This window comes from Haemaphysalis longicornis, unplaced genomic scaffold, assembly GCF_048455015.1.
Source record: "Haemaphysalis longicornis isolate Haplotype H1 unplaced genomic scaffold, Haemaphysalis longicornis Haplotype H1 scaffold_5, whole genome shotgun sequence".
Classification (NCBI taxonomy): domain Eukaryota; kingdom Metazoa; phylum Arthropoda; class Arachnida; order Ixodida; family Ixodidae; genus Haemaphysalis; species Haemaphysalis longicornis.
The window spans coordinates 13,893,429-14,135,862 of NW_027526385.1; the positions used below are offsets into that span (position 1 = coordinate 13,893,429).

Genomic DNA, 242,434 nt, shown 5'->3' on the forward strand with positions numbered 1-242,434 from the left:
ACATCCGTAACACTGAGTTATTCGCTAGGGTCAGCAGTTTGTCTATGGATTGCTTCGACTACCCCAGGATTGTCTACGAAGTTTCTCCCAAACTATCATGGCCCCTACCGCGTCCTGGAGCGTACGTCACCGATCAACTACATCGTTGAGCCTATGGCCCTCTCTACGAATCTTCGCCGCCGTGGGCGTGAGACTCTTCACGTGCAATGTTTAAAACCCTACCACGAGCCTCTGGTTTCGTCTGCTCCGTAATTCGCAAGGATGGCGTCTTCTTCCAAGGAGGTAAATTGTATCTAAGACTACAGGAAATTTCCCAACAACGCCATTGCCGCGCACCATCGCGGATCATCATCACTGGCGTGCTTTTCGCACCCCTCATCTATCATCATGAGAAGGAGGTTCTGAAGAAGAGGTTCAGCTGGCTCGGCATCACCCCTTGGCTTTCCCATTGCTTCTTCGGTGTTTAGCTCTTCTGAGCACCAATAAACGCCTTTACAGTATATATATATATATATATATATATATATATATATATATATATATATATATATATATATATATATATATATATACTAGCGAGGATCTGAACATTAGCAGGTGGGCCCTTTTCCAGTGGCTATGTCCTGTCATAACACAGCAGTTGGTGCACAATCTTCCGATAAGGTTAGGTGCCATGCAGCGCTTTTGGAAGGAGACGAAGTGTGTCCTCGCACAGCTCGAACATCAGCCCCGGTTTCCTACGCCCGCTCGGACTCTGCCTGACTTGGCGACGTGACCGTTTGCAGGTGTCAATAAACGTCACCACATTTTTGGTGTAGGTTCCCGCATCGCGATCCCCGCAAGGCCTGACAGCCAGGAATTGCGAAGCAGAAGACATGACGACATGCCGCCTACACCCCAGCAGCCCATCGTCTGTTCCGGTACGCTCCGGCAACGAGACCCGCCCTTCTTTAACGGCACCGATGACCGCGATGCGGAAGACTGGCTTTCAATCTTCGAACGGGTGAGCACCTATAATAAATGGGATGACACGATGAAGCTCAATAACGTCGGATTCAATTTTACGGTGCTGGCTGAGACCTGGTTTAACAACAACAGATCTACCTTCACTACTTGGCCAGACTTCAAAGCTGAATTCACCAAAGTTGTCGGCCGACCGGCAGTTCGCAAGTTCCAGGCCGAGCAGCGGCTGCGCGAGCGAGCGCAGCAGGCCGGTGAAACATTTACGAGCTACATAGAGGACGTCGTCGACCTCTGCAGGCGTGCAAATCCAGCTATGGCCGAAAGCGATAAGATCAAACACATTCTCAAGGGCATTGAGGAAGATGCGTTTCAAATGCTGCTGAGCAAAAACCCGCAGACTATTAGCGACGTCGTGAACTGATGTCAGAGCTATGACGAGCTCCGCAAGCAGCGCATTTTCACCCGCCAACGCCCTTCGCTGGAAGAACCGCAACGTGGGTCGCTGTCGGCATTGGCTGCTTCTCCTGACCTCTCGGCTATTCTACCTCATATCGAGCAGTTCGTGCGAGAAGAGGTTTCGCGTCAGCTGCCCCTGCTTCCCTGCGCTCCACAGCCCCCTTCCACGTTGCCGCAGTCTGTACAACGGGTGATCTGAGAGCGTGTTTCCGAGACGATCCCTTCCGTACGCCAGCCGTCAGTTGCGCCGGCATCCACCCTTTCACCAGTGGCCGCGTCGGTCGCACCTCCTGTCATGTCGCCTATTGAACAATACGTCCAAGCCCCGCTCACCTACGCTTCCGTCGCCACAAGACCGCCGCTGGCACCATTCCCTCCCTTTGTATGTCCCGCGGAGCAGTCAGCAGCGCCGTAACCTCGAATGGCGCCTCGGACCCCGAATCCATGGCGCACCCCCGACAACCGCCCAATCTGTTTCGCTTGTCGACTTCCGGAGCATGTGGCACGTTTATGTCGCCGTCGACCCCAACCTCCCGTTGACGCCTACCAGTTCCCAGCCTATGGATTTCCACCACTATTCGCTCCCGCTACTTCTAGCGCAACCCCACTTCGTACTCAGCTGACCAGTCGACCTCGACGTCTTCAAGCCGCCGTTCCTTTTCCCTGCGTCGCCGCTCCGTTTCCCCGATGCACCCACATACCAACCCCGCAGCTGAGGGAAACTAGCGGCCGCAGTTCCGGAGGCAACAACTGCGCCCACGTCGAACTGCTCAAGTCCTCCGTTTTCGCCTAACAATGTGATTCACGTTACCGTAGAAGGTGTTTTCGCATTCGCTCTTATCGATACTGGTGCCGCTGTGTCTGTAATACGTGAACGTCTTTGTCGTTCCTTGAGGAAAGTCACCACTCCGCCTTCTGGCCTCACCCTCCGGACCGCGAAAGCTCAAGACGTGAAACCATTGGCCATGTGCACCGCCCGAGTTACAATCCAGCAAAACATCTATATCATCCAGTTCATCGTTTTGGCCTCCTGTTCGCATGATATCATCCTCGGTTGGGACTTTTTGTCACGACATCACGCTATCATTCGGTGTGCTCGCGCTGAGGTTGAACTTTTCCCGTTTGACAACATCGCTATCCCCGAACGTCCCGCCAAATTGATTCCCACCGATGATACCGACATTCCTCCCGGCACCTCAGTGCTTGTTTCCGTGTCTTGTGACTGTCTGTCGGACACCACCGTTTTCTTTACGCTGTCGCCACTCTTCAGCGCCCGGAAATGTTTGCCGCTACCTTTCGCGGTCCTTGAAATTCGCTCTGGTCTCGGTACAATCCTCGTTTCAAACCCGTCGTCATGCCCTGCCACATAGGTTCGCAGTGAATGTCTTGGCCACGTCGAGCCAGTTGACGATCATCTCATGGTCGATGCATCCGAGAACGCTGCATCACTGCACGTCGCCGCCCTTGGGCCTAGTGTGAACTGTGACTCTGATGTCTTTTTACGTTCCCTCGACGACGCTTTAGCTCCTGTGCAACGAGACGAGCTTCTGGCCCTTCTACATCGTTTCCGAGACTCTTTCGATGCCCAACGCGTGGAATTGGGCCGGTCATGCAGTGTTTCGCACCATATTGACACCGGTTCCCAGGCACCCCTAAGACAGCGGCCATACCCAGGGTTTGTACAGACTTCAGAAGCAAAAATTCAAGGGTTTTCAAGGACTTTCAAGGACCAGAAAACACATTTTCAAGGTCCCAGTCTAACGTTTTATCTGGGATTATTTATAACTTTTCCAACACAATGCAAAAGTTATTTATTACACAATACCTAAGCACATTAGTGCGCATTTAGATAGGTGCTAACGGTTCGTAACTGCTCCTACAGCGTTATTTTTTATTTCATGGCTGGTATTTAGAGGTTTTTTTTTTCTTTGTGTTTTGCGCAGCCTGTTTGATTTCAAAACTTAATGTTGCCTGCATCTCCTGCTTTGTCACCAAGAGTATCAGCGGAAATTAAATCAAGTGTTGCTGCAAGGCCGGGTGAACTAGGTACACGTCCACTATTTGCATGTAAAAGCAAACGTAGATGGAGCGTATGAAGCACAACAAACATGCAATGAGCGAGCGTCCACAGACTAAATAGAAGATGCAAGATAGAGAACAGAAGCTGGCTTTCACTGGATTGTACCGTGATATGAATTGGATTGACAAGTGCCTGCTCCCAATGTGCCTTGTAATAATGAAAATCCCCCAAACTTGTAATTTCACCCCTTGGTTGTTACAATGTTCCGTTACATTTGTTAACACCTAAAATCCACCACAAACACTTTAGATTCTTGTGAAAAGACAGGGCCATTGATTCTCTCCGGAAAAATCAAGGGTTTTCAAGGACCATTTAAAAATTCCAGGACTTTCCGGGCCTTGAAATTGACATTTCTAATTTCAAGGGTTTTCAAGGTTTTCAAGGACCTGTGCGAACCATACCGCGTGTCGCCCACTGAGCGCCAAGTCATTGATGAGCACGTCGCGGACATGCTCAAGCGCGACGTTGTACGCCCTTCGACAAGCCCCTGGGCCTCTCCCGTAGTACTTGTGAAGAAAAAAGATGGCTCAGTTCGCTTCTGCGTGGACTACCGGCGTCTAAACAAGATCACGCGGAAAGACGTCTATCCGCTTCCTCGCATAAATGAAGCCCTCGATTGCTTGCAAGGAGCCGAGTTCTCTGGATTTACGGTCCGGCTATTGGCAAGTTCCTATGGCAGAAGCGGATCGTCTCAAAACAACCTTTGTCACACCTGACGGACTGTACGAATTGAACGTCATGCCCTTCGGGCTTTGCAATGCGCCAGCAACATTTGAAAGGATGATGAACAACATATTGCGCGGCCTGAAGTGGAAAACATGCTTGTGTTACTTAGATGACATAGTCGTGTTTTCCCTTGATTTTGCGACGCATCTTACCCGCCTCGAACAAGTGTTAACCTGCCTTGCCACAGCCGGCCTGCAGTTAAACTTGAAGAAATGCCGCTTTGCAGCTCGAAAACTTACTATTCTAGGCCACGTGGTGTCAAAAGATGGTGTCCTTCCTGACCCAGCAAAACTTCGCGCCGTGGCGGAATTTCCCAAACCGACGACAATGAAACAACTTCGCAGCTTTATAGGACTTTGTTCTTGCTTCCGGCGCTTTGTTCGCAATTTCGCCACCATCATTGCACCTTTGACGAAGCTCCTTGGTGGTAACAACGATATCGGCGATTGGTCACCCGCCTGCGAGAACGCCTTCAATATGTTGCGCCGCCTTCTTGTTTCCCCACCGGTACTGCGACATTTTGATCCCAGCGCTCCCACGGAAATCCATACCGGTGCCAGCGGTGTGGGCCTGGGCGCAGTACTCGCACAACGCAAGACCGGATTCGAGGAGTACGTCGTCGCTTACGCCAGCCGTACCCTTACAAAAGCCGAAGTCAACTACTCCGTGACCGAAAAGGAATGCTTAGTGATCGTTTGGGCTATTACGAAATTTCGCCCGTACATCTACGGGCGTCCATTCGACGTGGTGACGGACCACCACGCCCTTTGTTGGCTCTCGTCGCTAAAGGATCCGTCTGACCGCCTCAGTCGATGGGCCCTACGGCTGCAAGAGTATGACATACGAGTGGTATACCGGTCCGGCCGCAAGCACACAGACGCAGATGCCCTTTCTAGGTCTCCTCTACCATCCGGCGCTGAAGATTTATCTTCTGTGGAGTGCACTCTGGCCCCCCTTGATATCACCGGCATGGCTGCTGAACAGCGAAAGGATCCGTGGATCGCTTCCATTGTGGAAATTTTGTCCCGTCCATCGCCAGCAGACGCACCCCGCTCTCTCCGCCGCCAAGCTGCCCATTTCTCTGTCCGTGACCAACTCCTCTACCGCCGAAACTGTTCGTCCGAAGGTCGCAAATGGCTCCTGGTCACCCCTCGTCATTTACTCGTGCACATCTGTTCTTCGTTCCACGGTGACCCACAGTGTGCCCATGGAGGTGTCCCGAAGACATACCGAAGACTTCGCCTTCGCTTTTACTGGTGAGGCTTGTATACCTTCGTCACAAAATATGTTCGTTCCTGCAGAGACTGCCAGCGCCGTAAGTCTCCCCCGCGATCAACAACGAGCGAACTCCAGCCTCTGCCGTGCCCTGCCCGTCCCTTCGATAGAGTGTGCATCGATCTCTACGGGCCGTTGCCGTGCACCTCCATAGAGCACCGCTGGATTATCGTTGCGGTAGATCATCTCACGCGATACGCTGAGACAGCAGCCCTTTCAGCAGCCACAGCCCGGGACGTGGCGTCCTTCCTTCCTCCGTCATTTCATCCTTCCACACGGAGCGCCCCGAGAGCTGTTAAGCGACAGAGGTCGCGTATTTTTATCCGACGGAATCAAAGCGCTCTTTGCCGAGTGTAACATCGTTCACCGCACTACCACAGGGTACCATCCGCAAACCAACGGCCTAACCGAATGATTCAACCGCACTCTGCGAGACATGCTGTCTATGTATATTTCATCAGACCATTCAAACTGGGATCAGGTCCTTCCGTTCATCACGTACGCGTACAATACCGCGACGCAGTCGACTACCAGATTTTCAATGTTCTTCCTCCTCTACGGACGGGAGCCGACCTGCACGCTGGACACGGTACTTCCATACCGCCCACATCCCTCCGAGTGCACACCGATTTCCCAGATTTCGCAGTTTGCTGAGGAATGCCGCCAGCTCGCTCGTCCATTCACTTCTGAACACCAGCAGCTACAGAAATCTCGCCATGACGCGTCCAGTGCACCACGCGATTTCTCTCCCGGCTCCTTTGTTTGGCTTTGGGTGCCATGTCCCACTCCAGGTCTCTCTCTGAAGCTTACATCGAAATACCACGGTCCTTACCGTGTTATCAAAAGCACTTCGCCAGTGAATTATATCGTCGAACCAGTTATGCCCTCATCGGGTCTCCGGCGCCGCGGCCGTGAGACTGTGCATGTTCAGCGACTCAAGCCCTACTATGATCCGCTGGTTCCGTCGTCACCATGAGTCGCCAGGATGGCTCCCTCTTCTCGCCGGGGGTGATTGTAGCGAAGAACCTGAACATTAGCAGGTGGACACTTTTCCAGTGGCTATGTCCTGTCATAACACAGTAGTTGGTGGACAATCTTCCGATGAGGTTATGTGCCATGCAGCGCTTTTGGAAGGAGACGAAGTGTGTCCTCGCACAGCTCGAACCTCAGCCCCGGTTTCCCACGCCCGCTCGGACTCGGCCTGACTTGACGACGTGACCCGTTTGCAGGTGTCAATAAACGTCACCACAATATATATTTATATATATATATATATATATATATATATATATATATATATATATATATATATATATATATATAGTAAGCAAATGAGGGGCTCGTTGAGAAAATACAGAAAGATAGGGCAGCAGTCTACAACGCCAAAGGAGGCATAGGGGTGTGGTTAGGCTCTTTTCTTTTTCACTACGGTTAATGAAGTAAACTTTTTTTAATATACAGAAGAAAGAAAGAAAGGAAAACACGCGCCCAGAGTGGGGACCGAACCCACGCCTTTCGATTACATGTCGAATGCCTTATCAATTCGGCTATCTGGGCGACAATGTTCTCCTTCACTTTCTGGCTATTTATATTTACTAGAAGTGTATCTGACGCTTGAGGGTAGTAGCCAGCGCCACTCTGACTACACGGGGAGAAGGGGACCTTCTTTTCAACCCCCGGGGCGTGACTCGAGCGTCTACAGCCTGTCATGAGTGGGTAACTGGCGGGAAGCCCTCTTATGCTACCTAGGCATCAAGGCGGCCAGAACCGAGACCCTCGCTAGGCTTTCGCAGAATAATATAGTAAGCAAATGAGGGGCTCGTTGAGAAAATACAGAAAGATAGGGCAGCAGTCTACAACGCCAAAGGAGGCATAGGGGTGTGGTTAGGCTCTTTTCTTTTTCACTACGGTTAATGAAGTAAACTTTTTTTTAATATACAGAAGAAAGAAAGAAAGGAAAACACGCACCCAGAGTGGGGACCGAACCCACGCCTTTCGATTACATGTCGAATGCCTTATCAATTCGGCTATCTGGGCGACTGTGTTCTCCTTCACTTTCTGGCTATTTATATTTACTAGAAGTGTATCTGACGCTTGTGGGTGGTAGCCAGCGCCACTCTGACTACACGGGGAGAAGGGGACCTTCTTTTCAACCCCCGGGGCCTGACTCGAGCGTCTACAGCCTGTCATGAGTGGGTAACTGGCGGGAAGCCCTCTTATGTTACCTAGGCATCAAGGCTGCCAGAACCGAGACCCTCGCTAGGCTTTCGCAGAATAATATAGTAAGCAAACGAGGGGCTCGTTGAGAAAATACAGAAAGATAGGGCAGCAGTCTACAATGCCAAAGAGGCATAGGGGTGTGGTTAGGCTCTTTTCTTTTTCACTACGGTTAATGAAGTAAACATTTTTTTTAATATACAGAAGAGAGAAAGAAAGAAAAACACGCGCCCAGAGTGGGTACTGAACCCACGCCTTTCGATTACATGCCGAATGCCTTACCAATTCGGCCATCTGGGCGACTGTGTTCTCCTTCACTTTCTGGCTATTTATATTTACTAGAAGTGTATCTGACGCTTGAGGGTGGTAGCCAGCGCCACTCTGACTACACGGGGAGAAGGGGGACTTTCTTTTCAACCCCCGGGGCGTGACTCGAGCGTCTACAGCCTGTCATGAGTGGGTAACTGGCGGGAAGCCCTCTTATGCCACCTAGGCATCAAGGCTGCCAGAACTGAGACCCTCGCTAGGCTTTCGCAGAATAATATAGTAAGCAAATGAAGGGCTTTGAGAAAATACAGAAAGATAGGGCAGCAGTCTACAACGCCAAAGGAGGCATAGGGGTGTGGTTAGGGCTTTTCTTTTTCACTACGGTTAATGAAGTAAACATTTTTTTAATATACAGAGGAGAGAAAGAAAGAAAAACACGCGCCCAGAGTGGGGACCAACTCACGCCTTTCGATTACATGTCGAATGCCTTACCAATTCGGCTATCTGGGCGACTGTGTTCTCCTTCACTTTCTGGCTATTTATATTTACTAGAAGTGTATCTGACGCTTGAGGGTGGTAGCCAGCGCCACTCTGACTACACGGGGAGAAGGGGGCCTTCTTTTCAACCCCCGGGGCGTGACTCGAGCGTCTACAGCCTGTCATGAGTGGGTGACTGGCGGGAAGCCCTATTATGCTACCTAGGCATCAAGGCTGCCAGAACCGAGACCCTCGCTAGGCTTTCGCAGAATAATATAGTAAGCAAATGAGGGGCTCGTTGAGAAAATACAGAAAGATAGGGCAGCAGTCCACAACGCCAAAGGAGGCATAGGGGTGTCGTTAGGCTCTTTTCTTTTTCACTACTGTTAATGAAGTAAACATTTTTTTTAATATACAGACTGGCGCTGACTACCACCTGGCTGGCGCTAGCTACCACCCTCAAGCGTCAGATACACTTCTAGTAAATATAAATATCCCAGAAAGTGAAGCAGAACACAGTCGCCCAGATAGCCGAATTGGTAAGGCATTCGACATGTAATCGAAAGGCGTGGGTTCGGCCCCACTCTGGGCGCGTGTTTTTCTTTCTTTCTTTCTTCTGTATATTAAAAAAATGTTTACTTCATTAACCGTAGTGAAAAAGAAAAGAGCCTAACCACACCCCTATGCCTCCTTTGGCGTTGTAGACTGCTGCCCTATCTTTCTGTATATATATATATATAACACAGAATTAAGGGTTGGCAGTCGAGAAAACCTCGGAAAGCAATATATATATATATATATATATATATATATATATATATATATATATATATATATATATATATATATATATATATATACATATATATATATATATATATATATATATATATATGTATATATATGGAGCAATAAAAACACTTCGAACAAGGTAGAAACCACGATTGTTTCCAACGTTAAAGTAAAGCAACCTTTCAGCAACGTTTCACTTGCCTTCGTCAGGGCGGAAGCAAGTCTGCCGAAATGTTGGCGATAATCGTGGTTTCTACGTTCGAAGTTTTCGTTTGTTATATATATATATATATATATATATATATATATATATATATTATAATGGGGTTTATTGGCAGGTCTTGCAAGAGGCACCAACGAGGTCTGGCCGTTTCAGAGTCCAAACGAGGTCTGGCGTCCGCGCACAGGTCTCGCGCCGAAGCACTGTCGATGGAGCTGCCGCTGTGTCGCTACGGGGACATATACCCACTGGGGGATTGACGCCACTCAGAAGGTCAGCCTCCGCTTTAGCCGAGCACATACCTGCTCAGACTGGTGCTGTAACGGTCGCTCACCATCTTTATTAAAATCACCCCCGGGGACATAAAGCTAAAGGGCTATAATATAAAATAAAAGCCCACCCCGTACCACATACGTATCACGGGTGAACCCCCGGGGACAGAAGGAGCCATCCTTGGCGACTCAGGGCGATGCGACAATGAGCGGGTCGTAATAGGGCTTGAGACGCTGAACGTGAACCGTCTCCCGGCCACGGAAGCGACGATCGGTACTAGGAGCGACCGGCTCGACTATGTAATTGACGGGAGACGTTTTTTCGACGACTCTGTAGGGACGCTGGTATTTCGTCTTAAGTTTGCTTGAAAGCCCTGGGGCCGTGGATGGTGTCCGTAGCCATACAAGGAAGCCAGCAGCGTAAGTTGGCGTTCCACTGCTGTCGCTGTGGCGATACTGCTGACGTCCTTGGTCTGCTGCTGTGAAGGAGCGTGCCAGTTGTCGGCACTCTTCGGCTCGCTTGGCGATTTCCGAGACTGGAACACATTCCGAGATGTCAGGGCGATATGGAAGGATGGTGTCAAGTTGGCAGGAAAGTTCACGCCCGTACAGCAGAAAGAATGGTGAGAAGCCGGTGGTTGACTGCGTGGCCGTATTATACGCGTACGTGACGAAAGGAAGAACTAAGTCCCAGTTCGAATGGTCACGAGAAACATACATCGACAGCATGTCGCCCAGTGTACGGTTAAAATGTTCTGTCATCCCGTCGGTTTGGGGGTGGTAGGATGTAGTCTTCCTGTGAACAACGCGGCATTCAGTGAGCAGCGCCTCCACGACTTCGGACAAGACGACTCGTCCCCGGTCGCTCAACAGCTCCCTGGGCGCTCCGTGGCGCAGAATAAAACGTTGAAGAAGGAAGGATGCGACATCGCGAGCAGTGGCAGTGGACAGTGCAGCTGCTTCCACGTACCATGTCAAGTGATCAACTGCCACAATAATCCAACGATTGCCTGCGGCCGTGCTGGGAAGTGGACCGTAAATACCTATTCCAACACGGTCAAAAGGTCGTGCTGGACACGGTAGTGGCTGCAATGCTCCCGTTGAATGTTGAGGGGGACACTTACGACGCTGACACTGTGCACGAGCGGATGTACTTGATCACAAATGTGTACATCCCCCGCCAGTAGTAGCGCAAACGGAGCCGCTGATGCGTTTTCAGCACTCCAGCGTGGGCGCACTGTGCGTCAGCGTGGTGGTAAGAGCAAAATTCGGAACGCAAATGGCCAGGAATGACGAGTAGCCACTTCCTGCCTTCAGATGAGTAGTTCAGGCGGTAGAGCAGGTCGTCACGTATGGCGCAGTGTGAAGCCTGGCGGCGCGTTGCCCGTGATGCTGAAACTGTTGATGGACTCGAAAGGTATTGTAATATTGCGGCAATCCACGGATCCTTGCGCTGTTCTGAGGCCATATCTTGTATAGCTAGTGACGCCACCGCGCAGTCTGTTGTGGACAGGCAACCAGTGTCGGACACGACGGGTGACCGAGACAGGGCATCGGAATCACTATGTTTGCGTCCGGACCGGTATATGACTCGGATGTCGTACTCTTGAAGTCGAAGAGCCCAACGTCCGAGTCTACCGGAAGGGTCTTTCAGTGAGGACAGCCAGCATAGAGCGTGGGGATCCGTGACAACGTGGAATGGACGACCGTAAAGATAGGGACGAAATTTGGCGATAGCCCAAACAATAGCCAAACATTCTTTCTCGGTGACGGAATTGTTCCGCTCCGCCTTAGTCAGGGTGCGACTGGCGTATGCAACAACGTATTCATGGAAGCCTGCTTTACGCTGAGCGAGAACGGCACCTAGACCGACACCACTGGTGTCAGTATGAACTTCAGTAGGTGCAAGCGGATCAAAATGACGTAGTATGGGTGGCGACGTCAGCAGGCTTCGCATAGCCACAAATGCCTTTTCACAAGCAGGATGCCAGTCGGTAATTTCTTCGCTTCCGTTGAGGCGCTGTGTCAAAGGGGCAATAATGGTGGCAAAGTTTCGAACGAATCGCCGAAAATAGGAGCAGAGGCCAATAAAGCTTGGAAGGTCTTTCAGAGTGGTCGGTTTTGGAAACTATGCCACTGCACGAAGCTTTTCCGGGTACGGAAGTATGCCGTCTTTAGAAACAACGTGGCCCAAGATTGTTAGCCTCTGAGCAGCAAAGCGACACTTTTTCAAGTTTAGTTGCAAGCCAGCGCAAGCAAGGCACGTCAACACTTGTTCAAGGCGCTCAAGGTCCGTGTGGAAATCTGGCGAAAACACGACAATGTCATCGAGATAACACAGACGTGTTTTCCACTTGAGCGCCCGTGAAACATTGTCTATCATTGTCTATCATATTTGTAGCTGGCGCCTTACAAAGCCCGAAAGGCACAACATTGAATTCGTAAAGCCCGTCGGGCGTAATGAACGCCGTTTTTGAGCGATCGGCATCGGCCATGGGCACTTGCCAGTAGCCTGACCGCAAATCTAGTGAGGAGAAGAATTCGGCCCCCTGTAAGCAGTCAAAAGCATCGTCGATACGAGGTAGCGGGTAGACGTCCTTGCGTGTAATCTTGTTCAGGCGAAGGTAATCTACGCAGAACCGGATCGACCCGTCTTCCTTAGTTACCAGTACCACGGGGGAGGCCCACGGGCTGGTAGAGAGCCGAATTACGTTGCGCGCAAGCATATCTGCCACTTGCTCGTCGATCACGCGGCGCTCCGCAGGTGACACGCGATATGGCCGCTGCCGTAGTGGCGTGTGGGAGCCGGTGTCAATTTCGTGGGCGACATTCGACGTGCGTCCCAAGGTGGCCTGCTGGCAATCAAACGATTCCCGAAAACGTTGTAGAAGGTTGATGAGCTGGTCGCGTTGGGCCGAGGTGAGGTCTTTGTTGATAGACTGTAGGAACACGTCTGGACTTGCCGTACACTCGGGACTAAGTGCACTCACAGGGAAGAACGACGGTTCGTCGGGCACGGCCTCTACATGCGAGAAATCGACAGCTTCCACGAATCCCAGACATTCCCCGTGGAACAGTGTTTTCGGGCAAGAGGATGTGTTGCAGACCGCCATTAAGCTTGAACCAGAGCGAACATCGAGGACAGCGGAGGGTAAGGGGAGCAACTTGCGCCAAAGAAATAAACTCGATGGTGTGAAAATCACGGTTGTGTTCGCAGCGACATTGCAAGAAACAGGAACAATCACGGAGCAGCTCGGGGGAATATCGGTATCTTCGGAAACCAGCACCTTGATCGACAGTTCGTTCTGCGGCGGCTCCCACAACGGTAGAAGTTAAACTTGCGCACGAGCGAAATCGATTATGGCGTGATGACGGGATAGGAAGTCCCACCCAAGAATGATATCGTGAGAACATGACGGGATCACAACGAACTCGATGACGTAAGTGATGCCTTGGATGAGGACACGAGCGGTGCACATGGCTAGCGGCTTAACCTCTTGCGCACTTGCAGTCCGAAGAGTAAGTCCACCGAGAGGTGTTGTGACTTTACGCAACGAGCGGCAGATACGTTCACTTAACACTGACACTGCGGCTCCCGTATCAACAAGCGCAAGTGCGGCGACACCTTCCACAGTCAAATCTATAACGTAAGCGGGTGAGATAAGAGGACTTCGGCATTTTGACGTTCGTGCAGTTCTTGCCTCGGGGACTGCAACCGTCAGTTTCCCTCGGCAACCGGATTTTGTCGGTGGCGCATGGGCGACACGGAGCGGCGACGCGGGGAAGAAGGGCGACGGCTCAAAAATGGTGGTGGCTCACTAGTACAGGAGCTCGGTGTCGGTCCTGAATCACCGGGGGCGAAATACGGCTGAGATACGTAGGCCGATACAGGGTGGACATCACGATCAAGTGGTGGCCGCCGACGGCACATCCACGCCACGTGCACGGGCATGCAGCATGCCTAACAGATCGGGCTGTTGTCTCGTGTGCGCCAAGGATTGAGCTGTTGAGGTGCCGGTCGAGAATACCGTGTCGCCCACTGGGGTGCCGTGTACTGATATGCCTGAAAGGCGCCTGGCTCCAGTTGTCGTACGACTGAAGCGTAATTTATCGCAGCCGGTGAAGCGAGAGGCGCAGCCATGGGTACCGTTAAGGTCGATGCTACTGGGGAAGCGAGAGGCGCTGCGGCGGTAGTTGGAAAGGGCGGTGCCACTGCTGACGCTGAGTGTGAGGTCAAGGGTGAAGCCACGGATACAGGCACATGTGGCGGTTGGCAGGCTGAGGGAAGTGCCTCGGCGAACTGTTCTTGAATCACTCGCCGCACAGTCGGGGGTAGCGGCACGGCAGGCTCTCGGGCGCTAGGAAGCAGGGCCAGCTGCCGCGAAACTTATGCACGCACGAACGCCTCGATGTGCGGCAGAAGAGGAGAAAGGTCGGAAGGTACGGCCAATGACGACAGTGACCCTCGTGAAACGTCTTCGTTGGGCAGTGTGCGTTGTCGAGTAACAACACGCTGTTTACGCAGCTCGTCATAGCTGAGGCACCAATTGAGGACTTCGTCAACAGTCTGCGGGTTCTTGCCCAGGAGCACCTGAAATGCATAATCCTCGATGCCCTTGAGGATGTGCCTGATCTTGTCGCACTCAGGCATCGCAGGATCCACCCGCTTGCAGAGGTCCACGACGTCTTCAATGTAACTGGCGTAACCCTCGTCGTCTCGCTGTGCTCGCACGCGAAGCCGCTGTTCAGCGAGAAGCTTGCGCACAGCGGGGCGACCGAACGCCTTAATGAACTCGGTCGTGAATTCAGGCCAGGTTTTCATGCGCGGTTTGTGGTTATGAAACCACGTGTTGGCGAGCTCGGTCAGGGAAAACTCGACGTTGTTTAGCTTCATCCCGTCATCCCATCGGTTGTAGGCGCTCACCCTTTCGTAGGCAGACAGCCAATCCTCGGCATCGGCGTCGTCGTTGCCATTGAAAAGGGCGGGGTCGCGTTGGCGAAGAGACCAGGAGCACACGATGGGTGCCTGCTGTGGCGACGCCATTTCGTCGTCGATTTCTCGATGCAGGGGCGGGAGCACTCGCTTGCTTCGTAGTTCCAGGCTGGGGATCGCATGAAGACTAGGACCTCCACCAAAATATAATGGGGTTTATTGGCAGGTCTTGCAAGAGGCACCAACGAGGTCTGGCCGTTTCAGAGTCCAAACGAGGTCTGGCGTCCACGCGCAGGACTCGCGCCGAAGCACTGTCGATGGAGCTGCCGCTGTGTCGCTACGGGGACATATAGCCACTGGGGGATTGACGCCACTCAGAAGGTCAGCCTCCGCTTTAGCCGAACAGATACCCGCTCGGGGAGACTGGTGCTCTGACGGTCGCTCACTATCTTTGTTACAATATATATATATTTATATATATATATATACATTGCCCCGACCCATCGATTCAGTGACAGCTGAGATGGGAGCTCTACAGTGATGACTGTCCGTGCCGTCACTCCCACCATAGAAAGAAACTATATGCACGTGTCCTGGCTTGAAAGAAGAGGAAATTCGTGCGTGTATCGCTCGGTACCGGCAACGGCATTATTCCTGTGGTATAGGCCTAATTTCAGGACTAATGCCCCCAAGTGCAGTAAACAAGAAATACCTTAACATAAATACCCAAGAAAGTGGTGGGGAAACTGCCCCGCCGGTAGCCTACTGGTCATCGCACCAGACCGGTATTCTGGAGGACATGGGTTCGGATCCCACCCGGTGGGCATTTCTTCACCACTTTCTTTCTGACTCAAAAAATTCTTCGTCTGTTTCTATGACCTACCACATTCCCCCCTTTGCTTTCCGAGGTTTTCTTGACTGCCAACCCTTATTCTGTCTTAATTCACCGAGCCGCTCATTTCCCCATTTCTGATTCGCTACTTGCATAGCGAGGTCCTCTGTTTTGACAGTCGTGGTGCCAACGGTAGCTTAAAAGGGTTCAACGATGGTGGACCACTCTCGTCATTTCGTAGACACTCGAGTCACGGCCCGGGGATTAAAAAGCAGGTCCCCTTCACCCCGAGTAGTCCGAGTGGCGCTGGCTACCACCACCAAGTGAAGGAAACAAAAAATACCTTAACAATAATACCCAAGAAAGTGGTGGGGAAACAGCCCCGCCGGTAGCGTAGTGGTCATCGCACCAGACAGGTATTCTGGAGGTCGTGGGTTCGGATCCCACCCAGCGGGCATTTTTTCACCACTTTGTTTCAGACTAAAAAAATTCATCTGTTTCTAACCTACCGCATTCCCCCCATTGCTTTCGGAGGTTTTCTTGACTGCCAACCCTTATCCTGTCTTAATTCACCGAGCTCCTCATTTTCCGTTTCTGATTTGCTATACATATAATCTTTGGTTGCCGTAGCAAATAGTAAAAAATGGGTATAGCTTCTAACAAAACTGTTTATTGGTCGACGTTTCGATCGGATGCCGATCTTTCTCAAGACAACATTTCCTATTTCTGTGCACGTATTTATAAGCTTGTCGTCCAACGACGCCTTTCGTTGCGCTTTCGTTTCTTAAGCAGAGCGGCCCCCCTCTGAAGCGGGCGCTACCTGTCACTCGTTCTACAAGCTGACGAACGATGGAGGACAGTGTTTTTGAAAGAGTTGTGTACTCCTCTCTCTTTTCTGCATGTTTAGGTTTGTTTTTGTTTTGCCTTTTCTTTCTTTTCTTTTTTTTCTCTCTCTCTGTTTTGCAAACCCTCACCTCACCTCGCCGAGAGCGTGTTTGTTGCTACCTCTCTCCCCAAATCCCCCCTCTCTCTTTTTTCGGCGTCGTTGGACGACGAGCTTATAAATACGTGCACAGAAATAGGAAATGTTGTCTTTAGAAAGATCGGCATCCGATCGAAACGTCGACCAATAAACAGTTTTGTTAGAAGCTATACCCATTTTTTACTATATATATATATATATATATATATATATATATATATATATATATATATATATATATATATATATATATATATATATTTATGTAGGTATTTATTTATTTACATTGAAACATACACATATTTCTGCCAATATCGTTGCGATTGACGGTTGACGTACAACCACTTTTTGAACGCAATATCGCGAAACTAAACATGAGCAGTGAAACATATTAACGCAACGCGCTAGAGACGCGATAAAGAAGAGGGCTGAAGAGTACTGCGCTGTTTTAACATATTTCACTGTTCCAGCCACAAACTCGGCCACACATATGCATTCTCGAAACAAGACGTCCGTGCTTCCTGCGCAAAATAGCTTTGCAGACTACCAAAATCTTTCGCAGCAGCTGCTCCAAATATAATGTTTTACTCCCGGATTGCTGGATGTACGTTCTAGCCAGTTTAATCGCACCGAATGAAGATTCGAATACATTGTTACCTCGTGGTACAGCCAATAGTTATTACCCGGATAAACGCTTTGAACGTGTGTGCTGTGTTTCTTCGGGGCTTCCTTGCTTCCCGCTCGTGCTTGACTAGAGCCTAAACAGGTAAACTTACTCGCCAACGTTGATGCTGCTTGAAGAAGCTGATTTCCATGTTCTTGAATTCGCATCAAGACAGAAAAGACGAGAGGAGAGGCACACAACACCGGCGCGTCTCATAAGATGGGGTCTTCTTTCAGGGCATCCGATCGTTTTCGCGCATTTCACTCCACCAAACATAATCCTGTCAAAAACGCTTACGCATGCAACTATTTGGAATGCCGCCTCGTTATAGACTGTACAAAATCTGCACAAACATAACATCAAACTGCTGGCAGGATAGCTACGGCACCGACAAATCCTGTTATAGCACGTCTTCGAACACTTTTCCTACGCCGAAACAACTAGTTCAACCACAAGCGTCCTATCAGGAACTTTATGCACGTCCGCTGGCATCGCTTTTGTCTGGATAGTGCAGGAGAGGAGCGCGAGTTTTGCGAAGTTCCTAAATTCGCAATACAAAGGGCTGACGCCGAATTCCTGTCTTACGCAACTCTGTTTTAAGAACCTTCTAGATTATACGGCTCCAGGCACGCCTGCCCAGGGAATCTTTCTCCTCTCCGTGATCAATAAGGCAGGCGATGTCAATGGCGTTTGCGAAGGCCTTTTAACGAGTAATGTAAAACCGGGGGGTCCTGATTACGTGGCCAGGGGAATCAGCGTACCAAAATAAAAAGAGAAAACAGTCCCTGACAATGTGATAGATAAATAAAAAAGTGCCGCAAGATTATTTGTATTATGAACAGTGGTCGCCCCTCTGCGCGCGCCCACGTCCGGCTGTGCAGGCCCAAAACGCGCCGTTTCACTCACGTCCCTCGCACCCGAGGGCAACCGTGTATTGCGCTCTAACAATCTCCGTGGTCACGTTTGCTGTTTTAGCCGCCCCATTCGCTGCCCGTCGCGCCTTTTGTTGCTCACGACTATCGGCCTCACATTACCGTCATTTTCATTCCTTTCCCTCTATCCGGCGAGGCGCTGACCCGTAAAATGATTTATACCCTTTTTGTCTATAACTAGCACCCTCAAACCCTATCAAAGACAAAGAAAAAAGCCTCTCGAAAGGGGTAATCAAAGACAAAACGCCCTTTAAAAGGGCGTATTCTTGCATTTTTATTAGGGTGTAAAGGTATTATAAACGAAAAAACACGCCGCGTTTACACCATTAATGGTGTAACTCATCTTACAGTCTACGATCCATTTTACATCCCCTACAAGCGCTGGCGGGGGTTACGCGACTCGTCGAGACAGGGTGCCACGGGCGCGTCGGCAGACGCAGTTGGCGAGCCGAACTCAAGCTTGACTTTTCCCCAGCAATGTGGGGAATGGTACGATGGCAGCGCCACCTAAGCCCCGCACTCTCACATGCGGTCATCTTCTCTCGCTTTGCTGACGAATCGACAGCGAAATATTTTGCCGGTATGGCCGCTGTATCGGTCACGCAACAAAGCTGCGCGGTCTCTCATACCCAATTTTTAATTTACATTTGAGGCCGCCGCTGAATCACTCGTGACACCTTCCCAGCTTCCTGCGCGAAGGAGGACACTAGTAACTGTACAACACTGCAATACGCCCTCCTTGTAATGAAGCCACCTTGATTTTCTACCTGCGGTATACCTTAGCTACACGGCACACCTCACCAATGTCATTTTCTTGCGTTTAAAGGTGCACATACTCCAGCAGCACCTCCTCGAAGGCACTAACAAAACACAGCAATGTCATTCAGTAGCAAGATACTCACTCCACAGAGTAGGAGAAACCAAACTGGCCGCCCCGTTGTTGGTGTGTCCAATATGTGAAGCCTTGTAGGCTGGTATTGAAGGTTGCTTGCACCTCCTTGCGAACCACTTTGTGAACAGAGTCGAAAAAAATGATGTCGCACAGGGTCCTCGGGGGAACGAAATGCTCAATAGATGGTCCTTCGCCGTTGAAGGTGCAAACCAAGAAGTCCCTTGGTATAGTAGGTGGCTCTGCGATCAAGAACGTATGGTCAGTCTCCCTTGTCAGGATGCACTTTGAAATGATTTATGCCCTTTTTGTCTCACTAAACGCCTTACACTCTCTCTCTCTCTCTCTCTCTCTCTCTCTCTATATATATATATATATATATATATATATATATATATATATATATATATATTTATATATTTATATATTGAAAAACAGAACTGAAAAAACTATATATATTGAAAAACCGAAAAAAAAACTTTCACAGGATGATATTACCGTTAAAATGGTCTAAAGACGAGCTTTCCTCTGCTTCTCAGAGACTGTAATGGTGTTGCAAACGACAAAACACTCTTCAGAGAGTTTTCATTGATTTTGTTTTTTGATAGCGTGTAAAGGTGTAATTTATGTACAGATATTTACACCCTTAAGGGTGTCAATCATTCTACGTTGCCTCTCTTCGATACGGCTGTAGCTAACGGCCGGTTCTGCATTCCAAGGAGGGAGGGTTCACAGCCCACTATCAGCCTGTGCGCTTTCCTAAAGGGTAGCTTTATTTCCTCATACACACGTAACTTTGTCCTCTTTGAGGATACCAGTACAAGTGCACTCCTGGCGCATTCGCAAAGATATCGGATGCTCCGGACAGCTGAGCCCGCGCTCTCGCGGGGTGTGAGGGGAACGTCACTCGTAATGAGGGCCGCCTCATGCAGCGAACAGTCTCCCAAGTGTAGTACGTTGATTATAGAGTTTCATATAATTGTATGAAACTATATGTCGTCGATAACCTGCTCAGTAGGGACATGCGCAATTCGGGGTGCACTGAAGGTCCATTGAAAACCGACGGGTTCAGCTAGAGTGGCCGGCCGTACTCGCTCATGTGTTTTGCGGTGGTGTTTTGCTGTTCTTGAGTACATTTTCTCCGCGGACTGTAGTGTATCGCCGATCAAGAGTCAAACGCCTAGACGTTCCACAAGCGACTGCTCGTCATTCCCGTCATAGCTGTTTTGACTGAGCAGTTATTTTTACGAGATGTCGTGCAAGGAACACGCTCAAAGAATACTGGTCCTTGCTGACACATGCAGAGGGGCGAGTTCCTCGGTCTAGATGGCTTAATCAATCTAGATGGCTTTATCCCTGCGCAAGCAAGCAACTGTGACCTCAGTGTAGCCTGAGGCTACTGTGTTTACAAAGCACTCTATGGCGAGTGTCTCCACAAAATGTTGCCGTCATGCATTCAACCACCGAAATTAATGCATAATTTGGTAGCGTGAACTACACTGGTCGAGGTTGAGCAGTTTCGCGTGGTTACTGGAGAGCCATACTGCGCATGTGCGACACACCCCACGCGCTCAGCGTCTTCGCCGACCTCCGTCCCACACGTGTCGGCCCGGTCAGCTGATCATACGAGGGGTGGCTGGCTGCTGAACCGATAGCTCGTCAAATGCTCTTAAAATACTCCCATGGGAACACAGAAAAAATTACCCCCATTCTACTCTCTGACAGTGGGTAACTAAGAAACTTTGTATGCTTTACCCTTCCATGCTTCACCTTGAGTCAGCGCTCCAGATCCGTTCCAGTGAGCAATGGTTCTCAAGCGGGGTCCGCATACTCTAGTGGGTCTGCAAGGGAATTTCAGAGGTACGCGACGCCCTCCCCGATACTCTTCCCTCCATCCTTCCGTCCGTTTTGCCCAACCTTGCCGCGCGTGATAAAAGGTGGCTTCACTGCTGTACGTTTAATTGTTGTACAAGTTTTAAGGTTCGCTTTTAAGAGCGAAGCACCTTAGAACCTCGGGGTGTCGGCGTCTCTTGTCGCCATGGTACTAAAACATGGGGACACTGGTTTTCCAACGCCTCGCGCTACAACGTTTCATTTCTTTTTGCAGAAATGCGTACCAAAAGAGGGAAGAACACCACTCGTTTGTGAATTATTTGGCCTTGTCCCACTAAGCACCATCAATGTTTCGAGTCATTTACCAACTTGCCCTATTCCAAGCTGTGCTTAAAAGGCTGCACATCGGTTGCAGACTTTCAGCTGCAAGAGTACACTGCTTGACACTATAGTAATCATGAGCACCACAGGCGGCTTTCGAATAAGTATGTGGGCGACTTTACCGAAACGGCAAATTGTTGGACATTTGAACACGAATCAACGTCGTTTGTCAAGGATTCTTCATCACTTATAACGGGTTCCTCCATCAGTTTTAGCACCCTTATAGGGGTCCTTGGTATACCCCTTAATTGATAAATACTGAAGTAGAGAATAAACTCAAGGACGTATCCCCGTAGGACATATCCCCTTTTGCACCAGCTTCTGTCGAATTGTCCTCTGTCAGTGGTTTCTGAGTCAATGCAACACGCACCAAGTAGCCCCGCAAACCTCGTAGGTCGTCTCTATTTTCCCAAGCAAATTGCAGCGTGCCTGCAGCGGACGTGAAAAGCTATCGAACAGCTGCCGGGGTAAGGCGTGGCTTTAAAATACGTTAGACGGTGATTGGCCTTCTTCATCTCACTCTCACCCTCCCTCTGCTCAATACTTGATGCCCCTTAGAAGGCTAACCAATGTTATCACAGTTCAATCTCTGTAGAATACATCTATAGCTTGTTCTTTATCATGCTTCAACAGCTTCTTCTATGTTATACTTCTATAACTAAATTCCATAGCGTTCAGGTCTGCCATAGCCTGCCGACATCGAATAAGTGAAGCGCAGGGCTGACCCTGATGATTAACTTTTCGTTATTTACTGTTTCCGAAAACTCCCCTCCAAAAATTGATCGAAGTGACTACCTGTAATTACAAGGAACCCTGAAGTCGATCAACCCCTTTTAAGAAACAAACGAATACCGAACAACAAACACAGTTCAGCCAACGAGAACTCGGGAACTTCAATACATCGATATCACATTGTGGCATGGTGACCGAAGAAATAAACTGGTAGCAAAAATGTTTGAATGCCACCACCTCGAAATGAAGGGCCTATACAATTGTTGCCGTATGGCTGGAAAGTTGACAATTTTTTCCAAGGACAAAATTTTGTTCCCTATGACGTGCACTTGTCGCCTTTAAATATACACCATCGGGACAGCGTCGACCATCTGACCGTCCTCTGCCTTATTAAATTTCACTACACTTCTTCTTTAATGATCAGCATTCTTTTCCGAGTACCCCCACAGACAGGTATGTGTAACGTCTCGCATTTGAACAACAATGCACAATCGGCGGTAGTGACATACTCAATCGTTATATCGCTTTAACGAAAATATTTGGTCGAACAGAATTTCTAAAAGCCAAAACCACAGAAAAATACGAATATTCAATAAATAAACTACCACAACCAAAAATATTGACCTGATTCATCTCCTCGCAAAAGCGAAGACTAAAATATAGAAGCCTGGAAAAAAAATTACCACTACTGAAAAATAATGAAAACGGGCCAAACGTGCATTTGAACAAACATGCATAACTGGCGGCAGTAAAACTTCTATCGGTGCAATGGCAAGAATGAAGATAATGGATAGAATGGAATTTTAAAAAAGCAAGAGCGTAAGAAAATAAGCAAATTAAAATTTTACAAAAATTGAATAACAAAACCAAACAATCTGCCGCGTGTCTGGTCAGTTCTCTGCAACTGTCGTCAAAATACGGTAGTCTTTTGTCGTCCATGCCGCCTAAATTCCACTGTTGTCTTCCCCAATCATCTGTGGCGTCCTTACCCTGCCGTTTCGCTCTTCACACGATAAGCCCGGACACTTTCTAAAGTCGTTTAAGTATTCCCGCGTTCCACTGCTCGCGCCATCTAGTGAAACGTTCTGTAACTGTTGAAATTTGAATGCCGCTACGAGTCATAGGCTCGTCGCGTGAAATGTTTGTACTCTTGAAATGAAAAATTCCAGGCACACTTTTTATTTTCTGTCGGGTAAATCTAAAAACCAGGTCTTTTTAATCAAGTGCAAATCAGTGCAAATAAAAGCTTTGTATCAATATCTGGCAGCAAATATCCTGATATTTTTTCCCTGAGAAATGTTGACAGGTATGACATCAGTTCCCAGGTATACTGGTTCGGAATATTCTGCCTATAAAACATTGTGGTAAAAGTATTACCTCCAGAATGTTGTATCGAGCAACAAAGCGACATACATACATACAGACCAACATTTTTGGGTTAAGGTAGCCCACGAAAGGCTATCGTTATAAACTATGCATCTTACAAATATCTTCTAGTGAACGTAGGCTAAAAAATGAAATCCCAGAAAGGAAAGCTGAAAACACGATTGAGGAAAAAGCGATAATGGGCAAATCGTGTAATACACTGCAGTTGCACAAAAATGCATAAATAGCATAAGCAACACATTCATATTTACAGCGTAAATTGAGAAAATTCATGCAACGTAATTTGTGAATACCGGAAAAATACAAACGACAGCAAAACTGCAGAGCTTAGAAATTAAAAATTACCAGATTAACAATCTCTCTCACACACCTCCTCAAAAAAACGAAGGCTACAATTAAAAAGCCCACGAAACAACTTCATAAAGACGATTGAAAATGACGAAGACGGCGCAATGTTCAAACACCTTCAATTTGCACAAACACGCATAATGGTGGCAAGTAATGCATTTATTCCCTATAATGGCTTAAAAAGAGAGAACTGGTCGAACAAATGTTGAGAAACCAAAAACTACAAAAGCAATGAACTTGCAATTCCACAAAAATGAAATAACAGAATCAGAATTATGCATCTTGTAAATCTCCTGCAATATAAAGCAAGCAATGCAAGCTAAAAAATTGTAGTTGATTCCTCTTTCGTAGGAATCGGTAAAACAACGAATGTGAAAGGTGCCTTCACAGGAGCAGTTGAATGTTAAATGGGCCTCCTACGTAACATGTGCGAAGGATTCGTGAGACGAAGTGACGCTGACATGCAAGAAAAAAAAACATCACCATGTGAGTGAGTCATAATGAAGGACATAAGGCACGTTCGTAAAGCTTCTGACGTCCCTGCTAATAGCGCAGTCGCTAGAGCGCCACGTACCTCCCGTTGCGGCGAGAGAGCTCGGGAGGGCATGAGCAAGAATCCGGGCGCAGCCGCGTCAATGGCCCTTTTTCTGGCTACGTGACTTCCGTGACGCATATGTCGCGAATGAGATATTGGTGTACGCGGGCACAAAACACTTTCGCGTTAAAAGAATAAGACATAATTCGCCTTTATTACCGCTGCTCTAGGTAACATGGTGGCGATATATAGCTTTATTCGCCACTACTTTTGACGTCTAATAAGCTTGTTTCCTTTTAACCACTGAGCTGCTTTAGCGGCTGTTTTGACTACAGCCTCAGCTGGTGTCGTGTCACACTGCCGCTGGAGCAGGTTTCTCAGCCGCCCAAGAATCGGTTCCCAATATAGAAAAAAATGGCCGCTTATCTGCTCCTTTCATTGTAGATGCCGCCGAAAGACGATAGTCCACTGGCGCCCGTGCCAAGTAAAGGCCTCCCTTCCCTTCCCTCCTCACCTCTCATGTTGTTCCTCTTCGGTCTCGTTCCTCGCAAGAAAATATGCTAGAGCTTTCCGCAAGTCAACTTAAATATAGCGCTTTAGACTGCTCCAAGTCGGATTATTTGGACGTTATTTATTTTGACCTCAGTGAGGCGTTTGATGTGGTGAACCATCAATTTTTAATTAACAAGCTTACTACGTCCGGTGTAGACGCAAGCCTTGTTGCTTTGTTGTCCAACTATCTCCATGACCGGTCCTTTTACATAGATCTAAACTTCAAAAGGTTTAGTGTTCACACTGCAACAGGTGGTGTACTTCAAGGTTCCGTGCTGGGTCCACTATTGTTTTCTATCTTTATCAATGATGTGTCAGCAGTGTTAACAAAACCTTCATTTCTTCTCTGTGCTGATGATGTCAAACTATTGAGGCACATTATTGGTGTTCAGGACTGCTGTGCCTCGCAGAGGGATGTGTCGGAATTATCGGTCTGGTGCAGCAAAAACTGTCTAATCTGTGGGGACCCTTGTTTCCCTACGCCTCGCCTGCACATGTTTTCACGAGCTGGGAGCCGCCATTTTGGGCAGCCGGCGCGTTACGTCAGTCATGACCTCTTCGTGACCCCGTGCGCGCGTCGAACCGGCTCGCCGCGAACGTGTGCGCGAGGGCGCGGGGGAAGGAGGACCAGTTTGCCACCTTCCTTCGCGCCACCCTCTCCCCGACCTGGGGAAGATCTCCTCTCCCCTCCGAGCAGACCTGCGGGACCAACGAGCGCTCCGCCGGGGAGTCAGTCGACTGGGCGATTTGGTCGGAGTCACTTGGCTCGGCAGTGCCTACGCCGAATGCCCCGATGACAGTGAACCCAGTTGGCTCCATGGGCTCTGCCGAGATTCTGCCCTGATCGGTCGCCACGGGATGCCTCCCCTGCTCCCGTGGCCGTGACGATGGATATCGAGGTCTGAGTCCAGCGGCTTGAGCGTGCGACAGAAGCCACTGTCTCCCCGCGAGCGATAGTCGTGTTGTCTGGTATGTGCCCTGTATCTGCCAGGCAATAAAGCCTCACTTTGGATTGCCGGAGCCTGTCTACCGCATGTGAGTACCCGAACCCGTGCGTGAGTCTTCGGATTCCGCAGGGCTAGTGTACGGCGCGTAGTGCTAGCCGGGGTCCTCTGCTATCCCGTACGTTAGGCCACAAATCTTAAACCCCGGTAAAACAAAGGTTGTCACGTACAGCCGGAAAACCCATCGTCTACTGTTTTCCTACAGTATAGAGGGAGGTACAGCGGTGTTGAATACAGTATGTTAAACACCTATGATATGTCTGTCGTTCTTTTTTTTTCTGGAATTTGGTTTCTCTGCGGTTGTCTATCCAACTGATAGTTGCCTATTTTTGAAACTGTTAACTGTCATTTGTTCGTTTTATCATTTGTCTCTACACTCTTGCCGTTGTTTTTGTTGTATTACTGTCAAACTTTGTTGCTCTGCCTGTCGTGTGGCCTTTACGACAGGCAGAGCAACATAGGCATCTTTTTTTTTTTACCTGTACCCAGGCTCCGCCTGTGCTTTATTTCTGTCATCTTCACTACTTCAACTTGTGTGTGTCTTGTCGCTTGTTTGTTTCTTGCTATATGTTTCTTGTATTTTGTTTTCATGTAACTATCCGTGCGCCAGCACTCAGGCCTCTGGCTGTTCCTGGGCACGTAAATAAACATGATTGATTGATTGATTGATTATTATTTTTTTTTTGAGCTGCTACAGCATGTTCGTCTTTATGTGCCGCAAAAGTGGACCAGGAAACATGATACCTTTTGCAACCCCAATTGTCTGCGTGTCTTGTGCCCTGTGTTCCGACTGCAATGCACGTACAATCGGTACTCGGATTACCTTGATATATTTAATGATTGCCCTACTCTGTTTCGCACACATGTCTGTGAGTTTGTATTGGCGTAACTGCCAACTTTTCTTATTCTGCATTTGTCTTTTATCCTTGAGTTCATGCACTTAAATTACTTTCATTCCGTAACTTCAACATAAGCTATCCTTTCGTTTTTTTTTGTATTTTGTATTTTATTTTGTATTTGAAAGATGTGTACATTATGTTTCGTGTGTTTCTGTTTCCGTGCGCCAGCACAAAGGCCGACCCCGGCTGTTCCTGGGCACGCAAATAAATTATTGATCGATCGATTGATTGATTGATTGATTGATTGATTGATTGATTGATTGATTGATTGATTGATTGATTGATTGATTGATTGATTGATTGATTGATTGATTGATTGATTGATTGTCGCTTAAACTTAAGGATAGCGCCCACAAAAAGGCCAAGCGTTCTGGGCTTGACAAGTGGAAAGCGGAGTTTAGTCGGTATCGCTCACTTTGTAAAATCCTCTACCGGCGTGACCACCAGCTCTATATAGAATCGTTAGAGGCTGCTGCGTCTCAGAAACCGGCTGAATTCTGGAGGTATGTACGCGGCCGTTCTAAGGCGTGTAAAGAACACGTTAGCCTGCTTAATTCCGATGGTGAAGAGGTTGAGGATGTTGCCATCAGTTTTGCTCAGTACTTTTATTCTGTCTTTCAACTGCCAGATGGCAACGACAAACGCCTATCGTTTAATAACTCTAATTTTAACACACTTAGGTTCGATAAAAAAATTGTCAATGATAGCCTTCAACGGATGAAACCATCATTTTCCTGTGGTGTAGATGGAATTCCAGCAGCCCTCATGAAGGCTTACGGCAACATTTTTGTGCCTGTCTTAACTTCCATTTATAATAACTGCTTACTTTTAGGTAAATTTCCTCGTGCATGGAAGATCGCTCGAATTTTTCCAATGTTTAAGTCTGGCGATAAGTCAGCCGTTTCTAACTATCGCCCGATCTCACTCCTTTGTGTCGCCTCAAAACTCTTTGAGTCAGCTCTGCACAAAGTTCTTGCTGCCTGCGTCAAGAACGTTGTGATACCAAATCAGCACGGCTTTTTCTCGGGTCGATCGATGGTCACAAATCTTGCAAGCTTTATGACACAGGCTTCGGCTGCAGTTTGTGAAAACGGCCAGTTGGACGTTACTTATGTTGACCTCAGTAAGGCGTTTGATGTGGTGAACCATCAGTTATTAATTAACAAGCTTGCTAAGTCCCGTGTAGACGCAAGCCTTGTTGCCTTGTTGTCCACCTATCTCCTTGACCGGTCCTTTTATGTAGATGTTAACTACAAAAAGTCTAGTGTTTACCCTGCAACAAGTGGTGTACCCCAGGGTTCCGTGCTGGGTCCATTATTGTTTTCTGTCTTTATCAATGATGTTTCAACAGTGTTAACAAACTCTTTCTTTCTTCTCTATGCTGATGATGTCAAACTATTTAGACACATTAGCGGTGTTCAGGACTGCTGTGCGTTGCAGAGGGATGTGTCGGAATTATCGGTCTGGTGCAGGAAAAACTGCCTAATTTTAAACCCCACTAAAACAAATGTTGTCACCTACAGCCGGAAAACCCACCGTCTGCTGTTTTCCTACAGTATTGAGGGAGCTCCTCTGCAAAGGGTTGAGGAGATTAGGGACCTAGGGGTGCTTTTCGACAGTACCCTCTCTTTTTATCCTCATATTAGGCTCATCACCCGGCGAGCACTCCGAAGCCTTGGAAATGTGTGTCGGATTACAAAGGAATTCTCTTCTCCAGATCCATTTCTAAGACGAAATTTGTCTTAAGTAGCTTACGAAAGAGTGTCGTCTTTAAGAGGTGTGCAAAAAAACTCCGTGTCTTTCACATTTCGATATCAGACGGATTTTATTGCCCTGTAACGCGTTGTAACGCGTATCACTTTCCTGTAACGCGTTGTTGTTTTGAGAAGCCGGATGTAGGGAGATCGTTGTAACCTTCATCTTCGAAAGATAGCTTTTCAACATGGCCTGTTGCACAGTGAAGCCTGCATTTCTATGGAGATAATACGATTACAAAAAACGGCTCTGACTCCTGTGTTATCGGAAATATCCCCAAATAAATTATACGAAAATTAGCCGCCAAGACGACTCTACCGTTAGGCCAAGTTTTATTTTCTTGTGATTCTTGATTTACAGTGAAGTTCACAGTGAAACATTCAGCTGCTCCTAGCAGGCACACTTCACCTTTACTGTTGTACTGATTCCTATAAACGAGAGATCAACCACATTGTTTTGTTGCAGCGCGATCAGCTGATTTTTCTTTGTGATGCTGAAAAGAGGCACAACGAGGGCTCACCTCTCTTGGGCTTTGGGCCGGGGTGGGGAAGTGGCGGGAGAGTTATCTCGTCGTCTAGAAGAAAAAAAAAGCCTGATAAGAATGCGTATTTTAGAAGCTACAAGGCCATAAAAACAATACCTACACTCCCTTATCTCTCAAGGATTTCTTGTGTTTTATCTCATGAATTTGTGCCGATTCTTTTGCGATCGTTTTTGACCATATGTACAGATTCATAAACAAAGATTTTATGATGGGAAATTAGTTGGCTTTCTTGGTCACGAATAGGTTGTATGATACGAAATTAGTTGGCGTTCTTGGTCACAAATAGATGTGAGCAAGCAGTGATTCGTAATGACGAATGACTAGATTGAAACGAGCATTTGAGAGCACCTCATTCCACATGGCTATGTTACAAAGAGCCATGTTTTTTTATGTTGCCGGACTTGGTATAGGCAAACGTTATTGTGATATCGTGTTCCGAACGCCAAAGCGCATCTTAGCAGCACTGGATTCCCGCCACCCACACAAAATGGCTGCGGCTTAGATGAGCTAACCTCAGATATGCAAAGCAAAACCTCGGCTTAGTCGGGTTGAATCTTGGTTTCACGTGGTTAACCTTGATGTGTCTGCATTGCCGACCACGTCTCAGAGCCTTTCTGTCCCGTGCAACGCTCACCGCAGGAGGCCCAGCAAATTCAGAGTTCATTCACTACGTACGCGCCATTGCTCATCGCCCGGAGCGAGACGAGTCACGTAGCCCGAGACGACCCAACGGCGCATGCGTGCGCGGCTGCGGAAAAGGACGGCTGCCGATCACCCGATCGGCCGCTGTGGCGGCTACGGCCGCCGCTAGAGCTGAAAACGGGGCCTTGCGCGCAACGCCGAAAGCGGGCCCGGAGAATCACGGAATGTGCTTCGAGGGGTGTGTCGCCAGGGGGTTTGTATCCGGTCAAAAGTGAAATCGCGCATCCGCCGCGAAACCGCTGGACGAAAGCTGTAAATCTTTGCTATAAATAATGAACCGTGACGTTTAACGATGATGACGGTTAAAACCAAAGCTTCCTGGTAACGAATTATTTCGTTTGTCAGTTCCAAACTGCGCATGTGTACTACTCTGGAGGTACCCCCACTTTTCTAGGATATTGACAGAAGCTCTGTGGTCCACTTCGTTGGCCTAACGTTTGGGTTTGGGGTGTAATCTACCCCCAAGAGAAAGGTCTCCGCGATTGTAGTAGGCCTCAACTTCCGTTTGGCCGTATCACTAAAATGCCATCGTGCGGTTAACACACTGAAAATTGTGTTTTAAACACTGCCCTGTATCGTGTAACTCCTGCTTATACTGCTGCGTGGTAGCGCGATATTTCAAAGTTTTGCAATACTTTTTGCATTATTCTCATGGCGGGAATGGAGCTGACTGAATTAGCAAAGGCTGGTTCTTGAAAACTGAACTAGTATTTTGCCTGCATGGCCTCTTTAAAGGTGTCCTTCTACATACTGACGTAAGCCTCAAGTGCAGCTAGACGGATGTAATTTTAGTGTTTGGATTGTCGTTGAAAGATTCGCGCCTGGTTTGAAAGAAAGTTCGGCGAAATTCTTTTCGGCCGACGTGAACACTTTTAAGGTGCGTCTTGACTTGCCGAAATAAGCGCAGGCAACTCCGCGCGATCAAAAACGCTTTTGGCATTATGAAGACCACACCACTGCGCGCTTGTGGTTGCGGGGAGTGTCGGGCAACCGAGAGTCTCGCCCTTTCTCGATATGCCTCGGGAATACGCGAGAATTCCCCGCGTTCCACTCGTTCCCCCGCCCCTTTCCTGGGAACATGTTCGCCTCGTAATCAACTGTACGTCACGTGCTTCATCCCTTCGCCCAAAATGACAGACGATTTGCTTTCCACATTGAGCCAGACAGTGCTCTTCTCGCTGGTGTTGCGACGGGGGTATTTCGACAAAAAATAACCAGCGCTTGCCATTGAAGTGGCAAGCTAGCGAATTTTCCGACCACATTTCATAAAGAGTGCCCTGTCGTGGTGGCCAGGGATTAAATGGACGACCACATGAGCGGAAAGGGAAGTTCCTCCGCCTGAAACCCGATTTGGCTGCCGGATTACCCGCCGCACCGGCCGCTCCCGCGCGCCTCCAACCTGTTATGGATATTTCGACACCCAGAGTCGGAAACAGGATTTCTCGGACGTTTATGTGTCCCCCGCTTAAGGCGTTGTCCTGCTGAGCCCTAGGACGCGAGTTCGATCCCAGCCGCAGCGGCCATTTTTCAGATGGAGGTGAAAAGGAAAACGCCCGTGTGTCAAAATTTTGCCGCAAGTTAACTGCACCCAGGTGGTCAAAATTAATCCGGAGACCTACACTACAGCGCACTTCATACTCCGGGTGTAGCTTCGACGCGATAAACCCCACAATCAATCAACCAAAAGACTGTACAGGATGGCTCATCTTCGGCTGCCAGATGCGGCAGAATAGCGTCTGTGCAAGACGTAAGCCACGTCACACACACATGCAGCTGAAGATGGTTACGACATGTGAATGACGTCAATGCATTATCTCAGTTTTCGTCGATACATCTTCCTCAGCGCGATTCAAAAACTGGCATTTGCCAGATGGGCAGAGCGTCTCACCGCCTCCAGAAACGATGAAGAAGGCAACAACGGAGAGCGCGACGACAGTGATAACGAGTCCCACGGCGACGAAGATAACCGGCAGCCGTTTCACCAGCGGCCTGCAATCCAACAGAACACATCGTTGTCGCACAAGTTTATGTAAGAGCGTTTGCCAAGAGGTCGTGCTGCAGCGGCACGGACGAACAGCAAGCCTTAAAGGAATACTGACAAAAAAACTTTCGTGTTACGATTTTAAAGACGATAGTCTTTCTTGGGCTACTTAAACCCAGACATGCTGTCTGTCGGTACATCTATGTGTCTATCCGTCTGTGACTCGATTCAGCCACCCGGCCAAAGCTAAACAAAATCTGCGCAATATTTTTATACACTCACAGCCAAATATAAACGACTGAGTCCACTGTCAATGTTTAGACTTGTCAACATTGTTGAACAAGAACTAAGCATTACGCAAACGTCAGGCAGAACAACGTTACATAAGTGATATTTGCAGTGTTTTTAATTAAAGAATTCATGAATGATTTATTTCTGCGATTGGAAATGATATTCTATATCTACTGCAGAAAACCGTCACCTGCTGTTGCCCGCGCTCCTCGCGGCATAGGAGCAATCACACGGCAACAACGAAAGGTTCCACTAGACATGCTCCTCTTACTGTTTGGTACGCAAGTCGAGTAGGGCAACGTGGTTCTATAAACGTTCAAGTAGGACGCCTCGATTCCAGCGCGTCCCCGCCGTACTGCAGTGCTTGCATCGAGGAACCTTCCCGTAGGAGGAGAACGCGGTAAATTTAAATTGACTTGAGGGAATCCTTATTGTGTTTACGTTGGGATGAGCTCGATGGAAGAGGAAAAGCATGAGAGGTGAGCGGAAAAGTAAAAGGAGGCATTTACCTGGCAAACATCGACAAACACTATCGTATTTTGTGGACATTTGCAACGAAAGGAGCAGATACGAGGCCAATTTTTTTCGCCGTTCATAGAATGATACACTAGACGGTCGGTCGCAGCGTAAACAATTATTTACAGCGTTGTTTATTCGTGTCAGTTTTAGTTTCGAAAAAACAAACACCATGCGGCCGCCATGACACGAGGGCGCTAGTGATGTCATCGTTCTGGTCGCACCACTGCCGGTGTCGACGCGCGTGCGACCGTACTCATGGAAAACAGAAACGTTTAGGTGGGAGCGTCACGTGACAACCGGGAAGCCTAGTCATAAAAAATAAAAATAAAAACTCATGGAAGTTCCACTCTCACGTAACAGGCAAGCGGCAGTTCTTTGCGCCTCATGTGGCCCTTCCCCGACGCTGCGTGCGTGCGTCTATCCGTTTGGTTGCCGGGCCGTCCACGCATTCGGGTTTTGGCGACGAGTCGTTGCGCGCAGCTCTGTCTGCAACCCGAAACGCGCAGCGGGCTGATCGTGCGGGCTAAGTGGTCGGACGGTAGAGGCAGAAAACATCTTTGTTTATTGAGCTTTCGGACCCGTCGAATTTCACGCCGCAGTCGGAGAGTTGTGTGCCGCCGCCGTGCAGAAGTAAAGATGATCTTTTCAACTTTGCCGCTCAGGCAAAGTTGAAAAGATCAGGCATTCTAGGTAATCAACCGTTTATTGCCAAGGCGCAGTCAGTCCACAATTCAGCAAGGTCCCTCCCAGGAGCCACGTCACCGCATTAGGAATGTTACGCTCACAGCTTGCACTCCTACAGGTCCTGGTCGGGGCACTGCTTGGCCTTTCCCGTCCTACGTCACCGGCACCTTCGTTTGGGCCTGGCCTGATTGAATGCTGCCACTCCAAACTGTTCGAGAACAGCGAGCCACCACCTTCAAAATGCGGCCGGGATCCACCGGATGTCCTGCTGCCAAACCTGGTAGATTTTCGTCCCCTCGGCTGGCAACCTGGAACTACGACAGCTGACCTCGCCACATATAATCAAGCACCCTGCTTCGACAGTTCGGGCCACGCCACCACATTAGGAATGTTACGCTCACAGCTTGCACTCCTCCAGGTTAGTTACCTTCAAGCATCGCGTTACCGTAGCAGCAATCCTTGTCTCGTTGCGGTGTCGTGGCCCCCCGACATGCCCAACGGTATCAAGCGGTTTTCGCGAACAGCAGTGTATTTATGGCGCATGCTATTGCTTGGAGGGGACATTGAAGTGAATCCAGGTCCCATGACGAAAGCGCAAGAAGAAAAACTGGACATGGTATTGAATGCTGTGCAACGCTTGGAAACAAGCAATACTAACATGCTGGAATCTGTGAACAAAGTGTTGCAAATGCATATTGTACTAAAAAACGATCTCTATTAACTAACGAAACGCGTAAAGGAAGTTGAAGGGAAACTAGAGTCACTTTCACCAGAAAGAACAATCTCGAGCCAGAATGATAATCTAACAAAAATACAAAATCAAATACAGGATTTAGAATCAAAATTTGCCTCGCTAACTTCCACTCAAACTAGAAGCAGAAGCAACGAGCATGACGTGTCGGTGATGCGCGGTAATATCGATGACTTGGAAAACCGCTCAAGGCGATCTAACCTTCTCTTTTATGGAATACCCGCCGCGGTGGCTCAGTGGCTAAGGCGTTGCGCTGCTGAGCACGAGGTCGCGGGTTCGATTCCCGGCCGTGGCGGCCGCTTTTCTGATGGAGGCGAAAAGCAAAAACGTCCGTGTGTACGAGATTTCGGCGCACGATAAAGATCCCCAGGTGGTCAAAATTAATCCGGAGCCCTCCACTACGGCGCGCCTCATCGCCTGCGTTGCGTCGGCGCGTTACACCCCACAATCAAATCAATCAATCAATCTTTTATGGAATTCAAGATACGGGTGAAGCAGAAGACTGAGACACATCCGAGCAAATAGTCACAAAATTTTGCCAAGACAAACTAGAAGTAACAGCAGCCTCAATAGCACGTGCGCATCGCTTTGGGCGATTTTCATATGAACGTACTCCACCAATCATTGTGAAGTTTTTGAACAAAAAAGAAATCGAAACGGCGCTCAATAATGGACACACGCTAAAAGGCACGGACTTGGGTATTTCTCGCGATTACTACGAAGCTGTTCGCGATAAAAGGCGTAAAGTGTGGCAGTTTTCAAAAACCATAAAAAAAAAGATAAGGACCGCGTCAGCCTTGCTTTTAAGAAGCTAAGAATTAGCAAGGAAGTGTACATATGGGACACTCAAGCAAACTACACGAAGCTTGTTTCCTCTCTTGCCTCTCCAGTCTGACACGACGCGCACATTTCATCTGGTCCTAAACTACAAAACGCATTAACAACTGATAAATCTGGTACTGATAACGGTTGTTGCCTTTTTATACACTAACATTAGGAGTGTTATTTCAAAAAATATCGGACTCTCTTCAATAATCGACTCAACACCCGCAACAATAATTGTATTAACTGAAACTTGGCCGAACGAAACTATTCCTAACGAACACGTATTTGCTTGTGAATCTGGTTTCAACATCTTTCGTTGCGATAGGCAACATCGTCGGGGTGGCGGTGTTAACAAATAGCATCTTGTCATATCAGTGGTTATTAACACTTTTCTTGAATATGTAGTAACTTCTATCCAATTCAAATCACATAACGTGATTGTTGGTGTCTTTTATCGCCCACCGGACTTGACTCGTGGGTTCGCAGAAGAATTTCACAGCATTTTAACCTAACATGCGCAGAAATTTCCACATACTAGTGTAATCATTTTTGGGGACTGTAATTTTCCAGACATAACATGGGCAACATTATCAACCCGCATTGCACATTCTGAGTCCCATGTATTTCTTCATTGTTGCCATGATTTCAGCTTAACCCAATTAGTATCATGGCCAACCAGAAGGTCTACGTATTGTTTACATATTCTTGACTTGATCCTAACTAACAATCTAGATATATGTTCCGAAATAACTCATATCGATGGTTTATCCGATCATGACGTTCAACCGGTCGCTTCATTACATGCCCCATGAAAAGGCAAATTACCGACAAACAGATGCTACAAAAAAGCTAACTTCGATCGCCTTAACCATGAACTATCGCTTTAGGAGTAGAATTTCTGAGTGGCACTTTGTTGCGTGCAGTGGAAGAAAATTGGTTGTTACTTAAAAACGCACTTATTAATCTCATAGATAAATACATCCCTGTCATCTCCATAGAAACTGATTACACTGCTCCCTGGTACTCACAGACACTTCGTCGCCTAAATAACAAGAAAAAAAGATTGTTCGGGCAAGCTGACAAAAATAAATCCTCTCAATCCTGGCAATGGTACAAAGCATGCGACAACGAATACCAAAGATTAATCAAAGCCACCCGCAGAAAATCCTATAAACATGACTTATCATCGATGTCAACAACAAACTAGAGCGCTCTAACAACAAGTTAGAGCGCGTCCAAAAACGAGCAGCTGGCTTTGTCAGAGCCAATTACGATTTCACTGTCAGAAGCTCCAGTATTGTTGACGGACTTGGACGGAAGACTTTGGCAAAAGGTAGGAAAGTATTGAGGTTAAAATTTTTATTTAACATTCTAAGCGATAAGACAGGAATTAACAAAAACATTTATATAAAAGAACCTCATTACATCACAACTAGACGAGATAACCCAAGAAACATTAGACCGTATCAGTGCGCATTGATGTCTTTAAATACTCATTTTTTCCTAAGACGATCGAAGATTGGAATGCTCTACCCAGTGAAGTAGTTGCCGCATCTGATGTTCACACTGCCATCGATGATTTTGTGATGTAACATGCAACAGTTGTGTAATATACTCCCCCAATGTATTTCTAAGTGATGATGCCCTTTTGTGTATTGCCCTTTTTCTGTGATTGCTTTATGCATCAAGATTGTAACCCCCCTACAATAATGCCATATCGGCGCTGTAGGTTTATGTAATAAATAAATAAATAAATAAACTCTCAACGCGTTTGGCGTGTCATTAATCTCAAGCATATTCCTGATATCGTCCTTAGTGATCAAAACGGCACAGCAATAACTGGAACAGATTGCTCCGAACTACTCAACGAAACATTTTCATCGGTATTCACGCGTGAATTTTTAGACCCATTGGCCACTATCACCACTACCATCGTCTCTTCTATGTCAGAATTATTAATTACTGATTTTGGTTCTCTCTGTACTAATCTCAAGATTTCATCTTCAGCGGATAATACAGGCCTAATTAAAACAATTCTAAAAATTTGGCACCAAGCATTTTTCCACTATTGTCAGCCTTGTTTTCTCAGTCACTATCAACAGGCGTAATACCCCGAGATTGGAAGGTGGCCTAGGTGGTACCATTCTTCAAATCAGGTGATCGCTCCTCACCCCTTAACTATCGACCCATTTCTTTAACAAGCACCATTTGCAAATTTTTGAGCATATTTTACATTCACAAGTCATTAAATACCTCGAAGAACATAACCTCATATTTAAACATCAGCACGGTCTTCGCAGAAATTATTCATGTGACACACAACTCACCGGCTTCATTCATGACGTACATTCATCTATAGATGCCGGAGTCCAAGTAGATGCCATCTTCCTAGATTTTTCAAAAGCATTTGGCCGTGTCCCTCATCGTCGGCTCATTCATAAGCTTACTAAACTGAACATTGACCCTACTGTTTTCACATGGATAAAAAATTTCTTTCTAACAGAATGCAATTCACACTCGTTAACAATCACAACTCATCTCTAGTCCCCGTAGCATCTGGTGTACCACAGGGAAGCGTACTTGAGCCTCTACTTTTTCTAATTTATATTAATGATCTACCAGACGGCGTTAAATCTAATATTAGACTTTTTGCGGACGACTGCGTAATATATCGTAATATTTATTCTAAATGTGATCGTGGCATTCTTCAATCCGACCTAAACGCTTTAAACACATGGTGTTCCACCTGGCTAATGCCCCTAAACCTTGCTAAAACAAAATTAATGTCTTTCACTAATTAGGCACCCCACCCACCAACATCTTTCATCTTAAACAACAATCATGTGGAACAGGTTGCTTCCTACAAATACCTTGGCGTTCACCCAACCACTAACTTGAGGTGGAATGATCACATTAACCATATTCTCGCATCTGCAAACCGTTCTCTTGGCTTCCTGAAACATAACCTCAAACATGCCCCTGCACACTTACGCAAACTGGCGTACACAACACTAATACGTCCTAAAATACAGTACGCTTCAGACATGTGGGATCCTCATCAAGCATACCTAATAACTGATTTAGAAGCCCTGCAACACCGTGCTGCGCGCTTCATTTCTTCGGAATATTCACGTCACACCAGTGTAACAGCATTAAAAATCGCTCCGGGCTTGAATCTTTATCCCATCGTCGTTGTATACCTTGTTTAACACTCTTTCACAAACTTTACTATCATGCGTTTCTTCATATAGATTTTATGACTGAACCTTCAGCCATCTTCCCGCGTCGTGATCATCCACACAAGGTCAAACGCATCGCGTGTCGTTCACTCGCATTTGCTCAATCATTCATACCTCGAACCGCAATAGAATGGAATAATCTTCCACCACACATTGTCATCGAAACAAATGTCTCGAAATTTACAGATGCCCTTAACAGAAACATGCAGACCTAACGCGATTTAATTTCCCCATTTGTACATTCGTTTTCCTTTTTATTGTTTATGGTTTTTTTCCGCAGCGCAGGCTAGAAAACGTGCTGTGACGTTGTATCAGTTTTGATAGGGTGCTCCCAGAACTACTCTTTTTTTTCCTCTGCGAATGTTCTTTTTGTTACGCGATGCAGTGTCTTTTTTTTTTGCTCTTTTTGTTCTTGTGTTTTGTTTTAATGAAATTTTTATTTATCGTTTCACCATTGTGTTTTGATGTACACCCTATGTAATACGCTCCGCCGGAGGGCCTTTAGGGTTATGTCGAACTAAAATAAATAAAATAATGAAAGGCGTAATCTAGCATTTTTTTTTTTTTTCATATACGTATCGCACCGATCGAGCGCTCCTCGGACAAACAGCCGGCGTACTGCTTGCGGCGCGAAGTGGTCACACCCGACATAAGGGATCTGAACCCTTTGTTTTACAGTGCACTGAAGTAGACAAAAACGTACCACCACGCCGGAGCACCGAAAAGGCGAACGTATGCAAATGCGCGCGCAAGCGAAACCAAAGCTAGTCTCACCACCTCCCAACCGACACGACACTCGTTACGCGCGATAAATCTCAGTAGAATGTCAAACGCAATCGTCCCAGAACACCTGGCAAGCACCGCGCAGCGGTAGGCCTCTCCGTGAGTGAATGTTTACGGCGGCGCGTTCGAGCGATCCAACGTCAGAAGTGAAATTCGGCTTGCAGCTCGTGAGGGTGCTTCGTGAGAATGCGATCGAAGTCTCGCCTTGCTTTGAACAGCGACAACGGCAGTATTTCCATGATACGAGGCTTGGAGCGCAACGCTGGCGAACAATCTTCTACTGCGCCTTCGGCGACGGCGCTCGCCTCCACCTCCACCGGCAGCCAGCCGGAGCCACTAAATGCTACCGCGGGCCTGAGCGTGGTGGATCTCCCATTATGCATTGCGCGGGAGGAGCCCGAGGAGAGGAGAAAGCGGCTTCAGAGGAGGTTGGCTTGCCGAAGCTGGGCCGCCTGACGTCATGCTCCCTCCTAATATTTTTCTTCCTCCATGCCCGTACTGGCCGTGGTCTCCACCATATCCACGCGCCCGGGCAGCATGACGTCAGCCCAAAACAGTGACGTAATACACACGCCGGAACAGCGCATGCGAACCGCAGCCACTGCGTTCGCCACGTCAAAGGGACCTGACGTCAGCAGTTGAGGGCCAGTAGTAGTAAATGGCGGTATGCTGATGCCGATTGCGAAAGGGTATCTATTCTGAGCTTTCTAATGCGTGCAAAGAATAAAATGAATTTAAAATATCTTTTACTGCATGGTTTCTGTCTGCACTTGCTGGGAGATATCTCCACATACAGAGGAAGCCTTTTACATAGTTAACGCAGCTTTGAAATTTTATGTCAGTACTCCTTTAACTGGCAAGCGCGACGCTACCTGGATGACTCGGGCCGTACTCGTACAGAACATAACCACCCTTTCCGCCTTCCGTTATTTTTTTCGTTCTTCACTCAATGTAGCCCTTACAACGTTCCCGCGGATGCGTAAAGGCGTTTCCTAGTCAGCACAGCCAAGCGACGCATGGTGCAATCTAGGGCATGTTTGCAGCTATGTCCACGTGCATGCGGCACTATATTTAATCGCTCAGAACCACTTGGTCTCGTAGTGTAGTAGTTCCGCTTCTGCGAAGAAAACATCCTAAACTAGGTTCAAATCCCTTTGCCACTTTTTTTTAATTGTCAAGGGTTTGTCAAATTTGAGTATTAACATTTGTTATCAGGCACATAATATTGTAACTTTGCGGCAGATAACACGAACCATGTAGCGATGAAGCGATGTATTTACATAATGGTGAAGAACTATTTACACCAAGCCATAACCGAGCACGGCCTGGCTGCGCCGCGCACCTAGCTCTTCGTCATCATCATCGCTGGTGGTGGGCCATGGCGCCAAGGGGATTGTCCGCCACGTCCCATGACAATATATTTACGACATCTTTATGCATTATAAATGGGATTCCGGGTATTTTCGTTGCCTTTTGGTCAGGTTCAGCTACTGCTTCTTGTACGTTTTTGACGGTTTTCCCTTGTTCGGTCGATTTCAGGTATTTCTGTTGAATATTTTTTCCAAACCGCGGTTTTCAACCATTGCAGGTCCGTTTTGCCTCCTATTTATTTCCCTTTGGGTGGTTTTGTTTGCTTTAGTTACGTTTATGCTGTGATATAACCCCCATTGCTTCGTTCTACAGGTTAGTTGCTATCGGTATACAAAATGTTACCAGAGTGATAACCGTTCTCTGATTCTGCTGCCATGCCACCTTTGTGCTAAGTGCGTATGTATTTTCGTTGCAAAGCTTTTGTTGCTGGGAGGTGAAGTTGAGCTTAATCCGGGGCCAACTAAACCCGACCACAGCCAGACTTCCAATGACATGTATACCCTGTTGAAAGCACTAGGCGTGAAGATTGATAAAAACCATGCCGAAGTACTGTCGCAGCTGCCTGAGCGCTCGCCCCGTCTACTGTGTTTGTGTCCTCGTCCTTTAATTGTTTTTTTTTTATGCCTGATGTGAAGGCGATTCAGCTGAGTCTCGAGAAACAAATATCAGACGCTACTAGAAGGCTAGAAGCTGTTGAGGATAAATTAGCAGCAATTGAAGGCCAAAGTGACCTTGACTTAACCCGCACAGTATCTGACGCTGTACGCACCGAAACTGCTTCCCTCGCTCGTCGTCTTGATGGGTTTGAAGACAGATTCCGGCGCGAGAACTTTTTATTTCATGGACTTCCTGATAACCCGAATCGAATGAGACATTGGAGGATTCTGAGAAAAAGGTGCGCTAGCTGTTGCGATACACTTTAAAACTGCAGCTTTTTGATGAGGCTATTTCACGAGCGCATCGGCTGGGAAAATTTTCTTCTGATAAATGCCGTCCATTGATTGCAAATTTTCCAGCTTTAAAACTAAAGAATCCATTTTATCTGCCCGAAAAGAGCTTAAAAGGGTGATGTTAGCGTAAGCGAAGACTAGATTTTTGAGCATATAATATATTCTAAAAGAAAAAATCAAAAGCAAAAAAGCAAAATCAAAAAAAAATTGGCCGCCTATCTGCTTCTTTCGTTGCAAATGCCGTCAAAAGACCATAGTCTTTATCGGCTTTTGCGAAGTAAATGCCTCCCTTCGCTTTCCCGCTCACCTCTCATATTGTTCCTCTTGCGTCGCGCTCCTCCCAAGGTAAAGACGCCTAAGGTTTGCTTAAATCATTTTAAATTTCCCGCGTTCCACTGTTCCAAACCGGGTGTCTCGATGCGAACGCTGCCGTACGGCGAAGATGAGCGTTAATCGAGGCGCCCTACTTCAACGTTTATAGAACCGCGTTTCCCTACTCCACGTGCGTTGCAAGCAGAATGTGGATTGATTGATTGTGGGGTTTAACGCGCCGACGCAACGCAGGCGATGAGGCGCGCCGTAGTGGAGGGCTCCGGATTAATTTTGACCACCTGGGGATCTTTATCGTGCGCCGAAATCTCGTACACACGGGCGTTTTTGCTTTTCGCCTCCATCAGAAAAGCGGCCGCCGCGGCCGGGAATCGAACCCGCGACCTCGTGCTCAGCAGCGTAACGCCTTAGCCACTGAGCCACCGCGGTGGGTAGAATGTGGAACCTATCTAGTGGAACCTTGCGTAAATCTTGCCGGTTGATTTCTTAAAATGGCGCCAGAAGCTATAGTGGCGCGGGCGACAGCAGGCGACGGCGGAATGAATTCTTTTTCTGCAGTTGATGAAGTATTTAATTTCGCAAAAGTCAATCATGTTTGATTTTTTTATAAAGGAACACTGCAAATATCACTTCTGTATTGATTTGTTGTCTCATATTTGCGTAATGTCTTGTTCTTCTTCAACAATGTTGACAAGTATGAACATTACACCGGACATAGACGGGTAGATTTAGCTGTGACTATATAAGACTATTGTGCAGGCATTGTTTTGCTTTGGCCGGGTGGCTGAATCGAGTCACAGACGGGCAGACAGACAGACAGACATACAGACATACAGACAGACCAAAATTTCTGGGTTTAAGTAGCCCAAGAAAGACTATCGTCTTTAAAAAGAAAATATGCTCAAAAACCAAAACATAAATAAACAAACCCAATGCATGGTTGGCAGCAATATCCGCAGCGTTATGAGTAAGCGGCACGACCTGTCATCATTTGTCGACACTTCCAGTGCTGATATTATAGTCCTTACTGAAACCTGGTTATCAGCCAAAATTCCAAACAGCGAAGTGTTTGACACGGAAAAGCATTTCAATTTGTTTCGAGCTGACCGTTGTGAAAGATCAGGAGGAGGCGTACTAATCGCGGTTGTCGACAGCATTTCGTCTTTTCACTTACCCTTACAATCTTGCCCTGAATTTGTTTGCGTGTGCATGCGAATTAGCTACCGCGACTTCGTACTATGCGCATGCTATCGGCCCCCCACTGCTCCTTTGGCATTTCGCGCTGACCTTCACGATGCACTAAACAGTGTTATCCTTCGTTTCCCATATGCTCCTCTAATTCTGCTAGGCGACTTCAATTTTCCTAAAACTACGTGGCCCGTTTCTGATCTTGCCACGCCTGGTTTAACTAATGAAGCGGTGAGTTTTATTAATGTATGCTCAGAGTTCGGTCTCACCCGAATTATAAATGAACCTACAAGGTTTTCTGATACAAGCGCTAACACAGTGGACATTATTTTAACTACGTGTCCCCATCTTATTCATTCCTTATTATTTTTGCCTGGCTTAAGCGATCACCTCTTGATCAACTTTTCCCTCAAAGGCGTAATTACTCATCCTCCGACAAAATCTAAATATATTCTTGGCTACAGTAAGGCTGATTTTCCATCTATTAACCATGAACTTGAACGTTTTTGGACAGTTACATGCCTAACTTTTTCGAACGGTCTGTTGAAAGCAACTGGTTACTTTTCAAGTCTAAAATAGAGTACCTTGTAAATACGTGTATACCGCTGCGCGTAATTGCCTGTAAGCATCGATCCCCTTGGTTCAACGTATCGCTGAAACGCTTATCTAACAAAAAAGCGGCTGTTTCGTAAAGCCAAAAGACATGATAGCTTTTATTGTTGGTCCGCCTATCGCGCGTGCTCAGCCGTTGATAAAAATGCGCTTAAGGATGCCAAACGTATTTTTTTCCATGATACACTCCCTACGCTTCTTGTTGACAATCCTAAGAAATTTTGGAACATTGTTGGTAACAAACCAGTGAATACTGTTTCCCTAACCGATTGTCATGGTGCCGCAATCCCACCGTCTCAGTGTTGGGTTATGTTTCAAAATAATTTTCGCACTCCCCTGTTGTTGAAATGCCACATTTTGTTCATGCTGATTTTCCTACTATGGATGCTGTACTCTTCGATTTGGATGGTGTGGTGAAAGCGATTAGAAACTTAAAAATGTCGTCGTCATCAGGTGTACACGGCATCAAAGCAAAGTTTTTAAAAAATACGGAGATGTAGTCGCCTATGATATTATGCAATCTATTTCATCAATGCTATATTTCGGGCTTATTACCTAACGATTGGAAGATCGGTAAAATTGTGCCATAATTTAAATCTGGTGATCCATTTCCCCTCCTTAATTACAGGCTGATATCAATAACGAGTGTTTCTTGTAAGATTTCTGAGCATATAATATATTCTAATTTGGTTAATTTCTGGAAGATAACTCGTCTTTTACCCCAGAGCAACATGGATTCTGTGAACAATTTTCTTGCGAGACTCAACTTCTTTGTTTCATACATGACATTGCCACTGCTGTTGATAACGGACGTGGCACTGATAGTATTTTTATTGATTTCTCTAAGGCTTTTGATTTAGTTAATCACCAATTACTATGCATGAAGTTAAGCAAACTAAATGTTGATTGAAACATTCTTTGGTTGAATTTTTTTTTATCTAATAGAACTCACTTTGTATCTGCCAATGAGTTTGATTCACCACACTCTCTAGTGTCATCAGGGGTACCACAGGGTTCCGTGCTGGGTCCTTTGCTTTTCTTGATTTATGTTAATGACTTGTCTTCAGTAGTTACTTCAAGCATTAGGTTGTTCGCAGATGATTGCATTATTTACAGAACTATTACTGCACATTCTGACACTTCCATACTTCATAGTGACCTTCATAATATTACTACATGGTGTAACACATGGAAAATGCGTCTAAATACTAACACATGCAAAACAATTAGATTTTCAAGTAAGCCTGATACCTCCAGTATATACTATATCGAGGGTTTTAAACTAGAAATTGTTGCTTCATACAAAAATTTAGGAATTCATATCACCAACAACCCTTCTTGGCAACGTGATGTAAATTTTATGCGAACCGTATGCTTGGGTACTTGCGACGAAATTTCTCTATAGCGCCTTCTCAGCGTAAACTACTGTTATATAAAACTAATTCGGCCTAAACTTGAGTACGCGTGTTCGGTGTGGGATCCTCATTATGATTATCTCATTAACATGTTGGAAATGGTTCAAAATCGTAGTGCACGCTTCATGCTTTCTAACTATGCTCGGACATCTAGTGTTTCTGCTATGAAACTAACTTTAAACCTTCCCAACTAGCCCTACGCAGAAAAATTGCCCGTTTGTCAGCCTTTCATAAAATTTATTTTTCAAACGCATACCTCAAAACTGAACTTCTTTCTGCGCCGTCATATGTATCATCCCGTATTGACCATCGCCTTAAGGTATACATTTCCCACTGTAACACTAACTTATTTTTTGCCTCTTTCATTCCCAAAACCGCTAACGAATGGAATCACCTGTCCCCTGCAATAGCTAGTATAATCGATGTACCTTCATTTAAGATTGCCATCGAAAATTACTTTTCTTCCTTATAATTGCGTTTATGCTATTGACTCTGTTGTGTATGCTACTTACATTTTTATTGTCCACTATTGTTTTTGTTGTGGTTGTTCCCAATGATTTGTTTCACTTTTTTTTCTGGTTATAATGCCAGTGACCACTCCCTTCTGTAAGGCCCTCTGGGCTTTGAAGGTATTGAAATAAATAAATAAATATAAAAATAAACAAATAAATAAGTATAAATAAATAAATAATCAAGCAAGCAAGCTCAGGTGACGGCTGCCTGTACTGACTAGGAAACGAATATACGCCCCGCGGACATACATTCCACACCGCACCGTCCATTCATTTTAGGGGCGAGACACACATGTGGAGAGAGACGCGCTTCTGCACACGTTCCTTCACTCTCCGAAATCGGTTCTGTAGCCTTCATGCGTGCTCCTTACCGCCGCCGCATTGGTTTCCAGAGAAGAAAAACGCGTACGGATACGCGTCGCTCTCCGAACAGGTGTCTGGCACTTCAGGTGTCCCGTTTTCGTAGCAGAACTGTTACTTTTTTCCACTCTTTTTTCCCCGTGCCGCCAAAGATTGGAACGACCTTCCCTGCTGCATTGTTTCCCCCGCCTGCCCTCAACTTTCATAGCAAAGCTACAACTCAGCTTTGTTGTTAAAACCGATGCGTTCAAAGGAATTTTTACCTGTGTATCCCTGCAACATGTAATGCCCCTCCGTAGGGTCTTGAAGGAACTAAAATTAAGTCAAGTAAAATGATACCTCGGAGTTACTTCTAGCCGCGTCCTGTAAAATTCTGTGCAGTTGTACTTGCATTCAAGAATAAAAAAAGTTGGTATACGGCGCTCCGAGAGGATTGTTCTCGCTTATTTTTAAATTTGACATGTCCCGTCCTACTGGCAATAGTTTCCACGGCTTTAACATCCATAAAGTTGCTTTTTATGATTGTATCTTTCTTCTTGTTTATTCTCAAATATTACATGTCCCATGCTACTGGCCATAGTTTACACTGCTTTAACATCGAATAAGTTACTCCTAGTGATGTCTTTCAAAGACAATTGCACGCTTACAGGTGGAGTGTTTACGGATATTGCATCAGGCGATAGAAGTAGAGATCATTTTGGGAACATGCACAGGATCGATGTGTCACGCAGGAAGATGTTACATGGGCGTTTTGCGAGTGGCATTGCTTTTACTGCAAATAACAAGGCTGCGTCAACACGCTGGCTTTAGCAGTAAGCAAGGAAACTATAGGCTGTTCGAGCACTGAAAAAAAGGCAATGCTTACTCGTAGCCGTCAACCGTACTGGCAGCTGAAAGAACGTCAACAAAAGTGCGGTTACTATGCGTGTAATAAAGCGCAATGTTTTAATTAAGTAGGCTAAGTTTTAGCAGAAAAGTGGCGCGAACCAGGCAGGTTGATCAGCTCCTTGCATACATTGGAAACCCAGTATTGCCAGCAATTTCCTTATGACCTGTGATAAAGCTGATAAACTCTCATAAATGGTGTTAAATTACTGTAATTTTGTTTGTCTTAGTGTTTTCATACGCAGTGCTGAAGTTGGACGCCTTACACTATTAACACAACCCCGAATCCAAGATTATTTCGAAGTTTTAGGTCTGCAGGACGCTTCATTAGGCATCGCTTCTTTGTTTTGGGTGCTAGTGTAGCCGATGGCGTACTTCTGGCATAGTTGTCGCATCTGGGACCAAGTGCGCCACTCTTAATTATCACGGGAACAGTATTGTGGGGCACCTGGCCGAACAAAGGTCAGATGCAGATTCGGCCATGATGGTTTAACATATCTTAAAGTGGACATGATGACAAAATATGAGTTGGCTTCGTTAAAACTACTGCTCTGTACCGATAGCCATAATACCAATTTCATCGCAAACTTCGAAAAAAAATCTAGATAATAAATAAAACATGAAGCAGTGTTGAATGCTTTGGTACTTCCCGCCGATTTCTTTATGACGTCACAAAATCTTGTTTGAGCGACTGGCAGTAGCCTGCCGAAGCCATCACCGACAAATGTGACTTGGCCATTGCAATGGGGCCGCTAGTTTCGTTTTATCGCACAACTTGAAATATTTTCCTATGTATAGAGGACGAAGCCTCTTATGGGCTCGGGCTGTCGTCGTGTCATGTCATCGTAGTATCATGTAGTCACGGTACTCCGGTACATTCGGTTTCCAACACCTCGCGCTAGCACGTAACGTGTACTAAAAGAGCACGCCGAGACACTTGTTTTCCAAAGCCTCGTGCTAGAACGCTTCCTGCTTCAAAGAAACGAGACATGCAGCAAAACTGTATACCTCTACCCCCAGAACGGTCTCATCTCCGCGCGCAAAAACGTCAAGGCCCCAAGGATACACCTATACACTGCATGCTTCGCCACCCACCCCCGCCCCCCCCCCCCCCCTTCCCCAGGTTTCATGTTAGTGTAGATGGCTTATGGGACTTCCAGTACGAAAGCAGTCCTCACGCTACCCACGGACCGTCCAGGGCCGGAAAATGTAGGAGGCCCAACGTTTCTAGTGCTGGCCATATGACGTCATTCCTGCTCTTATTGCGTCACTGTAGTTTTTCAATATTTGTTGCTATTTAGGAAAACGTCCGTGGCTGGAATGGAGGTGAGCTAGTTAGCAAGGACCATCCTTTTCGAACTTAACAGGGTTGTATTTTGTCTTATAGTTTCTTTAACAACAATAACAACGTCTCTAGGCATGCAACCCTTGGTACTAGTCACGTCATCCCGCTCGGTTCCCAGAAACTAGGACAAATCCCAGCTTCCTCTCCTTCACTTCGCTTCAATTACAAACAGAATGAGAAGATCAGGAGACTGCAACCCCGAAACCAGCCCCAAAATAAACCGCCTACCGAAGATAGTAGGTGAGGCCGAATGGGTTCATAATAACCCGTAATTTCAACTGCGACCACCACTGAAAATACGGACCAATGGTCAACGCTTTCAGTCGTGTCTACTGGTGTCTGTGCCGCGCTGAAAAGCAATCGCTTTATTAAGCCAAAATTTTAAGTGCAGAGCACTTTAGGGAGTCGCCTTGTCGTCTTAGCTCGCTCGCTGAACCCAAGTAGAGCCATATGGCGTTCCTTCGTAGCGGCTATCGTCGCGGCGTAAGCCAGAGGCTTCGAAAGCCTAGCGGTTTATATAGTCATAAGCGTTGGAAACTCGTCAACCGCTGACGCTTCACATAGATCTCCCCGTCGTTTACGGCAAAGAAAACTGTCGGTACATTTGAAGCAAAATATACGTAATTAATCGGCAGAGCCCGCGCTCATTTAGTTAGAAACGCATGTTGGGTCGGCGTTTACGGGAGGAAAAGCAAGCACAAAAAGAACTGAACTCCCACTGGCACAGTTTCAGGCAGGTCAATAACTGCTCTGCAATTCCGACAGATTTCACATTCAGTGGAACGGGCTTTAATTTTTTTTTACTAGTATTTGCACCTTCGAATACCCCCACCCCTCTGCTCTTCGTAGCAAAGCTCTGCTCTCACACCCAATCTGTGTGCGCAGACTTTGTCTCCCTGGGCCTGCCGTACGCGCTGTCGGTGACTTCGCGGTTGAGCAGTCTGGTGACCATGTTCACGGACACCGAGAAGGAGGTGGTCAGCGTGGAACGGGCTCAATTTTTTTTTTAATTTTCTCTCCGGGGCCTCTTGAAGAATTACTGACACAAAATTTTCGTGTTCCGTTTTTCTTCTGTTTTGCTGGTATTGTTGTCTACCACCCAACTAATCATACACTGGCACATTAGACGGTCAGTCGCAGCGCAAATAGAATATATATAATTTGCGCCAGTTTCGGTTTCGGCCACACAAACACCTAGGCGTCCGCGATGACAGGCGGGCACTCGTGACGTCACCGTTGTCGTGGCACCCCTGCCGGCTGACGTCATGCTGCCCAGGTGCATGGAGATGGTGGTGACTACGGCCGGTGAAGACGCGCCTGCGAGCGCTAGCGCGCGCGCATAGACCGGCCGTGGTCCCCACCACCTCCATGCGCCTGCATCTGCAGCATGACATCAGTCCCAAAACCCGTGACGTGACACACGCCAGAGCACTCCCCGCAAACCGCAGCTAGCGTGTCGGACACGTCGCGGAGGCCTTGATGTCAGCACTTGGTGCCGGAGGAGAAGATGGCGTCATGCTGATTCCGACTGCGAAAGGGTATCTGTTCTGAGCTTCCTTGGGTGCGCAAAGCTTAAACTGAATTTAAAATGTGTTATACTGAACAGTTACCGTTAAAATTTGCTGGGTGATATTGTCACGAAGCAAAAGAGGACGCAGTTGTCTTGAAGGAAAACACGGTTATTGGAGCAAACTTGTGCTCCCCTAGCAACTGGGCGGTGAAGCAGCAGTCAACAAAGTGACGTGTGCGGGCGAGCGTCGGCGATTCGGATACCGCGGCGTCTGCTCTGCAGGCTTTTATCTTTCAGCGCGAGTGTTTCTCAAACCGTCGATTTACATCTATAACATTGTAGATCAAAGATTATTCGAGACTAGTGACGCTAGTGTGAAATGCTCTCCGTATCAAAATGAGATAACCCCTGCGACATAAAAATAAAGAATGGAACGCGCGCTTCGCTTGGGACACAGATAACACAGCCGGGCGCGGCTGCGCAGTAAAAACAAAACACAAGCAAACCCAATGCCTAGTTGCGCGGCATTGCTCCCCCTCTAATGGCGTATTCGGTTGGCCGCTCCGGTCCTATGGCTCGGAGTCGCCAGATGCCAAGGCGACTCGCAATCATAGCGCGAGGGGCAGCGTACCAACCGAATGCATCGCCGATCTCGGAGCAGCGCGCCTGTAGCGCCACCGTGCAGCCAATGCGGGAAGCCGCAGGGCGCTGCATCGACAAATCATAGTTTCTTAGTAAGTATACTAGAGAGGAAACTGCGCCTCGTAAGCCATGTCGTCATTAGGTTTATTGGAATACACCCTTTTTGGCTTGGGCTTGGCATGACAATTGGATTCTTCAGCGGTTTTTGGGATTTGCTTTCTACCAGGAAGCCGAAATCCTCCCGTTTCTATGGTAGCCGTGTTCAGTGAAACAGCAGGCAATGCGTGATCGCACCTGATGTTGCTCATGCCGCAGTCGAACGACGTATGACTGAGCAGGTAATATGCCGCCGCGAAATTTGTAGCCGACGAAAAAAAGAAACAAAACGTACTTCGACGAAGACAAGATACCGCAGATACGGGCGCTTGTATGCGTCCTATCTTGTCATCGTCCACGACTGTTCAACGCCACGTTTTCATTTTTCGTGAAACTAGCTGGCGGTCGCGGTGCACCGGTTCACCACGAAGGCAACGTTTTCAAAGGCACGTTCAAAAAACTTTCGAAACTCTGCAAACAACTTATCATTTGAAATAATGGTAATACTACTAAAATCACAGTCTCTAATGAGTTACCCCCCAAATATTAACATTATTCGTAACTACAACCTTGGCCTGCGGAATAGCAGGCACAACCATTCCGGCAAAAATACCTCTTTTTTTCTTAGTTTTAAAACAGCCTGTTTTTATTTTCCACTTACATAATTGCACACTATTCTTCGCGTTTTTGTGGCACTTTGTTTAAATTTGAGGTCACTAAAACGTTTCAATCCAAGCCAATGATGGAACTAAGGCGAGCGCGATGTATAATGGCGGCCCATGACGACACAGACGACCTTGATGTGAGCCGCATAGACGCTAGCGCCAGATTCCTCTCTAGCGTATACTGTAAGAAACTCTATGCGACAAATAGCGCCGTCGACGAATGGCGCCGATCAGTTGAGCGGCCAAGAGGGACGAGGTTTGGGCCTGTTGGTGACACATAATGAGATAAAACGCGCTAACAAGACGAGGACGAGGAGAGAATACACAAGCACAAGCGCGAACTTTCAACAGAATGTATTTCGGAAAAGAACCCCTTTTATGCGCTTGCTCTCACCACAAGGAAGTATCGCGCATGCGCACGTTTACACATCTCGTAAAAAACAAATTTCTTTTTCTGACAATGATACAGAAGGCGTGCTTACGCAGTTTGCTTTTAAGCGATCTATCATATCTGCTTCAATGATTTCGCAAGTTATTTTTTCTCTGTTTTTCCTGATTACAACACATTTTTGAAAATCTGCTTCACACCCCCCTTCCCACTCGCACGTGCTGCAGTGGTGCGCCAGCCATCCGCTACTCCCATTCCTCACATTAGCGCAGTGTTCACGAAGCCTATCGTTCAAGTCGCGAAATCATTGAAGCAGATATGATAGATCGCTTAAAAGCAAACTGCGTAAGCACGCCTTCTGTATCATTGTCAGAAAAAGAAATTTGTTTTTTACGAGATGTGTAAACGTGCGCATGCGCGATACTTCCTTGTGGTGAGAGCAAGCGCATAAAAGGGGTTCTTTTCCGAAATACATTCTGTTGAAAGTTCGCGCTTGTGCTTGTGTATTCTCTCTTCGTCCTCGTCTTGTTAGCGCGTTTTATCTTACTTTGAGCGGCCAAACTTCGGCGTTTTGTGTCACGTGACCCGTCCTCCCGGCCAGATCGCGCCACGCTCTCACTTCGAAGTCAGTTTGGTCGGGAGCGCTCCGAGTCGGAAGAAAAAAGCAACCGAAGGTAGTTCGAGCGCTCGAATTTTACCAACCGAAGGCGCGGTCGCTTTTCAGAGCACTCCAGAGCGCTCGTAAACGTCCAACCGAATACGCCATGCGAATGCATCGACGCGATGCTGAAATAAAACGGCATTCCGAAAAAACAACAACAAAATGTCCATTATCTTGCCCGGTAAGGTTTGAGGCGAACCACATGGACGACTTCGGGTCGCGTAATCACCATCGGGGATCATTTCGTAGGTAAGTTGGCCAACACGTCGTAGAATGCGGTAGGGTCCGAAATAACGTCGCAGAAGTTTCTCACTGAGTCCGCGTCGTCGGATGGGAGTCCAAACCCACACACGATCCCCTGGGTGCTACTCGACGTCTCGGCGTCGGAGATTGTAGCGGCCGGCATCCACCAGCTGCTGGTCCGTTGTACGAACTCGAGCGAGCTGGCGGGCCTCCTCCGTACGCTGAAGGTATGCTTGGACGTCGGCGTTGAGGTCGTCGTCTTCTACGTGTGGAAGCATGGCGTCAAGCATCGTGGTCGGCCGTCTTCCGTAGACAAGCTCGAACGGTGTCATCTGCATAGTTTCTTGGATAGCCGTGTTGTAAGCAAACGTTGCATGTGGGAGCACTTCGTCCCAGGTCTTATTATATGTCCAACGTCGACGTACATATACAGCATATCCGCAATCGTCTTGTTCAAACGTTACGTTAGTCGCATAACACAGCCGGGCACGGCCGGGCAGTAAAAACAAAACATAAACAAACAAACCCAATGCCTAGTTAGCGGCAATATCCCCATATGCAAAGAAAGCCTATTACATAGTTATCTCAGCTTCCGATTTTGTTTCAGTACTCCCTTAAGCATTTTATGTGGACCCAATGCGGAAGCGTCTGTCCATCCTGTACCGCTTGATGTGTTTTGAAGCCGCATACGAAAATTGTAATTAAAAGCACTAACGCTACCAGGCCTTGGTATTTCAGTGCTTTATTACCCCTTCAAAAAATGCATTTCAAGCAAGGCACCTCTGTATAGTATTCTTTTGTGGGTGGTACGCCGTCATTCTTCGGTGATTCATGTTACTGTAGCGTAAGATTCCTTGCATCAGCTCCGCAGTAAAGGCCGTTCCGCGGTCCGTGGTGAGGACTTCAGGGGCTCCATGTAGTAGCACAACTTGTCTTATGAAAAACTTGGCGACTTCTTGTGCAGTGCGCCTCGGAAAAGCGGCGGTCTCTGCGTAGCGCGTCATGTAGTCTGTCGCTACGACAATCCGCTTGTTCTGTGATCGTGACGTAGGGAACGGCCCCAGAAGGTCCATTCCAATCTGCTGGAAGGGCCTCGATGGGACGGCGATCGGCAGCCGAAGTCCGGCGGGTCTCGTAGGCGGTGTTTTTCGTCGCTAGCAGTCACGGCATGCAGCTCCGGACGTAAAGGATGACGTCGGATGTAAGGCGCGGCCAGTAGTACTTCGCCTTGATTTTTCCAATTGTGCGAGCTGTTCCGAGATGTCCGGAAGACGGCTCGTCGTGGCACGCTTCCAAAATTTCGTAACGAAGATCTGCCTGGATGACAAGAAGATAATTCGTTCTCGTTCCGGGGCTGAAATTCTTCACGAGGACTGAGTTTTTCAGGCTGAATGCAGATAAGTTGCGTTTGAAGGCCCTGGGCACGGCGAAGTTGCATCCTTGGAGGTAGTCGATGATGACGAGTCGATCGGGGTCGGCACACTGCTGGGCGGCCAGGTCACTCTCAGTCACGACTCCGAAGAATGCGCTGTCTTCATCGGAGTCTTGTGGTGGTGCGTCGACGGGGGCGCGGGACAGGCAGTCGGCGTCGGAGTGTTTCCTGCCGGATTTATAGACGATTGTAACGTCGAACTCTTGCAGGCGCAAGCTCCACCGGCCGAGACGCTCAGAGGGGTCCTCCAAATTTGCGAGCCAACACAGCGCATGGTGGTCTGTCACAACCTTGAATGGTCTACCATACACGTATGGGCGAAATTTTGAAATCGCCCATATAATAGCGAGGCACTCTTTCTCAGAGGCTGAGTAGTTTTTCTCCTCCTTCAACAGACCACGGCTGGCATAGGCGATTACTTGCTCGCAAACGCTTTGCTTTTGGATGAGGACGGCACCTAAGCCTACATCACTGGCGTCTGTGTCCATCTACGTTTCGGCGTTTTCGTCGAAATGAGCGAGCACGGGCGGGTTTTGCAGCCGTTGTTGCAGCTCGCAGAATGCTTTTTCTTGGGCGTTTTCCCAGCTGAAAGGGGTGTTATCCTTCGTCAAGCGCGTGAGTGGCTCTGTAATACGTGCGACGTTTGCGATGAAGCACCGGTAGTATGCGCACAGTCCAAGAAATCTTCGCACGCCCTTCTTGTCTGGGTCTTCGGAAGTTCGCTATGGCTGAAGTTTTTGCCGGGTCAAGATGGACTCCCCGGCTTTGACGACGTGGCCCAAAAACTTGAGTTCCTCGTACGCGAAGCGGCACTTTTCAGGCTTCAGCGTTAACCCCGATGTACGAATGGCCTCGAATACAGACTGCAACCTTGCAATGTGTTCATCGAAAGTCCGGGAGAATTCTACAACATCGTCGAGGTATACGAGGCAGGTGTGCCACTTCAGGCCAGCTATAACTGTGACCATGACTCTTTGAAACGTTGCTGGCGCCGTGCACAGCCCAAAAGGCACCACCTTGAACTCGTATAGGCCGTCCGTGGTTATAAATGCAGTCTTCTCTCGGTCTCTCTCGTCCACTTCAATTTGCCAGTAGCCGGTCTTCAGATCCATCGATGAGAAGTACTTCGCGTGGCAGAGGTGGTCGAGGGCGTCATCGATGCGGGGGAGGGGGTACACGTCCTTTTTGGTGATTTTGTTCCGTCACCGGTAGTCAACGCAAAACCTTAATGTGCAGTCTTTTTTCTCCAACAGTACGACCGGCGCAGCCCAGGGGCTTTTCGATGGCTGTATACAGACGTCGCTGAGCATGTCTTCGACTTGCGTCCGGATGGGTTCCCGCACATGTGAAGACACGCGGTACGGTGACTGTCGGGCACATCGGGCTCCATCTTCGGTTATTATTCGGTGCTTCGCCAGAGGTGTTTAACGTAACTTTGGGTTCGACGAAAAACACTCGCTGTAGCGACGCAGCAAAGCCAATAATTTGTTCATTTCTTCTTGCGGTAGCGCCGGATTCACGTCGAAGGGGTGCGGAAGCTTGAAGGTATCGTCGGGTGCGCGTTCAAAGTCGGCGGCTGCTATCACGTCGCTTGCTTGTTGCGTTTCTTCGACGAACGCAATTGCAGCGCCCTTGTTTAAATGCTGGTACTCCTCGGTGAAATTGGTGACCAAAACGTGGGATTTGCGCTGCTTAAACCGCGCAATGCCTCTTGCGACAGACACACCGCGGTCAAGAAGCAACCTTCGGTCACTCTCCACGATAGCGTCGACGTCGGGAGCAGCACCTTCACAGTAGACGGTGATCATCAAGCTTGCGCGGGTTGGCAGGGTGACGTGATCATCGGCGATCCTTACAGCTGCACGGTGTTCGGGGTTCGATTCCGGCGTCACGGAGTGGTCGGAGGAAAAAGTTATCGACTTCGTCTGCAGATCGATTATTGCGCCGTTGTCCGTCAAAAAGTCCATTCCGAGAATTACGTCGCGGGAGCAGTTGGGCAAAACGACGAACACCGCAGGGTACGTCGTGCCGTCTATGGTGACGCGCGATGTGCAAGTTCCACTTGGCGTCACGAGGTGGCCTCCTGCTGTGCGTATGTGCGGACCGTCCCATCTGGTTATAACCTTCTTCAGCTTAGACGCAAATGGTCCGCTCATTACCGAATAGTCAGCTCCCGTGTCTACGAGGGCGACTACGTCAAAGCCGTCGATGGACACCTTGACGTCAGATGCAGTCTTCCTCGAGTTTCGAGTTCGTCGGGGCGTCGTATCTCTGCTTCTACGTGTTGGCGGTCGGGCACTGTGCATCGTCGTTGTCGTCGTCTTCTCAACGGACGTCTCGGTCAGGTCGGGTACGCGTCGCGCCGTGTAGCTGTCGTCGTGTTCAGGAGTCTCGTCAGGGCTAGGTCGGGTCGTCGGGATGAGGGCATGTCGTGAATCACTGTCTTCGGCGCGTCCGGGCGTCGTTGGAGGGTTTCCAGTTTTTCGCCGTAGAGCAACTTCACCTCCAGAAGTTGCTGCTTTTAGTTTCCCCCGCGTGGGCTGGGGGACCTTCCGCGTGCGAAATCAGCATTTCTACGGCGGTTGGGCGACTGGTATGGGTAGAGCGACGGCGATCGGTTGAAACGTGCTGGTCCACGGCTGGTGTTGGACAGGTATTCTTAGATATCCGGTGGCCGCTGGCCGGGTCGGGGGCGGGGTGCGTCGACGGAGAACTCTCGCAAACCGAGCCTCTTGCAGGGGCAGCGACGGTAGATGTGGTCGGCCTCTCCGCAGTGGTTGCACAGCGGACGACTATCGGGGGTTCGACAGACGTCCTTCTTCCTCGGGTTCTGGTTTTGGGCTCCAGGGGGCCGTGCGGGTGGCAGTGGACGGCGGTACGGCGGGGCTTCTTGACGACGGGTTGGATCATGGCGGGGTCGAGGAACCGCCACGGAGTAGGTCATGGCTTGTGGTTCGCGGGGTGCTTCCGACGGCGTAGAAGTTCCCAGTGCGTTCTGTACTTCTCGGATTGCGTCGATCATTGAAGCCACTTTAGGTTGCAGCGTCATTGGAAAAAGCTTCCGAAGCTCCTTCCTGACCACTGCTCGGATGGTCTCGCGCAATGCATCGGAGCTTACGGTTACGGCACCGATGGTCTCCGATAACAGCGCGTTGACAGGGCGGTCGTACTGCCTCGTTCGAATTTCTAGCGTCTTCTCCATCACGGCAGCTTCAGACGCGAATTCGGCCACCGTTTTAGGGGGGTTGCGTACAAAGTAAGCAAAGAGTTGTTGCTTTACTCCTCGCATAACAAATCATCCCGACTGCTTCTTTGGGGTGCTGCGTTGAAGTTTCCAGGAAAAGCGCAGCTCGCTCTTTTCTTACCACGGTAGTGAAGGTTTTAAGGAACTCGCTTTTGAATTGAGTCCATTCATTCAAAGAGCTCTCATGGTTCTCGAACCAAGTTCTAGCTGCATATTCTAAGTACAAGAAGACATGCCGGAAAGTTTATTCATGGTCCCACCTGTTGAAGATGCGGACGCGCTCCAGCTTCTCCAACCATTCTTCGGGGTCTTCAGCGGGGGCTACCCGGAACGATGGCGGTTCGCGGGGCTGCTGCAGGACGATGGGAGGAGTGGCTTGTTGCTCCATAGTGTTGGTTGCAGCGTTCGTTCTCTTGGGCCCTTCTGGCAGAAGACCGAACTCGGGCAGTAAACCTTGCAGTCGGCGGTTGGCTCTAGTTGGGCTGGCTTGGCGGCTTCCAGAGTTCGTAAGAAGTCTTAAGGGTGCGTATACCCCGCACGTACACCAGATGTCATGAAGCCAAAGCCGACGCAGTTGTCTTGAAAGAAAACACGTTTATTGGAGCGGATTTGTGCTCCCCCAAGAACTCCAAGAATACACAGGCGGCGAAGCAGCAGTCAATAAAGTGACGAGTGCGGGCGAGCGAGCGTCGGCAATTCGAATACCGCGGTGTCTGCTCTGCAGGCTTTTATCTTTCGGCGCGAGTGTTTCTCCAACCGTCGATTTACATCTAGAACATTGTAGATCAAAGAAGATTGTTCGAGGCTAGTGACGTTAGCGCGGAAAAGCTCTCCGTATCAGAATGAGAAGATTGTTCGAGGCTAGTGACGTTAGCGCGGAAAAGCTCTCCGTATCGGAATGAGATAACCGGTGCGGCATAAAAATAAAGAATACAGCACGCGCTTCGCTTGGGACACAGATAACACAGCCGGGCGCGGCCGGGCAGTAAAAACAAAACATAAACAAACAAACCCAATGCCTAGTTCGAGGCAATATCTCCATACGCAAAGGAAGCCTATTACGTAGTTATCTGGGCTTCCGATTTCGTTTCAGTACTCCTTTAAGCATTTTATGTGGACCCAATGCGGAAACGTCTGTCCATCCTGTAACGCTTGATGTGTTTTGAAGCCGCATACGAAAATGGTAATTAATAGCACTAACGCTACCTAGCCTTGGTATTGCAGTGCTTTAATACCCCTTGAAAAAATGCCTTTCAAGCAAGGTGCTTTTGTATAGTAGTGAAGCCAAATTTCAATGTGCTTAGAGTACAGCGCTTGATTAATAAAGCGGCGGCCTTTCGGGCGTTTCGACGGCCGAGTTGCTACTTTGGCCCTGATATACAATTTTTTTGTGTATTTTAATGAAGGAACTACAAAGAATCCCGGTATGAAATGCTGTTGGGAGTACATAGGGCTCTGCAGATATATACGCAGGCGAACCTCGTTAATTCGAACTCGCCTAATTCGACCTTCTGGTGTGTTCGAACCGACGCTGCGGTCCCGGCAAGGTTATGCGTCTTTAAAAAGCTTTCGTTAATTGGAACAAATTTTCACGCCTCTTCGACTTCGAATCAATGAGGTTTGACTGCAACAAAATGCTCCGGAAACTTCCTACTTACTCCGTGCCCGAAAAACGTTTCCCCAGCATCGCTTTTGAGTGCAGTAGTGAAGCTGACTTCAAGGGTGGTCAAAGTAGAACTGAGGAGCTGCGGCATTTATTCGACGATTCCAACTTGGGGTTGCTGCAGATTTTTACTAGCCTGGCATTTATTCGACTACTCACTAATTTATTTGTTTGTCTTTTCTTCAAGGGTATTTAAAGAAAAATTTCCCCGCATTTCCCCGAGAGGAAGAATGTGAAAGTGCGAATGCAGGAGTTGAATTTGCGCGGTTCGGTAATGTTCGCGAAAGAGATATCACACACACACACACAACTACAAAGAAAGAAAGATGCATTTATTCACAGACACCTATTTGTGTTGTCGTTGTACTTGATTGCTAGAGTGGATCTCAGCTTTGAAATTTCGTGTCAGTACTCCTTTAAGCGGGTGCGTTAGCCCTTCTCACGCCCGATTCTTGGCCAATCGCCGTAAGTGGGTATGTGCTAAAGAAATTAGGAACTCTTCTTGGCCAATCGCCCTAAGTGGGTATGTGGTGGGGGCGGACGGACGGCGGTGGACGCGTGATTCAGATTACTTGGCCAATCGCCCTAAGTGGGTATGTGCTAAAGAAATTACGAACTCTTCTTGGCCAATCGGCCTAAGTGGGTATGTGGTGCGGACGGACGGACGGCGGTGGACGCGTGATTCAGGGTCGCTTAAGAAGTGCATTCGCACTTAAAAGAGTTCTTAGAGAAAAGGCGGGGATACAAATGATCCCCCAATGCAAAGAAGGGCGTGCTCTTAAACCGACATTTGTAGAGCAGGGATTTCGTAAAAACAAGCAAAACAAAGGTCGATCAATGCGCCGAGTTGTCTGAAGAAAGTGGTTGGATTGATCATGTGGTTGTGAAGGATACCGCTTGGGTGATAAAAATCGAAGCCTCAGGAGAAAGATCCGTAAAACGCGATTTTTCCTGTGCTACCTGAGCCAGTACTCAATCGAAACCGCTTCGACCACGTCGGAATGGCGCCATCGGATAGACGTCGGCTTCATAACGCAAGTGGCGCAGTTTCGGTTCTAACCACCGGAAGGGTTTCTTTTAACACCAAAGGGTTTTATTCCCGGATACACAAAGATATTGCTCACGTCATATCCGTCACGAAAGTGACGCCAGTAGAACGGACCAAGCGGCCTGTAAAGGGTGCACCTCTGCAGAGGGGGTCTGCTTGCGGGGAAGCAACCTTTAGTACTAAAGAGTGGGAAGCAACCTTTAGTACTAATGAAGCATAGAGCTCTGTGGGGGTATAACAAATATGAAGTAGTAAGAGGAATGTGGAAAGGAGTAATGGTTCCGGGTCTCACGTTTGCGAATGCTGTACTCTGCTTAAAATCAGACGTTCTATCACGCCTTGAAGTAAACCAGAGAACGGTAGGACGTCTGGCCTTAGGCGCGCATGGAAAAACAACTAACGAAGCAGTTCAGGGAGATATGGGCTGGGCGTCGTTTGAAGTTAGAGAAGCTCAGAGTAAAATATGCTTTGAGATGAGGTTGAGGGCAATGGATCAACGAAGGTGGGCAGCTAAGGTTTTTAGGTACCTATACTTGAAAAGCGTGGACACTCAGTGGTTAAGAAAGACTAGAAGGCTAACGATGAAATACGGAAGGAACAGTGGGGAATCCAAAACAGCCAAGGTAACCAAAAAAGAGGCAAGGCAGATTGAAACGAATAAATGGAGGGAAAAAATGGAAGCCAAAACGTCGTTAGAGATGTACAGGACTGAGAAGATGAACATCAGAAAGGAAAATTTCTACGATAATTCCCAGGGCAGTGCTTTGCTTTTTGAGGCTAGAGCAGGTTGCCTGCGAACTAAGAGTTTTGTGGGGAAGTATTCACAAAATGATGGGGTATGCGTGGTCTGCGGAAAAGAAACAAACTATGCGGCACATCGTGCTAGAATGTGAGGGTATCCATCCAAATCTACATGAAGGGAATATTGGGCTGTCAGAAGCGCTAGGATTTAAGGGTATCACAGAGGAAGTTAACTTCAAGGCTGTCGAGGGGACGAAAAGAAGATTAGAATGCTGGTGGACGAAAAGCAGAGAGGGGAATATTGCCTAGGACAGTTACCACTTGTAACAGAAAAAAAAGTATTTTGTGCCTAATAAGCTTTTTGTGCCTGCCCTAAGCAGCGCTAGTATTGAACCAAAAGTGTAAAACATAGGTATATTAGTCTTTTTTGGTAAGATGACATGTCATCACCCCGATACAAAGGGGAAACCAATAGAAATCATCATCATCAATCATCATCATCAGTACGTTATACTTAGGGTTGTTCGTTTTCTGGTATTATATTGTAACACGAGAGTGTTTTATACGGGTACACACTAAGAATTCACTGACGTCATATCCGTCACGGCAATGACGCCAGTACACCTTTGCAGAAGCGACCCGGCAGCAGGGCGTCGCTCGCCAAGCACACCCACAAGACATCCGCCTGCCCGCAAATCATGCTCAGCTGCAGATTTCGCTGCACATTTCACTTTCGTGTTTTGCCGAGTTCTGTGGCAGAGAAATCAACCACAGTTTTTTTTTTTTTGAGTCGCTTGATGTGCTCTTGTAAAAACCCATCATGACAACGTTCGCTCCCATTGTGTAAAGGTGGCTTTTCTGCAGTGTGTTCCTGCGTTCAATCGCTTGAACTGAAGCGGAGAAAGCTTTGCTTTAATTGTAACCGTATACACTAGCCGTTCGAGGAATGCAACAGTATAAATCAATGGGTAATTTCGTTATCCCGGCCACAGTGAGAATTACAGTCAGGAATTTCTTACGGTAGTCGCCTCTGATTGGCTAAGCACGCCCCAGGAGATTTCATCGGAAAAATAGTTAAAAACTCGTTCCTACGGATGCTCCTGTGGCGCTGCGTTGTAGCACTTGCTTTTCAGCGAAAAAGCTCAGGTTGGAGTCCGGCATGGCTAAAGATTTTTTTTCTTGTTTTTTTTTCAGCTTTCGAAATTTTTGAAGTTTTCGCTCATGGTGATTTTGTTAATGCTTTTTTATCCTGGTTAGTAATATATCATAAGATCGACGCACAGGACTTCTGGAATAGGTTGGATTCAGTCAAATATAGATTGTACTCTGTGTCGTTGGGCTGGGTTAGGTTAAGATGGTTGCAGTTGGGCTGGATTTCAGTAGGTTATGATACGTTAGGTTGGGTTACGTTAGCTTAGGTTTTGTTAGGTTATCTTGGGAGGTAATATTCAGCGAAAAGTAGGCAAGCCAGCTTTTATGGAAACTGCCGTGAGAATTTTCCGGAGGTAATTCTCACGGTTGCCGTGAGATTAGGCGCAGTAAAATCGTTGTGGTGGAATTCGGTCTATAGCAAAAAAATCAATATAAAAAGTAACTTGAACATTTTGCTAAAATTTGAGCTTGGGCAGTTTCTTCTAAGCGCTTCAAGCTGCCGCACAAATATAGGCATATATACTTACCGCTTGAGTCAGCCCCACTAGCGGTGGACCCTGTGAAAAGAAGGTGAGTTCTTTGAAGTACGCAGTAGACGCTATGAAAAAATACCTCATATCGCATGAAAAAGAGAAGATACAGTGTATAATCATGGTTGCCAAAATATTGTCAATTCCACGTGAGAAGGATCCGCGGCTATTTGTGTGCATTTTTCCTCAAACTACCATTGGTGCCGAGGACGATTTTCTTCGTGTGTGGACTTAAAAGGGGATTTCCATGAGGCACCTTTGACAATTTTAAGTAGGAACGAACTTAAAATCTTCAACAAGCTGCAAGGGCTGCTTGAGTCGTTGTTATCCGGGCTTGTAAAATGTCGCTTTCCAACTTCAACTCTTACCAATCAGTCAATGCTTCGAGACCATGACTACTGAATGCACCAGCTTATCTTCAAAACTCTACTTTACCCACCGCGGTCTCCCAGTGTCTATACGCCTCGAGCTTCGCGATCGCTGCGCCGCTGCCGCCGCTTCTCTTCTTCGTTTGCGGGATGTGCGCTGCGTGGCTGATACGGGCTCGTGCGTTTTGGTTCTGTTTCGCTTCTTGGCGCCTTTCCGCGCCCTAAAAAAACTTGTCATGGTGACGTCTCTCAGCAAACAGTACGTTTAGGTAACTTAAAAAGCAGCTGCGTCTTCGTAGAGTACGCGAACTCCAGCAAGAGCTACCCGGGGACGCGGTTCTGCGCGCATCGCCGCCGCTCTTCCGGGTGTCGGCGATGGTAGCAGCATATCACCCCTGTCACCTTCAAATACGTCAGGCACAAGTGAATTCTACTGTCACCTCGTTTAGACCTCATACTGGCCCAGTGAAAGGCTGGTTTCGTTTTTCAGCGAGGACAACGAATGCGGCTTCGTTTCTAATATATACGTAGCAGAAAAATATGTTTTAGGGATGTGATACCCGATCCCCGACAATAACTTATGCATTTTAGAATATAAGCCATGCGAAAATGTTAAGTATATTCCAAGGCTGTGCGTCGTTAAATGCGTGCCCACTCACGCCTTATAGCAACAATCAAGGAAAGTTAATGAATCCACGTTTTATAGAGTGGCTCTAATAGAGTAGCTCTAACGGAAACAAAAAAAAACAGTGCAGCTTCTCACATGCTACAGACGGTGTCGAAACTTAAGCCAGGTAGGCCTCACCAGACCAACTATACGCGAAATGCACTTCTATTTCGCGAGACATGGGGGGGGGGGGGGGAGGGGAGGGGGATGCTGTGTACAAATGCGGAGCGATATCAAGCAAAGGACATTTTAGTTATCACAGACACAAATCTGATGTTCAATTTCCTTTTATTTTGCGACTTCAACGAACATCTGATCGTTCGGCGGACGCAATTTTGGATGTATACAGGGTAAGCAGTTCACAAGTGACAAAAGGTGTGGTTGGAAGAGTATGGTATCTGATAAGGCCCCCTGATTTCAGTTTCTTCTTTCTCCAGTCTCGCTGTGCCATATGACGATGCTTCGAAGAAGCGTTTAGTCGCGTACAGACAGACAATGAACTTTATTGCGGACTTGGATTATTATCTAAGGCCATCTGCGCGCTGCTCGCCGAAGATATATGTAACAGATGAATGTTTGCGGGCGCTCACCGCACGACAAGACGACCCTTTGTAGTGTGCTGACCTCCGAGTATAATTCCACATTATCTATCGTACTTTCGTTGAATATTCTCGAAATTAAGACACACTGACTTATAAATGGTGGGGATCAATATCTGAGGTATGATATTGGCAGACAGGCGTTTGTCAGGTATGAGTACTTACATAACCTAATGTAAGGGCACAAAACCGATTTACATCGCAGTGCATAGCCGTACAACGAACATGTGAGGAAACGCTAGTTACGGAGACACTGTTAGCAAATTTTAGGGCAGTGTAACTACAATATGCTCCATGCATACGCCGCGGTTCCGCGACGCTGGCCTGTGACACTCTCCTGGCGCTCGCGCAGGCCAAATGTACCACACTAAAATAACGTCAGAAACAGTTACACTCTCGTAAACACACCCCATTTGCGAACAAAGTGACTGCTCCTCATAAACATGGATTTCCAACGCCCACAAACGGTAAATATCAGCCGTGAACGTGCCGCAAAAGTAGAGGCCACAGTGGGGAACGGGACGGAGACCTCCGCGGCTGCTTTCGAAACGGGCCGCTAGGAGGATTTCAAAATGTGGCGACCCTACAGGCAGCGCTCGAGGCGTATTCGTTGTGCTGATGAACCCAAAGATGCCGGTTCGCTCGCGGCCGTGGCAACCGCTTTTCTGATGGAGGCGAAGAGCGAAAACGCCCGTGTGACTCGATTTCGGCGCGCGTTAAAGATCGCCAGGAGGTCAAAATTAATTTGGAGCCCTCCACTACGGCGCGCTTCATTGCTCTGGTGCTGCTTAGGCGCGTTGAACCCCGCAATCAATCGATCACAGCTCTCACTCGACGGGAATTAAGGCAGCACTGTCGTATCTCACATCTTGAGACATAACACTCGGCGTCCTCTGCAACTTCGCTTTTGGTCTCCCCTAGCCCAACAACACAATTAATATTTATCGCTTCTAGACCTAGCGTCATCTCACGTGATTTAGGTCACGGCGATTTGATTCGCCCCATCGCTGCAGCCGTTATGTGAGTAAAAAAAGTGAGCGGCGCCGTTACGCTATTTCACATGACAGGAGCAGGACGAGCTACGTACCTTGTGCTGTACCCGTACCCGTACCCGTGCCTTCTGTACCGGCCGTTGACGCGCCTGTCTCATCTACTGTACTAGCCATCTCTCAGCGCTTGAAGGATGTCAATGGGGTCCGAACAGGCGCCGCGGGCGGACAAAGTCGTAGAGCTGGGGCTGGTTGATCGTGCCGGGGTTCTCTGAAGCGATGCGCGAGCTTGTTCCTTCTTCTTCCTCCCCTTTATGGTAATGGCATGAATACACTGCCCTTAACAATCTTTATCTCTCTCTCTCTCTCTCTATCTCACTCTCTCCCCCGCACGCGTATATGTGTTTCCTGGTCAGCACAGCCAGCCGTCACCTGAGCTTGCTTATGGGGATTATATCACAGCATAAACGTCTCAGGGGGAAAAAACAAGTAACAGAAGCATAAACGTAAATAAAATAAGCATAAACGTACTTAAAGCACACAAAACCAGCCGAATTATTGTTCAAACGCAAACGCAAACGCAACGCAAACGCAAACGAATTGAAATAAATAACAGCCAAAACGGATATGCAATGGTTGAAAACAGCGTTGTAGAAAAGTATTCAACAGAAACACCCGAAACCGACCCAAAAGGGGAAAACCTCCAAAATTTACAAGAAGCTGTAGCTAAAACTGACCAAAAGGTAACGAAAATACCAGTAATCCCATTTATATTGCATAAATATGTTATAAATAGATTATATGCGTGATCAGTAATGTTAATATTCAAATGTGACAAATTCTTGAAAATGTAAAAAAAAGGGGTAACGAGGTTTGAACACGGGTTAGGACGTTCGCTTCGCAGGAGCGGAACTACTACACTACGCGACCACAAAATACCAAGGGGTTCTGAGAGATTACATTGATGGCCACATATTCACATGGATATAGCTTCAAACACGCATCATAGATGGCGCCATGCGTCGCTTGTCTGTGCTGACCAGAAAATGTCTATACGTCTCCCCCACTGAGGGGGATTGGCAACTACTTGAGAGTGGTCTAATGAGCTAAAATGGGTGCTTCAGAATTGAAAAATGATTGGTAATGAAAAAATTGACCGCGTGTCTGCTCACTTCCCTGCCAATGTCGAAAGACCGAAGCCTCCTGCCATCCCTGCAACGTAAATACATCTCTAGACTTTCCCGCCCAATTCTCCTCTCCTCTCGTTCCTCTCAAGATAAACGCAGCGGAGGTTCGGTAAAGTCAATTTAATTTTCCCGCGTTCCTCTGCTCGTGCCATCTACTAGAACCTTCAGTTACGCTTGAACGGCAACCCTGCCACGAGAGGGCACCGCGAGCGCTTTTTGGATATTGAGGTCAAAACATATTTTTCAAATCGATTTTTTTATTTACTTCGCAAAAATCATGCAGCCATGTATTTTCATTTATAATCAAATAAAAAATGCAAATGAACACAGGAAATTTCACCCCATTTAGTAGCTTAGAAATGCTTTGCATTCATACAAGCCTCCGTTTAGTAGCTTAGAAATGCTTTGCATTCATGCAAGCCTGGTTCAAGAATATTTTTAAAACAAGGGACATACCAAAGTGGATATAAAGACTTGCAAGTCTTTATACCCTCTTTGGTATGTCCCTTGAAACATCTTGGTAGACTTGCAAGTCTTTATATCCTCCTTGGGACAGACAGACATCAAGACCAAAATTTTCGCGTTTCGTCTTTAAGTAAACACATACGCTCCGTAAGGGCGGGAGAACACAAATGATAGTACGGATCAGCGCATCCCTGTGGCCTTGATGAATTCGTGGAGGAAGTAAATTTTTAGGTCCGGAGTACCTTAGGACCGCAGAATGTCCGTCCGCGTCCGTGCGCATAGCATTTACAATCGCCAAAAACCACACAGGCACCACCACGATTCGAGCCTTTGTCTGGTAGTCGTCTCACCCATTGGGCTACGACCGTGAGCATCAAGCAATCTATTTCTAGAAACATATGCATATTTCAATGAGAAGCACTTAACCGCTGAACACGATGGTTCTCCGAGAGCTGTTCATCGGTAACATACACATGACAGAGCGCAGAAAAACTACAGGGGTAGAGCTTTCCCCCGTGGAGCTACATCAGAATGCCTACCGGAATTACAAAAAAGAAAAAGTAAACGGGGGAGACAAGTCAACTTCAACAACTTCAACACTGAACTTCCCGAAACACAATTCAAGCATTTGACTAAGAACAACTCGACATGTACCCGCCGCGGTGGCTCAGTGGCTAAGGCGTTGCGCTGCTGAGCACGAGGTTGCGGGTTCGATTCCCGGCCGTGGCGGCCGCTTTTCTGATGGCGGCGAAAAGCAAAAACGCCCGTGTGTACGAGATTTCGGCGCGCGTTAAAGATCCCCAGGTAGTCAAAATTAATCCGGAGCCCTCCACTACGGCGCGCCTCATCGCCTCCGTTGCATCGGCGCTTTAAACCCTACAATCAATCAATCAACAACTCGACGTGTGGCCCCGCGGATACAACGTTGGTTACACCTTTATCGAATTTATCGCTGCAACTAACAAACTACTGAGCTACTTACTACCACAAATTAGCCAAAATCTATGCGGGCAGCTCGACAAAGCTTGGGATATGCCAGCGGAAAGCAGAGTGATTTGAAAGGGACACCGCAGACCGCGCTGGTTGCGAAGCAGGCGAAGGCTCGAAGGCGTGCGAACAATTTTTATTTTTGTTGGCACGTGGCGTGCCAACAAAACAAAAATTGTTCCCACACGGCGTGCGAACCAAAGCTAAAAATAAAAATTGTTCCCACGTGACGTGCGAATGGATACACCCAAGTTACATCGGAAACGACCGCAGCGCCAAACGCATGAGCAGAGTTCCGACTCTTTATTTCAAGTGATCACGCAACATTGCGAAATTTTTCAATATTCAAAGAATCATTTTTGTAATTTTTATTGCTTTCGGTGTTCACAAATATTCCAGTTGAAATAGAATCTCGATCGGAAACGACCGCACCGCCGAACTCATGAGCAGAGTTCACTCCATGGTTTTTATTTTCATGAAAAGTGTGCCCACAACATTGCCAAATTTGTCAATCTTTAAGGAATCATTTATTCAAAATATTCATTGCTCTCTGTATTCACAAGTATTTCAGTTTTAATAGAATCCTGATTGCAACTTTCTCGGTCGCTGCCTTCTTGCTCCCAGTCTTTTCCGATTGGCAGCCAGTTTTTGGCCGGAAGATCTAAGCCAATCAGGGCGTACTTTTGGCGCATTAAAAAACCTTCAACGGGGATGATGATGATGACGAGTAAAAGCCTTTGAATCGGGGTAACGGCATGTTCCATCTCATCTATCTTACTTACTTAATTTACCTGGGACTTGTCTTACCTGCCGCTATCTCTGGCTCTGAATCCCTGCGTCGTACGCGGTCTCGTTAACTTGTCTCGGTCATAACAAGACAAATGAAAACTCACGTGTGCCTTACAATGCTGTTCAGCTCGGACAAAATTTGGCGTTCGGCCTGCTTCAGCGTAGGCTTGCACAGGAGTCCTGAATCATTCGGCTCGCGTGTATGCGGATGGTCATGTTGCGCATCAATCGTTAACTGACATTTAATTGGATAATCTCAATTTCAGATACATGTCCCGGTACTTTACATCGAGTGAAAGCTATTGCTAAACATTCTGCTATAAAAATTGGTGTGTAGTACGGGAGTCGTAGCGAATAACTCCAATCTAGAGATTGGGAAAAAATACCACTATTTTTGTACTGCAAATACAGAAATCTTTTTCTTCTTGTTCTTCTTCTTCTTCTTCTTCCCATTCTCCTTCTCCTTCTTCTTCTTCTTCTTCTTCTGCTTCTTCTTCTTCTTCTTCTTCTTCTTCTGCACAAACGGTGCCGTAGGACTTTTCCTTCCCCTTGCCATATAAAGCGTCGCTTTAAAAATTACGCAAGTAGTTTTTGGCGGAATGTAGTTACAATGTGTTACAACTACCCTACGCAACCCCCACGCCACTACCATTTTGACCGACGCAAGGTGGCGGACTGTTGCTGAGCCATTTCTGAGTATGCGGCAGTGTGAAACAATCATCATCGTCATAGTCAACAACATCATTAACATGTTTTGTGCCGCCTGCAAGAGGATGGTTTCTCCCGACAATTTACACCTACCCTGCAGAGTTTGACGATGCAGTTTGATGCCCCAAATTTATCCCTCCATATCGTCCTCGATTTTTTCTAGTTCGTTTATCGTCCCTTAGTACATCCTTGGAAATCCTGCACATTCTTGTAAATCCTGCCGAACTGCCAAAAGCACCACGCACTCTTCCAAGTCGGTACCCCGTAAGCGGTGAGGCTGTTTAGCACGGGCGAGATTGGGCAGACCCGCTTGTCAAAACAGTAACACCTCGCATTCCAGACTACCACCGTAAAACTCTTTCACGCGCTGCGACTTGCCTTCCGTGCCATATTTTCATAACACAGGCGATCATTTTCAGGCACATCCGTTTGGAGGACAACGCGAGCAGCACCAGAACGGCCAGAAACCAGAAGAGTATCGGAATCGCGGTCCGGATGTCAGTCTCCAATGTCGGCCGCCGGCTTGAGATACTTCTACACGGCGGCGCAATGTCGACGAAGCGAAGACACAATGAGAGGAATCCGTTTGCTACAGCGCATGACAGTCGGGCCTTTCTCTTCAGCCGCACGTACGAAGACGACGCCACCCTAGGAAGAGCGTCGCCGGGGCCGTAGGAGCTCCACATCGGGTGTAGGTAAGCCTTCATGTCGGCCACTGATGGTTACTCGATGTCTCCGCAATATCAACGAAACATCTGGCAACATTCAAAAGAATGGGCTTAAGCTCCTGGAGTCCTTGATGTGCTCTATAGACAACAGTTTTCTCGCCGACCGCTGAGCTTCCGTACAACCTCACTTCAGGCATCACAGCTAAAGTAATAAAATGTGAACATGTCCGCAGGAATTTGTAAGTTGTCTGTTGCAGTAGCTAATATATTTTAATAGAAATAAATAAAGAAACACTGTAAACCTAATAGAAATACCAGTGGCCATCCATGTGTTTTTATCTCTCCTTTGGGCGGCGTTCTTACCACCGGTTTTCCCTTTTCACATATAAATGGGCCGCACCGGATTTTATTTCAGTGAATACCTTCGTTACCACGATAAGCTCTGATGAGCAGACCAGTACTGTCAAAACTATGTTATCTTGCGCGAAGAGACTAAAAAAGCCAGGGTAGCCAGACACATCAGTTATTCCGTGCAAGCGTATTTCCTGTGCAAATGGCAGAAAACAGCCAAAAACAACGAAAGTTCATGTACCTTTATTGAATAAAGTGTCTTGTCTGCAAATACTGGTAACAAGCCAAGCTAGCCACAACCGTGTACCGTTTTTCATATTTTACATCATCAAGCTCAAACAAAGTAAACTCGCGCAGTTGTCTTTGTTGCTAAAAGAATTCGAAGCATAGTTTGCGGAAGACACCCTAACGTGACGAATAATTATGGTGCACTTCTGACTGCCACAAAACATTAGTTCATTATCGAGAAACTTGATGTTCTCGGTAATTGCATGCACTTTAGGTAAAGTTAACTTCACGCATACTCTCTCTACTACTCATTTGAAAATGTACAGGGCGGAATTGGTGCCCAAACCACCGATAGAGGAATTGTCATGTATTGATTAGCATTCGTAGTTAAAGTGCCTTCATCAAGACGACCGTTCCGTCTGCTGTTCCTCTTCGAACTGAGCATGAGACAAGAAAATTTTCATACATGTTTTCTCACGCAAGACACCTGGCATAGTGCGCTGTAATTTTGTTACACTATAGACCCGGTAATCTTCCATTCTGCCAACACGGGAACGATTCGTGCGCTCTGAAATAGATGGCGCGATTGTTCTACGGAACTCCTGCCAATCGGGCATACTCCCGTAACCACCGAACGAGAATATGTATAGCAAGCGAAACATGTTTTGCAATGTGCGCAAGCAGGCGACGACATAATGCCGCAATGAATAAAACGTGGACATGGATAAAAGCTTTATCGCCACCAGAAAGTGGAAACAAACAAATATAGCGAAACAAACTCATGCATAATGTATAATAATGCATAATAACAACAAAATCTAATTTCTCCCCCACCCTGGAACCAAGTCCTAATGTATGGTGTTTAGCTACCTTCTTCCAAATAAAAAAGCAGGGATTCCCAAATTTTGTCTGCTTTTCACCCGTAACCTTTTTTAGCCGGCTGTACAAATAATATAGATGACACAAGTTAAAGAGACCCTGCAACACTTGCTATAAGCGCGTTCACTATTTCCTTCGCCTCTGGAACCACTGTGAAAGCTATAGTTTTTGCCAGCACTGAGCGGCACTGCGTGATTTGCTCGTCCCACCTGCCGTTTTCTGCTTTCTTTTTGTGGCTTTATTTTCAAAGTTGCTATCGTAAAGCGTTCATCGCTGCAACTGAAGGAAGGCTGGCCAATAGCTGCTACATGGCCTTAATGACGTAATTCGAGCGGTCGAAGAACGTCAAGACCGGGGAAGAGAGAAAAACATTTTGACCAAGTTTCCAAGTTATCTGATGGGCATGGAGCAGTAATTTTTCGCTAAGGTGCTTCGCGAGCCCCGAATCTAAGTTCTTGATGCGTTGGGTGACTACGTGTGCAAGCATTTAAGATTTCAAAAAAAGTGGAAAGAAGTGTTGCAGGGTCCCTTCAAGTGCCCGTACTTCCACACAGACAACAATGAGGGGTGGATGGCTGCTGTTTGTCACGGCCATAGCCAGCGCCTGCCTCTGCGATGCTACCTCCGCCTCCAGTGCTGCTTTGGATCCAGCTGTTGCCGGCGGTAGAATGGCCGGGGGTGTGAACACACCTACAGGAAGCGCCAAAAGCAAACCGAAACCTACGAGCGTCGCAAACAAAGAGGCAAAGTCTCCGGGAAGCGGCTTGCACTGCGCATTTACGGTGAGCTGCTGCACAGTGCTTTGGAAAGTCATTAAAAATGGCAGCACCACTTCCCCAAGCGTCGGGACAAATCTTCCCTACGGCTACACCGCTTACAATCTAGATTTTAAAAAGTACACCCATACTTTCTTGCAGTTAGGAAATTTATGGCTCCCGTGCTTTCTTAAGTCTTGTCCATTTGTCCTTAGTTGTCCCGTATTCTTTTGTCGAGGTGGCGCTCCCTAAATACAGAATAATGTACCTTGATTATGCCCCGCTCTCTTTACTTCGCTTAACTAGTGCACGAACTTTTAATGAGAACCTGTCGTGCTTCCATGTGACTGCTTCATTAGGGCGGCGTTCTGCAAAAGCTTCCGGCACTTTACACTTTCAATGCAATTAAATGCAAATATACCTTCTTTGTATCATTTAACCATTGTTATACCGAACATAAATGGTCCACAAACTTATTCAGACCAACATCCTTTGCTGCAGCTCTGCCCCAAGGCAATGCCCGGCGTTATAAACATCCACTTTGTGCCCCACTCCCACATGGACGTCGCTTCGCAGAAAGTCTTTGACGACAACGTTCCAAGTGAGCCTACTCTCTCGTGTCATTACATGCCGCCAAAGTGTGGAGCTAGATCTCAGAAAAGTGCAGAATCTTATGACTGCAAAAGCCACAGTTTACTGTATTGATCTCGTTGGTGCAAGCTGAGCGGCAAATGGGAAGGTTGCCTTGCACACCGGTGCTTCCAAATTACCCGCGGGAATCATCATCTGAGCAAGGTTTCCAGACGAAATGAAAAATTATGCGTGTCGGCTATTAAAAATACCAATCACAAAAGAGAGATAACTTTCCAGCTAACTACGATTTTGTTGATAAAACTACAAAGGAATGTTACTTAACAAATTTACCCTCCGCTGCGCCGTACAGAAAAGCCCCAAAGTCTACGGCCGCACGTAATTCACTTCTTGTACGCGCAAGTACCGTAAAATGCATTCCCGCAAGTGCATTTGAGACATAGAGGGATATAGGAACTATATTATACTGCCTAAAAGTGCCGTGGTATCGCTAAGCTCGAAGAGACACCAGAGAGAGCGATAGAGAGAGAGAGAGAGAGGGGGGGGGGAAAGAGAGAGAGGAACGTTCATTGGAACAACACGAGAAGGCGAAGTGGAGAATCATGGGCAGCGGGTAACCATCCTATCCCACCAGACACAGGCGACTTAATGTTCCTAAGCACAGTGCATATGTGGAAGACCACAGCAAAGACATATGTCCTTTCGAGCTCATGTCCTTAATTCCGCATCCCATTCCAGAAGCGAGCGCCATTCTGAACTCGGTGAGCGGCGAGCTGCTGAAAAACAAGAAACGTATGTTCAGCGTGACGGAGATTGCCCTGTTTAAGAAATGGTTCGAGGAAAGCAACGAGGTCTTCAAGATCATCATGAAGAAATTCATCTCTGAAGGTACGTCTCCAAACATATGTGGTTTTTTAAAACCGTGCACGGGACAGGGAGGCGCATTTCAGCCCATGTCAAAAAGTATAAAAAACAATTTTTAGCCGACTGCGATGGAAGTGTTGTTTTGCTCGGCATGTGAAGTCTTCAAAAGTGTTCACGAGTCTATGGCAGTTGCGGGAGGTTTTAATATACGTCAGAAAATCAAAAAATCAACGGCTCTTTTTATTTGCCGCCCCTTGTAGAAGTACTCTGGACATTACCTTCAGAAGATACCTCTAGAAATACGCAAACAAAGTAGTTATAACACTTCAGCAATCATCATCCGCTTCTCTGTACCGTTGGAATGAAAATTCGAAAAACAATGACAGGAAGAAGCGTTAATATAAAAAGCTCTAAGCTGTTTAGCAACTCAAACAAAATGGCGGAGAGGTCCCAATACGGCATCTTATCAGCCTGAGATATCTTGAGGACAGCTCAGCAACTAACGTCGACCACGTGAACGAAATCATAGCTCGCATTTTCAGAATGTATTTATCCTTTGCGGTCGCATAAAATAAAATCAAAGCAAAATGCGTGTTGCTGCCCCTATGGCTCATACTATGCGTTGTACCTGTTGAGTAAAAGTTAGGCCTAATACTCTAAGCATCCTTATCAACATCAATGCTTTATTTAATTCATTAGGCTGCATATTCATGCCTCTAGCTCCTATTGAACCGGACGAAAGAGACACAGGTTGAGTTAAATAGGTATTACAATAATTCAAGGTTATTGTGCACATTTATTAAAATAACTGGGTTTAATACTGAAGAGGTAAGCCCTATAACAGCAGTGCTCTAGAAGAGTAGTAATACACTGAGGCGAAAAAAGCAAGGGATATGGAGTCGGGTAAAGCTAATAAATAAGAGGAAGGATAAAATTACATAAAATTGGAGCGTAGTAACAAATGCAATAGCAGGAGAAGAAAATCTGTGGAGTCGAGCGTTAGAGAACGTAGAACAATCCTGAATCAGTTAGGGAAGTCAACAGAACCTTTGTCCCCAATACCGCATCGGCTTTTTTTCCGCGAACGGTCCACGAAAGTTCCAGCAGGTATACTAATGGGGGATTCTTTTAAGCGAAAGCTTTTCTAGTGGGACCGATGCCGTTCCATCAAAAAACTCATAGACTGATTGGTCGACCGAAAAGCTCCGATTGGATCTCTGGACACACGCGGCGGGCCTTAAACCGGGCCTCCATTGTGCCGAAATGGTTACCTGAACATCTCGAAACATCCCGAAACATACCTGAACATCCCTAGATAAGACACCCATCGAACATAAAAATGAGTAAAATAGTATGCGTTTACAAACCGCGCATTGGTATACACTTAGATAGTTCGTAGATGCGTTTACTTTGTGCGGGAAAAAATCGTCGCATAGTTTTGTTCGTCGTTTGCGATTTGGGTCTCTAAAGGTTCGGCGATCGATTGGATGCACTGTCAGCGAATGTCAGACGAACTTTTAGCTTTTGCGCTTCTCTCAACTTTCTTTGTGAAAGGATGGTTGTTGTTGTTGTTGTTGTTGTTGCTGCTGTAATCCTTTATTTCAAAGGGAAGGCTATGCGACCATAGTAAAGGAAGAGGGTGAAGAGGCCGGGAAGAGTAGCCGAGTAGAACAAATGGTGGGTCCTTGAACGCCATAGAAGAGATCACTGCCGTCAGCAGATCATGTGAGCGCATTCAAGCCAACTATTAGGACCGGATAGGCCCCGGTTTACACTGATCTTGAGAGACCACTTTCTAGGCCGAACACCCCGAGGGCTGCGAGAAAATTACGGTCTTCCAAGGCGGGCGTATTGAGAGGAATCACGTCGCAAAGCGTTGATGAGTATTGGGCGGTACAAGGAAAATGCGGCGCAGTGCCAGATTAAGTGGTTGAGGGTGGCGAACACTCACGTTTGACAGCAGAGTCAGTAAGGAGGTGTAGATCTTGCCGGGTGAATCCATTTTCTCATGATGTGGGGTGGGATGACTTCGTTAGGAGTAGTTTTATTTATGAATATTCCCGCAGAGCGAGGCATCGGAGGTGCCAGAGCCAGGTAGCCAGCGGGTGTAACGGACGCAAGGCGTACCTTCCCAGCGTGGCGTGCGCGGTTAAGTTGAAGGCAATTGGGTCATGAGAGGGGTGCGAAGCGTCGTCGTTCAGGGGAGGCGTACTAGCGAGACACTCCCTTGCTGCATCGTGTGCAGCCTGGTTGCGCCCATCCTTGTCCGGGTGACCCGGCACTTATGCTAATCGGGCAGTGGCCCCATTGCGAGCCAGAATGGCGAGCATGTGTTGTATTTCGTGCATAGTTGGGCTTGCAGAGTTCTTGAAGTGCCTGAAGAGGGTCCGTGAGGATCGAAAACGTGGCGTTGCAATACTGTAGGTCAGGTGATCCAATGCACTGAGGATGCTCTGCAGTTCCGCTTCCAATGGAGACAAATGGTGTCCTGGCCGAATGACAGCCGTCCAGGTCCGGCCGAGCTGGGCAGCGCCAGGCCAGACCCATATGGGAAGGCGAAAGGCTGGCGTCCGTGTAAAGGTCCCCTTCATATGGTAATTTTGTCGCAAGGAAGCCCTGAAGGGCTTTCTCACGGGCAACTTGTCGGGTACGGGGACACCAGTTCGCAGATGGGCCACTGTGACAGGCGGGAGTGACCAAGGGGTCGGCGGTGGTGAGGCCGAGAGAAGCGTCGGAAGAATGCGCAAGTCCCAGGCGGAGAATGGAGCCCCCTGTGGCGTTAATGTCCGCCTAAGGTCATGTTGCCCAAGCGTTTCTGCGAGGAGCTCTTGCATGGGAGGCAGAGGAGCAGCCCGTTCAGGAGCATCGATGCGGGTATGCCTGGAAATCCAGTGATGGTGTGGGGCACGCCCCGCTAAAGGGGGGCTAAATGCTTCTTATGAGTCGAGGATACACTGTAGGCCGGAGCACCATAAGTGAGACGACCGACCGCTACCGCCCGACAGAGCGTGAGGCACGCCGATTGGTGAGCACCGCGAAATTTGTTTGAGAGGCGAGAGAAAAGGTGGAGCATTGGCTTCCATTTTTTCCGCAGTTGACTTATCCACTGTCGAGCGCTGTTGTGGCTGGCGAGGGGGATGTCGAGCAAGCGAATTTTTTTCTCAGGCCGCGTGGAGCTCGTCAACGGTGGACTGGTGATGAACGACGAGGCGACGACCCACTACTCTGACATCATCGACCAGATGACGCTGGGAATGCGCTGGATCAACGCCACGTTCGGCCCCTGTGCCTTGCCCCGCGCAGTCTGGCAACTGGACCCCTACGGCCACTCCAGGGAGCAGGCTTCCCTCTTTGCGCAGGTCCGTGCGGTAACCACACTCTGTGCAGCAGCTATTCCAGACTTGCAAGTATTACCTGTAATGTAGAGAGAGCGAGAGAGAGAGAGAGACAGAGAGAGAGAGAGAGAGAGAGAGAGAGAGAGAGAGAGCATTTAATGGTAAAAGCGAGTTTAACTGTGGCTGACGCTAAATAAGACAATCTTCGGTCGATCCGTAGATATAACAATCTTCGGTCGATCCGTAGAATGGCAGAAAGACGTGCTCGGAAGGCCTTAGCGATCGCAAATGTATGAGTGGCTAGACGCACTCATAAGCTCATTCAGAGAAATTTGGAAAAGCTCGACAAGCGTGAATGGATTTTTTTTGCTCCGAGTTAGGTCCCAGGACGCCCCTCACGTGGATATGCAGTCTAGTTCGGGGTATCCGTGCGCCACGGGCTAAATTACTTTCCCTCACCTCAATTTCCTTGACAATGAAGATAACTGACATGGATGTAGCCGAAGCCTTCTGTGCTAAAATCACCGCCGCGCAAGGGCAACTTCCATCAAGCATCGTAAGAGCAATGAGCCCTCCATCAGCGAACACATCCTTCCTTGACACACCGTTTTCCATGGCGGAGCTCGAGGCCACTCTGGCCTCAGTTCAGCAAGGTTCTTCCCCAGGTTATGACGGCATTAGCTACGCGGTTCTGAGCCACCTAGGTGCTAATGCGAAGCGGTGGCTTCTCTCAGTGATGACTATTCTTGGGAGACCAGCCAACTTGAACCAGAGTGGAAGCGCGCCCGCATATTACCAGTTTTGAAACCTGCCAGGTGCCCACGCACATTGACTCGTATCGACCAATTCCGCTCCTCAGCTGCGTTGGAAAACTAATGGAGAAAATGACACTGAATCGCTTGGACTGGGATCTCACTGAGACAAGTATATATCCGTCGCAGAGGTCAGGCTTCCTCAAGGGCCGGAGCAGCATCGCTAACGTCATTTCCCTTGCAAGACATGTTAAGCAGGCAAAGACTCGACGGCAATTAATCATCGCACTCTTTATTGACGTAAAATAGGCTTATGACTCCCAGCTGCACTATAAATGCCCAACAGAGAGGTTTTGTCGATTTGGTTGCATTTTACTGCGATGCAGTATACAGCGAAGGACATTTTCGCGTCCGCGTCAGCAGAAAAACTCCTAGGTTAAATAAAAAAACTACTGGCACCGGTAGGGATCAAACCTAGATCCGAATAAAAAAAGGGAGCGAGAGCCCGTGGTATTACCGATTAAGATACGCGCTTTTTATTTATTGCCTGTCTTTGACAATTCACAACAGATTACATCTCAGCATACAAGAGGTGGAGTTGCCAGCCACTACAGGGCTGACTTTGTCAATTTAAAATGCCCTCATATTGAAGTTGCTCTATTTGTGGCAGCCAATCAGTTAGTTCCTGGTGGAACATACTAACTTCAACAAATCGACCAATGCTCTCTTTGAAATACTCTCTTGCACATCGCGCATCAACATCATTGTACAACCTTGTTGTACGTGCGCGCCATATATTTGGAGATCCAGTACTATGATTAAATCGTAAAGCACTCTATCCTCATTCTCTATTGCAAGGAAACGTATACTGTGAGGATCTAGTGGAAAATATTTGTGTAATGTCCTCTGAGCACATCTCAAAAATATACTCCCTCCCAACAATGCAAAAATACATGATCTATTGTCTCAGGGGATTTACAACTAAAACAATCTGTCCCCCAAGGTACGAATAACCCCCTTTCTTCCATAAACGTTCGTACTAATAATGTTCCTGTATGTAACCTAAACATAAAGGACTTGACCCCTGGTTGAATCTGCATTCTTTTAACCCTCTTAAGCACATCGCTACCGGGCCTTCCACAGTACATAGCCCTGTACATGGGAACAGGGAACACAACATCGACAATATCATGGCACAATTTCTTACGCGCAACAGTACTTAAATACTCTTTTGAAAATCTTGCTTTAAAAACTTCACGCTGGCCACGACGTCCTTAAAATATCAAAAGACACCTCCCGTCATGTATTCAGTCGTAATCACGAAATTGGGAAGAACCCTGCCCAGCCTTAATTGGCACACTGAACGAAGAAAAGGGTCACTTACTTCTCTCAAAAAAAGAGATACGCGCCCACAAGGAGACGGGGAAACAGGGGGTGTACTCAACGAGCAGAGCGGTGCGTCTACCACCTGCGCTCAATCAAACCCGTCGTGAGAAGTGCCGACCGCATATGCATGATAACGGTGTTTAGGTGGTTTGGATTAGCGGCGAATGGAACAGCGTCTGGGGAATGTGTCAGGGCCGTGCCGTCGACGCATGAAACAAGAGTCAGGAGAAGGCAATAAGAGAGCCATAGCCGCGCGTGCCGCCATCCTCCTCACCCTTCGCAAGACGCTCCTCTCCGTTTTCTTTCTGCCGTCGCTACTGCGTTCGTTCAACCGATTACGCGTACATACACGCCGACGCCGCGAAAACCAGCAAGCGTAACTCGGTCACGTCTTTCCAGATGGGCTTCGACGGCCTCTTTCTCGGAAGAGTACAGCATACTGAGCGCCGCTGGCGGGGTAACTTGAATGCACTCGAGTTCGTATGGCGTGCCGACGACAAATTGGGTGAGTGATCTCCTCCGTAACGACTGTTTCGATGCTCAAAGAATAAGATGCATCACTTCTCCTGCACGATGTGTATTACGTATACCTCAGTTTCCAGGCAATCAAATCTCAAGGGTGAAGGTACGTACCGCTGCTTTTGTAAAGTTTTAAAAACAAGGGTAGTTTTGAAGTTACGTAGACCGTTTAAATACTCGGAACAAGCTGACATGAACGCTGAGCATGAAACTTGCGACTATTTTTGCCTTCCAAACAAATCTACAATTGGCATGGTAGATTAGCAAGATGTTTTGTGGGGCTTATTTTTGTTAAAAGGCAAACGCTGCTTCTCCGTTATGATGTTATTATGTTATCGCCCTCCATGACTATTTATCGACCTATTTTCGGTCTCCTGTGAAATTAACCTCATATACAAGCTCACGACCTGTTAAAATAAATTCAGTTATTCGGCATGCTGCCAAAATTTTAAGCTATAACCATAGTCCTTCAATGCTTCTCTGGTCATAAAACTCCCGGCCAAGTTTCGTACGAGGACAAAGGCGACCGCTAGGGGCGCCACCGCAGATCGGAGGGCATCGGGCGGCCGCCGCTGCTCTGTAGCCAGACCGGCAGTAAGGAACGCAGTAGCAGCATGCCCGTTCGCACCAAATTTTTTCTACACTCACAAAATGATAAGTCGATTTGAGTGGCCCACGACACGTAAAGCGAAAGCGCACTGCTGATAAGGCGGCGAGCATCTGTTTTGTCTTGCTCCGTAGTCCGTTCCCTGCCAAACGCGCTCTGACCACGCCCCTGGCTGCCCTCCGATGAACACTAGCGCCGCGGCGCGGCCACCCTGGGCAGCGTACGAAGCTCTCCCATAGCGTGACGGCGAAGTTTCATGACCAGAAAGGCATTGAAGGACTCTGCTATAACTCTGAACAAACTTCTAGCTGAAAATTTGGCAACAGCCGATTAACGTCGCCAAATTGTGTAATGTGAGTAATGAACAGGATAGGACCCTTTTCAGGGATGTTTTCTTTTCTACTGAAAAAAAAAACTTGCGTAAGTTGGATCCAACCATCCCCAATTAGAGTTGGGCACACTGGAGCATGGTTTCGTCACCTGATTTCGCACACAGTTCGCTGCCCAAAGTCTTTCGGTGTGCACCTTCAAAAGACTGTGACCGCCCTTGAGAATCGCTTCGAGCCAGTAACAACACGCCTGACAACACTGCTTGCCAAGTTCATGCAAAACATACAAGATCAAACGTATAAAACCTACATTTTTAATAATATTCTCACTTTTTAATGAACACGCGTTGACACCTTTGCTACCGTTTCTGGCCATTTATAACTTCAACGTGGTCTCTTCCAAAGATTACCGCGAGGGCTTGTGCAAGGCGTGTCTTTGAACGTGAAGCCGGTAAGACCATTATTTATCAATTAGAGTGTGAGCTAGACTAGACTCATCCGTAATATTGGTGCACGATGAATATCCATATGGCAGAGAGATGGGCAAGAACTGGCGACGTAAATGGAATCACGTAAGCAATAACTGACTCCCAATTTATATTTAATGCAGCAGACAAGAGATAATGCACATGAAAACATCCAGATACAGTCGAACCTTGTTACAAATTAGTATCAGGGAAGTAAATTAGTTTGTTATAGCCGGTATTCGTTTTAACCGTGGAGGTAAAAAACGGCTCTAACCAATCGGCAACCTGGTTTGCGCAACAATCCTGGATAAAAAACGCATTGTTCTAGGCTTCTAACCCGCTTTAAACGAGGTAATTGTTATCTGTCTCCTTGAGGCATTTCGAACAAAACAGACCAGAACGTGAGATCGTGAAATTGCAACAGAACAAAGGTAGTTCGGCAAAACAGGCCTGTTTCCTTATTTGCATGAAGGAGGATGCGGCCTTCGCCTCGTCGCTTTTCGCAGTCTTGGTGGAATGAAGGTTTTCAGTGTAGTAAAGATCGTTTCCCCGAAGTCCGGTGTCGATCAGGAACCCAATCGCCCGGGCTCCGGTTGATTCGGCAGGAGGCTGGCAGGGCGATGGTGTTGAAGTTCTTGGAGATGGCGGTCGAATTGACGAACTTGAGGCGTTGAGGTTGATCAAGTGAAACGGAAGTTTATATACAGCTATTTACAGTAGGAAAACTGGGTACATGAGTAATGAAAAGAAAAACTTCAAACTGCAGCTAGACGCTAGCTCCGAGTGTGCACAAATCACTCGAGCTGCTCAACTTCGTTTAACTCTTCCTACTCTCGGAGCGTACACAACCGCTCGAGAAGCCACGGCCGAGACTCTGTCTCGCCGCAAGATCCGTCTAGTAGCCCGGTACGGCGCTGCACCCTAAACCTCCGACGCAATGTTAACCTCTAGCCTACGGGGCTCACAAATCCCAACCTAACTTTAACGGTCGAGACTCCTTGTCCCGCCGGGAAAGGCCCAGCTCGGCGCTCAGACGAGAACGATTTCCAACGGCCAAGTCCGGCTTTATAAAACCTCGAGATCACCCTCTCTCGGGAACGCCCCCGTAGCGTTCGTACACGCGTATGGGAGTGCCCAAATTCACGTAGACAGCTGTCACTCAGCGCGCTACGGAATATTCAATGAGGCGCCGCCATCTTCGGGTCAACGGCACGCTCACAGACGAGCAGGGGCGGGCGACCCCGCGGAGTGAAAGCGAAAGACGGCGACAGTGCCCTGCGCCGGCGGGGGCGCTATAACAATGCTTTCTTGCAGGGCGCGCGCTTCGACGCCGGTAATCCCACCACCTCCGCGTGTCACGCTGACGGTGGTTCCTGGAATCCGGCGGCGCCGTCTGCTTTCTCAATGGGTGATTAACACTGTGGTATGCGGTGGGCCAGACGATCCGTCTCCCGTGCGCGCCGTGACGAATTGGCGTCGACTGCTCTGCAGTGTTGGCAGTGCTACGTCGTCAGACAGGGCGGCGGGTTCCCACGCGCAGCCCGGGCGCCTGGCCGCTAATCTCATAAGTGGACCTTACAAGTGTCCACTTAATAAAGAGCCGTTTCTACTAGTGCGGTTTTCCAAGCTTCTAAAAAACGGTTGTTTTGAGCCATTTTTTGTTAAATTTTGCTTTTAGTAATAATCCTATCGGGGTAGAGTTTTGAGCCTCACAGAAACCAAATATATTTTCGTTACAGCAGGTATCGCGCGGGTCTCGAGGTTTCTGTTTCGTTTAAAAAAAATAGCTGTCATTGAAATACAGCGTGACCAAACAAGCTTTGTATTTATTTCACTATATCCGATTATTCGCTATATGGATGTTCGCTGCAAGGAGGTTCGACTGTAGTAGTGCCCGCACCACGGGAAACGCAGCCAGAACAGATAATACGTGTACGAATTGCACAATACCAAGAATCAGCAAAAGCCTACACGTGAAAAATGGGTCTCGTTTAACACTTGTAAAGCTGCTTATCACGAGGGAAAGCTGAAGAACACCCACAGAGAGCCCAGCCGGCGCTCTATCAAGGAGATACTGAGCGACCAATCACAGGCGAAGCAGCTGTTGAACGCTCGCCCAGTCACATACCGCAGCAGTGACGCTCCGTGCGACTGCAGCCGCGACGTCTCTCCGCAGCGGATCACGTGGCGTGACGTCAAACCCGCCACACTTGCACTCCAGCTGCTCAAGGCCGTTGCGACGCGATGAATGATCTTACTAGACATGGCGTAGTAAAGCTATCACTTCAAATCGAATGCCAACCTACGGGACAAACCGTTCTTTGTTAGTTGATTTTTTTTTTAGTTTTTCTGACCCCACGAGCTTATGAATAGCACGCAAGCTTCTGCGTTACACCTGCTGGCCTATGCTTCAGCCACCCCTTGTAATCTTAGCCTACAGCGTACAAGACGAACGTACCCGCTTCACCATTGCGCACATTGTCCCGTACAACCTTTCCTTCGAAGTAGGATGACGCTCTTACTTTGTTTTCTGTTTTGTGCCGCTAATACGAACACGCAGAAACGACGATCTTCACGTCCATCCTACCTCACCGATACAACCCTCCCAATGTGGTCAACTTCCGCCAGTTCTTCCTCACAGTGAGTGCCGAATCGTCTCCGTAAATTTACATGCATGAACCTCGCTCGGAGTGTTAGCTGAGAGCTTTCGTGACCGATTTGATTGTGGGCTTTTAACGCGCCTGAGCTATAGACGCGTCGTACTGAGTTGCTTCGAATTCATCTTGACCACCTGGGGATCCTTACAACTTGCACTTAAATGCCACCTTTTGGTGACGTTTGTCCAGGAATGAGCTCATCAAAACGACTTATTCGTCCCGGTAACAACGATAACAATTTTATCCTCAAGCTCACATACATAATCATGATATTTAAGAAAACACTGGACGCAATGGCGACTCCATGGCTACTTTCCTGCGACTTCGCTATGACGTCACGTGATCTCGCTTGTGCTAATGGCGACCGCCGGCCTGAGCCACCTCCATGAACCGCGACTGGCCCATGTTGCATCACTGTAGCGCAAAAGTTTAAAGTTTTTTTTTAATATTTCTTGTGTGTTTTCGTTAAAAACGTCTTTGGAGGCCGAGGTGCAACGAAGTCAGCTACCAAAGGCTGATTCTTTCTAATTGAACAAAGTTAACTATGTCTTCATGACCCTCTTGTACTAACTGTACTAATTAGCGGGCATTCAAAGCCTTAGTTAATCTGTAATCGTACTTAAATACGCGCATTGTACAGTCTCGGCCACTGATACAGGGAACACGGAGAGGCTGGCCGCGCTCGGCGAAGCGCCACGACGGGCGCCACAGGAAGTATTCCGGAGCAAGCGCAATCAAGGCCAGCGGCGGAGTTGGCTGAGCGTCGTCTGCTACGGCTCCTCTGACCTCGCCGCGAGCGGGGAAACCTAGATTGCGCGCGCGCTTTGGACTACACAAACCATAGAGTTTCTGAAAATATACACAATAGAGGAATCTGGCGCTAGCGTCTATGCGGCTCACATCAAGGCCGTCTGTGTCGTCATGGGCCGCCATTACATCATACGGTCGCCTTAGTTTTATCATTGGCTTGGATTCAAACGTTTGGGTGACCTCAAATTTAAACGAAGTGCTACAAAACCTCGAAGAATAGTGTTCAATTAGGGAAGTGGAAAATAAGACAGGCTGTTTTAAAACTAAGGAAAAGCACGTAAAGCTTACTTTTGCCGGAACGGTGGTGCCTACTATTCTGTGGCCAAGGTGGTAGTTACGAACAAAGATATAATTTGAGGGGAAGCTCATTACAGACTCTTTTTTTATTTATTTTATCATTATGTCAAATAATAAGTTGTTTGAAGAGTTTATAAAGTTTTTTGAGTGTACCTATGAAAACGTCCCCTTCGTGGTGAACCGGTGCACCGACCGTCAGCTACAGTTTAACAAAACTTGCTGCTGATCGAGTTGGTTTACACATGAAGAACAAAAGAAAACGTGGCGTGAGAATGTCGTGGACGATGACAAGATAGGTCGGATACAGGCGCCCGGATCTGTCGTATCTTGTCTTCATCGAAGTACGTTTCGTATCTTTTTTTCTTCAGCTGCAAATCTCACGGCGGCATATTACCCGCCCAGTCATACATCCTTCGACTGCGGCATGACCGACTACAGGTACGATCAGGAACTGCCTGCTGTTTAACCGAAGACGGCTACCACAGAACACGGACGATTTCGGCTTCCTCGTAGCTCGTAGACGTGATAATGCATAGTGAAGAAAGCAAATCCCCAAAACCACTTAATAATTCAATAGTCATGCCAAGCCCAAGCCAAAAGCGGGGGTCTTGCCATAAACCCCACGACGACATGCTTTACCAGGCGCAGTTTCCTCTGTAGCATAGTTACCAAGAAACTCTATGACCCAAAGCACGCGTGCGCCGAAGTGGTTGGAGCCGTAGCAGATGACGCGCAGCCGGGCTCCGCCTCTGGCTCTGATTGCACTTGCGCCGCAATACTTCGCGCGGCGCCCGCTTGGTGGCCCGAGAAGCACGGCCACGCGCGCCGTGTTCCCTGTATCAGTGGCAGCGACTGTACATAAAAACCGATCAAGAAAAGACCACTGCTCAACACCTGCGCGTATTGCCGTACGGTGCATCCTGACGTGACTGTTTATCTATTAAGGTTTTCTTACATCTCCAGCACGTCACAGCTGCATTGCTTAAGTGGCGTAACTGAAGCAACTTGGTTGATTTCACAAGTGGGGCACACCTGTGAGATTTTATTTTTCTACTTCTTTATTTAGGAAGAAAACAAGAAGAATGTAGCGGAGGCCTTCCTTGACGTCATCTTAACGGTACGTGCGCCTGCTTCTGGGCAAAAAAAACTGCTATTGTTTAAACATTGGCAGTTAGGTGTGCAACATACGCGAAAGCGTTTACAGCGCAGGTGTAAATTTGCGCTTTCCAGGTTATCCGTGATTGTTGCAGTATTATCGCATAGCAGAGGCAACTATTGCGAGGCGAGCGCCATCGCTCATGGTGACGAGTTGAGGGCGCACACAAGAACCAGACCGGGCGAGCTAGGTTGCTATCCTAACACGAAGTGCTGGCGCGCGAGTGCCGTAGACATCACTCTGGGGGATCTGCTAGTGAAGGTAACAGCAGCCGTCCCATTGGCAACGACGCCAACATGCCTACCCGAACGTTTTCACAACTCAATAATAAGTGATGCTCACACATTCCGACATCATAAGTGGAAGCTTTGGCACCCCGCATATTTTCCTTACAGGCACATGCGCAACTGTCATTGGCAAAATGTTTTCACAAGTTATGCACTCACAGGTTCACTGATGTGTGTGATGGTTTGCTCGCTTACAGTAAAGGTGTTTCTATTAGACGTTTGAGCAGTTATGAGCAGCTATGATTCTGTGTAAGATTAAACCCCAAATAATATTCCACTGCCAAATAGTTCTACACCTATTGTGAAACTGTGAGGAAACTTTTTCTCGATTGAGTTCTTTTTTCGCATGGTTTGGCACGCAATACTCAGCCCTCCCTTAATCTCTTATATAGGATGGGCAAACCATGTTTCTACACGAAACGAGGCGCTGTGTGCATACCTCCTTTAGGGCGCATGGTTGTGGTTTTTCTACGCATCGAATAAACCTCCGTAGCCATGCCTATTTTGGCTGCAAGGAACACCCTTTACAGTCAAAATGAAAATTTGTTGCATACACACACGCTGGTACTAAATATTATGAGGGCGTATGACAGTAGAGGTTGATGAGTACACATCGAGGAGATCAGTTTATGACTACAGCAATACATACACTCTCACGAATTTAAGATTTCGCTACTTGGCTCCCCTCTTGCTACATAGTTGTTAGCCCACGCAAAGCAAGACAGGCAACTTTCTCCGTGACGCCTGCTTTGTTCAAACGTGGTTACTGCGCGTAACCGATGCTGACGTGTCATCATTTGCTTACGCTTACAGGCACCGCAGCCCATAGATCCACCTAATGAGGAGTTCCAAGGCGACCTGGTGGCGAAGGCAAGCACTCATTCCTGTTTTCTAAATGTCCAGCGCATTGTACAGTTGCAATGTTTTGGGTGTAATGTGACGTGTACACATTCGACGTTGCGGATGTCCAGTAGCCGTACTACTGAGATCAAAATTACGTCTATTCCCTGTTGCTACAATTACAAAAAAAACGTCTAAATTGAGTGAAAGTATCGCGGAATGCACCTGTCGTGCTGCTTGTATAAACTGCTTACGGGGTTACCTTAGTGGTACATTTTGTGGATATTGTAGTGGCACGTATGCAAGACCTATAAGTAATTGTGTTGCCCGTAGTTATTGCAGCATCCCCTCTTTGACTTAGAGAATAATTTGAGCCGAGATATGGCAAGAAGTATGTATCTTTTTATTCACAAACAGCTGCTGCTACAGCTTCAAAAGCTTTTGCATCACCTGTGTGCGATTTTACAAAAAAAAAAAGATACATTCCAATTCAGCAGCTACGCCGCCATTTTCAAACCCGATCGCGTTTCAACAGTATACGTAAACATTTGGAGCCAAAACAAAGAAAGCGAACGCTCAGCATCTTTGCTATGCTGGCTCAGCGATTTAATTATCAAATTAGTTCTTATACATCAATGAATAAATCTGGGCTGCTCCCAGTACAGGGCGTCGCGGAAGTGACTGCTGGAGCTGTCAAAGGCTGTGCGCCTGGAGCCGGAAACTGCGTTTCGTCGGAAAAGCTACAGGCGGAGGATCCGCACGACGGGTTGTCCGTGACGAGGGAGGCGCCGGACCCGCCACCTGTCCAGGCGAGTAACTACCGCCACCTTCCACTTGTGAGTGCCAAAGTTGGTCAGTTGGATAGCCCCCGAATAACGCTACGCTGGCCTGCACTCCCAAGACTCAGGGAAGCCCAGCGTGTGCAGGTGCCTTCGATAGTAACTGGAACTAATGCGGTTCGTGCTCTCAAGCCAATATATCTTCACGAACTGGCTGGCTATGTAGCAACGATTTCAAATTCATTAGCTATCTCATATGCAATATCAACTTTGTTCATGAGCAGCTTGTACATGCTAAACATTCCAACAACCCTTACATTTAGCCCTGCGCAGTTCTCAGTGTGTCGGCGTGGCCAACCGCAGCAAATCGCGGATTAGGGGGGGGGGGGGGAGATGACGGGAAGAAAAGGCCACTGCTCTTCACCAATAAATAAAAGCGTGCAAATCCACAAAAAAGCTCACGACTTTCTGTACGCATTCTACAGTGTCATCAGATAAAATAGACAATATTCGCACCTTTCTTAGGGTCTCTAACCTGGCTTACCATCGTCTGAACGACCATATGACGGATGGAAACAAAGGGCGGTCCACTGGGCCCCTGTCCTGGAAAAAACTCCCACCTCCCCTCGCGGGAACCCCTGTGTAGATGCGACGCATAGGCGGAGCGGTGAAGGGACCGCGTTTTATAGCGCGCATAACGTTGAGGGGACTGCGTAAGCCGGTCCCAGTCGATGACGACGTTGGCGTACTTGTAAATTGGCAAGGACTCTAGGTGTTTGAGCCAAGCGTGGATGTTGCTTCGCAGGAGAACGGCACACCGGTTATATGCGCAGCGCGCCCGAAGAAGAGGAAACCGCGGAAGAGAGAGTAGTGCACGTGCGCCGGCCCCAGCGCGTCTGCCGCGGCTATGACGCAACGTGCTGCGGCTATGACGCAACACAATCCAACACAATCCACTTTAATCCAATCCACTCCAAATCTAATCCAAGCCAAGCCAAGCCAAGCCAATCGAATCCAATCCAATGCCCCTCGCGAGAGAGTGTTCGCTATCGGAGAGGAGAGGGGGTGAGCGGCGGAGAGCGCAGCTGGCGCGGCGAGGAGAATGGGGGAGGGGCGGACAACGCCGACGGCGCCGGAGGGACAAGGCGAGTGAATCAGATGTTCTACATCTAAAAGGAATAGCGACAGTTTTGAACGCGAGATCGTTACTAAGCCCATTGAGCGAGTTTCCGTGACGCTAGGCGTCCACAGCTGCCGTGGTTATCAGCCGTGGCAATCAAGCGTCCATTGAGAGACGTCATCACCGCCTAGCTAAAACGGCGGCGGCAGCAGCTGGAAGTAGGCGCAGCGGCAACTGCCGCGTTAGGAGTAGGCATGTCGTTAGGCCCACGACAAGAAAGGATACGCGATTTCAGTACCCTCCACGCCTGCGCAGTAAAGTTATACCTACCCTTATCAATTTTGTTTTCTCCCCCGTCGGTGCTCGGGCAGATAAGTCATTGTTTTCTACTGCAGTGGCGTATAGGCACGTTGCGCCGATGCTTGCCTCGCAAGCAGCAGCGCTGTTTTCTACATCCTGGTGGTTCGGCGGGGTCATTTCTGTTGTGAAAGATGCCACGCATATCACGGGCTCGATTCGCAGCCTTTATGTTACGTAAGTGTCGGCGCTCTGTCCCAGACACCAACAGCCTGGATTATCACAAGTCACGCACGGGCGCCCACGCAAAGAAGGCATCTAAGGTAACGTCATGATAACAAGGCCGAGAAGAACGAACAGCTTAAGTGGCGCACGCGAAAATACGTCAGTCGCTGCGATTGCAGCCCACCAGTCAGATTGCAGATAACACAAATGGACGGGAGAAACCGATACATTCATCACGGCCGTCTTTACACCGTGTCTCAGTGTCAACCCCATAGATTGTTGGCGCGGCATGCTGCCGGCAGTGGGAGCTAACTGCTCGAAAAATCGCCGCTCCTCCATCGATGCCCTAGCGTGCGCTGCAGACAACTTTAGTAGGAAAAGGGCTGCGCTCACAGCGGCCTCTGTGCGGTGCAACGTGCCTATATGCATGTCACGCTGATGTTGGCCACCCGCGCAGGAGCGCAGTTTCACACATCATGACGGTGTGGGGCGAACTTGAGCGCGAGCCCCGAAAAACGTTCTCACCACGCGTCAGGAATTCATTGATAGCAGGTCAAGAAGTAGCCGTTTGTTTCTCAACGCCATATCGTGCACTACCGCAGGCAGAATTAACAGTACAAGTGGTGCGCTTTCATCATCCGCTGTATAGCGCAGAGTGCCAATAAAACCATTGCTGCTAGTCTCTCTCTCTCGGCTCACATTAGCGCGCCAAGAGAAGGAATGGTGAATGCAGCCGTGCCATACCAAAGTGGTGCTTCGACGGGGAACTGACCCTATCACGTATCACATCTTAACGCCGCCTGAACGTATACGTGCTCTGAAGCATGTGGTAGCTGACAACTGTCCTTTCTTGGCGCGTAGTACAAGCCGCAGTATCGCATGCCGCACTATATTCGAATCCTACCCTTATATTGACATGAAAGTGTTTTATGCCCGGGTACACGAAAATCTCAGTGACGTCATATCCGTCACGGAACTGACGTCGCCAGAAAAAGTGCCATTGACGCGGCGGCACCCGGTTTCGAGACCACGAACACTCTATCGCCGCAACGGGAGGTACGCGGCACTCTGCCCACTGCGCTATGAACAAAGACATGAACAGCTCTACGAACGCACCTTATGTCCTTCTCTATGACTCATTAAGATGGTGCTGCCATCTAGGAGAGGCGAATAGAAGTTGCGCATCGTGGCGTTAATGAGCGCCGACAGTTGGCGCCTCGATGCCAGCGCCTTCGTGTACGGGGGACGCACGTGAATTGAGGCGCCCTCCACTGTTTTCTTTTGTTTGTTTGTTTCTTGCGTGTCGGCGTCACTTCGTCTGGCGGGGTCAGGATCGCGAACCCTTCGCCGATGAAGGATGTTCCCTTAACATTCAACTGCTCCTGTTAAGGTACCCTTTCACTTTCGCGTTTTGCCGATTCCTATGTAAGAGGGATCAACCACATTTTTTTCACCTAGTCTCGCGCTCACTTTGTTTTATCTATATCCGCACACATGCACGCCAGTACTTGTCATTCAATTAAGATCACCACATATATTTCGACACTTGCTGCCAAAAGATAACATTTCACTGATCTAGTTTAAGGTGCGAAGCTTAGGGGAAAATAACAGCAGTATCCAGAACTTTGTCAGATCCCTTGTTCACCTTTGTTCGCTAATATGCATTTCTGAAACGTGGCTTTCTGGTAATTACAATACCATTTTATTCATTGCGATAGTATACCCTATGGCATAAAGACTACCTTACAGGTATGAGTAAACTCCCGCTTACCGAAGAAACGCGAGGAGGGAGCGGTGGTGGGGTCCCCATATCCACCGATAGAGGTCAGGTGGTCTGCCAGTGTCGAGGCCTGTGCCTCGCAGGTGTGCTGTTCTGGCCGCTTCCAGTGAAGGGCACGTCCACAGAACGTGTTCTGTGTCCGCATCTTCGGCAGAAGCCGAGCAAAAGGAAAAGTTCTGTGCGCACGGGGCACGGTAACGTGGTGGCCACTCCCGAGTAACAGCGGGAGAGGATTTTTCGGCTTACAAGTCTTAATACAGTCATCATTTATCAGATAGCTACGGAATTCCTGCTATTGTTAACATCTCAATTATTACTGCTAAATAGTTCTTAATGCTACTAGATCTTAACAACGTTTTAGCATAATCAGAACCTGAAGATAATTCTATTTTAAGTAACTTGAAATAACTAATACTATTGTCATGTCCATTTGTAATGATTAGCCTTTAGGGCAGGCGGAGAAGGAAAGGAATGAGGAATGGCCCGGGTAAAACGGTGGAGTATACCCAAGATCAATCTACCACACTACACTTCAAAACACACTACAAAGCTACATTACACTACACTACACTACAGTATACATTACACTACACTACACTACACAAAGGTACAAAGGTTAGCCATGGAGTTTTGTATACTTCAGGGCCCACGTAGTACCGCAGGGTGTTACGCTGCGTTTTCTTCGCGTTAGTTGCTTCCTCACTCGTGCCATTGTCGCAGACGGGAGCGGGGTACCGGACGGACCAGAGGATTGTGATGTTCGGCGACGACTACGCTTACATCAACGCCACAGTGTGGTACGTGCAGATGGACACGCTCATCAGCGCCATCAACACCGTGGTAAGTGCTGCACCTGGCATGTGCAGGCAGTGCGTACTAGTGCCGAGAAATGGCCTCCGCGATCGGCTGCCGGTGGCGCGCCGCCGGCAGCCGATCGCGGAGGCCATTCGGCCGCTGTTGGCGGCGCGCCGCCGGCAGCGGCCGAGGCGTAGAGTTTCGTATACTCTATGTGCCGAGGTACCTTAAACTCGTTGCACATGTGTCGAGGTACCTTAAACAGATGCACACCGACAGTCGTCGGTGTGCATCACGAAATTACGTTGCCGGCCTGACTTTTTCTGGACTTCAACAGTAATTGAGCCACTCTGACACCTTTCTCAAATCTTCCCTCTCTTCCGCTGTTATATTTTGCGCGTAAGTCACATTTTATGGTGCAGTTTATAGAACATATACGCCACTAGCCTTGTCATTTTGAAATTAATAAGAACCATTTTGGTCTTTGAGAGCCGAAGCTGTAATGGCGGAAAAGTTAACGTCGTGGGATGGGGGCACACGCTTTGCCTTCTGCGAAGCATTCAGCAGCACCCCGCCACATCCCATCCATCAATGCAGACGTATACAAGTCTATTTTTACGCTTACAGGTTCATATTTGTACGCATGACCAAAGTTTTGCTGTTTTATAAACGTTATATTGCTATGAATCATAAATATATTTCATAAGTCTACCAGTAGTTTGCACGGTGTTTGTTATTACGCAAGTTGAGGCGAAATTCGTGGCTTATAAATCTAAAGTGTGATGAAATCTCACCTCGTCGAGTTGAGATTCATAGGTAAATACGTGGTATTGCCGACCAAAAGTTCATTAAAAACCTGGCGCGGCTTGTATTACTGGTGCAAGGCTGGGGGAGTAGGAGTAGGTGACAATGGCAGCCCGATTCATGAGGGAGGCTTGAATCTCCGGATCAGAGCTCCCCAGCTGCCCTCTCCCGGTGCTCGCCGCAGGTAACGGAGGGAAAGGGATCATTGGGATAAGCCCACATGGTGTGGGATAAGGTGGCGGGAATACTGCATGGTGGGCAGTTCGGGGAGGGAAATAAAGACGGATGAATGCGATGGAGCAGCGCGCGACAGGGGAGGCTACCCTGTCTGCAAAAGGCACCACGTGCATTCTTGCACGCTGTCGAGACTGACGTGAGCAGGGGGATATATATGGCGGGTGAGGCGGAAATGTGTCGCTATGTCGTGATAGCTGAGTAGGATATCTCTATACTCGGTTACAACTTAAGAACGTCAAATGAAGTTGCCGCTGAGCCTCATCACCGCAGCCGGATGTTGCTCCGCGCGGCGCAAGTATACCGCGTTACTGGGAATATTCTGAACACGGCAAGAGCTGTTTCCGTGATTTTGCGGACTAATAAGCTTATAAACTACTGCAGTGACGACAAATAAGCTACGTGAGAAGAGCCAGACGATATCACGCATTCACAGCAATCCAGCAATCTCCTTTCGAAACACGCGCACCCGTTGACATCCGGGTCCGTTGCTTTGGCGGAGTGATACCGTACATGAGCTATTGCCGTTCTTATCTGAAACAGCCGAGCCGGCGCCCCCCCCCCCTCCCCCCCCCCTCCCTTCGTCGGAGACGCGGCTGCTGCACCCCACATTTATCTCCGAACTTGCTGCTGAAAGTTCTCCATGACTGGCAGCCTCAATCGCTAAGTTCGCTGGCTTTCACATCTCTCCCAAAGTGGTCCGCGTTAACACGCACTAGAGCCGGCGACCGTCCGAAGCCAACGCCCGCGCAACGACTCCAAAGGAAATTTCTGGGAGCCCGGAGTGCGCTCAGTCGAATAGACGCCGGTTTCATTCATGGGAAGCGTTTTCTTTTACAATCTGGCGCACGTGTAATTAATCTCCACCGCTGCTAACCCCATACATCTCGGACCTTTGAGGTGGCCCGGTGGTTAAATTGCCGGTTGCACGGCGAAAAGTTAGATTTCCGGGACCTCCCTAACCACATTTTCTTTCTTGGGGCTTGGAGGTTTTTTGGCGCGACAGACGGACAAAGCTCGGCCTGAACAGCTCTTCTGTAAAAGACATTCTCGTTTCCTTACGGAAACTGTTAACTTTTGTTCACCTTGTTCAGTGAAGAAGGCTTCCGTGTGGAAGCCGAAATGTCTTTTTAAAAAACCTTCGGTCGGCGATCCCAAGTTTTTGACGTTGTAAGCATGACTTACCCTGTCGACTGTGGCAGTACTGAAGTACGGTAACGACTGCGGGACCTGTACTGCCCTTCACGCTTTTCGTCTAATTTTTTCGAGCTTAAAAGTCTTGATCACGCGGAGCACTGAAGTATGCCTCGCTGCGCCCATTGCAATTGGGGCATGTGCGCAGAATGGGAGCCGGTTCCACGCGTTCTACTCGACGCCCGAGTGTTACCTGCGCTCGGTGCACGACCAGTGGCTCAACCGCAAGAAGGCCCTGGCGGAGGACGCCCTGTCCTTCACGGGCGACTTCTTCCCTTACTCGGACCGCAACTTCGAGTGGTGGACGGGCTTCTACAGCAGCAAGCCCCAGTTCAAGTACCTCGTGCGACAGGCCTCCAACGTACTACAGGTCAGTGGTGGGTCCGTCCGTTGCGTCTGTCCCTGTCAATCGGATCAGGATAGGATCGTGCTCATGGTCAAGTTAGACAAAAAAACGAATACATGGGAAACGTGTAACCGAAACGAGTAAAGCTACTTCAAATATGAGCAAACCCTTGCTTGCTTATAGTCGTTTGTTTGCAGACTTCAGTGGAATTTTAAGACAACGCTTTGTGAACCAGAACCAGCCAACGGTTCTGTCGTCGCGTGCGGAACAAACTCTTAACACGTCGGAGGCGGCGGCAGGGTTAGGGGGTTCACTCACGGAGCAAACTAGAGATGGCGCGTCGAATTTATTCAGCGTTCCCAGCGCGGGAGTGCCTGCTCGCAGGCGGCGTCGGCGGAACGGCTTTGTCTTCTGCTTCAGCGGCGGTTGTTTTGGGCCTGTTTTGGTGCAGCTTCGCCCCCATTGCGCGGTGCCTTCGCACGGTTTGATTAAATTGTTCTGGGTACCGTTTAAAGCTTTGCTTTCCAATCACTTTCACGGCGTGGATTGGAGCCATTTTTTTTTTCTTCTAGTGCGCTTCTTGTTAGACTTTGGCGAAACTCTCAGCTTTGTCCATTTCCTGTCCGTTTTAAAGGGTCCATTTCGCCGATCCCTGATTGGCTGAAACCAGGACGACGCGCAGAGGTGACGCAGAACAAGAAAGGCGGGGCGTCGGTTTCACTGCACGTCATTGGTCAGAGACCTCGCAACTGAAACTACGTCACCACTGAAAGTGGCTTGAAGTAGACATTTCTGGGATCGTACAAATTCAGAATTCCGCTTCTGTGAAGCAGTTCACTACAATTTATCGTAGCGTGTGAACTAATACGAAAATTATTGGCTTCGCATGCAATTTGATGCTAATTTCCTCTGCAATAGTTCCAAATTGAGCTCAAACGAGGAAATACACTCATCCTGCCGCCTTCGGATGTTGGAGGTTCGTTAAAGTTGTTTGTGCAACGTTATCTCTTACTTTGTGGTTAGATGCCTATGGTAAACGCACTGACCCGTCCCTTGCCTCGCTCGCGTTCGTTCGCAGGTATGCCGGCAGATGACAGCTTTGCTGAACTTTACGGCGGAAAAAATCAACGACCTCGGTAGGTGAAGCGTTACGTTTTGGTGCTTTCAAGGGGCCATGAAGGCAAAATACAAATTTAGTTAAATTTGTATTTTTTATTTATTTATTTATTTGTTTATTTATTTATTTATTTATTTATTTATTTATTTATTTATTTATTTATTTATTTATTTATTTATTTATTTATTTATTTAATGCTTTAAAGCATTAAAAGTCTGCTTTGTCACAAAAGCATTGGTACGGTAGCGATTTGATCTCAAACTTCAAATATATAATGCAGATATTAAGGAAAACATACAAAGCAATGGCGGCACCGCAGTCGCTTTCCGGTGACTACTTAATGACGTCACAGGATCTTGTTTGGGTGATTGGCTGCCGCTGACGTAAGCCGCCACCAAGAAACATGACTGGGCGATTGTAGTGGCGCCTCTAGTTCCATTTGATCGCATCCAGTGATGTTCTGTACTGTGGAGAAAAATTCCCATTTTTAGGTGCAGAAATTCCCTATTTCCAGCATCTTTCCCTGCAGCTTTCTTAATAATTCCCTGCAAATTTCCCTGTACTTTCTTTTAGCAGCTTATCTTTACGAGGATTACTGCTCCGTTGTTGATGACGATGATGATGACGATGACGATGATTTCTATTGGTTTCCCCTTTGTAGCGGGGTGATGACATGACATCTTACCAAACTGATATACCTATGTTTTATACTCTTGGTTTAATACTAGTGCTGCTTAGTGCAGGCACACAAAGCTTATTAGGCACAAAATACTTTTTTTTCGATTACAAGTGGTAACTGTCCTAGGCAATATTCTCCTCTCTACTTTTCGTCCACCAGCATTCTAATCTTCTTTTCGTCGCCTCGACAGCCTTGAAGTGAACTTGGGGCGTTAGCCAGCGCCACGTATATTTGCTTTAAGTAGCCTCTTGGACGAAGACGCCGTTAAGATGATGAGTTTCAGAGTGAACTAAATTTCCCTGTCGCTCACCTATCGCTCAGCGGCATTTGACTATGGGTTTCACGTTTCGTACCAAACAGCATGCTTACTTTGCATGCTAAAGCTTTAAGCTGAAACTGCCCACGTGCAAAAGACAAGACATTGTTGTGTAAGGTAATTTTAGCTGAGCGCCAGCACTGCTCGCGCCCTTCTCTTGATGACGGCACGCGGACTAAGGCGCATCTGAAGTACTTTTTTGTATATTGCGCAGGAATACATGCAAACAAGCTTCAGTCCTTCAGACGCCGCCGCTTCAAAATTTACTACCTCTTTCGCGTGCAGTATTTTTTTTCTCTGTGTTCCCTACTGTTTTATGAACTGGATTGGAAGCGGTCTTGGATGCTTGTGGCTCGCGCGAACACGAGTGGGGATATTTGAACATAAATACCGGGAAGTGTTGAAGAAGTAATGGTGTGAGATCCGGTTTACCGACACTGTTTTTTTTTTCTTCTTTTTACTCCTTGACTCCTAAAATTCCCTCCACGTATTAAAGATTCCTTTTTTTCCCTTTTGGTCAAAATTACTGCCGAAAATTCCCCGAAAAGGGGAAAATTCTCCGTACGGAACATCACTGAGCTCATCGCCTGAATGATAAAGGGCAGTTAACATACTGATAATGACGTTTCCAGTGCTACCCCATATCCCGTCACTCCCGCCAACATTGCGCCACTGCAACGCAAAATTTATGTTTTTCAATATTTATCGCATCTTTCTTGTTTAAGAAAACTTATTTTGTGGGTTGAATGCAGCTGAAACAGTTACAAATACTAGCTTTTTAAGTTGAACAAAGTGGCATTTTGACTGCATGGCCCCTTTCGATAATGATGATGTTTGAATGTTAATGGCGCCCAACTAGGGCAAAGAGTGCCAAGAAAGTGTTTTGATGAATAGGTGATTTGATTGATTGATTGTAGGGTTTAACGCGCCGACGCAACGCAGGCGATGAGGCGCGCCGTAGTGGAGGGCTCCGGATTAATTTTGACCACCTGGGGATCTTTAACGTGCGCCGAAATCTCGTACACACGGGCGTTTTTGCTTTTCGCCTCCATCAGAAAAGCGGCCGCCGCGGCCGGGAATCGAACCAGCGACCTCGTGCTCAGCAGCGCAACGCCTTAGCCACTGAGCCACCGCGGCGGGTTTGATGGATAGGCGACAACTAAAATTGGTTAGAGGGAACAGAAGTCAAATCAGTTAAAGACTATGAGGACGGCTGGTGTACAGGGCCAGGATGAGGACCAAGAGCGATTAAAAGATAAATAAGGTGGCTGGCGTATAGGGCCAGCGGTAAAACTATGGGTGGTATGAGATGACCTGTAAGAAGTGAACCTCTGACATAAACGTAAAGGTGCACTGAACAGAAAACATGGCGTCGTCTCCTAAAAAGTATGACGGATGTAATGGAACATGTTGTCAGTAGAGTTCTCTGAAGCCTTTGCGACGTGTAATGTCGAGTTTCACGGCCCCTTTCAACTTGTGCCTTCGTGCCGTGTTTGTTAAAGCATAAACGTTCCCCTTTCCTCGAATGGTCCACTAAAACGGCGTGGTAATGACCTTAAAGGAGCCATGAAGACAAAACACAAGTTTGGTTCATTCGAAAGGTTGCCTCGCTAAAATCATACTGATACCACTTTTAATGTAATCTTCACTCACATAAGCTATATAATAAGAAAAAAAGGGAATGGCCATGCGACCCACTAGCTCTTTTCCCGCAACAGAACCTATGAAGTCATATGAGCCCAGCTGTGCCATTGGCTGAAGCCGGCAAAAGCAAACGCAATTAGGCAGAGCTTATAAGCTTGCCGAACGAGCTATTTGCTCTTAAATGCAATGCACAACCCTTTTACGGCAGTAATAATGGTGCGGTACACAACAAAAGTTATGAAACTACACGTAAACATAGAAGTACCGATGCGCACTGCTGTTGGTACTGTGCGCACTGTGCTTGTTTTAGCTGCACATCAGTCCGACGCTTTGGAGTTGTATTAAACGACGCTGGCCCATTGGCTTAAGCGACGTTGCCTTACGTGACCCTGTTTTCAAGTATACCCCGTGTTTCACAAAGCGATTACTTTCTACCGTAACAAAAACAAACCAGGTGTAAATGCGGTCAAAAACAAAGCAACGTCGGGGTGCTGAGTTTACTAGATCCATCTGGGAGGTTTGGCGGCAAGCCATGCTGCAGAGCCGAATGGCGCAGCGGAAGTTCGTTTGTATACGGGCCATTTTGACATCATTGTAGACGTCACCAAAACACACGATTTGGTGGGAGAATCAAGATTTTAACCTGAATTGATTAATTTCTGAGTGAATACGGCATCATTTGGTGCCACGCAAGTGCTGGGGACGCTATAAAACACGAAACCTTTCGGGTAAAACAAACTTGTATTTTGTTTTCATGGCTCCTTTAATGGAGCGAAACCCGGAGTTGCAAGCATTTGAAGTTGCAGAGACGTCCAGGTGTCATAACCGCCAGTCTTCATCAGTGGCGGGCGAAGTGACCCGCCACAAATGCTGTTTCACCCGACGTGAACGCGGGTGTAATTTTTCGGCCGGAACTTAAGCGCAGGCATTTAGTTGCCAACTGTTCTCGGGTGTTATGCACGTTTATCGAAGTCTCAAGTAGCTCGTCGTCTTTGCTGGCCCGTTCACGCCACGGCTGACGCCATGGCTGCGTGCTGCGATTCATCGGCGACGTGCGTCGTCGTGCTCTCGGCTGTTTCCAAACTTGCATCCACCTTAGGCAAAAGTAATTGTCACTAATTCCAGTAACCAGATTTCCCCTGAGCCTAAATGTGCAGGAAGCATGTATTGTAGTGGTATTTTATGCAGCACTCGCAATAAATAGAAATTTATGTATCTGTATATGAAGAAGTTTGGCTACAGATAAGACTAACATTTCATTGAATGCGTTCATGTGGCGAACGATTAGTGTTTGTAGTCTTCTAATGGGGATCCAGAAAATATACATAATCCCTTGTAGGTCACCTCATATGAAAGGACGATGCGCTGTAAGTGGGTTACGAATAAACCTCTACCACCCAGTTAAGGACATATTAGTAGAAATTAAGAAGAAATGGACGTGGGCAGGGCATGTAATTCGAAGGCAAGATGACCGTTGGTCATTAAGGGTAGCAGAGTGGATCCCTATAGAGAAGGCAAGCGTGGCGGGGAGCGGCAGAAATTTAGATGGGCAGATGAGATCAAGAAGTTTCGGGGATAAATCGGTCGCAGCTAGCACAGGACCGGGGTAATTGGAGATCAATGGGAGAGGCATTTGCCCTGCAGTGGGCGTGGATGGGCTTGTGATGATGCTGATGACCCAGTTAGAGCCATTAAAGTGCATATGTAATCAAAACAAGCACACTCAGCATGTAGACAGCTTTGCAATACTGTATGTATACAATGATGTGGATGGCATACGCGCTTTAAACATGCTCACCCTTTCTATAAAAACTCAATGGTAAGTAATTTAGCTCTTTTTACACATTACTGTTATCTTATGGCAATATTTTCTCCCGCATATGCTTGACTAGTTTGGTTTTCACAGCCCTTTCGTATCTTATTTTTCAGAGACGGCCATTGCAATGGCGCAACACCACGATGGCATCACGTGAGACCTTACCCTTTATTAAGTATAATTAATTGCTCATTGTATTCATTGTAGCGCTCACAGTCGGTAAATCTGCCCGCCTCAGACCGGATGTGAAGCTAATCAAGCAGAGAAAAGAGCTGCCAAACGTTGGTCTTTTAAGTAAACCTCACTCGTGTGAGTCCTCAGGGCAACTCACGAAAGGCAGTAGCGGCCCGCTGTTCTCAATCATGTCGAGTGTTTGCGCAGCCTCGCTGACACACATAACACGTCCCGACATGACTTATCGTAGGGCATTGCATAACGGATACTCTATTAGGTCTGGATTAGTGTCACTAGATAAGGTTACAGAGTATCGGCACTCTTTTCTCCTATTGTTCCGTGCCGCCGCCGTGATCATTGGTCAGTTCGTATCACGTGACATTTGTATACAGTGCGACGGTATCATGGGCACCGCCATTTTGTTGCTTATGCATTTTCCGTCTGTAAACTGTGGTAATCTCAGCTTGTCCTGCCTGCTCTGCGACTGCGCGTGCCTGGCATCGTTCCGAACGCGAATCAAAGATAACGCGCTTCGCAGCATTCCAGCTGCAGATGTGCGTCCGACAATTCCGTGTTGCTGCGTCTTTGCCAGTGTTGTTTACAAATGACATCGTTAAAGTGAGCGGGAAGCCGCAGAAACGGCAATCTGAAAACACTGATAAATGCCAAAATGGCCGCCGTTGCTCACTTGCGTGCTTCAGTGACGGTACTCTGTATCTTATCTAGTGACACTAGCCTGGATATGTAGCTTTATTTGAACAGATGAGCCATTTTAGGTGGAGCCTTTTTGCCCGTCTGCTGTAGGTCCTGCGTCACGCCAGGGTAGGAGAAGGTTCCAGACCGGCCGGCTGCCCCACAGAAACCGGTTGCCAGACCTACCGATAGAGGGCGCAGCGGTGTCGCATGGAGGGAAAGAACAGTGGAACGGAAAGTACAGTGGAGAATCCAAGGCAGCCAAGATAGCCAAAAAAGAGGCAAAGCAGATAGAAACGAATACATGGAGGGAAAAATGGAAGCTAAAACTTCGTTAGAGCTAGATGTACAGGGCTCACAATTTAGACATCAGAAAGAAAAATTCCTACGATAATTCCCAGGGCGGTGCTTTGCTTTTTGAGGCTAGAGCAGGTAGCTTGCGAACTAAGAGCTTTGTGTGGAAGTATAAACAAAATGATGGGGTATGCGTGGTCTGCGGAAAAGAAACAAACTATGCGGTGCATAGTGTTAGAATGCGAGGGTATCCGTCCAAAGCTACATAAGGGAAATATTCGGCTTCCAGAAGCCCTAGGATTTAAGGGTAGCACCGAGGGAGTTCACTTCAAGGCTGTCGAGGCGACGAAAAGAAGATTAGAATGCTGGTGGACAAAAAGCATAGGGGGGAATATTGCCTTAAAAGCTACCACCTGTAACAGAAAAAAATAAGTATTTTGTGCCTAATAAGCTTTTTGTGCCTGCCCTAAGAGCAGCGGTAGTATTAAACGAAGAGTGTAAAACATAGGTTATTAGTTTCTTTCCAGTGTTTTGTTTGTAAGATGACGCGCCATCACCCAGCTACAAATTGGATACCACTATCAGTCATCATCATCATCAATAGTGGCTTCTCCCTCCCACTAGGAGAGGGAAAGGGAGGGAGCCTCCACCGTTGACGTTTTGTTGTCGATTTCATTGCTCGAACCATAGAATTTCCGCGGCGACGGCACTGCCTTTCTTGGGCGAGCACCCGTTGACGTTCGAATTGACACAAGACAGCGACAGCTTCGCTGTTTCAGCGGAATTCACACTTGCTGGAACTGGGTTTAGTTTTTTTACGTCGCCAAACACGTGCGCCCTGGAAGACTCTTGACAGGCATTTCTTCGGAAATATGAGTTCATAGCAAATGGTCATTTTAGATTTTACTAACGTGTCACCTAGTCTCTTTCGCTGCGAAAAAAGACATGCGCGACCATAAAGGACCACCGCTTATCTTTTCTCACTACCAGTGCATTCATCATGATACGAGTTTGCGAGTACTAAGGAGAGAGACAGAGAGAAATTTTATTGGAAAGAAAAAGACACAAAAAGGTCAGTCTGATGGTATTGGCCTAGTGGTATTGGCCAGCTATTCTGTGTGCGGAAAGTGGAAGGAGAAGAAAGAGCGTAGATAGAGATGAGAGAGATGAGGATGGCGGAGAAATGCATAAATGGCTATGTATAAAAGACGCGTATACTTACTGCGAACTGTGAGAAACGTAAGACTTGAGTAAATATATAAGCTTGGCTATTTGGAGTACTGCAACAAACGATGACAGCTTCCATCTATTTTCTAAACTTGATCTCATCATCATCACCATCATCATCATCAGCCTATCTACGCCCACTGCAGGGCAAAGGCCTCGCCCATAGATCTCCAATTATACCGGTCCTGCGCTAACTACGACCAACATGTCACCGCAAACTTCTTGATCTCATCTGCCCACTTTTCTACTACCCCTGCCACGCTTGCCTCCTCTAGAGATCCACTCTGTTGCCCTTAATGATTCGCCTTCGCATTACATGCCCTGCCCACGTCCATTTATTCTTTTTAATTTCTGCTAATGTGTCCTTAACACGCGTTTTTTCCCACTCCGCTCTCTTCTTGTCCCTTAATGTTACACCTATCACCTTCCGTTCCATTGCCCGCTTAGTCGTTCTCAATTGAAGTTGAACCCTCTTTGTGAGCCCCCAAGTTTCTGCCCGTAGGTGAGTACCGGTAAGATGCAGCTGTCAAACACTTTCTTCTTCAGGGACAATGGTAGGCTGTCATTCATTATCTGAGAATGCCTTCCGAATGCACTCCACCCCATTTTTTATCCTTCTAATTATCTCTGCCTAATGGTTAGGATCCGGGGTCACAACTTGGCCTAAGTAGATATATTCGTTTACAACTTCCACTGCCTCGCCACCTGTCTCAAACCGCTGTGCTCTCCCGAGGTTATTGATCAATACGATAGTTTTCTGCATGGTTTAGTGCAGCGGTGGCGCACAGGTATAGCGACCGCCTCGCGTGCAGAAGGACCGTGGTTCGAATCCCGGTGCCGCACAATTACTACCGGATTTTAAAAAATCCGCGTGTTGATGGAATTGCAGAAGGAGGCTTGGGGTGCGGCGTGTTCCCGGCGACCATTGCCGGTAATGCACTCCCTCACCACGGCAGGATTGGCCGCCCTGGTGTAGTAATGGCCACAACCTCCCACGATTACGCCAGTTAAACTTGATATACCATGGAATTATTACACAATCTCTCTATCTGCTGCTGAAGGAAAACAAAATAATGTGGTTAGTTTATTTGCTTACTAAACATTTATACAAATACCCCTGAAGAGTCCTGACGCACTTGTGGTAACCATAGGGATGAGTTACACAGCAGCAGGAAACAATAAGTGAAATTAAAAATACGACTAAATGTAATCTCAAAAAGAACGAGGCATGATCAGCCTATAAACACAATAAAATTTGCGATAGTTGTTGTACAGTTATGGCGCATGCACGAAACTTAACATAAAGTGCGTGAAACTTGCCTCTCAAGGGGAAAAAATCGAGCTTTGTCAACCAGAAGCTCTTAAAGATTAGCGTTGTTTTTTTTTGAAACTCTGGAATACGCGACTGCATGCTCTGTGCTGGTCGTATTCCCGAGTCTTTAGGACAAAAACCAAAACACAAGGGAACTTGTTGAGGGTGCAAGGATTGCCAGAGCTGGTGATGTCAGCGTGCCTTCGATAGCTATCACGCCAAAGGAAATTGCATTCTTGGAGGCCAGGGAAAAGCGGATGTGGTGATAAATCCAGTGATGACCTTATGGTTTGACAGATTAACCAATCTTCTCCTCTCTTCTGTGCAAGTTTGTTGTTCTTTCCATTAAGTGTGCTATTTGTTTTTCCTAAACTTGTAATAAAGTGATTAGTTTACAGTCAGCGCTTGTGGTGTGTGTTCCTGTCCGTCCTTCGTCAGAATGTGCGCTGTTGCCTCCTTTGCAACTCTGTCACAGTCATTTCCCTTTTGGTAAGCCTCGCGAGTCTTTCTTGCTCGGCTATCCTTGCACCAACACAATATCTTAACTTGCTTGAAGAGTGGCTTACAGAGTGGCTTACACATGCACGCCGAGCAGTGATTAGGGAGGTGTCTGCTTGCGTGATTCTTAATTGAAAGTTCGTCTTCGCGCAAACTCACGTTCACACAACTGCAAGTCTGTCCGACGCAAACTTTCCCGCAAGAAAGGGGAATCTGATACACTGCTCTAACGCAGCAATCAACGCAGCAACTTGTGTTACTTGTGTAAGGCTATGTGCAGACTACGGACGCAAAAGCCATATCGAGATATATGGACGTAAAAAACGGCATGTCATGCAGTTCGATTGGCCGAGACGTGAAATGACGTCATTCGTTGAAGTTATTACGACAGTTGCGGCAACAGTCTGACCCCGGCCTAACGCAGCAAGTTGTGTACCTCTCTCTGTGTAGCGTCTTCCTTAGCGCAGTTTACACCTTTTGACAATAGAGAGTTTCAGCAGTCCGTCTGTTCCGTCGTGTACGTAGTTACCGTGTTGACCGGGACCTGTCTGGGCACTTGCGCATTCGTCACGGTGGGGGCGTCTCCTCGCCCTTCCTCCTCGCCCTTCCGCCCGCGCAGGCGCAGTCGGGTCCCGGTAAACCCAGTAACTACGTCCACGACGGAACAGACGGACTGCTAAAACTCTCTGTTATACACTAACTCGCCCAACAACAAGTCCTCCTACGATATATTTTTGTTAGGTTTGCGATAGGCTGTGTATCATTTTTGTCCGGACAAAGCACTTTTCTCAGTGAAATAAATTTTTACTTCCTCTTTATGGCCCATTCAAAAACAAGTTTGTCAGTAAAATATCAACATTAAAAGAAAACAAATCAGAGCAAAAAGTTGTTCAAACCTTACAAACGTGAACGGGGGTCTTTAGTTCCATGAACCCGTTACTAATGTGGGTTGCACTTGCCGGAGACTCTGCACAGTGGGCCACGCGGGAGAACCTGCACCACAGTGCCGATGTGCTATACAAGGAGCATTCACTTACAGCGGAACCGGCACCACGGCTGCGACTAACGACTTCTCCAAGCGGATAAAAAGAGCTCTCGCCGCCAGTGAGGTGAGTCTTGTTCCTTTACTGGCTTTATTTATTCTGGTCAGGCTATGTTGGCCCACGGCCGGGCTGGAGGAGCGGCGGGCGCGCACTTTCATATGAAAGTGCGCGCTCGCCGCTCCTCCAGTCCGGCCGTGGTTGGCCATACAGTTTCATACTAATATACACTAGATGGAAATCTGGCGCCACTGTCTAGGGGAGCCGCGCTTCAGAGAGCGTTCCGTCATGTACCGGGCAGGCACGTTCCACTTGTCCTTGGCATGGCTAACGAAAAAGCTGAGAAGTTGCCTCTGGCTCCAAAAATGCAACTATATTACTGCAGGAGATTTATCGAATTTGATTTAATATTGTAAAGTTAAAGCTCCCGAAAAATGTATCTCTCGGGGATTATTTCTTTAGAAGCTTCATGCAAGATGAACAAAAAAAAAACAATGTTACCCGTTCTTATTGATTTTGGCTTCAAGACAAAAAAGACGCCATGTGACTAACCAAGCCAAGGAGGCGAGGAACGTCGTTAGCTGCAATGGCGCCACCCACGGCGGCCCGCGAATGCAGCGCCAGATTTCCCTCTAGTATATATTAGTATGAAACCCTATGGTGTTGGCAACGTAATGGTAATAATTCGCCGATGAGACCTCATCTTCTGTGCCGGAAAGGCAAGCAGGCAAAGGACGTAAGTTATTTCTCACGTGTAAATTTTAAAGTCAAATTTAAACAACTTACACTGCGCTGGTTGTGAAGTAGCAAAACACAAACAGTAAAATGTTCCTTTGCGCCTGCGTCGTCCCATACTGCTGTGAGTGCCTATGGAATAGAACGCTCTGCTGTATGTAAGCTATGAGTCGTTATTTTGGGTGTTTGTCCCTTTCGGTTGTTTTTGTGTTGTTGATTTTTTTTTGTATTCCGTGCGTTTGTTATCTTTGCCATTTTAAATGTCTGTCCTTTTGCATTTTGCGTGTTGTTTTTGGTGTTTTTCGTGTCCGTTGTTCTCGGTTATTCTTTTCACTTACTTAGGTATATTGTGGGTTTGTTGTTTTGGGTGTTTTGTGTGCGTATTTTTGGTATTTTGTGCGTTTGTTGTCTTTGCCATTTTAAATGTCTGCCTTTTTGCATTTTGCGTGTCCGTTGTTCTCGGTTATTCTTTTCACTTACTTTGGTATATTGTGTGTTTGTTGTTTCGGGTGTTTTGTGTGCGTATTTTTGGTACCGCGTTTGTTGTTTTTACCATTTTGAATGCCTGTTCTTTTTGCACTTTGCTTGTTAAGTTGTTTTTGGTATGTTTCGTGTCCGTTGTTCTCGGCTATTCTTTTTACTTACTTTGGTATGTTGTGGGTTTGTTGTCTTGGGTGTTTTGTGTGCGTATTTTTGGTATTTTCTGTGCTTGCTGCACCGGCATTGAATGGCCCAATGAGAGAGAAGTTCAAAGCCACTTTCTTGGGGGAAACGTGGTTAAACGCGAAGCCTCCTCCAATGCAACCTGAGTCAAAGACAAAGTTCAAAATTCGAACTGCTTCTACCGTGTCGGAGTGGCGCCATCGGATGGTCGTCGGCTCTATAACGCTTTCAGCCCAGGTTAGGTTCGGGCCACAGGAAGCGTTTCTTTTTCTTTCTTGATGCACTGGATGTGCCTTTGCAGAAACCCATTGTGGTAGTCGGCTTTCCTGCAGTGCGTTCTGGGCGCAACAATTTGGATTTTAGACTTTGACGTTGGACTTTAAAGGGACCCTGCAACACTTTTTTCAACTCTTTTGAAAACTTAAATGCGTGCAGAACGTAGTCTCCCGACACACCCAGTACGTAGATTAGGGGGTCGCAAAGTACCTCAGCTAAAAATTTCTGCTCTCTATGCCCATCAGATAAATTGTACACTCGCTCAAAATGTTTTTTTTTTTTTCTCTTTCCCGGTCTTGACGTTCTTCGACGGCCCGAATTACGTCACTAAGGCCATGTAGCGGCCGTTGGCCGGTTGTCCCTTAGTTTCAGCAGTGAACGCTTTTCGATAGCGACTTCAAAAAAGCCACAAAAACAAAGCAGAAATGGAAGGCGTATCTGGGGCGACGAGCAATCATACAGTTCCACTCCTTGCTGGCGATAACTATAGCTTTCGAAGTGGTTCCAGACGCGAAGGGAAGAGTTAAAGCGCTTATTGAAAGTGTTGCAGGGTCCCTTTAAAGACATTGGCTTTCGACCAGAGAAATATTCGTGTTTCGACTATCTTTACTTCACCTGCGATCATCATCATCGTCAGAGAAAGTTTGATTTTCCCCAGTGCGTTTCGCGTACGGTCGGCATAAGTGCGGCAAATAAAGCTACGCTTTAAGAATGCCGCCGCCGCCGCCGCCGTAGGGGTTGTCCGGATCTGTAGCGGCTCGTACACCCCTGTCGGCTCCGGCGCACGCGCAGCCCGTGTTTCTGCTTAGAAAATCCGCGGGTCCCCCACGCAGAGGTCGGAATCGAAGCAACACGAAGCTTTCATTGTAGCATACCTGGGTTCAAATTAACGTACGTGTAACATTTTGCTTGTGTCATAGTGCTTGGCGTAGTTGCTGATTATTCAGAACAGTGAGCCGTGGCGAGCGCGCCGAGAAATACGAGATACGAGACGCAGGCAGAAACGCGTCGTTTCAATCTCCCAGGCGACGACACCGCAACTCCACGCAGAAAAAGGGGGGGGGGGGGCGTGATGCAGACAGCAACAGGAAAAAAAAGGGGGGTATATACGCTGTGGGTAGCTATACTCGGTTACAACTCAAGAACGGCACCACTTCATGTACTGTATCACTCCGCCAAAGCGCTGGACCCGTGAGGTCAGTGCGCGCGCGTTTTAAAAGGGGTTTGCTATGAATGCGTGATATCGTCTGCCTTGTCTCACGCAGTTTGTTTGTCGTCACTGGAGTCGTTTATAAGCATATTAAGTCCAAAAAATCACGGGAACGGCTCACGCCATGTTCAAAATATTCCCAGTAACGCCCTACTTGCGCCGCGCGCAGAAACATCCGGCTACGGTGATAAGGCACAGCGGCAACTTCTGGTGCCGTTCTTAAGTTGTCCCCTGTTCCGGAACGATTTCAATTATATCCTGCCGCTAATGACAGCGCAATAATAAAAGAGTATACTATAACTTATTAGCGCCATAGAAGTAATGTCGTTACAAATGATGCGGAGACATGGCACAATCAACCAACAACTAAATATTTCAGTGAATGAATCAATCAATCACGTCGTTCTAAAAACCCCACACTCTGCGCAGGAAACCGTCTCCATGGGCATACGGGCGCTCGCATCACTAAACCTCCAGGAGCTTTTCAGTCCCAAGTTTTGCCTGCGGCTGGCACACAGCGAATGCTCTCCTTCGGAAAACCTCGAGAGGGTACGTCACCGCAATCGGAGCTTTCTGTGACTTTGATCGCGGTATATGTCTCTGTTGACGCAACCGAGAACGGCCGATGCTGCAGCTCAACGACACATCCCGCTCTTGGCTTTTGCCCCTTCATTGCTTGTTTTGTCTGACTGCACTTAGAACTAAGTAAATGCTGTCTAAATCTTATTTGTGGCTGCGTTGTGCAGTTTAAAGGGGCGTTAAATTTAGTATATTAAATAACTGCTCCGTCCCGATAAGAATGGTACCAATTTAATCGCAAACTTTGAAAACTGCAAATTTAAAACAAATATTCGAGATATTTAAGGAAACATGTGAAGCAGTGGCGAGTCCCGAGCCACTTTCCAACAATTTTTGATGACGTCGCAAAGTCTTGTTCTTACGATTGGCGGCCGCCAAGACACATGACTGGGATATGTTGGGGGCCTCTAGTTCCGTTCCATCGTATCACTTGAGTGCTACCGCGCAGTTGACACACTCGTAATTATATTCTAAGTGCTGGTGCATAATGCGTCACTGCTGCCTATATTGCGTCACAGCAGCGCGAAGTTTCTGGCGTTATTGCAGTTGAGAAAAAGTTTCCGTGGCACGAATGGAGCTTAGTGAGTCACCAAAGGATGGTTCCTTCAAATTGAGCAGAGCTTTTTTTTTTGTTTAATGGCCTCTTTAAAAGAAATGGTATGTCTTATTTGTGGCTGCGTTGTGAAGTTCAACCAGTGTTATCCATGAGTTCACTATTTAGCGCATAGGTGGAGAGATTCAGTTTCTTCAGGGGGGACTTGCAGCCCATGATGACGATGACAAAATGTGCCCACCGTTATACATACATACATACATACATACACACATACATACATACATACACACATACACATACATACATACATACATACATACATACATACATACATACATACATACATACATACATACATACATACATACATACATACATACATACATACATACATACATACATACATACATACATACATACATACATACATACATACATACATAGAAATAATACTTTGGAGAAGGTAGCGGCCTCAGACCTTTGCCAACGTTTCGACAAGGAAACGTTGGCAAAGGTCTGAGGCCGCTACCTTCTCCAAAGTATTATTTCTATCTGGTGACCATCTTCAAAGCCCTCTCGTTCCCTGGATTACATACATACATACATACATACATACATACATACACACATACACATACATACATACATACATACATACATACATACATACATACATACATACATACATACATACATACATACATACATACATACATACATACATACATACATACATACATACATACATACATACATACATGCTCCTAGTACGCATCTAGTGCACTTGTCCTCCTATGGTAAGAATTCGAAAGAAAACTTTTGAAGTATGAAAGTAAGCCGCCCACGTCCGCGCCAATTCAGTGATACAGAAAGCTTTTAGCCCCAATAAAATTTTAAAGGAAAAGGTAGAGGCAACTCTAAAGAAATGGCAATGGTAATGGCACTGATAGTAGTACTTACGGAAGAGGACTCAGGGGCGTAGTCTACGCCTATGATATAGCAAAGGTCTATGGCCTTGGTTCATCTGTTATAGGCGGCGGAATATAAAGCACAATGCGCCGTTCGCCATCTCCGCAGGGACTACCCTAACGCCTGGTCTGTAGTGGGTTGTAATGCTACCTCAGACTTCTAAGTTCTGATTTTCTACTATTTCATGAGCAATATCTACTTCCCGCTTGTTCGTCACCAGGTTTTCTAAATAAAACATGCCGTAAATCCACTCAATTTAGCCCTGGTGGGTCTACCAGTGTGCCGTCTTATTTAACGTAAGCAAACGGTGAAGAGGACGGTGTCGAAAGCACTTTCCTTGATTTAAAATGTGCGTATAAATCGTCTAGAAAAATTCATAACATAGCGTACGCATGCTATTATATGCAGCAGATTGGACACTCCACTGTTCTCAACCGACAAATAACAAAGGTTACGTCACAGTCATAAGAAAAACGGAGGATGGTAGATGAATTAGCTCTGACCAGACAAAAGCTGAAATCAGCCTTCTCCCTCACTTACTCTTGTTTAAGTACCGCATTTGTGATGTTATACTTTGCAGGGAGGCAACTGCGTGTTACCTTCCTCCAAGGAAAAAAACAGCGATACGAACAAATACATTACTTTGCATTCATATCACGTAAAAATTGTAGCAAGAAAAACGAGGACTGCAGACGTTGTGAAGGACAACAGAAAAAGACAGCGTTGTTCCGCCGTTCTTGTCAATCTCGGCGCTTCTTTTAAAATCATACACTTAAGGGGGACTCACGTCTTAACACTCCTATGGTGCTTACTGCTTTATGACCCAAGAACTTAAAAACCATCATGCACCAACACGAAACGCTTTACAAAATATTGCCACGAAGCCAAGAACGACGCAGTTGTTTTGAAGGAGAAACAAGTTTATTGGAGCGAACTTGTGCTCCCCTAACAACTCAAAAGAATACAGAGGCGGCGAAGCAGCGGTCAACAAAGTGACTAGCACAGGCGAGTGTCGTCGAATGAATGCCGCGGCGTCTGCTCTGCAGGCTTTTATCTTTCGGCGCAAGTGTTTCTGGAAACGTCGATTCACATCCAGAACATTGTAGATCACAGAAGATTATTCTGGGCTAGTGGCGTTAGGGCGAAACAATCTGCTTATCTGAATGTGATAGCCCGTGCGGCATAAAAGTAAAGAAAGTAAGACGCGCTTCGTTTGGAACGCAGATAACACAGCCGGGCGTGGCCCGGCAGTAAAAACAAACAATAAATAATCAAACCCGTACATGGTTCGCGGCAATATATAAATGTCCACAACGGCCTAGTTTGCTTATTTTAGATATATGTCGCTTCTGTACTCAAATAAAAAACTACACTCTTCCTTGATGGACAGCTAGCGCCATCTCACCAAAGCCGGATAAACCAAAATGCGTTTTTTTAAGTGCGAATGCACTTTATAAGCGACCCCAAACCATCCACCGCCGGCGGCGGCGGCGGCGGCGTCGGCGTCCGCAGTGCTCCTGTATATTTAAAAAAGAAACAGCATCCGGCGCCAGGTTTCGATCCGAGGACTTTGCGGCCGCAGCGCGACGCTCTACCGACCAAGCCACGGAGGCGACGCTGATATCAGTGTTAGTGACGCGCCTTATATCTTTAACGCATTCAAACTACGTCGTCAGCGGCGTGCGTTGGCGACTCAGCGGCGTTATAGCGGCTTGATAACTGCGTGGTGTACACGTGATACTACAAACCCGATGGAAGAGATGGAAGAGAAGGCGGCGAGGCGGTGGGCTGCGGGGGCCGAGCGCAAGCGCCGCAAGCGGGCCGACAACCGTGCATTCGCACTTTCACATTCTCCCCCTCGGGGAAATGCGGGGGAATGTTTTTTTGTTTATTTTCTATCTCAGTAAATAAGTGATGTAATTCTAAAAGAAGCAAACTGGGCCGTTGGGAACACTTAAGAACACCTGTAAAACTTTCTGCATCTCTACACGATGCTTTTTAAGCCCGTGGGTCATGAGTTGGTAAGTCCAATAGGAATTTTAGCAGATGAGTCCCGCTTAAACCAACAAGACCATCTTGGAGTTCCTCTACAGCGTGCTTTGTATCCTTGCCTGCCGAAACGTCCGCAGTTCTACGTGTCCGTGTACAACCCCCAGAGCGTCATGATCAAGACGCACATCCGGTTCCCGGTCGCAACCAGTGGCTACAGGGTCATCAACGACCAAAGCGCCTTCGTACCGTCCGAGGTGAGAGCATTCACTATGCGCAGCACCTTTGCCGATTTTGCGCCGTGGGCTTGACACATGTTTGTAATGAGTGCCAACCTCCTAGCCCACGGTACAACGCTCCCTCAAATATGGCAGGGAGAGCACATCCAATATACAACACGATAACCACCACTCGACAAGACTCATATCCAGTGATACTTCCCGTCGTCCAAGATACACTAAAAAAAATGAATGCCCTTCCACTCTGGGAAGAAGGATGACTTGCGAAGCTGGACGCAGTCCACGGAGTGCACGGAACGAACCACCTTTGTTTGTAATTTGCGGTGGAGCATACTTTCTAGCCAACTAGGTGAAGGAACCTTCGAAGTACCCAGGCTTTCTTCTTGCTCACAGACATATAGCTGCCTGCGTTCCTCCCGCGTCGTAAGCATCTTTCTGTTTTTGTAAAGGAAAGTTTGACATCCACCTAAATGCAGCCTGGCTGCATTTAGGTGGATGTCAAACTTTCCTTTACAAAAACTTACTCCACCTTGGGGATTTCCCCTAAATCTGGTCGATGAACACCTGTCCTTCACTTCGAGTTGTTGATCAATTCGCTTTCGCGCTACTAACGACTAGCCTCCTGGTTAGCTCAATTGGTAGAGCGACTGCTCCGGTTAAGCAGTGGTCCCGGGTTCGAATCCTGGACCAGGACGAATTTTTCTTAAACTGCGAAGTTTCTGAGAAAGCTGTATAGCTTTCCTTTGTAAGCCGTATGGCTGCATTTAGGTGGATGTCAAACTTTCCTTTACAAAAACTTACTCCACCTTGGTGATTTCCCCTAAATCTGGTCGATTAATCTTTCTGTTTGTGTAACGCACCAACCCTAGTCCCTTCTACCACTAACGACACCGGACAGGTCCCATTGGTCCGTTTAACAACCGCGTTTAAATCTCGCACAAGTACAACGGACATGCCATCCATCAGTACGGGCATGAAACCTATAGCTGCGGGTGGACGCCTACCCTCCTCCCTCCCACTATTATCCGCTACAAACCTGTGCACGCATAACTCCGGTCATGTGCGCTTGCTCATAAGGGACAGACGCGGTCGAAAATGCCCCTCTGAAAGCCCTTAATCTGAAGAAGTGATATTGGCTCACGCCGCCGTTCTAAGCGGGCAAGTTGCTGATCATCCGGAAGGGATTCGCCACTACTCGACGAGCTGTCACTTGAAGCGTTAACGGCGGTGGCAGCAGCTTTTCATCGTTTTCGCGCTAATTGGCGCTTCTGTTCAGGTTGACGCTTCAACTCTAGCTCTTCTTCCTCCAAACGAATGGCATGCATCCGTACCCTCACGATTTAAAACCTGAAAGCCCTTGATCTCTATTCTCGCGTACAGACATGTCGCTCGCTATCCGTTTCCTTTCCCCTTCGCAGGCATCTTACTGTCTGTGTAACGCGTCAACGCAGAGCCGAACCATTCGATTAAGGATGACAGGCGAGAAAGCGAACTGAACCGTGTCATTTCTACGTTTAAATCTCCCGCCGGCACAACCGGCATTTCATCGGTAGCGGCATGAAGCTGTAAGCTGGGCGTGCCATCCCCGCTCCTGCCACTTCCAAACCGTCCACGCATAAACCGGCAACCGGTGATGGCGCATACTTGGGCGTGAAAGACACCGTCGAAAATGTCGCTCGGAAGGCCTTCCAAGATGAAGAAGAGCTACAGGCTCACGCCGGCGTTGCCACTGGGCAAGTTGACCTTCAACTGTGAAAGATTCGCAGCTACTCGGCGAGGTAAAATTTGAGCGGAAACAGCTGCGGGTTTCGGTCCTTTTAAGACGCAGCCCTTTGGCAGCCGTTACCTGGGCTTCGCGGGAGCGGTGTCTGTTTATGTCCACGTAACCGAGTGACCGAACGCAGCAGCGACGGCAGAAAGAAAACAGAAAGGAGCGTCTGACGAATGATCAGGAGGACGGTGGCACGAGCAGCTATGGCGTCATCTCTCTCACTTCCTAGCCCTCACACTTGTTTCATGCGAAACCGCCAAGGAGCGCCCTCCCCGCTACATTTTCCCCCGACTCTGTTCTGTTCGCCACTAATACAAACAACGTGAAATTTGCGCAGGAGGTTCACACACGATTTGCAACAACATGCGCGCTGCTCCCCCGAGCGGCTAATCCGACCCTCGCGACATTTGCGCGGGAGGTTGAAACACGCTTTGAAACAATACGCTGGCTGGCGGTGGCGACGCGCGGCGAGATAGCAGCAGAGTAGCGGTCGCCACCATGTGTTCGCTGATTACGCGATCACTTCCTGAGACATAGAAAATATGCCCCGTGACCGAGAAGACTGCAGCTCACACTGCGCACAAATTTTGTTGTTGTAGTTCTTCTCTTTCTTACGGACTTGCTGATAACTCGCCTAGAGGCATAATCTATTCGGAAACAAGTTACCACTTTACTGCACGTATCGTTACGGGGTGGCGAGGCCACACGTGCAGGAGCCTAAAGCGGAAGGTGCGTCCACTTTGGGTTCCGTTTCCAGACTTACTTTACTGGCAGAATCTCGAGAGAAGGAAAAGAAGGAAAAAGAAGATACATAGAAAAGAATGGAGAGGGTTGCTCCAGGCATCCGCCGCCACGCAAGCGTCCTTTTCGGAGCGGGCGGCGTGGGAGAGTCATCTTCATTTCTCAGCGTTCCCTCACTGCGCGCACAACACACACGCACACGCACACACACACAGCCGGTCGCAGCCCAGACATAACTCTCGTGCGCCGGCGTCCTCGGGGAACCAGACGCCCACCGAACGGGTCTCCCCGAACCCCTGGTGGCCGCCCCGAAGAGCGTCTGCGGCGATCGCACGAGGTGTCGAGTGACGGGGCCCAGGCTCTTCACGTGACTCGCTGGAGGCAGGCAAGCCTGTGTGAACTTCGTCTGCGTGTGGCGCCGACGTCTCCTCGGTCTTGTCTCTCGCGTTGTCTGCAGCTTCTTACAATAATACAAGTTTTGCCCTAAAGAGTACAGTAACCGTCAGTGCATTTTTACGCCCATCCACGCTCCTGTTTATTTTTCGCAATCATCTGATAGCGGCACTACCGCCGTTAGCAGCCGGCTGCGCAACTTGTCAAAGAGGCATCGGTGGAGGCGAGGGGGAAAATATTTGTGAAAGAGGTGTCAGCGGAGGTGAGGAGGAGCCCGGAGCGGCGCCGAGTTAATGGGCATCACCGGAATGAAAACTTGGGGGGCTAGACATATAGTGCTTCGCAGTAAAACAAAAATTTACCGTCCTTTCCGAAGGAAAGTTGAGACAAGCGCGAAAGCTAAAAGTGCATCCAGGTTTCGCTGAAAGTGGGTATAACCAATCGTCAAACCTTCGAAGACCAAAATCGCAAACGGAGAACGAACTCATGCGACGATTTCTCGCGCACCAAGAAAACGCGCGTCTATAGACGCGCGTTTTCTTGGTGCGTATCGGTACACATCTAGTTTGTATACAAACTAGATGTGTACCGATACGTGGTTTATGAGATAAATGTATACAATAATACACCTTATTTATGATCGTTGCGTGTATGGTCTAATCTAGAACCGTTCCTTTTTGCGATTTTAAGACAACCGTTTTGACACAATAGAAGCCCGGTTTCACGCATGCGCCGTGCGTCTAGGGATCTTATCAGAACTTTTCGGTCAACTAACTGGTCTATGGGAAAATGCATTAGCTTTTTGGAAGAACGCTATCGGTCTCACTAAGAGAGCTTTTGCTTAAAAGGCATCCTTCAAACTGAGGTAAATATACGCGGCGCTCTTGTAGCAATGAAACACCCTTCATGCTTACAGCTGCTAAAACGATTTCCAATCCAATCAATCCAATCCAGTCCAGCCCAGTCATTGCTCCTCGCGCATGAGCAGCACGGCTCTCCGGGAGCCACGCGAAACGGCTATCAAGTTGCTTCGGCGCAGCGTAATACTTGGCTACTGCCCAACGGAGGCGCACAGCTGGGCACGCGCGGGAGCCAGTGCTTCTGCCGCGGCTATGACGTCACTCCTCTGTATCGCGCAGACCGGCGAATGTGCAGACCCTATTCTCTACACAACCGTACTCCAATTGCCAACTAGATTGAATTTACAATCCAATACAATCCGATTTAATCCAATACAATCCAAATCCAATCCAGGACAATCCAATCCAATTCAATCCAATCCAATCCAGTGCTCCTCGCGCTTGCGCAGCACGGCCCTTCAAGGTCCACGCGAAACTGCTCAACCTCGGCCAGTGTAGCTTACGCTACAAAAAACGGTAGCATTTCGACTGGCGTACCCGCAAATTTTCCCGCCAATTTTTAGCGGACCTACTTGGTAGCCAGACCAGGAATGTCCTCCCCGCTAAAACAGCGGCTGCAGGTGGTCGCCAGTTTATGTCACACCTTCGCCTAATGTAGACAAGGTTTTTCTTTCTTGTTTTTTTTTCTCTTCGTTCGCGTCCACCATCCTCCCGGCATCCCTCCCTCTCCCTTTGTTTCTGTAGTCCCGTCGCCGCCGATTTCTCCGCCCGACTCGCCGCGCAGAATACGCGCGCGTTTGTGGCCTGCGTGCGCGCGGCATTCACTGTGTTTATTGTTTTTTTTTTTCATCCCATTCGCGGGTACTAAAGAGGAATGCGCGCCGGTTTCGGAAGTTTTCAAGTCGAAGTTGAAATCACGTTCATAGACATGCGTTTTGCATAAGCGCACCGTCCGCAAGCTGGTAGACCAACGACCTTGCCTTCTTCCTCGATCTTCCACGCGTGCACCGGCAAACTTCTTGTGGAAGTGTCACGTAACAAGATATCCGTCTTTCCCAGATCGTTCCCATCCAGCACGCGCTGTTCCACATTCCCGAAAGGAACAGCACCTCGTTCCACGACCTCGTCTTCTTGGCTGCCCTGCCTCCCCTGGGAGTGGCCAACTTCCTCGTGCAAAGGTTTAGAGGTGAGAGCAGCGGCATGCGCTAAAATCTTAAAAGAATTGAGAATCTAAATTTTAAGCCTTTAAAAAGCCTGCTGTCGACTTCCTGAGTCGATCCGGATCGAGCTTATTCTGGATCGGGCGCTGCTACACGGCAGTTTCAATCGCGATCGAGCTCGATCCCGCTCGACTCAATCCTGGTTTCTCATGCGCGATCGAGCGAAAGCGGCGAAACTCTCGTCCCCGCTCAGTAATGGCACAGAAGGTGACAACTTCAACTAACGCCACAAATTGTGTCAAATAACTTTACCTAAATAAGCGTGCGGTAACATTTACATAGTGACGTATACCTACGACCACGCGAAGTTACCAGACGCCGGCCGCAAGTACACTGTTAGCGCCATCTGACGTACACGAGTGCAACCAGTGCAACTTCTCGATCGCGATTGAAACTGGCCGTGTAACAGCGGTAGTGCGTCGAGCACGCTCGAAAACTCCATCCCGATTCACTTCAATCGCGATTGACAGTGCCCGTGTGGCAGGTATACAGGGTGATCAAAGTTAAGTTGACAGGTTTTTTTTTTTAATGAGGCGCTTATATCTCGTAAAGACCACGTCTGCAGTGAGGTATGCTTTATGGGGGGCACAGAATGAGATATAAATTGATGTCAGTGTCCAAATTAATTGAAATTTACTAGTTAGCTTCTTACTGGCTGTGGTAAGCAGGCATGTTCGTATTGAAAAGTTCGACGGCGTCGTGTTTCTACACTGTTTCGTTTGGTGGAATTCTTCTAGCCCATCCGTACTCCTAGATACCGAATTGCAAAGTTAAATTGCCGTTCGCAAGATAACGCATGCAAGGCCGCGAGAACCGGCCAAAGCTGCTCACTTTTGTGATGTGCGGTGTTTAGTTTGACAGTGGGGTGGAGACATAGGCAAAAGTGGTAACTTGCACCCATTCAGTGTTGGCTTGCGCAATCGCGAACTGCGGTGGTCGGAACCGCTGTTGTTCCGTGATTCTAGCAGCCGAGAGTGAAAGAGAGGCAGTTATCACTTTTACCTATGCATCCGCCCAGTTGTGACAAAGGGGAGGAGCTTTACGCCTGTTCTCGAGGCCTTGCATGCGTATAATCTTGATTGATTGTGGGGTTTAACGCGCCGACGCAACGCAGGCAATGAGGCGCGCCGTAGTGGAGGGCTCCGGATTAATTTCGACCACCTGGGGATCTTTAACGTGCGCCGAAATCTCGAACACACGGGTGTTTTTGCTTTTCGCCTCGATCAGAAAAGCGGCCGCCGCGGCCGGGAATTGAACCCGTGACCTCAAGCTCAGCAGCGCAACGCCTTAGCCACTGAGCCACCGCGGCGGGTAATTCCGCCAAATGAAACAGCGTAGAAGCTCGATTGCGTCTACCTGTTCGATGCAAACATGGCTGCTTACTGGAGCCGCTCAAAAGTTAATTATTCAATTTTAATTAAGTAGGCCACCGATATCAGTAATTACCGCCTTATTCTGCGCCCCCCCCCCCCGGCGCATAACCATATATTGTAGAGGTGGTCTTGATGTAGATCTAAGCGCATAATTTTTAAAAAACCTGTCGACTGAACTTCGACCACCCTGTATAATGCCGCGAACCGTGTATGGGTTTGCTTATTTATTGTTTCTTTTTACTGCCGGGCCATGCCCGGCAGTTTTGATTTGGAACACGCAAATATGAACTGGAACACGCAAAATCAAAGAATATGGATAGTTGAGGTAAAATAATGGCTCGCCAGTGGTATATTTGGAAGGGAACATTTGCAGTTTCGTTACTGTAAGAAAGCCACGTGAGAAGTTCACTTACACAGAAAGAAATCGCGCTCTTTGTGTGTTCTGGTTCATTTTTTCGTAACCGCCTGGTTGGCTTAGTGGCTAAGGCGTTGCGCTGCTAAGCACGTGGTCGCGGGTTCGATTCCCGGCCGCGGCGGTCGCTTTTCTGATGGAGCCGAAAAGCAAAAATGCCCGTGTGTGCGAGATTTCGGTGCACGTTAAAGATCCCCAGGCGGTCAAAATTAATCCGGAGCCCTCCACTACGGCGTGCCTCATCGCCTGCGTCGCGTCGGCGCGTTAAACCCTACAATCAATCAATCATATTTTCGTGTTCGCATTTCATTTTTCCGTGATGTACGTGACACCCCGATGTAAACTTTGCAGCCTTTTCGGGTTTTTTTTACTATCTGAGTTGACTTATTCCTTCCAGGAACCACAATGATGAGGCAACAGATAAAGGCAAGCGAACGAGTTCTGAGCTCCGGGACCGACTACATCCTAAGCAACAAGGTAAGCCGCTGAGCTGCCTAAGGCGTAAAGCATTTTCTTTTTTTTTTTGCCAAGCCTGCCTTCACTACACTGGGGAAAGTCAAGTCCAGAGTGAGATCTTGTTAAGGTGAGGGAGGAGCAGAGGGCACCTTGGAGCATAAACAGGGAGGGGGAAGATGACGGCACGTACTATAGGCTTGGAAGGCAAGTCGCTTTCAGAACGAGCAAAAGCTCGGCCTGGCTTCGTAGGCAAGGTAGAACATCTAAACAACACGCTTCACTAAAAAACTCGCTTTGGCTCGCTATTGCAGTTCTAAAAAGCAGATGTTGCTCTTTAGCTTTTAACGACGTCTTTCTTGGTATACGCAAACGCGCAAATCGGGTCTGTTTCTCTATCTGTCATTCGATTCAACCACCCGATAGAAAGTTTAAACAACTCTTCAGCAAGCATTTTACATAGGCAAGACTATTCCAAACTGCTAAGAACACTGACATACATGGGTTATACATTTTCACTTTATGTAGCGCCAAAGAAACACCATTTCTGTCTGTGGCAAGGTGTCAGCACAAAACAGAAGCAACGTTTTTAAAGACGACAAAGAGAGGCTACTTCAACGCGAAAATTTGGTCTGTCTGTATGTCTGTTTGTCTTTCCCTATGTAACTCTCAAGAAAATTTATTAATAGCCGATACAAAGACCCGCTGTGCTCAATACTACACGGGTCGCCTAAACCGTACACACTACATGTGTCACTTCACTCACTACACCACTCACTACACACACAGTTCACTCCACAGTTCTCCACAGTTCACTAGTACTCACACTATTAGAAGCACAATTACTCTGAAAGACCACTGTAGGTCACATCCTCGAAAGTTCACGACAACACGTCAAGATCAATACAACAGTCAATAGGGTAGAATAGACACTTCTATTTGTAACTCGATTCAGCCATCCGGCCAAAGTGAAACCACAGAAGTGAAACAGAAGTTGCACAATAGGTTTATTTACCCACCGCCAAATCTAAACGTTTAAGTCCGGTGGCAATGTTCATACTTGTCTACATTGTTGAACAGGAACAGATAGTACGCAAATGTTAGGCAGAAAATCAATACATAAGTTATATTTGCAGTGTTCCTTTATAAAAAATTCATGGATGCTTGACTTCTGCGATAACAAATGAAATCATCCGCTGGGTAAAAAAAGATTCACTTCGTCGCTTGCTGTCGCCCGCGCCACTATAGCTTCTCGCGGCATTTTAAGAAATCAAACGGCAACAGTTACGAAAGCTTTACTAGATAGGTTCCACGTTCCGCTTGGGACGCACGTGGAGAAGGGCAACGTGGTTTCATAAACGTTGAAGTAGGGCGCCTCGATTCACGCGCGTCTCCGCCGTATACGACAGCGCTGGAATCGAGGCACTCGGCCTGGAGCAGTGGAACGTGGTGAATTTAAATTGACTTAGCAAACCTCCCGCGTGTTTACCTTGGGAGGAGCGCGACGGTAGAGGAACAGCATGAGAGGTGAGCGGGAAAGCGAAGGGAAGCATTGACTTGGCAAATGTCGACGAAAGACTATGCCTTTCGTCGACATTTGCAAGGCAAGGAGCAGATACTCGGTAATTTTTTAAGGGTATATACACGTTAAATATATTCTTACAAAAGCAAATACAAGCGCGCTAAAAAGGCACGTTGCACGCTCTTCCCCCTAGTACTGCTCGAGCAGGAAATTCGCGTGAAATTTGAACTGAATTGAGAAAATTGGCATTGCATTAACCATACGAAATGCTATAGGGCAGTGGAAGAAACCGGATGTTAGGAGGTGAAGAGAAGAGATGCAGTTCCGTTGCAGCGCCGGACGGCCGAAGTATACCGTCTTTCGGCGACATTTGCAGCAGAACAAGTAGATACGCAGTTTTTTTTTTTTTTTGTATTTTGCTCCTTACGTGACTACGCAGTGGTACAGAGTGGCTGTGGACTCCGGCACCTGCCTCCTGAAGCGCGTGACGCTGCTGCCCAAGAACGAGATCGTGGCCGTCGAGCAGTCCTTCGCCGCCTACAATTCGGAGTTTGGACACTACCTGTTCGCGCCCACGCATCCCACCGCGCAAGAGTTCCACGGAAACGCCACCTGCCGGATCGTAACGGTAAGCGGGACACTCGATTCAGTAGCAGCCGTAGTTTAATTTGGCAGCTAGTGTTAACTGATTCACTAGAAAATGGAACTGAAATATTAAATTCGGGATTTTGATGTCCCGGAGCAACAACCAGGCTGTGGGGCGGCCATAGTTGGCGTCTTCGAATAAATTCAGGCACCCTAGTTTGTTTGTTTTTCTCTTTAACATTACCGAAGTTTCATCCAAGCACCCTGAACAGGAAAAAAGATAACGTAATGGTGTTTTAATTTCTCTGAAGCAGCAACATCCTGTGCATAGCCCGATGACCCGAGTGGCAAAGTAGCTTGTTCCACGAGGGAACTAACAACCCAGAAATATGGCTCCTGAAGCTTCCCGACCTGATACGGGCACGTAATAGACACGATCATCTTGACACGAGCCAATAGAGACATTCCAACACCGTTTCATAATGAAAGGATATCTTCATATACCTTTCTTTTAACATGTGGCTACGTACTGCTTCGAAGCATTGCACTGCATTTTAGCCTGGAAAGATTGGCGTTCTTCGAGATGTCTGTGATTGCAAGGTTAAAGAGTAATGGTGACAGTACGGCTCCTTGCGGAGTGCCACGACTGCCTAGAGGGAATGTGTCCGAGACAAGCTGTCTAGATGAATGGCGGAAAGGACATGCGGAAAGGACAGTGATGTTTGATCCCCAGGGCGCGAGATTCGAAGTGGCATCATTATCCAGCTGCGCTTCCGGTTCTGTGGTGCAGGCGTCCAACTGACGTAGAATGGTAAAAAATTCCAGTAATTGTTCCAGCATTTAAACCAAAAGTATTCATGTTGTGGGCAACTTTGGCTGGCGCCTCAGTGAGATGAAGAGGCATAAAATGATCTGTGTTTTATATTGCCGACTCTTCCACGCCCTTTCTTCGGTTACAACTTGGATTCTGTCTTAGGTTGATCATTATTACGTTATGTTCCCTGTATAACTAGCTGCCATTGTATGTCCTCTTAGGCAATCTGTTAATAGGCAATGTAATGCTAGCGATCAAAAATGGCGGCTCGCTCGCTCGAGTATACGTTTGAATCACCCGCCTCCCACGGGCGTACTGATTGGCCCGCTGTTATGTTCCCTGTATAACTAACCGCCATTGTATGTACTCTTAGGCAATCCGTTAACAGGCAATGTAATGCTATAATAGCGATCAAAAAATTGCGGCTCGCTCACTCGAGTATATGTTTGAATCACCCGCCTCCCACGGGCGTTCTCATTGGCCGATGCCCCCCTCACTCCGCAGAGCACGGTGGTACAGGAGGTGCACCAATGGTTCAACCCGTGGCTAAGCCAGGTCATCCGGCTGTACATTAACCAAGACTACATCGAGTTCGACTGGATCGTCGGACCCATCCCCATGTCGTAAGCGTTGTCACTGTTCCTGTCGGCCTCTTTTTATGTGGGTTCAACGAAGAAGGTGGTCTGTCGGTCTGTGTCCCACTGTCGCCGCAAGCGAAAACGCTATTAGACTTTATTATGATACTCCTTATATTGAAACATAAAAATGACTCCCCTGCAATGCGTGTGTTATATGATAGTGAAGCCGACATTCAGAAGCTCGGTATATAGCGATGTTTATGGTTATGTGGGCTTTTATAGAGGTATTTAATAAAGGGTATTTTGGGTCATCATACTTTGACGTCAATTTTCTTATATTGTCTATGGAAAATGTGCTATAATCGAAGCATTTGGACTACACCAGAATTTAACTCTCGCTACCGCGGGAAAATTGGCCGATTTTTAGTTGTTCAAGAAAGCGTTTTTTTTCTGCTAAAAAAATTGGTTAAGTACTAAATACAGAAACGCGAAATGCAGAATATTTACGGCCTTTCCAATGACGCCAGTTTTTTAAAAGTTTTCATATATCATAGTTGCGAAAAAAATATCAAAATCGAAATTTTTGTCAAAGTGTCGAAAAAATGATAAAAAAGGAGTTGTATATAACAAACCACCGGTAGTAGAAAGAAATTAGAATATACGTTTTGTAGGGAAACATTTCAAAAACAGGCCCTAGAAAGAATGTCGACGTGTGCGGAACAGTTTTTCAGATATCAAAAAAATGTTACAACGCGCGGTGCTCGTGTCATGCGGTGAAGCCCAACCTCCAATTCAAAATGTGCAATTTCGGGTGGTTCCATGGAAGAAATCTGGCGGTTTAAGATTATCAGAGGCACCAATTTTCCCCCACATAAAGTAAAAACATCTTGTCAATGGCTGACTTTGAATTTACAGCCAGCACAATATTTGGGACAAACACGCGATGCGGAAAAACATGCATGAAGTTGAAAACGGAACTCCGTGGTTGATGCTTGTTGACGTTCACGTTCAGTTACCTCTAAAAACATAAAGTTGAGATTTATTATCATCTTCCGACTCGCAATTGTAGCCTTGCTTGCAGGAATGAGGTGCGATGCGCTAGAATCGCGCCCTGCAAACTTTGGCCGAGTAGCTGTGGCGCGATAAAAAAAGATCAGCACTACGAGCTTCCTCCATTGCAGCGCCATCTAACATTTTTGAAATGAAACAGTACAAAAACTTATCCGAAACTGCATCCGATTAGACAGTTCAACTAAGCAGCAACACTAGACCTCCGGAGATACCCTCGTATGGAAACGAAACGGGAAGGGGGACAGCTGGCAGTGTGTAGGGCCGGTTTGAAGCGCTGTCCTCATCGGAACAGATATCTGGTGACTGGGTGTGATCTTTTGACTTGCATCTGAAGTTCTTATCGTAGAAATCGGGTTAGGGTTCGGTGAAATCAGGAGCAGTATGCTTTGTCCGGGGATCAGTCGCAGACGCTCAAGGCGTCATGGCAGGTAGCCTTGAAGTTGGGTAACTGCGTAGTAGCGCTAAATATGAATTTCGCGATGAAGAAACGAAACCGAAACTGTTTTAAAGTGTTTTAAAGTAGCTTTCCAAACAGGCACTGCTTGACATTTTAAGCCGATTTCTGGGGTTATTACTGTCGGAGTGCAAACCTGACGATTGAAAATCGTTTGCTGGTTCATCATTCATGCCCTGATAACAAAAAAACTAACGCTGATGCAGAATAATTACGAGTGGCACACATTCTTCGTTGGTAGCGGTGACGCGCGATGGCCACGCCCCTTTTTACACTCAGGTGATTCAAACGAGTGTCAAAAATCACGTTTTTGTTGCAAAAATGAAAACAAAACTGATTTTGAAAGGCCACTTTCTGATCTAACTCCAAACACCTTTACTTGTTCGAGCAACGCCTGGAAAACTATGAAAAGGTGCTCCGAAAGTATCGTTCAAATTGAACGATTTTGAATAGGCACGGTAACAAAAAAAGTTAAAGGGGTCGGGTACTGTCTAGAGTCCATAGGTAGTCTTTTCCATAGAGTTATTTAATCAAATGTCTCAGTGCCTTCCTATTTTAAATGTCTACCCAGCACTGTATCTGTCGACAGTGAGGCCGACTTTAAGGAGGCTCTGTGTACAGCATCACGGCTTAAGCATTTATTCGACAGTTGCCACTTTGGAGTTATTGCAAAACGTTTTGTTCTTGTACGGATCCGCTGCCCTTCCGCACACTTGGAATCTGTTATAGCAAATCGCAATTTTTCTGCCCGCAGTTAAAAATTAAAAAAAAAATGGCGAGCGCGTGCCTCGCGGCGACCGCACGACAGTTTTAAAAAACCCAGGAAAATGGCGAGCGCTCGAGTGTGCGTGCCTCGCGACGACCGCCCAGCGTCCCCGGCGCACGTTTGTCAAGTCAAGCTTGCCCACTTATGAAGATTGGCCAAGTATGCCCCCCTCCCCCCCTCCTACACACAAAAAAGAACTCGTTCGCCATAATCATGGATACGCTTTCTCGGAACGAGAAAGACTCCAGCGTTCGCCGTAATTCTGGCAACGCTTGCTTGGAACGAGAAAGACGCGTTATAGCGTACGCCCCTCCAAGGTGTAATGTCCCATAATTATCGCTTCCAAACAAATGAACTAAGCTCACACTTATAGCAGCAATTATGAAGTAAAGGTCGTTGCGGCTGCGAAGAAGCAGCAAATTGGCTGCAATCGTGGTCTTAAACCGCCGTGGTGGTCGTGAAGGTTGCGTCCGCCTTCACTACCTTCAAGTCTTACGGGTTAGTGTGAGCTTCCTTGCATTTTAGATGCAGGGCATCTGATTCACTCGCCTTGTCCCTCCGGCGTCGTCGTCGGCGGCGTTGTCCGCCCCTCCCCCATTCTCCTCGCCGCGCCAGCTGCGCTCTCCGCCGATCACCCCCTCTCCTCTCCGTTAGCGAACACTCTCTCGCGAGGGGCATTGGATTGGATTGGCTTGGCTCGGCTTGGATTGGATTAAAGTGTATTGTGTTGGATTGTGTTGCGCCATAGCCGCGGCAGACGCGCTGGGGCCGGCGCATGTGCAGTACTCTCTCTTCCGCGGTTTCCTCTCCTTCGGGCGCGCTGCGCATATAACCGGTGTGCCGTTCTCCAGCGAAGCAACATCCACGCTTGGCTCAAACACCTAGAGTCCACGCCGCTTTACAAGTACGCCAACGTCGTCATCGACTGGGACCGGCTTACGCAGTCCCCTCAACGTTATGCGCGCTATAAAACGCGGTCCCTTCGCCGCTGCGACTATGCGTCGCATCTACACAGGGGTTCCCGCGAAGGGAGGTGGGAGTTTTCTTTTTCTTTGCAGGGAGCAGGTAGGTGGCTGTTCCCTACATGAAGATTGTAGGGAATGGGATAAACCAGGACGACTAACGAATGAGACGAGAAGTCTGCTCTTTTCTTTTTTTTCTCTGTCGTAACGTTCACTAGCAACTCGTTAGGCCCCGATCTATGCCTGAGCCAGTCCAATTTCGGTATAATGGTCATCTACTTGCCACATTTTTTCCCGCTTCCATATCTTATTTGTGCGGAAGCGTCATTTAACGAAATTCGCGATGTAACAAAGTTTTTCATGGAAGCGAGAATTCGTTAAGCGGAGGCATAACTTTAAACCACAGGTGAGGAACACAGAGGTATAAGCGAACTGTAATTTTTCTTTAGCCTCCGTTGCCACAATCTCTATCGTACATCGTGAACCCGGCAAGCTTCGAAGGCAGTTTTATAGGACAAATAATTCAGTGTCGGTTGACACCGCAGCGTATGCCTGAGTAACTATGCACACTAAGATTTGCAACGCTTTGTTACACGAAGAGCAGTGCATTGTATGCGTGACGTCGGTTCATTTTTTAAAACAAAACTGTCATAACCAAAGTACTATTACTACTGAGATTTCCTCGAGCTTCCTTGGAAGTAAGGCTGCTATACTCGGGAACAAGTTACGAACGGCATGTACGGTATCACTCCGCCTGAGCGACGGACCCGAACGTCAGCGGGCGCGTGCTCTTTAAAAGGAGATTGCTGTGAATGCGTGAGATCATCTGCCTTTTCTCACGTAGTTCATTTGTCGTCGCTGCAGTAGTTTATAAGCATATTCAGTTAAAAAATCGCGAAAACGGCTCGTGCCATGTTCAAAACATTCCCTGTAACGCACTACTTGCGCCGCGTGGAGTAACATCCGGCTGCGGTGATGAGGCAGAGCAGGAACTTCCTTTGCCGTTCTTAACTTGCACCCGAGTATACTCACCAGTGGTTTTTAAGCGGGAAACAATGTTTTCTACATTTTGCGCGGTGTCGTCGTCTTGTCGGACGATAAGCTCTACTGTGGGAGATCCCTCGGTCATGATCTTGGAGCCGGTAGTTTTTGACGTAGAAGTATACGTAGACGGTGTTCGCATGCAGTAGAAGGGTTTCGGTCATCTTGTCAAACAGGATACTCGCGGGCGGAAGTACGGGCGTTTGTACGCGTAGACAGACATTAGATTTTTGCAGACGGGAAAGTATGGCAGCCCTTTGGGTAGGTCCAGACCACTTCAAAATGTTTATATAACGTACCGGCGGCACATAATTATTATATCGGATATATGACACCATTTTATGCCGATTGAAGGAAAGGTGAAACTATCGAAGAATGCAACTGGCAAGCTGGTGAAAAGGCGAAGATACCTGGCGGAGCGACAGCCTCCCGTCTTTCAAGATATAATTGCATTCATAACATACAGTATTGGTTATGCAATGGACTGTAATTACGATCTCTCGGGGCTTTTGTAAGAGTTTTTTTCCTGTATTTTGTCTCAAAGACAAATGAAAACCACTTCTTCCAGGCCATCAATACGAGGCTACGACGTTGTGACACGCTTCAAGTCCAATCTGACCAACAACGGCGTTTTCTACACGGACTCTAACGGCAGACAGACCTTGCAAAGAAAGTAAGTATAAGAGAACTGCTGTACATAATCTAAAAAAAAGAAGCAGCCTCTTTCCTAATTACTGAGTCAGCCTAATTTACTGAGCCTGACTTCCACGCTGAGTCTGATGCACACATGCTTAAAGGGACCATGCAGCACTTACCATCGACTGATCGGAATGTATTTTGGGATAAAGTCTATTGTCCCGGCAATCTCCTCCCCCAAGGATCATGAAATCCGTTCACTATCACCGAAACTACGCGCGATGAGAAATCGCGCATAATTGTTCCCTCTCAACTCGACCGCTGACAATGCGACGAAAGCTGCGGGGAGGGGGGGGCGGCTCGCGGCGTTCTCTTCAGCGGCCTTCCATATACAGGACGGAAAGTTTTCTCCTTTTCTCCGCAACGTGGAGGGGACTATTTCCGGTATGGTGCGACAAAAAAAGCAGGCATGGCTGTCTGCTCGCAAGCGCGCGCTCAGGCTGGTAAGGCGTTTTTGAAGCAATAAACGTTTGTTGTCGAGTGTTCTCCTTGAAAGGGAAGTATTGAGTTCGTCACTCAAACTCCGCGCGCACTCAAAACAAAAGAAACGCCAAAACTGTGCGTACCGGTTCAGGCATAGAAGAAGTTAGTACACAGCGCCGACGACGGCGAATCGTCGCAGGAAATGCGAGAAATAAGCCGCGAAGTTGACCCGCGACCGCCAATAGGACAGCCATGGCCGCAATGACGTCGTTTGCGCCATGCTGGGGGTGCATAATGAGGAGAATTGAAGAGAGCGCGGTTGGTTTTTCTGCGTCTTTTACAGCGATTTGCGAGCTAACTGCTTCACCGACCATATTTAGGGGAAATCCCCAAGGTGGAGTAAGTTTGTGCAAAGGAAAGTGTGACATCAACCTAAAAGTAGCCATACGGCTACAAAGGAAAGCTATACAGCTTTCTCAGAAACTTCGCAGTTGAAGAAAAATCGACCTGGTCCAGAATTCGAACCCGGGACAACCGTTTAACCGGAGCAGTCGCTCTACCAACTGAGCTAACCAGGAGGCTGGTCGTTTGTAGCGCGAGACCGAATTGATCAACAACTCAAAGGTCAGGTATTAATCGACCATATTTAGGGGAAATCCCCAAGGTGGAGTATGTTTCTTCGAAAGAAAGTTTGACTTTGTAGTCGTATGGCTGCATTTAGGTGGATGTCAAACTTTCCTTCGCTAACTACTTCACGTGCAGGTGTAATATTTGGCTTCGGTATTCCTGGCAGTGATTTCATTGAATTGCTGGCGCCCGTACACACAGGTCGAACCGAACACACCCTTGGGACATGAGCGACAAGAACCGCCGCGAGCGCGCGCTGGTGCAGTCCAACTACTACCCCGTGGTGTCCTGGATCTACCTGCGCGACCAGGACCAGAAGCTCCAGATGAGCGTGCTGCCTGACCGACCGCAAGGGGGCACGGCCTACCACAAGGGCACCATCGAGCTCATGGTGAGCTCAGAGCCTCTTTTATGTGTCATTTTGGGCTGCTTAGAACTGCTCCAAAGCAGCTAGCTCCCTGTTTTATTTTTAACACGAAAGTGTTTTATGCCCGGGTACTCAAGATCTCACCGGCGTCATATCCGTCACGAAAATGACGCCACCAGAAAAATCTCCAGCTGCGTTCCAATTCGCGGACAGCTTGATAGACAGCTTACGAAGCAGTCTAACTAGACATCTAAAGGAAATATTATTATTATAATTCTTTATTCGGAAGGGGGGACTCAAGGTCTAATCAGGGATGGGGTCCCTGTGGACTTTCGCTTGTACCACATGTAGACGCTCTCACCTTCTTCTAAAGGAATAAAATTGGAACAACGCACACACACACACACGTACACACGACGCACACATACACACGTAAACCCACACCCGACAGCCTCGTAGCAGACATGTTGAGAAACGCAAGCCACAGGTTTCGTAAATAATATTACCGGTATTTTTACAAGGCAGCGTCTGGAACCCCGCGCGGGGCACGAGATTTAGCCCCCTCGCAGCGGCTCCTGCCCTGCGTGACGTCATAAATACGTCATAGTGACGTCATATAGCCGCCGATGCTGCCGCTGCTGGCGGTATGGCGTATCCGAAAGTGCCGAAAGCCCTGAATGCCTGAATTTCTTGGGTCGACAACGTAGATGAAGCAGAGTTGATAGAGTTAGAAGCACTATCAGAATGTGCGAGAACTTTGCCGTATGCGGGGACCAAGCCAGCCTTTGCCGATGGTGCCTGCCTCTATGCCGATGGTACCTGCGTTAGATCTACGACATCGCGCAGCCGAGTGGCCCCGTTTGAACAACCCACATAAGAAGACACCGTCCGAGCGTGATTATGTGAGCCTGCTGCGGCATGTCCGCGCGGCGGCATCTGCTATCAACAGTTTGCACCACGGCAAGTTCAGAATGCTTAAATGGGTGGCCTGAAATCGGGGTGTGTTTTCAAAATGACAGCAGCGCGGAACAGTGCTCAGGACGTAGGCTAGACGCGGCCACTGATATTTTACTGGTCGCATGTGCGCATTACAAGTGCAAACCACGGATAGCTAGAAAAGGTAATCATTGGTGTTCCCACACATGTACCGCGTACAACCCAGCACAGTAGTTTCCCCTTTAAGGAGATTAGCAAAAAAGACCCGAAAATCGGCAGTTTGTCGCGTTTTTTGTATATATTTTCGAGTGGATTGAATTGTGGCTTAAAATTGTTTACCCGAAATACGTTTTGTGCGCGGAAAAGTCTGGTGATCATGAGCTTCTTGCATCATAAATGCATGGTATTCAGCGCTTGAAAAGATTTTTCAGAAGAAATTATTGTAGCTGTAGTGGTGAGCCATTTCACTACAGTAAAATGTGGCAGAAATACATCTGCGATACAAAGGATGTGAAAGAGTGAGAACATTGGCAGTCTCGTATCCCGTGGCCCAGATTGTGGCTGGGTAGTTTCCATCATGCATTCAGCTCCTCACATTGGCACACACATGATGCTATGACAAATTAGGAACTGGGTCCTCCAAAAGGTACACTAGCTAGGCGCTTCATGCCATAGCTGCTGCATTGGCATAACCTTCACGTCTCTGTATATGTGGCTATGTTGGCCAGATTTTACTGATTCCCCTCATGCAAAGGGACTTAATTCAGGACACCCAGCCGATAGGGTCAGAGAAGAAGCTGTACAGACGGTAACAGGAAGGGTATAACACTTGGCCGACCATCATGTCTCCAGCATATGAAAACCCATGGGTTCTACGCAGGCACAATAGTCAACGTCAAAGAGAATCTGAAGATGTGCCTGGGACGTGAAAGCCTCAGCGGGTGGTTTGTGTCCATGGGTATGAGCAGCGAGCACACTGCAAATGTAATTGATAGGCAAAGGTCAAGGCTGTAATGGTGCGCGTTTAACCAAAAGAAATGGTGAAAAACATCCCAATTTCAAACTGCATTGATGTAATATGGGCACGAGTGACGTCATATGGACGTGCACTGTAAATGCAGTTATCTGTGTGTTAACTGTACGTTAGCACTCATGTGATACAATCAAACGGAATGGAGGCCCCACTGAAATTGCCCAGTTATGCTTTTTTTGCGGTGGGTTAGGTTGGTGGCTGTAAATTGCACAAACAAGATTCTGTGATGTCATAGAGAAATAGCTGGAAAGTGTGTATGGAACTTCCACTGCTCTACACATTTTCTGTACTATCTTATTTGTTTGAAGTTTACAATAAAATTGATGTCATTTGTTTTTTGGGCAAAGAAGTCTTTTTAATGAACGAACCTTGTATTTTTTCTTCGTAGCCTCTGTAACAGCCTGCCTACAGTGCCCCTAAACAGTTGTCGCTAAACAAATGCCCACTTGCCAGCCAGCTTCAGGGGCTTGTAACGATTTACTAGGATTTTTAATGGCCAACATAAATTCCAAGGAATCCACGGTGGTACACTCTTTTTTGACTTGGTCAGTGACTGCCTTACTGTTTCTTCAAACAATGCCTGACCAGACGAACTTTCGTCGAACCCTTGACTACTCCAGGGCAGTGCAAGTCTCAAAATAAGTTTGACAGCAGGACTGGACACTAACACAACCAACAGGCTTCATAGGTGGAAACCAGAAGCCCACCCACACAATGCCATGCAATAAACCCATGCAGTGAGTCTCTTGATTTTTATGCGAGGCATTCAATGAGTGGGTTGACTAGTGAGGTTAGCAGGCCAGTTTGGGCACAAAATACTCACTTTTGTGATTTCAGACAGCTCTCAAAGGCCTATCTAGATGTCTTTGTTTTTTTTCGCAAAAAAAAAAAGTGCAAGCTCACAGTTGGGGATCTTGAAAACATTGTTTAGCCTCTCCAGCAATTGTGCGAGCCTGAGGTAATCCTGCCTATAGGTGATCCTCATGTTTGCTAGCTCCCACAGCAAGCAAATGAATGCAGTGACTGAAAAAGATCGTGGCCAAAGGGAGAAAAGGTGGTGGTTCCTGAACAAACAGCCCTTGATCATCAAAACAGCAGAAAAGACCGCTGATGACTCTGAGTCCTCGGCTGGGGTGTCGAAATACCTTCTGGCCTACGTGTACAGTGCATTCACAAACTTTTCTTTAAAAATCTTGTGATTACACACACTCCCTCCATGGAAGGGGTTTGTTTCCGGCAAGGTGGTTGAGTTGAAATTTGTGATTAGTAACAACATCAACTCGCCATTCGTCCCTTTCATTTAGCATGCTTCCGAGCTTCACTTCAAAAACCATACTTTTTCTAATTTACGTATAAATGGATTGATTATGGAATATTCTCTTATTTACCTCTGCTCAAATAAAACTGTGTTATACCTTAAACGCTGCTGTGTCCATGCAGGCGTAACATTCTTCAATGGTGTTGTGTGGGGTACATTAAGCTCAATACTAATTAACTTAAAACCAGGGCAAGTGAAGTTTCCCCTATTGTTTCAGGGTATCCAAACTATTTATAAATTTTTGTAAGCATTCTAACTGTCTACCAATACTTTGGGGGTAACTCAACTCAGCTCACCCTTTTTTCCCATGTCTTTATTATTGTTGTGCTCTAGAAACACATTCCCACCTGGAACATGCGTGCTGAATTTAGGGCCCAAACCATTATTTTGCTATTTCACACGATTGCAGCTGTATGAAACATTGCTTCTGTTTAGTTTTAGCCTATGATTTCCAACAGGTCACTTAACTACAGTCAAAACCATATTAGAACATTAATTGCTATTTATAACAAACAGTATTCTAACATTTTACATAAAACATTTGGTTGTTACCTCACTTGACGTTTTTGTTACACAGCCAGCCTGGTTCATATTTATCTAGGTGTGAAGGACATGTACACAACAAATGCCTTACTGCAATACATTTACATGCCCGTCTTACAGCAAATCAGTAGTGACAGAAGCCACACGTTTTGGCTTTCCAGCAGAGCTTTGGTGTCAACAAAAAAGGAATCTTTCTTGGCTTCTCTGCAGAGCTTTGCACTCAAGCAAAAAGATCACTTGGTTGTTTGGCTTTCCTGCAGGACTGCAGTGTAGTGCTAGAAGGCATCACTTGCTTATTTGGCATTTTTTCTGTGTATTGTGCCAAGAAACCCTTGCGTTTTGTTTGGAAAAGGAACTTCACACCACAGACTGTGCAGAGAAAGTAGAGCTACTCACTGACTTTTTTCACAGCCAGGGAATTTTGATAGAATCACTTGTCATTGACAAACACCATGTTTGCTTTCTGTCTGAAGGTGTGAATCTGGGCGAGTTGGTTTATATTTTGGGGAAAAATACAGCGACAATAACAGTACTGAAGTACAAGGAAAGGTGCTGTGATGAACAGTGTCCATGTGTTCGCAGCTTTTTTGTCCAGTTCCTTTCCTGTGTTTTTTCATGAAGCCTTGCTACAGTGCCTGATCAAGCCTATTTTTGTCTAACAAAAATGTCAACAGCGAAGCACTTATCAATGCTCACATGCTGCCCATTTAAACCAAAGCAGAAGTACGTTCACTGGAGTCATTTTATTGTTGAAGCCTTCCAGGATACATACAGCTTTCAGCTGTACTGCAATATTCACAAACACCAATAAAGACATTCACGTCCACATAGGTGTCCTCGGCTCCAGTTCCTGCACAAGGTATTAAGTACTCACGGGAGAGGATAATGTCAAGCTGTACAAGAACCATTCCCTCGTAGATGTGCTCCATAACCTGTTTTTTAGGCTTGTTAGCTTAAAAAATAGTTTCAGTGCCCTGTTTTTCTTCAAGCTAATTACCACCACCAGAGAATGTGCTTTCTAGCAGTTGGGCTCTGCTGGGTATGCATCGTTGGAAACAAAATATGGGACGCTGCATTATGGCCCTTACGACTAAGTATAGTCACTTAAGCAATTAGCCGAAACAGTTTTTTACACAGCACAGAGTTAAAAAGCAAAATAACATGAAATATCTCTTTGCAATTAGAAACTTTTACTGTTCACCCCCCTCCCCCAAACACAGAGCAGACAATTAACAGCTGTGAACACAAGTATTAACGTCGAGTTGAATTCCACAGGGTGCTCCGGATGGGTACATTGATGTCACAGTCAGTCACAGTCAATCAGAATTCGTGAATCCTCCGTAAGCCTGCGAGAGAAGCTCTCACCATTACTGGCCATCCAACTGAGTGGGCATGAAAGTATTGTTGTTGGTTATGTTGACTTCCAAGCCAAACACGAGTAAACAAAAAACTAGCGTACCAAAATACATAAACAGAACAGATGCAGGATGAAGTTTTGTTGACTAACCGGGTTGAAGAAGGCACTGGGGCAAAGGTTAGGGAACTAAAATCCATGCGGTAATTGTGAAGGAAGTTATGAGACGCTGCCAGACGATCAGCTGGTGAGGAGGGAGGGCTATCCTATCTATCCCTTGCTACCTCTTTACTATAATTGAGCAGATAGCAACCTTTCATTAAACTTGCTAGCTGGCAGTTCCACATACCCTATGTAGAAAATTTTAAGGTAGACAAAACGTTGCTTCCTGTGCATTCAATAATGGCTGCCTACAGATTGCTTAGAATTCGCAGCTCATTTGAAGTCTTGCATATCATGAAAGCACAATAGTATTATTCGAAGCAACAAATTCGAAAAACATAGATGAACAACAAGAGCCACTTGTTTACCTTGAGCACACCAAACTTGAAAGCACTATTTAACACAAGTGTCAAGCTTGGCAGAAACGGCGATCTTATCGGCTTGACTTCTCCCGAACTTGCACATTTGGAGCTTGAGCCTCCTTGCACAGGAAGCCAGCCAGTGAGCGGCTGGTTTCAGCGATAGCTAAGTACCTATATTGCCCATGGACGGGCGGCTGCTGGGCTCTCCCATTCACCAGGCCACCCACTAAAGTGGAGCTGCGCTCCCTGCATGCAGCGTGCACGGATCGTTTCGCGGGGTAGTAACGTTTCTTGCAGTGCCCCGGGAGAAAAATTGCAGAACAGGCTACATGCGAGGACGGATTGCGTTCGACGATGCCCTGCGCTACCTGACGATACTTGATTCGTGCACACTGACGCCGCTGACACTGCGTCGCTCGCGTTATCACGTCATCAAAGTCAGCTACCTCGTTAGCCACGGCGCAAAGCGCTGGAAAACTGATCCGCACGTAATACGTTTCACGCCAGAATCAAAATACAAGGCTCGGAATGCAAGTAGCGATCGGAACAAGTAGACAACGAATGCAGGAGCATAAAGCCGATGGCACGCGAACTGCAAGACAATATGAAGCTAGCAACATATTTAACAGCAACAAAAGGAGCACGGAAAAAAGCGGGGCGAAGCAGCTTGCCAAAATAGGATGCGTTAGGCTTACCAAGACTAGCAGCAGCAAGTTCACGAGAAATACTCAATAAATAACTGCAAACAATCCTCCCAACAAGAAAAAAGCGCCGCGAGGCAGCCGCTGTGCTAGGCGATAAGGATGTAACGTTGCGCAGGCTTGCGGTTGGAGCCAAGGCCGGAATCCCGCATGGCGCACACACACGCCGTTCCTTCAAATGTGCAAAAAAAAGTGACGCCACAGGAAGTCACGTGACTAGTTTAGTTTGACGTCACTTCTACGGGGCAGGAGCCACCGCGAGGGGGCTAGATCTCGTACCCCGCGCGGGGCACGAGACTTACCCTTTTTACAAACGATACGTAATTTAAAAATTAAACAGTCATCTTAACCACTGGTAAATTAAACAAATATTTTAATAAAAGGACAAGTGCTTTTATTCCAACATTAATAAGCAAAAAAGTGGCGCTGGCGTTACTTATTAGTTTAGACAGGAAGGTGGCCTGCATCGTTGCTGACTTTGATGCCGTCTCCTCGAAGTAGTCTTCGTTGACTGCTTCGTTAGATAACTGGAAGGGTGCTTAACATGGCGGGCTGTCTGCGAAGACGGCAACGAAGCCGTCTAAAGGGGAAATTGGAACGCACCCCCATCGGCGCGGCTCCGCCCGCATTCGAGCCCCGCACTCTCTTGCCGCAACTGGAGGTGCTCAGCGCTATGCCGACTGGGCTCTGAATTGAAACGCAAGTAGGTTTATGAACGCACCTTATATCTTTACCACTACCCTCTTCTGCATTAAAATGGTGCTGCCGTCTAGGAGAGGCGAAGCGAAGTAGTTCATCATGACGCTAATGAGCGCCGACAGTTGGCGCCTCGATGCCAGCGTCTTCATGCACACGGGACGCGGGTGAATTCAGGCACCCTCCCCCACTCACTGCTTTCGATTTCGGTTCGGTGTCGGTTCGGTTTCGTTCGCAAGGTTTTCAAGGGACTGTGGCGCGTACAATCCAGTGTCTAACGTTGGTGCGTCGAACGGTGCCATACCGACGTAATATAAACAGCGATGTGCAAGTTCATATGGATGCACATTAAACATTTAAATGCTCCTGTCAAGACACACTTCACTTTCGTGTTTTACCGATTCCTGAGAGAGACATCAACCACATTTTTTGTAGCAAAGCTTTACTAGTCTTGTGAAACCGTTTCAGCGTCGCGGGGAATTTGACCTTCATTTGACCTTCATTTGATTGCAGCTGCGCATCACGTGACTCTCCGGGTCTAGCTCCGCCGACGGCCGCGTTCGCAAGCCGCATTCGCCGCCGCTGCCGGCTTGGCGCATGCGCTCTCCGCAGCTGAGTCGTCGCCTGACCACGTGACTCTCCGCGTGCATGCGATCTTGGCCGTGGATGAGATCGAGGCCGGGCCGTCTTCTCTGAGTGTGGGGTGGGAGCGGGAGGCCCTGAGCCGTCATTGGCAAGCGGAGTCAGACCACCCCGCTGATATCGCGCGGCGGACTGCTTCCCTGGAGAGGGTCCGGAATGTCAAGCGTGCGAAGCTATACTCGGGAACAAGTTAAGAACAGCAATAGCTCATGTGCGGTATCACTCCGCCTAAGCGACAGACCCGGATGTCAACGGGCGCGCGCGTTTTGAAAGGGGATTGCTAAATGCATGATATCGTCTGCCTTTTTTTACGCAGTTTGTTTGTCGTCACTGGGGTCGTTTACAAGCATATTAAGCCCAAAAAAATCAGGGAAACGACTCGTCCCATTCAAAATATTCCCAGTAACGCCCTACTTGAGCCGCGCGGAGTAACATCCGGCTGCGGTGATGAGGCACAGCGGCAACTTCTGTTGCCGTTGTTAAGTTGTAACCGAGTATAGCTTCGAAGGCTGAAGAGCGAGCTGGTCGGCTCGGAAAACGCCGGAAGCAGGACTACAACTCTCGACAAAGGCAGGCTTCGGACGAATAGTATTGCAATTACAGCTAAACCAAAATTTACCCACGTGAAACCATGACTTGATTGATTATGAGGTTTAACGCGCCGACGCTGCATGGGCGATGAGGCGCGCCGTAGTGGAGGGTTCCGGATTAATTTTTGACCACTTGGGGACCTTTAACGTGCGCCGAAATCTCGAACACACGGTGAAACCAAGTTTAACGAGGCTGAGCCAATTGCTTTCGCTTTGTATATAGTCAGCTAAACTGAGCGGCAGCCATTTTTTCCCATAAAATTTTTGCCCTTTTTGCATATAGTACAACTGCTCCGCGGGTAAAACATCACTGTCTTTGATGCAATCATATGGAGGGCATTGCGTTCACCGCCACATCCGAGTTCCATTCAGTTCTATGTGTTCTTCCTCTTCCGCAATACCAGGTGCACCGGCGTTTCACGAGCTTTGACAGCAAGGGCACAGATCAGCCCCTGAACGACCTGGGCATCGACAAGAAGGGCATCGTGGTACGCGGCCGGCACCTGCTGCACCTCGGTTCGCCCATCGTGGCCTCGCAACGGGTCCGCCAACTCGCAAACTCCATCGTTCTGGCCCCTCTGCTGACCTTCTCGGAAGCCACGTCACCGAGTCTGCGATCTCTTGAGACGCGAAGCGTAAGTCGGCAAGGGCGCGGCCTCGGCTACGGTACTGCGTCGTGATGCTTATCAGTACGCAATCATCCGGTACAGTCTAACCTCGTTATAACGAATTAGTATTGGGACAGGAAATTAGTTCGTTCTATCCGATATTCGTTGTAACAGTAGAGCTAAAAATTGACTCTAACAAATCGAGCATCTCACTCGCGCAAAAATACTTAATACAAAAATGCATTTTTTAAGGCGCTGAATACACTATGAACAAGGTAACCCTGACCTTACCCTTGTTGCATTTCAACCTCACCGAACCGGAACATGAGCACATGAAATTACAATAGAACAAAGTTCACTTGACGAAATAGGCCTACGTCCTTATTCGTTTGATGAAGGATGTAATCTTCGTCTGGTGGCTACTCACAGCACTGAGCCGGATGAAGTTTTTAGCAGTGTCCCCAAACAAAAGGGCCTTTATACTTCTGCAATTTCGGACGGCGTTTTTTTGTTTTTTTTTTTTTTTGTCAAGTAGCTTCTATACTCGGGAACAAGTTAAGAACGACAATAGCTCATGTACGGTATCACTGCACCTAAGCGACAGACCCGGCTGTCAACGGTCGCGCGAGCTTTGAAAGGAGATTGCAATGAATGCGTGATATTGTCTGCCTTTTCTCGCGTATTTTGTCTATCGTCGTTGCAGCCGTTTATAGCCATATTCAGTCCACAAGATTACGGAAACGGCTTGGGCCATGTTCAAAATATTCCCAGTAACGAACTACTTGCGCCGCGCGGATAACATCCGGCTGCGGTGATGAGGCACAGTGGCAACTTCTTTTATTTATTTATTTATTTATTTATTTATTTATTTATTTATTTATTTATTTATTTATTTATTTTTTTTGTTTATTTATTTATTTATTTATTTATTTATTTATTTATTTATTTATTTATTTATTTATTTATTTATTTATTTATTTATTTGTTTCTTTGTTTGTTTGTCTTCACAAAAGTGGCAGGTGACCAGGGTAAAAGCCGTTCTGCGACGGCGTGAGGGTTCCTCGGCCACCCGCGGCAACGACTGGCGCCGATCACAGGCAAACACACACAGCCGGCATGAACAATTTCGTGAAATATTCAAGATTACGCGAGAGCAATTATCAAAACAACACTTACACAGCTACAACTGCAACTGCAAGTACGATAAATACGGGAAAAAAGTTTACAAATACAAGCACTAAACAAGTTTACATAGTCTCAGAGCTTGACATAAATCAAACAAATCATAATTATACTTTGCAAAAATTTGCAAAAAATACAGGCACATCTTGTTCAGGTTGTAGAAGGGTGGAATAGAAAAAGAAATACAAGCATTTAGGAAACGATGCAAAAACTATATGAGAGTTCCGCGAAAATAATAAAGGACAAGACAGTTTTATAGAAATGCAATGACAGAAAGTAATAAAAGCACCTTCGTATTCCGTTGCCGTTCTTAACTTGCACCCGAGCATAACCCTCCTGGTCAAATATTTCTTCGTTATATCAGATATAGCGCGCGGCTATCGCGGTTTTAGTTTCGTTATGAAAGAATAAGTGTCGTTGAAATAAAGCGTGACCACCCAAAGTTTGTATTTAGTTCGCTATAGCCGATAATTCGCTATATCAGTGTTCGTTATTACGAGGTTCAACTGTAATTGTATTAACTTCAGGGGTGAGATTTTCCGTTTCAAAAAATGTTCATTTCACGTCAACTTCAATCGAGACATAGTGAATGTCACTTCCGGGTCCTCTGATTAATACACGCACAAATACCGACACGCCTATTTGTTTGCTCTGCGTCACATGCGGATCGTCTGCTTTCAGCCAGTCAGGGACCACTCAAAATGGAAACCATGAAAACGAAATGAACAACAATGAAAATATGAGAACGACATAGCCACAACGGAACAATTTAAGCGTAATACTGATCCATGCTCGTCCTGCAGGGTACTCGTCTGCACACCACAGGGATGTTTATCACCTTCGTTACATTTTCCTCCTTGTTTGAGAGTTCATCGATAAATTTGTTTTTAACTGAAAAACAGCCAGAAGGTACAAAAACTCAACTAAATCGCTGTCGAAACGACGGTGGGGGAATGCGAACCTTTCCAAAATCAAGTCTGACACCGAGCGAACCAACCGAAAAGAGAGCACTCTTTTTATCGGAGCAGTTTACTGCACCGCTATTGTCCTCTCTAGTACATTACTAATGCGGACATTCCACCGTTTTTTCTAGCGTTCAACCATCGTCGTCGTTAGGCGGAGGGGAGCGTTTTCAGTCTAATTTTGCACGTCCATGCCCACTTCTCCAATTCCAAACTGCTTCTAGCAGGCCGGAATGGCGCATCCGATAGACGTCGGCTTCACAACGCCAGGAACCCAAGTTCGATTCCGACCGCGGGAAACGTTTCAATTGTTCTTCACCCATGATCATCGCCCGAGAAAGTTGGCTTTCCTGCTGGGCGTTTTGGGTGGACTGTACAGACATCAGTGAGACGCTGAAAGCTTACTTTTGAAAATACCCAAATGGCTACGAAACGAGCACTGCATGCGCTATCTGCGCGCGGAGAAATGTGTTCGTGAAAGTAATGTAAAAATGGCAGCATCTCCACTCCGTGGAGGGTGCGGAGTACGGGGGCTCGAAATGACGTACAAGTTGTGCCCCGAGTGACATCCGATTTGCGCTCCGACCGTCATTGGATTTGAACCGTGAGTTGCACCTTGATTATTCCCTAAATGAAACTGCAACTCGCCGCTCAAATCGAATTTCGCTTGATTTTCGCTTGATAGTGGTGTGCGCGCGGATGGACGCGGACGGACATTGTGCGGTCGTAGGTATACTCCGCACCTTAAAAACACTCCCGAGTCCTTACCTTTTCTCATTGTTATTATTTTTGGAACTTATTTCTCTAAATCGGAACAAAAAGGAGTACTGAAGCTTTTTGCCTTCGAGCGAGGTACCCACGTGACTATACGTACGCCTACCTTCAATTGCTCTAACGAAACGAGATTACCTAAATTTATCATGTTAGGCCAAGATATGTCGCATGCCGTAAGGCGTGGGCGCCGATTTACCGTTACAGTTATTCAAATACGTAAGAATCGCGCGTTATTTGGTACAGTTGGAGAAACACCGACACGCGCGCAACGAAATGGGGAGGGGCGTTTCTCGCCAACCGAGCCAAGTAGCACGCGTGATACGAAACTTTTTTAACACCCTCACGGGTCAATAGGATGTAAATATGGGGTGCAGTAAGGGCACGCAAGCACGCACGCACACACACACACACACACACACACACACACACATGCACACTGAGTGTGCGGTAGCCCACTTTCAAAATGTCAGGTGGCCAAAAGACGACGCAGGTTTTTTCAAGGAACAAAAAAGTTTATTTTAACGAACTTGTGCGTCGAAGGAGCAGTCAACAAAACGACGTGCACAGACGAGTGTCGCCGAATCGAATTCCGCGACTTTTGGCCTGCGAGCATTTATCTTTCTGTGTTTATTTCTGGAACCGCGGAATTAGATCCACAATAGTGGCGATCAAAGACAAACATTCTAGTTTAGGGCGAAACACATCCCTATGAAATAAGATATCCTGTGCAGCATACAAACGAAAGAGACGGGAACGCGCGCGTCGCTTGGATAACAGATGACAGCCGGGCGCTGCCAGACGCTGACGGCAAACACAAAAGCAAACAAAACAAAAAGAGCAAACAAAACAAAAAGAATGGAATAATGGTTCACTCCAATGTAGGGCTCCTGGATTCGAAACGCACAAAAGTTTCAGAAAGCTAACAATTCGGCATAGCACGAAGAGAGCGAATATGTATACGGTGCTTTGCAGAGCGTCTGGCCTTGGTTTTATGGCCAGCAGATGAGAATCAATCGGCAGAGTAGGTGGTCTAGGTGAAAAAATCGAGCAGTTTCGCGCTAGCCTTGACCCTAGGTTTTTTTTTTTTCCCTTTTCCCGCAGTTCCGCGGCCTGGGAGCTGCTCTACCGAAAGGCGTGCAGATACTGACACTGCACCTCTTCGAGCCGGGCAAGGTCCTATTCCGCCTCGAATACATGCAGCCAGCCGTCACAGCCAAGGAAACACTCACGGCCAGCATCATCGTGCCCTTACGAGTCAGTATACCCACCTTCCGGAGTTTTTTTAACTCCCTGCTGTCTGTTACATATGGTCTCTTGACTCTCGCTTACGCCTCACGGATGCCTGCACACCGCTTTAAGCGCTGGACACATGTACGATCGGTACACGCGATTCGCATGCGACGGATCGTTACGACTGTTGCCACGACTTGTCGTACACGTGAATTTGAGACACATGACCCGATGCGCGTGTACGATGCGTCGTCGGCGTCGCTCCGCCCACTGTTTTTGCTCTATGGTCAACTACGACGATCGCTAAGCTGAATTTGTAGATTCCCCTTATTTATTCACAAGAAATGGATGAAGAAGGCAATCGTGAAGCGTTTTCTGCCTTCGCAAACAGTCCGCGCACACGCCGGCCGCGCCTGCCAGCTCGGCACACTCAGCGGCTCGAACCGGCGCAGACCACGGTAGCAACCGCTTGACGCTGCTCTTCTGAATCAATCTGATTGTTAAAAAGAAGTTCCACATGCGAGAAAGTAGGTGTTAGTGTGGTGAAAAATTGTGCTTGGGATTGTTATCAGGGCTTATTTTAAAAGCGGCGATCAGATATCTGCCGCGATGCAAGCGTATACGCCTCGAGCGCGGCCTGTAGGGGCGCCACTGAAATCCCCCTAGCGGCCCGTTTCAAAAGCAGGCGCGGGAGTCCCCGGCCCGCTCCCCCCTGTCGCCGTTGCTTTTGGGGCTCTTTCAAGACAGCGATTTACCGTTTGTCCGCGTTCGAAATACCGAATAACGTGGAGCGGGCACTCTGTTTGCAAGCATGGTGTGTTGTTTATGACGCGATCTTAGTGAGATCTATATGAGCGCCGGGCGTGTGTCACAGGCTGGCCTCCCGAAGCCAGCATTTGCATGCAGCTGATTGCAATTCCGCTGCCCTGAAATTTAGTGGCAGTGTCTCCGTAAGCAGTGTTTCCTCCGATGGTCATGTTGCGGCCATACACACTATGATGTAAATCGACTTATGATGTAAATTACAAAATCCAGCGGAGCACTCATACCTGACAGCACGCAAGTTACGCCTGCCATTATCACATATCAGATAGTGATCAGTACCATGAACAATCCAATGCGGCATAAATTTCAGAAACGGTACCAAAGAAGTATGATGGATAATGCAAAATTACACTCCGGAGTCAGCACACGACGACAAATTTAATGCTGTGTCGTCTTGTGCCGAGGTGAGCGCTCGCAAAGATTCATCTGTTACATTTACCCTCCACGATAAGCGCGAAGATGGGCTTATAAAGTAATCCGCGTCCGTGACCAAACTCTTCTTCGAAACATCGTCATATGACACAGGGAGACTGCAGAATCTAGCATAAACCGAAATCAGAGACCCTTATCAGATACGACACTCTTCCAACAAGCCCGTGTGTACGAGATTTCGGCGCACGTTAAGGATCTCCAGGTGGTCAAAATTAATCCGGAGCCCTCCACTACGGCGTGCCTCGTCGTCTCCGTTGCGTCGGCGCGTTAAAACCTGCAATCAATCAATCAACTCTTCCAACGACACGTCGTAGCGCTTGTGAACTGCCTACCCTGTATTCTTCAAAAAATGCGTCCGCCGAGTGATCAGCCGTTCGTTGAAGGTGAAAAACAAACGAAAAGTGAACACACAGCTTGTGTGTGTGATTACTAAAACGTTCATTCGTTGATTTCGCCACGAATTTGTAAGCAACAATAGCTGAGCGTCCTCCTCCCCCCCCCCCCCCCCCCCCCCCCATGTCTAGCGAAATAGTGCATTTCGCATCTAGTTGGTCTGGTAAATACTACCTTGCTCAAACAAACTTCTTTAGCATTTCAGAGGCTGCACTCGGTTTTTTTGTTCATTCCTGTACGACTATTCTATTTATTCCTGACTTGCAGACCATTCATTTTCCCGTGGTTTCATTAACATATACCTTGGTTCTTACTATAAGGCATGAGTGGGCACAAATCGGACAATGCACAACCTTTGAGTGTACTTAACATTTTCGCGTGGCTTATATTCCCATAAAAGGCACACGTTTTTGTCAGCGATTGGATTATCACATCCCCGAAACATATTTTTCTACGACGTACATATTCGAAGCAAAGCCGCATTGGTTGTCTGCGCTGCAAAACGAACCAACCACTTACAGTGCCAATATCACGTCTAAACGAGGCGACAATAATAGAATTCACTTGTGCTGACGTGTTCGAAGGTGACCTCGGTGATATGCTGCTGCCGTCGCCGACGCCCGCAAGAGCGGCCAAGAAGCGCGCAGAACCGCCTCCCCGGGTAGCTCTTGTTGGCGTTAGGGCGCTCTACCAAGAGACGCAGCTGTTTTTTTTAAGTGCCCTAAACGTGCAGTTAGCTTACAGACGTCACCATAACAAGTTGTTTAGTGCGCGGAAAGGCAAAGAGAAGCGAAAGAGAACCAAAACACTGCATGACCGCCTATCAGCCACGCAGCGCTAATCCCGCAAACGCCGCGGAGAAGCGGCGGCAGGCGGCGCAGCGATCGCGAATCTCGAGGCGTATACGCTGACCGGCCCCCGCGGCGCGCGGCGGGCGGTGCGCCGACCGGTCGAGAGATGGCAATACCTGCGCGGAAGCATCGAAACAGGCTACGCAGATGTTCAACTACGACGATCGCTGAGCTGAATTTGTAGATTCCGCGCGTTTGTTCGCAAGAAATTGATAAAGCAGGCAATCGCGAAGTGTTTTCTGCCTTCGGAAACAGTCCGCGCACACGCCGGTCGCGCCTGCCAGCTCGGCACACTCAGCGGCTCGAACCGGCGCAGACCACGGTAGCAACCGCGCTTGTCGCTGCTCTTCTGAATCAATCCGATCGCTAAAAAGTTCCACATGCGAGAAAGTAGGTGTTAGTGTGGTGAAAAATTGTGCTTGGGATTGTTATCAGGGCTTATTTTAAAAGCGGCGATCAGATCGCGCGGCAGACGGTGCGCCGATCGGTCGAGAGATGGCAATACCTGCGCGGAAACATCGAAACAGGCTACGCAGATGTTCAACTACGACGATCGCTGAGCTGAATTTGGAGATTCCGTGCGTTTGTTCGCAAGAAATTGATAAAGCAGGCAATCGCGAAGTGTTTTCTGCCTTCGGAAACAGTCCGCGCACACGCCGGTCGCGCCTGCCAGCACGGCACACTCAGCGGCTCGAACCGGCGCAGACCACGGTAGCAACCGCGCTTGTCGCTGCTCTTCTGAATCAATCTGATCGCTAAAAAGAAGTAGCTTATGCGAGAAAGGGGATGATAGTGTGGTGAAAAGTTGTGTTACGGATTGTCATTCGCAGTTACACAGATAGCGGCAATCAAATATCCGCCAGGATGCTAAGCCTAAAGTTTCCAACACCCGAGGCGACCAGAGCAACGCACGCCGGTTGCGGGGGGTTGGGGCTCAGCGGGCTCTCATTGGCTGTGGCCTCACGACGATTGCAACGATGGCACGACTGCATCTGGCTTGCCAGACGCACGTCGTGAGCCTCCTCCGACCAGCGATCGACGCCAAAACGGGTCCTAACGATCAATCGTAACGATCAGTCGCATGCGAATCGCGTGTACCAGTCGTACATGTGTCCAGCGCTTTATCCTGAAAATCGCGTGCACCAGAAAATAGAGTATTTTAACTCCCTGTCGTCTGATGTACCTTGTGGTCCTTTGACTCTCAATTGCTTCCGCATCACAGACACCTGCACGCCGCGCGTTTCTGGAAGTCGCATGCTTGACACCGCAGCGGGATGGTATTATTCATTTATTTATCGGTTCAATACTGCGGAATTTCAGTATATAGGAGTGACCAGAAAGGTACACTTGTACACAAGTCGCTTTTGTGCAAAAACAATGAAACAAAACTACAGAGTAAAAAGACGACATCGGCTCGGGACAGTGGCGCTTCGGTTCAAGTGCACCTCCAAATTTTCGACAGACTTTTCAACGCATAAATTTGGGCTCGTTGGTGATACGACTTCGACATAGTGAAAAGCGCACTAGACGGGGACATAAGAAAAGACAGTGACACGGGCAAGCGCTCGTCCCGTGTTACTTGTTACTGTCTTTTCTTATGTCCCCGTCTAGTGCGCTTTTTACCATGTCGAAGTCGTATCACCAACGAGCCCAAATTTATGCGTTGAATAGTCTGCTTTCTAGCACAATGGGCCCTGTTCTTCCAAACTATATGTGTTTAGCGCTCGTCCTGTGCCACTGTCTTTTTTTCTGTCCCCGTCTAGTGCGCTTTTCACCGTGTCGATTTCGACAGATGAGAGTGCAGGGACGGGTAACTAATTCCATATTTTTATTGGTGCGGGGAAAAAAGAAAAACGAAGATATTCGTCTTGGATAAAAATAGGGTTAAAGAATGGTCAAGGGTGTAAGCCGTTTTTCTTGATGAAAGTGCTCTCAGGTAAGTTCCGCGGTCTTACCCAATTAAGCTCATCGATGAGCAGTTGATGAGCAACTTCAAGAAGAACTTTCCGCTTTAATTCAAGAGGTTAGATGTTATTAGTACTAAGGTCAGCTTCTTTGGGTATGTGATAAAATCCTGAAAGTAAAGTTGAGACAACGAGCCGACAGTGCTTTATGAACTGGTCGGCTCTGTCGTAACTCGAAAGTGTAGCAAAAAGCTGTCAGCACTAAATACGAAATTTTAGCCTGTGGTCGTGCTGCGGATTCACAGAAAATTGTCGCTTGCCTAGATCCCGTTTCTGACAGCATGAGCTGGCCTATCAGACAGGCGTGACAAGAAAGTGACCGAAGCGTGTAAGTGGTAAAATTTAAGGCTACACAAAACCCAAATTGGAAAAGTTCTTATTGCGGACTAGTATGACCTCCTTGAGCAAGTTGGAAATGCGGCCGGGAAGAGAGTGTGGTGCTTGTGTGGGCTGCGGCTTTTCAAAGATACTGCGTGCTCTATGCCGGGATATAATTGATTACACGTTAACTACACCGGTGTTGCCCCAAACAAAAATTACGCGGCTGTGGAAGTATGTCTGGCGAGATACACACTAACAAAGTGAGACGTTCCATTAAAGAGCCCCGAAGGCAAAATACAAGTGTGATTCATTAAAATGACTATTTTGTCCTGAAAACAATGATCAAAATTTTATCGCGAACTTGAAACAAATAACTGAGATGCAAAAGAAAACATGAGGCTGTGGCGGCTCCCCAGCCGTTTCCGGCGACGTCTATGTGACGTCACAGAATCTTCCCTTTGTGATTGGCGGCCTGCGACCGCCAATGAAACATGGAGGAGGAGAAAAAAAGGTGACAAAGGCCGGGAGGCCAACCAGGTGTAGAGCCTGGTTTTCTATCCTGTAATGGGGGAATGGCCAAGAAACATTGACTGGGCGATTGATTGCAGTGCGGCTTTCACCCAAGCAACCACCGAACGTCCGTCGGCCGTCCAGCGTACGTCCACTCCGGCTCTAGAGGACGTCCGCAGGACATCCGTTTCAGGACGGATAGACATACACTGTACGTCCATGGGACGTCCGATTTTGAGCACTTTCGTACGTCCATCGGACGTCCGAAATCGGATGTATTTTGGATGTTCAGTAACTATTTAGAGAATCACAATTTTTTTATTAACGAGAACAGGGTGTCGAACCGAAAAAAATACCGGTTCGGTTACGGTTCGGGTTCGGGTGAAATAATTTCGTTCCGGTTCAGTTCCGGTTCGACAAAATCACGTGCCGAACCGGTTCGCGAACCGGTTCGGGAGCTTGAACCGGTTCGCGAACCGGTTCGATGAGTTGAATTGTCACTGAAATTAGAAAAAAAACATCTAGTAGTTTAAAGCGACAGTAAAGTCAAAACACAAACGAAAATTCAAAATGCTGCTGTTCCCCAAGGGCAGTGGCGCAATTGCAAAGCAAACTTTAAATAATCACGAGATATTAGAAAAACAGATGGAGTGGTGACGATTTACTACCTACTTTTTCGTCCAGACTTTATGTTGTCCTAGCGACTATTCATAAAGCCACCGCCAAGAGATATGACGGTGGGATATATATTCTGCCCTTTCATTTTTTGTTGAAATCGCAATCGTCGCTGTGGAATCGCCTATCACGCTTACCTTGAAGCCTTAAATTTAGGTCTGCGTACTGGCGTGTTGAAATATCAGCGCTTAATACCAATGGCGCACATTTTTTTTATATTTGTAACAAAACAGAAAAACCCTACTACAGGCACATAAATACTACCAATGAATTAGATCATTTGGTCACCCTGAATAATTTCTTAGCTGTCACCCTATCGAATGTGTTAGCCACACTTTTGTTAAAAGTTAGCTTTAATTAACGCTCAGTCACTGCATTATTGCTCTAACCACTGCGATTCCTTTTGCGAAAGCTATACTGGATGTGTGCATTACAATCAGTATGTCATCGTACCGCCTGACCCCCGGCCATCGTTCCGTGTGCTACATTGCGTAATCTTATAACAGATTATGCTGTTACAAAATGAAAGGGAAATTTTACGCGCGGAGCATGAGAATAACTTTTTTGGGTAGGCGCTCTTTAATTCGTCCACAGCAGTACTCCCCTCTGACCTGCCTCGGTGGCTCAGTGGCTAAGGCACTGCTGAGCGCGAGGTCGCGGGTTCGATTCCCGGCCGAAGCGGCCGCTTTTCTGATGGAGGCGAAAAGCAAAAACGCCCGTGTGTACGAAATTTCGGCGCATGTTAAAGATCCCCAGGTGGTCAAAATTAATTCGAAGCCCTCCACTACGGCGCGCCTCATCGCCTGTGCTGGGTCGGCGCGTTAAACCCCACAATCAAATCAAATCAGTACTCCCCTCCGGATCGAGTAGCAGTAGAAGTAATGTAGCGAGTTGGGCAGTCAGTACAAGTGCACCTTCGAAAAAAAAAGCAGATCTGAAAGAGAAAAAACTGCAGAACAAGCAGAAAAGATGATCGCTCGGCGAATGGGACAGTGTGAGGTACCGGCCGTCCTTTCTGCACGTGTCATCTGCTTTATTACTGTTTCTGCTTCCAAGACAAGGTCGAGGACTGCAGTTTCTTGCCACGAGATTACGTGCGCACCTTAACAGTTTTCCCTGACATATCTGTTGTTATTTGTACTTGTAAAAAACGGAGCTTGTCCACTGTACTGTCCTCAAAAATGGTCGTGGGTAAGGGACATCGAAGCCACTTGTGGTCAGCATCAAGCGGTTTAGCCACTGAGCAGCTCCTGCGGTCAAATTTGTCAAATATTACAATTTGCAGGTGTCGGACCTTTTAAACAAATTATGAAATGGAAAAGGTTTGCACATATCGGGCTTTCGCTGCTGCACACTGGAGCACTCCTGCAGCCTGATTTCTCCACTAAAGTTGCAGCTAGGGAAGGGCAAAGTCGTTTTATATCCCCTGCAAGCTGCGGAGGATGACATTTCCTTTGGTCAGCTTCCACTACGCTCGCGCTTCCAGCAGCAACAGCCCATTGCTACATTGGTGCTCATTCATTTCCCTTGTTGTTACATAGAGCGTGATAGTGTTCAATTGTCTGGAGGGGGAAGTGAGTGAGCAGGTACGAAGTTGATGGTACTTGAAAGAAAAAAAAGCCTGAATTGCATTCACTGTGCAATGTCAACAACAGAGGGTCGAACCGTTTCGGCATGAACCGGTAACCGTTATTTCTTTTTTCGGTTCAGTTCCGGTTCGGGTTCAGCGTGCTCAAAAAATAACGGTTCAGGTTCGGGTTCAGTTCCGGCAAAAATACCGGTTCAGTTCCGGTTTTCGGTTCGGTTCGGTTCCGGTTCGACACCCTGATTACGAGAAGCTTGTGTGTCCACAACAAATACTACACCGCACAGCACTCACGCACTATCGGGTAGAGAAGCATACACAACACGGTAAAAAACTCGCTTTACATGTTTCGTTAGCAGTTCTCAAGTAATATACCATTTGAGTCGGTGAGCTACTTCGAAAAAGTTAATTCTGCTTAATTTAGTAATGTACAGATGAAACTTGCAAGTTTCAATGTACATGTCAGGGATTTGATGTGCAAAATCTTTCTCATTGAAAAGCAGAGTAGATTTTCTATTTTTGGTTTGCATTCAATTTGCGGTGTTATTTGACGCGTCGTGGTAACTTTGCACGTCCACGGGTGGAAGTCCTTCCGACATGCGGAAATGTATTTCCTTCGTACACCCGTTGCTGGATGTCCGCTGTACGTCTGCAAATGTACATCCCAACCTGGACGTGGCCGCCCAAAATTGACATTATATGTTCAGCTGTTTTTCGGACGTCCCACAGACGTCCGTGGTTGCTTGGGGAGTTCCGTTCGTTTGGATTACTTCAACGCTAACACAGATAAACCAGGGTTCGTACAGGCTTCGGAAGCAAAAATTCAAGGGTTTTCAAGGGCTTTCAAGGACCAGAAAACACATTTTCAAGGTCCCCATCTAACGTTTTATCTGAGATTATTTATTACTTTTCAAACACAATGCAAAAGTTTTTTATTGCACAATCCCTAAGCACATTAGTGCACATTTAGATAGGTGTAACGGGTTCGTAAATGCTCCGTCAACTTTATTTTTTTACTTTATGGCTGGCATTTAGAGGATTTTCTTTTTCCTTTGTGTTTGCCGAGGCTGTTTGATTTCAAAACTTGGTTAATGTTGCCTGCATCTCCTGTTTTGTCAGCAAGATTATCAGCTGAAATTAAATCAGCAAGCGTCGCTGCAAGGCAGGACGAACTATGCAGCACAATTTGCACATAAAAGCAGACGCAGATGGAGTGTATGAGGCACAGCAAACATGCAATGAGCGAGATTCCACATACTAGATGGAAAAGAACAAAAGCTGGCTTTCGCTGGATTGTATCGTGACATGGATTGGATTGACAAGTGCCTGCTCCCAATGTTGCCTTGTAATAATGAAAATCCACCTAACTGGTAATTTCACGCAATACACTGAAACTTGTTTGTTACAATGTTTCTTTACATTTGTTAACACCTAAAATCCATGACAAACACTTTAAATTCTTGTGAAAAGACAGGGCCATTGATTCTCTCCGGAAAAATCAGGGGTTTTCAAGGACCATTTAAAAATTCCAGGACTTTCCAGGCCTTGAAATTGACACTTCTAAATTCAAGGGTTTTCAAGGTTTTCAAGGACCTGTGCGAACCCTGTAAACGCTAACACAGATAACTGTGTTTTAGTGCTGGCCCATATTACCTCACTCTAGCGCTAAATTCGAAAGCTTTTGAGTATTTCTTGAATTTTTGGGGTTAAAAAGCACCTTTCATGGCTGGAATGGAACTGGGTTACAAAAGACTAGTACTTTCAAAGGTAAAAAAGGTGTACTTCATCTTCACGAGCCCCCTTAAGGTAATTAAACTGGTGTTAACAGATGTTTAATGTTTAATGATCATTAAACATTTGCTAACGGCCAACCGTTCACGTTTGGCCCTTAGCAAGTGGTGCTAATGGTTGACGGTCGTAACGAACATGAACCTGATTGATGTTGCTGCACATATGCAGTCACTGATGGCCACGTATCAGCTGGCAAAGATCCGAGAGACGACGCTGACGGCAAGTCGATGGATGGACGAGCAGCCGGAGCCCCTCCAGTGGTCCAGCCCCATGGCAGCCTCCTCCAAGGATAACAACACGGCTGGGCGGGAGGGAGACGTGTTCGACAGTGATGGACTTTCCGCCGTAGTGCTGGCCCTTGGAGAGATAAGAACTTTCATCGGGAACATAGTGCGGCCCAAGTGAACACGAGTCGTTTTGTCTGCGATATTTTCATGCAGTGCGACGTATGATAATTCTTTTCGTAGTCCTCTTATTAAATAAGTGGTATAGGCTCTAGGCTAAGATTGTATTCAAGAATATTGTGTCAGGAAAGCCAGTAATATTTTCGTTAATTCTAAAGTGTGCCGTGGCATAACGAATCGAGTTCACAGGTATACACAAACAGGTTGACATCATGTATGAAGTCCAAGAGTAATAAATGTGAATAACAGCAAATACTTACCGCATGTGCATGTCGCTTGTGTAATGCATCGAACACGTAACATATGTGGGACCATCACCTCCTGTACAGGAGGCGATGGTGGGACAGTCCAAGTTCCCTTCCTCAGATAATTTATTACGTAAGGAATCATTCCCACACCCAAAAAAGATTGCATAACTTGCCTCACAGAGGCATACTGATTTATTTCGCAACTAAAGGATCTGTTGTAACCATCTCAAGGTGAAGAAGACAATGTCTTTTGATCCAACCGCTTCGCATAATATGTGCAGCGTAGTCTCCATTTAACTATGTTTTTGGCCCTTACAGCCAGCCTATTCACCTGGCATCCACACATTCACACCTCTTGTATACTTACCTGCCTAACACTGAAACCAATCATGAAACCATCTTTAGAGTGAGCCGAATGTACCAACCACCCCAAATTTCTACCCTGATGAAGCATCTTGAGGGACTAACATGCCAGACACTACTAAATTCCAGAATATGAAACCACTTAACTCTTCTACAGCTCACTGATGTATCTTTATAGGGACCGTCTAAAGATTGCTGCCACATTGGCGCACCACACATCTTTCCAAGTTTAGTTTGGCTTAAAAGATATTGTTACCTAGCTAGCATCTACACTTAGGTCATTATTTATAATAAAGGCAGCAACCCAATGCTTATTCCTTCGGGCTGCCTGCTAAAGCATATACATTACAAGATGAAAGGTATTTCTGCACCCTCTAACTAATAGAGTACATGGAATGCTACAAGTGGCGTATTCAAATGAGGAGTCGTGGAAAGGTGAGGTACATGGAAGAAATCACACCTTCTTTTTCAAATGCTTTCTGCACTAGCAGTGCTAAGAGCACAGGGCACACCATTACATCATCTTCCCCCTCAGAAAATGCATGCCTGAATGCACCTCTGGCTCCAGCATCGCAGATAACGCCAACACCACCTTAGCTGTGGCGGTTGAACGTGCATGAAAAAGAGCAACACGTGCAGCTTTAATGTGAACGATAGTGTGTCATTTTGACATGTTTTCTTCCCTTAAGTGCGCTGCCCTAAATGTACCATGTCGTTTTGACATTTTTCTTTTGCTTCCATGTGGCGCCCTGAAGTCTGTAGAAGGTTGTCGTCAATAGCTCTCCCTGCATGTGTATGCTGTAATACAGTATAGCCCGCTTATAGCGAACCAGTTTTAACAAAATCCCGGCTATAAAGAACCAACCTTCATTTCCCGTTACCATTTGTAGACATCTAATTTATGTTCAGATATAGCGAAAAATGGATATAACAAACTCATTTCTGTTTCCTGATGTGCTCGCTATAAGTGGGCTGGACTGTACTACCCAATCTCTGGCCAGGAAATGGAGCTCAGCCCAACACTCATGTTCTCTTGCGGGATAGATTTCTCACAAAAGCACAAAAAAACATGGCTCACTGCAATCTAAACAGCAGCAGGAACATATACACACATAAATTGATGTGCTTGAAAAAGGTAGATCCTTCAAAACACTTTGTTCATGCGCCAATTTATATTGATTGATTGTGTGGTTTAATGCGCCAATGCTACTCAGGCGATGAGGCGCACCGCAATGGAGGGCTCCGGATTAATTTTGGCCAGCTGGGGATCTTTAACACGCGCTGAAATCTTGAACACACAGGCATTTTCACTTTTCACCTCCGTCAGAAAAGTGGCCGCCGCGGCCAGCAATGTAAACCGCGTCCATGGATTCAGCAGCACAACACCTTAGCCTGTGAGCTACCGCAGCAGAATTTTGATATCCATTGCAGGATAAGCGCCTCTCGCTCACTTCCAGCAGCTTATGACTTGCGCTGTTTGAATCCACTGTTTGCCGCCAAATTTTCTTATCCAATTTTTCACCGTCTCGTACACCACAACAAAAAATATTCTCAAGTTTTCTTGCAGGGTTTTATTAGCTGACAGCAGGGCATGCAAACAGAGTCTGTGCGCATCAATCGAACGTTGTGCACTTAGCGTTCCGCTTAACAGTCATGCATCTTTTGCGTGCCATTTGTTCCGTATGTTTTGGTACCTTCATCTATACCTTGGCGGCCAGATGTCAAGGAAACGTAGACTACAGTGTTCGCATTCACATCGCAATGCAATTCGAGTCGTTCCTTGATCGCTGCTAACCAGATGCCATCTCACTGGAAACACTGCTCTTTACTGGGGCAGGAAACACTTTATTTGTGCATTTGCTTGTGGTGGCTGTGAACAAATGCCAAAAGCACAAAGGTTCATTCTTAGTGCTTAGAAAGTTTCCTTACATGTTCAGCTTGGGACATAACCCTACAATTTCGTGTTTTTCCACTTGCTTGGTTCTAGACAAACCAGTTCAGTGATTTAGAACCAGTTCTTGAATTATGCTGTCGTGTAGACTGCTTATGAAGCATGCCACAGGAGCTGTGAAAATTCGCACTATAACCAAAACATGCACACACCAAGCTATATATCTACAATTCACCTTCCGAGCATTTTTTATTTAGCATCACTCAAAAACTCAGAAAAAGTTGTTTATATTTCAGCTTTTTTTTTCACATCAGCTGCTGCTGCAAGGTTTTGCAATATCGCAGACGACAATAACTTTATTTTTCGAGAGAGAGCGTTTTTCCCACTTCGTGGCATTTAGAATGACGGATGCCATAACAGCAGGAGAACAGCCGACAGCGCCAGTGCAACCTGATCAGATGGCAAGCCCTTTCAATATGCTATATTCGCAGGCTCCCTCATTCACTGCCAATGCAAAAAGCCGTTGCTTGTGGGCACACCATTTAGGCAGAGACAACTTGCTGAGTGGCGGTCCGCATTCACTGTAATGGTGGCTATAGCCATCTACAAAGGTGTGAAAGGGTAAGGGCAGCTGCTGACCGACAGAGCATTCTGGTGTGCAGCTCACAGCACAGCAGTTCACAGTCATTCGAGGCACCCTTTACAGGCCGCTTGCTTCGTTGTACTGGCATCACTTCCATGACGGATATGACGTCACTGAAATGTTGGTATATCTGTTAAAAATTTAGCGCTCTTGAGAAGCAGTGCGCATCGCTCCGCAGCGCTAATTTTACACGAGCACCAGGCTATCCTAAACGTGATAACACGGTATGGTGCGGTGCATTTGGCAAAATATCCCTGCCGCACGTTGTTGAGACCATACACATGGAAGCAATACCGCAGTCAGATTTTACACACGTTTTGTTTATAAATACAGCGCAAAGTCAAAAACGAATCTTCCTTGGCAGCACCTGCCGAAGTTTGAGGCTGTTGAATAGGAGAGTCTTCATCAGAACTAAAATCTGAAGAATCCACATCGTTGCTGGGGTAAAAAAAAAAGTCAGCTGCAGCAGTGGCCAAAGTCCCTAAAACCGCTATCCACCTTTGCAGAGCTTGCAGTGAAACAGGACGCCATTTTTACCCAACTCACCACTACCATGGGTTCAAATTTCACTCACGACGCCGTCTACCCACATGAAATGTAAATGAACGGCGACGAAACTGATACAGGGGTTTCCAATGAACACGCCAGATGGCGTCAGCTGTCCGAATAGCGCCGTTTTTAGCTTTTGCGGGACGTTTGAAAACCATCGTTCCCCCGTAAATGATGGCCTATAGCACGGTCACCAAAGAGTTAAATGCCCCGATCAAAAAGGCTTAGCAGCCTGTTTGGCACAGTAAGGGTACAGTTTTTGAAAAAAAAAAAAAAAGGTGCTGTGCGAGTACAGACAACATGCTCCCTAACACAGTTCAGTGCACATGCCAAAGCAGTTACTCTTGCATCACCAGAACACTTTCCCAGAGACCTTTGAGTAGTGAGGTTTGAAAGGTGACACAAAGCACACTCAGTAGCAGTCTCTGTCGCAATGTTCAGACGCTGCAGCAGCCAACAGGTCTTCCAAAATGGAGGCACAACACCGTTCAAAGGAGCAGTCGTCTGCATCAAGCTCTTCCCGGATACTCGATGACTCTGACACCTCGGCAAGAAGGTTTGCGGTACAGACAACGGGTTTCAGTCGCAAGCGGCCTGTGCTGGAGAAGGCTCCCACTGCCTTCTCTATTTCTTCGGGGGGCTTCAACTTCCGTTGGAGGCACTCCGAAATGTTCAGGTCAAGCACTTCCTCCAGGGCTGCAGAATAATCTTCTTTAGGAATGGAATCGCATTCCATGGCTGTTTCACTCCCATGGGAGCCTGCTGGATCTCCTGAAGAAAGGCAAAGTACTGTCGATTCAATTGGCCGATTAATGGGAACGAAACGAGTTTTACTTTCTATGCACCTCTCCAAACAAAATTCAAATGAGATTTTCACAATAGTGAGTGTCACTTGCCAAATGCATGGCTTCTTGCAGGCTGAAAGTTCTTAAATTTCACAGGGTAAAAGTTACAAACTTCAACAGTTTTATGAACTGAACTGTTCACACTTAATGCTGGCACTGGGGACAAGTAACACGCTAAACGCACACAAAGGCTTTTAAGCAGTTTATACACCTATTGCATATGCATTTTTTAAAAACCTTGCTCGCTTGCTCTGCCAGGTACGCAAATATCTAAGGTTTTGTTACTGAATGCTGCTGATGATGATATGTGAGAAAGAACCTGGAATGGCGTTATTGCATTCTTTCCCTTTGGGTCGCACAATAATTAATTAGCAGGTTGCTTTAGAGTGTGGCACCAGGCACATAAGACGTGAATTTTAAAAGGCAATGCTACATTCGCAAAAGAAAAGGCCGGTGGTTACCGTAACTTGGTTAGTTCTGATCATGTCCTGCCCGCCTTATACATCGACTCCAAATTGGTTTCCTTTGTTTATTTTTTTCTGACAGATGGTCACATTGACAAATTTATGAACGGCAAACATTCACACATTAGTATGTTAATGTAATGTGCAAAATCTAATCAACTGCTCAAAAAATTCAGCTAGACTAAAATTCATACTGACACTGTTTCACAGGCTAAAGTGCTGTGGTAGCCCTTCAGAAACTGTCCAGAAATACACATCACTAAAACGCTGCGCTAAATCAACCCATTTTAGTACAAAGATAAGACAGACACAAAGAAAGAAATTCTAGGCAGCAGCTATCAACAATGAATTGTTACTGATTCAAACTGCAAGCCTTCACACCAACACTAACGCTTTCACACTGAGTTCAAGGCTTCATACGGTCACATCCAGCAAATATGAGGCATTAAAAAACCCGCCCATACCTGCACCACTTGAAGGACACACGTCTCCTGTACTTGTTTCAACTTGGGCAGAGCTACAAGGCGGAAGCTCATTCCGCATCCTTGCATTCAGCTGGGTGAGGAATTGGCAAGCCTCTTTGCGGACTTCGCGGTCAGCCTCCACAGCCACAGCTTTCTCCAGGGATGCTCCGAATCCGGCCGCATCAGCTTCCCCCAACACGTCTTTTGCACTGGCATAGCCGAGCGAGCTTCGTCCGCCCAGGCTCTCCTCCAGAAGCGTCTTCCAGAGGGAGAGTCCAACCATCTGGACCTCCGAGTCCAGGTCCAGGGCCAACATGTTGGACGCGCAGTGTTGGAGGGCTCGGCAGTGCCTCGACCGCAACCCCAGGCGATCGCGTTCGAGCCAGAGGCGAAGGGTTGCGGAAGCGGCGCGCCGAGCGAAGACGTCGGAGTCATCCAGTGCCACGGACATCACGGCTTGTATTGCGTCCTCCTGTGAGAGTGAATTAAACTCTGTTGGTGCTTGCAATGTAAGGTGTGCTCTCAAAACCTGAGGAATCTCAAAGTGAGAGTTTTTTAAACGCATACCTGCGAGGTTTGCCGGGATGGCATAAGGGATATCTGACCGGGGGGGGGGGGGTGAAGCAACAACAGAATGGGTAACCTTACACACATTTCTTTTTTATTTATGTACAACATAGCAGGAAATGAACTGTTTCTTTGTCCAAACAACAAGCTACACCACTGGAGACTTGTTAAGGGGGGACGCGGGTCTTAGAATGGTCAAAAATGGCCAAAATATCGATTTTGAGAAAATCCAATTTTTGGAATTATTGCACCTTCAAGCACCTGCCTTCAAAATATCAACGCGAAATTCCATCGGGAAATACTCTAAAATCATGTTTTGAAACGCCTCGAGGGCCACGAAATGCCCCGAATTGGGCAAAAGTTGCTTCAAATTCCCGCGCGCCCCGCGGGCGAAGCAGCCGACCGATCGCCGCCATCTTGGTCTTGTTTTGAAGCTTGTTTCTTTGTGCGCATTTTGCGATATCTCAAAATGGCGTCGCTTGAGTAGAACGACCGCCCTTGCCAGTTTTCCGAAGGCACCTTCTCGGCCGCCGATTGGCTAGAGCGGGCGCGCGCGGTTTGAGTTCGCCATACGACCCCTCCCATTGGTCGGCGCGACTGCTGTCATGGCGGTCGCCATCATGGCGTCTGCTACGCACGTCTGACGGAGTCCGCTCTTCTGGCGCAGCGCTCGCTTAGAGCAGTTTTTTTTTACAGTTTCTTTTAATTCTTCCATCGCGTACTTTCGTGAATGATGCCAGGAGACGTACGTTTGAAGAAGACGACCCGTCATGCGCACGGGAAGCGAAAGCGTCGTCCGCCTATCCCAAGGTCGCGTGGTGCGACTTCGGGCCGCTCGACTCCGCCGGATGCGAATCGTTCGCCGCCTCGTATTGCCTCGCCTGCCCCATCGCCTGACCAACCACCTCCGGAATCCATACCTGGTCCAAGCACGTCCTGCCGGCTTGACACGAGGTATTACACGGCGGAGGAGATCGCCGCGCGTACGGAACACGCGGACGAGGTCAAGCGCGGAATGGAGACCAAGTCAGCAACGCAGCGGAAATTCGACCTCCTTGAAGTGGATTTGGCGCACTCAGAGGAAGAATCCGGCACAGATTTTGTCTTAGTGGATTTTGCAATGCTGAAGGACCTTTTTGCGCAAGTCAGGTGCGGCAAGTGCGGGCTGGCGGCGCTGGATTTGAGGAAGCCTGACCGGCAGTACGGCCTCGCCGTGAAGCTCGAGGTGACGTGCTCGGTTTATGAACACCGTGTGGAACGTTTTTCCTCGCCAAGGACCGAAGGATCTGGCAATATCACTCTTTTTGAAGTGAATATGAGGGCTTTGAAAAGTATTCAAAGCATCGGGAAGGGGGTGACTGCTCTGTCAGATTTTTGTGCTGGTATGAACTTGTCCCACAGAGGCCTGCACCACAAGACATTCCAAGCGCACTTGAGGAAAGTGGTTCAGGTTTGCGAGGACACTGCAGCAGCCTCTGAAGCTGATAGTGTGCGTGCCATCAAGGACTTGTACTCGGACCTTGGTCAGCCGCCAAACAACATAGATGTGATGTTTGATGGCACGTGGATGACAAGGGGACGGTTGTCACACATTGGAGTGGGCTGCATCATTGAAGTGTACACCGGCTTGGTGATTGATCATGTAGTCCTCTCTAACTTTCGCTTAGGTTGCGCCATCGGACCCAAAGCTTCAGATGAGGGCTACGAAGATTGGCTGGCAGACCATGAGTGTCAGCGAAACATTGACTGTGGTGCAGGACGCATGGAGGTAGAGGCAGCCCTGATAACGTTCAAGCGCTCGCTCTTCAAGAATGGGCTGCGGTACACAACCGTGATGTCCGATGGAGATAGCCGCACCATGCACGGCTTGAAGGAAAAAGGCGTCTATGGGTTTATCCCCATAGGCCAAGAAAGTTTGCCTTTCGGCTACATTTATTTTCCCCAAAAGACTCTTTTGAGGGCCAACAACATGATGCATTTGCGGAAAACGCACTGCGCAGTGTCCCACCCCTGTATCCTCTCAAACTTCCAGCATAAAAACCGCGAATGAAATAGCCTCACCAAAGAACCAAAAAAAGGGGGCACCTAAAGCAAGTTTCACCCCCATACTTTTGCCGTACACAATATTCTGGGTACCACAGTGCACTGTAATAAATGATGGCACTTCACGAAGGACTGTTGCAGTTTTCACGACGCCAGCAAGACACCAGCAGATTTCACAACGCTAACAAAATGCCAACCGTTTCGAAGTCGATAAATTTTGCTAAATTCCTGATGGAGTCCGTTACTTGGCCTTTTGTATCTCCAGTTCTAGTTGACATTTTTGGAATCCAAAGACAGATTTGAAAATGGGAAGAACATGTCTTTGTTACTGGGAAATTTTGAAGCTACACTACTGACGGTTCATCTCATAACACATGGCCAAACTTCAAATGCAGTTTTCTCAGTTTCATATTTTTGGACACTTCCCTCAGCCTTACGCAGCTTTTTGGAAACTTCTTTTTGCTTCACAAGGTCAATCTTGGTACCATTTTTTTCAGTACAGCCTGAAGCAGCCGATGACATTCTTAGTTTTTCTGTTTAGGCTACGCATAAATAATGACTTGCAGTTATTTTGATGAGCCAAAATATCCAATACTGCCATTTTTTGTACTTGACATATTTTTTTAGGATGACGTGACTTTAGAGAAAAACGAAGAATGTCATCGGGTATGGGAACTCTCTGGCTATCCATTCATGTAATTAAAAGTGACAAAATGCAATGCGAAAGTTCATTAAAGCTGCGTAAGAAATTACCTAATTGCGGTTTAGACTTTGTATGATAACTTTTGAACTAACAGCACCAGCTCAAATATAATTGCATATTTGAAATCTACAGAGAAAAGCACATCCGTGTGCAAATTTTCATAAGTTTCGACCCATAAATAAAAAAGTTAGTTTTAAGACCCTCGTCCCCCCTTAAATCTTCAGAACGGCTGTTCTGGTCGTGCGTAAAAGAAAGCGGCGGTGGCGCTGCGAACTAACAGTGAACTAACAATGGGACCAACAGGTTCACCGTCTGCGCATAGCCGACTATGCTTTTTAAGCACTTTCACTAATAACGATCTCAATTGGTGTCGGGTTGGATTGTCAGGTATACCTCCGGCGCATTGTGGCCGGACTGGGAAAAAAATTTGGCCAAAGACGGGTGCGTTTTTGGGAGATTTTTGTTTCGGTAGTACAATTGTACAAAACCATGAAAATTCGGGAGTCTCCCGGAAAATTCAGGAAACCTGGCAGGTATGTTAATGGGAAGCACTTTCTGGAAAGCACTACCCCTCAGGGGATTGTGGGCTGTATGTAGGGATGCTAGACATGAAACCTTGCAAGGGACACTTTATAACCCACGAAGCATTGTGCCTCATGTTTTGTTTAGACATATAGTGTCCAATTTATTGGGTAAAGTAATTGCACTGTACTGGGCGAGCTGCTTCACATGACATCTCATGCAAAAAGTAGGAGTACCTATAACGGTTGAGAAATATCTTTCCGCCTTCGGCCACCAATCTTACTGTCAGGGAATTCCCTGTTGCTCTCTCTACCATATTGCATGGTCATCGGTTTCTCTTACGTCCTTTCACCCTCTGCGCCTCGTACGTATGTTAGTTTCGCTTCTCCTTCTGTTACCAGCCAGTTCCCCTTTACTTCCATCTCTTTTTGCGTTTATTTTCACCTCTGTTTATCTCGTGAACTTTCCCTTTAGTAGTTGCTTGCACTGCTTTCCATAATTAGTCACAATCAGATAACAGCGTATTAAGTCCGTTTTTATTTTTCTGCACTGAGCACGACACTCCAAAAACGAATTCCCCTGACGCTTGGCTATAAAGTCACAATAATTAAGAGACCGATGAAAGGCATGGAACCGCTTTTGTTTTTGCCAGAAAGAGACGTGCGCTTCCCTTCTCTCCTGTACATGTGAGTAATTGTTTTCTTTTTTTATAAGAAAACTTGAGATTAAGTTAGGGGATCGAGAATTACGTTACGACACAAAGAATGAGGTAAACAAGTACCCGTCGCATGAGACCACCAACTAAGGCAGTATTTACCCATGCTCAATGACACATTGTCTTCGCGTGGTCCTAATAAAATAACATAATCTGGGTCCCACCGCCCTATACTGGGTTTGAATTAAACTTAGCAAAGCAGTGCAAAGTGATATGCCCCTTTAATTAATCGCTCACCTCCGAGAGTGTCAGGCGTTGGGAAAAGTGGGTCCACAACCAGTCTCGAACGAAGAGCTTTCCGACTGCAGACGCGGCAGAAGAGCGTACCCCGCCATCACCATTGCGCAGGCTGTCCCAGGTGAAGCAGGCCAATCCGTAGTGTTGAAGCCAATCCACAAGACGGGACAATCCGGAGGTGCCTTCTACAAGTTTCAGTGCGTCTGAAGACAACCGGAAACAGAAAGCACGCATTATAATTAAAAGCATCGGAACAATTTTGTGAGACACCGGCACGCCACAAAAAAATACAAAAGGCAATGAGAATAAAACCAAGACAACGGTCAAATAACTGAGATTACTCAAGCTCATAAAAAGTAAATGGAACACAATGAAGTAAAAATAATAATAGAAATAGTAGAGCCTTAAAAAACAATATGTCAAGGAACTAGCCCAATCTAGACGAGGGGTACGTCCGCAATGTGGACATACACCCTTTGTCAAAATTTTCTGGACCGATCCTAAGCCTTCTTGACCACAAAAAATTCAAAGAATAAACTTTACCTTTATTTAAACTTTAAATTTACCTTTACGAAAATATTTTCTGATAGTAAGAAAGATAAGTGTTTTCTCTAGCTTTCCAGCATGAAACATTTCAGCCTCGCTGGGAACCTACGCTTGTACATTGAATTTTTTTGCGGCCTGTGCATTCCCGGCTTGGCCTGAAAAAAACAAAGACTGTACATAACATGACACCAAGCTTATTGCGGACTGCAGAAAGTCTCAATGAGCAACAGGACTGGTGGCCCACATTATCAGAGCCTTCAGTGGCTGTCTGGACCGATGCGGCGGATTCGTCCCCACCATCTGGTGACTAATAAAAGTTGCTGTCTATCTATATCTTTGCAAAGCCAGCAAGTATAAAGCTACTCTATCTATTTCTACAACAGGTTAATTATATCGCTTAATTTATGGTTGAATCGCTTAATTATATCGCTTAATTTATGGTGACTCACAGTTGCCTGGATTTTAAACGTGTCGGGACGAATTCAAATTGATCAGCGTCAAATATTAGACACCAAGCCTCTTTTGCTTCGCCCACTCTCCCTAAAAAGGTCACTTTAGGATAGCGAGAGTAAAAATTCCTTTAGAGCAATTATGTGGTCAGAAAGGCCGTAACTCCGAGCAAGGGAAAAACTCAATGCATGTTGACAGGCACATTGCAGAGGCTTACATTTCTTTAGAGAGTGCACAGAAAAATGTACACATGGCCTGGTAAAGCACATTATATACGAGCATACAATAAATAAAAAACTATATAGTAAGACTGAGCTTTCTAAGTGTAAATTCTGAGAGAGACACAATAACCAAGCATTCATCAGTAGGGTTTAACTCTTTCGGGACCGCTCCATAGGCCTTCGATCACATATGATTGATGGTTTCGCGAGCCTGCAGAATACAAATTTTCGCTCGATGGAACACCTAGCGACATCTAGGAGATACTTTGAAAACTGGAGTTTTCTCTTTTGTGAAGTTTCTTTTTTTATCGCCAGGCGGCAACGCGTCAGATATTTTATTCTGACGGGCAGTGGTTTCAAATGTAAACAAACATGGCGTCATACTCGCGCGAGCGCGATAAGAAATCCGCCTCGTCTCGTATATCTTCGCCTTCTGCTGTGGATTTTAACGATGAGAGAGGCAGTGAAGAGACGGAATGTGGCTTTAGAGATTGGATTTCAGCTCGAGTGAGGATTCGGGTGTCGATCAGCCTGGAACATCAAATCGCGCTCAAAGGTGGGTGTTGGTTTCGGTTTCAATCGGCTCTGGAGTAAATATGTGCGCTCGAAATATGTTCTGGCTGGTTTATATTTGTTCGCTAGGGTGTTAACTACCTATGGTGGTGATCTCCTGCCACCAGTGCAGAAACAGATGAAGTTTTCGCCGAGACGAGAGCCCGGCAAGTACCTGGGCGACGACGTAGCCATGGCCTTAGTGCCAAAAAGATCACACACAAAACAAAAAACCAGTTACACCTAGCCGCATCAAACTTTTGCGATGAAGAAACAAAGCATTGCGTTAGATTTTGTATATACTGAAATAATTTTATTATGTTTTAATAATTTTATATTTACGCTTTTTTCTATCTTTTTCTGTAGTTTTTATACGAAGTTCTTACTTTCAGATTTTTTCATGGTTCTATCGTCAGTGTTGAAGTAAAACTTGGTATTGTATGTCAAAGAGCATATAATTAGCTGCATTTTGGTATATGCTAAGGCAGGATGGTACCTCTGCTTTATGTAATAAAAAATTTGTACTGTGATCTCCCTTTTTCATCACTTTTTCCGGCGGTCCCAAAAGAGTTAACTGCATATATTTCCGTAGCATCATGCTGACTGCAGAAAGCTACAGTAAATAGTCATTACGAGAGACACTCAAGGGAACCAAAAAATGTGTCTCTTTAACCACGTTCTCTTGTATAGGAAAACCAACCAAACCGCTTTCATTCAAGTGTCTCTTGTAAGCAAGTGTCTCTTGTAACAGTGTCTCTTGTAACAAGATTTTACAGTAGCACATTTCTGCTTATTCAGTACAAGCGTAGCATTCCACGATTCTCCTTTTTTCTTCAAGTAACTGTGACTCTAGTGTGGCTTTTTTGCCTGGCATGAAGTTTTAACGGCAGCTCGTAAATTGGAAAGGGCATTTTGCCGGTGCAGAAAAAACACGGCATACCAACAGTGTCCGAGAAGCCTCCAACAGCGTCAAGCGCCACTTCAGCAAAGTGTGGCTCCGTCGAAACCAGATGCCTTTGGAGTAATTCGCCCAGCGCAAGCAGCGCACTGCACCCCCTCCAATCAAACACGTCGCCTCCATTCGAGAACAGACTACAGGCCAGGGTCACGGACGTCACGAGGGCCTCCCTCAATGCCTGCACGTGAGAAAGTATCACGATCAAATCCGTCATGAAACAAACAAGCTGAGAAAAAGTTGACGCTTTTGTACTCAACTTTTCTTAACCCTTTCACTGTCACTGACGTGCTGGTATGTTTCTCCATTTCCCCACCACAGTGTCACCGATGTACCGGTACGTTCTCAATTGTGCATTCAAAAATTCGCACCTACTGCGAATCTCTGTAATAGCTCGTATTTTCACTCGCTAACTCTCTCGACAGTATATTGAGGAGTACGGAGCGACCGCTCCCACCCTTCGCTACTGGGGGGCTTGGTCGCTCTGCACACTATACTCTGCTGGGGTAAGTGACCATGCGGCACGTGTGTGACAATGGGTGCAAGGGTTGTCGTGCCATCCGCAACGGGTTTCAAGGTTTTTTTTTTATCCTGTCCCCACGTCGGCTACGGCGCGCCAGGTTAGCCGAACATGCCGTTACCTCTCCAACAGACCGAAACATGACTCAATCACGGCCTTCGCTCTCCAATTTCTGCACGTTGTGCGTTGTACAGGCTGCTGAAAGTTCTCCCTCCATGCACGCAGTTACTTTCGGATGGCCGACTGTGCGGGGGTTAGACTGCGGACAGGAGCGACGGTTCTTCGATTCCGATCCGAATACGAGCCAAACTCAGATTCGCATTCTGAGAGTTTCACATCCGAGGAAGAGGTGTGAGTTCCACAGCGTCAGATTCTGATGTCGAAACGGTGGGGTCGTCCCAGAAGCGTGCACAGCAAACTGAAAATATCTGGAAGAAAGGCAATTTCACACCCACGCTTTTTCCTTTTGACGCGTTACATTCCAGACACTATCCTAGCATGTCCCTTCCCTCATATTTCGGAAACCAAGCCGACACTGGGGGTGCGTCACGGCCAGAAACACTTGACAGTGAAAGGGCTAACACTGCTTGTAGCTGTAGCTGTGACAACTAATATCAATTGTTGCGCAAAAAAGTACACATACTTGTGTGGGGCTCACACGAAGAACTCTATTAATAGAGTGCACACAACTGCTGCATCCAGTTCTGCACTCAAAATGTGCTCAGTTGTCTCTTCGCGTTTGCTCGCTGGTGTCAGCAGGGCTGTGTAGGGCCCAGGCGGGATTATCACAGTATCAAATACTAACTCAATCACTTCAGAATTATGCTTAAACAAATCTGTTCATTTAACTTGGCTACAATGCCTGTTTTCTCTACTACACTGCATAAAAGAAGCTTTTAAAACTTGGAATTATATCCATTCACCTCAAGCACAAGAAGAGAACACCTCTTAGGAGAAACAACCGTCCCTGGAATACTTAAAGGCCAACTGCACTCGAAATTTCAACCTCTTGAAAACACTATTTCTATATAGTCTACTGAAAAAGAAAGCCACATGCAAAATACAACACCTGAAATACGCCCATGGACGCCGCAAGTGGTCAGCAAAAATCAGCGATTTTGAAACCAAAATTGAGAGGAGCGCGGCCACTGAAGTGATGTTGCAGCTGTCCAGCAAGCGGCCAGACGGTCAGCAGCTCGGGAGCAAGCCTGCGCGCAAGCTCTACGCACGCAAGGGGAAACAAATGGGTGAAGCGTGCGCAGCAGAGCTCGACCGGTTCTCCAGCTGCGTGGCTGGCCAGAGGAAGAAGCCCTTGACGGCTGGTGCGTCACTGGCGCATCGTGGCTGTTTACGCGATCCGCCGGCAGGTGCGGCGTGGTCTCCGGCGAAGCTTTCTTAAACACTTCTGATGATTAACGAGGTGTTTCACGGGGCTACCACTCCCAGCTGATTTGGTGGTACTTACTACGCATTAAAAATAAATTTGGTCGAGCTGAAATTCGAGCACAGTTGGCCTTTAAGGCTAGAGCCACGTACTTAATTTTGTGTAATGCGGATGCTACGAAATCAATGATAACTTATGTGGACTCACGTGAGCCGATACATTTGGGTCTCTAAGGACAGGTGCCAAGGAAGCCATGTAACCAGACAGCTTGGATGGGTCTGTGTTTGGCAGATCTTGTACGGCAGCATGGAAAAACAAGAGGTAAGAATAATATAATACAGCAGTAATATAATACAGTAAGAATAATACAGCCAAACCCCGCAATAACGAAATCCCACGAGTACAAAATTCTTGTGGCAATAAAATGTTTTTGGGAAACAATCCGCGTTCTTGAAATCTTCTGCAAGTGCGGTCAACATTTTATCTACCCATTTGAGGCTAACAGTGTCCAAAAGGTTCTCAGGTGCATTTTTTTTTTCTGGACTCAAATTGCATAAACTTCTGCCACAGGATGCTTGCATGGCCGCCGCCATATTTATTTGCATAAAAGACCGCGCAAAAGGCAGTTGGGGAGGCAGCCTCGCAGCGACACCACCAGGGGATGTCTTTGACTCACGGCACGGGATGACTCACGGCATGTCTTTGGCTTGGGCTACGCTAGCCGGCTACCGCTGAACAGCGGTAGCTTGTGGGAGATGTTAAAGGAGCGAGTGAAACATTATCCCGCATTCTTCGCAAGGAAGGCATTGTCATCTCCCACAAGCCAGTGTCAACTCTTGGACGGCTCATACCTCGACCTAAAGAGCGGCCGCCAAAAGAAAAATCCCAAGGGGTCGTCTACAAAATTGCTTGCGCACAATGCCCCGCTAGTTATGTTGGGGAGACCATGAACTTCCCGGAACGCCTCCGCCAACACAAAAATGAAGTTTGCAAGTCCGACACTCAGCGCAGTGCATTGGCCGAGCACTGCGGAGAAGCTGACCACAGGATTAGCTTTGACGGGGCGCAGGTGATTGGCACCGAAACCAATTACTCACAAAGATTACTCCTTGAGTCCTGGCACATACAAGGGAACTGGCAAGGCCTGAATAGATCCCTCGGAGCCCTTCCCACCATCTACGCCCACGTCCTCCGACGCGCAAGGGCAAGATTCCAGTAAGAAAAAAGAAAAAGACACCTATATAACCGCTGCTCCTTGTCGTACACAGTCACCCCTGATGAAGGAGCCGAGTTGGCTCTGAAACGTTGGGACCGCTTTGAATAAACGCCCTTGGTTGGTGTATTTGCCTCTTCAGGCCTTGCTTTGTGTCCACTAAACGGCAGTGTTTATGCGAAGTCACTGCGGCATTCCGTAAAACAAGGTGTTTGCTTGCATTTTTTTTTCTATCAAACAGCGGTTTCTTTGCGTGCGAAGCCTTCGGTCATCACAGGGTTGCGAGAGTCGACGAACTTACGTCGCGGACTAAGTAACTAGACCGTGTCAGAAGAAGGCACAATTACTGTTGGACAGTCCTCCACTAAGCAAAGCTAACCCCAAAGTTAAATTGAAATGAATTGAAGTTTGTTTCTTCTTTTCCGAATGCACGAAAACTGAGGGAAGGCAAACGGCGCTGAGCCTCAGCCTACCTCGGTTTCACACAGAGTTTATTTCAAGTCCCAAATTCATTTCCGCTTCAAGTTCACAGCCGTAAATGAGTAATTACCTCCAAACAAAAGCACACCAAATTAACAAGCGAGGGAAAAGCGCTCAAGCCCCTGTTAGTTAAATACATGCGGCAACGGAAAGTTGCGGGCAGCAAAGCTAGGATCGCCAAAAATGGGCGACTGAATTGATGTTCATCTCCGATAAACTACAACCTTTCATGCGGATATTATTCTATCTGTTTGCGATGAGATACAAAAACATTTTACTTCTAGTCATTTTCCATTGATTGTGGCGCAGCGTTCGACACTGGCAAACTCAAGTTGCAGGCAACACACAGAAATTCAAACAGATGGTGGCTAGTGCCTGCGACCTTACGGCTAAGCCAAAGCCGAGTTCGATAGCCCCTCATAGCCTCGATGAAGCTAAAACAGCACGTTTCAGACAAGATTTCAGGCACTGGGCTTCATGGCGGTCCTATCTAGCGGCGTAATTCACGCACTGCGAAGAAACACGGTGCTGATAAACGAGTTTGGCTAAATAGGGTTGGTTCGACGCAGGATGGTGCAGGTAAAAAACAAGTTTGGCACTCAATGGCGCAAATGGCGCAGCTGTTCTGCCCCTGCGACAAGTTTGAACTGCCTGGGGCTTGCTCTACCATTTTAAAAAGCAAAGTCACCACTCATTAATGGTGCCCGTGTGCAAAACAAAACAGCGACAGCTGTGGCCTTTCTGGGTGTCAACAAAGCAGTGCTCGCTTAGTTTTGTGGACAGCATTCGAACAAGGTAAAGTTCGTCAAGCTCGTTCATTGTTCAGCACTGGAACAACGAGGTACAGTTTGTCAACAGAAGCTGGACTTCGCTTGCATGCTCAAACGTGCTTAGTGCCGAGGACTAAGGAGAAAAATGTGCAGAGAAGGCGAACCCGCAGGATGTTTTGGATGCGTTTGATGCGATTCGGTCGTTCTTAAGCGCGCACAACTAGCAATGAAGCACTTCTTGTAGTGCGAGACCTGAGCTAGGTAGTTACTGCAAGTTAAGGCTTGCAAAGTAATATAACCGACTTTCAAAAACAAGTTTTCAGTTTGCGGGCGGTTTTCCTATCGTTTATATTTCATTCTCGTGGGAACGAAATTCCCGTAAAAGCGAATTTTTCGACTTTTCCCCGCGGATTCGTTATTGCAGGGCTTGACTGTAATAATAATAATAATAAATGAGGTTGTACAACAGCAGTACAGCAAAACAGAAGCTCAGTAGAACTGAAATTGAAGTGTCATGCTTTGCTTTTAAGTTAACATGTACATCACGTAAGGTAGTTGGATTTCCTTGCTCCCAGCAGCCCCCAGTGCACCAGTGGAATGAGAAACAGCAGTGAAAATTACGACGCTGCAAATTATAACAAATAACTAAAGCTTGCACAATTAAACATATAAGAATGTTGAGAATGATGGAGGCAAAATGTGAAAATGTCCGTGTGTTCAAGACTTTAGCGCGCGTTAAAGATCGCCAAGTGGTCAAAATTAATCCGGAACCCTCCACTACGGCACGCCTCATTGCCTGTGTAACGTCAGCGCGTTAAACCTCATAATCAATCAATCAGGATGTTGACAAAGATGACCTGAGCTGGCAAAACTTACGCCCGATATGAATTCTTCTTGATTCTAGCAAGTATCACAATGTTGAGCTACAGTACACGTACCATGTCACATCTTTTTTCTTCTTAGGTGTAGTGCCTCGCATACGAGACAAGCATTTCCTCTTTAAGGAGTAACCTCGACTTACTTTTCTTCACTGGTGCACACTGCAAAACTTGCACCGCTAACAAAGTACACACCACACTAACCTTTGCAGCCTAGACCTTCAGAAAAAATGGTGCCCACCTCCCCGCGAGGGAACCCTGTGTAGATGCGACGCATCGTGGGGTTCACTTGGTGTTTCCGTTGGATTGATTCTGAAACCGCGTGAAACGTGTCGGGAACGCGTATGATTATTATTATGTTTTATTGGCCAATCTTGGTCAATCTCTCTAAGTGGTATGCTTGGGGCTTTGCTGTCGCAACGACCTTTACTCCATGATTGTTGCTGTAAGTGGGAGCTTCTTTTCTTGTATTGCAAGTCTTAATCATCACCCCATCATGCGTTGTATCAGTAGCATCTTGACATAGTTTGAATGAGTCAAGGATATAAGGCACGTTCGTAGCATTTGATTCTGTCCCGGTTTTGTGGTGCAGTGGGAAGAGCACCATGTACCTCGCGTTCCGCCCACAGAGTTGTGGGATCGAAACCGGGTGCCGCTATTATTTTTTTTTATAGTGTAGGGGGAGGTGCGGACAACGCTGTATGGAGGGACAAGGCGAGTGAATAAGATGCAGTCGCATCTAAAACCTACCCATTTTTGAAACGCAAAGTGTGAAGCACTCCAAGGCAACTGAAAGCAGTCGTGGCACTTTTGCTGCTGAAGAGTGTTGAAGAAACTCAACCATCTTGTCGGCCACCATCTTGTAAGTCACCTAAACGACAGAAAAATGCAAAATATCAAGAAGGTGTCATTACAGTACGTTTAAGGGGCCATGCAGAGAAAGCACAAGTTTAGTTCATTCGAAAAATTTCCCGGTTAGAATCATACTCACACCACAAATAAGCTATATAATTAGGAAAAGGGGAATGGCCATGCGACCCAATAGCTGATTTCCCGCAACAGAACCTATGATGTCATATGCCCAGCTGTGCGATTGGCTGAGGCCAGCAAAAGCAAACGAAAATTAGGCAGGGCTTATAAGGTCGCCGAACGAGCTATTTGCGCTTAAACGTAATGCATATTGAATTTACAGCAGTAAAAATGGCGCAGTAAACAATGAAAGTTGCAAAAATACGGGCTAACATTACTGATGCGCACTGCTGTTCGTACTGGGCGCACTACGCTTGTTTTGGCTGCACGGCCGTCTGCTGCTTTGGAGTAGTCTTCCACGACACTGGCGGATTGGCGTGAGCAATGTTGTCTTACATGACCCTGTTTGTTGAGCATACCCCATGTTTTACGAAACGATTACTTTCTACAGTAACAAAAGCAAGCTAGGTGCAAATACAGTCAAAAACAAAACAACGGCAGACAACACTCCGCGGCTCCGTATGGTAGCGCCATTTGGGACGACTGACGGCAAGCAAAGCTGCAGAGCTGAATGACGTACTGGAAGTTTGTTAGAATACGCGCACTTATGACTTCATGGGAGATGTCACGGAAACACATGCTTTTGCGGGAGAATCAAAACTTAAACCTGAACTGATTAATTTCTCCGTGAAGGCAACATCATTTGCTGCCGGACAAGTGCTGGGAGCACTATAAAACACGAAATCTTTTAAAACAAACTTGTATTTTGTTTGCATGGCCTCTTTAAGCAGTGCCTCGGTACAAGAAAGCAGCGACGGACAAACCAAACCCACCGGATAGAAAAAATGTGGCAAAGCTGCTCGCAACTCGCAGATCGCTGCAGACTGCACTGCTCTGGCTTTGGATCTGTCAGAGTGCTGCGTTCCGTTGGCTGATAATGGCTCCGTCAGACTTTCTGCAATCCTCCACTCGGTTTCTTGGTTGGTCTGAGAATGGGAACGTCTTCTGAAATATTGGCAGGTATAAAAACCTCATTGTAGCCTGGCCCTTCTGATATGCAAGTGCCTTCAGGTAACAACAAGGCAATAATGTATTATGCCCATGTACAAAAAAGCATGGCTCAGCAACCCACTACTTCTACCCCACAGTGAAATTAGGCCTACTCACAGTACAGCAATGATAAGCAAAGGATAAAACCCTACGGCTTTCTCTTGAGATAAATTTTGGCATTTCATTTAAAAGAATGAAGCCCTAATGGCTCTGCGACAAAAATGCTGCCACGGTAGTAGGCACTGATACGTGCAGTATTAATGAGTGTTTTCAGCACTGTCGGACAAATAGCACCACTTCCTGCTGACACTGAACTGTCAGGGCTTCGCGGCGGAGAACGCTTTTTTTAAGTGCACTGTTTGATGACCGATGTGTATGCTTACGATGATGTGTGAGATTTCCCAAATCAGTAAGAACATTCGGCAGAGTACGGTAATGATTTGTGAGGATTTCGTGAGGATGGGAAGAGCCTAAGAGACACGACTTCTACTCAGGAAGGCCCGTTAGTGCCAGGGCAGACGGGACGTGTGAAATTCCACATTACTTTTTTGAGACATTACTTGAGGAGAAAATGTCACTAATTGCTAACAGATTTAATTGTTCTGTCTTAGTGGAATGCGAGAGTGTTAAAAAAAATAAAAGTGAGTCATACGAACACCACAAAGGCATCCACATGCCCACACCAAATATACGTGTAGTTTTCACTTTATCCTATTTTCCCTTTCAGTTTTACATTTTACATTTCCCAGAGGTGCCAAAGAATTGTATACGTTGAACAAACTAATCATTAAGTTGGAGGCTGTTATAACATGGTATAAGGGCTAGCAGAATTGGAAGGAGCGGGGTAAGAATCCCCTCCCTCCAATGCCTTCTCCATCCCCTCAAACACCCACACAAAACCACCGGATGGTTAAAATGCGACTGCCCCTTCATGCTAGGCAGACTATCCAAAACAAAATTCTAGCCGTGCTAAGGATTCATGATCCCAGTGCAATTAAGGTCACAGAGTCCAAAATCATCATGTCATTACGATCCCACCATCCCACACAACAAACCTTGTAGTACAATCCTATGGACATTCCAGCAATGCTTGCCTTTGTTCTGCAAAGCAGGATGAGAACTTGATAACCACAAGCTTGTCTTCGCCAAGTGTAGCGACCACTTCTTGGAAAAAACTTTCGTCACTGTTGAAGAAGAGCACAAAAAAGTCAGTAACCCAACACGAGCACAAGGAGAGATGAATCATCAGGCACGCACTCTTCGAATAAGCAAAGCTGTTTGCACTTTCACTGAAGGTACATTTGTCAAACTTTTTTCTTTGTGCCACCACAATACAGTTAAAGGCCAACTGCACTCAAAATTTCGACCTCTTGAAAACCATATTTTCGTATAGTCTGCTTGAAAAGAAAGCAACATGCAAATTACAACAGCTGAAATACGCTTGTGGACGCCGCAAGCGGCCAGCAAAAATCGGCAATTTTGAAACTGAAACCGAACAGAGCGCGGCCATTGCAGTGACGTTGCAGCCGTCCAGCGAGCGGTCGGATGGTCCCCAGTTTGGGAGAAAGTCTGCGCGCAAGCTCTACACGTGCGCGTGCGCAGCAGAGCTCGACCGTTCTCCGGCTGCGTGGCTGGCCAGAGGGAAAAGTGCCCGTCGGCTGGAACTTCACAGGCGCGTCATGGCTGTTTACGCGATCCGCCGGCAGGTGCAGCGTGGTCTGCGGCGGAGCTTTTTTAAACGCTTCGGACTGATTAACGAGGCGTTTCCTGGGGCTACCACTTGTGTCACAGCTGATTTGGGGGTACCTACTACGCATTAAAAATAAATTTGGTTGAGGTGAAATTTGAGTGCAGTTAACCTTTAAACTTTTAATTTCACCACACGGTATAAGTTTACAGCCTTGGTTTACAGCAGTTTTACGTGGCTAAAATGAGCAGAACACCTGGCAAGTGTTACGAATCGGCCAGCGCCGCCGTACTTTCCCTCATCACTCCTCGGCTGTGCGGCGAAGCCACTGCGTGCGCCTTTCAGCCGTCAGGCGCCACCATGTCGGTGACTCATCATTCAAGTTTCAACAAGCCGCGCCAGACGCCTCGCTTTCAACGCACTTCAAACTCCAGCGGTTGCCAGCGGCGCGCCGATACTTGCAAGGACACAGAGGCCCCGCGATCTCAGCGGAGTCCTCCTCTCTCCCCTGTCTGGGACTCAATGTGCGCCGAGGCTACCGACTGCTTACGAACTCTGGAAAGAGCGTTGTGTGTGTCTGTGATTCTCGTGGCGTGCACAAATGTAGAGGGAACGCTGTTTTAACCGTTACGGCTTTTGAGTATAAATAGAGCAGCCCAAGCACTCTAATCCATTCCTGTTAGAGCAGCAATCGATGTTGTCGCTCTGCTCGAGTCCTGTATTGTAACCTCGCCCATCGGGGCATTGTTCTTTGGCTTCACCTCTCGCTATGAAGTAAACAGTTACGTTAGCCTACGGCTTCTGGACTTCTTCACGGCTGCAACAGCGGCTGGCCGCTCACATCATGCACGCTACCAGTCGTATGTCGGAGGCCACGAAGCTCGGATCGGGTGCCCCCGCTCGGTCGCAACACAAGGCGTGCAACAATGAAGCAACAAGACTTCATTTTCTCAGCCTTTTCAGTTATGATGCTAACCAATTTCATAGCTGTCGCAGACTTTACTATCATGAATAAGAGCCTCTATAATATATGTACTTACAATATGTTACACGGTGGCCTGCGAACTGGCATCACCAAATCATTAAGGAAGCACGGTCAAACTAAGATGAGGCATTTCAGCATGCTTTTCTTTGCAAAAAAAATATGAAGGAACTGAAATGCTTGAAAGTTAAAGAACTGACAGCACAGGATCCCAAACATTATTTTAACTAAATAACATATGCAATGCTCCTCAGTATCTTTTCAGAGACACACACGTGCAAAACACGTCGGTCTTGGTAGCTTCCAAATGGCAGCAGGTCTCAGCCAAGCTAACAATCAGGAGAAAAAAAAAAAAAAAAAGGCGGGCAACGTATACTAGAGAACTTTTTACCGCAACTATTACTTGTTTCTACAACGCAATGCTGCCTTAGTTGCATGATGTTTCACGCTAAGCCACAAAGAATGGCGGCGAAGTTAGAGTAAAAATCATGCCTCATTTGTCAACCTCTAAGCCAAAGAACCATCTAGCACTGCCAATGAGAAGACAAGCTTTAAAAGGTCAAAATTTTGCATTGAAACAAGAGCTTGATTTGCACTCACTGCTACTTTTAGATAATTAGCATTATAAGCGAAAAGCATCCCGGGCACAAGGGGTGATTCAACTACCCTGTGGACGTCGACAGTGCAGCGAGGACGCCTGCAGCTGCCCTAGACACCACTTCGGGCAGTGGCATCCAGGTGGCACATGACTTGAGAAGGCGACTACGGAGGTCGAACTCGGAGCACAGCTTGTGGGCAAACTTGGCGTCCTTGTCGAGCACGGAACAGAGCACACGCAGGCAGCTGCGAGGAAAAAACCTCCCATAAAGAACCTCGCCAAACACGGTTGACCTAAAGAAAGTTACACCTTCTAAACGCATCCAATTCCAAACAGGGTAGAAACGTGCTTTGGTTGGCAGTTTTCAAAGACAGCAGAAAACTTATAGGCACCAACAAAATTGAAATGTGCGAAGCGCACCACACTCATGTACGAGGTGACACGTGTGTCAGCGCTCCATCACTGGCACTACTAGCAGAAGAAATAAGATATCTATCGGACTCACTTGCCTTGTCATGTGTGTAACCCTTTTGTTCGTTTGTGCCACCCCCTTCCTCATGCCTTTATAAGCTGTTTAAGTTAGTCAGTGCATCATCCTGTTGTCCATTCTTGTCCCATCTACTGCACAGTTTCTGCTGTCTTAGCAAACTCCCATTAAAAGGGCCATGAACACACAATGCAAGCTTGGTTCATTCAAAACAATGCCTCGTCCCAATAACAATGATACCAACTTAGTCACAAACTTTGAACAAGTAATTGGCATATTAAAGAAAACAGATGAACTAGTGGCAACCCCCCAGCCATTTTCTGGTGACTTTTCAATGACGTCAAAGAATCTTGTTTGCGCGACTGCCTGCTGCTGACCAAATTTACCAGGACCAAAAGTCACAATTGGGCAATTGCAGTGGGGCCTTTAGTTCCATTTGATCATATCACTTAAATGCTGATGTGCAGTCGCACACCAATAAAAATGCTCTTAATGCTGCCCTCTATTGTATCGCTGCTGCCCATATTGCAACACGGTAGCTCGAAATTTGAAAGCATTATAATATCTGCTGCATTTTTCCGTTAAAACGTAAACATCTTTCGTGGCTCGAACGGAGCTGAGTGAGTCACCCAAGCCTGGTTCCTTTAAATTGAACAAAGTTGTGCTTTGTCTTCACAACTTCTTTAACCCAATTCACGTTCTTCTGATTCTCGAATGAGCAAAGGAGTGGGGGATCATTTCCCCGTAAACTGAATGCATCACAAAAGGTTCCCTTAAGTTTATTGCAAATTGAGGGACTCCGTTCGGTGAGCTTTTTTATAGTCGTCGAAGCTGGCGTATAGGGAATCTCAGACACTTACTAAGCCTGATAACCAAGCACTTACTTTCTGCGCTGCGTCGGCGACAGCTCTTCGGCCAAAGTCTGGTTTAGGAAGGCCTCGGTTTGGTGGCGGCCGTCACCTTTGAGATCCGACTCGAGAAGGGCGACAAAGTAGGCCTCCGCTTTGCCCTGGACGAAGATGCTGGGGTCCTGAAGCCAGCGGAACATCTTGGACGACATGTCTGGAAAGGGAGAGTCCGCACCCCAAAGGTTAGTCAAAAATTGCATCCCAGTCGCGTTTTTTGTAGAATATTTAGCAGCTCAGATTCCCCCAAGTCAGGGTTGTGGAAGAATCAAGTTTTGGGGAACATAACACACTGACAGTGCACCCGGACTACAAGAAGTGCCGTAGCAGGGCACTTTATTGTGCACCCGTAATAAGAAAGGAGAGACAGGATGGAAAAAAGACGTCAGCTGAAACTAAAACCGTACTTAAAAGATAGAAAGGTGGTCATTTGTGACAAAGCACGGTTGCTCAACTCCACACCCAGCTTTAAAGCGTTTAAGCTCTTTGTTCCGTCGCTGTCCAAAGAACAAGCCAAGTAATAAAAATCTCATAACAACGAAAGGTTCTGGCAAAATACGACACTTGATTTGTAGAGCAAGTGCTAATGATCACAGAAACAATAACAAAAATTTCGTTCCCTTTCACTCTGTGAAAAAGGATGACCAGCGAAGCTGGCCACAGTACAAGGAGTGCACAAAACAAAACACGCTTTTTGTAATTTGTGATTAAGCATACTTCTTAGCTGAATGACACTTGGAAGGACTGGAGTTTTATTTTAGCAGAGAAGCACGAGGCTATCCATTTCCCTCCTGCATCATAGGCACCTAACTGTCTGTGTAACACAGCAACCCAAACACTGCTTGACCATGGAAAACCGCAGTCAGCTCGCGTCGGGCCATGAAACATCCACTCTGAAATTTCCCACCAGCACAATGGACACATGCAATCGGTGAATGCCTGAAGCCTGGCTATGCATGCACGCCCCACCCCCCTCCACCTCTCACCCGTGTACGCATAGTGGGGCAACCGGTGATGTCTGCATATTTAGACATGACAGACGCCAGCCAAAACGTCGCTTCAGACTAGGCAGAAAAAATGCCGGCAAAAACGTCACACTGGAAGCCCTCCCAGTAGGAAACCCAAAACACTAGCTCTTGGCTATGAAAAATTTGCAGTCTACGGTGATTTATCCACACACACAATATGTGGAAACCAAAGCAAACACGGCTTCGGTGTAGAATGACTACTACGTACGTACCATTTTCGATACACCAGCTTTGCCCGGGTCCGTGATGGAGAAACGAAGTCATGACACTGGCGTAGGCAGCTCGCTCGCTGGCGTTTGCGGGGTTGTCGACCGACCTCTTCAGCGCCTTGAGCACCCGGGAGGCGTCTCGAAGTGACGTGAACAGCGACTCGAGCTTTCCGAAGGTGGCAATGACGTGAAGTGCGAAGCAAAGTGATTCGGAGGTCCTGGGCACGGCCACCGCTTTTTCGAGCTTGGAGAGGACACTGCAGTGCTCCCAGAGCTCCAAGGCAAATCCTATAGTGGCAACAAGGAAGTTGTATTATGGCCTGAGCTTTGAACCAAAATCAGGGGTTGACTTTTTTTTTTTTCTAGAGAGCTAAAACTAGGACAGGCAGAATTTCCCGGTCTTTGGAGGCAATTTGGTTGACTATTCCGCATCCTCAGATGGGAGACTTTTCCCAATTCATGTGAACCTAAACGCACGTTCCTTTGATTGAACAGCCCCGATAATTTGTTTCACATAACGTCTCGTGTGCTTCTTTATTTTGGCCTAGAATTGATGTTGTATGTGTGTGTAGTGCTCAGACTGTGACCTAAACTGTTCTGCAGAATCTGATGACAAGCATAAGAAAAACGAAACATGAAATGAACAAAATAACCTCAAGAAATTATTTTAGCACTCTTCGAGGGATTGTACAAAAGTCCACACAACTTCCTGCAACGTGCAAACTGAACTTCCGAATGATACGACACCCAAATCGTTGCGTTCCAACAGCACAATGTTGTCTTAGTTTAATAAGTGACCGACCTGCATTTAGGTTAAATCTGTACAAAGGTAAACTGCTGGTAGGGTCAAAGGTGTCGTTATACAGGTAAACCTGGACGCAACGAAGTTTACAAAAGTTCGCAATTTTTCGCTACGTCCAGGTTTTCATTCCGTGCAGGTTTCGTGTTAGGGCTCGCGGGATTGACGAGAGAGAGAGAGAGAGAGAGGAGTGATTTGGTGGAAGAAAGGAAAGGAAAGTGCACTGGGGATATTATTGAGCTCAGTAGGGAGCTCACCTGCATACAACCCAGTGCAGTGGGGAGGGGAAGAGGGGATAAAAGACTTGGAAGGAGATTAGGGGTGGAATAGAAAAGGTGTGAAAGAGAAAGACAGGAAGAAAAGAGAGAGAGAGAAGAAAACTTGACGAAGAAATGAAGCCGAAATCAATGAAGGTGAACTCACCCCTTCATGGATTTATTTCACAGCTAAAAACTGCGCGAGTTGCACCTCCTGCTTTCGCACAGGCTTAGGCACTACACGGCGCTCAAAGAAGCAAGCTCACTTAACCCCGTATGAACAAACGTAACCTAAGTATCACTTTTGACTTTTGGCTCTTTTCGGTGCCTCAACGCATTACAAGAACCGAACTTATGCTGAAAGGGTGCCTTTTTGCGAACTTGATGCTCTTCACAATGCACTCAAGATTGTCGAGAGGGTGTTAGCTGGGATACTCCACGAGATAGCAAAGTTCTTCTTTCTTGCCAGCGGAGATGGCGTTTAAAATTGTGCGCTTTCCTTGAAAAGACACAACTTTTCGTTTTCAGCAGCAGCACTCTTGACCGACGATGAACGGATACCACAGATAAAAGTGGAGACGCGCGACTGCACGCCGCCAGGACGGCCTAGCACCTCAAAACATAGGTCTGGAACCGAAACCGCACTGACATGTGGAAACACACGGTAATTTGCGTTGTGGGCGAAAAAAAAAAAAAAAAACGTGAAGGGTAGTTGCTCTTGCTAGCTGGTGTGGTGTTACGTTACACAAGCAGAACGAGAAGTGACTGCTACATTAGCCACTGGATGGTAGTAGCCCCTCCATCATCATCATCATCTTGACGAATTTCGTGTTTTAAGCCAGTCCGCGGCATCTTAGCCTTCAACCCAGCGTCCCGGCTAATTGTGGTCGTAGCGCCAAATCCTCCCCTGGCGAGCCTGGGCGGGCAAAAGTGAGTTGTAATTGCCATAGCAACGTCGCCGCCATCTTGAGCTTGGGGGCGTACTTATTGTCATGGCAACACTGCAAGGAGGCACAAAATGGGGGGGAGGAGGGGGGGTGCTGTTGCTTCCCTCCCCTCGCTTCCCGCCGCTGGCCCCGCGCCACCCGCGCCCTTCGCGCGGCGCCGCCCGCTAGGCCTCGCCGAGACCGGCGCGCCTGGGACAGTAAGACGGCAGCCGAAATCGCATTTCAACACTTTATTCATGTTACGAAAATACGACCCAGCACAAACGCAACGTGCCGTGATAAGCACTGATGTACGACACGGCATAGCATAAGTTGACAACGAACACGGTACACGTAGTTGTACAGCTCTTTCCACGACACCAGCGTTATCGTCCAGATTGAAAGTCACGATTTACGAACGAGTGTCTCACCTTGTGCTAACAGTGCCTAACACGAAGCAAAATCACTTCTTGCTGCGCTTCGTCCCTGTGCATGGGGCATATAACCGCTCTTCTGTGGTCTTCAGAACGCTGACACAATATTTATACTATGCTACGGCGCGAACGCGAGCCCCGCGGCTTCTCTCGCGCACCGGCGCCGCTGTTGCTCCGGCAGCTGCGGCGACCGTTATCCCGCTGTCGCGCATGCGCGCCAAAAGTCGCGCCGGGAAGAGGTAGAGTGGGAAAAAACAGTGAGAGGAGGAGGAGTGTTTTGCTTGCCCCGCGCCGCTGCGACTTGGAGCGCGTAAATCAAAGAGGAACTAGCAAAAAGTCACCTCGGACTGTTTAAGCCATTCCAGAGGTTTTCATTGCTGCTGACTCCTTACGGTAGTGCTAGTATTCGCTAAACTAGTTCGCTAAGCTAGTATTCGCTAAACTAGACGTTAAGTACACCACCCCGAATATGCCCTTTAAGCATCCTTTTAATGTGGTAGCAATGGTGTCGCACTTTAATATTAAAGACCTTTCATATCCTTCAAAGATAGGGGGAAGCTGACCTCCCCAGTGGGCTCTCTCGCTGGGAGGAGGTCCTGCTGCGGAGGCTTCGGGTTGGGGTGGCCCTTACTTCAGCAGTGACCCACGCTTGGCCTGCCCGCTATCACGCACTGTTTGCAGACACCTGTCCCTTTTGCACGATCCCTGCGTCCGAAGCCGACACGAGCCACCTTCTATGGACCTGTCCTGCCCTTCAAACCACTCGCCTGCAACACTCTCAAACCTCAAACACTTTCAAACCTCTCGCCATATCCACCGCTGTAGAGCCCTTGATCTACAGCGGTGGATATGGGGCCCTCAGTACCGGTCGCTGCTGACTTTTCTGCGTGAAACAAATGTGATGTTGTATGTGTAACTGTTATGCCGTAAGGCAAACTCTCGCAAAAAAAAAAAAAAGGAAGGAAGCTAGCAACAGGCCAACTGCGACGAAGTCTGGGATTTAAATGCACCCCACCCCCAAAATTTAGTTAAGGACATACACAATCTGGCATAATCGTACCTTGATTGTCCCGCACGCAAGTATCGAGGGAGCTGACGAGTTTCTGCACCAGCGTGTCGTCGACGTCATCTCGGAGCTGCCTGAAAAGCAGAAGATCGAAGACCGCACTCCAGTTATCCATGTGCTCGGTGGTTGATGGCATGATTGCAAGTCCTCAACACTGAAATCACGACATGAATCGTTTCGCAAGGCAGCGTTCAAAGCGCGAAACAACGCGTATTTGCAACTTTTGACACGGCCGCCATGTGCACGTGTTGATTTAGCCGAGACGCAACGATGTATTGGGGTGACTTAAAATTTTGGGAATTTTTATTTTCGTATAATAATACTTCATAAAGTTTATTTTTACGTCTTTTATATAAATACTTTCTCACATAACTATATTTGACTGTAACGACATTCTTCTCGTATTGTAGGACATCCAATGCGATCCGATGACATAGCCAAAAGAGCCATATGATTGCAGCAGACGCCGTTGACGTTGTGCACTGCCGCGTGTTAACTATCTATAAAAACCGAGATATTAAATTTGTTATCGAATTTTGACGTGGTGTATGACCCGTGGAAAGTGATCATGAAGTTTAAAGAGTGACAAGTGCGCTTTGATTTGAGCAAGACTTGGTGTCAAGCTCGGCAGTTAAAGCTTCGGAACGGCTTCCTTTCGGTGAGCGATTGTGTCACGGATCTTTGTTATACAAGCGTTGATTTAGCTGAACCCCTACCTAGCCCATTCTGCGACGTATCGGGTGTGTGCGTCTCATGTGGGACTGACTGTGTGCCAGGTAACGGGTAAACGCCTAGGAGGGTGCATGCATTTTCACGTGAGTGGTGTTCGAAGAGGCGCAAAGCGATCTTCTCTGGGTGACAGTGTCTTAAAAGCCATGGTTTTGTTTGTGCCGGAATGGCTGGCCTGGGCAGCCTGGGGTCTTTGACTGCTGATGTAGATATCCCAAAGGCGGAAATATGAAAACAGCTGTGCGCCTCGCAAAGCTTGACGGGCGAAATATTTTCAGCTCTGAATAATTTGTATTAACTTTGCTGGCCTAGGTTGAATCCAAGGCAGCATTCTGTCGCTGAAAATATCTAGATTAGGCTTGATCTGAAATGAATTGTTGGGAAATATTGGCAAAAAATACACGCAGCGCGCTTTACTGTTGCGATTAGATTGACACGCTCCCAGTTTGCTTATAATTTTCTTGTTGTTGGTGATGCTACTATCTCTAAGGTAGCTATAGCCAGAAATAATTTTCCTGTATTGAATCCTCTGCATTTATACTGCCCTCATTTATATGCTTCACGTTGTCTTCTATCGTTTCAGGAACGGAAGTAGGCGCCACCAAATGAAGCGATGAACCTTTGGGACAGCATCTGCGCGACGAAGGACGGCACGCTAGTCATCTGGGAGGAGAACCACCTAAGCCGCTGCTTCCTGGACCTCCTCGCCAGCGCCGTGCACACGCTCGTCGCCGTCATCAGCGTCTACTATGCCGGCGTCCGCCAGATCACCCGCCGCCGCGACCACCAGCTCGTCCACCTCCTACCGGACACATGGCGGACTCACCTCCGGAAGCTGTGCTGCACCCTCCTGGTGCTGCGGCCCGTCGTCCACCTCGTTATGTCTCAACTCATACTCAGCGAATTCATGGCGCCGTCCACCATCCTGTGCGTCGGCGTCGTCATTCTCGCCTGGACCGTCCACTTCTTCTACCTCAAGACGCTCGCCAACCCGTTGCCACGGCAAAGCCGCTCAGCGGGCGAGATCCCCGTCGTCTTTGCCGTCACCGCGGCCGGCTTGTGCGCAACGTTCCGCGTCGCTGCGCTGCTGTCGCTGGAAGAGGCAGACCGTGGTTCCAAGCTCTCGTACAGCTCCGACCTCTACCTGAACATACTGAGCGCAATCTCCTGTGCCTTCTACCTGACGGCCGCCGTACACTGTTCTAGCACGGCCGGCGAAACGCCGCCTCGAACGCCCGGCGCCGAATCGTCCTCGTCCGTTCAGAGCTACGTCCGTCTCCTGGAAGCGGACGACGACGCTCGGCAGCTCGGCACTGCAGAGGACACCAACTTCGTCTCTCTTCTCACCTTCTGGTGGGTGGGACGGCTGATGCGCCGCGGCTACAGAGGTCACATTCACGAGCCCGACGACCTCCACGACCTGCCCATCAGCCTGAGGCCAGAAGAGGTCGTCCGCGGACTCTACCGGAAGGTTGATGCCGACCGGCCGCTCCCGGGGCTCTTGGTGCTCTTCCACCGGTGCATCGGTCGGCAGTACTACGCCACCGGGCTTCTCAAGTTTCTCGCCGACGCACTGTCGTTTGCGGGTCCGGTGCTACTGAACTGGCTCGTCGCATTTCTTGAGGAGGGTCCGGGGAAGAATCCGGTGTGGTCCGGTTACGCCTACGCCTCCGGTCTGGCACTCGCCTGTCTGCTGGGCTCGTTTCTCTCGACCCACTACAGCTACATCGTGTCGCGTGTGGGACTCAAGGCGAGGGCGATTGTGGTGGCTCTGGTGTACCAGAAGACACTGCGTGCGGATGCCACGGAACTGCGCAAGAGCTCGACGGAGGCCCTAAACCTGGTCACCACGGACACGGATCGCATCGTCAACCTTTTCCCGAGCTTGAACGAGGCGTGGAGCTTGCCTCTGCAGGTTTGTATAGTAGCTGGGATGTGTGTTGTTGTCACTAGTAAAGTTTAATAATGAATAACTGTCTAAAACACAAACACAGTTTTCAAAAGGGCATAAATGACACAAGCGTAGACGTGTCATCTGCGCTCGTGTCATCTTCTAGACCTCTTTTAAAGCGGTTGTGTTTTGCGCAGTTTCTCACTACGAACCAATACCAACTCGCTTAGTTTGATGTTCTCCTTTGCCAGTAGGGGGCTGATTATGGGTGTACAGAAGACTGTTTGTGCATGGCACTTGTTTCATTGTGGAGTAGTACAGTTAGTCTGTAGCAAGTGCTGTAAAATAGACAAGAATGCGAGTTGAAACCCTTTTAGCAGGTTACGTTCACACGTCTATTCAGACAAATACCAAATCAGCTCTGGTAATGGGTGACCTCAACCAACTCGGAATGTTGAAGAACCAGAACAAACCCGAACTGCTACATTGGAAGCACAAACTAAACGACCACACATTCACTTGCACTCTTATAATTTAGTCGGCAGATATAAATGGAAAAAACTCCCACCTCCCCTCGTGGGAACCCCTGTGTAGATGCGACGCATAGGGGGTTCACGTTGCAGCGTTGGGACAGCGGAGGAACGGCACTGGAATGATAGAGCGGAGTGGCGCAGGCACCGCGTTTTATAGCGCGCATAACGGTGAGGAGACGCGCCGGCGCCAGTGCGCCTGCCGCGGCTATGACACAACACAGTCCACTTTAATCCAATCCAAGCCAAGACAAACCAATCCAATCCAATGCCCCTCGCGAGAGAGTGTTCGCTATCGGAGAGGAGAGGGTGTGAGCGGCGGAGAGCGCAGCTGGCGCGGCGAGGAGAATGGGGGAGGGGCGGACGCCGACGACGCTGGATGCAGGGACAAGGCGAGTGAATGAGATGCAGTCGCATCTAAAAAAATCCCAGGCCATCTCCACTAGCGTGAAAGCTGAGGAGGGGCGAAGCATGCAGTGTATAAGTGTATTCTTGGAACCTTGGAGTTTTTGCCAATGGAGATGAAACCGTTGAGGGGTAGAGGTATACAGCTATGCTGTAAAAGTATCTTGTCTTTGAAGCACGAAGCACTCCAGCGCAAAGCGCTAACAAGTATCCCGGTGTTTTTTTTTAGTATGCGTTGTATTCTACTCCGAGGCATAAATGAGTTTCCCGGTGTTTTAGTACCATGACTACATGAGACGACAATTACGACGACGACAGGAGGTATCAATAGACCCAGCCCCTGGGGGGCTTGGCCCCTAAAGTGCGAGTCTGAATACGTACGTTATAATTGTTTGGTCGAGCAATGTCAAGTAGTGGCGGTGATATTGGTCAATGTACGAAATGCAAAAAGCACACTTTGTTAATTGTTGCAGGTTAAATCATTATTTTATATCAGGAAAACGAACCCCTCTCCTGTCATGCTGTGCAACTTCTGGCTCGTATCTGGAATCTGCCTCGTGCTTTACTGTCCAGTTACCTCCTGTCCCGTGTTAGCACTTTGGCTGTACCATCTGACGTGTGCAGCTAGCTATTCCCCACGTAGAAGGTATGCTACGCAGCCAATGACGCACCTAGAGCCACCTATATCCATCGAGTGTACACAAACATCCTACACTGATATGCACCACTATACTAAATCGAAACACCCGTGTCAATAAGATTTTGACGCGCGTTAAAGATCCCCAGGTTGTCAGAATTAATCTGGATCCCTCCACTACAGTGCACCTCATCATCTGTGTCACATCGGCGTGTTAAGCCCTACAGTCAATCAACTAAATCAATGGTGCAAGTCGTGCTGTGAAAAAGCCCTAAAAAAACTTGAATTTCCTTATGTGTTCAAAGTTGGATCAAAGACTAATTTATTCCCAGTGTAAAGGGTTCAGCCAAGCTTGTGCCACACGTTCCGAAATTTCGGAGTGCATTATGGGAAGGTTCCACGAAGCACTAGTGGTCTATTGGTTAGAGAGCACCTTTTCCTCATGTCTGACTATTATACTATAAGCCAGTAAAGCAACTTCCGTTCAGCATAAACTGAAAACGGGCTAAAAACGAGCAAATCGGTGGTAGCTTCGTCGGCTCAGAGTAGCTATCTGTGAAAATTTGAAGGCTTCCTAGCTATTAGCGCATTTCATTGTTTATTTAGAGCAGTATTTCTGGGTTCTATTAGATATGTAATCGTTATCGCATCAAAATGCACGGAGGGTACTTCAGTTTTCCACACAGTAACGGAGCATCGTGTTGGGCAAGAAAATAGTTGTAGAGGTGGAGGCAGGCATTGCTGTGACATATCTGTGCTCAACAAAGGGACCCACTTTCAACATTTTGGCTAAACAATGCATAATGCACGGTTGAGACCAAAGGTGCGGGTACAATGCACGCCATAACCTCCTTGGTCGGCATGAGAACACCACTACTCTGTTCAAATCTTGAGAGAGCAGAGAAAAAAAGCTAGGGTTGGCTCTTACAAGAGTGGACACAAGTTAAAGTTCAAACATGAGCAAACGTTAATAGCCTTCTTAAAGTTGCAGTAGGTTGAATCATCCAATTCTAAGAAAGCTGGAGTCTTTTTGTATAGATGGTATTCACTGAAAAGTTTGGCTGTCAGTTTCTTTTCTCGGCAACTCTGGAAATGGCCACGGACATGGTGCGGCTTGGGCCACTGCACCTGCACGCCGCAGAAGAAAAAACACCGGCGTGCGTCATCGTCTGCTCCGTTTCAACCCGATTCTCAACGGTGGTGTCAACAGAGATGTTATTTATCGCACTCACATTGGACGTCCAACATACACCATGTTGCACGGACAAGTACCACTATCCCGCGGAGCCAGACGCAACCAGTGACAGCGCACTCACATGGTTGCCTACATGCGTGCCTCGCCAGTGAATACAACCTATACTACAAATCTTTTACTCCTCCTTCCTAACCGTGGCTGTTTTTTTTTGTCTCCCCAGGTGGCGGTGACAATGTTCCTGCTGTGGCAACAGATCGGTCCTGCCTTCCTGGCCGGTCTTGTGCTGGCAGTGTTGCTGGTTCCCGTGAACCGCTGTATCGCGCTCAAGATCGGAGAGCTTAGCGCCGGCATGATGGCGTTCAAAGACGAGCGAATCAAGGTACTCCGTGCACGCATTAGAGTGGGAAATCATTTTTGTGCAGTCCCGCACTGATGCAGCCGGTTACGGTCGTGCTTTGTGGCTCCCTCTTACAAGCCTTTTCGTGGGGAATACATTCTGGCCGGCTTTTCCATCCAAGAATTGCATAAGGGCTGGTTTAAGGGGGACTTACCTCGTGACATTCCAATGGGACTTGCTAATTCATGACACATGGGCTTGTGTGTGCCAATATAAAAAGTTTTATAAATCTGTCAAAACCTTCCTGGTGGTCTACTTTACTTCCTTTAGAAATATTGGGTGTCTTTACGGAAGTAAAAAATAAACAAGTGCATTTTAGTTTATCTAGTTTTCACTAGATGGCGCTAGCTGTCTTAGCAAGCGAGGGTTTTATTTTTTTATTTCAGTAAAGGAGTTACATATTTCCTAAATAAGTGAACTGGGCCGTTTGGGGCATTTCAAGGATCTGCAAAACTTTTCATATTGGTGCACAATGGTTCTTAAGCTTGCGGGTCATGAAGTAGTCCTATACGAATGTCAACAGGCGAGTCCCCCTTAAAGATGTCGCTCATGTTCATGACTGTCCGTATAGAAGATGGTGGAGAGAGTAGGAAATGATAAGAAGGAGTGGAAAGTCGGTCGAGCTGTTTTTGAATCCTCGGAAATAGATAGCGAGTGGCTTGACGAGATGTAAGGGCCGGATTGTTTCTTCACATGCCAGCAAAAAGTACATGGCGTGCAGAAGCAGCATGTAGATGGCAGGATCGTGTAAATGGAGAACGGTCATGCCATGTTACCAGAAGCGAGACAACAGAGGTACGCATGGTGTAGCCACAAGAACCTATCGCCTCTAAAAATGTGTTTGGTGGCAGAATTCTTCGTCAATTGTGCGATTTTCTCATTTGTAGTCAACATAGTGTTGGCAAAGTGCTTCTGCATTGCGTTTGTGAAAAGCAATGCCGCGGTGTTCTTCTCGACCGCCTTCTCAGTGGCTAGTTTCTTACTGCATGCACAATAGATGGTTCGTGTTCGCAAAAGTTTTCACCACTGAACCATCTTTAGAGCAACAGAATGAGGAATGGAACTTTACCATGCCTTCCTGAAGGAAGTTGAGAGAGCTGCGAAAGTGTTCTGACATCAAAACTACATCAAAACCTTCATTTGAAGTGCGTCCAATCGATCACCAAACTTTCAAAGACCCAAATGGCAAATGAAGAACAAACTAACGCCACGATTGTTCTCACAAAAAGTGAACACATCTACGAACATTCTAAATGTAAATGTATACCAGTACGTAGTTTAAAGACATAAACGTTTACTATTGTACTCCTTTTTTACGATCAATGCACATGTTGTCTTACATAGAACCATTCCTTTTTCAGGATTTTCAAGTACTAATCATTTTGACTCAATAGAAACCCAGTTTCACACATGTGCCGTGGGTCCAGAGATCTTATCAGAGCTTTGCTGTCGACCAACCTGTCTATGGGGAAATGCATTAGTTCTTTTGACAGGACACAATTGCTCCCACTGAGAATGCTTTTGCTTTGAAAGAGCACAGGCTGTGCTTGCGCTACCTTCGCTCTCTGTGGTCGATGTTGCCAGGGCTCAGCCCCTGCCTGTACCAACATGCCAGTTACGTTGCAGTCGTGTCCACAGCCAGTGCATAGTGGAAAAATATGAAAAAAATGGGAAAGACAACAACCATATGCCGATGCTGGCGGGAAACAAAAAAAGTGACTTGCAGCCAGGGCTGCTGCGGAAGGGAGCAAACCTGGCCATTGAGATAATTCAAACGCAAAGCATGGTTTATGTCGGTGTGCGAGGGACGTGCGAGAAACGCCACATGGCAGGCTTGTGAAGCCGAAGGAAGGCGTGAACTTGGGGCCGCATTTCAAGTTTGTGAGGGAAACGGACAATACACACAGAATCCACCAGTGGATTTCCGATCGTTTTTTACAGCGTAGCTGTACATGTCTGATGATGATGATGATGATTGCTATTGGTTTCCCTTTTGAAGCGGGGGGATGACATGTCATCTTACCAAAAAGGACTAATATAACCATGTTTTACACTCTTGGTTTAATACTAGCGCTGCTTAGGGCAGGCACTAAAGCTTATTAGGCACGAAATACTTTTTTTTCCCCTGTTACAGGGGGTAACTGTCCTAGGCAATATTCCCCTCTCTACTTTTCGTCCACCAGCATTCTAATCTTCTTTTCGTCCCCTCTACAGCCTTGAAGTTAACGTCCTCTGTGATACCCTTAAATCCTAGGGCTTCTGGAAGCCCAATATTCCCTTCATGTAGATTTGGATGGATACCCTCACATTCTAACACTATGTGCCACATAGTTTCTGTTTCTTTGCTGCAGACCTAATCCCCCCTCCCTCCCCTTGTTCTTGCACCCGTGTGGAACAGAAACTCACAATGTCTCAGTGGACGTGTCTCAGTGTGCACATCCACTCACAAGTCTCCCCCTCTCCCCCACCTGGTGCCCCCCTTGCAGCTGATGTCGGAGGTGCTGTGGGGCATGCGCATGATCAAGATGCACGCCTGGGAGCCCCTGTTCCGCGAGCGGGTGGTGCGCATCCGGCACAAGGAGGTGGGGTTCCTGCGGCAGCGCAAGTACCTGGACGCCCTGTGCATCTTCCTCTGGGTCGTCACGCCCGTGCTCATGTCGGTCCTCTCCTTCGTCACCTACGTGCTCCTCGGACACCGGCTCACGGCTGCCAAGGTACGTGCAAAACTGTGCCACCTCTCATCGCAATAAACTGCCTCTGGTTGTGAACTGTACTGCCTTCCTCAAAACATGCTGCCTCTTGTCCACCACCTCTTGTTGCAAACCATACCACCTCTTGTCAAGACATATCGTCTCTAGTTGCAAACTATATTGCCTCTTGTCAAAACAGATTGCCTCTTGTTGCAAACTATACGACCCTTTGTCAGAACAACATACCGGCTCTGGTCAAAACAGATTGCCTCTTGTTGCAAACAATACTACCTCTCATCGAAACAACATGCCACTTTTTGTCAATACATACCGCCTCTCATTGCAAACTATACTGCTTCTTTTCAGAATATATTGCCTCTCATCAAAACAAGAGGCAATCAAAACAGATTGCCTCTTGTTGCAAGCTATAATACTCTTGACAAAATAACATAGACTGCCTCTCATCAAAAGGTACCACCTCTCATTGCAAACTATACTGCTTCTCTTCAAAACATATTGCTACTCATCAAAACATACTGCCTCTCGTCGAAACACACCATATCTCGTTGCAACCTGTACTGCTTCTACTCAAAATATATTGCCTCTTTTCAATGCTGTACCGTTTCTCACCAAAGCATACCGCCTCTCGTCAAAACTTGGTAAAACTAAAAAACTACAGGCTCAGCAAACCAGTATTAGTATATAATTGCAATGTCTGCTCTAGCTGCTGCTTGTGCTAGTGCTTGTGTTCTTCTTTCGTTGTGGCAACTTTTCTTGTTGAGTACTGGCTGAGAAAATTTAAGGCTATGTGTGTTTGTGAGTGTGAGTTCTCGTCAAACTTTCGAAGTAAGACTTGGCTTGTCTCCGCAGGTGTTCACGTGCCTTGCCCTGTTCAACCTGCTCAAGGTGCCTCTCAACGCATTTCCCTGGGTGATAAACGGATGCATGGAGGCCTGGGTGTCCCTGAAACGTACTCAGCGCTTCCTCGACCTGCCCGACTTCTCACCCACGAGCTACTACTCGACCACAAAAGAGGGTGCGTACAGCGGGGAATTTTTCTTTTTCACATTAAAGGGACCCTGCAGTACTTTCCATCAACTGCTCGTAATGTATTTTAGGGTAGAGTCTATTGTCCCACCTATTGTCCCAGCAATCCCCTCCGCAAGAATTATGAAAATTTGTTCGCTAACACCGAAACTATGCACGATGAGAAATCGCGCATGATCATTCCCTCTCAACTCGACCGCGGACAACACGACGAAATCTGCGCGCGCTCTCCCAGAGAGGGGAGCGGTTCGTGGTGTTTTCTTCCGTAGCCTTCGATATATCACAGGCCGGGGAGTTCTCTCCTTTTCTCCGCAACATAGAGGGGTCTATTTCCGGTCTGGTGCCGCATGGGTGCCTGCTTGCCAATGCGCGCTCGGGCTGATAAGGCGTTTTCAAAGCAATAAATGTTTGTTGTCGAGTGGTCTGATTGAGAGGGAAGTATTGAGCTCATCACTCAAACTCCACGTGCACTCAAAACACAACAGAAACGGCAAAACTGTGCGTACAGGTTCACGCATAGAAGAGGCTCATACAGAGCGCTGACGGTGGCGGATCGTCACAGGAAATGGGAGAAATAAGCCACGAAGTTGACCGGCGACAGCCAATAGGACTGCCATGGCCTCAATGACGTCGTTTAGGCAGTGCCAGGTGTGCATAATGAGGAGAACTGAAGAGAGCGCAATTGGTTTTTCCGAGTCTTTTAGAGCGATTTGCGCGCTCACTGCTTCACGTGCACGTGTGATACAGTTAAACCTCGTTATAACGAAATTGAAGGGGCGCCGCGATTTGCTCGTTATAGCCAATATTTCGTTATAGCCGTAGCCGACATTTACTACAAATATTATGCATTGTAGAGACCTACAACAAAAAGCGGGCGAAATAGCATCTTGCTGCACGGCGATAGTCAGTAAAATAAACACATTCCGGAGGTAAAAAGGAAAAGTCACGAACCTACTTTATTGCAGTTCAAAACTTGTATTTCAAACAGACTTGGCTACGAAGTCCGTAATTGGACATTGATGCACCTTCCTGATGCGAGCGACGACTCCCTCAGCTGCGGCCGCTACGTTCACCTTCGCCACCCTCGTGCGCGCTGAAGTAGCGACGCAGCACTTCCACCACATCTAGTGCCTCCGACGCCATCCTTAGCGCTTTTTTTCAAGCCATATGCACCAACGCGGACGATGGACTCTCGGTTGCTCAGGATGGTGGACAGCGCACTTGTCCACACGTCAGTCTCTTCCCACCTTACCACGAAGTGCACATTACCCTCCTTCGCGCCCGATGCGACGGCTTTTATCATAGCCGTCTCCTGTTCAAGCGTGATAGTCTTTCACTTTCGCTTCCCGCCTGTCACACTCGCGTTGTGGGAATCACGCCGGCAGTACGATAAAAGACAAGGCTGAAGACTGCCAAAACCCACGCACACACAACTACGCCATACTACGCAGCGACGACGTCGGTGATACGAACAGGGGAGGAGAGGGAAGAGGGGGGGGGAGGAAGGCGACGCAACCGCGCGCGCCATGTGCATTGGGGTTCTTCTCGGGCTCACCGCGGATAGGAAAATTGAACGTCGGACTGCTTCTCGGGGAGCCCGTGGTGAGTCCGACACTGTAAATCGAAGGGCCCCATTGTCTGCATGCCGTGCGCAGCGAGAGGAGGGTGGGGGCTTCGCGGGCGCAGCGTCCGCATGGCGCGCCAGCCAGCTTCGCGTGCATGGCGGGAGTTTTGAACTGCTAATACAGTTGCCGCGTCACGCACTGTCTCAAATCCACGTTGCGCACTGTTGTAAAATTAGCTCAAAATTTGATTTCTCCACGAAATTTGTTCGTTATATCCCGTAACGGGGAAATTTTACCTCGTTAAAACGAGGTTTTAAATACATTGGTTTCTATGGCGACTTTCAAGGGGAATTGCGATTTGCACGTTATATCCATTATTTCGTTATAGCCCGTCTCCTTATAACGAGGTTTATTTGGTTCAGGTATTCCTGGCAGTGTAATCTAAACGTCGCGCAGGTTTATTTGCACTGCCCAAGGAGTGTTGGAGGGCCCGTTAAACACTGTATGACTACCGTATCAAAATAGAGTCTAGAATGTGCAGCACATCGTTTTCAATTTCTTCCATTAAATTTCGGTGCACTTTAAGCGAGAGGAAAATTCAAAAGTGCCTTAGTAGGACTTGATTGTCGGCTAGTTGGTTCATGACGAATGAAAAAATAAGTTTGCACAATACACGAGGACAAGGAAAAAAGACGACAAGACGAACTTGTCTTGTCCTCTCTTTTCCCCGTCCTTGTGTTTTGCAAAAACTTATTCCTTCGTACACCAAAAGTGCCGTTTCCCATACACCACCGTCTTTACTGACCTGCCGACGTCGCCACTGATTACACACTTGCGAACTCCCACAGGGCGAAAGTCGGCAGATTTTGAGCACATTTAATTTAAAAGCTGTGCACTATGCAGATGAAGAAACCAAAGGTTGATGTCAGCCGTAAAAATAGCTAAACGTTGAAGTTTTAAGGACTGGTACAGTGTGGGAAGACATTGGAAACCACTCTGAAGTCATTGCTAGCACTTTCGTTACGAAGTACCGTATTTATTTGATTATAAGGCGGTCACTAATATAAGGCGAGGGTGCAGTTCGGAGAGTAAGAAGAAACAGCCGTAAAATATACTGAGCTTCAAATATAAGGCGGGATATGACTTTGAGAATACAAATTTTGGAATAAAACGTCGCCTTATATTCGAATAAATACGGTATGTCCAGCATTTGCTTCATCTTGCAAGCTCCACGTTCCTGCTAAAGGTTGTAGTGAACGATTGTACAAGTTGAACCACACAATGCCGTCACAAATAGGCGTTCGATAGGTTAACTTTAGTGGCCTCTTCAAAAGGACCTTGAAGACATGATGCGATTCTGTTTTATTGAAAAACTTGCCCGTTTCCAAGTCACTACAATTTGTTTCGGTGCGAAGTACTGCTTTTATTGCAGAGGAGTATGAATTTAAGGGACGTCTTTTAAACTACACAATTCCTGAACAGACTTATGATGTATTAAAAGTTTGTATGATGTATTTCGTGGAGCAAAAACAGAAACTAGGAAGTTACCATGCTAACAACATCGGATTGAATGCAGAACAACAGGAAGCGAAGATAGGGTTTATTTCACATGTTGATCCTAGCAGACTGTTTTCACTGTTTAGTAACGTGTCCAGAGCTTCCATGCGTGCTTCAGACAATAAAACTCACCCTCACTTCTATAAACTCACGCTCACTTGTATATCTTTCTGGAATTGTACATCTTGAGTGCAAGTGAATTCTTGATGTTCCATGAATAAAAAAACATCCAGCCTGAATTTTTTTTATATTTCTTTTGAAAAACCGCGCACAGAAATCAATGCCATTGCATTTCACTGTTACAGAAAACATGCCGCTGGGTCCTTGCCTTGACCTCTAAAATTTGCGTTGTTTTTAACTCTCAGTGATATTAATCTCTGAATGCGGGAATTGCTTCAGTGCCCGCCTTACTATCTCTGCCTTTGCTAATCCTATAGCTTAGGTTCACAGGTGGTTCACAGTATACTTGATGCATTTCCTATTCCGTCAGAGCTATCTTTTGACTGAAGCAAAATGGTATGCTCCTAAGGCATTGTGCTGCTGAGCATGAGGACGCGGGTTCGATTACCGAGCGCGGCGACCGCTTTTCTGGTGGAGGCGAAAACCAAAAGTGCCCGTTTCTACGAGATTTCAGAGCACGGGAAAGATCCCCAGGTGGTCGAAATTAATCCGGAGCCCTCCACTGCGGCGCGCCTCATCGCTTGCGTTGCGTCGGCACATAAATCCTACAGTCAATCAAATCAAAATGGTACACTCTGTTCATCACCCCTTGGAACTCTGAATACGAGTGTAACTCACAGACACGCCATGCTTTGTGTGTAGATGACGAGTTGGTGCGAGTATCGATGGGCGTCTTCCACTGGGGCGGCTCTGGAATTGGTGACGTGACCCTTCCCACGGCCATCGGGGGCGCCCAGGGCTTAGGCTTTGTCCTGGGCCCAGTCAACTTGTCTCTACGGAAGGTGCGTTACTTACTACTGACTGCAACAAGAGGGAAGTGAGCAAGTTGTTTGGCTAGTGCAATGCAGTAACTTAACCATGCTCATAGTGATGCAAATAACGTTGCTGTGGACACAGTGCAAAATCTCTTTTTCTTTATTGGTACTGCAGGCCAATATTTAGGTCCAGGCAGAGGGGAGAACAAAGCAACAAGAAAGACTAAACAAAACAAGGCTAGCATCGTCACAGACAGTGCAGGAGGTACATAAAATACATTCGGATGCATTAAGGTACATCACACAATAAAGGAAAAGATGGCAAATCACTTCACAACCTTACTGCAAGCAAGAAGAGACGCTCCAGTTGTAAAAATTTGCCAGATTGAAACACACCTGGCAGCAGTGAATTCCAGTGTGACACTGTGCGTGGGAAAAAAACTGTTTTTAAAAGCAGTTGTGCGAGCAAAAATTGGTGTGCGCACTTATGGCTATCTTGTGGTCCTGGTAGTCAGGGGTTTCACAATTTCGGGGAGAGCAGGCTATCTTGTGGTCCTGGTAGTCAGGGGTTTCACAATTTGGGGGAGAGCAGGCTATCTTGTGGTCCTGGTAGTCAGGGGTTTCACAATTTGGGGGAGAGCAGTTTTCAACTTGCCAGTTATACAATTGTGCAAGAATGATATGTAGTCGACTAATTTTCCTGCATGCTTCTAATGTGCGAATGTTGTTAAGTTTCACCAAAGATATTGGAGAATCACACTTTTTATATTTTGAGGAAATAAATCTTACCGCCTTTTTCTGAATATTTTCCAGCTGGTGGGAATCTTTTTTTAGTAAAAGTGTCCCAGACAACTGCGGCGTATTCAAGTCTTGACCGTATACATGCATTATATGCAAGGAGCTTTGTACTTACTGGACCGTTTTTTTTAATCTTCTCTTTAGGAACCAAAGCTTTTGTAGGGTGGATTTTGAGATGTCAGATATGTGTTCGGACCATGTGAGCTGATTTGTAGAGGTGACACCTAGATATTTATATTTACTGAGTTCTAAAACGCGTTTATCGTGCAGCAAGCGCCCATTCCTGTTTCAGCAAGCGCCCATTCCTGGCCGCCAATTGCGGAAGTGATATTCTGTGACGTTATATGGAAATCACTGGAAAATGGCTGGGGAGCCGCCACTGACTTACTTATCTGTTTTCTTTCATATCTGGATTACTTGTTTGAAGTTTGCAATAGAATCGATATCATCATTACTAGAACAAAGCAGTGTCTGTAGTTAATTAACCAGACTTCTGTTTTGCCTTCTTGGCCCCTTTTATTTCACTACAATCGACCAACTCGCCTAAGAGACCACACTTGCGAAGTAAAGATGCTTGAAGCTGCGAATTTTCAGTCTTAAAAGAACTTGCTAGTTGGTACGTAGTATTCATAATAAAAGTTAGCGCAGGACCGACAGTACAAGAGAGACAGATGGGATTTTTGCAAATTTCCACAGTGCGGGTGAATTTATTGCAGATTTTGAGTGGTCCACCCTGTCGTCCACCCATCCTGCTCGCAGGGCCAGTTGGTGGGGGTGGTCGGCCGGGTGGGCAGCGGCAAGAGCACCCTCCTGGCGGCCCTCGCGGGGGACCTCCATCGGGCGCAAGGGTCGGTGTCCCTGAAGCGGCTGGACGCGGCGATCGGCCTGGTGCCCCAACAGCCGTGGCTCCAGAGGGGGACCCTGCGGGCCAACGTGCTCTTTGGGCGGCCCTTCGAGGCGACGCGCTACCAGGCCGTGCTTGATGCGTGCGCGCTGCTCGACGACCTCAAGGTGAGCACTGGCAGAGTGTGTTCACTTTGATTGTTGGCGGTGCCTTGGCGCTTTCATTACAGGAAAACCTCGTTACACGAAACACTGTTATATGAGACACTTTAATGAAAATGGTTCGGTTGGCTTACCTATGTTCACCATGTTAGCAACATCGCATACAAGAGACTTTTCTTACAAGAGACCTGTTTACTGGGTCCCTCGAGTGTCTCTTGTAATGGTGTTTGTCTGTATCGGGATCACGGTAATTGTAATTGTCTCAAACTTTGGCGTATTCTCACAAACACTCCGCGGTACCTATTAGAGAATAACTATTGGTCTCCTGATAAACTGAAATCTACTAGAAATAGCCGCAAACTTAACCTTACACCTTTTCAACCACATACTAGTTCTAATCTATTTAAGTGCAGCTTCTTCCCCCGAGCTATTGAAATATGGAATTTACTACCAGGTGAAATTAGGTCATTGCCTATAGAGAAATTTTCACGTAATTTGAATTTATTGTGTCGGGTGAATTTTTGTATAATTTCACTCAGTTTCTGCTGCGTTTATTATTACCTGCTGTGTCTGATCTTTGCGAACCATCCGTGAGTTTTTGTGTGTTGTGGAATACCTTTGTGTTGATTTGTGCAGAAAAGCGTCACGTGAACACATTCCTTGCCTCCATGTATCTCGAATCCCTTCGACGGGTTCTCCGTCCACCTCTGGTTCACATCTTATTACTCGGGTGGGAGGGCTGCCACTTCTCATGGCCAGCCCAACTCCACTTTTTGTATGCAGAGCACTTTAGGAGCTCATCTTCTCATCGTGGCTCGCTCGCTGGACCCAAGTAGAGCCACGCGGCGTTACCGTTGTAGCGGCAGTCGTCGCGGCGTAACCCAGAGGCTTCGAAAGCTAAACAGTTTATATATAGTCATAAGCGTTCAAAACTCATCAACCGCTGGCACTTGTCATACACCTCCCCATTGTTTAGCGAAGAGAAAACTGTAAGTACATTTGAGGCAAAATATGTAATTGACCGGCAGCGCCCGCGTTCATTTAGTTCGAAACGCTCGTTTGGTTAGTTTTTACGATAGTAAGTGGAAAAAGTGGAAAAGCAACGCCGGCACATGCGGGAGGAAAAGCAAGCACAAAAAGAACAGAACTCCCACTTGCGCAGTTTGAGGCAGGGGCCACGCGAGCACTGCGAAGGCGGGAAATTTGAATCGCATTGGGTGGTAACAGTGAGTGGATAGCGGTGGTACAGCCCATTATGGCGAATCGCTGCTCTGCACTTCCGACAGCTTTCACGTTGAATGGAACGGCTCTAATATTTCTCTCAATCTGAGCTGGGCTGTCTTCTGCAGCGAGCTTATTCCCTAACGGACGACACTCACTTTCTATCGATGTGAAGTGATCGACTTTTCCACATCTTGGTTTTGCTAACCACAGTGAGAAGTCTGCTTTGTGTCCGCAGAATATGGCTGGCTCAAGTTTACTAAAATGGAAGCTTTCTGCCGCTGTATTTCTGCTTAGGGGCCGTGCTGTTAAGGTGTCAGCCTTGCTGTAGAGTTAAGTAGTAGATTGTATGGAAATTAGCCTTCTATGAAACTTCCTTGCTAAAGCCATTTCGTTTTGGCTAATCCTGCATGGGGTGCAGTAGCGATAGCTCTGCCCCATGTTTTTCTTGTTTTTTTTTTTTCCCGAACGTAGAGTGACACTTTTAATTGCGTTAAAGGAGGTATTTTTCGATCACTGATTGCAGCGGGTGCGAAACAAACATTCCTCTGCGCCAATATTTCAGCGCACGGTAACGATCCTGTGGTGGTCGAAATTAATCTGTAGGCCAGGTATAGCCTCAGTGCATCAGAATGCAGATTTGACTTTTTGGCCCATATTCTGTACTGTTAGTACCTGTCATAATGCAGTAACAGCCTTGTTGATTCGTTTCTTTCTGGTCTGTTTGCTGGGAAATAGGTAACCCAGAAATAGAAGCCAGAACATCAAGCTCTTGCTACCTCTCCTTGCATACGTTGTGTGCACGTGCCGATGTGAAAGAAATTAGTTGGAGGTGCAAACAGCCCGTTAGTTTGGACCATTCTTAAACTGGAAGTCTTAATTAACAAAATCGACGTAGAGGGTCCTTTCAGGTTTTCTGAAACGAGGTTCGCTTCATTTAGTCGTGACATGCGTGTTCTTCTTTTCTATTTCCCATTCCAGTCTGTCATTTTTTACACTTTCAGTCACTGCCTGCTGGTGACCTGACCGAAGTCGGTGAGGAGGGTCAGACCCTGAGCGGAGGCCAAAAGCGGCGTGTGGCCCTAGCACGGGCGTTGTACCAGGTGAGGGATTGGTGGTCGGCTAGGGCCCTGTTGGCCAACTTTATTAACGCATGGCATTATTGCTTGGGACGCTCCATCTGTTCTTTTAAGCAAGTGCTGAATGAACCCCGCTGTTTGGTCTCAGTAGCTTATTAAGGTTAGAATCGGGTTTTGGAATGAATGCTCCAGGTTTGAGCCACAGCAGTGCCAAATTCTTACAAGACCCGTGATTCTTTTTACTGTGAAATGTTGTCTCGGATCAGTTCTCTGCATTCTTTTCATAAATAAGGTTGGTTTCTTATCTTTTCGGTTGGTTTAAGTGTGGGGCACGGCATATCAACACGTTTAATTACGTAAAACTTAGAGCGGGAATCAACAAGGACAACAGGAAGACGACAAACACAAGCACTCACTTGGAACTAGCGCTTGTGTTTGTCGTCTTCCTGTTGTCCTTGTTAATTCCCGCTCTAAGTTTTACGTAATATGCCCCAACTTGCCCAACAATGTGTTCTACTACCGTTTAATTAGCTTTCTGGGTCGCACCGGAAGTGCCCAGAGTGTACCTCTCTGGGGATAGAGATGGAGCATCTCCTGCCATTGGAATCAATGCGTGTCCATTGCTGCAGGACTGTGACGTGTACCTCCTGGACGACCCACTGTCAGCGTTGGATGCCCACGTGGCTCAGCAGGTGTTCGACCGCTGCATCATGGGCGCCATGGCGGGCAAGGCGCGTCTGCTGTGCACCCACCAAGTGGGCTTTCTGGCCCAGGCCGACCACATCGTGGTCTTGAGCGGTGGCAAGGTCGTTGCTTCAGGTGAGCGAGGGAGAGGTGTTTTTTGAAAGATGCTAGTCTTTCTTGGTCTACTTGAATGGGAAAATTTTGGTCTGTCTGTCTGTCTGCCTGCCTGTAACTCGATTCAGCCACCCAGCCAAAGTGAAATTGAATATGCGCAATAGTCTTATATACCCACAGCCAAATCTAAACGTCCAAGCACGGTAGCAATGTTCATACTTGTCAACATTGTTGAACAAGAACAAGACATTACACAATATGAGGCAGAAAATCAATACATGAGTAATATTTGCAGTGTTTTTTTTATTAATGGATGCTTGATTTTTGCGAAATGAAATACTACATCCACTGCAGAAAAAAAATTCACTCTGTCGCCCGCTGGCGCCCGCACACTATAGCTTCTGGCGGCTTTACTAGATAGGTTCCACATTCTGCTTGGAACGCACGCAGAGAAGGGCAACGTGGTTCTATAAACATTGAAGTAGGGTGCCTCGATTCATGCACGTCTCTGGCATACGGCAGTGCTGGCATCGCGGCACCCGGCCTGGAGCAGTGGAATGCGGTGAAATTGACTCGAGCAAACCTCTTGCGTGTTATCGTGGGAGGAACGGGACGGGAGAGGAAAAGCAAGAGAGGTGAGCGGGAAAGAGAAGGGAGGCCTTCACTTGGCAGGGGCGCCAGTCGACCATCGTCTTTCGTCGACATATGCAACAAAAGGAGCAGATACGCGGCCAATTTTTTTATGCTCAGAACTTAAGAGGAAAGCGAAAGCTTTCTTAGTGCGACCGGTGGCGTCCTGTCAAAAAGCTAATGCATTTCCCCATAGACCCGGTTGGTCGACCGGAAAGCTCTGATTAAATCTCTGGGCACACAGCGCGTGTGTGAAACTGGTCTTATTCATTTGTGTCAAGACGGTCACTGGGAAATTGCGTGGAAAGGGAACGGTTCTAGAAAAAACAACACATGCTAATCGATCACAAAGAAGGAGTACAGTAGTATGCCTTTATCTCATGAACCACATATACATTTAGATCTTTTATAGAAGTGTTTACTTAGTGCGCGAGAAATTGCCGAATGGGTTCCTTCTTCGATCGCGCTTTGTGTCTTTGTGTTATTGAAGGTTTGGCGATCGGTTGGACGCACTTTCGGCGAAGGTTGTGGCGCACTTTTAGTTTTTGCGCCTCCTCCAACTTTATTTGGGAAGGGACGGTGAACTTTTTTTCCTTTACACCTATTTATTCCGTTACTTCTTTTCTTTCTTTAATCCTATAAACCTAATTGACGAGTATTAAAGTCATCACTGCTTCTATGGAAATGCCACTTATAATGAAGCATGTGTTGTAGTGTAATATTTCTGCTAATAAACTTTTATTCTGTCTTAATGGATTTGTCATAGTAATGGCTAGTGAGCACAACTGTCGAGATATTTTTTTCTTGGAGGGCACTCCTCAAATTCTGTTATGAAAAAGAAAAGAAAAAAAACTCCGACAATACTAATGTGGCTATATATTTTTTTTTTTTTCGATGTCAGAGCATTCTTTTGGGCATGAGGTCAAAGTTGAATGACACTGTTAGTTAGGCACTGGACAGGTGGTATGCAGAGGCTCTTTCTTACTAAGAACGGGATCGGCAGTGGGATTTGTGAAATTTCATTCAACTTTTTGAGCTGAAAAATTCTCGTTTCAAACATCAAAACCAGAAGGAAAGCAGGGAAGAGAAGAAGCTTCTCCTAGTGAATGCATAAAATTGGCATTCAAATGCTATCACTTCTCATTTGTTCAAAAATTGCCATACCTGCTTCAACCGTGGCGAAACATGGAACCGTCATTGTCGAAAGCCGGGAAGTCTTAACGAGCGAATTTGGAATGCAATAAAAGAATCGCTGCCCCAATTTTTTTTTTAACAGCGAAGCTGTTTAGCAAATCGTAATTTTTTTGTGTCTGCAGTTGAAAAAAAAGCCAAGAAATTGCCGAGCGCGCGCATGTGAGCGCAAGCCTCATGGCGACCACCCGGCAGTTAACAAAACCAAGAAAATGCCTAGCACTCATGCGTGCATGCCTCGTGGCAACCGCCCAGCGTACGGGGCGCACACTTGTCAAGCCAAGCATACCCACTTATGGAGATTGGCCAAGATTAACCTCCCCCCCCCCCCCAAAAAAAAAAAAAAAAAATCTCCAGCGTTCGCTGTGATCATGGAAACACTTGCTCGGAACTGAAAGACACGTCATAGCGTACGCCCCTCCAAGGTGATTTCCAGTGATTATCACTTCCAGAAAAATGAGAAAGCAGCTCTGCACTTATAGCAGCAATGATGGAGTAAAGGTCATTGCGGCAGCAAAGAAGAAGCAGATAGGTTGCAATCGTGGACTTAAGCCTTCGTGATGGTCGTGTACAGCTTCTCCTTTCAAGTCTTGCGCGTTAGTGTGAGCTTCCTTCATTGTTTTTTTGCTTTGTTTTATTGACCTCAACAGGGCCACCATCCACAGTGCTGAAGTCGTCCGTCATGGAGACCCTCCCAGAACTGGCCACGGGGGAGCAGTCCACCAAGTCCAAGGAATCGCTAACGACACAGTCCAGCCGGGACGACGGATCCGGATCGTGCCAGGATCCGGGTGCGGCACTTGTCGGGGACGAGGAGCGGGAGTTCGGTGCCGTGCGCCTCAGCACGGTACGATCCTACTGGGATGCAGTCGGAACAGCACTCGCCGTGTCAGTGCTTCTCTCCGTGCTTCTCATGCAAGGTTGGTGAAGTGCACTGCCTAGTTTGTGGACCGGACTGCAGAATAGTGGTCAGCTTTATTCTGTGGGCCAGAGCGCTTGGTGATGTTCTGCTTTGAGGTACTAATAAAAGTGTATTGCCAGCTTCCATGGGACAGCGATAGAGTCTCGGATTTTGACACTACAGTGTGAGTTCTAAAGTTCTTTTTGTTTGTATAAAAGTGAATTTTTTGCTTTAAAATATTCTCTTAAAGGGCTGGTAAAAAGCTTTTCAAAAAAAAAATTTGTGGCATTACATTATGGTTTTCTTGACACTGAACTCGAAAAACAGGTTTATTTTATGTGTAAATACACCCAAACCATCTTTTTTCGTCAAAACAAACGACCCCTGCCCGCGGGCATGGTGAGAGCCCTGGCTGCCTTTCGCGATTGGCTGGCGGCAGACGATGTCATATTCGGAAGTGCCGGCGCTGCGGAGATTGCTTGGCCTGAATATCTCATTCTGTTCCCGTTCAGATACGGGCCAGGAGGTCCTCTGGTGAATGGAGGGCTCACGCAATCTTTGCTTAGAATAGGAGAGCCTGATGGAAGTATAAACGCAACAAGTTCGCTCGTGGCGAGCTTTAGAAAGGGGTTCTCCCCCGACGACTCATGGCCGACTTGTTTCTCGGGTGCAGGGAAGTTGTGCAGATATTGGTTCGCTGCTTTCACTACCAGCGCTAGTAGCAATTCCTAGCACAATTCTTCAACCCGCCATCACCCCCATCCTCGGATGTGGAACTTTGTTTTTACATTTGGACAGGCGGCAACAAGCTCTGTGCAGCGGCCTGCGATGCGCACAAGCAGCGCGGCCGCCGCCGGTCGCCACGTCGCGCAGAGGTGCTGGTGCCGGGTTGCTGCTCGGCCGGTCAGCGGAACGTGGCATTGCTGCACATACGCATGTTTTAAAATAGGGGAGCCGAACGTTGGTCGCCCCCCCAAAAAGGTAGAGGAACCCAAGCGTAACACGCTGGTCCCCGACGAGCTTTAGAACGCCTTCCCCAACAGCTCCAGCCGGCTCAGGTTGCAAGGATCGCCGCTGATGTTGGGAACTTTAGGCTTAGCACCAAGGGAGGTAGTTGGTCGCTGCTATCTCTAAAATTGCGAATGACTATACTTAACACAGTTTTCCACCACACTATCATCCCCTTTCTCGCATGTGGAACCTTATTCCTACGTTGATAGTCAATCTAGCGATCAGTGCTGTGCTCATTCTTGCGCGCAGGTAACGCCATCCATCGGCCTCTCGCCGCATCTCGTGCTCGGGCAGGTTCGTTTGCTGCCGTCGACGAGCCGCCGCGACCGGTCGGCGCTCCGCATCGCGATAAAAATTCGATCACCTCTTTCGAAATCACCGTGAATGACAATCCCTAGCACAATTTTTCGCCACACTATCATCCTCTCTTGCACGTTTATCTTGCTTTTTGCGACGGCCTTGATTCTGGACGGCAGCGAAGAGCGGTCGCTGCCGCGGCATGCGTGGTGCGAGCCGTTTCGTGTGCCGTACGGGCATGCACGACCGGCGAGTGTGTGGAGCGCTTCCGCGCGTAGAAAACGCTTCATGCTTTCAGCTTCTTTGATTTCTTCTTAAAATCTAGCTATTCAGCTAAGCTGTCATCACAGCCAACAACATTGATCAGGAAACAGAGCAAGAAGTTCGGGAAGCCCAGAGCGCTGTGGTCCAACAAATTTTCTAATTCCCTTATAATATTGGATCAGAAACTTGGGGTACCTCTGTATTTGTTTGAGCCCGTCGCTTCGTGTATGAAGCACAGAGCACCCGACGACACGGTCGGCCCCGCAACTACTCGTGAAGTCAATGTAGTAGCCACGGGCGCTCGGGTAGGAAATCACTGGTAGCTAGGAGTCGCTTTAGGGAATCACACAGTAGCATTACGGTTAAAAATAGATGCGGAAGCAACTTTACACAATAAAGATTAATAATATGCAGATTACACGCCTGCTTAATTCGGAACTTCGCCCAGAAAACTGGGTCACAGCGAAGCGGCGGCGCACGTCGCTGGCCGTCTTCTGAATATGACGCTCCTTCCGGTCGCTGCCTCTCAGTTTCTCGCTCTTCCGGCGGTGCCGCAGGGAGCAGTGGGCGGGGCATAGGGTCAACTTTAACGACGAATACCGTTGTCCCCAAGCTAAAAATGACGAAAAAAACTTTACAGGCATAAACTGACCAATGTAATAATTGTAAAAAGTAGAGTTTTGCCTGGTTTTAAAAGCGCTTCAGTAGCCCTTTAAGTCAATTATATGCATTATTTTTTTTTTTAAATAAGGGTGGTTTGGTATCTTCTAGGTCAGTGAGGTGAATAAGGCTCAACTATACCATGGTACGGTCCACTGAATAAAGCGCATTATTTCCCTGTGGTCTGGTCTACAGGACAGTCCCTGCCTTGGTGAAGACTGTTTTTCTCCATATTTTAATGCGGTAGCATGCATGAGTGAATCGCTCGTGGCTTTCCTTAGAGTTTGTAGCTCTTAAACATGAGCAGCATTATGCGTGTTCCTCTATTGATCAACTGTATGTGCTGTACAGTCTTTGTCAAAAGTTTTTAGGCCGTGCCAACAGTTAATAGGCCCCAAAAAGTTTGTCAAGACTTAGAACAAAAGTCAAGACATAAGCGAGCTTATGTCTTGAATCAAACCGAAAGGTTTCGTGACAGAAAGCTTTCATTAGATACTTTTGTCACACTTGAATTTTCAGCTTTTGCTTCCAGTTCTCATTGGGCGGGTAAAATCTGGCATGGCCTGGAAAATTTTGACAACGACTGTACATACTCGTGAGTTTATTGCTAATTATGTTGGTGCTTTTGTGAGGTTTTCCACGTCCGACCTGCCAAAGATAACTGATAATTAGGTGGCGCAGCGATGCTCCTCCAAATTCGAGATATTTGTCCACTATTCTCCAAACCTCTTCACCAAGTTGGCCATCCTGCACCATGAAAAGTGAAGATGGCAGATTCAGTTGTTCTCTTATTGCATGTGCGTGCTTTGAAACTGAAAACTGGGGTGCTTGTCATCTCAAACGTCCTTTCTCGAAAAAGAAAACTGTGCATAAAGCGAGGACACCAGAGAAGATGACTAGACACACAGGGCACAGTAGTCTTCTCTTGTGTCCTAATTTAATGCGCAGTTTTATTTTTCGTAATGTACCAACTAGCCCAAGTTTGCATTCTACTTACGTCTTTTCTCCTTTCTTGTCTTCCAGTGTCCCGCACCTCTACCGATTGGTGGCTGGCTGTGTGGGTGTCGTGGGCGAACACCACTGACAACCTGCTCCGCCATCAGCCCATCAGGTGCGTAGTGGTGGGAAGTGGCCTCGAAAGTGCCGCATTCATCGCACAAGCACCGTTACAACAGCGACGTTTGGTCCTAATTGTCAACACGCGACTCGTGACCGTGGCAGTCAAGCTCATCTTCTTAATTGTGACTTGGGATTCATTGGCCTAAAAGAACTGCATTTAATCAGTGACTCCTGACACAGTACAGCAGACTCCCGTTAAGACGAACTCAAAGGGACCGTAAAAATTTCTATTGCCGCGAACCATGTATGGGTTTGTTTATTTATTGTTTGTTTTTACTGCCTGGCCACGCTCGGCTGTGTTATCTGTGTCCCAAGCGAAGCACGTCTTCCATTCCTTGTTTTCATTCCACACGGGCTATCTCATTCAGATAAGCAGACTGTTTCGCCCTAACGTCGCTAGCCCAGTATAATCTTCTCTGATCTACAATGTTCTGGATGTAAATCGACAGTTCCAGAAACACTCGTGCCAAGAGATAAAAGCCTGCAGAGCAGACGCCGCGGCATTCAACTCTCGACACTTGCCTATGCACGCCACTTTCTTGACTGCTGTCTCGCCGCCTGTGTATTCTTTGAATTGTTAGGGGAGCACAGGTTCGCTCCCGTAAACTTGTTTTTTTTTTAAGACAACTGTGTCGTCTTTGGCTTCGTGACAGTATTGTCAGAAATTCATCATAAGCGGAGGTTCCTTGCATTGTGGATGTTACGGGAGAGTAAAAATGTTGTTTGTCTCAACCATAGTGTTCATCCTAACTGGAGTCCACTGTATAGCTATTTGACGGATTGAAGTAACGTTCTGCTCTATTCGCCGGCGATAATTTGTGAAAGGGTTTGTTTGAATGTCTATTTTTAGAGACGGGTTTCAACTGCTACACAGCACCAATAGCAAACTAATTGAACCTGCTTGGTGGTGTGGTGTCTCAAGGAGCAGGTTGCCCCAGTGCAGAGAGCGAGTGTAGGTAGGTGTGACACTACATTCACACCTGCACCACCAGACGATGATGCACAGTGTGCAGCATACATCAGCAAGGTTGCACAACTTGTCACAGGCCATTTCGTTTCCCGCTTTGGGTCAACATTAGTACGCATTTGTGGGGCTTATCTTTCCATCCTCTTTTGGGTGTTTCTCGCAATTAAGCTGTCTCGAGCTTCACGGTCGCTTGAATAGTGCCACCTTTATTTCTTTTCTTTTTTTTTTTCGCACTGCAGGCTAAGTGTAAAAAAACATTGTAGTCGATGGTGACTGAAACTGTTCAGCTGGTTTTATTTTGAAGCGTGAAGTTGGATCTTGTGACATGGGAAACAAAAGCCAAAAAAATCGTGTTTATGACGGCATTCCTAGCTTCATTGTTAGGGCTGTGGACCAGTGCTTACACCCATACCAAGACATATTTTCGATCTCTGTATACAATCTGGAGCCTTTCCAACCCTATGGAAACTGTCAATTGTTGCACCCATATTTAAGTCCGGTGACCCCTCTCTTGTGGTCAATTATCACCTTGTATGACTCATTTGCTCTTTGTCCAAAGTTCTGGAGCTTATTTTCTACAATCGCCTTTACTCTTACTTCTCCCAGAAACTGTGTACTCAACAACATGGCTTCATTCCTCATTGTTCACCTGTGACAAATTGGTGTGCTTTTCTTAGCAAAGCAGTCCCTGCCGTACATTGGAAACACCAAAGTGATGCAATCTACTTCAATTTGCCAAAGGCATTCGACATGGTGTCACCCTCTTTACTGCTGCCTAAACTGGATCACTATGGAATATGTAAGACGTACTTGATGCTTTTTGAAAGTTATTTGTCTGACTGTACAAACTTACGAGTCTCAGGTTGTTTCTCTGGTGACTTTCGGTCAACTTCTGGAGTGCCTCAGGGAAGCAACTTGGGCCCCCTGTTGTTCTTGATTTTTATCAATGGCTTGGTTGAGTGCATGCAACACTCTGAAATGCTCCTCTTTGCTGATGACGTTAAGATCCTTCGGCGTATAGATAGGGTTGGCAAGTGCTCTCTTCTACAACATGACATTAACACCGTCTCAGCATGGTGTTCAGCAAACATGCTTTGCATCAACTCGTCCAAAATAAATGTGATCTCATACCTTCGTCGAAAGGTGCTGATTCAATGTTTGTATAAGCTGCACGGTGGTTCCATTACTCGATTGCCAACAGTCCGGGACTTGGGGGTGCACATTGATCCATCACTGAGTTTTCAACACCACCTTGAAAGTACAGGCAGCGAGGCAGTGAGGTCTGTTGGGCGCTTAACATGCATCACAAAAGAGTTCACCGATTCTACCTGCCATTTGTCCCTCTTTCGTGCTATTGTGCATTCCTGGCTAGAGTACGGTTCAGTTGTATGGAACTCTGTTTTTCAATACTTGTCACTGTCTCTGGAACGAGTCCAGCTGAGATGTGTTCAAATCTATTATGATCGTTACCTTTTCAGAAGATTATATTACATGTACGGCAGAATAGTTCACCACATTGGATTAAGCAGGCTGGGTGACAGAAGAACACTCCTCAATATGTGCTTTCCTCACAAGCTCATTCCTGGTGCTGTTGACTCCGCCGATTTTCTAACTTCCACCAATTTTTTTTTCCGTTTACGATGCCGTTCCTTGCCACTATTTTATTCTGCCATCAATCATGTCCAATCCAGAGAACACAACTCCTTTGCAATTCACTCGAAGCACCTGATCTGGATATCTTTGACTGTTACAGCACTTTCATCTGAGCTGTTAAAAGTGCACCTAAAGCCTGAGTGCATTCTTTTGTGTTGCAGAACCATGTGTGAGTCGGTCATGTGACTTTTGTTATATTGTTATTATTATTTTCATTTCTTATGCTCTTCTTTCTCTATTGCACACATCTCCCTCTCCTTTCCTTTGTTTCTTCTGTGCACCATGCTGAAGGTATCATGCTGTTTGTGGGCATTTATCCAAATAAATAAATAAATAAATAAAATGAAGTCTGGCAACGTCCTCTCTTACAGGGATTCGAGCAGCGATGTGATGACCCTCTTCCTGCCCATCTATGGGGGCCTGGCCGTAGCCAACGCTCTCCTGACCCTGGCCCGAGCATTCCTCTTTGCCTACGGCGGGATCGTGGCCGCAGTCAAAGTTCACGATCTCCTCCTCGACAAAGTCCTCAAGGTGAGGGTGCGGGGCCTTGAACGCAAAAATGGCTGTCCACATCGAGGAAGACAAGATTTAGGGTCGTCCTATATTAATGCTGTTACTTCTGCTAGCGTTTTTCTGCCTGCTTGCTGCTTCGCTTCCAGTTAGATGGCACCACGAGTACTGCTACATGTCATTGCGTTACGCATGTGCTTATATGAATGTCAAGCACGACTAAGTATGACAAGCAATGAAGTTTTTGGTGCAACGTCCAAACAGCGGCCTCCAAAAGCAGAACAAGAAGAGATATTTGGATTAGTACTTTATTTCTCGGGAAAGGTTAGGGAGGACATAAAATGTGATTACAGGTGCTGGGTGTATTCACCCACTTGCAAGCAGACACGTACACTTTGTACTACCGTAGAACCCCGATAATACAACTTTCAAGGGACCGTGCGAAAGCATCGTATGGCTGGGGTGTGGGTAAATGCCGGCCTAGTAGATGGTCTCACGCGCTGTTTTCACCATTAGCGTACAGGTAACATCAAGAATCACATAAAAATATGCTCAGGACAATCCTTTTAAAATGCTCTGTACTTCACTTCACGTCGGAACTATTAACAGCCGAGCCCATAAATTTAAGCCCGAGCACGGCCTAGGCCCATGGCGTTGAGTCCGTGCCTGGCCCGGGCCTGTGGCATTGAGTCTGGGCCCAGCCCGGTTCCGCCGATAATCGACTTCGGGCAGCCTGCGCTGGGCTTTTGGGCTAGCCTGGGCCTGTACCATGCTCTAGGTCAGGCTCCTCCCACTTCCGCACACAGTGTGAGTCGCTTTCTGGCCAAGACAGAAGCCGCTGCCACCGCCACCGCGCAATCGCGGACGCGGGCGGGAAAAAAACACACATAAGGCTTGTAAAGACCCACAAATGCTTTGCCGCACACTTGCCGGAACGATGGAGCCCAACAAGCATGAGCACATTCGAACGATGGGCAAAGCGGCGGCATGTGGCGGCGCCATACGCAGTTTGTAGGCAAGGAGTTTGTAGGCAAAGAGCTCGCTCACGGACTCCATGGCTTGCTGCATCCATGGCATTGGGCGGTCCGTGACGACGTTTGCGTTTTATCGACACCCCATTTCGGTGCTTGTGTCTCCCAAACGTACTCCTACAATCAAAATTTTGTGCCTAGTTGTCTATGAAACTTTGTTACATTGAAATTTCGGCCAACAGGACTTCGTACACAGAGGATGAAAATATATGGTGTGCATACACTTGAAGTTAAAGAAAATTCTCTGGTTCGTTACATCGGGAGTTTCATTTCATTTAAGTTTGTTACATCGGGGTTCGACATGTACATGTATGAATGCGCTTATCAACAGCGCGTTGCGAGTGCAATTTAGAAGTCATGACCGCCGGTATCGATAATTCTATATCCTCCATGAAAGGCCAAGCCGTGATTACTCTGACAATTGAGCTTCCACAGTCATAACAAACCCTTGCCATGACCACGTGTCACGACATACAAGCCTTTGTCATAACCCGTCATTGTCTTTGGTGCCCAATGAGGATTACAGCTGCGACTGACATCACAATGCATATGCAAGCAAAATACAGCAGCAGCAGTGATGAAGGTGACGATGCCTCCATGCTGCAGGCGCCCCTGTCCTTCCTGGAGGCCACGCCCGTGGGCCGGGTGCTGAACCGCTTCTCGACGGACGTGTGGTCGGTGGACGACACGCTGCCCTTCGTGCTCAACATAGTGCTGGCCCAGGGGGCCGCCCTGGGGGGCACCCTGGTGGTCACTTCCTACGGCCTGCCCTGGGTGCTACTCATGCTGGTGCCCCTGGGCTTCGCCTACCACTCGCTCCAGGTGAGTGTGGGGGGAGATTACCGTATAATGCGGAATATAGGTCGAGGCGGAATATAGGTCGACCCCCGTACCTTGTAGCCGAAAAATGCAAAAAAAAAAATAATTAGGTACCAACCATTGTTTTATTGAGACTATAACTTGTTTTGTCTCAGATTACTCATTTAAAACTGTCTGAAGTATCGTCAGACGACTGCTTCTGGCTCGCTGTCGCCCACACAGCAGGTCGTCCTCGGTGCAGTCCAGGGAACCAGGGAATTGCTTATGCAGCACTTCTTAAACACTCGCAAGACCATGTCATCGTGAAGCGAGCGCAAAGCATGGGACACTCATGTGCAGACCGGAGCGACAGCCAGTCTGTGCAGGCGGTCAGCAAACATCTTGGGGTATCCATTCGTAGAGACATCACACGACGCTAGCGGGCAAAATTTGCCCCTTTGTACAGCAGCACAGGTGCACAGAGCAGCGCCCATGAAACGAGGCCTTCCGAGCGTTGCATACCGAGAGCTGCCCCTTCAGCTAAAGCCACTAGCAACACTTCTTTTGGCGATACCGAACTGGCGCAAGGCGGACACGTCATTGGCCTTGGAAAACCCCCAACTTTTCTTTTAAATGCTGTTGTAAACTGATACCAAGTGCCTAAACTCATTTTGAGCAAGAAGAAAATAGCACGCACACATTCGCCGACAGCGACAGAAGCAACAAAACAAAGATGGCGTCGCGTCCGATTGATGGTGGTGGCGATGGTACCAATGGTACCTTTGGGGTTTGGATGGGCTCGATGGGCTGCCCGGTCGCCAGATGGCAACTGCCAGTGACTGCAATATAGGTCGAGGGGTGACTTTTCGGCAAATTTTTCTGTAAAAAATCTGTACCTATATTCCGCATTACACGGTAGTCGCATGTGGGCACGGCTACACTCTGTCTTCACTAACGAGGTGTACGGAGGCAATGAGAAAAAAAACCCCGGCCCATCTCTACTCATATGAAACCTTCGGAAAAGCGCAGCAAACAGTGTAATCTTGTCGCCTTGGCGCTTCTGCCCACAAAGACGAAACCGTTGGGGGCACAGGTATGCAGCTTTGCTGTAAAAGTCTCTTGTCTTCGAAGCATGAAGCTCTCTAGCGCCGCAGCACATAGATCCAACAGAGAACCATGAGCGTCGCCTGGCCAGGGCTCGCACCCTGGCAGAGACGTACGACGACGACGCCGGCGCATTGTACGTCGACGTGGCCCGATACCCCGACAACCACCGACGTGCCTACACGGCGGCGGTCGTGCAAGCAACCACCGGCAGAGTCGTCGCGGCGTGCAGCGTGCGTGTCGAGACGGCCACGGAGGCGGAGGAAACGGCCATAGCGCTGGCGGCAACCGCCAGAGGATGCACGACGGTGCTAAGTGACTCGAGGGAGGCTATCGCCAATTTCGCAAGGAACCAAGTGTGTGCGAACGCAGTGAGGGTGTGCGGAGCCCTGGACTCACGGACGCCGATAACATTACGATGGTTCCCGGCCCACATGGGCAGCGTGGGACCCGTTCGCAACCGCAACGAGGACGCGGACAGGGCGGCGAGGGCGCTAACCGGACGCCCCGTCGGCCCGCGCGCCGCGTCACCTCGTGCGGCCAAGGAAAACAACGCCGCCAGAGACAACGACAACGACAACGCAGAAGACGCGGGGTTGGAAGAACAGGAGCCCGCCCCGATTACAACGTATGGAGGGGTCCTGGAATGGCACAGGGAGCAACGTAAACGCTACCCTGCGCCGCACCCGGACCTCACCCGGCAGGAGGCGGCGCTCCTCCGACAACTCCAAGTGGGAGCGACGTGGACCCCGGTGTGGGCCGTGCATGTCACGCCCGAACGATTCATTACGGACCAGTGCGCGGTGTGCGGGGCCACGAGGGCGACCATGACCCACATGATGTGGGAGTGCAACGACGCGGAAGAGGAAACAAACATACTACCGCCCCATCTCGCGCGTGCGGTGCGCGAGACAGACAAGGCCGCACAGAAAGCCGCCGCGCAGTTTGCGCTGGCGGCGATCACACGCCAGCAGTCACGGCCGGCACCCCCCTCCTAGCGAGGGAGAGCCACCGGGACCTTTTAGCCGGCAAATAAAGATGTTGTTTCCCCCCCCCCCTCTCTAGCGCAAGGTATTGGAAAACGAGTGCCCCGGGGGTTTTTGTTTTTTTAGTGCATGTTACGAAGCAGCCGTCCGACGTGAGGCGTAAACGACTGTCCCAGTGTTTTTCTAGTACACGTTACGTTCTAGCACAAGGCATAAATGACTGTCCCAGTATTTTAGTACTGTGACTACATGAGACAATAATTACGACCACGACAGGAGGCGACAACAGCCCGAGCCCTTAAGGGGCTTCGCCTCAAAAATGATAGGAGAAGGTGTGGTAGTTGTCTCAAGCACGAAGCGGTCTATGCTTCCTCCTGATGAGAGCAGATGATGTGACCACGGAGGAAAGCCACTGTAGTGAGCACTTTTAACATGTGGTAATGAACCATTGTAACGAGTCACTGCAATTGCAATCGTCATGAGTTGTCGTAATGAGCCGTAATAAATGTGCTTTTTTTCTCATCATTATTCTGCAATTTCCTGTGTGTCTCGCACATTGTCAATCAAGTGTGCAATTTCACTTATGAAGGACATGCAAAAGGGGCATGCAGAAGTTCTTTCCTTTTGAGACAGCCATTCTCTCCTGATTTATTAAGATGAGTGACGTTGCTCTCGCAGCAATACTACCGGTGGACATCGCGGGAGCTGCGACGGCTGGGCAGCATCACGCTGTCGCCGGTCTACTCCCACTTCACGGAGACTGTTGCCGGTCTCTCGGTCATTCACAGCTTCCGGGCAGTCCCAAGGTAGTGTGCACGAATCTTGCTTCTTTACATGTTGCGCATTAGGTGGCAACCCCTCCTCAAAAATTGCTGACAAGGCTTAATAACAAAACTCATACTTTCATGTGCAGAGCACTTTAGGGGCTCACCTTGTCGTCGTAGCTCGCTCGCTGAACCCAATTGGAGCCGCACGGCGTTCTGTGATCGCAGCGTCCCACAGAGGCTTCGAAAGCCAAGTGGTTTACATAGTCATAATCGTTCGAAACTCATGAACTGCTGGCACTTGTCATACATCTCCCCGTTGTTTAACACAAGGAAAACTGTAGGTACATGTGAGGCAAAATATACGTAATTGACCAGCAGTGCCCGTGTTCATTTAGTTCGGAACGCTCGTTGGGCTGGTTTCTACGATGGTAAGCCACAAAACTGGAGGTGCAATGCCGGAACGTGTGGGAGGAAAAGCAAGCACAAACACAACAGAACTCCCGCTGGCACAGCTTCAGGCAGGGAGTGCACGAGCACTGTGAAGGCGGGAAATTTGAATTGCATTGGGTGGTAGCAGTGAGTGGATAATGGCGCTACAGCCCATTATGGCAAATCACTGCTCTGCACTTCCGACAGCTTTCACATTGAAGGGAAACGGCTGTAATTTTATTTTTGTAAGCCATCTTGTCTTCATTGGCAGTTTTTTGTTTTAGCACCTTGGTTTGCTGCTCACCAATTTTGAAGTTTTTTGCTTTCGCTGTGTCAAGCGCACATGGGGAGGCACAGTTTTATTCACATTTGTGTCAGTTTGCTGCGGGTTTTGGAGGCCTTCTGAAGAAAAAGGTCTCAAGAAAACAGTGCAGAAAAAATTTGAGACAATGACTTCACCGAGTGTAAGCCACAGCAAGTCACAGGATGCAGCAATAACTTCCCTGTCCATATGAGGTGTCCCAGCATGAATGCTTCTCCCTGCCGTTGTGGGGTGCAAACTTAAAACAGCTTCTTGTGGATCTTGTGCAAATGAAATCGTCATCGAAAGAGAAGGTGTAGGGCTCCCTTCGGAGCATTTGCATGTTTTTCTTGATGTGCTTAGAATCTGGGCAGCCCTTTCTTCGTTTAGCATTGCCGTGCCGTTTTTGAGCAGCAGCGGTTGGCTTTTAGTGACTGCAAGCATTCAGCTTGTGCAAAAGTTGAAGGCCTTAAGTGCCCCATTGGCTGGAAAACTGCGGTTGTTGCTGTTGTCTGGTATGGGAAATAGCTACCTCTGTAAAAAAGTAAATAAGAAAAATAAAGCCATTCCACTCGATGTGAAAGCTGTCGGAAGTGCAGAGCAGTGATTCGCCATAATGGGCCGTGGCGCCGTTATCCGCTCACTCTTACCACCCATCACGCTCTTCGCCGCCCTGTCTCATTCCTCTCCTGATGAATACAACGGAGGTTTGTCCAACACATTTCAAATTTCCCGCCGTCGAAGTGCTCGTGCGCCCCCTGCCTGAAACTGCGCCAGTGGGAGTTCTGCTCTTTTTGTGTGCTTGCTTTTCCTCCCGCATGTGCCGCCGTTGCACTACCACTTTTTTTTCTTTTTCTATCGTAAAAACCAACCCAACGAGCATTCCTAACTAAATGAACGCAGGTGCTGCCGGTTAATTACGCACATTTTGCTTCAAATGCACCTGCAGTTTTCCTTGCGCTAAACAACGGGGAGATGTATGACAAGTGCCAGCAGTTCACGAGTTTCGAACGCTTACGACTATATAAACCGCTTGGCTTTCGAAGCCTCTGTGGGACGCCGCTACGACAGCTGCTCTGACGGAACGCCGTGGGGTTCTACTTGGGTCCAGCTAGCAAGCTACGATGACAAGGCGAGCCCCTAAAGTGCTCTGCACTTAAAAACACATTTGAGTGTGTGTGGGATTCGAACCCAGGTCTCCAAGGTAGGAGCTAAGTGCGTTACCACCGTGCTACCTTAGCATGCTGCCTGTTGTAGAACAAGAGTTGGCCTAGAGAGTGCAGCATGGCAGGTGAACGTGATGGCATGTGAAAAGAACAGGGGCTGCCACGCAGAGCTCTGATAGTGGCAAAGCTGTGGCCTGTAGTGTCACCAGTCTGACTGTCAAAGCGATTCATGCCGGAAAGATGAAGAAATGAAAGCAAAAGAACAGACGCAAACTCAATGTAGCGATGAAGAAGATAAGCATTGCCGGGGGAGGGGAAGCCTTCATGCTTTCGCTTTCAAAGCACGTAAGCGCAGACTTAAGTGCTACGAGAGATTTCGTTTTGTTTCCCTTCTGGGTGCGCGTGCAGGTTCTGCCAGGAGAACCTTCACAAGCTGGCCGTCAACCAGCAGGCTGTGTTCGCGTCGCAGGCGGCCGCCCAGTGGCTCAACCTGCGCCTGCAGCTCATGGGGGTGCTGCTCACCTCGGGCGTCGCTTTCCTGGCCGTGGTGCAACACCAGGTCAAGGGTGTCAGTGCAGGTCAGGGCGGGCACAGTGTGGGGGCAGCATGCTTCTCCCAACTCACGCTTCTTGGATGGTAGGCGATTGGTCATTACACTGGAGGTACACTGGGGGTGCACCAGTTGTGTACCATTAGTACACTAGAGTTATACCAGTGGTGCCTTTGTAGTACACTAGTGGCCACTCACACCCCATGGATTGTACACCAATGGTACACTGGAGGTACACTAGCAGTGCCTCCATACACTAGTGGCCACTCATACCACTTGTCTAGAAGGTGGTGGTCTGTACACTGGTGTAGCACCAGTGGTGCACTTTTGGTACACTAGCGGCCACTCACCTTTTATCTATAGGGTAGATGGTCTGTATGTTGGTTGATGGTGCACCAGTGGTGTTCTGGAGTACATTAGTAGTACACTGGTGGCACACCAGTGTTACTTTGTTGAGGCCTTCCCATGTGCTGAAACTTACAGCTTGCATAACAACTTGAAGGGACCTTGACGACAGCATATAACTTAACTTCAGCCAAAAAATCACCAAGGCAGAGCTGACAGTTGTGTGAAGTTAAACCCTATACAATAAAAAAAAAAATGCATGTCACGCTATGCAGTCTGCTTGTGTGCCTCTATCATTTATGACTTTCGAATTTACGAACAATTTAAATGCAGTAAATCCTTGTTATAACAAAACTGCTTTATTGGAATTCTCAACAGTGCCCACTGCAGTGCTTGTAGAGTGAATCGTCCCCCGTTTTAAACGAATCACCGCTTATAACGAATAATTTTTCTATTCCGAGGACTTCGTCATAACGAGGGTTTAGTAACTGTACTTTGAACCATGCATCTGTGCTGTGAATTGAATCAATCCGACAGCAGACACTTTTAAGTGCGAATGCACTTCTTAAGCGAGCCTGAATCGTCCGCCGCCGTCGTCCGCATAGCAACAGCTGCGGGTGCGCGCGCTCCTCGTCTTCCCTAGCAACGGGGGGAGATGGGCGCGCGCTATCCTCCTCCTCCTCTCTCCTCTCAGTGACTGCGGGTGTTGGGCGCCTCCTCTCCACTTCGGGCGGGAGAGCTCTCGCTCGCGTAGCGGGCGCTCCGCATTCCGACGCGTGAGGGCGCTCGTGTAGCCCTCGCCGTAACGGCGGACGCTACTCTCCTCCTCCTCTCTCCGCTCAGTGACTGCGGGTGTTGGGCGCCTCCTTTCCACTTCGGGCGGGAGAGCTCTCGCTCGCGTAGCGGGCGCTCCGCATTCCGACGCGTGAGGGCGCTCGTGTAGCGGCCGCGTGGCGCGGGAGGGTATTAGTCGAGCGCGCGCCGTCGTCGAGAGCGGTCGCTGGTCCTGCATCTCGATAACGATGATGGCGGACCGGGCAACGGTACCAGCAATAACGAGTGAAATATCTTTCTGTGTAGTTGTGTGCGTGTGTGTAATCTCTCGACTACTCATTAAGATCACGATATCCACCGTAATCGCGCAATCAACAACCGTGCATTCGCACTTACACACTCTCCCCCTCGGGGAAGTGCGAGGGAATTTTTTTGCTGAGTACAGTGTAGACCATTTATGACGCAACCGCTTATAGAGTGGGACCCGATATACTAATGCGGGTGTTCCTGCAGCCACCAGTAGGCCTCCCACAAAAGCCAGTGCATGGCCAGAAGCACAACACCGTTTATAGTGCGGTTTTTTTGGTGGGTCCGCTGATCGACTGGTGCAGCTGGGGCATCGGTTTAGGGTTACAAAAATGAAAGAAGAAAGGTGGATTCAGCTATCTGACCCAGCCTGAGCTCCCTTCTCTCGTCAAACATCAACGTAGAAAATAAAAAAGTAGGCACCCTTTATCATGCGTTCCGTTCGCACGCACATGATAACCACAACTGCCCTTCCTTGATGCACATTGCAAGATCGCAAGCCCCTTCGCATCTCCCCTCCCCCCCCCCCCCCCCCCCCCCCCCCCTCTGTAAGTTGTTTCTATTGTAACGTTGCGCAGATAAGCAACCACTTTTTTCATCTTCGAACATCTGGAGATCTGGAGATAGCAAGCCGTGATGGCGAAGGCTTCCCCTACCTGTACGCTGCGCTGATTGATAAACAGCCGCCTTCGGCATGGCAAACGCAAGCTGGGGTGACAAAAGAAAATTCCGCTTGCGTTCTTATCACGTTGACGTGCTAAGAAACGTAGACGTGCTCCCTCAAAACACAAACACAAAGAAGTTAAAGAGACTGTGCAGCAGCTCGTAAACCCTGCAGCAGCGTCTGATGTGGGGAAAAACACGAAAAATAGAAACCGTGCCTTTGTTTTTAAGCGCTGTGCATTTGAGTGACATTAAATATAGGATGACTCGGGAGGTTGGTTCCCGATGTGGTTGGATTCGCGCGTGATGTGGTTATAGCGCAGTATGGTGCAGATTTTTGCGGCTCCCGCGACATGCGTTATAAGTGGTCTACACTGTATTCGGAGCTTCAAATGTTCGTCGTAGCAAAGCCCTGCTCTCACACCAGATCTGTGTGCGCAGGCTTTGTCGGCCTGGCCCTGTCGTACGCGCTGTCGGTGACTTCGCTGTTGAGCAGTCTGGTGACCTCGTTCACCGACACTGAGAAGGAGATGGTCAGCGTGGAACGGGCTGACCAGTACATCAAGGGCCTGGAGGAAGAGGAGCAGCACGTCGGCGGTATCCTGGTGCGTACCGGTCGCATGACCGAGCATTCTGTCGGGGAGCTGGGAATGCCTGTCGGTGCACACTTGGCGCTCTGACCGTAGAGATATGCTTGCTTCTTTTGCACAATGTATGGTGTATATGCTGTTCGTGGGAAAAAAAATTCCTGAAAAGTGGGGTATCGGGGAAAGGTGTGATAAAATGACTGACCAAATGGGTTGCTTAAATACTATGTCAATTGTAGTCCAATAACACTACGAGTCAGTCTCGAATAACCAATAGTTTTTGTTTATAACAACTTCAGCTTGTGCCGAAATTTTTTTCTGATTTACGGTGTCTTTGCTGGTGGATGCCTGGTGTAGCCTCGGCAGAGAGGAAGTGACGTCATGCCAGGGGTGACGTGATCAGTGACGTCACAACTGAGAGTGATATGTCACTTTCAATGAGGCGTCATTGGCAGGGGCGTTAGTGTCGCGCAGTGCAGTAAGTGAGGCATCGGTTCTGTGGCTGATCCTGTGGCTGAAGAGAGACTGAAATGAGCAAAAAAAAAATTTGTTACGAGAAAATGTGCTCTGCCGCTGAAACCCTAGAGGTTGAGAACGTTTAGTGACCAGAGAGACAGAAACCTTAAAGAAGTCATGGTTGCCAGACTGCGACATCTTACCATACTCATAGTTTCCCTTATACGTGTGCCACTGGAGGCCTTGTAAATGTTACTGTTTATTACTGTTTGGAAAATACCGAGGCAACAGCAAATTTTTTTAACACCAGAAGGATTAAGCCTAAAGCGCTTTTTATGTTTTGTTTGCGCGTGCATAGGGGTTTCTGTGTTCATAAACATTCAGTTGGAAGTTATTTCTTCGTTTCAATGGGGGAATTTTCGCCAAAAAGCGGATTGTGGCCCAGATCGAGGATGGGCCAGTCGGTACACAATTTGGCATGAAACAGCGCAAAAAAACACAAGACGACAGAATGTCCACAGATGCAGCGCTGTATACACAGAGTGGTAGGTTTCTGGTTTTTGCTAGTGACATTTTTTTTTACGTCAGCCGGTGCAGATCAGTGCAGAGTACTACTGGAGCTATAAGTTGGTAAACAAATGAACATATGCCGCACTTTTTTTTTTTTTTGCACCAGGGTAGCCAGTGCGTGTTCCATCCCGGCGGCGGCGGCCACTTCTCTAATGGAGCCGAAAAGCGCCAACGCCTGTGGTCGAAATTTTGCCACACGTTAAAGATCCCCAGGCAGTCTGAAATAATCCAAACCCTTCCACTATGATGTGCCTCATAGCCTGGGGGTGGAATTCTAAGTTTTGTGGATCCATTTCATGTCTGCTTTAAAGTGTCCACTTGGAGCCCGGGCGGTCTCAAAGCAGGCAACCGGATGTGATATTACAAGCGAGGTGATATCCTTAGTCAGAGGCCCGGTGAGCACAATTATGACGTGACTCAAACGGACACAAAATGGACATTTTCAATAACGGACGCACCTCCGAATTCTACCCCAGGTGTAATTTTGGCACGTTACACCCCGCAATCATTCAAAGCCAGTGCAAGCAAAAACTTTAGTATCCTTTCTTAAAGAAAGTTGAGAGAAGCGCAAAAGCTTCCTCACATCAAAACTGTGTCAAAAGTGCGTCCAATCTTTGCTGAAAGTGCGTCCAATTGTTCATCAAACCTTCAAAGCCCGATCTCACAAACGAAGAATGAACGAATGAAACAATTCTCCACGCACTAAACAAGCCATCCACAAACAATCTAAATGTATACTGATGGCTGGTTTATGAGATAAAAGTATACTGTTGTACTCTTTCATGATCGATTGTCACGATTTCCTTATGAGGGTGCACTGTCGATAAGATGTGGGGAGTCAACTCAGGTGAGAAAACAACCCCATCGAATCTACACGGTGATGAGGGGGGTGGCATCTAATGCGCGGTTTTCGCCAACAAGAGCGGAAAGAATGAGGTGTAGCCTTGAATGGAACAACAACAAAGAGAGACATATTTGAAAGGCAAGGTGTGATGCAGGCACGAGTCGAGGACATGAACATTGGTGAGGGGTAATTAAAAATTTAGTAGAAATGCAAGAGTTAAACATTTCTGAATGATTCAAACAAGGACCGTTAACAACCACTGTTACGGAGTAGGAGAGCTAAAGAAAACAACAGTTTGATGCATTAGCAAGACACGAAAGGTTTACAATATTCACCAACCAGGCCAGATGCACTGCTGTCCGGGGCAATGTTGGCTACCTATGAAGCATTGCTTCAACGTAGGCCAGGATATCCGATGACGGTCACAGTGATTCGAGACACGGGAGAACGTTGGAGTCTTCAAAGACACTGGTCACCGGTGATGATGCATGCACAAACAGAAGTCGTCGTTAAGTCACGACATTCCAGCGCAACTGCTCTGTTTCCCTATGGGTGTCTCTTTTATACCCACGCTAACGCGGCGAAAGAAAAACGACACAAAAAGCGGCCAGCGTCGTCGGCTGGGATATTTCCATTCTCGATTTCCATTCTCGATTTCCATTCTCGAAGCCTTGGTGTGGTTAGATGCTGGTAATACTACACTTCTTCCGAGCCGATCTCAAACCTTCTAATGGTCATGAAGCAGTGGCCATTTATTTTGTTGATATTTACTTTGCGCGCTGCCGCACGTGAATTCCATACGTCTCCAGTTCATGGTGGCGGCCAAGCGATGATTCGTGGATGCTCTGTTCGAGAAATTTCTCACAGGCTTTCAGTGGAAGGGGAATAGAAAAGAATTTCATGAAGCAGAGCGCCGATGTCATGCTAATAAAAACACTATGCAATAATTATTAGATGCTGTATAAGAATACCAAGAATTTCTACAATACTAGTAGACGCTGTACGCGGGAGTATGTGACATCAAAGCGTGTATTGTCCTATCTAGGAGTGTTTCCCTTTCGCAGTTTTAAAGTAATGATTTTGATGACACAATTGAAGCCTGAGTTTCATGCACATGCTGTGCGTTCAGAGATATCTGCACTTTTCGGTCGACCAGCCGGTCTGTGAGGAAATGCGTTAGATTTTTGACAGGACGCCATCGGTCCCACAAGGAAAGCTTTCACTGAAAAAAAAAAAAAGAAAAGAGCTGTTTTACCATATTTACTCGCTTAATGATCACACTTTTTTTCTCAAAAATATGATGCAAATTTAGGGGTGCGATCATTACGCGAGGTAAATTTTTCGCCAAGAAAGTTTCAGCGCCGTAAACGCGAGCAAGTGGCAGCTCAGAATTTTTACGATAGGTCTTAGGAACATAATAAACGTAATAAATAAAAACCTAACAAAAACTTCACAGACCACCGCCAGCCGCGTTGCAAAGTGGCGCAAAATGCCGTGTTTTCATGAATTACGGAACGCGCCGGAATGAGTTTGCTGCGAGGTGAGAAAAGGTCGACCAATAGCGGCTGCTGCTGTCACAGTGCGGGACATCAAAACAATACACGGCTGGCGACGCAGCAAGATGAGCACGTTTTTTTTTCCTTTGTCTTGTGAGTACATTATGCGCATTTAGTAAAAGTTTCTTCCGCACCAATGATGAACTCATGCTTGCCGATATCGCTAATATCGGCAAGCCTGCAGCAATAACGTAGCCATGCATGCGTTGAAAGAGGAGGAAACAGAGGTAAGCACCACCATCATCAGCCAGACCTGGCACACATGCGACATATGGCCACGGCAAGTTCAAGGTGCGATCATTGCGCGGGAAATTTTAAAAAAAAGTTGTATTTTTACGACGAACTTCAGGGGTACGATCATTACGCGAGTGCGATCATTGTGTGAGTAAATACGGTAGATGAGCAGTTTATAAACGGGTCCTGGCCGCGCCTGTTGCCGCACAGCCGCCGTTTGGCTGGCCCTTCTGCGGCACGGTCAAGTTCGAGCGGGTGACGCTGCGCTACCGGCCGGGCCTGCCCGCGGCCCTGAGCCGCGTCAGCTTCGTGGCGGCCAAGGGCTCCAAGGTGGGCATCGTGGGGCGCACGGGGGCCGGCAAGTCCTCCCTGCTCCAGGCCCTCTTCCGCCTGTCGCCCGTCGAGAGCGGCGAGATCTACATCGACGGCATCGACGTGCTCCGCATGCAGCCCAAGGAGGTCAGGTGCGTGTGCGTCGAGGTGGTCGGACGGAAGAAAGGCGCACATCACGTGCCTCATACATCTGATCCGAAGTTTTACTAATCGGTGCATAAGTGTGAGCTGTTTGGTTCGAACTGTGAAACATGGTTAAGTAGCGCGGTATAGACGGTACAACAAAGAAGAGACCACACAGGACTAGTGCTCGACATCAACTGGAATTTTTACTACTCACATAAGAACATATGCAGGAACAACGCATGCATGTACCCGCTGCAGTGGCTCAGTGGCTAAGCTGTTCTGCTGCTGAGCACGAGATCGCGGGTTCGATTCCCAGCCGCCGCGGCCGCTTTTCTGGTGTAGGCGAAAAGCAAAAACGCCCATGTGTACAAGATTTCGGCGCCCATTAAAGATCCCCGGGTGGTCAAAATGAACCCGGAGCCCTCCACTACGGCACGCCTCATCACGTGCATTGCATCGGCGTGTTAAACCCTGCAATCAATCATCAAATCAGCACATGCATGAACACTTACCGTGTGCCACGTGCGTAACAAAATGAACCACTTGACTTCGTTGCGATTTTTTCTTGTTGCTTTGGCCATGTTCACAGATGTGCCGCTCCTGTATATGTTCTTATGTGTACGATAAAAATTTCAGTTAAAGTCCAGCGCTAGCCCCGTGTGGCCTCTTCTTTGTTGTCCCGTTTATACCGCGCTACTTAACCATGTTTTCACACTTCGAAGTTTTAAGGTCTTTGGGGACGTGCAATTTCCTCGCGCAAGCTGTGGGTCATCGATGTGAGTTGAGGGCCAAGCTTTACGAAGTTAAGGGAACTGTAAAAACGTGCATGTGCCCCTTTCCTTTCTCCTGTGATTTTAGTGGATCCGATTTGCTCCTCGCGCTTTGTGGGTATCTAAAGTCCTCAGGCATGTGTTAGGCATGTGTTGCGAAATAAAAAAACAAAGAAGAGGTGAAAACATTATCTGCATGCAAGTAAAGTCGTACTACTACCGATTTGCAGAAAGGAAGCCATAGTCAGTCAGCTTTGTTTGCTGCATGGAAGGTGGCGCACATATTTTGCAAGAGCATCTATAAGTGCTTCGCCTAGCTGAGCAAAAGCGTCAAAAGGGCCTTGGTGGAAACAAAGCTCCCAAGGGACTGTATCATCCATTGGACCTTTTGTGAACATGCTGCCCGAGTAGTCTACACAACCGTGTCATCAGAGTCGTCACTGTCACCGCTATCTGCAGCATGTAAGCGCGCAACGATCACCTCTTCAGTGAGGCACTCAGACGTTTCGAAAACAACACCTCTGACATCCCTCCCACGGAAAACGGAGCCAATTGAAGAGGCACCCTGTCAAATTCGAAGCGGCAGGCATGTGGCACAACAGGCAAACACATGAACAGGTGCAAGGACGATGCCAAAGCGGCTGCACCGGGATGGGCGTTCGGAAGGAAAACTGCCCTTCTCCTCCCCTGGCTTCCTTGCAAGCAGTGCCGTTGACTCATTTTCTCAGGGGTGGCAGTAATTCGAGGCGCATCGCAGCTTGCGGCGCATGCCGGCGGCGCATTCCACAAATCCCATTCCCAACCACCACCCCCCTACCCCCTTCCCCCAAAGAGCGATGGGAGATCCTACGGTCCAGCCCCACCGCAACGATCCACGCGGCCCTAGTGGCCCGGGGCCTGGAGGTGTTGGCCGTTTATGGGCCCTGTGAATAAGGGACCACCCCGTCGGAGGCCGCCTCAACGGTGACCTCAAGGGCTCGAATAAAGTTCTATCTATCTATCTATCTTCGTGGAGAGCCGGCGGCAGCTCGCATTTCTGGTGCACGCTGTAACCAGATTTAATGGTTAATATCCTACATCGCGGCACTGGATCATTGTAATAAGCAGTTTATTTTACCATAGAAAGCATACAAAAGTGGATGGCGTCATAGTTGTTCATTGTTATACCCAATATATTGTTGTAAACAGTATCATTATGAGTGGACTCGACTGTACTGAACTCTGCGCCCCAAAACCCCCGACTTTCACAACCGTTGCAGGTCCCGTCTGGCGGCCATCCCCCAGGACCCGTTCGTGTTCTCGGGCTCGGTGCGTGAGAACGTGGACCCCCGGTCGCTGCACTCGGACGCCCAGATCTGGCAGGCCCTGGACAGGTGCCAGCTGGGGCAGACCGTCCGCTCCCTGCGAGCCAACAGCAGCAGTGGCGGCTCTGGAACAATGGCGTCCATCTCGGGCCTCGATGCGAGCCTGGGGCCCCGGGGATCCCTGCTGAGTGCGGGCCAGCGTCAGCTGCTCGCGCTGGCCAGGGCACTCCTCTACAAGGCACGGGTCAGTGGCTGGGGGGAGGGGAAGGGCCTGCTTGCGTGGAGGGGGAAGGGGTTCGAGGAGGTTAAGGAACGTCACAATTCTGAAGTTACGTGCGGCTGCCCTGTTCTGTCCTTTTTTCTCCTCTTCACAATCTTTCTCGTCTTTCCTGCTTTTTAAGGGTGAAGCCCTTTAGGGGCTGGGGCTGTTGGCGTCTCCTGTTGTCGTCGTCGTTCGTCTCATGTAGTCACGGTACTAAAACACCGGGACACTAGTTTATGCCTCGCGCTAGAACATAACGCGTGCTAAAAAAACACCGGGACACTCGTTTTTGCCTTGCACTAGAGAGCTTCGCCCTTCAAAGACAAGAGACTTTTACAGCTGAGCTGCATACCTCTACCCCCAACGGTTTCATCTCCGTTGGCAAAAACGCCAAGGCGCGAAGAATACACTTACACAAATACACTCAAGCTTTGCCCCTCCCCAGGTTTCACGTTAGCGGAGATAGCCTGGGATTTTGTAGAAACATCCTTCTGGAAATGGTTGTGGGTGGGTCAAAAGAGACTCTAGAACGTCGCAAGCATGAAGTTAGATACTGCTGCCCTGTCCTGTTGCTTTCTCTTCACATTCTTGTCATTGTACAAAGGTGACACAATGTCTCGTCTGACCCTTGATGGGTGCAGATGTCCTTTCTTTCTCTTTTGCTCTTTCTGTCTATCTACATCTCTCTTTCTCATTCTCTTGTTATCACTCTCTCTCTCTTTCTCTCCCAGTCTCTATCTCTTTATCTTCCTCTCTCTCACTCTCACTTATTTGCTCTCTTCTCTCAATGCCCTCTCATATCATTTACGCCTTTGTTATCAGTGCTGTGGGAACTGGCAGAGGGGGCTAGGCAGTAAAGACAAAATTTTTAGAGTTTCGAGTGGTTGTTTTAAAGGGACACTGAAGTGATATGTAAACATTGCGGGATTACTAGCGCAAATTGTAGTCCAGAGTCCCCAGGCCATGTTTCTACCACTCTAGACGCAATTACGCGATTTTATTTAGTAGAAAAACTAATTCGAAAATGCTGTCCTCCTCTCTTTACGCTCGCCCATTTTCTGTGGCGTTTTCGTGTGACGTCAGGAGGGGATGAGCTGGCAATTGGCTGCGGCGCTACTGCACGGCTCACCGGCCAACAGAGTCAGTCGGCCCAGCGTTTCGTCCGCCGGCCGCCGGCGGGTCGTCGCAGTCCAGGAGGTTAAAAAAAAATTGCTTGGTCGCAATTCGTTCGCTTAGTTGAAACGAAGCCAGGACACGTTTGTGAATGGAAGAATGTGCCTTTCTTTACTTGGTTTGTTTGTACACTGTATCTAGCTCCAAGTCAAGGTCGCTTCTCACGAGCGCTGCACAAGCGACGCTTCGCTGACTGGTACGCCAGTAGGAAAATATAAGGCCTCTTGAAGGCGGGAGAAGAGTCAGCGGAGTCAATATAGGTACTAAGGAAATAAAATCAACGGATATTTTTACCGTACAGCGTAAAACTAGGGCGCGGGAAGCACTTTTTTGCGCTGGGCGAACAAGCACAGCGGTCAGCAGCACGACTACGCATCTGCGAACGCTTTTCCGTCTACGAAATGCAATTGCTAGACGTGAGCTACTGTGGAAACTCGGGCGACGCTTACTGCACGAGCGCAGTACAACAAATAGTCACCTAAGCTGCTTGAAATGCCAAAACTAAATAAAAGTGTAAACCGGTTGTACAATATATACCCTATATTAGCCAGGCCCTCGCATCCCGCTGCGTGGCTCAGTTGTCTGAGGTGCTAGGTATGTCACCGCAAGTGTTTTGCAAGTCACGAGTTCAAATCCCCGCGGGTACGTGCTTTTTTTTTTTTTTGTAAGTTAACTTTTTTGTTTTCCGCCGATGTTTTCTATATTGAGTTCACCTTTTTTTTGGCCGCAACGTTCATGGCTACACGAACTAGTTCACAAAACGCGCGCAGGCTGGCACTGGCGCGCTAGCGAGTTCTCGTTGGCGTGCTGTTGCCATAAGCACCGACTGCTTGCAGGCAGTGGGCACAGGCCAGAATGAACAGACCCTTGGCCTGGTGCGAACACGCTTTTTACGATACAGGCATGAGGGAGGCAACCTCTAAATATGGGGGAAAAGCGCACGACATTTGGGCGTCTGCGGGTACGCGGAGGGCGTTCATGCACTGCGTAGGTCTCGGCTAGTGAATGCTACGACTACAAGCCGTCCTGGGAGGCTTATCTTGTGCATTTTACAGCCGACAACATGGCAGAAGTGCGGTACGATGATTATTGAGATATTGAGAATGCCCATCCAACAACGCCATTGGTTATGTTTTACAGAACCGAAACCGAAACCGAAACTTGTTTGATTGCTAACATTGGGCATCGTCCAATCACGGCGCCCCTCCTCCCAACGTCACAGCCTTAGTTGGTGCGGCCGCCGCAAACCGCGCATGGTAGTTTTTCTTCTTTCGCGCTTTGTAAAATAATTACCGATTTGTCAACCGGATAAACGATGAAAAGTGTGCTAATTTGAGCCAGTCTACGCAGTGCAAGCAAAAACGGGAGCTTGACAAATTCACTTCAGTGTCCCTTTAAAGCGTAGCACTGTGGCCGCCACTACTGTGGTTTCACGTCAGCGATGGCTTTGGCATTGTAACCGAGGGAACGATGGGAAGATTGAAGACTGAAAGAAAACGGAGGAGGAGAGTGTCGCAACATTGTCAGGGGGACGGCCGCTTGGCGAGGCGGCGCGAGACGCTTCTCCGAAAGTGTGACGGGGAGGGCAGTTGCCGAGTCCGCGCTGTACACGTGTGCGAAAACCGCCCTCGGCGTCTAGTGGCACCCGAGAAAGGAAAACACAAAAACACTAAACCAGGCATCCATGAAACCATGCATCTTGTTCTTTCAAGTGCGCAAAAAGCACAGAGGACTGCGTGCTGCACGCACATTGGTCATTCCTGTCCTTCATCCTCCTCCTCGTTGCGTGGCTCATCCGAACCACGTGACATTTTGTGCGAGAAATTCAAACACGATTTACAAAACATGCTCGGTTGCACCGTCACGCTGCAAGATAACGGCAGATTAGCGCGCCGCCGTGCGTTTGCTGATCATGTGATCGCTTCCTGAGGTGCAGCAACTATGTGCCTTGACTGAGAAGACAGCAGTTCGTGCTGCGCACAACAAATGTCGCATTATGGATTACCGTAATCGTCGGGTATTTTTTAAATGCAAGTGCTTTGTTCAGCAAAGCAAAACTACTCAGCAACTGCTCTCTCACTTGTTTCATGGAGTGCAGGATACGCCGTCATGTCAGCAAGTGTTTCCACCCCCTTTCCACAGAGCCAGTCGTCCCTCACCACTAGGGGCCAGCACGGGTAATAGAGGCCACCACTATTGTGAGGAAGCAGCCAATTGGTGGATACTAAAGGATTGGGGCTGTTGAACATGCAATATATTTTGACATAATTCAGTTCTATCTGCCTGCAGTCATTTGCCCCCATGATCAGTTATGTGGAGAAACAGTTCGCCTGCGCAGCAAATGTGGTACTCAATCGCACTTACGCCTCCTGCAGGTACTCTGCCTCGATGAAGCCACAGCGGGCATCGATGCCGAGACTGACCGCGCAATCCAGGAGACGATACGAAGCACATTCCAAGACACCACCATACTGATGATAGCCCACAGGTGAGTCGCATGCTTGTGTCCAGAGAAATTAAACAGGAATGCCATTGTTCCGCCGTTTTCCTGCCAACATGGCAAGCAATGTTATAGAGGCATTGTTAGTCAGGGGCGCGCAGATGGACAGTCATGTCACCAGGGGCGAAATTCTCAGTTTTGTCCATTTTATGCCTGTTTCAAAATGTCTGTTTCGTGCGACCCTTGATTGCCTGAAAACAGTGACGCAGCAGATTTATTGGTCAGAGGCCTCGCAAGTGCAGTTACGTCACAACTGAAACGTACGCAGAATGGACATTTTCAAAACGGACGCAACTCGTAATTCTGCCGGAGAGGTGTGTGATAGGATAAATTTATAGTATGTCTTTTGTGTTTCCTCACCCTGTAACCCGTAATTCCTTTTTTTTCTCTCTCCAACCAAACAAAATTCAGGGTGGAAACCGTTCTCGACTGTGATCACGTCCTAGTCATGTCGCACGGCAAGATCGTCGAGTCCGGCCATCCGGCGGACTTGCTCCGCATCGGGGAGGGCCACTTCCGGGCACTCGTTGAGGCTTCCCGCCGGAACGGAGGTCACATGCTTGTCGAGACGCCCGCCGCAGCGGAACCCGACGATGTCCCGCTGCTGGATCTGTCCGACCGTGGGCCACAACCGTAGCCGTAGCTAGAGCTGTAGCCTTTTCTAAATGCGCTTACTCATCGTTGAAATCGTGGTCCACTTGCACCAATGACACTGCAGAGGGAAGCCCAAAACAGTGTGGATAATGAGGGAGATACGAAGTATGGGCCATAAGCTGTGGCCAAATCTGTTTCGAAATGTACTTATTCATTGCCATAGTGACGGGTTTATAAGCGAGCAGTGTTTATTGCCTTTTTTTATCATGGCTCATTTACACCAATGCTGCTTTGGTACAGGGTATGGGATAGTGGAGATAATATATATATGATTTCTGGAGTTCACGCTTGGGGGTTTCAGAGTGCTGTGATAATGCTGTCAGCATTCTGGGTTTCGAAAAATCCACATGCCGACAAGGCGAGGGAAATTGTCGCACCTTTTTAGTCTCACACCTGAAAAGGTGTCGCAGGCACTTTTTTAGGCTCACCTAGAAAGGTGTCGCTACCTCGCTTTTTATTGTCATTTAATTCCTTCAAACAGCATATAGTTTTTGCTCTCTATGCTTTGTCAAACTCGCAGTACTGTTTGAAAAAACTCATTGCAATGCTTTCTACTTCAAAAGAAGCTTATCCCAAGTCTTGCATCGCTTCTGTTTGAAGTTTAAGTACACAGTTTGTAGTACTTACCAACTCTCTTCGCACAGTTTGCAAGCAGGCTGTATGTTGTAGCCTCGCCTGTTCGGCACGTAGTTTCAGAACGGGAGGCAAATTGCACTTTTCCGTGCAGTGCTTGTGAAATGTGTGAACATTAAATAAAATTTTTAAGCCCAAGACGACATCAAGTCACAGTGCACAAAAACTGAATTAGTCTATCAGGTGACCGCATCAAGTGCCTCATGCTTTCTCTTCTTCAAAACCTTAGAAATGAAGTATGCAGAATTTTGCATTTAAGCAGAATAGGCTGTAAAGCACAGCCTCTGTGCAAAGTCTGAGCAAAAGCAGCAAATGCAAGCTCCAGAAAAGCACAGCACCTGGCAAGCCTCGCAAAGCATTGAATACAACCATGCATAATAACTGAAGGGGGTAAATATAGACACACTTGAAACGTAGTGAGATTGCACCCTTTAGGGTGCAAGTGGTGAGTGCACCTCATCGTGGTGTAAACTTACTCTATTGAGATTACACCCTTGAGGGTGCAAACGTGCACCTCATTGTGGTGTAAACTTACTCTATTGAGATTACACCCTTGAGGGTGCAAACGTGCACCTCATTGTGGTGTAAACTTACTTTATTGAGATTACACCCTTGAGGGTGCAAACGTGCACCTCATTGTGGTGTAAACTTACACCATTGAGATTACACTCAGGGGTGCAAAAGTGCACCTATGCACCTCTTTCTGGTGTAAACTCTAACATCGTAGTTAGGGCCACAGGCTTGCAGCATACATTTTTGAGTTTTTGGAGATGGGCTATAGATATTATTGTTGCCTTGTCATTGTATAGTTTCACTATTTCGCTGTGATTTGGAGAAGTGCCTTTCCATGGTTTTGGAAAAGTGCCATCAGTGGTGGTGTGACAACAGTCCACGAAGCTTTACTATTGCAAGCTGTGATGCATCCTGTAAATAATGTCTAACACAGGCACCTTTATTTATACTATATTATTGTAACACTATGGACCACATATGACACTACCGGCCACGCGAGTTTGAGGAAGCATTAAAGGTGGATGAAAAAAGGTGCTGTGTTTTAGAAATAATGGTGGTCATGTAAGAATCGCCGATAGTGATTCTATTGAGAGAACTAGCTCAGAGCTGTTTGCATGTCACTGTGCTGTGTTGGCCAGCCCACTGGTTGGTGGGGCATGCATAATATACAGCAGAAATGTTCTCAGAGTAGGACTAGTTTGAGCCGTCATGACAGCGACATTTTTTGAACACACACGAGCCATTGATAGCATTGCCGCGTATGCATCTTTTGTCTCTCTAATATTGGCTGTACCTGTAATGATAGGTGTTGCTGGTACTAAAAAAGAAAAATGGCATTTATTTGTAGCTTTTGTCCTTTTTTTCCTTAGTTTGAAGTGTTATAAAACAGTTTGTTTGATGAAAACAAACGCATGCACTGCCTTGACTTTGTGCAAGCTCCCAGTAGCTTCGGCAATTTCGCGCCCTGCCTGTGCTTTCAGTTAAGCAGCATTACGCTGCAGTTGCGGGTACCCATCATCAACTCTTGCCATTTTATTTCTTTTTCGTCATGCTTAGAAGTGCTGCCGTCACATTTTGAAAAAAAGCTGACGACAGCACTTCTGTGCAGTTCGTGCCAACAAGGATACTCGAGCTCCCAGCGAATAGATTGTGGAGAAAAATATTGATACTGAAGCTGCCCTGTTTAACTGTTGCTTGCCGCAACTTCTTGTGTCATGGCAAGCAAGCAGCTGTATGAAATAACAGGCTTTTTTTTTTGTTGTTTACTGGCAACTTGAAAGGGAGGATGCCTGGATTGCTTACTATTTGGTGTTGGGTTTATCGGTATCTGCAAGTATTTACACATGGGGTGATAAATTTTAACTGAGTAAGTACGAAATGAAAGCTGCTTTTGCAGGTCGGCTGCATAGCCAGATGGACATTATTTGCAACAGAAAACGTCACTGCCATGCTGGTAATCATAAAAAATTCACTTTCTGATTTCTGGTTTTGAATCGCGTGTATGTAAAAAAAATAAAGATGTGCAGTGATTAAAGCTAGCCCCCTTATATAAACATAGCTAAGATATCAGTCCCCAAGGTTGGCTGTCAAAAATGCATCTTCTCACGGCAGGCAGTAGGTGTGTGTGTGCGATGCGAGGTGAAACACCAATGTACCTGAAGGCCTCTTTTGAGAGTGCATATCTCTAAACACAAGCCAGGTTCAAGGTGAGGTAGTTCTAGATATTATTTATCCTCGTTTTCTCGATTAAACGTAAACAATATGAAAGTACTTGCAGATGCTGTTTGCCTGGCACGATGGCCTTCCGGCAAGGACTGCGCTGGTGTTACTCTCTTTGTTTTTTATTATTATTATTATTTTAAAGGCAAGCTAAAAAAATCGTACTGCTTGTGTGTGCAATATATAATATATAATCTTTCATTCAGCAACCAAAACAAAAAAAGCCCATCCTGTTTAAGGATTTGACTCGGTCATAATTAAGCGACTGTGTTACCATTCCGCATGCTGTTGACTCACGTTAGCACTTGTGTCATTTCGTTTTCTGTGTTATGCTAAAACGTTTTGATTGTGCATCACCAATTTTGGGGAGCGGGGAGGGTTTGCAAGCCACAATTTGTCCCCATCAACGACTGAAATGTAGTCAATGTAGTACTGTCTGGGTTGGCTACAGCAAAACATCCAAGACTGCGTCGAAAAATAAAACAAACAATTTGTGGAAGTCAACTGTGATTTTAATGGTTGTGAGGTTGACACCATTCGCTTTGTGTGTGTTATTGCAAAATGTGACCGCCACACCCTCTGGCTTTCTCAAGCAGAAGCATTCCCATGTCAAGTGTCAGATTTTGCATCATATATGCAGTTTGTTGCAAGACTATTTTTGAGACAAAGCAATCGTGATGTGCTTAGATCGGGCGGGCCAACAGTGTTGTTTGGCATTGCATCCAAAACAGTGGAAGAAGGAATCTCGATCCAGCTTAGTGCAAGTGCTGGTCATGTTTTCTTCAGGGCATCATTTAAATTTTTGTCTAGATAGATGCTGTTTAAAGCCTGCCTGGGATCTTCCCTATATTTTGTTCCTTTCCCTGGTCGCAATAAAGATTTTCCCCTTGGAATTGGCGTGTAGAGTGTAGCTTACTACAGCAGTTTTTTTGTTTGTTTATTTTGCAAAACGGGCAGGCCCTTTTCGTTGTTTTCAGAGAGATGGGACTGCGTCAATTCCCTTAGATACATTTTCTTGAAGGGGCTGTGGGCACAACACACGCTTTGCCGTATCTTAAAGATGCTGTGGCTCCTCGATTGTGAGTCTTGCATTCACCCAGAACTTCCCGAGGAGCAACGCACCACTTGTTTTTCATATATGTTCCTATTTAGCGTGGAGAATCTTTCGATTCCCCGCAGACTATCTGTAAAGAGCCCCAATAATGCATCAAGTTAATAGGCAAGAGGTTTTTATATGGCAACAGTATTTAACAAAAAAATTCGGGGCCAATCCACACTGGTTGCACAGCAAGTGCTATGCTGGCAACATTGTGTCAGCTTTAATACCCGAGTATTATCACTGGCATGGCCCAATGCAAAGGGTTGCAGCCGCATCAGCACCTCGAACGAAAGAGATCCCTGCTAAGGTGTGGTATTCGCTGCTCTGTGGGTGAATTTCAGTAACCTCTTTCCAGTAGCGATCTGCGCGTGCGCTACTCTCGTTCCCAGCAACCGATCCGCCATTATTGCAGGGAAAATTGTAAATAAAACGACGCCATATTGCCTTAGCCAGTTGCAAATGCTGAGCCAGATAAGTGCTGCTCCATTTTCCGAGCTCTGAAAGTGGCCGACAGGTCGGCGCTACGGCTGCTATCGAAAAATTTCCCTGCCACCCAAACCACGCATGGCGCCTGGGACGGCTTTCCCAACTGCACAGGGGAGGAGGGAAAAAGGGGGCGTGTTCTTGGTTGATTGATTGTAGGGTTTAACGCGCCGACGCAACGCAGGCGATGAGGCGCGTCGTAGTGGGGGGCTCCGGATTAATTTTGACCACCTGGGGATCTTTAACGTGCGCCGAAATCTCGTACACACGGGCGTTTTTGCTTTTCGCCTCCATCAGCAAAGCGGCCGGGAATCGAACCCGCGACCTCGTGCTCAGCAGCGCAACGCCTCAGCCACTGAGCCACCACGGCGGGTGGGGCGTGTTCTTTTATGATCCCATAAGTGTGGTTCAGGCGGCCACCGCTAGAGGGCTACGCTACTGGAAAAGGGTCCATTGGCCACATATTTGCTCACTTTGCTGCAAATGTCGAATTAGGATAGACTTCTGCCGCCCCTGCCACCTTAATGCCTCTTCGCTCCCCCCTCCACCCCTTGCGCTCTTCTCCTCTCGTCTCGCTTCTCCCACGTTAAACACAGTGGATGTTTGCTCAAGTCAACTCAAGTTTCCAGCACTGCACTGCTCACATGCCATCTACTAGAACCTTTCATTACTGATGGACTTATTGGAATGTCACCACGAGGGTCTAGGCTTAGGTGTGAGTGCCTTTTGTATTTTAGGCCAAAACATTGTTTTCAACACGCATTTTTTATTTGCTTTTACAAAAATCAACCAGCCATGTATTTTTAATTAGAAGAACACTGCAAATATAACTTGTGTTTGTAGCAGGCACGCTCATGAAATCATAGGACTTGTATTTACGGCTGTTGTAAAATGGCATTCAAGCACTAATTAATAGGCCACCAGACATGACCAAGTGCAGGTGCAGTGCTCAAACACTACGTAGTAATCATGCGGTGCTTAACTTGCGTTGCACATCCGCTGAGAACTTACCGTGAAAAGGGCGAGCACTGTACTAGCAGAGCAACAATGGCACGCGCTCTCCTAACTCCTGCAGGTGCGCAAGTATGTGTGCGCATGTGTTTGAATTTCATAACACATCGATTGGGAGATAAAAAAAATGAACGCACACATCTAAAAAGCTTTTCAAACAGCTACCACTTCGAAAAAAAAGAGCAAAGAAAATACCAAGCTACCCTGGATGAAGCGTTGCTGCGTATGTTTGCTGCGTATGTGAGCATTACTAGAGCTTGCATGCATGATCCTTTCAGCACAGTAGAGGTGCTCGGAATGACACGAGCTCCTGTGTTCACCTTAACTGTGATCAAGATAGTACCTTCGCCTGGATAACCGTCGAGGCAGTGGCTTCATCTGCGACCCAGTGCTTGGACGGCCGTCGAGGCAGGGGCACCATATATCGGCCGAGCAGGATATTTTCGCCTTGAAGGCCTTCGATGCAGTGACTCCATCTGCGACCCAGTGTGGTACCTTCGCTTGGACGGCCGTCGAGGCAGTGGCACCATATATCGGCCGGCAGGGTAATTTCGCCTTTCAGGCCGTCAAGGCAGTGGCTCCACCTGATGACCCAGTTTGGTACCTTCGCCTCGACGACCGTCGAGGCAGTGGCCCTATATGTTGGCCCAGCGGGATATTTTCGCCTTGAAGGCCTTCGATGCGGTGACTTCATCTGCGACCCAGTGTGGTACCTTCGCTTGGACGGCCGTCGAGGCAGTGGCACCATATATTGGCCGAGCAGGTTATTTTCGCCTTGAAGGCCTTCGATGCGGTGACTCCATCTGCGACCCAGTGTGGTACCTTCGCTTGGACGGGCGTCGAGGCAGTGGCACCATATATAGGCCGAGCAGGGTATTTTCGCCTCTAAGGCCATCAAGGCAGTGGCTCCACCCGACGACCCAGTGAGGTACCTTCACCTGGACGACCGTCGAGGCAGTGGCCCCATATGTTGGCCCAGCGGTATATTTTCGGGTGTAGCCCGAAAGAACCCATTCCCGTTTGACCCCTTCCCGTTTGAACCCATTCCCGAAACGCCCTTCCCGCTTGACCCGTCCCGTGTGCGCCCGTTCCCGAAACGACCTTCCCGCTTGGGCGCTTCCTGTTTCAGCCCGTTCCCAAAACGCCCTTCCCGTTACAACCCGCTCCGAAAGCGCCCTATCTCACTTGAACCCGCATCGTTCCAACCCATTTGTATTTCTGAAAATAGGCAGTTTTAGCATATCGTTCCCGTGTTTGCGTTACTGTTTACCGTGTTTGCGTGAGTAGACTGCGCAGCGCAAGAGTTACCGCGAACGGTAACTTACAGGCACAGGCTTCACCGTCACCAGCGCTTCCGGTAACACAGTAAACGGTAACGCAAACACGGGAACGATATGCTAAAACTGCCTAATATGCGTTACCGTCTTCGAAACTGTTCTCCAAAATGGGCTTACAAGCAACGGGTCATGCACTGAAAACTTGTATGCAGGAAATTTTCCAGAATCGACCGATATTTCCGGCCGATAAAAGTTTCTGAATGCCTTAGGCCGATACTGCCCTTCTGACACAAAATTTGTAGTGCCGAAAGTGTACTAGAAAGATACCCAATATCTTGAGTAATGCACGCATTGGATTTTTCTGCAGTTGGTGTTCGTACGTGCGGCAGAAATTTATTTATCAGCCGCTCGTATGCTCATTGTTTGGATGGTAGCTTTGTCTTCTGGTTCGAGAGATCTAGGTCAAAGATGTTTGTAGGAGAGACTTTAAAAAGGCAAAAACATGTGCATAAATCTGAGAATTGGCTACTAATGCCTTTCCTGCGGGAGTTATGGGTAGATTTTTAATTTATTTACCGATACTTTACGGCCTGGTCGGGCTCATGCAGGAGTGAACATAAAACACATCAGTATTGGTTGGCGTAGTTTAAAAACGCCCAACACAAATAAGTAAAAGACATAAATATGTAATAGACGCAAAGAGGTCCAAACCCAAAGGTGTCCGAACAACGATATGCATTCGTAATGTATTCCAATTATAAAACACCACGATTCAACCAGAACACACATTTCCAATACGCGGGGAAAATTCTTTTAACGATACCGAGTTCCTGTTCGTTCAGTTAACTTATTCCAGTAAGAAATTGCACGAGGAAACAAAGAGAACTTTCGAATAGTAATTCAGCTGATCGGCTGTCTAATATTCTTACTATGATGTCTTCTCGCTAAACGTCTGAAAGGCCCTTGGAGGTAATATTCCAGCGACAATTTTGAGTTTCTGTAGTAAAAAAAATTTACGCTAGAGACGACCCTGCGCTGCTTAAGTTTCTGAAGGTTTACTCTATTATGCAAATTGAGTATACTAGAGTGACGGGAATAAACAAAATTCATAAAACGCAAAGCTAAGTTTATAATTTTCGCCGCTTCTCATGACTGCGATTTTTTATAGCCAGATGTGACATATGTATCCAGATACATAGGGTTACTTTATTTTTATACATCCTTTTATCTTTTATAGTTTTCATCTGTTTCTTCTTGACATTTATGTACACTTGCGCTATTATAACGATTAAATGTGTTAGTCCGCCAAATACGATTTCTTTCAAAGTGAGGGTGTTTTTGCGATTTTTTATTTGTGCTTCCGCGGCGCTTTTCTAGGCTTTTTTATTTTATCATTTTTGGTAACGGAGTATCAGATAGTTTTGATTCATTTTGTTCACTTTTAACATTTGTTGTCTTTTCTGGAGGGGGGTTTCAAATATTTGTTTTTATTAGTTATTTACTCGTCCTTTGACGAATATCTTGAAGTTTGAGTTAAAGTTAGCTCTAGAGTGTGGATAAAATATATGTTTGTGTATAAACCTTTGGTTGATCGTGTGTGTTAGTAGTTCCTCCTCACACTCTTTCGGGACACGGCCATGATGGCGTCGTTTTAATGCAATAAAACTTAAGGGCCTGATGTTTTGGGGGTGGATCTAAAGAAGCTAGAGACGAGAGTCAGTCGACCGAACAAGTGCAAACGAGGGCAGACACAGGGCGACCCTCGCGACCTAAATACATTTAGTTAAGTGCATTTAGGTATTTTGCTGTTTTCGTTTTCATAAGCAACGTGTTTGTTAATTTGTTGTTAATTTGTTAATTGGTGTGTTAATTTAAAAGATTTGTTTGCTAATTTAAAAGATTTGTTTGTTAATTTGTTTGTTAGGCTTTGTTAATTTAAAAGATTAAAATATTTGTTAATTGGTATGACTTGAATTGTAACAAATGAAAAACAATATGAAAATGTTTTTATAACGTTTCATAAACTGGGTACATTATTCTGGGAACGGACTAAATAGGAAAATACAAAACGGGAAGGTTGTTTCGTCCCGGGTTGAAATGGGAAGGAACAAACGGGAAGGTTGAAATGGTAATGGTTCAAACGGGAACGGGCCAAGTGGGAAAGGGCGAAACGGGAAGGTCGTTTTGCGCCGGGTTGAAACGGGACGGAAGAAGCGGGAAGGGCGAAATGGGAATGGGTTCAAACGGGAACCTCCCATATTTTCGCCTTGAAGGCCTTCGATGCGGTGACTCCATCTGCGACCCAGTGTGGTACCTTCGCTTGGACGGCCGCCGAGGCAGTGGCACCATATATGGGCCGAGCAGGGTATTTTCGCCTCTAAGGCCTTCAAGGCAGTGGCTCCACCTGACGACCCAGTTTGGTACCTTCGCCTCGACGACCGTCGAGGCAGTGGCCCTATATGTTGCCCCAGCGGGATATTTTCGCCATGAAGGCCTTCGATGCGGTGACTCCATCTGCGACCCAGTGTGGTACCTTCGCTTGGACGGCCGTCGAGGCAGTGGCACCATATATTGGCCGAGCAGGTTATTTTCGCCTTGAAGGCCTTCGATGCGGTGACTCCATCTGCGACCCAGTGTGGTACCTTCGACTGGACGGCCGTCGATGCAGTGGCCCCATATCTTGGCCCAGCGGTATATTTTCGCCTTGAAGGCCTTCGATGCGGTGACTCCATCTGCGGCCCAGTGTGGTACCTTCGCTTGGACGGCCGTCGAGGCAGTGGCACCATATATCGGCCGAGCAGGGTATTTTCGCCTTTAAGGCCGTCAAGGCGGTGGCTCCACCTGACGACGCAGTGAGGTGCCTTCACCTATACGACCGTCGAGGCAGTGGCCCAATATGTTGGTCAAGCAGGATATTTTCTCCTTGAAGGCCTTCGATGCGGTGACTCCATCTGCGACCCAGTGTGGTACCTTCGCTTGGATGGCCGTCGAGGCAGTGGCACCATATATCGGCCGGCAGGGTATTTTCGCCTTTCAGGCCGTCAAGGCAGTGGCTCCACCTGACGACCCAGTGAGGTACCTTCGCCTGGACGACCGTCGAGGCAGTGGCCCCATATGTTGGCCCAGCGAGGTATTTTGACCTTGAAGGCTGTCGAGGCAGTGGCTCCATCTGCCGGCCCAGTGAGGTACCTTCGCCTAGATGGCCGTCGATGCAGTGGCTCCATTTGTTGGCCCAGCGAGGTACCTTCACCTGTGGCCATCTATGCGGCTGCGCCGTTATGTCGGCCAGCAGGATACCTTTGTGTGGACTGTGGAGGCGGTGGCTCCATTTGCCGACCCAGTGGGATATTTCCTTGTATGCCATCGAGGCTTGGATGGTCGTTGTGGCAGTGGCGCCATATGTTGGCCCAGCGGGGCATTTTTGCCTTTAAAGGGGCAGTGACACAAAACTTTTGCATCTTGTTTTTTTCGTCGCGATAAGTAGCTAGTGACCTACTTATCACCTGTAGAAACCTCATTTGCTTCAGCATGCGACGGTTGTTTAATTAGAGGCATTTTCATTGCAGCCAGTCGCAGTTTCGGTTTCAGCGGGTGCCACGAATCGATGGATTTTGTGTGAACAAAGCTGACCACGTGACCGTCGGAGGGATATCACAGAGCAGAGCTGCCATAGCACTGGCAAATCCGCATCGCCGACAGTTTCTGTGAATGCCCCCAAGTACTGATCTCGGGAGCCGCTTAATTAAAAAGCAACCGTGGACGTGACGCAGGCGCTGCGAGTGCAAATGCTACCGCGGCTAAAGAACGACGCGCGACGCTCGAGACAGTGGGTGGCAAGACGCGCGCTGGGAGCAGCCAGTCTGCCTACAGGTCCGCCTACAGATGTGTTCGGCTTAGCACTGCGGCAGATATTCGATTGCCGCTCTCGTAAGCGGTGCAGATGACAATTTTTAATGCAACCCGCCATCGCATCATTAACTCCTTTTTCATATAAGCTGCCATGGTTGGGACTTGGGTACAACTTCGTGCAGCGGTAACAAGCTATCACTCGAGCTACCTGCGCCGGCCTGGGCCACTTCGGGGCCGTGGCCGCCGCCTGCACAGCGACCGTGCGGCTCACTCAGTGGGTTTTTTTTTTGTCTCCGGCGCGTTTTCGTGTCCAATGTAAATAAAAGTAATAGAAACAGAGTGCCTGGAATCGCTGTAGAACTTCGGTGGCGGCCAGCTGCCAGATGAGCTGACGGAATCACAGCGCCTCCGCTGCCAACGATCAGGTCGTTCGTTCTCGAGAGCAGAAGCTCCGCCCTCCGGCCCTCCGATTGGAGCGGCGAGCCAGCGAAAAATGCCGGCAGTGCGGAAGCCGCACACACAAACTCGTGACGTGTTTGGATGTTATTTATTTACAAAATATCCGCAAGATGTCGATTGCGTGTGGTCCTCTGCTGGCTGCTCGGTTGCATTTCGCACTTTAAAATTGATTTTAAATATGTAAATATGTTCTAGGCTGTATTCGCCGCTGATATTTTGCAGATGATGTATATGTGTTCACACCAATCTACCTCCGATGTTATCTCGCCTTCAAAATTTTGTGTCAGTACCCCCTTAGGCCGTGCAGGCAGTGGTTTCATCTGCCGACCCGATGAGGTACCTTTGCCTGGATGGCCATCGACGCAGTGGTGCCATGTTGGCCAAGCGGGGTATTTTCACCTTGGAGGCCATCGAGGCAGTGGCTCCATCTGCCGACCCGGTGAGTTACATTCGCCTGGACGGCCGTCCAGGCCATCTGCCGGCCCAGCATGTACCCTTCCCTCACATGACAAGTAACGCTTTCGCCTGGTGTGACAAGCACCGCTGAACATTGCGAGTCCCTGATTAGTCCTACTAACAAATATCACGAGTGTTTGGAAAATAATTCTGCACATCTGGGGCTTGAACCATCATTTCCACTAAAACCCACAATTGTACTTCTAAGCCACTAAGTCCAAACAGGAGATTTAGCTGTAACAAAAAGGTGTTCCAAGCAAGCCAATAGATGGTGTTATGGAACGGGACGCAGACGCGAGGCCATGACCGAGCCAGACCGAGTTTCTTTCGCTTCTTTCTCGTCTAGCCGATAGTAATGATAGTTGGCGGTTAGCCGCCTTTGTCCTCTTCCTCTTCCTTACTAAATCTGCAACATACTCCCACCCCCGACGGTGACACTAGAGGGAAAGTGCAGAACACGTTAGTCAAATTTTCCTGGATGGGTAGTCCGATGTCAATTCCTTTGTAGACGAGAGGTGGAAGATAAATCCTTCTTTATCCTCCATCTATGCTTTGCGACACGATGCCTTCTTCTTGCTACCTTCTTGGCTACGACGGGACACGCTGTTTTGCTCAAACCAGAGTGCCTGACGCACGAGGCAAAATTAGTCCTCGAGTGAGCATGGATAAATCTTATTCTGGATGCAGCCTCAATCTTCTGGTCAGCGGTCCCTTTTCCCTTTTCTGTTCGCTTTCGATGTTCCGTTCCGAGTCCTGGGTGAGTTTTTCGCACTTTTGTCTGTATCGTCGTCATTTCCCTGGATTTCCTTGCTTCTAGCAGTTGAACGAACGCTTCACTTTCACATGCCTGATTCTGCGTTTTCCGAGACTTGCTGCCGAACCACCCGTTTGGTACCTGCGGTGCACGAGTGAATGCCTTGCTGTAGTTGCACCCGGTACCACTGCTAGGCCGTTCATCCATTGTCTTCATCCATTGTCATCCCCGAGCGCATCCGAGTCTGGCATAGTATTGTCCTGGCTTCGGCGGGATGCCATGGAGCCAGCTGCTTCGCCGAACTCAGTCGTGCTGGTACATCTCGCTGCCTGGTTTACCGACGACGTTGGAAATGTAGGGGCGCTGTGCTGCTCCGTGTTCTCTTCCGCTGAACACGACGAACTCGCGGTTTCGGAAGCAGCCCTTGTTGCGAATGGCAGTGCTACAATGGCCGCATCCCTTTTCAGGGAGGTGCC

The 242,434-nt window shown here is 47.5% G+C and overlaps 3 protein-coding genes across 3 annotated transcripts; 2 read left to right on the top strand and 1 right to left on the bottom strand.

Moving 5' to 3' along the window:
- The first annotated feature begins 69,027 nt into the window (after positions 1-69,027).
- LOC144137890 (lysosomal alpha-mannosidase-like) lies at positions 69,028-152,059 on the top strand. Its single transcript, XM_077669905.1, has 26 exons — positions 69,028-69,158; positions 71,144-71,371; positions 71,846-71,945; positions 72,674-72,823; positions 75,965-76,158; positions 78,672-78,777; positions 82,755-82,834; positions 85,025-85,075; positions 86,215-86,271; positions 86,907-87,050; positions 91,163-91,282; positions 93,618-93,839; positions 94,894-94,951; positions 99,501-99,540; positions 104,625-104,694; positions 107,939-108,058; positions 111,743-111,859; positions 116,666-116,792; positions 119,009-119,088; positions 121,026-121,214; positions 122,490-122,608; positions 127,426-127,530; positions 128,805-128,994; positions 137,712-137,942; positions 141,935-142,087; positions 151,579-152,059. Exons 2-26 carry the CDS (start codon positions 71,150-71,152, stop codon positions 151,813-151,815), a joined length of 3,282 nt encoding a protein of 1,093 aa, XP_077526031.1. The 5' UTR covers positions 69,028-69,158; positions 71,144-71,149; the 3' UTR covers positions 151,816-152,059.
- A 2,031-nt stretch (positions 152,060-154,090) lies between these two features.
- LOC144138998 (uncharacterized) lies at positions 154,091-181,679 on the bottom strand. Its single transcript, XM_077671499.1, has 12 exons — positions 181,429-181,679; positions 177,956-178,240; positions 176,695-176,872; positions 175,392-175,568; positions 173,142-173,240; positions 171,840-172,011; positions 170,788-170,908; positions 166,904-166,989; positions 164,778-164,973; positions 162,069-162,271; positions 157,282-157,753; positions 154,091-156,279 (listed from the first exon to the last, which is right to left on the bottom strand). Exons 1-12 carry the CDS (start codon positions 181,568-181,570, stop codon positions 155,921-155,923), a joined length of 2,490 nt encoding a protein of 829 aa, XP_077527625.1. The 5' UTR covers positions 181,571-181,679; the 3' UTR covers positions 154,091-155,920.
- Positions 181,680-181,866: 187 nt separating this feature from the next.
- Positions 181,867-233,520, top strand: LOC144137891 (ATP-binding cassette sub-family C member 10-like). Its single transcript, XM_077669906.1, has 20 exons — positions 181,867-182,092; positions 182,747-184,078; positions 187,042-187,200; positions 189,705-189,932; positions 190,779-190,944; positions 194,900-195,039; positions 196,570-196,821; positions 199,041-199,139; positions 199,745-199,934; positions 202,385-202,654; positions 205,891-205,978; positions 208,978-209,137; positions 210,754-210,969; positions 213,714-213,841; positions 216,107-216,276; positions 218,778-218,941; positions 222,794-223,047; positions 225,072-225,360; positions 228,927-229,039; positions 229,463-233,520. Exons 2-20 carry the CDS (start codon positions 182,777-182,779, stop codon positions 229,686-229,688), a joined length of 4,614 nt encoding a protein of 1,537 aa, XP_077526032.1. The 5' UTR covers positions 181,867-182,092; positions 182,747-182,776; the 3' UTR covers positions 229,689-233,520.
- Positions 233,521-242,434: the final 8,914 nt, after the last annotated feature.

Excerpts from the sequence above, each read along its gene's own strand:
- LOC144138998 (XM_077671499.1), bottom strand. The coding sequence starts at position 181,570 with ATGCCATCAACCACCGAGCACATGGATAACTGGAGTGCGGTCTTCGAT. Across the intron at positions 176,873-177,955 it reads AAGCTGGTGTATCGAAAATG|ACATGTCGTCCAAGATGTTC; the intron begins GTACGTACGTAG and ends CTCCCTTTCCAG. Across the intron at positions 175,569-176,694 it reads TCGCCGACGCAGCGCAGAAA|CTGCCTGCGTGTGCTCTGTT; the intron begins GTAAGTGCTTGG and ends TTTTCCTCGCAG.
- LOC144137891 (XM_077669906.1), top strand. The coding sequence starts at position 182,777 with ATGAACCTTTGGGACAGCATCTGCGCGACGAAGGACGGCACGCTAGTC. Across the intron at positions 210,970-213,713 it reads TCGCCTACCACTCGCTCCAG|CAATACTACCGGTGGACATC; the intron begins GTGAGTGTGGGG and ends TTGCTCTCGCAG. Across the intron at positions 229,040-229,462 it reads ATACTGATGATAGCCCACAG|GGTGGAAACCGTTCTCGACT; the intron begins GTGAGTCGCATG and ends AACAAAATTCAG.
- LOC144137890 (XM_077669905.1), top strand. The coding sequence starts at position 71,150 with ATGAGGGGTGGATGGCTGCTGTTTGTCACGGCCATAGCCAGCGCCTGC. Across the intron at positions 86,272-86,906 it reads AAGGCGACCTGGTGGCGAAG|GGCGTCGCGGAAGTGACTGC; the intron begins GCAAGCACTCAT and ends CTCCCAGTACAG. Across the intron at positions 93,840-94,893 it reads AGGCCTCCAACGTACTACAG|GTATGCCGGCAGATGACAGC; the intron begins GTCAGTGGTGGG and ends GTTCGTTCGCAG.